This window comes from Cyprinus carpio, chromosome A1 (assembly GCF_018340385.1).
Source record: "Cyprinus carpio isolate SPL01 chromosome A1, ASM1834038v1, whole genome shotgun sequence".
NCBI classification, from domain to species: Eukaryota; Metazoa; Chordata; class Actinopteri; order Cypriniformes; family Cyprinidae; genus Cyprinus; species Cyprinus carpio.
Window position 1 is genome coordinate 29435577 of NC_056572.1, and position 288358 is coordinate 29723934.

The 288358-nt window shown below is 37.1% G+C and overlaps 13 protein-coding genes, 1 long non-coding RNA gene, 1 other non-coding gene and 1 pseudogene across 33 annotated transcripts in view; 11 read left to right on the forward strand and 5 right to left on the reverse strand.

The window, feature by feature from the left end:
* Nucleotides 1–4045: 4045 nt before the first annotated feature.
* On the forward strand, nucleotides 4046–14760 carry LOC109091223 (transmembrane protease serine 3-like). The gene is made up of 13 exons (XM_042760599.1): nucleotides 4046–4060; nucleotides 4156–4465; nucleotides 4668–4790; nucleotides 6188–6307; nucleotides 6523–6646; nucleotides 7936–8064; nucleotides 9787–9833; nucleotides 10083–10248; nucleotides 11701–11870; nucleotides 11978–12073; nucleotides 12261–12388; nucleotides 12497–12646; nucleotides 13412–14760. The coding sequence occupies exons 1-13, from the start codon at nucleotides 4046–4048 to the stop codon at nucleotides 13433–13435; spliced, it is 1602 nt and encodes a 533-aa protein (XP_042616533.1). The 3' UTR covers nucleotides 13436–14760.
* A 119-nt stretch (nucleotides 14761–14879) lies between these two features.
* On the reverse strand, nucleotides 14880–25151 carry LOC109096048 (homeobox protein PKNOX1-like). Of its 3 annotated transcripts, XM_042761398.1 has the most exons (11): nucleotides 25026–25150; nucleotides 22662–22774; nucleotides 21841–21977; nucleotides 21568–21739; nucleotides 20167–20337; nucleotides 19974–20088; nucleotides 19784–19881; nucleotides 19504–19632; nucleotides 18255–18331; nucleotides 18014–18177; nucleotides 14880–16906 (listed from the first exon to the last, which is right to left on the reverse strand). In XM_042761398.1, exons 2-11 carry the CDS (start codon nucleotides 22710–22712, stop codon nucleotides 16704–16706), a joined length of 1317 nt encoding a protein of 438 aa, XP_042617332.1. In that variant the 5' UTR covers nucleotides 22713–22774; nucleotides 25026–25150; the 3' UTR covers nucleotides 14880–16703. The 3 variants fall into 3 exon arrangements, with proteins under 3 accessions (XP_042617332.1, XP_042617323.1, XP_042617327.1); XM_042761389.1 differs by having other exon boundaries at nucleotides 19974–20337; nucleotides 25026–25151; XM_042761393.1 differs by lacking the exon at nucleotides 25026–25150 and adding an exon at nucleotides 24598–25011 and having other exon boundaries at nucleotides 19974–20337.
* A 143-nt stretch (nucleotides 25152–25294) lies between these two features.
* Nucleotides 25295–29691, reverse strand: LOC109096057. Of its 2 annotated transcripts, none has more exons than XM_042761379.1 (7): nucleotides 29308–29691; nucleotides 29087–29160; nucleotides 28572–28674; nucleotides 26948–28129; nucleotides 25774–25885; nucleotides 25576–25700; nucleotides 25295–25471 (listed from the first exon to the last, which is right to left on the reverse strand). In XM_042761379.1, exons 2-7 carry the CDS (start codon nucleotides 29138–29140, stop codon nucleotides 25440–25442), a joined length of 1608 nt encoding a protein of 535 aa, XP_042617313.1. In that variant the 5' UTR covers nucleotides 29141–29160; nucleotides 29308–29691; the 3' UTR covers nucleotides 25295–25439. The 2 variants fall into 2 exon arrangements, with proteins under 2 accessions (XP_042617313.1, XP_018965279.1); XM_019109734.2 differs by having other exon boundaries at nucleotides 25822–25885; nucleotides 29308–29682.
* Nucleotides 29692–42166: 12475 nt separating this feature from the next.
* Nucleotides 42167–86637, reverse strand: LOC109082453 (intersectin-1-like). Of its 2 annotated transcripts, XM_042761369.1 has the most exons (31): nucleotides 86437–86637; nucleotides 70559–70622; nucleotides 67268–67363; nucleotides 65370–65433; nucleotides 64479–64639; nucleotides 63955–64143; nucleotides 63803–63860; nucleotides 61320–61429; nucleotides 60889–60952; nucleotides 59621–59758; nucleotides 59368–59477; nucleotides 58359–58621; nucleotides 58130–58279; nucleotides 57314–57454; nucleotides 56889–56976; nucleotides 55943–56082; nucleotides 51615–51724; nucleotides 51310–51521; nucleotides 51044–51165; nucleotides 50303–50317; nucleotides 49600–49919; nucleotides 49323–49494; nucleotides 48214–48419; nucleotides 47834–47916; nucleotides 47568–47734; nucleotides 47352–47397; nucleotides 47016–47137; nucleotides 46596–46719; nucleotides 45954–46145; nucleotides 42485–42606; nucleotides 42167–42323 (listed from the first exon to the last, which is right to left on the reverse strand). In XM_042761369.1, exons 2-31 carry the CDS (start codon nucleotides 70584–70586, stop codon nucleotides 42201–42203), a joined length of 3936 nt encoding a protein of 1311 aa, XP_042617303.1. In that variant the 5' UTR covers nucleotides 70587–70622; nucleotides 86437–86637; the 3' UTR covers nucleotides 42167–42200. The 2 variants fall into 2 exon arrangements, with proteins under 2 accessions (XP_042617303.1, XP_042617306.1); XM_042761372.1 differs by lacking the exon at nucleotides 50303–50317 and having other exon boundaries at nucleotides 86437–86636.
* Nucleotides 86638–88826: 2189 nt separating this feature from the next.
* On the forward strand, nucleotides 88827–93522 carry LOC109077042 (quinone oxidoreductase-like protein 1). Of its 3 annotated transcripts, XR_006160562.1 has the most exons (13): nucleotides 88827–88900; nucleotides 89245–89323; nucleotides 89446–89523; nucleotides 89701–89773; nucleotides 89891–89909; nucleotides 89993–90061; nucleotides 90171–90304; nucleotides 90736–90847; nucleotides 91210–91506; nucleotides 92203–92315; nucleotides 92427–92532; nucleotides 93052–93097; nucleotides 93295–93522. XR_006160562.1 is itself a non-coding variant. In XM_042761426.1 (12 exons), the coding sequence occupies exons 4-11, from the start codon at nucleotides 89705–89707 to the stop codon at nucleotides 92523–92525; spliced, it is 912 nt and encodes a 303-aa protein (XP_042617360.1). In that variant the 5' UTR covers nucleotides 88827–88900; nucleotides 89245–89323; nucleotides 89446–89523; nucleotides 89701–89704; the 3' UTR covers nucleotides 92526–92532; nucleotides 93052–93522. The 3 variants fall into 3 exon arrangements, 2 of the variants coding, with proteins under 2 accessions (XP_042617360.1, XP_042617355.1); XM_042761426.1 differs by having other exon boundaries at nucleotides 93052–93522; XM_042761421.1 differs by having other exon boundaries at nucleotides 92427–93522.
* An 887-nt stretch (nucleotides 93523–94409) lies between these two features.
* Nucleotides 94410–95884, reverse strand: LOC109077062. 2 transcript variants are annotated; one of them, XR_006160585.1, is made up of 4 exons: nucleotides 95467–95884; nucleotides 95155–95377; nucleotides 94821–94944; nucleotides 94410–94727 (listed from the first exon to the last, which is right to left on the reverse strand). It is a non-coding gene; the product is annotated as an uncharacterized LOC109077062 (long non-coding RNA). The 2 variants fall into 2 exon arrangements; XR_006160579.1 differs by having other exon boundaries at nucleotides 95155–95884.
* Nucleotides 95885–95889: 5 nt separating this feature from the next.
* On the forward strand, nucleotides 95890–97718 carry LOC109077061 (annotated as a pseudogene).
* A 9-nt stretch (nucleotides 97719–97727) lies between these two features.
* On the forward strand, nucleotides 97728–109065 carry LOC109107490 (MORC family CW-type zinc finger protein 3-like). Of its 2 annotated transcripts, XM_042761412.1 has the most exons (17): nucleotides 97728–98737; nucleotides 99291–99363; nucleotides 99491–99623; nucleotides 100089–100313; nucleotides 100835–100972; nucleotides 101765–101879; nucleotides 102041–102169; nucleotides 102255–102374; nucleotides 102458–102555; nucleotides 102649–102756; nucleotides 104298–104420; nucleotides 104706–104780; nucleotides 104871–104913; nucleotides 105071–105146; nucleotides 106173–106242; nucleotides 106331–106853; nucleotides 108028–109065. In XM_042761412.1, the coding sequence occupies exons 1-17, from the start codon at nucleotides 98702–98704 to the stop codon at nucleotides 108280–108282; spliced, it is 2340 nt and encodes a 779-aa protein (XP_042617346.1). In that variant the 5' UTR covers nucleotides 97728–98701; the 3' UTR covers nucleotides 108283–109065. The 2 variants fall into 2 exon arrangements, with proteins under 2 accessions (XP_042617346.1, XP_042617344.1); XM_042761410.1 differs by having other exon boundaries at nucleotides 97728–99363.
* Nucleotides 109066–119186: 10121 nt separating this feature from the next.
* LOC109076368 (B-cell CLL/lymphoma 9 protein-like) lies at nucleotides 119187–219547 on the forward strand. 3 transcript variants are annotated; one of them, XM_042761432.1, is made up of 11 exons: nucleotides 119187–119520; nucleotides 170042–170198; nucleotides 190878–190955; nucleotides 204573–204964; nucleotides 207990–208324; nucleotides 211263–211373; nucleotides 211664–211823; nucleotides 213422–213521; nucleotides 213663–215952; nucleotides 216576–216860; nucleotides 216961–219547. In XM_042761432.1, the coding sequence occupies exons 4-11, from the start codon at nucleotides 204630–204632 to the stop codon at nucleotides 218076–218078; spliced, it is 4734 nt and encodes a 1577-aa protein (XP_042617366.1). In that variant the 5' UTR covers nucleotides 119187–119520; nucleotides 170042–170198; nucleotides 190878–190955; nucleotides 204573–204629; the 3' UTR covers nucleotides 218079–219547. The 3 variants fall into 3 exon arrangements, with proteins under 3 accessions (XP_042617366.1, XP_042617368.1, XP_042617365.1); XM_042761434.1 differs by lacking the exon at nucleotides 119187–119520 and adding an exon at nucleotides 166907–167966 and having other exon boundaries at nucleotides 207993–208324; XM_042761431.1 differs by lacking the exon at nucleotides 119187–119520 and adding an exon at nucleotides 166909–167966.
* A 1558-nt stretch (nucleotides 219548–221105) lies between these two features.
* On the reverse strand, nucleotides 221106–230056 carry LOC109076465 (gap junction alpha-5 protein-like). Of its 3 annotated transcripts, none has more exons than XM_042761436.1 (2): nucleotides 229220–230056; nucleotides 221106–223272 (listed from the first exon to the last, which is right to left on the reverse strand). In XM_042761436.1, exon 2 carries the CDS (start codon nucleotides 223254–223256, stop codon nucleotides 222141–222143), a length of 1116 nt encoding a protein of 371 aa, XP_042617370.1. In that variant the 5' UTR covers nucleotides 223257–223272; nucleotides 229220–230056; the 3' UTR covers nucleotides 221106–222140. The 3 variants fall into 3 exon arrangements, with proteins under 3 accessions (XP_042617370.1, XP_018947731.1, XP_042617378.1); XM_019092186.2 differs by lacking the exon at nucleotides 229220–230056 and adding an exon at nucleotides 227559–227669; XM_042761444.1 differs by lacking the exon at nucleotides 229220–230056 and adding an exon at nucleotides 223892–224040.
* A 10806-nt stretch (nucleotides 230057–240862) lies between these two features.
* LOC109076623 (gap junction alpha-8 protein-like) lies at nucleotides 240863–243626 on the forward strand. Its single transcript, XM_042761454.1, has 2 exons — nucleotides 240863–241651; nucleotides 242058–243626. The coding sequence occupies exon 2, from the start codon at nucleotides 242073–242075 to the stop codon at nucleotides 243249–243251; it is 1179 nt and encodes a 392-aa protein (XP_042617388.1). The 5' UTR covers nucleotides 240863–241651; nucleotides 242058–242072; the 3' UTR covers nucleotides 243252–243626.
* A 4722-nt stretch (nucleotides 243627–248348) lies between these two features.
* LOC109047210 (follistatin-related protein 1-like) lies at nucleotides 248349–258263 on the forward strand. Its single transcript, XM_019064942.2, has 11 exons — nucleotides 248349–248439; nucleotides 248562–248618; nucleotides 252857–252958; nucleotides 253483–253612; nucleotides 253868–253900; nucleotides 254223–254353; nucleotides 254715–254836; nucleotides 256921–257033; nucleotides 257146–257256; nucleotides 257404–257504; nucleotides 257719–258263. The coding sequence occupies exons 1-11, from the start codon at nucleotides 248362–248364 to the stop codon at nucleotides 257758–257760; spliced, it is 1020 nt and encodes a 339-aa protein (XP_018920487.1). The 5' UTR covers nucleotides 248349–248361; the 3' UTR covers nucleotides 257761–258263.
* A 213-nt stretch (nucleotides 258264–258476) lies between these two features.
* LOC109047903 (leucine-rich repeat-containing protein 58-like) lies at nucleotides 258477–263885 on the forward strand. Its single transcript, XM_042761465.1, has 4 exons — nucleotides 258477–259685; nucleotides 261378–261506; nucleotides 261605–261882; nucleotides 262795–263885. The coding sequence occupies exons 1-4, from the start codon at nucleotides 259231–259233 to the stop codon at nucleotides 262986–262988; spliced, it is 1056 nt and encodes a 351-aa protein (XP_042617399.1). The 5' UTR covers nucleotides 258477–259230; the 3' UTR covers nucleotides 262989–263885.
* Nucleotides 263886–264760: 875 nt separating this feature from the next.
* On the forward strand, nucleotides 264761–264832 carry trnae-cuc. Its single transcript has one exon. It is a non-coding gene; the product is annotated as a tRNA-Glu (tRNA).
* A 449-nt stretch (nucleotides 264833–265281) lies between these two features.
* Nucleotides 265282–269223, forward strand: stn1 (STN1 subunit of CST complex). The gene is given in 9 exon segments (XM_042760699.1): nucleotides 265282–265375; nucleotides 265625–265720; nucleotides 265941–266022; nucleotides 266438–266592; nucleotides 266714–266842; nucleotides 267018–267151; nucleotides 267659–267784; nucleotides 268027–268099; nucleotides 268516–269223. Coding segments are annotated over 9 exon segments (1257 nt in total). The 3' UTR covers nucleotides 268884–269223.
* A 191-nt stretch (nucleotides 269224–269414) lies between these two features.
* sh3pxd2aa (SH3 and PX domains 2Aa) overlaps nucleotides 269415–288358 on the forward strand; it is an 83826-nt gene continuing 64882 nt past the window's right edge. For 3 of the 7 annotated variants that reach the window (XM_042761476.1, XM_042761533.1, XM_042761493.1), the window contains exons 1-2: nucleotides 269416–269931; nucleotides 281326–281406. In XM_042761476.1, the coding sequence (XP_042617410.1) occupies nucleotides 269860–269931; nucleotides 281326–281406 (153 nt within the window). In that variant the 5' untranslated portion in view covers nucleotides 269416–269859. Of the gene's footprint in view, nucleotides 269932–281325; nucleotides 281407–288358 lie in introns of all 7 variants that reach the window. The other 4 variants (XM_042761510.1, XM_042761517.1, XM_042761483.1 and 1 more) reach the window with 2 other exon arrangements.

Consider the following 288358-nt stretch of genomic DNA (forward strand, 5'->3'; position numbering starts at 1 on the left):
GTGACAACTCATTTATATCCATAAAGATCTCTATTTACATTACAAGCTATCAGAATTTCATGTTAAATAACAATATATGCAACAAAATTGCACTTTTTTTTTTTCTTTTTTTATATTCGGTCTTAAGTTTCAATAAACTGTTCCATTTCAAGACAATTAGCCTATATCTTTCGGACTATTATTTCATACATCAGGCCTTACAGGGTTAAACCTCAATACTTATTCTATTTAATATTTATGGTATAAAAACAGCTATCCTAAATGCCCTTTACTTTATTGTTCACTGAAGCTAAAATATTCTGACTCATGCAAAGCCTCAGGTCAGGACTTGAATGTTTTTGGACAGGTGGCCAGGCAGCTTCAGGCTTTAGAAACCTAGTTCATCTTTTTTATCTTTGGCCTGTTGCCTACCTGACTATGAATGTAAATGTACGAGCTCAGAACAGTTTGTCCGGCCTCAATGAAATGTGAGAGACTGAGAGAACGTTTCTCTACCTCTTTTCTAAGGTGCTACAAAGAATGATTGAATATGAATCATCTTAAGAACATATTTAAAAAATAACGCAAACTGAGGGACCAGCACTAATCTTACCCCTAAATGTAAACATTTATTTCTTAGAGTGAAAAACACTATTTTCATATTACCTGAGGTACTTTAAATATTATCTATTTTTTTAAAAGCCACTTTTGAATTGCCCTTAAGGTAGTTTTTCAGATTTTGTATATATATATATATATATATGTGTGTGTGTGTGTGTGTGTATTATATATTATATATATTATATATATATTTTTTGCACATTTCGCACAAGTGTAAGTAGGAAACACACTCCCACATATGGACTCCAATATTTTTTTTTAAATAATAATATTTTACTCGTGATCAGTTATTGAATAAAATAATTTCAAAGATGTATGTACTGTTTCTCATTTAAAATAATGAATCTGTCAGGGTTACAGATATTCTTTTTGAATATAAAGAATCCAAATATACTTGTCATGTTAATTTTTTCATGAGAGATTATACATATTTTACTAGTACAACAAACCATTAGGAGACCACTGGTCAGTGTGTTGTTCACGGCTGAATGTGAATGATCTGGATTTAGTTTAATTAAACACTTCAGTGCTTCCACTGGAGGCAACAGTTAGTGAAGTTTTGAAACTATAAATGCCACTATATATTAGGCCTCTGCAGTCTTTCATTGGTCACGGTGTTGTTTCTGTCAGTCTATGGCTGCTGAGTCAAACAGATTACCCAGTAGTCGTGACTGCGCGCGAGACCGGATTATAACTGCGCAAAATCGGTTCCTTTATCACACGAACATGTGAATCATCACAACAACAGAGCCCACTTCACCCCTAACGATCGAGAAGGCGCTGACTCATGAACAGCTGCCTAAAAGCCCGAGCACTGATGGCATCTTTAGTGGCATCTGCTGGTGAGACCGCGACGCCTCAGAATCACATGTAAACTGTAATGCATCTAAACACACTCACAGCGTAAAAAAGACACCGCGACACCAGATACATCTCTCAGAGCACGACGGAAAACTAACAAGGGTTCTCGGTATTAGACTGATGTAATGCCACTCTCTTTGACACATTGTGTAAACTTTTTTTTATTTTATGAAATTGGTTTTTTTTTTTGAATTTTTATTTTGTTTTTTGTTTTTATTTTTTTTATTTTTAATATTTTTATTATTTTTACTATTATGTATTAATATTTTTTATGTATAAATATTTTAGCTTTTCCTTTTCAAGCGCATTTATATATTTAAAAAAAACTAATTGATGTCCTTAATGAACAAAATAGTTTTTTTTTCACCATTCTCTGAAAACCTAGATATATTTTACTTTAAGCCCATAAAAAAAAGAAAAAAAAAATTAAATAAGTTCATAAAAGAGGTTTTTGAATTGCATTTTAATGATTTTTAATGAGAGAAAGAAAAAAAATCTATCTAAAAACTCCAGTGTCCTTAATGAATATGATGAATATAATTGTGGATATTTTCACCATTTTTTTTTTTAAAGAATCTCAATCTCTCTCTATTTTTTTTTTTTTTTACTTTTAAGCCCCACAAAAATATCACCATTAATTTTCAGTAATTGAAAATATTATATAAAGTTTCAAATAAAGGTTGCTTTTGAATTTGATATTGATATATATATAATATATATATATATATATATATATATATATATATATATATTGGTTCAGATATCATATATCTAGAAACTGCATGGTCCTTGATGAATATAATTATGGGCCCTGGAGGTTCAATTAGGGAACCGCCTAAAGACTGATGACCTTTTCATGGTTGGCACTCCTGCCTGACCTTTCAATGTAACCGGACCTCAGAAGCTGAGACTGTCCAGCATTACCTGATCCACAGCTGTAGTGACATGACAAAACACTGCTGCACACCTGCTCAGGTGTCACTTTGAGCTCAAGAGCAGGTGTGGCAGAGAGAGAGAGAGAGAGAGAGAGAGAGAGAGAGAGATAGGAACAAGAATAAGATATGAAGTCACTCAGAAGGACAGATCTGTAGCTCTCTAGTAAGTCACCTTCAAATTAGCCCCTTCATTTCTCAATTTCTCAAAAATTAATTAAGGCGGTTGCTTGGATTTGGACTCGCTGGATATAATTCATTCTTCATTCTTTCTGACAAAGATTAAACAGACCGTGGGCATTGGATTCCCATTGACACCATCACTTTTTCACTTCCTAAGTGGATCGGTGTCACTGTCATCCAAGATGGAGTGAAGATGAGAGGATGAGAGCAGAGTCATGGCTTCTCCAGACAGCAGGAGAGACAGAGCGGCCCGTTTCAGAGGGAGGAAGCTGACAGGACAGGGTAAGGAAGCATGACCAGCAGTATTTCATGTCAGAGTATTTGTGGGTGTCCTTGTGTTCCATACACTTTTTTTTTTTTTTTTTAATTGTATTAAGGATGATAAGGTGGGTCTATCACAGCAGCTCTCACAATTTCCTCCGGTGTCATGTTATCCATCATGCGCTCACTTTTTTGTCATTAAGCAATGAATAAACTTGTATGTACAACTTGGTCATTATGCATTTAAACATTTTTTTTCCCAGTATGTTTTGTGCTGACATCTTTCTTGTTCATCTTTTAATGAAGCATGCCTTTTCATGTAAACATCAATGTTTTAAGTAGTTATTGGTTTGTTTAACTAACTAACTAACTAACTAACTAACTAACTAACTAACTAATTAAAGGTGTTTCTGTCTGTGGGTTTCTAGTCACAGCAAAATGGATTTGGTGGACATTTATTACTAATATTTCAAAACAAAATAGCCTCACTGCTTATTTTTTAATAAGCTGAACAATAATATATTATGCCAAACAACTTTTTTTTTCAAGAATTTAAGTCTTTTAACAAGAATTTTTATTTTTATTTTATTGCTGAACACTTCAATATTTTTACTTTAAGCATCACCAAACACATCATCATCATCATTAATAATTATTATTATTGGTTGTTTTTCATAAATATACACTACTGGTCAAACATTTGGAATAATTGAGATATTTTTTTTATGTTTTGAGTCTCTTATGCTAACCAAAATTGCATTTATTTGTTCAAAAATACAGCACAATAAACAAATAAATAAATTATATTGTGAAATTACAATTTAAAATAATTGTTTTCTGTAATATATTTTTAAAATGTAATTTACTCCTGTGATGGCAAAGATACATTTTCAGCGGCCATTACTCACCTGTCACATGATCACATGATTGACAACAGTTCAGAAAGTGTGCACTGAAGTCAAGAAATTTGTAATGTTTCAAAAGATTTATATTTTAAATAAACACTGTTGCATCAAAGAACGAACAGAACTGTTTTCAACATGGATGATAATAAGAAATGTTTCCTGAGCAGCAAATCAGCGTATCAGAATGATTTCTGAAGGATCATGTGACACTGAAGACTGGAGTAATGATGCTGGGAATTCAGCTTTGAGATCACAGGAATAAACTGCATTTTAAAATATATTCAAACATTGAATTCTAATAATATGACTGTTTTTACTGTATTTTTAATCAAATAAGCTTCTTGCAAAATCATTAAAAAAATTATTATTCCAAACTTTTACCTGGTCATGTATCCCTTGATATAATTTAAAAGGGTCTCTTACTTGTCTTTGTTCTCACACAATCTCAGAATCCGGTAGAGGACGGCACTGAATCTGGTGCTCTTGAGTTGGTCTCTGTCACAGAAGAGGAGCTTCCTGTAGTCGAGACGCCCACAACCTTCAATGTGAGTTCCTTCAGCAGTCAAAACAGTCACTTCTACGACCCAGACTCGCAGGACCCTCATGTCCCCGTTGAGCTGCCCACTGTGGTGTCCGCTCCACTGCCTGTGTATAAAGTCCAGAACATTCAGATCCCACCCAGCCCAGGTGTGCCCGTCATCAAGGTCCAGCCCTTCTTGGTTGGTAAGCAAGCTTTCTTGGTGTGTCACATTGTGTAAGTACAATCTGAATTTGCTTCAGCGTGTGGTTTACACGGCCAGTTACACAGGGGTTAAAGGACAGATACTTGAGGTGCTAAAAGTGATCTAATCAGTCTTCCTCCGCTGGCAGCACTGGCCTTTAGCAGCCTGATTATATTCACTTGTCTCTTCCCTCTCTCTCTCAGGAGAAAGACTGTCAGACTTGAAGTCTTTGTGTTGGCCGTATGTGTCTCGCAGATTGCTGGCTCTGCTCATCATCTTGGGCTTGCTAATTGTCTTGATTTTGGTTCTAGGAATAGGTTTGGGAGGTGAGTCTGTGTGTTTTCTTATTATCTGGCTACAAAATGTTCCCCAGACGTTTGTTAAATCTGACCAAACCTGCTTTTTGGACATCCCTATTTTGGACATACTCATAAATGTGTATTTGTGTACACGAATGGTCTAAAGTTTGGGATTGGTAAGATATGTATTTATTGTTTGTTTGTTTGTTTGTTTGTGAAATAATATTGCAATTTAAAGTGTCTGTTTTCCATTTTATTACATTTTAAATTGTAAAAGGTAAAATGTAATTTATTTCTCTTCAGTGTCACATGATTCTTCAGAAATCATTTTAATATGCTGATTTGGTGCTCAAGAAATATTTCTTCTTGTCAGTGTTGAAAGTTGTTTAATATGACTAATAATAAGCTTTTTAATATAAGATAATATTATTAATATTATTTAATAATCTGGTATTATTATTTACTTATATAATTTATTATTTAATAAAACAGCTTAATATTTTTGTGGAAACTGTGTTAAATTACCATTCAAAAGTTAAAGTTAAGGTTTTTTGTTTTTTTGTTTTTGTTTTTTTGTTTGTTTGTTTTTTTTTTCTTCAAGGAATTAACACTTACTATTCAGCAAGGACACAACAAATTAATTTAAAGTGACAGTAAAGACATTTACAATGTTAAAAAAATTAATATTTTAAATAAATTATATTTCTTTTCAGCAAATAATCCTAAACAAAAGATGTATTACACTTTCCACAAAATATTAAGCAGCACAAATGCTGTAAACATCAATTTAGGTTTTTGGGTAAAAATGCAGAAATGGTCAGGTTTATGCTTCGTGAAAGGAAAGTATCATTAGCTCATTATACAGACGATAGAAGTCAAAAGAAAGTCCCCACCATGACAGGAAAATGTGTGTGTGTGTGTGTATGTGTGTGTGTGTGTGTGTGTGTGTGTGTATGTGTGTGTGTGTGTGTACCTGGTATTCCCTACGTTATGGAGACCAAATGTCCCCAGAAGGATAGTGATACCTGTACATTTTGACCTTTTTTAGTTCCCATAAGGAAACAAGCTTATAAATCAAACAGAATGATGAAACGTTTTTGAAAATCTAAAAATGCAGTTTTGTGTGAGGGGTAGGTTTAGGGTAAGATTTAAGAGAAGTACAGTTTGTACAGTATAAAACCATTATATCTATGCCTGGAATGTCCCCATAGAACATGGAATCCCAACGTGTGTGTGTGTGTGTGTGTTTGTGTGAGTATCCTCTAATGAAACTCATCCTCAGCAGTGGGAACTGTAAATGTTTAATGAGCTCCACCCCGCTCTATGGCAACAGCTCACTGCTAACAGATGGATGTTTTAACTTCTTTTAGAGAGGTGTGTGTGTGTGTTTGTCACCATCATGCATTTGATCTCTTTTTCTCCAGTGGGTCTGAAGAGCTGCTCAGGAAAGTTTCAGTGTTTGTCGTCGGTTCAGTGTATCAGCAGAAATGCTGTGTGTGATGGAGTCGAGGACTGTGGAGATGGAGAAGATGAGCTCAACTGTGGTGGGTTGATCTTATCTTTCTCTTCTTGGCCTTAAAATCAGCATGAAATCAAAATCGACCCTGTTTGTTGTTTCCGTACACGTTTCTGGTGATCCATATTCAAAATGATTGCAAAGAAAAAATGATATGCAATCAACTTTGACACCAATTTTATCCACATGAGCAGATTTTTCTAAATCCTCTAAACCTGACGGTAACCTCTCTCTCTGTCTCAGTGCGTGTGAGTGGCAGGAGCTCTGTGCTGCAGGTGTTCAGTAGGGGCTCATGGAGGACTGTGTGCTCTGAGGGCTGGGATTCTCACCTGGGCTCAGTAGCCTGCAGACAACTGGGATACAGCAGGTATGAAGAATTACAATGTACTACGCAGAATCTTTCTAATTAAAATGTTGGGGAAGATGGATTGCATTATACGTAATATTTAAAGGCTCCCTCAATTAAGCAAATTTCTATGACTTTTTGTTTTTTAGGTCTAGAAATTACACTTTTAAAATTCCCTCTTATATCCAGGTTTTCCAAGACCATGGGAGGCCTTGGTTCTTAAACAAAACCAAACAAAACCAAACAAAAAAACTAATCTTGATTATTATTATTATTTTTTTAGCTTATTTTAATGCTTGTTTTGTCTCATTTTAAGTCACCTTGTAGCTCTTGGAAGTTTACTAAGGCCCCCTAGTAGGTATTGAGGAATATATGAAATATCAAAATATTTAACCTTTTCATTCTGTGTTACAGTTTAATTTGGAAGCACTATTTTTTTTTTGCAATTTTCATAGTTCTGCTATTTGCAGTATCAGCCGTCAGTGTCCTGCTCAGTGGGACAGCTGTGAAAGATCAGGACTGTGATCTCAGTAACTTCAGATCCTGGGTCTGCAGTTATTCTGTTCATGTCCGTTGACTAACAACGGAGCCAAAATGATCATCTGTCATGCCTACTATTTCAGGAAAATTCATTTCCCAGAGCAAAGCAGGGATTTCCCCTTTTTAAACTCAGAAATATGATGATACTTTTCTAGTGTGTGCTTGTGTGAGTGTGTTTTCTTGCACTGTGTGGGTGTCTACGAATAATAATGAGCCTCTGTTCCTGGTGGCCTCATTATCTGCATAGTTAATCCAATTAAAACCAGTCTGCCATTAAATGAAAGAAAAATCATCATGGCAAATGTTGTTTCACTTCAACTAGGTCAAGTTCCATTCAACATCTGCAGTCTTCTGTCTTTTAATTTCAGAGGTCTGTCTGTTCTTAAAGTTAGGCATCTTGGCACTTGAATTTAGTAGTTATTTTGGTCAAAAACAAAGACTGATTACCCTCCAGCCACACCTCCTTAATAAGAGAACCAATCAGCATGTCTAAAGTCAATTACTTTCATCTTTTCAGAAGTAACAGCTTATAAATGAGAGTAAATAAGGGTGAAATAAGAAAAAATTGCACTTGTGTTGGGTAAATTTTTTCTTCTTTTTTTTTTTTTACGTTTAATAACTTTAAAATGATATCAATGTGAAAGAACCCAGTGCTCTAGCTTTAATGTAATTGTTTTGATTTTACAGTCAATTCACACTTGAATTCTCACAACTCCAGTAGTGTAATATGGCTAATGATTGCTCTTTTGTTCTTCTCTGACTGATTGTAGTTATGTGAACTCTACTGAAGTTCCCATCTCCTCCATTGAAGCAGTCTATCAGAATAATCTAGTGGCTCTTAATATCAACCAAACAGGACTTAAAGACAACTTCAAGATCCAAAACTCTTCATACCTCAGGTAGACCTTCTTTTATACCCGTGTACAAAGCAACTGAATATACCCTGCCAAAATAAATACATTTGTTTTCATGAATCCAGACTGAACTAAATGGTCACAAACGTACAAAAATAATAAACTTTGAGAATAATTTAAAATTTATATTGGGAAAATGTGTCTCCAAAATTCATCAGATATCATATATTTAGAGCATGTGCCAGTGTTTCCTCCTGCAAGGAACAACTAGTGAGTCGATTAGCAGACAAATGACTCCTATGAACTGGTTCTTTTTAATGTAAGTCAAAAAGATTCCCTGCACCGTTTCGTATTCGCTCAAGTTTAAAGAAACAGTTCACATTACATCACTTGATCACCCATGGTTGCTCTGCAGTGAATGGGTGCCGTCAGAATGAGAGTTCAAACAGTCGATAAAAACATCACAATAATCTACAAGTAATCAACATGACTCCAGTCCTGTCTTATGAAGTGAAAAGCAGCGTGTTTGTAATAAACAAATCTGTAATTAAGATGTCTTTCACTTCAATGCTTTGCTTCCAGCTAAAATACGAATCCTCTAAAATATTGTTTTCTCCAGAGAAAAAGTAATCTCGTCTGAATCAGGAGAGTAATATGCACACATCATGCACCGTTTACATGTGAAAACAGTTGTAAACAAACATGTTGTTTTGATGTGAGAGGACAACAGAAGTTTTTCAGTGGAGGAAGATTTATTATGGATTATGCAGAAGCAACTGTTTCAAGTTAAATAAGTTAAATAGACAGTTGCACCTTAACGATGGATTTGTTTCTTACAAACATGCAGCTTTTCATTTCACAAGATATTAATTGGTGGACTGGAGTGGTGTGGATTATTATGTTTTTATCAGATGTTTGGTCTCTCATTCTGACGGCACCCATTCACTGCATTGGTGAGCAAGTGATGTAATGCTACATTTCTCTAAATCATCTCCGATCAAACTCATTTTCAGCAAATTTTCATTTTTTGGGGAACTACTCCTTTAAGCGTTTTGAGTCAGACTCAAGTCAGTGAATGTTCAGAGTCATTGAGACCATGTGTGAACCATGTGTGTTTTTTGTTCATGTTTGATTCAAAATTAACATGTGATATGCCAAATTCCCCAATTCTGGTTTATGATGTGCCTTTATTGTAGCTTTGTGACACTTAGATCAGATTAGTTGTTCACATAACTGTGTATTGAAAGATACATACAACATATTCACAACAAAATTTTCATGAATAAATTAAAGTAGTATTTCAAAGCAACATTCAAATATTTTTAAAAAAAATAGTATGTCATTTTTAAAAAGTAGTCAACTAATATTAACAGCCTTTAAATCACTCTTTTTCTTAGATCCAAAACAAATTGACTCAAGTCTGAGGAAGAGTTACTAAATTGTCAAATAAGATCAGTCCAGTGACGGACGCATTACATTGTTCAATACTGACTCCAAACAATCTGAGGTGCTTCTGTAGATAGATGTTCAGGAGGGTCTTTAGTACCCGATAAAGCAGTCAGGACTGTTTCTGAGTCCCAAAGCTGTGATGCTGAAATGAGATGAGAAATGAGAGTTGATTTGCATTTTTTAGTAAAAATATAAATGGAAGCATAGAAATGAAACCTGAATACTGTTAACTGTGCATGTAGTTCAGACAGACAGACAGACAGACAGACATACTGTAGATACTGATGGCACTGAAAGTGTATTTTTTTATTATTCCAGAAAGACTCGATGCAGTTCTGGTATAGTGACTGCTGTCAAGTGTATAGGTAAGTTGTTGTTTTTTTCCTGTTCTTTTTTTAAAAATGAACAATAAACATCACAACAGTTACACTGTCTCTAATTGCTTCAGTGACTCACACTTGTTTGACACTGTCATAAAAGTTTAAGACTTCATCTCAGCAATCATCTCACTAATCAACTATAACCAAACAGCTATATGGTATAAAATACTGGTGACTTTTGTTTTTTTGTTGGTGTTTTTTCTAATATGATGTTTTTTTTTTGTTGTGGTGTAGAGTGTGGATCCAGGCCAGGTGTCCGCAGTCGTATTGTGGGAGGGAACGTGTCGAGGTCTGAGCTGGTCCCATGGCAGGTCAGCCTGCATTATCAGAACCAGCATCTGTGTGGAGGATCAATCATCAGTGAGCGCTGGATTCTCACTGCTGCGCACTGTGTGTACCAGTGAGTATTTTCCCGATAGAGAGAAACACACAGGAAAATGAACATGCAAACACACACACACACACACACACACACACACACACACACACACACACACACACATCCACATATATCATGTTGACTTGCTACAAAAAACATGTCCAACTTGGTTTTGTGTTGGTCCTGACTGGTTTATGGTGATCTGGTGTGTGTTGTTCTTGACTGGTTTATGTTATTGTTCTGACTGGTTTATGCTTGCTGGATGCTAGTCCAGACTGGTTTATACTGGTTCTGTGCTGGTCCAGACTGGTTTATGCTTGCTGGATGCTAGTCCAGACTGGTTTATACTGGTTCTGTGCTGGACTAGACTGGTTTATAATAGTCTGGTTCTTGTCCAGACTGTTTAATGCTTGATGGATGCTAGTTCAGACTGGTTTTTACCAGTTCTGTGCTGGTCCAGTCTGGTTTATGATGGACTGATGCTGGCCCAGACTGGTTTATACTGGTTCTGTGCTGGCCCAGACTGTTTTACTAGAGTTCTGGTCCTGCCTGGTTTTATACTGGTTCTGTGCTGGTCCATACTGGTTTATAATGGTCTGGTTTCTGGTTAGACTTGGTCTGGTTCTGGTCCAGACTGGTTTTTGATTGTTGTTTGTTATTGTTGTGTGGTTTATGATTGTTCTGTGCTGGACTAGACTGGTCTTGTCCACTGTTTAATGCTGATGGATGCTAGTTCAGACTGTTTTTTACCAGTTCTGTGCTGGTCCAGTCTGGTTTATGATGGACTGATACTGGCCCAGATTGGTTTATACTGGTTCTGTGATGGTCCAGACTGTTTTACGGTGGTAGAGTTCTGGTCCTGCCTGGTTTATACTGGTTCTGTGCTGGTCCATACTGGTTTATAATGGTCTGGTTCTGGTCCAGACTGTTTTGTGCTAGTTGGATGCTAGTTCAGGCTGGTTATTACTGTTTCTGTGCTGGTCCAGACTGGTTTATGATGGACTGATGCTGGTGGCCCAGAGTTTTTTATGGTTGTGTTGTGCTGGTCCAAACTGGTTTTTATTTTTTTTTTGTGTTGTAGACTGTTTTCTGGTGGTAAGGTTCTGGTCCAGACTGGTTTATACTGGTTTTGTGCTAGTCCACAATGATTTATGCTGGACTGATGGTGTTCAGGGTTGGTTTATGCTTTTTTTTTTGTGCCCGTTCAGTCTGGTTTATACTAATCTGGTGCAGGTCCAGATTGGTTTACACTGTTTTTGTACTGGTTTAGACTCATTTATGCTGGTTCTGTCGTGGTCCAGAGTCCAGACTCATTTATGCTGGTTCTGTGCTCACCCAGACTGGATTGTGATGGTATGATACTGGTCCAGGCTTTTTTATCCTGATCTGGTACCAGTCCAGACTGGTTTATTCTGGCACTGGGCTCATTTGGATTAGTCCAGTACTTAAATATGTGATTCTTTTTGTTCAAAGCTTTGATCAGCCACTGTTATGGGGCGTGTATGCTGGGATAACAGACCAGCCATTGAGTGGATCCGGAGCTCTCTCTTTGGAGAAAATCATCTACCACGCCAACTACAGGCCAGGAGAATTCAGCTACAACATAGCGCTAGTAAAGCTTAAACTACCTCTGTCCTTCAATGGTAAGAATTAGCTTCTTGTCACTGGCTGAAATATTTATATAAACAGACTTTTAAATTGGAATATAATCATGGTTTTAGTACGGTATATCCCTTTTCTCCCTTCCCAGACCAAGTGGCACCCATCTGTTTGCCCAGTTATGGCGAGAGCTTTGAGGATGGACAGATGTGTTTGATCTCAGGCTGGGGAGCCACAGAGGATGGTGGTGAGTGTGGATCCAATACACTTTTAAGGGCACTTAATTGAAAAACAGCTGGTACTTCTTGTGTAAATGCTTGTAGTAAACAAGTTTAACAGCTTTTGAAGACAATTTAAACTCTATTGCTTTCTGAGTGTGTAATCAGTTCTCAGTCTCTTCAGAATGCATGTGTGTGTGTGTGTGTGTTGTGCAGGAGAGGCCAGTGTGTCCCTACATACCGCTCAGATCCCATTACGGTCCAGCAGAGACTGCCGCAGACTGGGTCTGACCTCCTGGAACATCTGTGCAGGATTCTCACAGGGTGGTGCTGGAACATGTCAGGTATTGCATCTGTGTTTTATCATCACAAAGAGCTTCAACAGCCACTATTCAAACAGCCACTCTTAAATGTATCTGACATTAGTGTAACCCCTAGTCTTCTGTCTGTAGGGGGACAGCGGAGGGCCGCTAGCCTGTCAGGGGTCCGGGTGGACATTGGTGGGGGCAGCCAGCTGGGCTGAGAGTTGTGGACAAAAAAACAAACCAGGAATTTACACCAGCATAAGTGAAGCTCTCACATGGATTCAGCAACAAATGGAGGTATATAAAAAAAGAGAGTTTTGCTAAAAATTAATAAATAAACAATAAAGGTTGGAAAATCAGTTCTGTTAAGTTAATTATTTATTAACATTTTGGCATTATTAGTAATGATTAAAAGGCACCTTGACTTGACTTGAATTTTAATTTTATATAATTTTCTTTTGTGTTGTAAAGCAAGGATTTTAACACCAGTGACGAATTCTCATTAAAGATGAATTTTTCATAATGGTATCAATAGCATCTCAAAACAAACATCATTGATTAGATGATATATTCAATACATTATAGACCTACCCTTAATTTAGTTCAATACAAATCTTTCACACAAAATTAAAACAATGCAACACAAATGATTTTTTTTAATGTAGTGGGAATCTCACCATGTGAACCGCCTCTTTGAACTTTGACCTTGGATGTACTTCCAACTTTTTATATTTTAAAAATGCAAGCATTAACAAAATGCAATCATTATTATTAAGATTATCCATATTATTAATCATTTCCTTTTTTCATGCTTGTTAGAGCCTACACAAAAGTAGGTCATTCTCATTGGCTAGTTAACACTCTGATTTATATTTCATTAACTGTGTTTGTGCTGATGAATAACTGACACACTTCTGGTTCCTCAGGGGCTCTTTGACCTTTGAAAAGGTTTTTGGGACACTAGTCATCTAGCGTTGTGTGTGTGTGTGTGTGTGTGTGTGTGTGTGTGTGTGTGTGTGTGTGTGTGTGTGTGTGTGTGTGTGTGTGTGTGTGTTTTATCAGAAAGAAGAGGATCAGCAACACTGAGCATCTCATGGTGGATGAGCTTCTGCTGGACTCCATGCACATATTTCCATACCTGACATCCCTTATCCAACATAACTTATGAAGGGGAAATTATGTTATGACTCTTTCTATAATTTTGGGTACAATTAATATCAGGAAAAACAATAAATTAACTATTGGTTTCAGTTGAAATATTTTTCAACAGTGTAACTTGTCTGCTAGTTGCCAAGCTTAATCATTAAACACCAATTTGATAGTACAGATGAAAAGATGTTTTCTCTGGGGGTGAGTTTGTCAACTATGTTATGGAAAATTGACTGGTAACATAGTTGACAACTTCACCATTTTGACTGATTTGGTTGGCACTGTCTGGCTAACCAAATGTTATTTTCTTGATCAGGTTAACCTGAATCTTTAATGTTTATTTGAATTAAAATTATAAAAATATTGCAAATTGTAACAATGTACCCAACATAGTTGATGGGCAATTAATACTGTGTACTCCTTGACAATATGTCACTGGAGATCAAATATAGAGAAAACTAAGAGGACATTTACCATCATAATGTGTTGGAAATGTTCATTTTTCTTAGGTATTTGGATTGTAGAAATACATTTAATATTGATAATTTTGATTTGAACTTTTTTTATTCATTATTTTTAACTAAGTCAAGACCACCTCAATTCAAAAAGTGGACATTGTAAAAACCATAATTTAAGGGACATAAAGGCAAAATTAAGGTTTATTTAATGTGGTGAGATCAAACTGAAAAATGTGAGATTATACTATGTATTCTAATAACGGATAAAATATATATTTCTTAAGAAAATTGCAAAAAAAAAAAAAAAAAACTGGACATGAAATGTACACTAAATTATATAATGACCCAAATATATAAATATAATTCCTGTTGATTCTGTTGACTATGACAAAAGTAAATTTAAGAAATTTACATTTATTTGTAAAATATATCTATTTATTGTACATTATTTACTTGTATCATTTATTTATTTGTCTAAACTTTTAAGTGCATATATTTTTGTAAGGCCAAATGTATACACAATTAACATGTGATGCATCAATTATCTTTCATTAAATTAATGTTATTAAGAGATTCACCGTATTAAAAAGTCTCTGTTTTGCTCCTCTGAATCTCTGTATTCTTGCCTTCACTTCCTTTGTTTTTGCTATAAATCATACACGAAGTGTTTGAGAAATTAATAAATGCTAAACCAAACAAATCCAGAGAAAACAGACCAACAGTAATCCTAAACAAACCCCAACATTTTCCACTTTCCATGAACTACATTACAATTTTAGTCAAATTAATTATTTGTGTACACCCCTGACTGAGTGAAGGTTACACTAAAAATAGACTCTGGCCCTGACATGAATGCAGCTCGTGACATCCGATGTCTTACTACAGGATGCACAAACAAATACAATCACTCACAACAAGTGTCCTTCAGGTACAGTGTTGTTTATTACAAAATGAAGAGTCTGAAAGGCAGATCTGTGTGTTTGTGTGTGTGTGAGACAGAAGTGATTATAGAAGCAAAGAGAAAAATGCTAAGCTAACAGAGTTTCTCCTTTCGGGTTAGTCATCGCAAGAATACTGCTGCAAATGAAAAGCCGCTCAGTACAGACAGCCTACAGCACATACTGAACACGCTAAATAACTAGAAAACAGGATATACGAGCTCAGTCAAGTGACCGCTGTGAATGGAAGAAATCAAAATATATATTATATTGGCTTCTTTGTTAAATATACCATCAAGAGTTTACTAACAGCTCGACTGTACCAATCTCATTGGGTTTACACTGATAGATTTGTATTTCTATTGTGAGCATATGTAATGTTTCAAAAATAATATTGTAAGTTTCTTTGCAATAAATGAAAACACATGCAATCAGTTGTTAAATATTGAAAACATTTGTTTTATCCACTTAAAAAAAAAAAATGTTTTCCTGCAAAAAAAAAAACTCTATGAACTGTCCATAACAACACAGAATAAAAAATTAAATCTGTCAAAGCCGAAGGGGTTTAACATCAGCGATGAGTCCCTTTGCCAAAAAATACACATAAATACAAAGTCTTGTTGAATATAATCATTAAAAAGCACATTTTCTTCTCATATAACAATTACAGGCATTGAATGTCATAAACATTATCACAACCTTGCAAACATATCATTTTTGGACACGGTATCCATGCCGATTGCACAGAAAGTGACATCACATATGTACGGAAGATTATTTTTTTAATTCCACCATAAGACTTTTTAGCCTTACAATTCTAACTTTAACTTACAAATTTTTCTTTTGAGGTTATATCTCACAATTCAGACTTTAATTCAGACCTCTTTTACTCGCAATTCTGAGGAATTACAAGATATAAACTCAGAATTGCAAGAAAAAAAATCTGAATTGCGAGATATAAACTCAGATTTGTGACATATAACCTCACAATTCTACGTAAAATAATCCGAGATGTGAGATAAAAAGTCGCAATTACCTTTTAAATGTTGTTTTATTCTGTGGTGGAAATAAACTTCCATAAATATGAGAGCGTCTCAGATTGTGGCATTAGAAATGTAAAAACGTAAGGCTTCATAGTCTATGCCTTCAGCGGATAGTCATTCTTTGTACTTTGTACTAAGTAGTTACCACAATCCCCTCCAAAACAGGGTGAGCACGTTAAAAGTGTTTTACATAAATACTCCTTACAAAACATAGCAAACCAGAGCAAAACAAACAAAAGGAGAAAACAAACAAATTGGCACCGATCACTTGTGACAGTGTACTATAAAAATAGTTCCTTTTTTTCTTGGTGCAAACACAGGCATGCAAGAGCTGAAATCTCATTGACCATGAGGATAAGTACAACCAAATCAAATCCAGCATCAACATTTTATTTCTTTTTTTTTCCTTCCGTTTAGCTCTTTCAGAATGTGCTTTGAACACTTTCTTTAAGTTTACAGTATCATACAAAAAGTGCACTCGGCTAACTGTGTCGGAAATGTTGTGTGTGAGACTTGTGCTTGTGTGTATGGGTTGTGTCGGCGTGTGTGTGTGTGTGGCTTTAAGCCCTTTCTCTGTACTTCGAACGAGCTGTTTGACAGCTTGAGGATGTTCTGTGACCTTCAACACGTCAGCCGAGGTGTCTGTGTGAATGTCTTTTTCTTCTTAGTGCTCTGATGCGCCTTAACTGTCTCTCTCTATACTAACATCGCTGTGTGTGTGTGTGTGTGTGTGTGTGTGTGTGTGTGTGTGAGTTGTTCAGTCCTACTACAGCGAGTCGCTGGTCTCCAGGCCCAGCCTGGTCATATCGGAGTGGGAAGGATCATCGTCCTCGTCCTCTTCATCCTCTTCATCATCATCATCATCCTCGCTGTGACCTCCCATCATGACCTGCTGCATGGCCAGCGTAGCTCCGTCTGATGAGAGCGTCTGGAGGCCGTCCTCACCCACACCGACTGTTACCATGGTACCTGAGTATGACAAACAAACAGTTCTAATCTTAAAATATAGGCAATTAAATTATAGCAAAAAAAAGTTATTAATCATCAATCATTAATTGGGTCTAACAGACAAAAACAACTTAAATTCAAGCGGTCTGAACAGTCTTTCTTAGCTTGAGTAGCTCTGCGCTCTGATAATGTGAGGTTTTCATTATATTCCAGTCTCTACAGATCTGGATGTTGTCAATTAAATTAACCTGTTAGCAGAATTACTATAAAAAAAAAATGAATTAACTGAAAATAATTTTTAATTATTAATCCATACACATTGTATCATTAAATATTCATGTATGTATATTATATTTAACTAATACGTTTTGAATTAAATCAGCATTATCAATTAAATGATTTTTCAGTTAAATTAAGTAATCAAATTAAAATACAAATAAAATGATTATTAAATTCAAAGATTATAAATATCATGATATATTATTCCATGAATTTCATAACATATTTATGGATTCAATTAAAATGTTCTCAATTAAATTAACCAGATAACAGAATTAGAATTGATGTTTAGTTAAACAAGAAATCAGATTAAAATAAGACATAAAATGATTATTAAATTAAAATGATTACAAAAATAATGAATTATTAATCTATAAATACCATCACATATTTATTTTTTCTACAGGTTTCTACTTTCAACTTTTGGCACATTTTTTTTAAGTGAAGCGGTTTTGTTAAAAATATTATTTTAATACAAATACCAACACTAATACTCATATTTTTATTGTTATTTTTGTTAATACTAATAATAAAATAAATATTCAAGAATTTTGTTTCTTTTATCTTCATTATGATATCAAAACAGTATCATCATCCTGGCATGTTTTATTTCATACCCTCCAACGTCAGAATTAATTTGAATGTACATTTTTCAATAACAGAATAGAATAGAGGAAAACTGACCGATGTAATTAGTTGGGTTTGGTAAGGGAAGCATTAGATTATCAGAGCAACCACACAGCGATGCCCTGGCAACCATCCTAATCACAGTGGGAGCACCCTCTTTCCATCTTAAAATGTACCTCAAACTAAACTCGTATTCTATATTGCTTGATCTATGGGCTGTACCGTCTTCCATGGTGACCTGCTGCTGGGACACAGAGGCGGCGAGGGAGTTGGGCCAGAAGCGTTGTAGGGGGCGCGTTTGGGGCGTCTTCTTTTTGTTCTTGGGTGTGTCCGAGGAGCTGGCGTCCAGCATGGGCTGAAGGATCCGTCGCCGCGCGTTAATAAACCTGAAGACATCGAGCCAGTCAGAGACGATCCAGGCGACTGACCTGCATACTGTAAGTATCAATGTCTGATAACTCACCAGTTGTTAACCTGCAGCAGGGTGAGGTTGGTCTGCAGGGCGATCTGTTTCTTCTCATCTTCCGTAGGATAGGGGTGCTGGGAGGGACAGACATAAGAAAGGTCTCACATCTTCTCTCTATCGGTCCACTCACATCCACGTCTCTTTCTCCGCTTCATTAGAACAATGTCTCTCTGTGGGCCGCCTGACAGAAAACTGCCCCGCCGGGCTCTTCAGTGATCACCACTCTCCTCAGATGGTGAGCTTAGTCACATGAGCAGCTGATGTTTGTGAGAGTGTACATGTACATATGTGTCTGCTTCATGAGCCAGCTCATTTCATTCATCTGTACATTTAAAAACAATTCAAGCTATCATAACATTTTTCTCAGTCTAGTTTTGTGGCCTGATAAGAGCTTTTTATTATATTTCAGCAGATTCAATTAACAACACTACAACTAAAATAGTTTTTCAGTTAAATTAAGAAATGAGAGATTATTACATTAAAATAATTAAATTATTTACAAAGAACAAAAGTTTTTATATTTAAAAAAAGTCTTACTTTTTTTTTGCATCATAGGAAACTTTTGTGTTTAATATAGACTTCTGGTTAAAAGCTTGGGGTCAGTAATTTTTTTCTGAAAAATAAAACAAAAAATAAAATAAAAATAAATAAAATTAATACTTGATGAAAGTGACAATTAAGCCTTTTACATTGCTATTTTTTTATTTAAAATAAATGCTTTGATGTTACATTTTTTTTTTTTTTTTTTTAAGAATCCTGAAAAAATGTTTCCTCTAAAATATTGCACAACACAGCTGTTTTCAAAATTAATGAAATGTTTCTTGAGCAGCAAATCAGCATATTAGAAGGATTTCTAATAATGTTGTAAATAATGGAGTAACGATCCTGAAAATTCAGCTTTGCCATCACAGAACTAAATGACATTTTAAAATATAATCAAATATAAAACAGTTATTTTAACTTGTAATCAAGTTTAATATAATAATTATTACAGTAGACCAATAATATTTTAATTTTACAAAATATTCCTATTATACATTACTTTTTACTATCCCTTATTCATAACATTTGTACTGTATTTATCACTCAAGTGAACATGAAATGCTGTTTGTAACCCGACGGGATATTCAATGAGAAAAAAGGAAGACATAAAAAAAAAAATGTCAGATGATAAAGCAAGCATCGTTTGGGATGCTTCACTCTTTCTGACACTATAAAACAGGGAAGGACAGAAAAAAAAACTTACACCGATGTGCTGGAAGAGCCAAGAACGCATGACACTGGTGGCGTGTTTAGGCAAGATGCCTCTCTTGGCCTTAGACGAATTGTCTTCCTGACTGAAAAAGTTTAGATCCTGGTTCAACTGCAGCTGAAGCTGTGGGTCAAAAATCAATCAGAAGTGTGTACACGTGTGCATTCATAGTGTAATGGATTATAAAGATGTGCTGGTGAATAGTTGAATCAGCACACTGAAAAAACACTGGAATAACTGCATGAAGTGAGCACGCTTGCTGACAGAGTCTCACCTGTGAGTTCTGGATGCGTATTGTTCCAGGTGACAGAGTCTGTGTGACCACCTGCCCCTGTGGAGTGACAACTGTAACAGGCTGATACACTGTACCAGCTGGGCGAAACAAACACACTCACACAGTCAATACACAGTATGATGAAATGTGAGAACCGAACCAGTAAGCAGTATTAAAACAAATCACAAACCTGTTACCACCTGTGTGGGGTTCACAGCTGTGACAGTAACATTGCCTTGTTGTAAAGCCGACGCTGGTACTACAATACCGTGAGGACTCATGGCTCCAGAGAAGGAGCTCAGCGGCTGTGAGGAGAACACGTGCACACCGGTTATGTCCTGAGCAGAGATGGAGACAGTGTTCTGCAGTGTTTTCGAGCATACCTGTGTCTGTGTCGGGGAGTAGGGGCTTCCTGGCTCTCCGCTGAGCAGCGTCTCGCTGTTCATCTTGGTCTTGAGGCAGGCGATGTAGCGGCTGCAGAAATCTTTACACAGGTCATTCACCTTCTCCAGCTCCAGCAGGTGAATCCGTAACACCTGGATGGCCTTCACCATCTGAGGTCGATGAGAAAGCACGGTACTGAACTGAGCTGCTAGAGGAACCCTGAATCCAACCCACTGTACAAGACCCTAAAACCAAACCTGAAACTGCTCACTCTATTTTCATTTCCTCACCAATCACATACACTCACAGGAGCGTGTTAAAATTCTAATATTTATTATTATAATGTTTTAGAGCCTCATGTTGGGTAGCAGATTAGAATTAGATTAGAGGCTGCTTCACCAATTAATATCAATATGTGAAAGCCAATAAAATAAGCCACTAATAAGCACTAAAAGACATAACACTATAATGTTCAGCACAAAAAATGAAAGTTCATTTTAAGATGTGTTTTTAAAGATTAACTTAAAGTGAGTGTTAGATGATGGCAAAGCTAGTCAAAATTAAAAAAATTAGCTTGCACAATTAAATATCCATATCAGCTGATGTCGATTAAATCTTTAATATTGACCGATAAATGATATTTCATGCATTCCTAAATGTATGTACGCTGCTGATCAAAAATTATTATTATTATTTTAATTAATATTTATAATTGATAACATTTAGAATGTTATGGCTGTTACATTTATAAAAGATTTCAAATAAATGCTTTTTAATTAATGTGTGTATATGATTAATTATTAGATTATTAAATTCAAATTAATTATTTACAAAGAGCACAATTTTTACATTAAACAAATCTTACATGGTTTGCAGCAATGGTCATTTCTTTGTGTTTAATACACAACACTATACAAAGGTCTGGGGTCAGTAAATTAAAAAAAAAAAATTCAGAATTAAATAAATAATTTCAGAAATTGACCAGACTTGTACATTGTTAAAAGTATTTCTGTTTTCAAATAAATGCTGTTTTTCTATTCATCAAAGAAAACTGAATAAATGTATCATGGTTTCTACAAAAAATACTAAGCAGCAACAGTTTTGAACACTGATGATAATAATAAGAAATGTTTTTTGAGCAGCAAATCAGTATATTAGAATGATTTCTGAAGAATCATGTGACACTGAAGACTGAAGTAATGATGCTGAAAATTCAGCTTTGCATCAAAGGAAAACATTTTAATATATATATTAAAATAGAAAGTCATTTAAATTGTGTTATCAAAAAATGCATCCTTGGTAAGCATAAAAGACTTCTTTCATAAACTTCCCAAAATTTGTTTTAACTTTTGAACAGTAGTGTAAACACCAAAAACCTCAGTTTAACAGGGAATTCTTACCAGATTGTCCAAATCGGGGTTCTCGCTGAAGAAAGCCTTGCCTTCTTTCTCCTGGTTTCGCACAAAGTTCTCAATATCCACATCGAAACTGGCCGAGGTCACGCACTCCGAGCTCTGAGTGGATTGCTCGCATTTCTCAAAGAGCAGCGCCAGCAGGGGGAACAAGGGGTGTCTGACAGTCAACAAACACATCATTTATACATCAAAACACAAATGCATATTCAACTACACTTTCTCAAAAACATGCCACGAGAAAAAAAGAAAGGAAGTTACCTGTAAATAGCCGTCTTGTAGACCTCCATAGGAGTTTGTGGCTCGGACGATGCTGAGCTGCTCTCCTCTTCCTCTCTCTCCTCCTCTTCCTCCAGCCTCTCCTCCACTTGTCCCGCCGTCTGTTCTCCCACTTGCATCTGCACGGGACAGAGGGGCAGAGAATGAAGATGCATGAGGTATGTGGAAGTTCACGATGTCAGCTGGCATGTCTGCGGGCGGTAACGTCCGTGTGTGGGCTGCTCTGAGAAAGGGCTGACACGGGGTTTCAAAGCATGTAACAAAACAGAACATTTAACAGAAAAACTGAGTAAATACAGAGATACCAGTACACTGAGTGACTCAAGATCTGCAGCTATCTTGGATAATTATAATGCAACGATCTATTCGATTTGTATTATATAAAGTAGGTTATGTACAGTCAGTTTGTTGGTTTCTTTTCTCTTTCATAGTTTTTTTTTTCTTCTTTGTACTTTATGGTTGGGACAGGCCCACATGATTGAGTGCATGTGATAGAGCACAACAATAGTGTTGATTGAAAAGGGGAAATATTAAAAATATTTCACGACTGCTGGAAAATCTCGGGTTAGTCTCGAGTCTCTCTCTCTCTCCATCCGATGCCGCACAGATCAGACTTCCCAGAATTCACAAGACATCAATCTCAGATTGTGAGATGTCATACTTGCATGTTTACAAGATGCTTATTGATATTTTACAGCAATATAAAGATGCTTATGGCTTTATCTAAAAGGGCAATTAAACACACTTACGCAAAACAAAAACTACTCCATTGGCTGTATGAAGAGCTCTTTGGCAACACAAACCTGTTCAGCCTCTTGGTAATCCTCCATGGACACCGATGGGGATGTCATCATGGTTACTGTTGCCGTGGACAACTCTTGGGCATTCTATAAAACTGATCTTCAGCTCCACTGAACTGACACAGACACAACAAAGACAAAATGTTTGACAAATGTTTGTGCAAAAACTGAAAAACAGTTGCTACTCTTTACAAAAAAAAAATCAATAAATAAAAAAATCAATACTATTCTCCAATAAACAATGAATATGAATTCTATCTGTGGATATTAATCTCATAAAACTTACAATATTAATTATATCTATATCTATCTATCTATCTATCTATCTATATATATATATATATATATATATATATATATATATATATATATATTAGGGCTGTCAAATGATTAATCACGATTAATCACATCCAAAATAAAAGTTTTGTTTACATAATATATGTATGTGTACAGGGTATAATTTATTATGTATATATAAATACACACACATAAATTATATATTTAGAAAATATTTACATGTATATACATTTATATATTTATATTCTTATATTTTATATTATATATAAATATATTTAATATATAAACATAACATATTCTTCTTAAATATATACATGCATGTGTGTGTATTTATATATACATAATAAATATACACAGTATACACACATATATTATGTAAACAAAACTTTTATTTTGTATGTGATTAATCGTGATTAATCATTTGACAGCCCTAATATATATATATATATATATATATATATTTTTATATATATATATATATATATATATATATATATATATATACTATATATATATATATATATATATATATATATATATATATATTATATATATATATATATATATATATATATATATAAGCAAAATTTTGCACTGGCAAATTTTTGCATATTCTGCACAAATGTAGTTATATCTCTTTTTATTTTCCTCAATTTTTTTCTTGTGTGTGTTTTTTTTTTTTTTTTTGTGTGTGTATTTGTTTTTTTAAAAATTTTTATGTGTATATTTTTTTTTTTTGCTTTTGATTTAAAATATTTAACTTATGATGATTATTATTATTTATTGTATTTTTACAGTATATAGAGACAAATTCCTTGTACATGTATACCCACAGTACTTGGCAATAAAGGAGATTTATGGATTCTTTATATTCATTGTATAAGGGCCATACAGTGCTTAATTGACATGCAAATATAGGTCAGGCAAATTAATGAATATTTGTCAATATTATTTTTTGTATTTGGACGTTATAACCAGTATATAACTGTACACACTTATGCAAATAACTGTACAGCCTTACCTTACTGAATAATTAACATTTTGTTTTCAGTTTTTATTAAGTAAATTAGGTAAATAGCGTGTAAAATAAATGATATATATGTATTATACAGGTAATAAATAATCTTAAAAGTATAAATAATACCGGTATCACTTTAAAACGCATATCAGTTTTTATTGTTTTTTTCTGCACGCGCTGTGAATCAAAACTTGACACATAAGTGAGAAAACCGTGTATGATGTTCTGTTTGAGTTGATGTATCACATTCATTTGGTTCAAAATGAACTTGCTGAATTGGACAAACACCTGCAGTAGTCTGTAAACAGACGAATACATATTCGAGATATAAATAGTAACATCTCTAAATATCGCCTTGCTGCTTCTGCACTGCAACACGACTTCAGGGATTCTCTTAGAAAAACTGTCGATATCTACATCTAAAAGCACAATCGATTTTCATATGAATCGTTATTTTCTCGTAATGTGGTTTTATGTCTCCGTCATGGTCTGTTTCTTCAGCCCCAGATGACTGTATCTGATCCTCTCTGTTACTGTAGGCGCCATGTTTGTACTGAGTCTCTGTTCAAACCCACTGCTTGTATGTTCATCTCTATATTATGCTTTTTATACTCAGATACTCACGAGAACCGCTGGAGCAATTAATATACAATTACAGTACGTAACCTGCGTCATCGTGTCAAAACACAAGCCGCCGCGACTTTTCGCTTACTTATTAAAAACATCGTCTCTGTCTCTTTAAATATAATAAAAAGCCTGCCCATAATCGCCTATCAATCAATCTCAGGGACACCGGGCTCTCCCTCCCCGCCAGTGCCGCCGCCATCCGCACTTCTACAAAAGATCATTAAAAAGAGCTGGGCCTTGACTGTGTGTCGAGCCACAGAATCCCCTGAAACCGCCGTCCAAACATCTGATTTCAGCCCAAAACCGTCCAGAGCGCGCGCCTCCCACGGAAGCTCGATCTTACGCGCCGAGTGCGTTTTTAGCGCGCGGCCCAGATCGCTTGATTGATAGGGAGTCGGAAAAGAAGATTTTGAGTGACAGCTTACCTTAGTGCCAATCTTCGTCACAATGACAAGCGGCTGCAGCAATCGGGACCCGCAGTTCTTCCATGTCGTCACAGCGTAACGGCACGCAGGCAACTTTGCTCATGAATATTTATGAGGTGGGAGGAGAGATTACGGTATAGAGAAAAGTGCTCGCCCCTTGAGACTTCTGTGGGGCAGTGTAACGTGTATTTTATAAAATTATAAGTTAAAAAATTATAAATGGTCATTCGGAGCGTTAATAAAATTAAATAAAGCACAGTGTGAAAATGTTAAAGTTCAAACAACTTTATTTTTTGTTTTCCTGTCTTGTTTTTTACCGAGTGCAAATAATTCAGCTATTTATAATCAAATATTAGTGCCTCTTAAAACACATCATAAATGTCATACTTCTATGGCAATGTCATGGTGTGATTCTCATTTTAAGCTGCTTTCATCCAGTACAGGCTCTGAAAAGGAAGAAGACCAAAAAAAAAAGAGCTGAGCTCATTTTATAATCATTCTAAATGCGCAGCAAAAATGAAGTAACTCAAACAGGTAAAAATATACCCACCAGAGAACTTAAATTCTGGGAACTTAGTTAAGTCTCGACTCCCATAGAGTCTCTGGAGTTTGTTTAGTTCTTCACTTAAAGCTTTCTCATATACAGGTCCAGCATCTACAGGGCCAGCAGAGGCTCTATGGACAACACGAACAAGGTTAAACATGGAAAATGTGCTGTTAAAAAATATATGAGAAGTCTGGTATATACTGGAATGCATGGAATGCTTTAATGTTATTTGATTTATGTAGTATATACTGGCTCTTTGTGGAGTATTCCCTTATCTTCTCGAGAAAGAGTCTCTGTATTGGATCCAGTTGTGCTGCAGATGTGAGAGAAATTCCCGTTAGTCGTTACACATAAATAAGCAATAATTCTAAAATGTCAATATTAGCCTGAATGCTTTCATTATGTACTTTGATGCTTAAACTCAGATTATAATTTTACTGCATTGCATGTTTAAATAAAACCATTTATACCTAGCAATTAATTATAACTTATCACAATAAAATTTTTGCATTATTAAAAACAACAACAAAAAACATAATAAAGGATGGTCAAGCCACAGGCATCAGTCCACCCTTTTGCGGTAAAGATCAGAATAGCTCAAAAGAACTTGACTTTAATAATAAAGGATGGTAAAGAACTTGACTTTATTCTGATTCAATACCGGCATCAGTGGGAGCAAATATTTGTGTTATGGAAAATGTTTACAGAAGCTGTACACATATAAACTTTTACTTCATTGTTAGAGCAGGTTAGTTCTTAAATGCAGACATCTGTCAGATTAGAGACTAAACTCTCCTGCTTATGTTTGTGTGGCATCATGGCAGATCTTTTTGTTTATTTTAGGGGGAAAAAAAAATCTTTAAATACTGCTTAAGCTAAAATCCCAGATGTTAGAACTATTCTTGTGAAACTCTGTTAGTAGTGAAACTCTGTTAGAAATAGTGTATATAATGAATTTTAGTGTTTTCAGCAAAAATAAATACATTTTAAACTATATAATGAACTTTAGTATTTTCAGCAAAAATAAATACATTTGAAAAAAAATATAATAACAAATGCAGCAAACATGACAAGAAACAAACACAAATTTAAGATTTAAAGATAATGACTCTGTTGCACTATAACAAGTTAAAAGCAATGATGCAAGTATATGTATTTCAAAAATAAAGTGCATTTATGCAATTATGCATTTATGAAAACTGCATCTAAGCTATAGAGCTTGTGATAATATAACATTTGCTGTTTATTTGAGTTTTTTTATATCTTATAGTTGTTTACAGAAAATAGGTGTGGTCAAAAAATAGGGAGGGTGTTTTAATATCTTTGGAATTTTTGGATTTATATTGGTATTGAATGCAGGAAGGGTGACACGTACCCTCAGTCAACTCTTCAGCTGCCTCTGTCTGATCCTCTTCCTCTAAAACATCAGTTTGCACTAGAATTGGGTCCTTCAGACTGAAGGATCTCTGAGCATCACCAGACATTTCTGAAGGAGCATCTACCTTCACAGCTTTACTTAAAGAGGCAGATGTGGTCTCAGCAACAGGAAGATTCTCAGTTGACTGAGGTGAAGAGACTTCAGGCATGGGGTCAAAGACCTGAATGGCTTCTTCATGGCAAACTTCTCGAAGGGTTGGGACTTCTCCAGAAGTAACTGCAACAGCTTCAGCAATGGCAGTATCTAGTATGGAGTCAGCTGTGCCACCTGGGAAAGACCCAGCTGCCTGATCGATAATCTCTTGTCCATAAGATGGTTTGTCTGCTTTGAAATTTGAAGACCAAGTGGGAGCTAGAAAGTTTTGATACTGAGTGGACTGAGGCTGTGAAGAGTACTGTGATTGTGCAATGTTTTCAAAAGCTGACGCACTGGTCACTGCAACCACTTCTGAAACAACAAAAGGCTCCTGTAGATGAATTTTCTCACGTGCAGATGAAACTTCAGGAGTTGACATTGCTTTGGAAGTCACCATAACATCAGGCATGTAAACTCTTCCATCACTAGTTTCTCCTGCATGTTTTTCAGAGGCAGAAGCAACATCCTCATAAAATGGAATGACTTCTGAGGGGTTTGCTGAAGACGGCTCAGAAACCTGACTGCTATTTGTAGTCATCTCCCCTTGAGCTGAAGCCTCTTGTGGAGCAGTAATTGTGGGCGATTCTACAGCTGACTCAACAGCTCTGGGTGCTGCATCTTTTGCATACATAGTTTCAGTGTATGTCTTATTAAGCAGACCTTCTGATTCCATTTGTTCAACATCTTTTGAATATGCAAAGTCCAAAGAAGAATCCACTATGACACTGTCAGGTGTTGAATAACTATCCACAGCATCTTTTGCTGGAAGGGTGCTGGTAGAAGTGTGAACTTTTGCACTGGAAATAATAATTTCTTTGGCATCACTCCGGTCATTCTGTTTATTTGCTGTAGTCAGTTTGGTTGGACTAGTAGCAGCTTTCAATGCAGAAACAGTGATCACTGATTTTTTCTTCTCTTTGGTCTCCTTGGCCTTTTGCTGCAGTAATTTGGCAATATCGATTATAGTTTTTGGTTTTGCTTTCTCTAGAGTAAAGGCAACATTATATTAATGCATATCATAAAAACAAAAAGCAAAATCACTCAAATAACTTGCTAATAATTAGTAATGCAGAATAAGCCCCTATAAATTCAATGTACTAACCAAGCCATCAAGTAAAAATAAGGTTTTCAAAAGGAGGATTTTGCCATGCTGAAATAGAACAACATTTTTGGGGGTTCCTCAAAGCACCTTTCAGTTAAACATTCTGAAAAGGTTTTTTTATTTATTTATTTTTTACTACGAAGGAAATTTGAATTATCCAAAGAACCTTAAGTGGAATGGAAAAGTTCCATGTTTAAGAACCTTAAAGGTTCTTTATGGAATCATAGATGCCAATAAAGAACCTTCATTTTAAAGAAGTGCCTCAATATTCCTAAAATAAGACACCACACAACAAAAAGTGCAATAAAAATCCTGATAACTTACTTATACTTGTGTATCTGACAGGCTTCTTGAGATTCTTTGCTTTGGTGCAGAGGGGTGTCAATGGAGGGAGGTTCCTCTGAATCCAACTATCCAACCAAAGGAACTGAATTAAAGATGTACAAAGTCATATAATCTGCACCATAGAGCTCTGCAATACTACCCTACCATTTTACATTAGCTGACATCTGACCAAGACAAAGATTTGAACAAAGCTGTACATATTGTAATAAGATGGTAAACTTCAGATTTTTTTTTTTTTTTTTTTTTGCACTCACAAAACACACATACTTGTTCTTAAAATATTTTTCAATATTTTTTTCCCACAAACGATTCCAGTACACACCAGTAAGCTAAAAGGGGAGGCTCATGCTTAAGTTGTCATGCTAGGTTACCTCGTGCCTTCATTCACTGATTTTAAAACAAGCACTGACGGAGCAAATCCTGGAAAGCGCGTGCACACAACTGACTTTTTATCGAATTAGCTTTCAACTTAAGTGACAGTCGTGAACATGTACCTCCAAAACCCTTAATTGCCGAACTCTCTGTAAGGAGGACATTGTCGCGAACATCCCAGAGAAGAAGTCGATGGCTTTATGGGGAAGAGCAAACACACAGTTACCTCAGAGGACAGTGAACGTGCAGAACAAAATACTCGCGATTGCTCGTCGAGATGCAACACTCGTACACAATATTAGTGACAATATACGTGGCGTTATGGTAATTCAGAGTGTTTTGCCCTAAGTGTTGCTCTCTTTCGACTCGTCGACCGTGTGTTTTTCATAAACACCGCTTGTTTACTTGTCCATCGCAAATCATGATAATACCGTTCAGTGGTCGTTAAAATTGGATTCAAAGGCTCTCATTTAACAACACCTCTATAGACGATAAAAGCAGTACTATTGTACAATGAGGACAAATACATGCACAACGATCATTTAGTTTTTTTTCTTTCAAATTGTTTCGTGAAGCCTGAGGTCGTTGCGTAATGGTACTGACACGCCTCCTGAGTAACGTGCTACATAGCCACTAGAAGAAAGTCAAATACTTTGATAAATGCGAGCTGACATGAAACCCCTGGCTTCTTTTAACTCGACACTCGTTTTGACAGCATAATAAACTGCATGCAACGAAAAAATAATTAGCATTACATCTTGGTCCAGTTGAATTTTATTTGCAACATTAAGACAACACACTGCTTCTACAGTGATAACAATACGCTGTCATCAACATATTTACTTCTCAGTTTGCAATATATTATACTCCATTCAAAGTTTCTAACATAGACACATATTACTGTTTAATCAATGGGGCTTTATTATTTTTTTTAAAAATAATAATGAATGTGAGGGCAAAATGTACAGTGTGCGTGATAAAAGATGAGGGAAGGAGAAGGGAAAAAGATCAGAATGATGTGTGACCAGGACCCCTTGCATTGTCAGGAATATTCTTTGAGATGAGGTTTAGGGAAAGTGATCCAGCAGAAAGCATTCAAAGCACTAAGAATCACTCTCTCTCATATATACGCACACACACACATAGAAAACTAAGTGGAATAGCTTGCTGGCCCCACGGTAGCTGTTTTCCTTGATCACTCTGGCATCTCACTAGCACAGCAGTGGAATATTAATGTGTATATTGCATCTAGACAGGAAAATTTACACACAAGTTTAATAAAACTGATCCCCCTCCCGCTTCAGTCCAAAAGGAAACGGCACCTTTCTCAAGCTCAGTAGTGTGATCTCTGAGGGCAAATAAATAAGACCCCACAAATTCAACATATTTCATCATCCATGTAAAAACAGTGGGCTCTTTCCAAGACATTTCTGAAGAACTGAAGACATTTGCAGCAGATACTGGTGAAGACTGATCCCTTTTGCTCACTGGTTCATTGTTTCTACATGCTGCAACTTGCCAAACCTTTAACAATATAAACCATCTTGCTAGTTTTCTGTAAATAAACAACAAAAAAGCAAATACAGTTACAAAATATGAACATCTCTGATATCTCTTATTTTTACAAATATGACATACCTACAGTATTGATCATTAATGTTTAACAACATTCATAAATAAAAAACAAACTGTGAACTCATTAGTAATGCAGTATCAAACTGAAATATAGTACTATATATTAAATAGCTTAATTTGTGATGGACCACAATAAAACTAAGAACATTGGGGAACTGAAGAACATCAATTTCTTTTGGCCTTTTAAGAACATTTGACAAATATGTTTTTTTTATTTTTTTTATTTAATTCTGATCATTTTCTTCTGATCACCTTGCTGCTATATTTCAATTGGCCTCTGAAATCTGTCCCATTCTCAACAACATAAAAATAAATAAAAGCTTCATAACAAAAGATGCTGAAAAACAAATATAACAATTTCCCTCCCATAATTCATTTAGTTTACATCATGAAGCATTTGTGGCCATATCTTTTCGAGGTTTGCTGAAAATTTCCCTGAACATGCTCACATTTAACAGACCCTTAAAAAAAATAATAAATAAAACATCTGGACTACAATCAGCTGTTGAACGGCCACCAAATATCTTTCAGTAAAAACAGAAAACAAATGAGTAGAATGACACTCGAGAGGTTTGCCAGCAAAACCTGGTTTTAGTTTTTAGTGTTAATGACTAAAAGTATGGAATAAAATGTTGAACAGCCAGTAAGACTATAAGGGTGAATCTCACAAAAACATGTCCAGGTCACACCAAAATCTCCAGAGTATTTTGCATTAAAATGTGACCTATTTCAGGACCATTATATTTTATGATTCACAATAGATTCTCATAACTGCAAGAGAGTAATTTTTTAAATTACAACAATTTTTAAAATGTAAACCTGCATTAATTAAAAGTAGTACAACAAATGTTACCATGATGAATAAATACATAACTATTTACATTTTTTTCCTTCACATTACAGTTATGAGAATTATACATTTTTTAAGAATTATGCAAATAAGTTTTCATGAGATTTACCCATAATGACGGATTTCAAGAATTCTAGAATGATTCTGTGTATTCTGGAATGAAAACCTCAAATTGCACTACTGTTCTCGGGTCATGTTAAACTCATTACAAATCACAGCATCCTGAGACGTCCTTCACATCATTAGGGAACTGAGAGGTTCCCTCTACAGTACATCATTCATTTTCACTCACACACTTGTCTTGAAAAGTTATCAAGGACAATAAAAATTCCATTGGGATCACTGATTAAGACTGTTACAGTTGTGCAAATACACACATTCACACTCTGGGATTCATGATGCTGGGTGGAGTGGGACTGTCACTTCAGGATGGTGGGTTTTCACCACGGAGGAGTAGCGGATATGGAATCTGGGGGGTCAAAAGTTCAGGTCAAACAACGTGGGTCAGGGTTCGTCGAAGAGCTGGAGGTCCAGTCGCACCACAATCTCTCCCGTAGGGACTTCGTGTAAAAGCAGACGCTTGGTGATGGGCCCCTTAGAGCCCTGGTCCTTCTTGATGTCGGCCAGCCGAATCTCCGTCCTGCCCAAGAAATCTAGAAAGACGTAGAGAGAGAGAGAAAATATTACTTATGAATTTAGGATTATAAACTACCAGTCAACAGTTTTGGGACATTTCATTAATGTTTCTGAAAGGAGTCTCTTACGCTCACCAAGTCTGCATTTATTTAATCAAAAATACAGTAAAAACAGAAATATTTGGAAGTATTACTACAAGTTAAAATAACAGTTTTCTGTTTGAATCAGTTTTAAAAAGTAATTTATTCCTGTGATGCAAAGCTGAATTTTCAGCATCATTTCAGTGTCACATGATCCTTCAGAAATTATTCTGATATGCTGATTTGATGCTAAAGAAACAGTTCTTATTATTATCAATGTTAAAAACAGTTGTGCTACCTAATATATCTTTTGGAAACAGTGATATATACCTTCTAGGACTGTTTGATGAACAGAAAGTTCAAAAGAACAGCAATTATTTGAAATAACATTTTTTTGTAACAATGTAAATTCACTTTAAATCATTTTAATGGGATCTTGCTGAATAAAAGAATTAATTTCTTTCAAAAAAAGGTTCTATTGACTTTATTAACATTTGAACACTAGTGTGTACACACACACACATCATATGATTATATGCGAGACTAAACATACTGCATAACTAAAGGAAAGTATGTGTTTAAGTATACTGACCGTCCGGGGAGAACTGATCCCTCTCAAACACAGTGACACACAGCACATCCTGCTCCAGGTCTTTGATGAAGAACTGGCAGTTTGAGTTCCATTTAGGGTTCAGAGTGTCCTGCAGCGTCTTAGTGACGTGACACTGAGAGCCCATCGTCACCTCACAGTATGGGTTACTCTTCCCTGAACACACACACACACACACACACACACACACACACACACACACACACACACACACACACACACACACACACAATGGCCATTTATGATCTGATCAATAGAACTAAAATGCTTACAACCTAGTAAATATTATTATGCAGTATTCATTCTTTACCATTTGAGCGGCAGGGCTTTAACTCAATGCCTTCAACAATGTTCACCATTAGCCGCCCAATGCCAGTGGCTCTCTGAGACCTTACTGCAAACATAACAGAAACACAAAACCAGTGCTTAGCAAACACTCAGGGCATTCATAGCTTTATTCAAGCAGCAAGAGTTTTGACAAACCCAAGTAGGCTTTCTCTCTCTTCTTCTTCTCTGTTTCGATGAAGAGCTCAGAAGCGGCTTTGATCTTCTGCACCCAAGCCGTCCTGCAAGATTACAGGATGGAAGAGAAGAACATTGTCAGGATACAGTATTCATGTGCTCTTTTAAAAATGTCTGAGCATATGCATCTGGATTAACAGTTACAGTTCTAAATAATACATAAATAATGATCAAATACCGCTCGTTGATGCTCTCAGCTCGAATAGTGTAGACTCTGTCGATGTGAGATATGTGGAATATGGGTTCATCTCCTGAGGGATCAGTGGGCAGCTTCACCAGCACCTCATTGAGAAAGATTGGCTGCAGAGGTCAATAAACAGATTCAAGGTCAAAGAATAAATATCACATTAAATGTCAAAAACTGATTGCAAATAAATAACGCTCTCACCGTTTTGTACATGCGATACTGCAGGTGGGATTTAGCACTGAAGACTTTGTCCGTTCCAGACGAGCCCAGAGGTTTGATGATCTGCGTGAGGAGCAGGAAATCATTAAACAGGAAGCCGTAAAGCTCCTTGTTGCTTTTGGCTTTGTAGAGTTTTCCACTGTGCAGGAACTTCCGAGGGCCCAGACAGTTTGTAACCGAGTTGAACACAAGTTGCTGTAAAGAGAAAAAAACCTTTATTACAGAGATTCATTCTAGATTGTCATGTAACCGAGTTGAACACAAGTTGCTGTAAAGAGAAAAAAACCTTACTGTTCAAATTCAAAAGTTCAAGGTCACTAAGATTTTTATTTTTTGAAAGAAATGAATAGTTTTATTCTGCAAGGATGCATTAAATGTTTTAAAATTAGAAATAAAGATTTATTTTCCAAATAAATGCTGCTTTAAGGTTGTGAAATTAAATGATTAATAAACTATTTATTCGAACCCTTGATCCCTTGCTATTTTCTATTCTAATAAGAGTCTTGGCTGTGGAACACCTGTAATAGAGTTGGCTAGCTGGATGCAAATAAAGTCATGCCTTTTATTTGTTCCCCTGTTTGCTATTTCACATTCCTGTCACTGAAGCGTTGTGGCCAAAGACACAGAAGGTAACTGAAACATTGTGGTTTAAGTCCAGGTGATCATAAGGGGTCCAAGCACAATGGTTTGTGTAGATGATGCAGTTAAACAATGGAAGTGTCTCTTTTCAAGTAAATTATTATACGCACAACATGAAAATAGATAACAAATATAGTGTCCCTTCTTCACTTTTTCAGTAATGCGTGATAACTTGAGAAATATGTTGTCAATACTATTAAAATAAGATAAAAACGTAATGTTATTTCGGAGATGATAGTTTTTGCATAATTACTATATTGGGCTTTATTAAAGTTTATGAAAAAAGAATGAATGTATATGCATTTTTTATTTATTTACATGAATGAAACATTTTCAAGTCTTTGAACAGATCTTGAAGTATTTGCTGTCCTGTGGCGCCATCGAGTGGACAACATTAGCATTGTGCCCTTCATTTTTGAACAACATTATGAAAGGGGCCAATATTTTTTGATTGATTATAAATATTTAATGATTAGTTTACTGATAATATACCCACATTAAAATCGAATTTACTGATTCTGTATCTTATTTCATGCTTAATCATGAGTTTAATTTTCAACTTACATTTTTAAGCAGTGTTGAATGATTACTATGTGAGTTGCTAAATTTGTTTTGTTTTTACAAATTATAATACATAAACTATATAATGATGAGAAAATTACAACAGTTATTGTTTTCATAATATTTACTATTGACAATCGTTATTCTGTATTGTAAAGAAGAAGGTTTTTATGACAACAAAAATGGTCATTACTAAAAATTAAACACTAATTTAATTCATAGTTTTATTTTTCTATAGGTTAAGCACCTTTTCGTAAATATGGCTGTTTCCCAGTTTTATTTTTTTTTTTGTTTGTTTTTTTTTTTTTGTTTTTTTTTTGTTTTTTTTAGGATTTACATTTAAAAAAAATGAGCCTACTTCAAACATTTTAAGCAGCTTGAACAAAACCTGTTAATATTTATTATAGACCACTGTAACTGTCTATTATCTAAAAAAAAAAAAACAAATTTATTATGAAAATAAAAGTGTGTACACCAGTTAAACTGGACGATAAAGAAATTGCTAACAATTAGTTTAATAGAGCATGTTTTAGGTTTATAGGTGTTTAGATGCAGAAATTTAATTTAATTAAATATAGATTAATTCTTGTTAGAGCTTAAAAAAAAAAAAAAAAAATTAATAATAATAAATACATGAATACATGAATACATACATACAAAAAAAGCAGCCAAGACAAATGATTTTCTGTTTTTTATAGATTAAAATTAAAGACAGAAAGCAGCTGGTAAATGCAGTCACTTTAATATTCAAATCCAGTATCATGATACACTTCAGATTTATTTCTCAACTGTTTATGTTCACGTGATTGTTTTCGTTTATATTCGCCAAGCTATTATGTATTTTGAAATAACCTTGTTCTTGATTTGTTCGTTCTTGCCAGAATCAGCGTCCTTTGGGGCTCGAGAGATCGATGTTATTATGCCCTTAGACAGTCTCGCGCTGTCAAATAGTCTTTCAGTTTTCACAATCAAACAGCTCACAAATACCTGAATTTAGCTCTTGTTGTGTTCTAATGGGTGGATTGTGTGCATTCGCGGTAATATTTTATTTTAAAAAGCTCTTAAAACTATAAAAATGCTTTTATTGTGAGCTCGTTGTATGACTGCACGCGCTGATGCAGCGGTAAATTTCTCTCTGGTCTTTCTCACTGTTCTGGCCAGACATCAATTATTAATGAGATCTGAGCCGGTAATAATAACATATGTTGGTTCAGCTTGTCAGTGTGAATTAAATGTGTATTTATTTGTCCGTTCTCGCCGAAAAAAACCATCACCGTGTTCTGGAGCGCAGAGCAATCGATGTGATGTTCAGCCCTTAGACAAAGAAAATCTCACAAGCACTCATAAACACTCATTTTCATCATCTCTATAATATGTTCTTCTAATTGTTTTTTGTTGATTCGCCGCTGTGTTTTAATGTAAAAGGCTGTAGTTTCTGTATGTACTTTTTTTTTTCCCTTCAAGTGTTCAGACGTCTCGCGCTGTCAGACAGGCTGCAGCAAATATTTCATTTTAACATGTTAACAGCTCAGAAAAACATCTGAATTTAGCTCTTGGTGTGTTCTAATTGGCGGATTGTGTGCAATCGCCGTAATATTCTGCTCTGACGCCGACTCTGAACAAGAATAAACTCGTCTGTTGTGAGCTCGTTGAGACTGCACGCGCTGTTCGGAGCGGTGACATATCTCTCGTCTATCTCTCTGTTCTCTGTCGCCAGACATCAATTATTAATAAGCCATGACCCGCTAATAATAAGATATGTTGGTTTAGCTTGTCAGTGTGAATTAAATTGATTTATTAAGTTGTATTTTTAACCGATTTAAAAGTGAAACTATGCGAGACTCCTCCCTCTCAGTCCCGGGAATTGCTCCTGTAGAGGCGCATTTTCTCTCAGACAATGAAAGTCTCAGCACACATACATTCCTCACAAAGAGCCAAAAATCCATATTCAAATCAAAATAGCCGACTTCCTGTTGGTCGTAGCTAATGACTGTAAATTAGAAAGTTGTCCGTCTTAATAAGAACAATATATGTACCGAGTTTGGTGTCTGTAGCTAAAACTAAGCCCCCCACTTTTGACAAAAGGTGGCGCTATAGAGTGCCTCCTCCACGCCCTTTTATGACCTTTTGCCAGTGTCTAGCTATCATTAATACTGATATGTGTTCTGAGTTTCATGAAATTCTAAGCATGTTATCTGCCTCAAAATCAGAATATATTATACAGAAAAATATTCCAGTTTGATATGTTGCCATGGCAACACTATATTAGATATCAGTATCTCCTCAACAGTTTTACATGGGCCGTGTTTTGTCATTATTCTGATGAAGTTTGAAGCAAATTGAGTAAAAATAAGATGCTGAATTCAAAGCATTTTGAAAATGACACACTTCCTGCTGCCAGTTGGTGGCGCTATAATGTTGACTCTTAATAGTCACATATATGCGATCGGCATCATACAACGAACAAATTGATGAAGTTTAATTAAAATCAGGAAATGTATGTGGATGTTATTAGACACTTCCTGTTTCTCATTTCTCGCCATAATTTCAACGCCTCGCCACAAGCAAACCATTCGAGATATCAAAAATCCCCTGGCAATTTTGCATCCCCAATGTCTTGAGATCATGTTGACCAAGTTTGGTGGCAATCGGGTAAAAAACCTATGACAAGTATATCAAATTCCAGAGCATGCACTTTTTACATAGCTGTAAATAGCTGACTTCCTGTTGGGCGGAGCCTATGACATGCAATACGAAAGTTGTTCGGCACAATGAGATCTATATGTGTACTGAGTTTCATATGAATACGTGCAAGTATGTTTGAACTATACATCAACATTTCTGACTGTGTTCCAGGGGGCGCCGTAGAGCCCCTGTGCCACGCCCGGGTCTCAGCCTCTGCAGCCTCCTAATGGCCACAGATTCTAAGGTGTGTGCAAATTTTCAAGAGTTTTTGAGCATGTTAAGGGCCCCAAAAGCCCCCACAACTTTGACGAAAAATAAGAATACTAAACCCTAAATAGCCAACTTCCTGTTGGGCGGAGCCTATGACATGCAGTACGAAAGTTGTTTGGCTTGATGAGATCTATATGTGTACCGAGTTTCATACGTCTACGTGCAAGTATGTATGATATATGGCCCTCCATATTCCAGGGGGCGCTGTAGAGCCCCTGTGCCACGCCCGTGTATCAGTCTCTGCCCGGCCCTAATGGCCGCAGGTTCCAATGTGTGTGCCAATTTTCAAGAGTTTTCGAGTATGTTAAGGGCCCCAAAAGCCCCTGAGACGTTGGAAAAAAATAATAATAATAATAAAAAAATATAGCTGCAAGCAGCGATGGCGGGCTCAAGCCATCATATGCAAGCAGCGATGGCCGCATCAGTGTGGCCTCCCCGGTGGCATCAGGAAAACTGTGCCCAGCGGGCACATGCATTTACAGTAACTCTATGGCAGTCTGGTTTTAAGGATTCGGCAATTAAAGGGTTAATCCAAACCATCAAGACTATGAAAGACACACACAGAGAACAATACATAATACTTTAGTAACACTTTTTTATAAGGTTTCAGTTATTAAGATTAACTAACATGAACAATAATTATATTGCATGTCAATGTCAGTTAATAGTCAAAACTTAAAAAAAAAAAAAAAATTCTGTTAACATTAGTTATTGCACTTTGACCTAAAATCAACAAACATTAGTAAATGAACATGAAAAAATATATTTTTACAGAATTTATTAATGTTTACAAATTAGACCTTATTATAAAGTGTTACTAAACCCTTTATTGATTTACACTGTGTGCACAATTATTAGGCATGTTGATATTCTGAGTTTTTTTTTTTTTCCAAGCACATTTTACCAATTCCCAATGACATCAATCTTAATAACTACCATTAATTTTGTATTTAATCATTTATGAGCGATATATAATTGTCCATGAAGGCTGGAAGAGAAAAACACCTTATATTCAGGTGTGCAGAATTATTAGGCTTTTTTTTACAGATGAATTGAGCCAAAAAAAAGTTTTAACTCGGACTGAAAAGTCAAAGATTATTAAATCCCCATGAGAATTATTCAAAACTATTGCAATATAGAAATTGCAAAATTTCGACATGATCATTGGACAAAAAAATGCTGACTGGGACAGTGGAGTTTGATAAAAAAAAAAAAAAAAAAAGGTGGAGAAAAGACACAAGTTAACTGCAAAAGAATTAAGAATTAAGACTTTTCAGAATAGAAGATGGAATAAAAATGCGCTCCCCAAACTTACTGCCAGATTCTGGAACAGGGGTCAGGAACCTTTTTTGACCAAAAAGCAAAATTTTTATTTTTGGTTAAGAGCCATTTTTCCAAAAGGGCATATATATATGTGCTTGGAAAATATCATCTGAATATCAAGTGCCTAATAATGATGCACGCCGTGCAAAAGAATTTTTAATGATTTTATTGATCTATAAGCATTTGTAAAATATTTTTGCCGGCATTACAGCTTGGTCTTCATCTGTGAGCTTATCTGTTTTACTGTTACATCATGAGTTGTGTAAATTCAGATAAATTTCATGTCACAGGATGTCATAGGTCAGTATTTAAATGAGTTTGAAAATTATTATTATATTATTATTATTACCTATAATTAATATATATATATATATATATATATATATATATATATATATATATATATATATATATATATATATATATATATATATAATTATAATTTATAATAATAATAATAATATATAATTTCAAATCATTAAATAATAATATGACATTTAAATACTGACCTATATACAGTATATATATATATATATATATATATATATATATATATATATATATATATATATATATATATATATATATATATATATTTTTTTTTTTTTTTTTTTTTTTTGAAATACACACACACACACACATAGCCTATATTAGGGGTGTATTGATTCATCGATATGGATCGATGCATCGATAGCACCTAAAAAACGAAACGAAAAAAAAAAACCCACCTAAATAACCTTTGTAACATCAAAAACGATTAATCTATATTTAGTTTTAAACAGTGATGTCTATGCAGTTATTTACGTTTGATATGTTAGGGGTGTATTGATTCATCGATATGGATCGATTCATCGATAGCACACTTACAATATAGATGTCTGTTATATAAATAGGCAGCTTATTTGGCACTGTCTACATTTTCACATAATGTCCGTCAACGGCTGCATTCTCGTTCAAACTCACCGATTAGGACTCGGTATAAGGCACAAGGTGAGCATATAAAACGCTCGGGATTGTTCGCGGAACAGTCGAGCGCTGTGTGAGTTTTCACCGCACACATCTGAAGCGCGTGCATGCACACAGACAGCAGCACGCGCGAATACTAAACTGAGCTATCTTCCGCTTTTTTTGTGCATGGATCAATAAATACATAATTACATCTAAATGCGCGTTTTGGGGAATATCCTAGTAAACACAGTCGGTTAGGCATATGTCTTAACGTTAACAGTTCAGAAATAAAAGGCATGTGTATATTTAAACCCGTGATTGGTTCTTAAAGTGAAAGCATAATAATAAATCTAATGCTGTCAAAGAAAAATACAAGTGTTCACTGCTTCTGACTAAATAACCTTTGTAACATCAAAAACGATTAACACATACACTCAGCGCACACACATTCTTCACAGGGCAATGGCAGAGTCATCAGAGTGACTCAGCCCCCTCCTTTTTCTCACACAGAGAGACTGGCCTCAGAGTGAGATCAGATGACTGACAGTTTTTTAATTTTCTGTTATCCATAGAGCATTGAAAAGTCGTGAAACTATGCATATTTGCTCAGAATGACTTATCCTCTATATATAAAAATTAATTTTGAAGTGTTTGGAAGCTGCACTTTAAGAAATATAAGACAATTTATGTTTACTTTTTTACTGTTATTTCAATAAATCACTAAGGCAAAACCGTTCAAGCTATCCAAAATCCATTCGCAATTTAAGTTCCTCAATGTTTTGGCATCATGTAGACAAAGTTTGGTGTGTATACTGTAATTCTCCTCTGAGCAGTATGCATTAATTCACAGCTATATTTTTCCAAAAATCCATATTCAAATCAATATAACTGACTTCCTGTTCATCGTAGCTGATGACTGTGAATTAGAAAGTTGTCCGTCTTGATAAGAACAATTTATGTACTGAGTTTGGTGTCTGTAGCTAAAACTAACCCCCTCACTTTTGACAAAAGGTGGCGCTATAGAGTGGCTCCTCCACGCCCTTTCATGAGCTTTTGCCATTGTCTAGCTATCATTAATACTGATATGTGTTCTCAGTTTTATGTAATTCTGAGCATGTTATCTGCCTCAAAATCACCAGAACAGAATATTCAAGTTTGACACGTTGCCATGGCAACACTATATTAGATATCAATATCCCCACAAGAGATTTACATCGGCCGTGTTTTGTCATTATTCTGATGAAGTTTGAAGCAAATCGAGTAAAAATAAGATGCTGAATTCAAAGCATTTTGAAAATGACACACTTCCTGCTGCCAGTTGGTGGCGCTGTAACTTTGACTCCTAATAGTCACATATATGCGATCGGCATCATACATCGAACAAACCGATGAAGTTTGATCAAACTCAGGTAGTGTATGTTGATGTTATTAGACATTTCCTGTTTCTCATTTCTCGCCATAATTTCAACGCCTCGCCACGGACAAACCGTTCGAGATATCAAAAATATCTTCGCAATTTAGCATCCCCAATGTCTTGAGATCATGTTCACCGAGTTTTGTGGCAAACGGGTGGAGTTCCTCAGAGGAGTATATCAAATTCCAGAGCATGTGTTTTTCACAAAACCCTAAATAGCTAACTTCCTGTTGGGCGGAGCTTATGACATGCAGTGCGAAAGTTGTTTGGTTTGATGAGATCTACATGTGTACCGAGTTTCATATGTATACGTGCAAGTATGCTTGATATATGGCCCTCAATATTCCAGGGGGCGCTGTAGAGCCCCTGTGCCACGCCCGTGTATCAGTCTCTGCCCGGCCCTAATGGCCGCAGATTCCAAGGTGTGTGCCAATTTTCAAGAGTTTTTGAGCATGTTAAGGGCCCCCTCATTAGACGGAATTACATCTGATCTATTCTTATAGTTGTCTCGACTTTGCATTACCTTAATAAATACTGATGCAGTGCATTCTCATTAACAGCTTTAGAGCATTTTTTTTTATTATAGAATAAACACAAATGCAAAGAGCTTAAATTGCATGGAAACTAATGATGGAGTCAGGATTTCCTCTGTGTTAATCAGTAGGTGGCATACTTGAGCAGTTTAATGTTGCACATGATCAGCTCTTTCCAGTTGACAAAGATCATGGCCACCTCCTTCTCAGTCAACAATTCCGACTCCAGCAGAGGCTTCTGGAACGTCTGAAAGCAAACCATTAATATTGGTTACAACTTTTTAAAATACAATTACATACTTATTAACAGCGGTTTCTTGATTTTTTTTAAACACCAAACAACAGTCCTGCTATTGATCTTGGCCACTCTGTAGGCCTGATTAAACCATAATTTCTTATGAGTTTTACCTCAGTGACTAGCTGCAGGTCATTGACATAGTTCTCCTCTGTAACAATAAGCTCATGTATGTAACCCTGCCTCTTCCGTTCCACTGGGGTCAGCATGTCAAGCAGGTGGAGGTCGGCACACCCTGTGAAACGCACAGAGGTCATGCACAGTCACATCTCATGCTTAGATTAATACATAAAAGAAAAAAAAATATTAATTCATTAGTACATTAATTCAATTGTATTTTAAGCAAATTACTTTGGTTAGAATAATACTGGAAATGAAAGCTGAGTGTTTTATTTCTCTTTGCATTAAGTAAGGAATAATGTATGATTATTATAAAAAAAAAGGGCCTGTCATGAAGCTTATTACACTTATCAAATAAATAACTGGACATGAAACATTGATTTGAGTTGAACTTACTTTATTATGTGAGAGGAAAGAGATGACGGAGTGATACGAGGCAATACTAGCAGTTATTGTAGGAACACGCTCAATTATACAAAAATATTTGACCGCAGAATGCTGTAATTGCCCGATCAGAATCAATTATTCCAGACAGCGGTTTAAAAAAAGCAAACTAAATGTGCATTATCTTCTATAGAATATGCATGCAGGCATATTCCTCGTGCAATACTGATTTTATGCCACATGTGTGAGTCATGAATTAAACATCATTGTGCATTCAAAAACATTATGCGTGTGATAGTGACACAATCACTTCATCTGGTAGCAGATTGAAAATAAATAAAGCCAGTCTGCAGTTGCAATGAAGTTCTTTAATGGTTACACATTTTTTTTTTATAAAGGTGGTATGACACTTTGTTTAAAGCTAGGAACTGTTGTATATAGTTGAGTTTTTAACTGTACATTCATTTTATTTTGATAAAATGCTTTAATGGTCAAGTGATGTTTTGGACATTTTGGTGAGATATTCAGAACAAATGCATTGTATTACAGAGTATTGCAAATACTGAATGGGAAGGAAGCAGTTGTGCTTCTGTAGTCTGAGGAGGATTTTCAAAACAAAACAAAAAACCTTGCAAGAGACTGGTCACGGACATGATGGACAGTCCATCCAGCCAATAATAAAGCAGCAACCTCAAATACTGTGGAACCAATAAAGAATCACACAGACATGATTTCATGTCTTGTTTCTCAGCATTGAAATTACAACACTGTTATGAGGCAGGAAAAAAAAAACAATCAGTGAGTTGCCAGTACAATATTGTAGGAGTACAAATTAATGCCATGCTTTGTTTGCTTTCTAACAAGCAGAAAAAACACACTGGATGATCTTATGGCCCTAACTCAGTCTCTTGTTCATATATTTAAAAGAAAATTCCAGTCTTTCATGTTTCACATGTAAACCTCTATTTAGTCATAAGCATTTGTGATTAGAAGGGTAAGCTTATGTACAGTACATTAATGCTGTTTAGGGTTTCATTCAAAGCATGACATCTCAATTTCATAATATTTATTGGACTAAATGCTCTCTACTTACACTTTCATATTTTTGTTTTCTGGTAAAGGACGGTGTACATACTGCAGTGGATTTTTTAAAACACTATGCATAACAATTTTTGATCATTATAAAAATAGTGAGCAGTTATATCAAGAACACCTTGAAATCTAGTGTTCTCAAAATCAACATTAAAAACAACTGAAAATTCAATCAACATGACAGAATGATGACAGCAAACGATTGAGAATACATAAAATCATTCATCCATCTATATGGGAAACACAATTATATAAGAAATGAACACTGAAAGTCTAATCATGTAAGGAAACCCTTAACGAGTACGTCACTTCCAGCAACATTTTATACATGTACGCACTTTGTCTATCATTGTACCATTATCCTTAAGTGGCAGTTGTGCATTTTTTTTTTTGGTTTGCAACACCAATTCTCAACCCCATCACACAAACACAATGAAACAAACAATCAAGAAACAAACAAACTAGCAAGCATACAAACACAAATCAATTCATCCACTGTTTTGGTATGAACATGTGAGAGACACAGAGAGGCATGTGACTGCACCGGATGAACTGAGTTGTCCATCTTGTCCGTCAAATTGACTGACAGCACCTGTGTGTACTGGAAGGGGTGAAGGGGGAGGGATTGTTCTGAATGACACACAATAGTATTCTACATGAAGTCCACATATCCGACCATTTGAGGACACTTCAACTCATTTTCGAGATCACTTGACTTGTTTTAGACACACTTTGGCATCCAAGAAGTATGACATCTTGATATTTCAACTGGTCGGATATGTTGTACACATCGCTATGTCTCAATTTCACATATTAGAGCCTTGATGAGTTTGCAATGACACTAGTAAGCACGTCAGTTATGACATGTTTGCACCCCATTACGTCATGACTCATGAATAGTGGGTCATTCTGTGGTGCTATGATCCAATGAGAAACCCGGGGGCGGGGTTTGGAGGAGCGAAAAAGAGCGTGCATTAGTCGGATGAAGCAGTGGAACTTAACACTGAATGGAAGCATTTTGATTGGTTGCTTTATAACAAATTTTCTTTTTTACCTACAGGCTTTGAGGCGAGATCACAGAAAGCCACAAAAGGACCCACTATCCAGCACATTTTGATTAGTGTTTCAATTCATTGTACAAATTCAGTGTGAATGATTAATTTCATGAATTTGTAAAAGAAGAAAGGGAAGAGATCCTTCAGATATTAGGCATTCTTGTTTATTTAATTGCTTTAATGCGGAGGATGCTGGCTGGCAATTTTGCCCGAGAGTCTACGGTTCTGAATATTGAAGTTAACAACTGCTCTCTGTAGTATTCGTCTCTTCTGGCCACAAAGCCAGCTGTGAGGGGGGGCAGTCACATGATCAATGTTCCATCTCCCATCATCCCGCTGGGCACAGTTTAAGGGATAGTGGGTCGCTTTGAGGACTTTCAAGGCTGAGTGGGATATGGGCAACATAAGAGTCCTAGAAAGAGGAAAACACAGCACATAAGCCAAAAAAAAGGGGGGAAAATCTAAATAAAAAAGGAAAGAAAAGAAAAACCACAATGTGCAAATTCTTCACGAGCTAGGAGAACTTAATGAACTCTGCAAGACACTTTTCACAGGACGCCACAATGACAAGGACACCATCATGCAGGCAGAGAGAGAAAGAGAGGTGAGAGTCTACTTAATGCTCTACAACATGAGGTGAGAGGTTGCTTGGAAACAGGAAGAGGAGGGGCTTCAGTGTGGACACTGGAGGCTCTATAACTCACCACATCGTGAGGACATATCTAAAACTAAATTTGAGAGAAGGTCCTCAAGGATTTAAAAGAAATGACTGTATTGGCACAGTCCATTTAATGATGTTATGGTGACACTTCAAGCCAATTGTCTCTCAAAGGGATTTCAGAATTTATCTGTTATCTCTAATTTCTTTGAGCAGGATAGAGAGAGGTTCAGTGTGAGTGTGTGTATAAAATACAGAATTTTCTGGACTCACATTGTTGGCTGGGATCTGTGTCGGTGGTCAGCTTGACGTAGTTTGATGGGAAAAGGCCAATGGAACCATTCAGCTCTCCCTTCCACCAATCAGGATCCTCTTTGCTCAAAACATTGATGATTTGGCCTTTCCCGAAAGGCAGCTCATCATCGTTCTGAGCCGTGTAATCATACATGCCAATCACCTGGCACACTATGGAGGCGAAACACAAGCGCACATGTAAAATATAAGATGGCTTGGTTTTTATGCAATGATCTTATACGACTGTAGTACATTTTCACATTTTGATAATATTTTCAACATACTTTTCAACTACTGACAAATTAATTTCAAAATCTCTATTTCGTTATTTAGAATAATTATAATATATTTATTCCTGATTACTGGAGTATTTGCTTAGCTATTTGGTAGACTGCCTTTATCTACCAACTATGAGGACATGCAAATGCTATGAAAAATGCAAAAACTATGAGTTGATGATGGTGTGTTGGCAGTAATGTACATGTAACCTAGCCTGTACTAAAAGACAAGAGGCAACATGCTCAACTGACATAATTATATATCGCCTTCAACGTTTTAATTCTAAAAAGAACAAAGTACAAACGTATGAAACCAGTTACTTGCATAATAAGTTACCTGTACCTGCATTGGGTGTTGGCAGCTTGGGTGGGTTGGGCTCTGTGGGTGTGGTCTTACTGGTACAGGGGCTCAATAATTTTACATAATTAGCTGGAAACCAGCCAATCTGACGCTTCTTTCCTCTTGCCTGAAGAGAGCAACAGCAGTGGGCCATTAAAATGAATCTGAAGTAAAAATTTAGCATACAATCTAATTTCTAAGGAACAGCGATATCTCACTGGTATCACCATATTATATCATATTCCACAAGCACGGATGTCATAAATTAAATTAAGTAAATCTGAGCACCAGTAAGCAGATTTAACATTACAGAGCACCAAATATGCGCTGCTTCTATAACTACAGATTCTATTTAATGTTTAAGGTTTGTGTTATTGTAGTAGTAAGTGTGGGTGTACTTAATAGCATGTGTGTTATTCAGACCTGAAGTTCTCCTTCCCACCATCCTCCTGGGTTTTTCTTGCGAATGAGAATGAGCTGGCCAGGTGCTAAGGTGAGCTGCTCTGCCCCGGTGGCTGTGTAAGGAGCAATCACCTGGGCAATCTCTGAACACAGAAGAAAAATACAGGTCAAAAGAGAAAAAAGCAGGAATACAGGGCCGCTTGCTAATAAAATACTGTTATGGTATAATTTTGGTCTCTGAATTTAGTTATAAAAAGCCACAAAACTGTTTTTTTTTAGCTAAAATTCTCTCAATCACAGGCAACCTATGGTACAAGTTTGATGAGAGAGTTATAGCATGAGGACATCAGCACCCACCTGGTTTCCTCCCTAAACTTCCTGTTTTTCCAGCAGATCCCAAACCCTAGAAAAAAGTGGAAGGAATGCTATTGTTATACTGATTTTATTGGTTGAAAACATTCCTTATTTGACTACAATAACAACTTTCTGCATGCAACTGCATTTGTATCAACAGTACTGCATTATAAAAAAGCTCAAACAATTCAAGTTCTGTTTACCACTGTAAGTCGTTACCTCAGATTCTTTAGGTTTGACATAATTAGAGGGGAAGACTCCAGTCTTCCCGCCCACAGTGCCGGTCCACCAATCTCCTTCTTTCTTTGTGACCGTGATGACATCACCTTGCTGGAAGGTCAAGTCACCCTGCTCACTGCTTTCATATGTATACATGGCCACATACTCTGTGATCAGACAGAATCACACAGACTTTCAGATACAAAACGATTAAGAAGACAGAGGGAGAAACACATGATCCATCGAGCTGTCGCTGGTATTCTGACCTTCTCCAAGATCTGTGGGTTTGTTTGGAGATGGGCTGGGTCTCTTAACACTGGGAGGGCTGTCCGAAGAGCCAGACTCAATACTGAAACAGAACAACAGCATTCAAAACTCAAATGATGAAACGCCTAACTGTGTGTTCAACATCACTTATTGTAATAAAACTGGTACTTCATAATGGGGTCATAATTGTTATGTCATGCTCGAAAAGTGAAATCCTATTTATTACAATACATTACGAATATAGTATTATTAGAAACCTGTGCTATTTTGCACAGATGCACTGACAGAAAACTAAAATTTTAATATGCTAACATCCAATAAAAATCACTAATATCAGCTAGTAACTAGTATGGTAATGATATATCACCAAGATACACACCTCATAGATTTCCGGACGGGCCCAGAGATGAGTTTGACGTAAGATTTGGGGAACCATCCTCTCTGCCCTTGAACCTCCCCAAACCACCACATATCCTGCTGCTCCAGGACGGTGATCACGTCATTCTTGTTAAAGTTTAGATGATTGTCTTTCTTGGCTCTCCATGGATACAAAGCCTGCGCCTGCAGACCCTCCACCTTTTCACCCTGGAATCAAGACAGACAGAAAAGAGTTTTCAAAATTAAACTTAAAAAAAAAAAAAAATGCACTGATAAGATCCCAGTACCTAACCATAACTTCCATCTAATTAAATGATGAACAATGGTATGATTCTTTTCATACATATATGTAAAAGCCTGAAAGAAAGAGGCCTTGTAGTCTTTAAAGCAATAGTTCATTTACTAGAAAATTTGCTAACATTTTTAACCTCAGGGCACCCAAGATTTATATGAGTTTCTTCATCAGAACATATTTGGAGAAATTTAGAATTACGTCATTTGCTCACCAATGGATCATCTGCAGTGAATGGGTGCAGTTAAAAATAGAGTCCAAACATCTGATTAAAACATCACAATAATCCACAAGTAATCCACACCACTCCAGTCCATCAATGAATGTCTTGTGAAACAAAAAACTGTGTCTTTGTAACAAACAAATCGATTATTAAGATGGACTTGTATTTTGGCAAGAAGCAAAGGTTTAAAACGGCTTAATGTTGGATTTGTTTATTACAAACACGCAGCAGTTCACTACACAAGACATGAATTGACGGACTGGAGTCGTGTGGATTACATGTGGATTATTGTGATGTTTTTTCAGCTGTTTGGACTCTCATTCTGACGGCACCCATTCACTGCAGAGGATCCACTGGTGTGCAAGTGATGTAATGCTAAATTTCTGATATAGAAACAAACTCATTTACATCATGAATGGTCTTGGAGTCATTTTTGGGTTTGAATTATTCCTTTAAAATGCATAGGTTAGAGTATTTTTTCCATCTATACAGATTTATTTAATACAAGTAGTTAAGAAAAAATAATAAATTTAACACACAAAGAAATCTTATTAATTAATATGGACAGGGGCAGTTTTTGAGAGAGTATATGTACCTGGCCGAGCACAGGTGAGGGTGAGGAGCCGGAGAGGGTTGCCGGGGTGAAAGCAGAGCGTTGTCTGATCTGCCCTCCACTGGGCACGGACAGGGACGGCTGAGTGGGCTGGGTTGGCCATGCATCCCATCCATCACTGTCCTGCTTCTCCACAGTGGAATTAGTTGGCCATCTGAATTAAAGTCACAGGAACATAGAATCAAAATAGATACAGATAAACCCGAGCTGAAAATAAATGTCTGTGCTAGAAATATTTTTTATTGGACAAATTACTTACGTAGTGCTGAAATCTGCCCAGTTACTGGATGCTGAGGAAGAGGAGGAGGCGGGGCCTGGAAGGGCAGGGGCTGAGGAGGGCGGGGCTATCGTTGCAGACTCTGCGGAGACTGGCTGCACAGGTGTGGCTGTGGTCGATGAAGAAGCAGAGGACATATGGGAACCCAATTTAGGGGAGGGACTAGAAGAAGCGCTAGCCCTCAAACTAAGAGGAACTTCAGATTCTGGAATCTTCTCTGCATAATTGGCAGGGAACCAGCCAGTCTTCCCTTTAATCTCTCCTCCTAACCATCCAGGTTCACCTGTCTGAGACTCATCCACCTGTAAAAAACACAACAGAAAACAAATGAGAGACATAACTAAGGAATCTCAGCATCTTCATACATCAGAGAAACCCATGAAGCACAGTGACTGTATGTGATGACACAAAAGACTCATTTTGTTGATTTAATACAGGAAATGGAATAAATGGTCATTGCATCCCAGAGGCATCACTGACATCTCTATGAGTGATCTAATGACAAACACAGCAAAGCCTCTGAAATCTTGCAAAAGACTCAACAACAGACACAGACATGTGGCCACATATTATGATCTCTGTACAGGGTCTGTTTTAGCTCAGTGACGAATGAACAAAACAGACAACATCAAAGACAAACTAAGAAATAAGTAAAAGTGCACGAGGAGCAGTAACCTCGACTTACCCACTCTCCCTTCACCTTCAGGCAGAGTGAGCAAAGGGAGGACAGAGGCAGGGTCAGAGGTCAGGTAATGTACACACTAACAGCACACATATATTCTCTCTCACACAAGACAGAGACAATTACACACTCTCCAGCAAGAACACATCAGAACTATTGCTGTTGATTTAACACATTAACTAATTTTCAAACAAATAACGTTAAAAATATTCAAGCATTTTTAATGCACCCACCCTGGTCTTGACCTAGATGTCATCTTGCATTACTTAAATATATTTTTCTTTTTTAAAGCTACTTTTTGTAATGTCTGTTCAATGTATTTCTCATTGAACACAATATCGACTTTATCTTTGGGGGGTAATTTCTCAGCCACAATTGATGCGTGTTTAATTTGTGATTGATTATATTAATTGGCACATCATGTAATTAACCTAGTTTAAACCTTTAATGACAGCCCTAATCAGAAAATATAAGCACACATTATAGGGCTGAAACTATTCCTCAAACAGTAAACAACAGTAATTATCACTACTAATTAAACTACAGTAAAAACAGCAATATTGTCAAATATTATTACAATTGAAATGAACTTTTATATTTTTTTATTCCTGTCATGGTAAAGCTAAATTTCAGCAGCCATTACTCAAGTCTTCAGTGTCACATGATCCTTCAGAAATTATTTTAATATGCCGATTTGCTGCTCAAGAAGCATTTCTTATTATTAAGATGTTAAAAATTGCTTACCATCACTATATCTCCAGGATGGATGGTGATCTCATCATGACTGCGGGCCTCAAAGGGATACAGTGCTCTATAGTAGACCACCTTTACATTCTCCTGATTAAAGCCAGACACTGGAATCTTATCTATAACACAAACACAAAAGTTATATTGATTTACGCCATTTAGGGTGAGCTTAACATGTCTCAATATGGATAAACAAACAAAAAGCAGCTGCGAAAACAATCCAATTCATGTCTGTCTGGTTCAACAATCTTCTTTTGTCTCACCTGCCATAGACCACGGGAACGGAGCCTGTAGTTTCCCTGATTGCGGATGCTGTGGGAGGAGTTTGGAGAGGTTTTCATGTACTTCGGCTCTGCTGTGGTTCTCCTCTTCACTCACTTGGCTTATCCAAGCCTGAGACACAGGAGGAGTGGGCGCTTTACCCACCCCATCATCTCTCCATGCAGGAGACACACCATCCTCTGTCCCTGACAACCTGAAGGAAAGTAAGGGACAAAATGAATGGCAGTTAGAAAAGTCTAATTATTTTTTCCCCCACAGAGAATGGCCATGGAAGGGCATAAAATACCTAGACTCTTGCAGTTCTGTGGACTTCCTGCCATGTGACGGCTGGGTGATGTCAGCCTCCAGCCCCTTTTGTTTCTGCCTCTGTTGTTTGTTGTGGATCTCTCTCAGCTCCTGCAATGCATGATGGGATATTGGAGGAAAGGTAAGGGGGAGTATGGGGGCAACAGGGCTCTGTTTGCGCTCACCCTCTCTCTCTCACACACAGATAGGTTCGCAGTTGTGCCCTGCAAGTGCAGTCTGGACAATCTGTTCAAAGTCTCAGTCACATAACCTCTACTCGTTTTTTTATATTGAATCATATTTCTGACTATAGCTCATAGGTAAAAATATCTAAAAATATTGAAAACCTAAATTTTCAAACTCTCTGCTATCTCTAAACATTTTAATTATTTAAAATAGAAAATGTAAAAACAGTACACAGCATATACATTGTGTGCTTGACTAAGATTCATGTAACCATTTATAATTTTAATAAATGGCTAGCAAATGGTTCACTAATGTAACAACTGACTGACAGCCAATTCAGTGCATTTATATTTAAATATTGGATGCGTAAATCGTACACTTGCATGGTACATGGCGCAAACTGCATAGCGATTGCGTTCATGACGACAGGCTGCAATGCCTGCTGGGTAAGGTCACTTGAACCACAGAAACCACAAGAGAGGAAACAACAGGCTGTGCTTCAGCAGACCAATGGAAACACTGCTGCTTATGTAAGACCAGACCATTCCACCAATAAGCAAGCTCTTTGGGAAACATCATCAGGATTCGGTAAAGGAGTCGTGTTAATTATTATTATTTTTTTAGATATTAAAATAACTGATCTGTTGATAGCACATATGTCTTACTGAGAGTATGTTTCTCTGGTCTGGGATCTCTTATCGAAGCTATATTTGTGTTAAATGTTGAATGTCACATAAGCACATTTTACACATCGAATTACACAATCAAAGAAAGATCACTGCAAGCGGTCTGGTAATAGACAGACTCTAGAAAGACAGAGAAAGTTAGCCATTCAAGTGTAAAACACACATATATACACCCCAAACCAGTGTAAAAGGGAGTGAGTGTTTAGATTTCATGAACCAGACATGCACTTTTTAATGCATCTGAAATGCACATGCACTGAAAATGTGAAGTTTGCTTCTGTTAACAACTTCACTGACAATTTATTTCTTCTTCTTCCTTTTTAAATGTAGCCTAATTTTTGCAGGGAAAGCATTTTCTTGATCACACCAAGACCAATGTAACTAAATGACATGAACCTATAAAATTACTTAAGAATTAAACAATAATAAAAGTGAAAAGAAAGTGAACTAAAACTATTCAGATGTTTATTTAAAATATTTGAATGAATTGTTCAGCATCCAACTAACTAAATAAATGCTAAATTCCTAGCAGATGGAAAAAAGACAGATCACTGCAGTACAATATGTCTCAAAATTCTTCAAATTTGGTGTAATAGAGTTTACAGCTATTTTAAAATCTTAAAGATAAAATCTAAAAGATAATGCACTCCTTAAGTGACTAGAACGTAAATGGCAGTAAAAATTCTGTAATGGGTGCTACAAGATTTAAAATTATGTATATATACATAAAAAAAATAGAAAAATGATGTTCAGGTTCATGCATAAGATTTTGGATCTAATTGACACACGTCTTGGAAAAATAAAAAGCAGCACAATCAACCTTATGCGTTATTTACCATGATCTGCCTCAGATCAGTGCACAAAAAGGCATAGCTTTTTTCCGATGCGTGAAGGTTTAGAATAGCTACAGCGCTGCTTTTGATGGCCTTCTCAAAGGGAGCTGGAGGAGGTGCAGTGAGACACACGAGCAGGGGACGTGGTGTAGGGTGAAAACAAAGGTCGGGGGAGAGGGAGGGATGACCTGGATGTAGAAGTCTATATGCTTCAAACAGGCCAGCAGTGCTGCGAGACAGTCCAACAGCACCTCGTCCACAGAGCTCCCTGACTGCAAGAGACACAGAGCCACCCATATGGTGACGGGTCAAAGGTCACACCATCATCATCATCATCATCATCATTTTGTTTGCACTCTGTTCTGATGTGTACTCAGCTCTTCACAATGCAGAGCCTCTTAAGCTTATTTATCTTAAGTACAGAGCGAAACAAACGGACTAGACGTGACATCTGAACCAGAGCAGAGCAGTAAAGCCTTTGCTCTGTTAATTAGTGCGAGCTACAGGCTTAAAATAAATCTCCAAAACTATTCTTTCAGGAATATTATTCATCAGGGCTCAACAATAAAGATGGACCCATGTCACAAGGTCAGTATGAGAGACTTGAAAATGCAATGCTCAAGCACATGACACAAAAAATACAACAAGACCCAATGCATAGACCAAAGCGGTCTGTCTGGTGCACGTCCAAACAATCTACAAACAAGAGCACATCCTACATATACATACAGCTTTGAACTCTGCTGTCATCATGACACCTAGAGTAGCACACATCTTGGTTTTCAACCGCACCAGAATTCCACTTTTTTTGGGGGGGGGGGATTTAATATGGATGATTTTGTGGCTGTAATTTCCAGAATTTTCAGGAATATGTACAACAGATGCAAGTCATACATGACAGAAAAAAAATAAAAATGCAGAAAGCTTGTTTATTTTTTTCTGACACTCACTTGTATGTTAAGTTATTTTTGTTATTTTATATTTTGTTCTTAAAATTAAGAAAGAAATTGCTCACGTTAAAATTAAGAAATTGCACACAATAAGACAAAGATACTTTTGGTTTTTAGGATATTTTATGTTTTTAATTTTTTAAGTATTTAATTTATGAATTAAACATACTGATCCTTATTAAAGCTACTAAGACAGCAGCAGGTATATTAGGCTGCTGTAACTTTAAGACCTAATGCACAGTTCCAAAACACATTAGATTTTCTCACAACTATTTATATTCACTTAAATGACTAAGTTTACAGGAAGACTCAGTGAGAGGGGCATTTTGACATCACTTTGTGTATTTCACCATTCAAGCATATGTGACAGCTGGCTTTCTTTGAGTGTGTGTCAGTCAGTGCACAAGTACCACATTATACTTTTTGTTTTCTAAATACATTTATACTGTATTTTCAATGTTTATCTCAATCTTTTCAAATCAAATAACTATTTTATTTATTAATTATTATTATTATCATTATTAGGAGTTTTGTAGTATTTTGAGTTTGGTCATCCTATTTGAAAATATGACAAGGGCAGGTAAAAATCTGAGCAGATAAAAAAAAAAATCCTTATTGTAGAGCCCTGTTGATGTCTTAGTAAAGGGAAGTAGTCAAGACAAGACACAACTGCAAGTGTGCTACTCTAACTCCCCTCATATAGGGCAACAGAGAGCACAGTGCTGTGAGTAGATGGTAATAGTTTAGTAGTAGTTTTCTGGGGGTTAACAGCATTATCAGGTTGTCTACCTGTCGCCCCCTCCGCTCTTCATTAAGTAGCTCCGATTGCAGGTTCTCCATCCTAGCAGTGTGGGTCTGATAGAACAGCCCCAAGGACTGTACCACCACGAAGGGTAAAGCGGGGTAAAGCACGGTCAAGCCAGAACAACAAGGGCCAACCAAGCCGTATAAACAGGGTGAAGGGAGGGGAGTTGAGAGGGAGTCAGCCAGGATGAATGGAGGATGAGGAGGACGAGGGGCGGGGTGACAGAGTGAGCAGCAGGCAGATACAGTGAGAGAGGAACAAGAGATTGTGTGACGCAGTGAAAATACTTCTACTTTATCACACACTCTCTTTCTATTATTCTGAAGGCACATTCAGACAAAATTAAGAGTGTTCTGTTGGTTTTATCACATACACTGGGTGGAAGGTCAATGATGTCTCTTACTTCCTCTTTCATTCACACAAATACAGAGAGCCCAAAATGAACACCGCCCCAACTGTCAATGGTGAGTTACTTCAGCAAATTCACCACAGTTTTTTCTTATTAGCCATGAAACAGGTGTTTGGTTTTTTATTTTATATGTATATCATCTAAAGTATTCAGATGATTGTTAAAATGTGTTTTCTTCCATCAGTTATTTGATTACAGAAAATTCATTTAAATTATGTATTTGTTGTTTTATGTTGCAGTTCTAATAAATTGGTTAGTTATTTGTTTTTTTTTTTTTATTTACAAAATACTTTTTTTTTTTTATTTTGCAAAGATGTTTTTATGTAAATGTTGCACAAATGTTAATTTTAAAGTACAAAACATTGCCAAGTTACTAAAAAAAAAACACTACTGAAGACAAAATGATCTGTCTGTTTGTGTAAGAGTGTGTGTGTGTTTAGTTCTTTCAGGGCTTTAGTACCTTCAGCTGTGTGTTGAAGGCGTCTATCTCCAATAGTTTGGAACGTGTCTCCTTCTCCACAGCGTCCAGCTGTTCTCTCAGCTGCTGTTTAGTGGATTCCTTCATTTCAATGGCCCTCTGAAGACTAGACAGAGAGTCTCCTACAAAGCAGAAATAATCAGACAACAATTAAAGAGCATTCCTGAGAGATTAACATCTTTGTGGACCATTCTGCAAAATGATTTATTTTTCATCCTTTTACACTGATGTAAACAAAAGGAAACTTTAATCATCAAAATGGTCACTAAAACTGTACTTGTTTCACCAGTTCAATGAGCAAAACAAACAGAAATACTGTTCAAATAATGCTTAGTTCACTAATCTGATCATATAGTTCTTGAGTGTTTACATGCATCTGAGACCTAAGGTGTTGTTTTTGTGCTCAATCAGCTCAACTGTCATTTGTAAAATTGTTCCTGCAGTACCAAATATGACCAGTCAGCAGCAACTTCTACAGACTACAGTATTTATAGATCATTGTTTGTTTAAATGTTACAAAGGTTTCATGTGGGCGTGTTGATGACGAGAACTCTGAACACACCTTGATTTGAGTTTCCTGAATTTGAACAGGTTTGTGAAACAAAGATGTGTTGGGCTGATCATCAATTTTAATCCCAGCAATTTTATAGAAACTTTGAAACAATAAACTCTGAAATAATAATGGCAGAAGACTGAACCCTTGAACTCCAACAATATTTAGTTTTTTATGATGTATAACACTGACAAAGACACAAGGCACCACAGTCAGTAATAAAGGCAGCTGTTTACCACTTTTATTAGGTAACCACATAAGATGAGTAGATACCAGCTAAACTGTTGAAATGGACACCAAAACGTCTAGTGTGATAATATCTAAGCAGAAAACTAGCCTGGGTCTTTAAAGCAGTGTAGAGGAAAGGGTTCTTACTGTGCAGACTGTTCTGCTGAACCTGCTTCAGCTGGTCATTCAGACACTGTTTGTCAGGAATCAACTGACTCAACCACTGCTGAGACTCCTGATGGAGACAAAAGAGAGAAAACACATATAATATTCTGATTTCTTTGAAACACTTATGTACAGAGCAACTTAAAACTGATATCTTATTGTGTATGAGCAAATATTATAATATTATTGCAAATAAACAAGATTTGTAGAGTCTAAAGCACTAGTCTCTGTCCATGAGGGGTTTAAACTACCCCCTCCTCATCCACACACTCAAAAAAAAAAAAAAAAAAAAAAAAAACTGGGGAGAGTGACTAATTCAAATGATGTGATTGCTATAAGGATGCTGATGATGCCTCTGTAGGAGGCAAGTGAGAAGAAAGAAGAGAGAAATGAGAAGTAGTGCACACCTGCAGCTGCTGTTGCAGGCTAGTGATCTCAGCAATGCGGAGCTCTCGCGTCTTATTGGTGCTCTCGATCTCGTGCCTCTGAGCTGAGAGACGGAAACGAATGTCTTGCAGTTTACCCTCCAACTGTGACTTCTTATCATTCTAGAGAAGAGCCAAAAAGAAAAACAGATGTCAAACTAGTAAAATCAGCATCAGATTAACTTTGGCTTAATATGCATATGGGACAGTCTCAAGCCTCCCGGTTTTCATCCAAAATATCTTAAATTGTGTTCCGAAGACGAACAAAGCTTTTACGGGTTTGGAACGACATGGGGGTAAGTGATTAATGACAGAATTTTCATTTTGGGATGGAGTAACCCTTTAAGGCTGTTTTGTCAAAATGAGTTGAATGCACTGAGCCAGAAATCTTTACTTCAGTAGCACTGAAAACAAATCAGTCTTTATACCTAACTATATTCTAAAGGCTTTTAAAGAGGGGATTGTTCATGTAATTGTTCTACATTTTATTCCTAAAAACATGGTTGTATTTTCTGAATTAAGTAGTGATAAAAAGATATATCCAAAATCAAATTAAAAACTAATTAAACAAGAATTTTGAACCTGGTTTTATTCAGTGTTCAGATTCCTGTTCTAGTAATGTATGCAAATTAGTGCATATTTAATTAGACAAACTTGTAATACCAAAAAAAAAAAAGTGTGCATTTTCTTAATCCACGGAGGAATTTTGGTCATATCTACTAGTTAACATTTTAACCTTATTCAATTCAACTGGAGTGCCTTGCCTTAAAACAATAAAGTGTAGAGAAGTGCACATACCAGGGCCTCCAGTTCAAACTCAAGTGTTTTCTTCCGTGCTTTGAGCAGGACGATATTTTCCTGCTCTCTGTTTCTCTGGGTGAGCAGTTCCTGTCTGCGTGTTCTCTCCCACTCTAACTGTCGCTGACGCTCCAGCTCCCGCTTAGCAGCCTTCACACACAACACACACTCAAGAGGTTACAGCTGATGCTGATAGTGTTTAACATGTACTGAGAATTATTGAACTCACCTCTCTTCTCTCGATCTCCTTGCGTCTCTCCTCCTCCCTCTGTCGCTCCAGCTCTCTCTGTCTCTCCAGTTGTCTGTCCAGCTCCTGCTGTCTGCGTCTCTCCTGCTCCAGTCGTTCTCTCTCCTTCCTCTCTTGCTCCTCTTTCTCCAGGGCCGCCAGTCGCTCCTGCTCTTTCCTCTGCTGCTCCAGCAGTGCCTGCCGACGTTTCTCCAGCTCCAGGTTTCCACGCTCAAAGTTCTCTCGTTTCTTATCCTCGAATGTGACTGAGGGGAAGAACGGAAACAATTTAATGACTGATTTTTACATTTAAAACATAGTAGCAACCTCTTTTACATCTAGCATGAACGTGTTTTTGGTGATACACTTGACCACATTAAAAGCCATATATAACAGTGATTGTATTGAGATCACTGAAACCAGTTTCAAAGGTCGTCAGGAAAGGTTCTGACCATATTCAATGAAAATGTTAATGCATTTTGTTAACCATACACAACTATGGCATAATATGTAAAAGGTTGCACTACACATAAAACATTAACTGTCTTTTTTTTCAGGCTGGGCTTTAAATTTTCCATCATCTTTAAAACTTCTTTTACCCATTTTCTCCACTTCTATTGTCTATTAGCATTATATACAGAGGCTATGTTTCTTAAGTATTCTATAAGCTAAAATAAGAAAAAACACTTTGAATTAGGCATTAATGTTTTTTAAAAATCGGTAAATGGCAGAACATTTATAATTAATGTAGCTTTTGTGGTAATATGTAAGATGCGTTTTCCATTTTGTATGGCTATGTGGTATCAGATCTCACAATGAATTGCACTGCAAGATGTAAATGCAAGTTAAAAGCTAAATCCAGTTAAGGACTATCCAGATAAAATGCTTTAATGCCAGGTGCAAAGGGGGTCTTTTTCATGTCTATACTTGTCATCTGAGAACACAAATATTTTTTCAGTGAGTCAGCGGAGTTTCCTTTATGAATGATTAGGATGTACTCTTATCCTCTGACCTGGAAGTTTTCTCTCTGCCTCTTTTTCCTCCTCCTCTGGCTCATCCTGAGACCGTGGGTCTGTCGGGTGAATACTGGTCACCGACACTCCACTTCCAGAACGCACTCTCCTACACAAACAGGAAAGAATTAAGTCCTATAAATGTAACCATCTGCATTGTTAGAATGAAAGTTCTCTTAACTCTAACTTTCAACTAAATTGACAGATGATTCAAAAGAATGAAAGATGGTCATTGACAAAGTATTCACTCACCTGAATGTTGGAGGTATGAAGTCAGGGGGCAATAAAGGGGGAAGAGGCAGACCAGACATGGCCATGTCAATTAAGTGCATGGCCAGAATAAACTCTTCTGCAGTCAACTTTCCGTCCTGGTCTATATCTGACAGGTTCCTATATAGATAAACAAGTGGATGTTATATGGAGTCAAAACAGCTATTTATCGTGCCTTTCCACATGACACCAGATCACCCAAGATCCAGTGTTAAAGTGCCCCTATTATGCCATTTTGTTTTGGGAGCCTCCTACAATAGGTTTACATGCATGCAAGGTCATAAAAAGGCTTTTGTTTTCTCAAAATATGCATTTAATATCACCTCAGTTTCCAATGATTCTCAAACGTTTCGTTCGAAGCAGTCCTAAGATTCTGTCTCTATAAACATCACCTTTCTGTGAGCCTACTCTGCTCTGATTGGTCAGATGGCCCAGTCTGTTGTGATTAGTCTACCACGTCCAGCGTGTTTCAGAAACAAAACGCCTATTGGCATAGTTCCATATTTTGAAAGCTCGATAGAAAATATAAACATATTATTCATCATACTGACAAGTTGTGATTCAGTGGAGCCAACTGGTCCAAATAAACTAAGTACTAAGTCATCTTTGAAGAGCAAGTGTTTTGTGAATCAGTGGTCAGTTAAATCACGTGAACACAAAAGAAGATTGGGCTTGTACTTCTGTGGTACAGTGGAAAAAAAATTATTTTAACCACTGATTCTTTGCACCCTCATCTTTCGGAAGTGAAAATGAAACATTTACTTTCACAGCGTCTTCTTGACATGATGTTAACCTCATGAACAAGTTACAGTGTTTGAGGGTGGTTCAAGCTGTTCGCGGCCGGCCAACATAGAACATAGGCGGGCATTATGCAAATGTATTACCACGTGATAAAATGGGATTCGAATTACTGACGACTCGCTTAGGCTTCTCAATTCTTTTTTTTTGGGCGACAGTAACTTTATTTATCGTGCACTTTCGGCTTTTCTACTTTGCAGATCGTCTATGTTCACATTCAGCTACATTACAAACTGCATTGAAATGGCATAATAGAGGCACTTAAACATAGGCAACATAAAAATCTCAAGAACAGCATTTTAAAGAAATCAAAACAGCAGTCGGATGTACTCATAACAATAACCAGATCCCAATCCTCATGTTTACACTGATTCAAATCTCAGAACTCCTAGATTTGTTTGAGTTTTACATACGAGTCACATTAAAAAAAAAACAATGTGTTGGATCCGCACCAGATGGTTGCCAGCTGGGCCTGTGGCAGACTGGACTGCATTAGAATAGTTCTGGCTTGTGGACCTGAAGCAGAAAAGAAAGAGAAAGAGAGAGAGAGAAAATAGGAATTGAAAGAAAGAGTTGCTCATGTTGAGTCAGCAAGCTCCGTTTCCTCTAAGCTGTACTGAGTAACCACTGTCATTCATCACGAGAGCTTTGAGCTCTGCAAACACATTGAATTAAAAACTAGATTCTTACAAAGAAAATATAAACGGTGGTAAATGCATAAGAAAATAGTATTAAATCAAACTTGAAAATACAAATTTACAGCTATGCAGCATTTAAATTTGATATTTAAATTAGACCCAGAGCTGAACAACAAAACAAAATACAAAGTGTTTCACTGCCTGATGTTCGTTATGTGTCATGCTTTGTGTGACAGACACCACACCTGTGAGATAACCGCTCATCATTTTGTCATGGCTGTTGAAGAGTTGGCGGTACTTGAGCCGAGAGGACTGAGGCACGGCCCAGTCAGTGGGTGGAGGAGCAGCCGGAGCACTAAAGAGACAATGTGTGTAAGTGGCTATATTATACTCATTTACAAGTTCAACATTTTATTTTAGGGGCCTGCTAGAATACATTTACATGATGTACAGTTCAAAAAACACGATTTTTCCCAAACTGTACATTGGTCCATCACCGCTTTTCACCCTCGGGCTGAAACACCATTTTAGTTCCTGTCTTTGTGACGTTACTAAATGATGGAAATAATGGCAGAACTACATATAAGGCATTTCAGGCAAGTGTTTTTCTGCACACTAAAGGAAAGGTAAAAGCATAATATAGGGCTTCAGACAAAAAAATTGAGTAAGGAGCCATTGGATCCTTAAAGAAAAAAAACTTAGGCGCCAAATAATTTTTTTAGGTGCCACAGAATAAACGTGTATTATTTATTTTATTATTTTATCACAAAGATTCTTTGTGGCGAAAAAAGTTTCTTCAGATTTTAAAAAGTTGAGAAAGAGATGGTTCTTTAAAGAACCTTTGACTGAATGCTGCTTTGTGGAACCAAAAATGGTTCAGAGAGGAATCTTTTAAGCACCTTTATTTTTAAGAGTGTATGTCTTTCACACTTTCAGTCTGTTTTTCTTAATTAGTAAAATGCAGTTTTATAGGAGGAGTTGAATTTTTTAGATTTATTTTTAAGAGTGTGTCTTTCACACTTTCAGGCACATAAATATAGCAAAATGCTCCTCTTTATAGTCATTTTTCTAGCTGACTGATGAGCTTATGGACCCGGAATGGTTATTCTGAGGTAAATGTATATTACCTTGCAATGTTTACAAGCTTTACATGTTTTTCGCAGTTTGAAACACTGAATGAGAGATTACATGAGACATTTCAGTAAGTTTTACTTTAGGATCTCTTATAAAATAGCTGACCTTTTGTTGTTAATTCATGTTTATTATGTACTATAGTAATAAAGAGAAAGATTAAATGGGTTCACTTGCCACTTGAACTGAGGTGCTAAAGCAATCGCGCCTGCCGCATTAAAGAGCGCCAATTTCGTAATGAATTTGGAATAATTTTAAAGCTGGTACTTTGTTTATTAAAAAGTAATAAAGCACGATACTTTTTTAAATAATATGAAGTTCACACATTTACAGAACACAGCATCATCCTAAGATCTTGATAAGAAGAAGCCATATTAGTAGTGGTTGACGATATTTGGCATTTTTCAAATATCGGCATTGGCCGATGTGGTCGTGGCGCATTACTTTTATTTTGACGGCCTGACGGACTTTTATTTTGACGGCGCTGAGAACGCAACGTCTGAACACACAGTGCTCACATTCTCCTTCTTGTTCGCTGTCATTGTTGTCAGTTTTGTCTAATACAGATAGTCGTCTGTCTAATAATCAGATATAATGACACAGTTAAACAATTAAAATGTATTGTAAAAAGTATTATAACGATTGCTTTTATATTGTTAGTAATAGAAAGGCAAACATTATAATACTTTCTTGTTTGCCGTCAGCATTCAGCAACTACGCTTTTACATCATTTAAACAAATCTTTGCATGACTAATGAACATCTAAATTTCAAAAACCTTGCAAACTTAGTCGAATCCAGCTGTGAGATCTTATGAAGTGTGGATGTGTGTCCTGCACGATCGCGTGTTCTCTGTGTGACGGTCGGTCCGTGTGAATTGAATGCTGGAGGAGAGTTCAGCTTCGCTGACATGCGCGATCGACAAACTTTAAACTCGTGATTTCAAATTATGCTGCGCTTAATGCTTTTGCCCAATGATATATTCATGCCATTTTCACTGTGTGCTGTATGTAAAATGAGTGTAACCTTGGGTTTATTTGAAAAAACAAACAAATGTGATTCCCAATGAACACAAATTTCCCAGAATACTGAGTGCACTGTTGGTTACAGTGTTTACTTCCTTTTTATTTATATTTTTATTAAATCACACTTTCAGTCTGTTTTTCTTAATTAGTAAAATGCAGTTTTACTTTTGTAAATTTGTTTTTTTTTGAAATTTAATTTGTTTTTTAATTTATTAGATTGTTTGAATAAAAATGATTAATTGAATTTACTAATTTCTTTAAGGTAAGTGGTTGCAATCTATTTATTTTAGCTACATTTAAATAAACAAATTTAGTTGACTAACTTACACTATTTTTTTATTATTAAATGTAGCTAAAATAAACTGTTTGCAACCACTTACCTTCAAAAAATTTATTTAATTGTTTTCAGTGACATTAAATAAAATTATATCGGACCTCAGCAAAAATCTCACTTGAAAATTTATATTTTTGGTTGCAAATGCGACCGTTTTAGTCGCAGTCTGGAGCCCTGTAATAGGTGGTTTTTAACATCTATAAAATTTCTGTGAATACAGTGTGCATGTGTGTGCATACCTGGGTGCCTCTACAGACTGGCCCTTCTGTAGCTTGATACTGGAACGATTGAACGAAGCTGACAGACAGAGACAAACACCCATAACTTACTGTGCCAAAGTAAACAAACTGTATGAGCTGGTCTGGGTAGTGTGAGCGAGTGTTTACATTACCTGGATGTGAGAATCCACTCATGGGTTGTATCATAGCGGGTGCTCCGTTAGCAAGAGATGGTACCGCTGGGGTCACTGATGATACCAGTGGTGGAGACACGCCTACTCCCGGCACTCCTGGGGGCAGAGGGGGCAGGGGCATGGGCGGCACTGCTGGCAGGCCTGGCATTGTCCCCATACTGGGCATCCCTGCAGATGCCAATCAAAGATATAATGAATTAATTTAATTATTTAATAATAATTAAAACAAACATATTTAAAATAAATAAATGGTGAGACAGATAAGGTATGCTTGATGTACTGAATTTACTTTAATTTAATTATAACATCATAAAAGAGACTTTAAATCTCTGAGGGACTTTACTGAACCACAATCCTAAAAAAAGTCCTGACAAGGGGTCTGTTAGAAGAGTGGTCTAGTGTTGGACAATGGGGGGCCTTCGACAATGGTCTTGGACAAAGACTTCATCCATGTCCTGATATGTAACATGTCATTCAAGCCATCAGAATGTGAGTGTTCTTACCAAAAGGGGGCTGCGGGGGTATGGTGAGGGGTGACTGCTTCATGGAGGTGGGCAGTGAAGGAGGGAGGGGGTGACCCTGCAGCTTCAATTTAATCAGCTTCATTGCGATGGAAAATTCATGCATGTCCATCTTTCCATCGTTGTTCATGTCGGCCAGGGCCCTGCAAAACATGGACAGAGTATCTTTTTCAGTGACAGACAACATGTTAACTTTATCATTCAGGATTTGCAACCTGCTACACAATCGGTTTTCACAGACACAGTAGCCTGAACAATTTTGAACGTTAAAAAAAGTCGTAAATAATGTAAAAATGCTACAGTAATTGGTTAACACCTAAATTTGTATAAATTTGTCATCATTTTACTCCAGACTTCTTTCTGAATGAGGGACAATGCAAGGCAGGTTTTGCGAAAATGTTAAAACTCAAGGATAGACCAGCACCCACTGTTCGTGATTCAGCTGCACCTCCAAAAGGAAGAGAGAGGCGGGGTGAGCAGAGCTCATTAGCATTTAAAGAGACATGCACCGAAATGGGTCGCTGTGAACAGAGCTGTTTTTGACAAGGTGTTGTTTTGCACGACCATTGAAGAATTTTAAACAAAGTATGTTACAGACATTTTAATGAATACCCTAAAGAATCATACCAACTTTTGGAAAATGGACATCCAATGCCCCTTTAAGGAAATATATGGTTATAAGTTGTAAAATATACAGGCCTCTGGCAATACTGGAAACACTGTCATCAGTATTTTTTTTTTACAATGAATTTCTGGCAACAACAGATGCAAGTTTTTTACTGTAAATGTAATGGAATAGAATGGAACAGAAGCACATATTGGATTCTAAATGAAAGTAGCGGTCTGGATTATAATTGAATATGTGTTGTGTACCATATCTGGGCGAGGATGGGGGCAGGTAAACCCGATAGCAGAAAGAAATTCCTTGCCTGGTCACCTAAAGAGAGAGAGAAAGGGGAGGAAATCAATATGCATAAATGTATGAATATACACATGGTATTATAGATACAAACAAAACAGAACATTGTATGTCTCCACAACTCAAAATGAATGTGGGAGTGTAAGAGTTACATAAACCATCTTGTCAACGAACATGCACAGGGTTTATTGACTGCACTTGAGTGACATTGGCCTCTGGGGCGAGTGATCTGCCGGTTACAGCTCGAGTCAGAAAGCAAAGCTGAGTCAGTGTGCTCATATGCTATCTAACCTATCAAACCGATTTCCTTCTGTTATGACAGCCTATACTGCTAAACACAAAAAAGCATGTAAAGTAGCCAACTACAGGTTTTCTTTTCTTTTCTATTTTTCTTTAAACATTGATTATAATGATTGATTATACCACAATCTTAGACCAGTGTCAACTAATAATGCCATTGCAGACCAGATAAGCTATACTGCCCCTTTTACAACCTACCAAACAACACACAAAGCAATGAGAGATGCGAGTTTGTGCCTCTGCCATGTTAAAAGCACCCCCCCCCACCAAAAAAAACACTTAATGACTTTTTCCCCTTCCTCTAAACACTTTTCATTTTGATAAAAGGTAGCTATCTTGCTCTATGCGCACACACAGAGCGCCTTTATACCCTCAGTGCAAAAAACAGCCTCCCTCTCCATGCCTGCCTGACTGTGAGCCACTCACTGCTTCAGCCGTCCCTCAGTCAACACAAAGAGGCTCTTTCAGATCCAATGGTCAACAGGAAACCCACAAGTACCATCTCCTCAGGAGATGTCCAAAGTCCAGCTGGGACAAGCTGGTTTTACTGTTTGCATCTTATGATTTTGATTAGCCCTTTGGAGGTTAATTTCACATCTATCTATGATCGTACAATGAGATCATGAAATGTTTTTGTGCACTTTGAACATTTCTTTCAATGTAATGTATGAAAAGTTTAGCTAGTTCTAGAATCATCTCTAGACTGGCAAAATGTCTGCAAAGAGAGTCCAGGGAGAAAGATGCCTTTCTATAACAGGAACCAACATGTCAAAGCTTCAACTAAAGATTAGAATTAAACAGCATCAGCAAAGATGACAGAGAAATGACTCTTTCTATGTCACATGCGAATCAACATGCCACACCCTGATCAGTTTCCTTCTGTATTTTTCTCAGTGATTCTATTAACATAAAATGCTCAACTCACAACTGAAACGTTCACTGCACGTTTACAGGGAATCAGAATCTCAATTCTAGAAACATCTGCATTGAGCAAACGTTTACACAAGCATTAGATGTTAGCTCTTCTGACTAATGTAAAGGTGGGACGGTTTTACTGTGGGTCAGTGGCAAAGCCAGAGTTTGTCTGTTTCAATAAGACTGTGTTTCTTATTGTACACAGTATGAGTAAGACAGATGTGAGTCGGACTGATGACCACGCAAGTAAATATCCACCCATTCACAAGCAGAAAACAGGAAGTGACATGGTTTTAATAAACTGTCATGAAGAATATCCATGGTATTTTTATTAGATGGGGTATTTGTTTGAAAAACAGCATGGTGGGAAAGAGGTGTCTGCTTTTCTTTTTCAGTTTTCACTTCATTTAGTCCATCTCTCTGTGTCTTTGATTCCTACAGAGAAATAATAGGCCTAAAAATATCTGACTACCAGATATGTATGACTGACTGCACTGCTGGTGGTCATTTTCAGTTGCACAGAACTCAAGGGATTTATTCTTGCTTTTCAGACGACATTAAACTCCAAAGGGTTTTAGCAAACATCAGCTCTGAGCATTCTGTACTTTTCTCATAGCAAGAAACCAGTGGTGATTACCTGTGATGAAGCCAGCAGGTGTGGGGGTCAAACTGTGGAACTGCTGGTCATGTTTGGTTCTCTCGTCCACAGATATTACCCATGTATCCGACCCCCCTATAGAGAGAAAGAGAGAGAGAGAGAGAAGATATCAGACGAACAGCAGCATTATACTTTAATGTTTTTAACCTGCTAACATTTTTATTAAATGGACAGAACACAGCTACAGATAAATCAACTCTTACTGACGTGATGATAAAATAACCATCTAATTATTACAGACAGATAAAAAAATGCCAAACTTTAATAATTGTTCAACAATAATCATTTTAAAACTGCTTAATTTTAATTCATTATTTTAAAAAATGTTATTCACCTTCCTGCAAAATGTGCAATTTGAAGGATATGAAAACAGTGAATTTATCTATGTACACAGAATATATAGCATATCCATATGCACTGTACAATATATTAAAAAGAAAGTAAGTGCAAAAAAATCAAAATCCAAAAATTATATTTAGTGCTGTCAAATCGATTAATTGTGATTGACAGCATCCAAAATAAATAATATTATGTAAAATATTATGTTTACATAATATGTGTGTGTAGTGTATGTATATGATCATGTATATTATGTAAACACAAACTTTTATTTTGGATGCGATTAATCGTTATTAATTGATTTGACAGCACTAATTATATTCTAATACAAAAAACAACTGATTGCTTACAATTTTAAAAGATGTTAAAATTACTGAATTAAAAGCTATTAAATTCCATTAAAGAAATCACAGACTGAATGTTAATTTGTATGAGGAACAATATGGCAAAAATATCATATCACAATTTTTTTTATTTTTTTTTTTCAGGAAAATCATGATTCACAATTTTATCATGATTCTTTATCAAACAAAGCCATACAAGATGACAAAATATAAAACAAAAAAGAATGGCAGACAAAATCTTTGTCATTATTTTATCTTTGTTTTAAAAAAATAATGACAAAGATACACATAACAAATACACATAATATGCAAATAAAACAAACAGTGCTTTATTTTTCAGGTACAGTCGGTGTATTTAGCAGTAGCATTCAAGAAATTAAATGAACAGATATAAAAATAAAACACTATATAGACTTTGCTGTATAAATTATATACTTATTCTTTTTAAAGCAACTGTATCAAAAGTTCTTCAGTCAAGAGCAGTGAGTGACTTTTCTCTTTGTTTTATTGTTTTATTAACATCAAAGGAATAGTTCGCCCAAAAGTGAAAATTCTGTAATCATGTACTAACTCTCAAGTCGATTTAAACCTGAGTTTCTTTCTTCTGTTGATCATAAAAGGTATTTTGAAAAACGTGGGTAACCAAACAGTTGCTGGTCCCCGGTGACTTCAATAGTTTTTAATTTTCCCTATTATCAAAGTCAATGGGGTCAGAATTGTAATTTTTGGGTGAACTATCCCTTTAATGACAAGCAGCAGCATGTTTAGTACAATTGGTCTGCTGTCACTTTAAGAGCTGCACACATCTAATATACAGGCAAGCATTCGTTTTTTTTCTCAAGTGTTTACTTTCACTTTAAACTTATCAAAATGTGTTTATATGTAAACCTTGTGTGTTTTTGACAGTATAAGCACAGTCAATTGCGAAAAAGAACTTAGTCCAGTAATCAGGCACTGTTTGATAGGCTTTTTAGTGTGCATGCGCTTCAGAAATATGCATTTCAGAACCACACTGAAATAAAAATGTTTAACAGGCTAGGCTTAAAAGCACATGCAAATAATGTACTTTTGTGATTGCGAATAAGTGCAGTGTCCTGTGAGTGTAACTCTACCATTGAGTTAACATTTGATGTGAATATATGTCGCGTTGTACAGTATGTTGAGATGGAGAGGCCAAAACTGCAATTGATAGGTTGTAAGCTGTAGCATATATACTACGATATATCTTCAAAAGCAGATCGTAGAGACATTTTAATCATCCACGATCAAAAATCGTGATATCACACAACCCTAATTAAAGTTTTTAAATATACTTTTATATAATAACTTAACATAAAGACAGTATATTTTTAATATTTATTTAATGGCATCTTTTTTTATGACTGAAGAATAGTATCACTCATACCAGTACTACTGATGAGGATTTTTTTTTTTTCATATTTAACCATCGACTAGCCATTCAACATTATTGTAAAATTGAGAGCTATCAATTTTATTATTTAGTAGACTTTAAAAAATAAAAACGTATAATTTAAGTGAACTTAAGTGAAGAAAACAATCTTCACAATGTCATATTTAGCTACCTGTGCCCTTCAGCAAGTAGGAAATATACAGAAATTGAATAAAATTATCAAAAACGAAATTCTAAATTAAATAAAGATGAATCCTTAAAGCTATAAAAGTTATGATTTTATCTCTTTTCTTTTGTTTTTTGATTAACAGACATCACAGCAGCTGGTTATTAGGTTATTTTGGTTGCTTTAAGAGCTGCCGCTGCTGAACATGACGCAGATCTGACACGCATCGTATTTTCTCACAACTCTTTACCTTTTCTGACCCACTTCAGATCTCATCTGACCACAGTTCACTGTTGTTCTACTGAAGCTCCCTCGTCACCTGTACCTTTCCCGCGCTCGTTTTTCTGGTGCTTGTCGCTTGTGTGATTTTGGAGTGTGGTTTTGATAGGTTTTGTGTTTGATGTGGTGTTGAGTGTGTTTTTGGTATGTATAATTTTTGTTCTTGTAGTGAAGATGTTAGACAGAAGCAGCAGTTGTGAGTGGGGTTACCGACCCTAGCTCCGCCCTGCGTTAATTGCATTAAATATTTTAAACGCATTAAACTGAAAAAGTTAATTGCATGCGTTAACGCACTATTTTTGACAGCACTAATTATATTACGTTTATACTGCATTAGATTCTTATGATGGATTATCAATTGTTATTGATTATTGTTATAGTTCTAGATAATATCACAATACAAATATTATATTCGAAAATGCAAAGCATTTTAATGACTTTTAGATCCCACTGTATATAAATATGCCACATTAAATTGTAAAGGAAAACAGAAAATGAAACACACATAAGCTTGAAAATGGCTGAACAAAAGTGACAGCAGTTCTGTGAGAGCATTTCTCTTCTATTCATTGATTCTTTTAGACATTCACTGACTCACTTGAATTCATTCTCTATGCCTCCCTCTCTCTCAAACACAGACTGCACTCCTTACACATCTACCCAGCCTCCATCACACACACACACACACACACACACACGTGTAAAGTCAGTCAGTGAAAGCATCAACTCACCTCCGAAGGGCGAGGGAAACTGAGCCATGGTTCAGTCCGTCAGCTGCTGTCCAGCCCAAAACTCCTGCAAAACATCACAAAGAAACCTTGAGCTTTCATTCTTACACTCATTTACTCACTCAACCTCTGAGAAACAACATAAATAACTTGTTCATCATCCTGAAACACAAAATCACTCTCGTCAGGGGCAAAGAGGAAGAGACATTTAAGTGAATCGCTTCTGACCTGTGTACCTGTGTGAGTGTGTTAATGATATTTGTGTAAATGAACTTGAGAAAAACTAGATTTAAATAATAGATTTAAGTGAGCACAGCCAGCGAAGGATCAAGCACAACTATTTTGAACGAGCGCACCTTTTTTAACAACCAAAAAGTGGTTGTTTCGTTGTCTGTTGAGGAAGTATGACTTTCCGTGGAATTCACTGCTCTTACAATCATTTACTCACTCAACCTCTGAGAAACATTATAAATAACTTGTTCATCATCCTGAAACACAAAAACACTCTCGTCAGGGGCAAAGAGGAAGAGACATTTAAGTGAATTGCTTCTGATCTACAGAAAACTTCCTGAGTTTCCGAGAGGAAGGACAACACATAGAACTCCCTGCAAATAAACTCCCACCTTCTCACTTAAACACACACACAAAACAGACTTGAATAAGAAATAGTAAGGATGTTTGAATAGTTGTTCAACTAATGATAACTTATCTTGAGTTGACATTAAACAGAAATTGTGATCCCATTTTTCTTCTCTATTGTGAGTGAAGTGGCTTCTTTTATGAGAGAAAAAAATGTAGGACAGGACTTGATTTTGTCAACTGTGGACTGAATTCATCCATATATACAGTATATATTACATACATACATACATACATAAATACATAAATATATTTAGTCTGCTTAAAGAGATCACCCAAAAATGAAAATTCTGTCATTAATTACTCACCTTCATGTCTTTCCAAACACATAAGACCTTCGGTCATCTTTGGAACACAAATTAAGATTTTTTTTTATGAAATTCGAGAGATTCCTGACCCTCCATAGACAGCAATGCAACTGAAAAGTTTTATGGCCCAGAAAGGTAGCAAGGACATTGTTAAAATAGTCCATGTCACATCACTGGTTCAACCGTAATTTTATGAAGCTACGAGAATACTTTTTGTGCACAAAGAAGACAAAAATAATAACTTTATTCAGTGATTTCTTCTCTTCTGGGTCAGTCTCCGCTGCCATTCACGAGAGTTTGTTGTAGTTCTCAGTTACAGTAAGCCTGAAAGTAATCTCAGTAACACACTTGGACATAAAACACTGACAAATGGAGCTTTTTCACTGCGTGGTACGACTCGACTCGGCACGGCTCAGTACAGCACGGCACTGCTCTGCTCAGTTTGCATTTCCATTGCAGTTCAGTACCGCTTTAGAGTGGGCGGGATTATTCAAATGTCGTTATAGTTGCGCCACCTCTACTGCCCCGACTCCTGAAAAACTTTTTCATTCCGCGTCGCCCCATCAAGCTCTTGCTGGATCCACTCCTCTGCTATCAACGAGAGGAACATCATACTTCCTCAACAGACAGTGAAACAACCACTTTTTGGTTGTTAAAAAAGGTGCGCTCGTTCAAAATAGTTGTGCTTGATCCTTCGCTGGCTGTGCTGATTTAAATCTAGTGGTTCTGTTGTGTTTGTGTTGCAAGTTCAGTGACACAGGTAGTGACGATTCTCTCCAGCCAATCCAGGATCAGCAGAGTTTACACGTTACATTTTGGTAATGGTACAGTTCACTTGGAACCTCAACCGAGATGTTACTAAAAACAGTACCAGGTACTGTACCCAGAGAAACACCTCCCAAAAATGAACCATACCGAGCCGTACCGTGCAGTGGAAAAGCGCCAAAAGTCTGGGACTAGTTATCTCCCAGCTGTGTAAATGCATTGCGAGAATTCACTTTCTCACACACACGCACACACACACACACACACACACACACACACACACACACACACACACACACCCACACACACACACACACACACACAAATTCACTTTCTCACACACACGCACACACACACACACACACACTCTCTTGCTCTCTCTCTCTCTCCAGCAGAGACACCCAGGGGGCACCTTGGCCAAAGTATTTTAATCAGTGCCAGACTGTTCTCTCTCTCTCTTTCTCAGTCTCTTCCCCACTCTTCCTCCACCCTTTTCTTCCTTTCCGTTCCTGCATAATGGAATTCACTGCTCTGTCTCCACAGGCTCCAATCACAGCACAAACTGAAAGGTTTTTACAATTAAAACTAGAGCCCGACCGATAAATTACCGATATTATCGGCCGATATGAGCCTGTCGCCGATATCTGGGGATCAGCGAATATGCCTCAGAAATGCCACCGATATTATTATTTATTTATTTTTTTACGGAACATATAACGCAGATCAAATGCTTGAAATGGTGTAATTACTTACTTTGTCCAGCAGAACGGCAGTCATAAAAAAACAAAACAAAAAAAAAAACCCGATAGGAGCCCAGCCTAATAATAATTTGTCTATATTAAAAATATTGCTCTTAACAGACCGGTGTGTTTTGTATCACTAGTGCAGTGAAAAAGTGAAAGTGAAAGTGACGTGACGTGACATACAGCCAAGTATAGTGACCCATACACGGAATTAGTGCTCTGCTTTTAACCCATCCAAAGTGCACACACACACCGTGAACACACACCCGGAGCAGTGGGCAGCCATTTTTGCTGCGGCGCCCGGGGAGCAGTTGGGGGTTCGGTGCCTTGCTCAAGGGCACCTCAGTCGTGGTATTGAAGGTGGATATATTTTGTCAGTGTCCGTTCTCAGAGCATACAAGCCTTGCCCGCATGAGGCGTGCCACTTTTGGCTCGCGCTGTTCTGTAGTTTATTAAAAGTTTATAAGTCCATATTGCACCAAAATGCGACACTGCACTCTCTTGGGTCCGCAGCAACACACCCGCCACACATGAAGTCGATTGGATGAACGGTTCTCGACATAATAAAAATGCAAACAGACAAACAGAGATTCCTGCCTTTATTACTCCGCGTCTACACCGGACGCCACAAAGCTACCGTTGAAAATCATTTGAAATTTGTGTCAGTATGCTATAAATAGAACGCAGCAGCAGTTTACTGTCAGGAATTTGTCAGCTGCGCACGCCGCATCCATTGTAGACAGCATAATATGTTCTATTGTATTTTGTCATGCCGCGCCACTCGCGTCTGGTGTAGACACGGTGTTAAGAATAATATTTTCAGCTTAATAGCTGTGAAGTTTAAAGTATTCGTTGTTTATTGTTACCGAAGCTTCCAAGCTCAAAAAATGGTATTTGGACCGGCCCTTATTGTGCTACAGTGCACATTCCATCAGTTGCAGTTTTGGCATCTCCATCTCAACATACTGTACAACGCGACATACATTCACATTAAATGTTAACTCAGCGGCAGAGTTACACTCACAAGACACTGCAATTCGCAATCACACAAGTACATTATTTGCATGTGCTTTAAAGCCTAGCTGGTTCAACTTTTCATTCACGAGCTGTACAACGGTACCACAGCCGAGGTGGTACTGAAAAAATACCAGGTACTGTGCACAGTGGAAAACCCCCCAAAAGCGAGCTGTGCCGTACCATGCAGTGGAAAAGTGCCATTTGATAGTAGGAAAAAATATTATGGAAGTCACTGGGGACCAGCAGCTGTTTGGTTACCCACATTCTTTATGATCAACAGAAGAAAAAAACTCACTCAGGTTTAAAACAACTTGAGAGTGAGTACATGATGACAGAATTTAAATTTTTGGGTGAACGATCCCTTTAATGTTAATAAAACAATAAAATAAAAAAAAAGAAGAGAAAAATCACTCACTGCTTTTGACTGAACTTTAATACAGTTGCTTAAAATAAGAATCAGTGTAGAATAATTCATACAGTGAAGTCTATATAGTGTTTTATTTTTATATCTGGTCGTTTAATTTCTTGAATGCTACTAAGATTTTTATCTTTGTCTTATGTCTTATATATGGCTTTGTTTTTAAAATACTGTAGGTAAATTAGTTTGGCTGTACTGCTCAGACAAATTGCAAAACGGAAAAACCAACATGACAATAGGGATATGCCGGTATCAAATGTTCATGTTGCAATTAATTGCTAATGCTTTTATCACGGTATTGAAATTTAGTTTTAAAAAAGTGTTAATAATACAGTATAACAGGTTTAATAACTTTTTTCTTATAACAAAAATAACTGAACATTTAAATACAACAAAGCAATACAGAAAAAATATATAAAGTTTCAAGTTTTACACAGATTAAAGTGCAAAAAGAACTATAAAGACTAGGGCTGCACGATTAATCGCATGCATTTGTCATGCGTGTCTCATCAGTAAAGCCGGTTCCGTGATTAGCGGTAAATGTCTGTCACCTGTTTTTCAAACGGGAGCGGCAGTTAATACACAGAGCCATAGTTCACTGACAAGGCTACGCAATATCGTGTTCATAATCGAATGCGATTAATCTCAATTATGAACAGAATATTGCGTAGCTTGTCAGTGAACTATGGCTCTGTCTATTAACTGCCGCTCCCGTTTGAAAACAGGTGACAGACATTTACCGCTAATCACGGAACCGGCTTTACTGATGAGACACGCATGACAAATGCATGCGATTAATCGTGCAGCCCTAATAAAGGAAATTCGATATCACTTTACAATAAGATCTCATTAGTTAATCTTAGTTAATGCATTAATATTCACAATGAGCAATAGCTACATTTGCTACAGAAGTTATTAATCTTTGTTAAAAAAATAATACAAGTCTTAGTTCATGTTAGCTCATTAAATAACACACTGCAACTTTTGATTTTAACAACGTGTTATTAAATATTGGAATACCTAAGATTAATGAATTTTCAGAAGAACTTTTAATTGGCAGTTTATGTTAACTAATGAACTTCTAATGTAAAGTGTGAACGAACAATAAAGAATCAAAACACTTTCAAACAATATCTAGGGAATGTTGTAGTCCTGATTAAAATGTAAAAAAAAAGTTTGAAAATGAATAGCCTATTAAGTCTAAATATTTAAGTATTTGGCACTGTGATGAACACCATAGCCAATACATAAACCTGAATGGCTATTTAACTCTATTTAAATACGTTTTAGAAAGTAGTGCAGCTGCTTTATTTCTGGGGTTTCCAGGGTAAGGGCTGAATTTTCTGCAGTTTAGCGCCATCTGCTGTCAGAGAGTGAATGTGCTTTCATTCAGTGGTTCTCTCAGGTGTTCCCCCATGTGCTTCTCATGCATGCTTGTTTACATCAGAGCGCATGCAGTCTTTTAAGCAGCATACAACGGTGTTGTGCATTTTGACAAGTTGATGGGAAAATTATTCTTGAAATGCATTCCAAATTCTGAATAATTTGTAATATATAATTATTCACAGTATTAAAGGGATAGTTCACCCAAAAATCAAAATTATGTCATTAATGACTCACCCTCATGTCGTTCCAAACCCGTGAGACCTCCGTTCATCTTCGGAGCACAGTATAAGATATTTTAGATTTAGTCCGAGAGCTTTCTGTCCCTCCATTGAGAATGTGTGTACGGTATACTGTCCACGTCTAGAAAGGTAATAAAAACATCTTCAAAGTAGTCCATGTGACATCACGAGGGTCCGTTAGAATTTTTTGAAGCATCGAAAATACATTTTGGTCCAAAAATATCAAAAAACTACGTCTTTATTCAGCATTGACTTCTCTCCCGGGTCTGTTATGAGCGCGTTCACAGCACATCCGGTTCGCGAACGAATCACTCGATGTAACCGGATCTTCTTGAACCAGTTCACCAAATCGAACTGAATCGTTTGAAACGGTTCGCGTCAACAATAAGCATTAATCCACAAATGACTTAAGCTGTTAACTTTTTTAACATGGCTGACACTCCCTCTGAGTTCAAATAAACCAATATCCCGGAGTAATTCATTTACTCAAACAGTACACTGACTGAACTGCTGACCGAGCCAGATAACGAACGAAACATTGACTCCTTCTCGAGTCAAGAACCGGTTGCATCGGTTTTCGGATCACCGGTAGTGATGGGAAGTTCTGTTCTTCTCCGCGAACCGGTTCTTTTGGGACAGTTTGATTCAATAAACCGGTTGCCGAAAACGGTTCACCAGGTTCTTTTGCGCTCGACGTAATGACTTCATTGGCGATGATTGCCCTTGATTCAAGCCTTCGGTTTACCCGCGCTCATAACATTAGCACAGAATCCGTTCAGAATCATTCACCAAAAGAACCAGTTCGGTTCAGACGCGCTGTGTGTCAGTCTGCTTCACGCATGCGCAGTATCATCAGCTCCTCGGTTCTCGAATCGCACGCGTCCGACAGAAACGGTTCTTGACTCGAGAACGAGTCAATGTTTCGTTCGTTATCTGGCTCGGTTCAGTCAGTGTACTGTTTGAGTAAATGAATTACTCCGGGATATTGGTTTATTTGAACTCAGAGGGAGTGTCAGCCATGTTAAAAAAGTTAACATCTTAAGTCATTTGTGGATTAATGCTTATTGTTGACGCGAACCGTTTCAAACGATTCAGTTCGATTTGGTGAACTGGTTCAAGAAGATCCGGTTACATCGAGTGATTCGTTCGCGAACCGGATATCAGTAAACTGCAGTGTTGTGAACGCGCTGATAACAGACCCGGGAGAGAAGTCAATGCTGAATAAAGTCGTAGTTTTTGATATTTTTGGACCAAAATGTATTTTCGATGCTTCAAAAAATTCTAACGGACCCTCACATGGACTACTTTGAAGATGTTTTTATTACCTTTCTGGACGTGGACAGTATACCGTACATACATTCTCAATGGAGGGACAGAAAGCTCTCGGACTAAATCTAAAATATCTTATACTGTGTTCCGAAGATGAACGGAGGTCTTACGGGTTTGGAACGACATGAGGGTGAGTCATTAATGACATAATTTTCATTTTTGGCTGAACTATCCCTTTAAGAAGTGCCCATGATAACAATATCCTGCTTATTCATTACCATGATATATCGCATTAGCGAATACCGGCACATGTCTACATGACAAAGGAGATATGATATTTTTGCCATATCACCCACCCCTACATCAAAAGCACTTCCCCTCCCTCTGATTACATTCCTTCTGTGACTCTGATGATGTGTGCATGACAATGATTCCATTTCAACTACTGGAACATTATAAACAGATATGGTTTTAATGTCTGTTCTTCTGGAGGGCTGGCAGAGAGCAGTGCAGAAACTGAAGGTGTGAGGAAATTTTGATATTTCACACTCACGTTGCATCACTCTAACCACCCGATCACATTGCCCCGCCTGCAGACTCTGAAAAATGCTGATGCAAAAATATGCTTCATTTTCCACTTCATACATCTGACATTTGAATGTGAAGCACTTTCATGTTTCATCGACAGAACTGTTAGAGTTTGCACTAAAACACTATTATACAAAGTATTCATTTTTATACAAATTTTTAATTTGAATTATTTTTTGTATTGTTTTGTTTGCTGTAATATTTTTTTTCTGAATAGCACTGGCTACAGGGTGTGTTTGTACTGTCTGAGGTCTAATCTGAAGCAGTGGGGTATTTCTCAAGATGGAGGACTAAGCCCTTCACAGGGAGCTTGATTCAATACTGAAAACATCCAGTTCCCCTGATTAAACAGGACACTGGTGACTCACACACTCTCTCTCACTGGTAGAGCGCAGTGTCAAATACTGCAGTGCTAGTGACACTGTCACACAGTAGAACCGGCCCTTGTCACGGTCCTGCTAATGACCATATGTGTGTGTGTGTGTGTGTGTGTGTGTTTCTTTGAGCATCTGACCTACTTTTTCCTGTCACCCTTTTTCTGATTCTAATGAAGCTTTTCCTTGGGACAATGCTCTCAAACACAGCCAAATGAAAGTCCAGGAAAGGGAAATGTTATGCAGAACACAGTAGAAACACAAACAAACAAGTGCTTTCAGAAGATTTGCACGTCTCAGACGAACTGAGCTTTACTCTTATTCATGACCAACCTGCCTCACTGATCCAGATCCAAATCCGGCCCACTGAATCAAGGCATTCCCGAGAAAGGGTGGGGCAAACAGAGGTGATGTCATACAACAGGAATGCTGCCACTAGGTGAGACGAGTCTGGGTGAGGAATTTTTCCATACTCATTGATTAATTACATTTCTGCTATCCTCAATAATTAACAAGACTTGTGTTAACAAGACAGAATACAAGAAAAAGGACGTCTGAGCATAAAGTTATGAATTAAGATTTTCTGAAGCAGTGATCCCCAAATATTTTTTTTTCCTCCGCCAAAAAAGTTTTGGAAGGCCACAATCACTTCTCCAATGAAACGTTTTGTCTGAGTCAGCATTTCTTTTGTAAACATGAAAGCACTGTGGACACACCAAAAATTATGCTAGAGTAGAAATATGTCAAATTTGAGGCAGGTCACTGCTGAAGAACTTTTACGCACTGGTTTAAGGTAATTTATTTTAGAACTACGACTGGTTTAATTTATCACCTGAGAACTCAATACCCTGAGTAGCACAAAGTTCAATTACCTAATTACCCAAATTGAATCAGTTTTCGGCTAAAGGAAAACCTAAATTTCAATTTCAGCGTTTCAATAAATAATTAATTTTGGTGCATACCTGCAAGCTCTGAGGTAAAATTATTTTGTTTTCTGCTCCAGATACACTCTTTTGAAAATAGTTTTTTTTTTTTTTTACTTTTTTTTTATTAATGCAAATGACTTTTATTTCTAATTTTGACATGCAGCAGCAGTTACAACTAGTCTCGCACATCCCTAATCTAGACTTACTGATCCTACACTCATTTTATATGTTATTCTTCAATAATGTCAAATATTAATAAAATGATTTTTTTTTTTTGAATGATACAGGTCTTCAACCCCGCTCCTGGGGACCCTCTGTCCTGCTGAGTTTCTTTCCAACCTTTATCAGCACACCTGGCCCGTGACTTTTCAAGTGATCATGGAGACCTTGATAAGTTGGTTCAGGTGTGTTTGATTATAGTTGGAGCTGAACTCTGCAGGAAAGTGGGTCCCCAGGAGCAGGGCTGAAGACCTATGAAGAAAAATATCAGTACTTATTATGATAAATATCTGGAGTGTGTTAGGTGATCAATTTTTCAATCATTCATCAATCAATCCCAAAATCAGAGCCCCTCGCTCACTGAACTTCACCCCACACAGACACTGTGAAAAACCATTTGCAAACACAGACATACTCAAACACATCCAGCTGTGGATTCATACGTCAGGTGACTCAAGAGCTCCCGGCCAAATAGAGTGCAAGAATGAACAGTGTGAACATCTCACTCACACTGTCTGCATTCCTTTCAAAACGGCTTGGGGTTCTACACGAACAACTCAGCCAAACACACCCACACACACATACGCATACCTCACAAAAGCACAACATTCTTTCCTGGACCACATTTGGCTTTGACTGCAAAACATTAGCAGAGAGTAAACAGTGCATTTGAACTTCTACCCACAGGTCCCTTTCACTGCACAAGCAGTCATTTGAGCCTGAACGGTCACAGAATAAATACAATTTCAACCGCGTTAGCATCAATACCTGATACGGTAGTAGAAAGAAGAGCATACACAAACTACTGCAAAGCTGCTGGTTTCCTTCAAGGACAAGACCGAAAGAGATGTGGGAGTCAATCTCTTTACTGTTGTACAGCATTCAAATGATATTCAGAGATGGTTATGGTTCCACTGACACCGTCAACTGTTCCATTCACCACTCAACAAAACACAGACATTCTGCACCCCACCCATATTTAATGCAGTCCAGACACATTCAGAGGAATCTAGCTTAAAATGAAACGCAAACCTGAGCTTTCTTCATCACTGATAGCGAATCATCCTCACCGATCTTTCAATACAAGCTGAAGCAGTTTCACATTGCAAGGCTAGTTAAAGTTTCAGTATCGCAACCAGTTGGATAAAAGCGTCTGCTAAATGATTAAATGTAAATGTTCACTTTAAACAGAAAGTAAACTCAGTCCAAAACCTGATATGGGCTCATTTGTTCAGTTCCATCTTGAAGCATTTAGGAAAGGCCATAAACACGGAAGCAGAAGTGCTTTCTCTGCAGCTGAGGTAGGCAGAACAGCTCAGCTGTAACAGTGAGAGCGGATAGTACATCTTCAATGGATTTTACCGGTTTCATCTGAGCAGAATCTGAGCCTGGAACAGGCGATAAAGAGAGAATCACTCATGAGACTAAATTCAACAGCTTCCGGAAGAGGGCCTGTATTGTTGAACTTCACTGCTCCCTGCAAAGAGCCACACACACACACAGACAATACATAGCCAGACTAAAGATTCATGGCTAATCAATATACTGCAAATAATACGCTACATAATACTTAGCTTTAATAAAGCAGCAAAAAGGTTGTCTACCTGCAGCAGATCTCTGTGTGCAATGGAGGAATTCCTACCACCGTTTTGAAGCATTTACATATTTTATAAGCTCTTTGTGAGTTATGAGCTAGTAAAAATACCACCATATTTACACACATTCAATGAGCGCATTTAGCCCAGCACACAGCATTGTTTTGGATGTTCAGCAAGTTCATAAAACATACATCATAAAAGCTGTCCTATCAGGTTGTGACCGTATCCTTATGCCTTGAAAAATATTGGTAACCAAATAGCTGATGGTAACCACTGACTTCCATAGTCTATAAAAAACAAATAAAAAAACATGGAAGTCAATGTCTACCGCCAACCGTTTGGTTACCAGCATTCTTTAAAATATCTTCTTTTGTGTTCACTGGGTGAGAGATTGAGGGTCCCTCTCTGTTCCCGTTAACCTAATTATCTAGACAAAAAGCTTCTTCTGAGCCAGCGGTCGTAAAAAAAGAAACAAATTTCAAAGTATGCAGCAAAAGGGCAGCGCGCATATCAGCGGTGAACAAAAAAAGACCAGTCCCACACACACACACATAGCTGGCCTATCATCTCTTTAATCTCGCACCCCAGACTAAATCTCTGCTGTACACCTGTGGGGGATGGGGAACAGAGAATAGTGGATCTATGGATGGATGAGAGAAAAGGGGCCAGATAAACTTGAGGTTGCAAAAAACAGCCTCTAATGACTCATGAACTGAACGGCCTATAACTATAAGCGCCTCTTGAGCCTGCACTTAAAACAGAGGTTTTCATATGTGCTATTATCCTCATCTAAACAAGACTGTAAGCACCACTACATTTACGTGAACATTACTGATTAAATTGTCATTCTAATAAGCCGTTTACATACTCGAAAGCCATTGGAATATTCCTGTATAAATGTAGTAAGAACAAACTAAAGGAGCAACCAAACCACACTTTTTTCCATTTATAAGCATGCGGATGTGGGAGACTGGAAACGAAAGCTTTCATCGTATTGCAAAGGTCTGCTCCGGCGAACGAATTTTTATGACATGAATAAGTGTGACAGTCTATGTAGGGGTGGAAATAACATTTTTATGCTGAATCAGTTATTTTGAACAGTGATCCAATCAACCCATTAATTCTCATTCGTCTGCAAAATGTTAAGACTTATGTAAAATAATAGCAAACGTTTGTAAAATAAGTAAAAGTTAGCAAAATAAAATATCACTCACTATTTGATATTACCAAGATTCATTGTGGTTTCATTATAGGCAAACATAAATTGACATTCATTTACGGTGGGTATTCTTTGAGTGTCCAGAAAATTCAGATAAATACACAAATATGCCAGCTTTCTCATTCAGATTTCTAAAAACCACAGTATCATCTTAACGTGACCATAACAGCCAGGTTAATGTTTATACTTATAAAATCACAATGTGTACAACGTTTTATTAATATTTGAACGTTATTATGCATTCAAACAGTCATTTATAGAAACACATCTTCAATAATCAGAGTAACGATTGACATATAGATCAATTTGGGTTCAACTTTTACATTCGGACACGTCAGTCTTTGAATATTTTGTACATCCTAGCAAGGCAAGGCAAGGTAAGGCAAGTCAAGTCAAGTCAAGTCAAGTCAAGTCTGCTTTATTGTCAATTCTTCCACATGTACAGTACATACATACAGAGAATCGAAATTGCGTTACTCTCAGGCCCCCGGTGCATACAGATAACACTAACAGTAGAGCCTAAAAATCTAGATCAAATATAAAATATAAGATAAAACTATACAATAAGGGAATGTAAAAAAGACATAATAGAAAAAATTAAATAAAAATAAGGTTAAATAAAAGCAGCGCAAGGCACATGGCAGATAGAGTGCAAACCAGTGAACAAACAGTGCAGATAAAAAGATTTTTAGTGCATAAAAAAATATCTTATTCAGTCTGATTAAAAGTGACAAAGTGACAAAGGGCTCAGAGCAGTTATTTTATTAAACTGACTGATGAGGAGGTAGAATGATGTCAGATCCATGGTGAATGAGGTAGTGAGCAGACCACTGCTGCACAAAGTGACTGGTGCATGACATTCGTATGTTAGAGGGAGGGGGGGTGGAAGGACCTGGGGATGTGGGATCTGGGGGGGGGGGGGGGGTGGGGGGGTTCATAGTTCAGTGGTGCCTGAGGCAGAAGAGGGACGGGGGGGTAAGTTCGGGAGCGAGTTCAGCTTCCTGACAGCCTGATGGATGAAGCTGTCCTTCAGTCTGCTGGTCCTGGCCTGGAGACTCCGCAGTCTCCTCCCTGATGGGAGCAGACTGAAGAAGCTGTGTGACGGGTGAGTGGGATCACCTGCAATGCAGAGGGCTTTTCGAGTGAGACGGGTTCCATAAATGTCCTGGAGGGAGGGGAGAGAGACACCAATGATCTTCTCAGCTGCTCTCACTATGCGTTGCAGAGTCTTCCGGCAGGACGCGTTGCAGGCGCCATACCACACAGTGATGCAGCTGGTCAGAATGCTCTCGATGGTGCCTCTGTAGAAGGTGTACATGATGGGGGGTGGGGCTCTGGCTCTCCTCAGTTTGCGGAGGAAGTAGAGACGCTGTTGTGATTTCTTGGCCAGTGCTGCGGTGTTGTCGGTCCAGGAGAGGTCCTCTGTGATGTGCACACCCAGGAACTTGGTGCTGCTCACTCTCTCCACAGTCGCACCGTTGATGGTCAGAGGAACATGCTGAGTGTGCGCTCTCCTGAAGTCCACAACAATCTCCTTCGTCTTCTCCACGTTCAGAGAGAGATTGTTGTCACTGCACCACCCGGCCAGGCGGCTCACCTCGCTCCTGTAGTTTGTCTCATCTCTGTTGCTAATGAGACCCACCACAGTCGTGTCATCCGCAAACTTAATAAAGAGGTTGGAGTTGTGTGACGGTGTGGAGTCGTGGGTCAGCAGAGTGAAGAGGAGGGGGCTCAGCACACATCCTTGGGGGGCCCCAGTGTTCAGTGTGATGTTGCTGGATGTGTTGCTGCCGACACGTACTGCCTGAGGTCTTCCAGTCAGAAAGTCCAACAGCCAGTTGCACAGCGAAGTGTTGAGCCCCAGCTCGACCAGTTTGTGAATGAGCTGTTGAGGGATGATTGTGTTGAATGCTGAACTGAAGTCTATGAACAGCATTCTGACGTATGAGTCTTTTTCCTCTAGATGTGTGAGTGCTGAGTGGAGGGTAGTTGAGATGGCATCATCGGTCGACGGTTGGACCGATATGCAAACTGGAATGGGTCCAGGGAGGGGGGGGAGGGCAGACTTGATGTGGTGCATGACTAGCCGTTCGAAGCACTTCATGAGGATGGGAGTAAGTGCAACAGGACGGTAGTCATTGAAGCATGATGGAGATGGCTTCTTCGGGACTGGAATGATGGTGGTAGCTTTGAAGCATGTGGGAACAACAGCTTGACTAAGTGAGATGTTGAAAATGTCTGTGAAGACATCAGTGAGTTCTGCTGCACAGTCTCTCAGTACACGCCCAGGAATTGTTGTCAGGACCCGGAGCTTTGCGTGCATTGATCCTGCTGAAGGATCTCCTCACGCTGTCTGGGGTCAGCATCATCACCTGGTCACTGGGAGGAGGTGGAGTCTTCTGTGCAGTGGAGCTGTTTTTTGTGCCTCAAAGCGAGCGAAGAAGGTGTTCAGCTCGTTCAGCAGAGAGATGTTGCTGTCACAGGTCCGCTGTGGGGGCTTGTAGTCCGTAATGGTCTGTATCCCCTGCCACAGGCTCCGAGTGTCTCTGCTGTCGCTGAATTGATGGGCTATCCTGCTGGAGTACTGTCTCTTAGCCTCTCTGATGCCGCGGGATAGGTTGGCCCTGGCTGTTCTCAGGCCCCCCTCGTCTCCAGCTCTGAAGGCAGCGTTTCCGCATCTCCAGGAGTCTGTAGACTTCCCCTGTCATCCACGGCTTCTGGTTGGCCCGGACAGTAATGGTTTTTGTGACTGTTACATCCTCAATACACTTGGTGATGTAGGCAGTGACAGCCTCCGAGTACTCCTGGAGGTCAGTGGAGTTATTATAAGTGGCAGCCTGCTTAAACATATTCCAGTCAGTTGTATCAAAGCAGTCCTGAAGAGCCTCAGACGATCCTTCTGGCCACACTTGAATCTGTTTCTGAACTGGTTTGGCGACTTTAACGAGCGGTCTGTATGCAGGCATTAGCATGACAGTGATGTGGGTCTGAGGCACCGAGGTGGGGGAGGGGGAGGGCTTTGTAAGCTCCTCTCTGTGTGGTGTAAACAAAGTCTAAAATGTTTTTTACCTCTTGTTGGAAAGTTAATGTGTTGGTGTATTTTAGGAAACACACTCTTTAAGTCAGCATGGTTGAAATCCCCAGCTATGATGAGAAAAGCATCGGGGGGGTGTGCTGTCTGCTGCTCACTGATGTGCTGGTACAGTTCATTTAGTGCATCGTTCCTGTTGCTGTTGCTGTTGTTCGGGGGAATGTAAACCGAAACGAGCAGTATGGCAGTATATTCCCTCGGCAGATAGAACGGCCGGCACTTAATAATAAGGCAAGGTAAGGCAAGGTAGGGTAAGTTTCTCAGTACGGTTGCCAAAGCAGGTTTTCCACTTCAGTCTTGTGATCTAGGAGTGCCTCTATAAACCAGGACAGAACCAGGTTTATGAGCAGACGGACCCAGGCCAAATGGCTCCAACTGCATTGCTCATAAGATCTGGCAAACCACCTTCCAATCTGACAGTGTTTACATACTACACATGCTAGTGGCTTTAAGACAAAGCAACCCAAATCCACAGCCAGACTGCACTACAGGATCTGAGCCTTAATCACCTTCTTCCAGACATAATCACAGGATAATAACCTGTTTCTCTGGAGAAGAAATGAAAGTCATAGATACGCATGTGAAAATCCTTATGTAAAGATGAGACCTGCATGTGTGGAGATGAGCTGGAGAATGCCCCCATCAGGGTATCTTCATCTGCACCCCATCACACAGCTGGATAACTCACAGTTACTACACCCTACATGTAACACACATTACCTCAGCACCCTCAAGTCAAAATAGTCCTCTGTATCCGTGAGTTTTGCCAGTTTTCGAGCTGCTGTCACTGATAATAACACACCAGCAACCGTTAGCCGGAGTGCTAACTAAACCAGTAAATCAGAGCTAAGCTTTAGCTGCAATCTCTGCGTGGAAGCAGAGCGTACAGAGGCCTCTCTTTACGAATAAACGACTAGAGGAGGATATTATTCCAGTTACCGAGCCGAAAAGACCGTTGAAGCGACCGTTGAGTGGTGAGAGCGAGTACGAAGCGCGCCCCGAAATGCTGTGGATTACTCGCTCGAGCAGCGGCCGCAGTACTGTCAAAAAATACAATCGGCCCGAGACACAAACACTCTTACCTCATCATTCAGTTTCCATGATATCTCCAACACTCTGTGAGGGAATGCACTACAGGAGCATGGGACGACAGACGGAGGACTCTTCTTTCCTTCTGTTAATGTGCGAGAATAATTCCACGCTTATTTCGTTGCTCCTTCTGGCTCCTCGTTTCCTCCGTTGCAGCTTCGCTGGTAGTGAAGTGAAGAAGGGGGAAAACGAAACGTGCGCACGTTATTCAGTCATCCGCGTCTGACTGTTAACTACAGACAGAGGGCGCAATGCGGCCCACAACAACTCATTCACCAGTAGGAAATCAGTTAGTGTTTTATGTATTTTTAATGTATTTACAACTGTTTTTTTTTATTATTATATTTTATTATGCATTTAGATGCAGTTAGACCAGATCGGTCCGAAAGAGAAGTTTTGAGAGTCGTTCACTCGACTCTTGAACAGCCTTGTGAACAAATAATTAAATTGATTCTGTATAATGAATTGATATTTTTTTTGTTTATTGCTTATTAAAGTTTTGTTCCAAACCTGTAAAAGCTTTGTTCGTCTTCGGAACACAATTTAAGATATTTTGGATGAAAAACGGGAGGCCTGTGACTGTCCCATAGACTGCCAAGTAAAATACACTGTCAAGATGAAAGACATCATCAGAATAGTCCATCTGCCATCAGTGGTTCAACCGTAACATTATGAAGCGACAAGAACACTTTTTGTAAGCAGAGAAAACAAAAATAACGACTTTATTCAACAATTCCTTTGTCAACAGTCTCCTCTATGTCTATCCATATCACGTATGCTGCGCTGCGTATACACTTCTGTATCAGCCCATAGACAGTAAAAGAAATGGACACAGCGACCCCATTGGAACTCAATTGAGACAAGTGAAGCCCGTTTTTAGCGATTTTTAGAACTTCCGTTTCTGACGCGCAGACTCAAACTAAGCTTGATGACGTCAGCAACCTGTCTGACAGATGTAAACCTTCTAGTAGCTGTGCGTGCAAACTGCCATTGTTAATGTTGCAGAGACGGCGAGCTTGAGCGGGGAGTTCTTTGGCGTGAGTGAGCAGGAGTAAGTATTCTGATTAATTATTTTGTATAGTATTTTAAAATGTAACGCCAGTACGCCATATCTCTTGACGTCTCCCCGATTGCCTGCGAGCTTCTCCTCCTGTCTGTACGGTAATTTCTCTACTGTGCGACAGAGAGTCGAGTGGTTATGACGCAATCGTTAGCCTATTTTTACAAAAACTGTTTCTACGGGGCCATAATGTAACATAGAAGGTAATGGAGCCCTTTATACATTGTCGTGTATCTTTAGAAATAAATAATGGACAAATGGAGTCTTTAAACGCCTCAGATGTAAAGTTATTCGCTGTCAAAGTGACGCAAAAATGAATGGGAGTCAATGGGATGCTAACGCAAGTGAAGTTCTGCTACAAGATGGCGGCACGCGGCCGACTTCAACTTCCGGTCGACTTCCTTGCCCCCTGTATCAGCCGCGCCACAAGGATGCCTTGTTTTCTTTCAAATCAAAGCTAAATACACGTAGAAACAGCGCATCCTTGTGGCGTGGATGATACAGAAGTGCATACACAGCATACAGTGATATGGAGAGACACAGAGGAGACTGTTGACAAAGGAATTGTAGAATAAAGTTGTTATTTTTGTTTTCCTTGCTTACAAAAAGTATTCTCGCTGCTTTGTAACGTGGCGGCAAGTAATTAATGACAAATTTTCATTTTGGCTTGGAGTATCCCTTAAATAATTCCGATGCGTGAATGAATTGTTCAGAACAGTTTTGCGAACCGATTCAACAGTTTCATCTTAAGAGAAAGATTCGATGACGAATCAGTATCATTGTTGACTTCTAAGGTGTGTTTTAAATATTAAATACATTTAATCAATTTATTACATTATTGATTTAAAAACACGTTACTACATACATTTAATTTAGAGTGCTTCGATCTCTATGTTTCGATTCACTGAGAACATTATAGTTGAAATATGCATCCTCTCACATTGGATTGTGCACCGAACCGATTCAACAGATTCATTATAAAAGAACGATTCGTTTACGAATCAAATGTTGCTAGCTCAGAAAGTCTGAGGCTCATTGACCTCTCAGGACGGTATACTGCTGTTTTTATTGATTATTACCAATACAATGTTACATTTCATTGATTTATTACAAAATATATTGATTTAAAAATGAATTGTTACATAGATTACATACATTAGATTTCTTCAGTCTCTAAATTTTTAGATTCACTGAGGACATTATTTAGCTGAAATAAACTAGTGGATATCTAACCTAATCCCTCACACATCGGATTGTACTGTGAAATGTTTCTCGTTTCCATTCTATCAAACAGACAGACCCTTGTCATTCTATGCGTTTTTATTTCTACTCAACTACGTCACACGGAGTCACGTGAAGGAAATGAACCAAACACTACCGCAGTCAACTACATGTTGGTAGGTTCTGTAATACTTTTACATGCAAAAAATATCATATAGCACAACAGAAGAAGATATAACACCGATCTTGAAGTTTTAAACAGAGAAACGCGATAGGGCTATTGCAACGGAAAACAAGTTAACGTTAGCTCAGCTAGAATGTAATTGTGTATTCTGCATGATTGGGATCTTACACTGTTTAACTTGCACAGTTTAAGTGCAAACAATAAATGTCGTGAATTGTGTCGAGATTGTTCTGTATTGGATATTATTACAATAATAGTATTAACAGAGTATTTCATTCAGCTTGTTGCTGTTGCTTGTGTTAATATTTCATTGGTTATTAATCTGTCTGATTGCAGAGCAGCTAAAATTGCCATGAAGGGACTTTACTGCAAAAAAGGACACCAGGGTGATGTGAAGTTTGTCCTGCAGGAGACAGTAAGAGTGCATGAACATGCCTTTACATTTTCTGTTGCATGCATTTACATATTCACAGTTTCCTGAAGAAATCTGTTATAAGCTATTTCTAATTGCATGATGTCCTTTGTTTCCTGTCACAGAATGTACCCAATAACCTTGGCAGCCATCAGGTCAAAGTTCAAGTGAAAAGCTGTGCACTAAGTCCAGTTGATTTTAAGGTAATATAATTGTCAAAAAGATGGTAAACAACGTCTGGCGATTTGTTGCAAATGACCTGCAGAACAGCATGTTTACAATACATGATGGCCGTTATTTAGGAAAAGATCACCCTCATTTCACAAACAGTGTTTTGTTTTTATACAGAATATTTGCATTCATCTTAATCTGTTTTTCAGCTGTATGAGGACCTCAAGTTTGATAAAGAACATGTCCCAGCCGGAAGGGAGATCGCTGGGATTGTTCTTCAAGGTTTACATGACGTCTTGTATATTTGACACCATTAATCATCTAATCAAATAAATTTTACTGATAAATCTGATGTGATGCATATCCTTTTCCAGTTGACCCAAAGTTACCTTTTTCCAGCCAGATGATGAGGTTGTTGGTAAGAACTTTATTAGACTCTCATTTTTATCAGAGTCTGCTTTATATGTGTATAATCAAATAAACATTTGCATGTCTTATCAGGGATTCTTCCTTTGGATGCTGAACAGTCTGGCCTTTGCTCCGTCGTGGTTACTGACGAATATAATTTAGGTATTGTTCACCTTACATTATTGACAATAGTCCTACCTAGTTCCTTAAAGATACACTACTTTTTAGTTCTCATATATGTTCTATTATTTCTCCTATGTTTTAATAACAGTTCAGAAGCCTGAGAAAGTGAGCTGGGTTGAAGCAGCAGCAGTAATTAAAGACGGTCTCAGGGCTTACACAGCTCTCCACACTCTGGCTCGGATGGCCGCGGGTCAGACAGTACGGGTGCTGGATGAGGCTGGTTTAGGTATCTGTGCAGAGATCAAAAGGGCAATACTTCACTGATGCGTCCTATTAGCATATTCACTACTGTGTTGAAAACAGTTGTGGTGCTTAATATTTTTGTGGAAACAGGTTTTTTTTTTCAGGTTCTTTAACAAATGAAAGAAAGGTTAAAAGAACTGTCTTTACTGTCACTTATGATCAATTTAATTTATTCCCGCTGACTTAAAGTATTAATTTCTTTAAAAAATAAAATCTTAGTGACCCCAAAGTTTTGAATGATAGCGTATATATGTTAAAACTGGCCAATTTTGTCATTGTGCTATTTTGAAAGTGGATTTAGTTGTCTTCTCATATTAGAATCAACACAGCTCTTCTACAAGCATTATTTGGCTCCATGCATTCGAAATCTCAAATCACTATCATGTACTTCCTGTTTTGTGTGCAAGCAGGCCTTTGGAGTTCTGGCCATTCAGCTCGCCCACTATCACGGTGTGAAAGTCCTGGCTACAGCATCGTCTCCGGAGGACCAGAAGTTTTTGGAAGAGCTCCGGCCAAGTGTGGGTGGGTGCTGAAATGAAGCATTGTGGAGAGAGAGGACTGACAGCGGCGATACTTTCCACATGAAGTGTCTGTTTAGGAAGTTCAAGCTTGGTTTGACTAAGAAATACTTAAGTTTGGAATGTGGCCGAGATTGTTGCCAGTTTAAAGTTTCTAACCCATCCTTTCCTCTTGAAATCAAAACTGATTTGTCCTAGAATAGATATTTGTCTTTCCTTAAACTCACTCATATTGATTGCCAAATGTTTTCTGATAGTGCCTTTCCCATCTTTTCAGTTCTCCCTTGAGCATCTTTTTGTCTTTCTTTGCCATTTGACTTTCTTCTTCATCTTGTTTCTTCCTTGTGCCACTTGCACTTGCTCAAGGTGTGCAGGAATCACTTTTGGGTAAGTTATTTATGGCAGCAATCTCTTCTAGAAGTATTCATTCAGGCTATCATATTCTCATAAGCCTCAAATCAAATCTATTCCTTGAGAATAGTCACTCGGCATACATCAGCTTGAAATGCTTAATCAATGTTAATTTGATTGTTTGTAAGCACTTAAGTGTATCTCTTCCCTCAGCTCGAGTGATCAGAGTGTGGGACTCAAAGCAGGATTTGGTGGACTCATGCCTTGAAGAAACTGGAGGTCTTGGAGTGGACATCATCATTGATTCAGGAGGTTTAGCACTACTTTACATAACAGTTGTAACTATTTCAACATAGTCTTCTCATATGTGCTTTTAATTAATTACATACAACAAGCAGTTGTTTTGCAACATTTAATTTTTTATTTAAATACTGGGAATACATATTCTACTGTTCAAAAAGTTTGGGGTTGAACAAAGTCACTTATGTTCACCAATGCTGCATTCATTTGATCAAACTACAGTAAAAACAGTAATTATGTTAAATATTATTTTAATTTTTATTTCTATTTTAATATGTAATGTATTCCTGTGAGGGCAAAGCCGAATTTCAGCATCATTACTCCAGTCTTCAGTGTCACATGATCCTTCAGAAATTATTTTAATATGCTGATTTGGTACTGAAGAATCATTTCTTATTATTAATTTTTTATTTTTTTAAAAACAGTTGTGCTGATTAATATTTTTGCGGAAACCATGATAAAATTTTTTTTTCAGGATTCTTTGATGAATGGAAAGTTCTTAAGCGCAGCAATTATTTGAATTTTTTCTTTTTGGTAACAATGTAAACGTCTTTACTGTCATAAAAGTAAAGACCTTGCTGTCACTCGCTGAATGAATGTATTATTTTTATTAAAAAAATAAAAAAGTATTGTCCCTAAACGTTTGAACGGACTGTACATGTTAATTTTCAATCAGCAGCCTATGATTTTGAGCCTTTTTTTGAACAGTGAGACTCTGTGAGGAGGAGCCAGAAGCACAGAGGCATTGCCCACACAAACATGACCTCCTTACCCTTCTTTCAGTGGGAGGTCATTGGGTGAACACAGAACAACACTTACAGGTTAGCAGCTCCTACAAAACACATATACTTATCAAATATTGACTAGCAGCATTGATTTTTACACTTTTATACTATACATTTAATAAAATCAATTTTATCCTTTTTTCAAAGCTGGACCCTCCTGACAGCCACATTCTCTTCCTGAAGGCAGCATCTCTCTCGTTCCTTAACGACGAGGTGTGGACAACATCCCTCGCTAAGCAGGGCTGATATCTTTGTATCTTTTAATACAAACTTCATTCATCTTTAACTGCCTACTGATTGGTCAGCATTCAGGCCTAAGCTTTGTTTATTGGCCTTAAAATATTAATTAGTCAAAGTTTCCAGCTCAGTCTAGTTTTCTTCACATTTTTGTATTTGGCAGATGCTTTTGTCTAGAGTGTCTTCTAGATACGTTTTCTTTCGTATATTATTTGCCGTGAAGGCAAGTCTTAATATAACCCCATGAATACGGCTCTGATGATCTGATCTTTATTCTTTACACAAAACACAGCTTTACTCTCCAGTGGAATGAAGAAGGGAGATCTGAATAGAAGGTATCAGAGCCATTTTTCTGAAATCACTATATGTTGCAAAGAGGTCATTGGGTTCCTGAGTGTGCATAGTTTGATGTATTTGGGACCTGAGGGCTTTCTCCCAGTGTCCTTAGGCTACTGGAACATCCTTGTCAACAACATAAAGGACACGTGGTTTCCTCTTTGTAACTGGGTTATTTGTCTTTAGTCTGCTCTCTCAGATATCTTAAAAGATGTGATGGATAAACTCTGCACAGGGACCTTCAGGTGAGAATGAGGAATATAAATGTGTGTGAAAGGAGAAGCAGATTGTGTGTACAAGAGTCTGTACAGGAGGAGAAATTACTTGAATCATGAACTTAAAACTGAATGTATATGGGCCATGTAGGTAATGCAGAGAGAAAAAGTGTGAAATCAGCTTGGTTGTGTGAATGCTGTTGAATTTGACTGCTGTCTCCATGCAGGCCACAATTGGAGGACCCTGTGCCTTTATATGAAGCTACGGTCTCCATGGAAATGGTACAGAGAAAGCAAGCGAGGAAAAGAATAGCTGTCAAGCTTTGAAGAAAGCTCAAAATATTTTTTTTCCCATAATTCTGTAAATTTTAGTTGTTATAAATCTCATGTTTTTGTCAGTTGCACTTTCAGTGGATTGTTGGTATTTAAAATCATGAAAATTCTTTAAATGGAAATCAGGCTCATTCCGAAAAACATATATCACCAAGCAAAAAGTATTTAGATTATACAAAAAAGTGTGTGTATATATCAACTTCTGAAATAATTTACATAAAAACATTTTTTCTTTGGCCTAGTTATGACATACTGTATATGCGATTTCCCTTGTCAAGCATTCCCAATGGATTATTAACAGCACCATCTGATCCCGTTTCTTTTGCCTATTAATATGGGGAGCTCTGTATGGAAAAGGACTGGATAATGCTGACCTAGAATTCCGCATCATTGTTCAGAGGTATGCATTTGATTATCAGTAGTCTCCTACCAGAAACACAGCATTTAGTTTGCTTTCAATAGAAGATTTGTGTTTGTAAAGATCTCATTGTCCTAAATGTCCCCTCATCTACCTGTCCACCATTCTTAAACTGTCACAGCTATCTAGGAGAAAAAAAACAAATTGTTGAAGCTCAGAGATCCCACACTGTGGGGCATATAAGGATAGTTTACTCACCTTCATGTCGTTCCAAACCTGAATGATGTTATTTTTAAAAAAAAGTTCACGCTGATCATTTCAATGCAATGAAAGCGAATAGAGGGAAGTGAATGTTTAACAAATTTTTAGTACTGCAAGGTGTTTGGTATCTATAAATTAATAATTAAAAAATTAATTGTTAAGTACAGTGTGTCTATAGTGTTCATGTTGAAGTGCAAAACACTTTTGTTGCTATTGAGAGGGGATACAGGTAAGGTTAGGGGCAGGTTTGTTGTTGTGTGTGTCCCTGTTTGTATTTACTCACTCTTTATTTCAAATAAATGAAAAGGATTTTTTTTTAAGTTTTAGTTAACAATAGAACAATAGTTAACTGATAGAAAAGAGCAGCATGAACATTCTTCAAAATGGAACAACATGAGGGTGATTAAATGACAGAATTTTTGGATTTGGGTGAACTATTCTTTTCAGTAATTTGGACTCCCTGTAGTTTTTAAGGTTAAGGGCTGCTGGCTCTTGGCTTGTGTCTAAATCTTGCCAGTGACAGCGTGAGGCTTCTGGTTCCCCGGTGTTCCTAATGCCCTACTGTTACCACAGTGACTATTGTCCCCAGAGGTTTTGAAGAACCACTCGTGTGTGTTCCAGAATCCTTTGCTCCTTTTGTCTCAGGCTCTCCACCACACACAGTTGTTCAAGGAGAGAACGGTTTGCACCCTGTTTGAGCTGTGATAGCTGTACAAATGAAAAGACTCAGACTGTAAGTGGTTTCATATCTTTAATTAGACACAAGCAGCATTAAGAATGAACAGATTTAATTAGACTCACTCTCTCTAGTGCTTTGACATTGTCATCGGTGAGGTTATTGCAAAGCTTTAGGGCATCGTGATTGCACCACTGCTCCCTATCCTGGCTCACTTCTGCCCCCAAGAGGACACTCCTCCAAGTAGTACTACAAACAACAGCAGTAAAATCAGGCTTTCCACCACACACAGTTGTATGTTTTCAAATAAATAGCATAAAATATACTATATGCAAATAAAAGCAATAACAATTACATGTATTTTGCATTAACATGCAGTCAAATTCCACACATGCAAATAATGTGTTTAGGATGTATGCATATACACACTTTCACACAGAAGAATATACAAATAATTACCTTGATAGTTTGAGTTGCCATAAGCCCCCTTCCAGTATCTAAGGGGAACGGATATAGATAGTAACAAAACTATGTAAGTGTGGAAATTTTACATACAAGCAATCTACTGTGGATGCTGTCGACTTGCTTTTGAAGTTGACAGGGATGAGAGATTGTGAGGTGAATCCTTTTTCTTTCAGCCATCTCCTCAAAAGAACAAACTGAGCTTCTTGAGTCAGAGTCACTACAGGAGCAAAATACAAACAAAATTATTCAGACATCACACACTATACTAGAAATTAACAATATCTCTCAGCGTTCATAACTGAATACCTTTGGAGACATATTTTTCCCCTAGCTCTTCTCCCAGCACGGCAGCCAGGTTTATTCGTTTTAAAGTTTCCATAACTGCACTAGTATCTAAAGCTCATTTCGGGTGTAATGTCATTCCGTACAGCAGTTACAAACGAAATACACATCCGCGTGGTCCAAAAACACAGCCAGGTCACGTGCTTCAATCGTCGTTGCGTCAATTTATAGAAAATTATATAAAAACATTTACGTACACATTACATCTACAGCTCACAACTGTTGCTGTGTAAGCAAGCAAAACATGATGCACATTTCCATAGACATAGACATCGAACTGCAATGCTTTATGCAAGTGTATTTCTCTGTGCATGCGACGCAAACCAAAAACTGCCAAAAATAAAAGTGAATTGATCACCACGGAGTAGAGCAGGTACGAGTTTTCGTTATTTTATTAATTAGGCTGCTGTTTCCGTTGTGTCACAGAATATGGTCTTATTTTCAGACACATTGCAGCTATGAGCAGCAGTAGCTCTGGTCACTGGTGCAAATAAAGGCATTGGGTTCGCAGTAGTGCGGTCACTGTGCAAAGAGTACTCCGGGGACGTGTTTAATATTTTAATTTAATATTTTCTACAGTTAATACAGTATCTATGTTTAAAAAAAAAAATAAAAAAAAAGAACAGAGTAAAGATATTTAAAATCCAATGCATGGAAGGCAGATCGGTAGCATCTGGTGGGAGAAATAACGAAAAACATATTATATAATTGTTAAACTACTAGATTCCTGTATAAAATATACTGTAAATATCCCTCCAAATATGGCTATCGCCTAGTTGCTTATAAGAGTAATTTCAGACGTAATTAGGTTTTGCATTTTTATATGTACAGACATTATCAAAGACTACTAGACTGTGGCTGTATTTTAGATTGTATCCCTAAAAATCGCTCCATATTTTAGTATTTTTTGCATTTACCATAAATTTCATATTCAGTTTTTTAAATAAAGATCACAATTTTAAACAAGTCAATTTTAGCCTTTTCTAATCACTTCCATGCTTTTTTGTGTTCATATAGCAAGTGTCTCAAAATCAATTGTGCCATACCGATGAAGTAAAACAAAACAAAAAATTACAAAACGCCAAATTTGTCAGTCTAAAATGACCGCCAGAGGGATAAAATGCTGTCATAAATTCACCTGCTGTGTTATTATGTGTAATGAAAACAATGTTTGATTTCTTCATGGCAGTGGCAGACACAACCCCCTTAGGGATCCAAGCAAATGTGACACTGAAGACTAATTTCTTTGCTACTAGAGATATGTGCAATGTGTTCTTGCCCATTATCAAACCAGGAGGTAAGTAATGTTAGTTTTCCTGGTGGTTTTCTCTTCTCTTTTATTCCTTTAAACATCATATTTCTTTATAGGTCAGATAGTGAATGTCTCCAACGAAATGGGCTTGGTGGCTTTAAGCCGCTGTAGTCCAGAACTCCAGGCCCGTTCTGAAGCAATGACATTCATATTACACAGGAAGAGCTAGTTGGGCTGATGGAGCGTTTTGTCCGTGACGCTCAGGAAGGGGTCCACACAGAGCGAGGTTGGCCTAGCACTGCATATGGGGTCTCCAAAACTGGCCTCACAACCCTGACTAGAATCATGGCCCGAAATCTGCTGAAAGAGAGGCCTGGAGAGGAGATCCTCTGCAATGCCTGCTGTCCAGGATGGGTCAGGACTGACATGGCTGGACCAAATGCAACCAAGTCACCAGATGAGGGCGCCGTCACTCCAGTGGCCAAAGAGCCCCATGGGCAGTTTGTTTTAGAGAAGAAAGTGCAGCCATGGTGAGAGGTACAAAGAGTAATCATGTATGTTTGTGTTGCAAAGCTGGAGTCAAGTTCAGACACACCCAGAGTGACCCATCAGTATTTAGAGAGGCTATTTCTAGAAAGTTTTGGGCTGAACTCAGACTGAACCCTTGACAGAAGACTTCAGGCACTCCGAAAAGTTACTATGTACATTGTGTACTTTATTATTGTACAACACAAAAAGCTTTAAAATTTGATCAAAGTTTTGGTGAAAAGACAAATTGAATTTCATTATCTGGAAGTTAAAGTTAAAACCAAAATGTTGTGCTCAAAGAGCCATATAGCAGGATTTATGTGGTCTTAAAGGAATAGTTGAAAAAAGTGAAAAATTGCAGGAAATGTTCTCAACCTCAGGTCATCCAAGTTGTAGACCAGTTTGTTTCTTTATTGGAACAGATTTGGAGAAATTGAGTATTACATCACTTGTTCACCAATGGTTCCTCTACAGTGAATGGGTGCCGTCAGAATGAGAGTCCAACAGTATTGTTTATTACAAATATGTAGATTTTCATTTCACAAAATGTTAATTGATGGATTCGAGTGGTGTGGATGACTTGTAGATTATTATGTTTTTATCAGCTATTTGGACTCTTATTCTGACAGCACCCATTCACTATAGAGGATCCATTGTTGAGCAAGTGATGTAATGCTACATTTCTCTGAATCTGTTCCAATGAAGAAACCAACTCATCTACCTTTTGGATGGCCTGAGGTTGAGTACATTTTTAGCAAATTTCCATAAATTTGTGAACTCTCACTTTAAGATTAAGACTTATAGTTTAGAACTCCAGCTTCTGTATGTGTTAAATATTTGAAGATGCAAAATGCACAAACACAATCATTGTTAACTACATCAATTAATCCTAAATGAATAATTAAATTTACTCACTTGATTGTAACAGTCATCTTGTTAGGCTGTACCTATAAATAATACTGATCAAAAATTTCATTAATATGGAAAAGAAAACTGAATTACAAAAATAAAGTTCCACAACGTTTCTCACTTAGTTGTATTGCTTCTTCTTGAAATGCATTTGATGAGTATGTCTGCAGAGTTTGGAAGAAAGCACTGGTTTGGAAGAGGCCACTGAATATCCATCATCCTTGCTATGTCTGAAGTACAGCATTTAAGCTGGCATTTAAAGCACCTGCTTAAATAAAAGCCACATTTCAAAGAAGAAAATAAAGATGTGTCAGGTTACACATTCGTACCAGCATTTATTGCTCACAACAATATGTGAGGAACTCCTTTAGAAGTCTCAGCGGGTGCATAGCTGGAGTGTGAGAGCAGGGTGTGCGCTATATCTGGACACAGACAGCAAAAGCTGTTCAGTGAGTTTACAACGCTTCTCTGCAGCTTTCTTCAATATCTAACATAGATCTTCCAGCAAAAATGGCAACTAGAAAAAGTGGCATTCCTCTGAGCACAGTAAGTAACGTGCATTTATCAGTTTTGTTGTAGTTTATGATGTTCTCCTGTGTTTTTCTATTAGTTCTTGCATTCAAAAAAGTTGAAGAATGCAATAGTTTTGAGCTTATATATATTTTTTTATATTTTTGTTGTATTTTTTTTTTTGCATTTTTGTTTTGAATTTTTGTTGTTTTATTGTTAACATTTCTTTTTAAAATCATTATTTATAATATTCTACCTCAAAATGAAATTCTATGGCAATATATCAATCATTTTAAAATATACACAAATAGTTTCACACTGAAAAAAAATTGACTCAGAAATTGCTAGTAAATTTCACAAATAAACGGCAAGTAACACATTGAATTATACATTACATTTTGAAGTAGAAAGTAAAACGTACAATAACCTTTATAAAAAAAATTTTTTACAGCTTCGAAAAATCAGTGTAGTAATTGCAAGATGCATGTTAAATAATTTGCAAAATGTGAACAAGAACATATTGGTTTTAAATGAAGTCTTTAGCATTTCATGCTTCTTTTCCAATCAGCATCCTATTTTGTTTATGCAGATTAGTCCAAAATTTCTTCATGCTAATTCCACAAGTCACACCTGGCCATTCAGTGCTATAGCTGAGCTGATCGGTGAGTTCTCGAAATCACACTTATGTCAACTTATTTGATAAAACACGTTTAGACAAGTTGAAATTTCGGGTTTCTCGTTATGGTGTTGGCATACTAGTTAGTTTGTGAACTGTGAATTGTGTTGCAGATAATTCGTATGACCCAGATGTTCGTGCCAGACAGATCTGGATAGACTGGACACGCATCAGAGGACTAGACTGCCTCTCTTTCATGGATAATGGGGAGGGTTTAACCAGAGCCAGACTACATAAGATGCTCAGGTACAAAGCACTATAGCCTGTCCATTTACTTAAGCTAATTTATTATTCATTTTAAGTACAGCAAGTAAAAAGTGTGTAAAATGGACTTGTAATTACTGGTTGCTATAATTGCAAGAGAATTAAGAACTTTTATTCAGTTAATTCAAGGGATTCACAGTGGTCTTATGTCATTAGCACTAAAAGCCTATAACATTAAACCAACACTGGAGTGCTGCGGCCCACTGCCAGAATAATTAAGGACACCTAATTGGCTTCTTGTAATCACTATACTTATCATGCTGTGAATGAATTCAGCTGCTTATTAGTGTAAACTTTTGAGAAGGTTAAGTAATCTCTTAATGAAAGTATGATCCGAAATGTGATATACTGCTATAGATGTACCTTTCAAAAGTTTAGGGCTGGTACAATATTTTAAATGTTTTTGAAAGAAATCACTAAGGTTGCATTTGTGTGATCCATTTTAAGCTTTGGTTTCAGTGAGAAGAAAGCAACGAAATCTCACATTCCAGTTGGTGTGTATGGCAATGGGTTTAAATCAGGGTCCATGCGTCTGGGAAAAGATGCCATTGTTTTCACGAAGACCAGAGACACCATGAGTGTGGGACTCCTGTCCCAGTCTTACCTTGAGGCCATAGGAGCACAGCGAGTTTTGGTGCCCATGATCACATTTAGACGGGATGGACATAATCAGTAATCTTCTACAGATTTCTTTTCAATTTTATTAAAGGGATCGTTCACCCAAAAATTAAAATTCTGTCAATAATTACTTGCCCTCAAATCGTTTCGAACCCGTAAGACCTTCGTTCATCTTCAGAACACAAATGAAGATATTTTTGATGAAATCCGACAGCTTATCTTAACATTACGATTGAACCTCTGATGTCACATGGACTATTTTAACGAAGTCCTTACTGCCTTTCTGGGCCTTGAACGTGGTAGTTCTGTTGCTATCCATGCAGGGTCAGAAAGCTCACGGATTTCATCAGAAATATCTTCAGTTGTGTTCTGAAGATGAACGAAAGTCTTACAGGTTCGGAACATTATTAGGGCGAGTAATTAATCACAGAATTTAAATTTTTGGGTGAACTGTCTCTTTAAAGCTTGTGCAAAGATCCCAGTTGACTGTTTTAATTCATATTTTAATTGCATTTATGCGGATGCATTTCTTAAGCTTTGAGTGAAACTGAATTCTTGACCTTTGACCTCACTAGTGTAGAGGATGGAGGCAGTCTGAGAGCGATCCTCACACACTCACTCTTCAACTCAGAGAAAGAGCTGTTTGCAGAGCTCCGCGCCATCAGCGCGGCCGGACCCACAGGAACACGCATCATCATCTGGAACCTTCGCACGTAAGCTCCGCTGGATACACACACAAATGGATGGACTAAATGACTGATGGCTGGGGAGGATATTTCTGTTTTAAATAATTGCTGTACTTGGAAACTTACAGGGATGCTTCACAAAACTTTCGTTTTAATTTCATAAACAGTACAATTGTTTTCAACATTAATAAAAATAAGACAAATCAGCATCTCAGAATGATTTTTGAAGGAACACGTGAAACTGAAGACTGGAGTAATGATGCTGAAAATTCAGCTTTGTTATCACAGGAGTAAATTACATTATATATTAAAATAGAAAATAGTTACTTTTAATTGTAATAATATTTCAATATTACTGTTTTGTGATCAAATAAATGCAGCCTTGTTATGAAAGCTATAAAAGCCTGTTTCCACCACGGAATAAAAAAAAAATAAAATAAATGTGACTGTGTTTCACACAATTATGACATTTTTCCTGCAAAAGTTTATATCTCACAATTCATACTTTGCTTCTTCCAATTCTGAGAAAGAAAAAAAAAATCTGAATTGTGAGATATAAACTAAGTATTACAAGATATTATCTCACAATTGCAAGTTTATAACTGCATAGATATACACTGACAATTCTGAGAAGAAAAGTCTGAATTGTGTGATATAAACTCACAACTGTGAAGAAAAACGTCAGAATTGTGAGATAAAAAAATCACAATTACCTTTTTAATTTTTAATTTTATTGTTTTCCCCATGGCGGAAAAGGAGTTGAGCATGAGAGGCTTCTTTCAAAAACATTAATACCCACCCAAAATGTGTGTTTTTTAGGACCACAAATGGAGAGACTGAATTTGACTTTGACACAGATAAATATGACATTCTGATCAGGGCGAACATCAGTGACAAGAGCAACATGACCCCAGAAAGTGAATACTCCTTACGGGTGAGCAGAGCACATCTCGCACGAATATGGCATGCTATTAGGAATATACATGATCTTGTCTATGTTCTATTGAAAAGAGACAAATATGTCAATTGGAGGGGAGGGGACTGTTTGGTGACGGGTTTGAAGGAATATTGATTCTTCATGTTTTTGTAATGTAGGCATACTGTAGCATCTTATACCTGAAGCCTCGTATGCAAATCATTATTCGAGGACAAAGAGTGAAAAGTCAGCTGATATCCAAAAGTCTGGCTCATATTGCACAGGACAACTACAGACCCTCATTCCTTGTATCCTTACAAAATATATTGTTTTTTGGAGTGCACACACATATAACATTATTACTGTCTCAGCATTTCTTAACTCAGGGCTCAGAACAAACGCGTACGCATCACTTTTGGATACAACACCAAAAGCAAAGAGCATTATGGGATTATGATGTACCATAAGAACAGGCTAATAAAGCCATATGTGAAAGTGGGCTGCCAATGTAAGGTAACCAGAAATGATTGCATGTTTCTTCTGCTTCCTTTACAAATAAATTCAATACTAAAAGCCATGGTTTGCGTTTATAACAGGCCGAAAGAAAAGGTGTGGGTGTTATTGGTGTTATAGAGTGCAATTTCCTTCAGCCCACTCACAACAAACAAGACTTTGATGACACCGATAAATACAGGTGCGCTCAACAAACGCTGTTTATCACTCTACTGGTATTTACCCCAAATGATCCCCTTGGGTTACTTTGATGGAAAGGCACTATTTTGTACAGGAAGATCATGCACAACCTCAGCATAAAGCTGGAGGAGTATTGGAACGAAATCCGCTACAAACGAAAGAAAGAGGACCCGAAGTGCACACTAGCAATAGAGGATGTGTTGTGAGTACTGCCGTCAATAACCTGTCAGTAATCCAAAAAATCAAAGGGTTTTAATTACTTTTCTAGATATTTTTAAAGGAATAGTTCACCCAAAAAACAAACAAACAAAAAAAAAAAAAAACCTGTCATTATTTATTCGCCCTTATGTTGTTCCAATACCCATGACTGACTTTCTTCCATGGAACACAAAAGCAGTGCTGTTCCTGTTAACTAAAACTATTAAAATCGTTTAAAGTAGTTGAAATAAAGCTGAATTCAATTCAAAAATAGATGAAACACTTAAATAAAAATGTTAAATGTTGCCATGGCAACTAACAGAAATGAGTATGTTGAAGTATTAAAAATAGTAAAAACTAAAAGGAAATAAATAAATAAATAAATAATATATAATATATATATTTTAAAAAGACAGTAACATATCAGAATGATTGAACTAAATTAAAATGAAAACTGAAAAAAAGGTATAAAAAAGAAATAAAATAAAAGGTATATATATATATATATATATGTATGTGTGTGTGTGTGTGTATATATATATATACAGTTTGGAAACATTACTATTTTTAATGTTTTTGAAAGAAGTTTCTTCTGCTCATCAAGCCTGCATTTTATTTGATCAAAAATACAGAAAAAACAGTAATATTGTGATATATTATTACAATTTAAAATAATTGTTTTTAAATGTATTATACTTTAAATTATCATTTATTTCTGTGATGCAAAGCTGAATTTTTAGGTTCATTATCACATGATCCTTTAGAAATCATTCTAATATGATGATTCATTATCAAAGTTGGAAACAGTTCTGCTGCTTAATATTTTTTCAGAACATGTGATGCTTTTTTAGGATACTTTGATGAATAAAAAGGAAAAAAAAAAAAAAAAAAAAAAAAAAAAGAAGCTATGTTTTTAAAAAATATATAAATATTTTGTAATAACAATATACACTACTGGTCAGTAATTTGGGGTCAGTAATTTTTTTAATAAAATCAATACTTTTATTCAGCAAGGATGTGTTAAATTGATAAAAAGTAATAGTAAAGAAAATATATATTATTAGAATATATATTATTAGAATTTTTTTTTATTTTGAATAAATGCAGTTCTTTTTAACCTTTTATTCATCAAATATATCAGACAGCAGAACTGTTTCCAACACTCATAATAAATCAGAATATTAGAATGATTTCTAAATGATCATGTGATAGACTGGATGTTACATGTGACACTGAAGGCTGGAGTAATGATGCTGAAAATTCAGCTTTGCATCACAGGAATCAAATATTTTTTTTAAGTATATTCAAATAGAAAACTATTATTTTAAGTTGTAATGATATTTCACAATATTATTGTTTTTTTTCTGTATTTTTGATCAAATAAATGCAGGCTTGATGAGCAGAAGAGACTTCTTTCAAAAGCATTAAAACTTTTGACCTGTACTGTATATATATATTAGAGTGCGTAAATGATGACACAATTTAACTTTTTGGTAGACTATCTCTTTAAAATTTCATAATCTTACCTATGTCTTCTTCTGAAAGGAAAGTTCCAGATCAAGTCTGGGTTCAGTGTGACAGCTGCCTGAAGTGGAGGAGGCTTCCAGATGCCATCACTGAGCTGCCAGACAAATGGTTCTGCTGCATGAATTATGACCCACAGTTCAGGTGACGGCAACAAAATAGTTATACCATGATATCATGAGTAAAAAGAGAAGGGTTTGAATGGGTCTGGGATATCTGAGAAGATAGATAAAGGTTAAAGGAAGCCAAATATTTAAGTTGAACAGATGAGAAGGAATAACTGCCATTACTTCTAGGTCACTGGATGCATTATTTTCTGTTGAGCCTGACATGATTTGAAGTTTTGTTTTGCGATGCCTACCTCCTTGCTGGGCTTCTCAACATGCTTATTGTTCATTATATTGTCACCTTACTCTGAGCTCCACACAGGAGCTGCTTGGTAGAGGAAGAACTAGAGGATGAGGAGGAAGATCAAAAGTCATACCCTAAACCCTTTAAACGCCAGTAAGTTACATTGTCAATATTACTGATTGTTTCTTGACATTAAGAATACCGGAAGCATTATGATATTCAGCACATTCTCTATAAATTCAGGAGGAGAAATACAAAGAGTCTACTTGAGGAGAACATTCCAGAAGTAAGAACATTTATAACCTACTCAACTAGAGAACCAACAAGCAAATGTTAATGAATCAACCTCTAGATTTTCTTTTAAATGTTTATTTATTTTTTATGCCAATCTAAATGGATTATTCATCAGAAAGCAATATCAGAATCTTGTGTTCTCCTTTCAGAGCACACAAGCTCAAGACGGACCAGCGTTTACAACCATTCAGGCACCCAGACATCCAGCAGCCTCTGTAATATCTGGTAAAGATGCAATGCCACATAAAAGCCATACTAAAATAGTTTTGACCCACTTTACCATGTGGATTAAGAGGCTCTGGTGGATGTGGCTTTTGGTTCTGTTAATGAAATGCCTCAATGAGACTTCGAAACTTTGGCTTTTCATGACAATGTGTAGTTTTTTTCCTCAGTCGTTATGGAGAATCAACACTGAAGGTCATTTTTTTTTAAAAATTATTTGAGCATGTGTTTTTTGCAGTTGGGTTAAGTATGTGAAAAATAAACTTGTGTAAATGTCACAGTATTTACTTTAAATAATAATAATAAAAAATGTTTTTATACAATGTACAGTACTGTTCAAAAAATTGGACTCAATAAGATATTTTTTTAATGATTTTCAAAGACATCTGTTGTGCTCACCAAGATATATTGTGTAATATTTTTGTGGAAACTGTGATACTTGTTTTTTTTTTTTTTTAGGATTCTATGATGAAGTTCAAAAAAACATTTAATCGAAATTTGTCTTTTGTAAAATTATAAATGTATCTACTGTCACTTTTGATCAATTTAATGTGTATTTTATGAAATGAAATGAATAATAAAAATAATCTTTAAAAAAAATAATAATAATAACCCCTCTGACCACAAATGTTTGAATGGTAGTGTAACATGTTACTTTTAAACATATATTTAATTGTTCTTTCCATAAGCTCACCCTTAACTTTTATTCAGGCCTTAAAGGGATAGTCCACCCATAAATTTACCACATTATCCACATGTCATTTCAGACTTGTATGACTTTCTTCCTTCTACATAACACAAAAGAATATATTCTGAAGAATGTTTCAACAGTTTTTGTCCCTAAAATAAAAGTCTACAACATTAAACCCTGTTTTATGAACTAAAAACACAACAAAGAGACATTTTTCAAAATATATTATGTTGTGTTCCTCAGAGAAACTAATACATGTGGCATGATGTTGAGTTGTGACAGAATTTTCATGTCTGAGTTAACTATCCCTTATTATTAAGTATTCATTTCATGTTTAGGAGCGTCTTTAGCTGAGAGGTCCCCATTGCCCCTTATTAACCTGACCGCTGTCTCCAACTCCCTAAGAAGGTAGGGATAATATAGTCGATACATATTTCTATAGTAAACATGTTTCATATATCATTTATAAAGGTTTGTTTGTGTTTTATTTCTCTAGAGCAAAACAAAAGTTCTCAGCCATTGAAACACAGATGGAGGTGACGCCATCCTTTCCTGTCCCCTCTCTCACCCCGCCGCAAGAACTCTTCTTTCAGACTCACTGGCCTGCTTTGAATGAGGAGAGAAAGACTCTCACTCAATCCGACACACTCGTGAGCAAAGCTGCGTGCGGCATGATGGAAGGAATTGAGTCGCATCAGGGGCCCGCAGCTGCAGAAAAGACATGTGAAAGAGATGCATCATCTGGGACAGGGAGGGAATACAGCTCAGCTGCGGAGCAGATAATTGAATTGCCCCTGAAAAATGAGAAGAAATGGGTGGTGCATCATGAAGGTCATGATGATGATGAAGAAGAGGAAGAAGAGGAATGTAACTTGGTAGAGGCGCAACAGTGGCAGGATGAGCTAATGGAGCTGATGCATGAGACAGCGGAGGAGAGAGACGCGTGCCGGCAGGAACTGGAGGTGCTTAGAGAACACAGCGCCGCCCTGGAGGATGAAAGGAACCAGCTCATCAGCAGGGTAGGAGCGAGAGGTGATGGATTTGAGCTGTGGGATGGTTGTTAGTAAGACATTTCTTGTCACTACCCACAATTATTATTATGAGTTATGGTACACTTTACAATAAGGTCTTGTTTGTTATATATATATATATATATATATATATATATATATATTATATATATATATATATATATATATATATATATATATATGACAGTTCTTTCTGGTCCTCGAATCTGATTGGCTGATAAGAGTGTGATATTATTCATTTCAGCTTTATTTCAATTAACAAAATTGTTTTAATAATTTTAGTTCTAGTTTTCATAACCAATAACAACCCTAGTAAAAGTTGAAATTAACATTTAATTGTTAACCATTGTAGTCAATTAATGTTATCAAATGAAAACTTATTGTAAAAATGTTATCTATATCAAGTATGCAAGTTACTTTTTGTTATTCAAAAAGATTGTAAATGGCTAAAAAAAAAGTAGAGAGGTTTATTTCAGTATTATTTATATACTCATTATTTATGAATGTTTTGAATTTGCTTTTATATTTTCAGTTTTCTTTACTTTTTAAATTCTTCTACTCAGATGTAATTTATATTTATTTAATTTTAGTACTTCAACTTATTTTGTTTCAGTTAGTTGCCAAGGCAACAAGATTTTAAAAGTTTAACATTTTCATTTAATATTAAAGGGGTGGTTGATCAGCTTGATTGTGTTTATGGGGAGCAGTGTAACGTATTCATGCTTTGTTTTTAAAAAAGCTCATTATTTTCACATATTTTACTTTTATTCTATCGCTGTTTCCATTCTCGTCAAAATGGGCTGTTGAGTTCCTGGTTCAATGAAGCCCCTCCTTCAGAAATACACAATGGGCTCTGATTGGTTAGCGGGCTCAAATAAAATATTTTATTTCTGCTTTATTTCAGTTAAAGAAAGATATTTTTAGTAGCTTTATTTTGAATTATTAATTACAACACTGTTTGGGGTTGGCTATGCTGACTTTTTGCCATTAAGCTACGAACATAGCAACACCTTAGCAACTGCATAGCAGCACCCTAGCAACCACCCACAACAGCCCAGCATTATGGCAGTGACTTTTGCACAAATCAGCACCACTCTCATACTGTCTTCTGCAACTATAAAAGTTTTCAAAAAGTTTTGAACTGTGTCTGTGCTGTGTCTAGCTGGAGAGTGCAGAAGAGGAGAAGAGCAAGCTTTCTGTCCTGTGTGGTCAGCTGAGGAGTCAACTGGCAGAGCTCAGGGAACAGAGCCAGAGAGGAAAGGAAGAGAGAGACGACAGCTCTAAACTGAGGACGCTGCGTCTAAACCTGAGCCGTCTGCTGGTGTCTTTCATTCCCTCTCTTCATCTTGAGCATGTGGACTACAGCAGTGATGTCATAGATACCATCCTCATCCAGGTTCTAGAACACATCACTTAAAATGCTTTCTCTGATTTTCAAAGTTAGGACTGATGGAAAAAGGAAATGACTAAAGATTTGTATAGAATCTCTTGTGTTAGTGGAAATATTGATTTTATTGTTAAAACTGGATGAAATTATTACAATTTCTAATATACTTTGTCATATATTTACTTTCTTTTTATTTTTTTTAGATAGACTTATATAAAAATATAAGGAGAAATCACTCAGTATAGGAATGGAAGTCCACCTTTCTGTCAAAAGAGCCTTTTTGAAAAAGGCTTTGCTTGGTTGTTTTTTTTTTTTTTTTTTTTTTTTACTAGCATTAGCTGGACTAGTTAATGTGAATGTAAAGGAGATTTTCAATATGATTTGAGCTAAAGAAACCAGATGTATGACGAAATATGTCACTTTGGCAAACAGATTTGGATATTCTGTCTCCGCAGTCAAGTACATAGAAGCTGCGTTTGCATGCCTAGAAAATAGCACAACCAAGACGACCACCAAGTCAACCGACCTGCTCCAATAAAGACTTAATATGCTCACATTCAGGTATTAGATGTTAATTTATCATTGATTTAATGAAGTTCTTTACCACCTCTATATATGCTATCTTGTTCCTTTCACAAAAATCAGTTGTCCTTCTCTTATTTTTGACCTCAACACATATCCATCTACCACTTAAACACTCTCACTATTAATCAAATCTTCTTTAAAAGACATCCTCAAATAAATACAAAATAAATGTACACTGTGAACTCAGCAGTGACCTATCGACTTACCTCCATTTGCACTGAAAATAAAACCCATAAATGTGATCTAATCATTAAAGGCCTCTTTTAATTTTACCATCATAGTTAGTTCTGCCGCCAGGGTTAAATGAATACCCCATGTATTAAAGGTCATAAGTTAATGACCTTTCTCAGTGTTATTTGCCAGTGCCATACAGAATGACCAGCACTGTTCAATTGTAAACTTAGGGTCACTAAGATTTATATATCCACAAAAATATTAAGCAGCGCAACTGTTTTCAATAATCATAATCATAGGAAATGTTTCTTGAGGACTAAATCGGCATATTAGATTATGTCTGAAGGAAACTGAACGTGACACTGAAGACTGGAGTAAAGACTGTTGAAAAATCCAGCTTTGCCATAATGGGAATAAATTACATTTTCACATTTATTAAATTGTAAAACTGTTATTTTAAATTGTAATAATATTTCACAATATTACTGTAGTTTTGATCAAACAAATGCAGCCTTGGTGAGCATAAGACCTCTAAATATCGACCTCAAACTCTTGAACAGTAGTGTACATACATATTTATTTTCTGAATCTTAATAGAACACCCTACCAAGGCATAACTGTTCCAGCAGATGTCAGTTCTTCAGACTTCTTACCTACCATCTGATGGAGAGGCCGAATTTCATGCAACACCTGTCTGTGTTATAAATGGACGACTCATGGGAAGCTTACGTGACTGTCTTATTGCAGTCAGGCTCATTAAATGCCTAAGGTTACCAAAATATTACACTGGCCCTGCCAGGGCATAACAAGAGTCAGATGTAATCTCTTGGAGGGCAGTGGGATGGCTGTGTCATGGCCTGGTTAATACTGCGATTTGAAGGAGCAGTTCACTGAAAGTCATCAACTCGCTCATATTTTTCCTTACCTGTATGATTTTCATCCTTTTGTAGACACACAAGGTAAGAATAGAATTTAGGGCTGTGAAGCTCCAACGTGATGAACAGGAACCATAAAATTTGCTCATATAAGTAGTCCTTATGTCTCATGCATTATATTCTGAAGCCAAACAACAAAACAGGCCAAAATTAAAGCCATTATTCACTGAAAATCTCGCAATAGCGTATCTTGAGAGTTCATAAGAGAATTAGTAATGTCCACTTTAATGATGAACCTTTTTTTCAAGTTGGATCTTTTGAATGAATTGTTTGATCCAGTTCACAAAACCAGCATGAGTCAGTTCTATAGTGCTTGATTCATAAGGTCTACTTTTACCATACTTTTACAGTGATTTTTAAAGCTTGAAAGCTCCAGACTGAGCATGTATCTAGTTCATACACTTTGGTATCTGTCAAAATCCTTTTCCTTCTGGATGCCGCAGTCATGTCGGGTCATGAGGTCCAAGCCTGTGCCAGATTTGATTTTGTGTTATTCAATCTCTCCTACCAGGATCCATCTCTGCTTGAACCATCAAAATCAAACTGGTGAGTAAAATATTACTCTGAAGTTTGTACATTTTTAAAAGAATGGGGGGAAAACAGTTGATTTTTACACTCTTAAAAAAAAGTCCTTCACTATACAGTTCTTCAGTTGGCTGAATGTTTCTTTTAGATTAAAAAAATAATAATAATAATCTAAAAGTGACATTGGTTCTGCAGGCCAACATATTGGTTTCTTGGTTCCATTGATGATCGGAAGGAACTAGAAAGTAAAAAGTGCTTTTGATTCTAATTGGAACCTTTATGTAGTGTTTTATCGGAACCAATCTAGGATTATCTGGAATGTTCTGACATTCTAAACATTTTTCACTTTTATGTTTTCTGCAGAAGTTTGGTGGAGGCCAATATGAAAGAGTCTTGAAAAAACGACCCATCCCAAATCCTGAGGTCGCCAGACTCGCCTTTGTCACACCAGGACCAGAGGTCAGACATTTTTCTTTCCGCTTGCAAAATTAGAAAGGTCCATTTCTTACAAGTTCAGCATTTTGTATAAAGTAATATCCTAAGGGTTAGGTGATTTTCTTCGATCTTTACCCCCTCTGAATATTGCATGTTGATTTATGGCCCACACGCTGAGCCAGATCCAGGTCTCAAAATGGATTTTAATGGAGTCGCATTAGTGGAGTTATTCAAGATAAGGGCTTATCAGCCAGCTCAAATTTACTTAACACTTCACATCAATCCATCTCAACTTGTACTAGGCCTGTGAGAGTTGTATTTTAGGTGCTATTGAGAATACACAGACAATTTTCAGTTTTCTGCTTCATGGCTTCTTATCGTAATCTCTTTTCTAGAAAATTATCCATAAAGTTGTCATTTAGCTTAATTTTATGCAAGATAATTGAACAGAGTTTAGCTATTTTAACACAATGATTCATTCAAGTGTGCCCTTCAAAAAGATAGGAAGTAAATTAGTCCCTGATGAGGCAAGATTGCATTGACTCCATACCTGCTAATATGCTTTTTTGTTGTGCTTTTGTTAGTTATAAATAGAGACTCAAATACTTTCCAACCATTCAACAATAGTTGTAACCCATTGCGTCTATTACCACTGTTAACCATTATTTTAAATTGTGGAAAATAGTAACTGTAAAGAGAATAATTGAGTAAATACTGACCTCAAATCTTGATCTACCCAAATGCATTTCCTCAAATGTCCACAAGGGGACACTCAGTCTTTGGTACAGCTATCAAACACAGCAAAAAGCACAAGAATATGCATGTTCTGTCTGGAAAACACAAGAAAACATCAATTATTTACATTATGGTCACATCTGTTGCTATTATTATTACCAAGGCAACAAGAAAGCAACAGAACCATAAGAATCAGTGTGCAGTTATTAAATAATTTATTCATAAGAGACTGTATCAGTACTGATGATAGTGAGCAGGTCCTTTAGGACAGCACTAATACTTTCTAAAGCTGAGCATCCTTTTCCTCCTCCTGTAGATGCCATAAAGTGATTACACTTCTGTAGCCTTTATATAATGTTTAAATAACACATATGTTTCACCAGGGAACGTTTTTGTGCCCTTCTTGGTCCCCCTAAGCAGTAGCAGCATCACTAGGGAGTGAGAACATGATTGAATTTTTGCTTTACGGTCACGTCACAGCTCTGAAGTCGCATTGAGGACAAAACAGGCCACATATTTGCCTCCCTTCTCATTTCTGGCTCAGTGTTCCTGATCTGCTCATGTCTCAACTAGAAAAACCTCTAGAGTGGAGGCATAGATAGTGTAGAGAGAGCGACTGAGAGGCCGGGGCTAGTTGTCACAATGGAACCTCCCATTAGCAGCCTTTTTAGCACAATTTAAACATAAAACACAGAATATTATAAAACTCAAAACAATTCATGAAACAGCCAAAAAAGAAACTTTTTTAATTTAAGGATGCATTAAATTGATCAAAAATGTCAGTAAGGACATTTATAATGTTACAAAAGATTTATATTTCAAACAAATGCTGTTCTTTTGAACTTTCTATTCATGAAAGAATCCTGGAAAAAAAAAATGTTTCAAAAAATAAAAAAATAAATAAATAAAAATTAAGCAGCACAACTGTTTTCAATACTGATAACAATAAAGAAATGTTTCTTGAGCAGCAAATCAGCATATTAAAATTATTTCTAAAGGATCATGTGACACTGAAGACTGGTGTGATGACACTGAAAATTCAGCTTTATTTCACAGAAATAAATTACATTTCAAAATATATATATTAAAAATAGAAAGCGAAGCTTTGAGGTGGCTTCGACTCTCAACTGTGGCCCACCCGATAAGAAGTTGGTAATTTTCCAAATGGATGTAATTTATTAAACGATGATAATAATTATAAAAGTCTTATTACACTATAACTTTATATATATATATATATATATATATATATATATATATATATATATATATATATATATATATATATATATATATATATTTTTTTTTTTTTTTTTTTTTTTTTTTTTTTATATATTAAATGTGAGATTTCATAGTCAATTACAGGCAGTTTCTAAATTTTCCCTCTTCTTATATGTGTGTCAAAATGATGATTCGTCAGTTTCTGTTACCCACAATGTTATGTTTATGACGTAAGGATATAAAAGTAAAATGTACATGTTCGTGGAGTTTTTGTGTTGTATTTTCTGCTGCATATTTGACATGCAGCTTTCATTGACTACACTTTGCTCACCCTGTTTTAAGTACAGTAGACCCACCCACTTATTTCTGGCCTCGCCCCTGCTATACATACTGAGAAAAAAAAAATCCCTTCTGACATCTTCTGTATGTAACAGGTCAAGGTGGTATAAAAATGAGAAACTTTGTCCTGGGGCTGTATTAAAGAAGCATGCTAACTGTAAAATCCCATCTTATCTGTTCGGTAACCATGGCGATTTGAGTTAGAACTCATCAGATCTTAACTTAAGATAGGAAGTTTCTGCAATACGGCCCCTGATCGACAGTAATTCTGTGAGGGCAGTCCAGAACGAGAGCCATTATTGCTTCAAAATTCAACTACCTTAATAGATGGACAATTTGTGATGGTAAAAGTTGCTCTATGATGCAAGATTTCTGCTATTTCTGTCAAAGCTGGTCAAATATGAGCACTAAGGTTCATTACATCATCTCATATCAAGGATACAATAAGTTGGAAATAGCTTCATCTTTCTGAAATATCTGAAAAATCTTTTAGTCAGTTTACCCTTAAAGAGTTTTAATGGGGTTTTGAGGATGAGTGCAGGAAGCACTAAAGCAAAACTGTACTTAATCATTATTTTTGTCTAAACATCATTAAACAAGATACAAGTTAAATTTTGTAAGATGTTGAGATATATAGCTTGTATTTTTCATACCCCGTTGGCAATTTTTTCTTTCTTGTTTTAAGCATAAACTTTAAGCTAAAAGCTTAAAACAAGTATAAAATTGCCAGCTTAATTCAAGATATATTGCATGGAAAAAAAATAGTTTTAAGAGTGGTTAAATATTTTAAAATAAGACAAAAATACTGTTTTGTACTGTAAGGAGCTAACGAATAGGAATAAGCCACTTAGTATCTGAATTATTTTAGATATGATTGAATATTCTTGCCTTGTACCTCCATGAAGCAGTGCCCATTCTTTCCACTGATAGGTTCCACTGATATGCGTAGACATATGCCATGGCATTGCCCCCTAGCATCCAGAATGAAACAGCATGTTATCGTTGCAAGCAGGAGAACGCCTGCTGGTGCATCTGCCATCCCATGTGTGTCCCGCACCCAGAGCCGTCCAGCGTCTCCTGCATTTCTCCTTCAGGCTGTGGAGATCTGCTGATGGCATGTTAGCGATCATCCCAGCCAGCATGAGGTCTCACAGCGTCGTCTGGACACTGTCCAAATGTGCAGTGGCCTGTAATGCAGCGGAATGTGATTGGCTACAATTGCCTCGATTGTCTAAATGACAGCTAGAAACTGCCTCATTTTGAGCTTATTCTGTCCAGTAAATCAGGTTTGCCCTGAACACTGTTGACTGGCCCGTTTGCTTTCATTTATTACAGATTAACATAATAAGATTACCGTAATGGTGTTTTTTTATTTTTTTTATTTTTAGTCATTAAATTAAGAAGAATGTCATTGTGTTTACTTATTTTGGAGGACATTTATAATTGCATTCATAGATCGAGGGAAAAAAAAGTTTTTTTTTTTTTTTTTTTTTACATTTCCTAATCTCACCAAGGCTGCATTTATTTGATGAAAATTACAGTAAAACAACAATATTGTAAAATATTATTACAATTTAAAATAACATATATTTTCAAATATTTGTAAAATGTCATTTATTTCTGTGATTCAAAGCTGAATTTTTAGCATCATTACTCCAGTCTTCAGTGTCACATGATCCTTCAGAAATCCTGATTTGCTGCTCAAGAAACAGTTCTTATAATCATTAATGTTGAAAACAGTTGTGCTGCTTAATATTTTTTTCTGGAAATTTATATATATATTTTACATAAATATTTATATATATATATATATATATATATTTTACTCAGTATTGTAAAATATAAATACTGTCACTTTTGATCAGTTTAATGCGTCCTTGCTGAATAAAAGTATTAATTTCTTTAAAAAATATTACTGAACCCCAATTTTTTAACAGTAGTGAAGCTGAACTGTTAAGAGCTTTTAATGTGAAAATAACAACAACAAAAAAAAAGTATGTGTGTATGATTGACTGAACCAATACAGCTCAGTTTGGACTGGTTCAAGATCAGTTTCAATGCAGTTGTTTGGTGTAGAATCATCTCTAAGTGTAGAGATACAGATTCAGAAAGAGTGCTGCTATACAGAGTCTCCACGGGATAGAACTGTGGCTTAAAACCAAAAAGCCAGTTTGCTTTTCATAAACAACATTAATTGCTTTGACAATATCGCCGTTTACGGCAGCTGAGATTGTTGCGATCGTAAACACAGTCATTACAAATCTCTAAGGTTTCTTTTAATAGCCTGGTCCTTTATGATAATCTACAGTGTATTTTTCCACATAGCAGCCTATAAATCCACCACCATTCATTGATGCTGGGAATACTATCATAGGGGTGATTGGTTTACTTTCGGCTATTGTTTTGACTGTACACCCACAGAGAGGAAGTTTTCACACATTTACAGCTGTTTATTAAGTAACGACTATGTGGAAATGTGTAATGTGACATTTTCAACACTACAAGCAAAGGAAGGTAAATGTGAGGAATGAGACCCTCCCCCCACCGCCCAAAATAGTTCAGCTCAATCACATGCAGCTCAATTCTCAATGGAAGCCTGTCCCGTGGCTCCGCCCCCTCCTGCTGTCCTCCACAGCAGCAACCAGCCTGTTTAAATATTAACTCTTCACGTGCGGCTCACAGTCTGTGTCCTGAACCAAAGATAGATGCCTTGCTGTGTATAGCAACAGAACTATTATGTCTCAATCCACAGACATCATTAAAATGGACATTTTTGGATTGACTTCTGATGCACTTTTGCTGTATATTAGTTTGGACGTGTGTAAAAAGGTGCTTTTCGCTCAAATGAGATGAAGGATCCAAAATCAGTAGCCTAATAATGAAATCACATGACCTGTATCTTTGTCTCAAAAACTCCCCTCGATTTCATTTATTTGTTTTTGTTGAACTTTTAGGGGTTTGGTGGTAAAGAGAGTGGTTAAACTGCAAAAGGAAGGCTGTTGGTGTCTTTGTGTCCATCTGCTTACAATTCGGTCTGATTGACACATCTGTCTACTTCTCAGCTATTACCCCTCCTCTTCCATGCTTATTTTCCTTCCTTCATTTCTCTTCACTCTTTCACATCCTCTAGTACAGTGATCCCAACCAGGGGTAAGTGTGCCCAGGGGATATTTAAGCAGATTCCAGGGGGTAACATTTTCATTTTGCTTTGTCAAAGTGACAGTTCACCCCAAAAATGAAAATTCTGTCATCATTTACTCACCCACATGTCATTCTAAACCTGTATGAATTTTACTTATGCAGAACACAAAAGAAGACATTCTGAAGAATGTTAGTAACCAAACAACATTGGAGCCCATTGAAAAAAAACACTGAGACATTTTTTTAAAATATCTTTTCTGTTGCACAGAGAACGAAAAGTTGTACTGTTTGGAATGACATGATGGAAAATGATTTGTTCATTTTCATGTCTTTAAACTTGTTAAACTGTTAAACAGAAAAAATATAGATTAAAAATTAGTATATTTTTCATTTTTAAAAGATTTTGTGTATGAGAGTTAATGTAGGTCATTTTATATTGTGTGAATTTATAAATCTTTTTTTTTTTTTTTTTAGAAAAAAATTGGTGTGGAAACAATTTTCTCTCAGAAATTGCTTGTGAATTTAACTTTTTATTTAATTTTTTTTTACAATGTCCCGGTAGTATTGGATCAGTTAATTTTATATTTGTATTTATGTTGTGCATAGTATTTATCAGATCTAGCCATACTGATGCATTGGCCAGTCATGGTTAATTTATTCAGTGAGAAAAAAAGTGTCTCATAAAAGGGCCGTTACATATTTAGCTGGACATGTGATCTCAATATGGTGGCCCCCATGAGGTGACCCTCTCCATGTAAAATAAAACCGTTGTTACCATCTCATGTGAGGGCACTTTTTATTATATATTTTATTTATAAATATTCAAAAGTATTTTTTTCTTTTTTCTTTTTTTATTGAGCAAATTATCAAGAATAAGTATTATTAATGATAATGCTAAATGACATTCAGTACAGCCTTGCTGAGCTGGGAACTGGGAAGACAAAAAAGTTTGGCAAAGACTCCTCTAGTGAATCTTGATCTGAAAACAGGCATGTTTCAAAATGTTTGTGTTGAGTCGGAGCACGACAACGAGGGCTTCACATTGAGACATGATTTTAACGGCCCACAACTTGAGAACTCTTACCCCACAGTTTGGGGTCTGGGATTCATTGTTCCTTAATCCTCCTCCCCCAAGCCTCACATCACCCTTTTTTCCTTCTTTCTCCCTCTCTCTCTTTCCTTTTGCGGCCCCTGACCCTCCGTTTCTCTCTTTCTCTGCCTACTGCTATAGAAGCCAGATGAGAGCATGAATACCGTCCCACCCTACCCCCTTCCCTTCTCACTTTTCTCGTCCCCCTTTCCCCCTCTTATGCGTTTTTTTCACTCCCTGAGAGCTACACAAGTAACAGAGATGGAGAGAAAGAGAGAAAGGAAGAAAGAGAAAGCTCTCGTATCCTTCAAGTCCCCCAACAAGCCGTAGATGTGTATGTTCATATAACTTGCGGAAACTCACCAGTGTTGGAAAGTATCAAAGTAAAAGTAGCTATGCAACTAATTTAAAGGTTATGTGTGTAGTTTTTCAAAATATGTTTTTCTAAAATATTTTCATATTATAATGAAGGGTCAATTTGTTAAAAATGCAGAAATAATCAGTTCAACCAATGGTGTGAGTTTGAGGCGGGATTATCTTTTTATTGACCACTGGCAGATGGTGGAGTGCTTGTGGAAACCTGTTTAAAAACAGTCATTATTTTTCCATATGGTGAAGATAGAGGCACAGAAATCTACATTTACAGTTGTTTTAGTCAGCTTTTTCAGTAACAAGCAGTTTTTCCCAACAAGTTGCATAACAACACTACTGTAAAAAGTTGTAAATAAAGGTTATTAGAGTATGTTTAACAAGAAATACTATTTCAATCTCTCTACTTCAAAATTTCATGTTTAGTTAAATGTGTTGTTCATTTGCAATTAATTGTGAAACTTATGTCTATGTGCCATAACCATTTTTTTTTCAGTGTACATCGAGCAAGTTGATTTGTTTGAATTATTTATTTTAATGAACAGATTCAGAAACGGATTCATTTGAATTGGTTTTCAGTCGTGTATGTGGTCATTGTATGCATCATTTCTTTCTTTTTTTGCGTGCACAGCCTTGAAACCGAGCAAAATGAAGCAATGATCATTCACACTTTACGAGACTGTTTCATTCTATCTTTAGTATTGTTATAGGAGGATTGATTCATTTCAGTTAGTCGGTTTGTTCTAAACTCTTACCAAACAAAAAAACAAACAAAAAAATCATTTAAATCTCTTTCTCTTCGAAATGACACAGAACACTTATAGTATGAAATAAACACAACTAAAAATGTAATTAATAACATGCATTAATGGCCTAACCCTTACAGTTCTAGTATAATCTAATATATTAGATTTGATGCTGTCAGCTGATATCCTTACTGATATGTACTGCTCCTTCTTTAAACTGACCCATTATTTTTCTAAGTAGCATGTAGTGTAGCTTTTTCGGCAAAAGCCAAATTTGACTGTAGCTGAACTACCTTAAATTCAAAGTTTCTTGTAGCTTTCCAAGACACTTTCAGAGTAGTTTCCCTAACGCTGAAGCTCACACTTCAAGATATATGATTTTTTGAATGACGCTGTTTGGCTCAAGGTGAATGGTGAGTGAGGGCTTGAGTCTCAGCAAGAGAAACGAGTTGTTAACACACTCGTGTGTGTGAGAGTGAGTGTGTGTGCAGTGAAGGGGGATGGCTGCCTTGTTTGTAGCTTGTCAGCAATTGCCTGAGACAAGCTTCCCCTGCATGTGTGAAAGCTTGGCTTGAATGCCTGGAACATACCAAGTGGAGTCAAAAGCGAAGGGGGGGACGGAGGCGAGAAAAAACGATCAGACTGGAGACAATAGGCCCCTGAAGTGTTCCCCCCAAGTTGCTTTGATGTTGTCCTAGTGTCTAGATGCTGAAGGGGACCAGGGACTGCAGGGAAGAGCAGCCCTTTGTGTGGATGTGTGTGCACTTTTTGGGCCAGCACGGACAAAAGGGAGGGGTACAAAAGCCTGGAGAGAAATAAGAGAAGAAACAAATGATGAAAACCCAAATGATCCTGAACATGTTTTTGTATGGGCGCTGTGTGTGAGAAGGCACACAGAAAAGGAGAAAAGCGAGAGAAATAGGAGGAGACGCTCGTACACTGGGGCTGATAAAGTGACAGAGAAAGAGAGGGGGTGAGTGCACTGTATCTCTTTCTTCAGCACCAGTTCACTCTTTTATTTTACCCTTTCTTACTTTATTTTTCTCTTTTGTTCTGGGGGTTGGGAGAGTTGAAGCCAAAGTTGGGGCTGCAAACAGCATGCTGTTATTATTGTGGTTATTCCTGTCTACGTGAGCGTGTGTACAAACGTTCGCTACTATTACGCTCCGTTATTCCTAGTTCTTGAAAAGATATATGGATATATGAAAAGGATAGGGGGTGATGGGGGAGTGGATGGTTTGGAATGTGTCACTGGATAGTCTGGATGAGTTACCCTCCATGCCAGTGTAAACCTCCTCTGCTGTCCTTTCCTCTCCTCTCATTATTGTCTGGTTATTCAAGAGCGGTTTCATCTGTGTGTGTGATAGCTGCAGAGCAACAAGATCTTTTTTCTTTCTATATGTCAGGATTGTCACTCTCGGCAGTGGGTGAATTGTGCAATGATTGGAGCCGTGTGTGTGTGTGTCTGGGGGGCAGTTCTATTCTGCCTGGGGGGGGTTTCTCAGTCTGTGCCCTCCATGGTGGTAGCAGACTGCTTTTACACTACCAGCTGTTCTGAAAACCTGCAGTGATTTTCTCTTTCTTTCTGCCTGACTCTCATGCTAAAGGTTATCCTGTCGTCGGCAATGTCACACGCACATGCAATTTCTGTTGCTGTTTGATGTGTTTAAACCAGTTGCTGACTGATACGAGTCAGAAAAGTCAAATCAATTGATTAAAAAACAACTTTTACTACTTTTGACTTTTATTCATGCACATTTCACTTTGAAAAAATGTACAGAACGGTAATTTATATGACCGAACTTGCAAGATACTGTAATTGTATTATTTATTTATTTTTTTAAATCATAGCTGTCTACAACTGACTACTGAAACTCTCTGTAACTCAGGTTTCCTAGTTGTAAATCCAATTTGAGAAGACCTTGAAGTCAACATTTTATATTTATGACAATTTCAGTCTGTGGGTCAGTTACTGATGACAATATGGTTGTGATTTTACGTAAATATGTGAATCATTTATAATCTCATTATAAAGAAGACTCTAAATTCTGATTGGATGAGCCACGTTCAAACCCACTATAAAATTCTGATAAACACACAGTTGTGGCTGAACATTCTATATTAATGCGCATTCAATATTAAGTTATTGCTTGGCTACCATAAACAGTTAGATTTAGGAGTATTTTCTGAAAATAGTTTTCTTTAACAATATTAATGTTGCCACTATTTTATAAAACAGTAATTTCTATAATTTCTGCATTTCTTCCTAATCTAGTTGTCTAAAAAATCTGGCATTGTAGATTATGAATATTGGTGGTGAATTGCTTTTTTCCCCTTCCTTTGGATAAAAGCTAAATGCATAAATGCAAAAGTAAAAAAAAAAAAAAACGTTACAGTGTTTTTACCATGGTTCAGGTGGTTTTCAGTGATTTTTACTCTTGTCTTATTGCTGTAGTTAAGGACCTCTAGAATTACACTAAACCCATTCCATGGGGTTCAATGGGCCATGTTCATATAAATATCTACAATTTTATAAATTATGTAATACTGAATAGTTCATGTTAAAATATTTACAGTGACACAGTTTAATAGATTTTTATGATGTTTGAGATGGAACACAGGAACATAAAAATAGTGTTTTATTTGATGTGAACATAATGGTTATATGTCCCCTGAGTTTAATAGCAATTACACGCAAACTGAGAGTCAAGTGGAATAAAAATGGCAGTGGTTTGCAAAAGCTCATTAATCATGTTTTAAAAGCATCGCACATGCCAATAGAGAATGTAAATGTATCCTGCCATTTTGATGTGGAAGCTTCACTGACCCGCCGTTTTTTTTTTTTAATGTTCGCTTTGTGCTTGGCAGCGAGAGGTCGTGACAGAGGGCATGAGAAAGGTAAAGAGCACAAGGTCAGATGTCTCCTTCATGATTTGAAACATTTTGTCTTTCATTGACCCTATAACAACATTCCTATCAAACAAAGCATTATCTTAACCATTACATGCCTAAAACCAAGGCCACCAAATGCCATTTTCCATTCAAAGTCTGATATGGAATATTCCAACCATAATGTGGATGGAAACAAGGCTCTGAAGGATAGAAGTCTATTCAGTACGACATCCGCTGGTTTAATCAAGTCTAGCTAGTCTTCCTGCCTGGCCAAGCTGGTGTTCATCTGGTTTACCTGGTAGACCATCTGCTCTCCCATGCGCTTTAAAACCAGCCTGACTAGGCTGGGAGACCAGTTTAGAAGCTGGTTTAGATTAGTTTTTAGAACAACTATATTTGTATCCCTCATGGCCTATTTTTGTTTGTGTCAAATTGAATATTGCTCAAATCTACGCTGTAAAACCAAAGCCACTAAATGACATTTTCAGTTTAGTGTTTATGGAATATGGACTCATCAAGTAGATGAAACGAGGCTGTGAGGGATAGAAATCTGTTCATTATGACATATGCTGGTTTAATCTGGTCTAGCTAGTCTTCTTGCCTGGCCATTAGTGGCCAAGGTGGTTTTCATCTGGTTTAGCTGGTCGGCAATCAAGTCTTCGAACTTACTCCAAGTTTAACAAGCGACCAGCAACCATTTAAAACCAGCCTGACCAGGCTGGGAGACCAACATAGACCAGAACACCAGCTTACTTTTTAGTGTGTCACTATTTGGGGAATTCGTGGCCTAATGGTTACAGAGTTTCACTCCTAACCCTAAGGTTGTGGGTTTGAGTCTCGGGCCGGCAATAACACGACTGAGGTGCCCTTGAGCAATGCACCGAACCCCCAACTTCTCCCCGGGTGCCGCAGCATAAATGGATGCCCACTGCTCCGGGTGTGTGTTCACGGTGTGTGTGTGTTCACTGCTGTGTGTGTGCACTTTGGATGGGTTAAATGCAGAGCACGAATTCTGAGTATGGGTCACCATACTTGGCTGTATGTCACGTCACTTTCACTATTTCTATCCTTCATAACTTAATTTTTCTTTGGATCAAATTAAATATGGCTCAAGTCTATGCTGTAAGCTGACATACAGTGGGTATAGAAAACAATCACCCACCTTTTAAATAATGAAATGTTGTTACTCTGCAGCCTGAAATGAAGACAAACACAGATTTTGTTTTATCCAGCTGTATTTACTCAGTGCAACTTATAACATCCAAGGTCAAGATATAACACCAACATGTCAGAAAAAAAAATAATCACTGAGTATGTTTACATGGACATCAGTAATCTAATTATTTTACTTATTCTGAACAAGGCAATATTATGTTTAAGGTGTTTGCTGAGTTGCTTTTAGAATATTCCTTTCATGTTCCCATTTTACATGTTATATAGTACATACTGAAGATCGATTAATGGCACGTCATTACGTCTCCACGCGACGCCATCCGACGTTCCCTCCAGAATTTCATGTATCAACATACAGTTTGTCTTCGGTACTATACAGTTTTGGGTGTTTCATTTTTAATGAAAAGTTTTACAAAAGTTTTAAGTGCAGTTAATTATATGTCATGCTATGCATGCAAACAGATGACGAGGGATAAAAATGTGATTTATTTGTTGATTCTTTGTTGATTTTTTTTTCTTTTGTTTGGTTTACCAATGGTGTGTGTGTTTCATTTTGTTTAATGTGGCGAAATGTGGTGAAAAGTAGTAATAGTGTGATAAAGGTGTGTACATGTCTATAGACTGCACTACAATAATGTGCCTAAAATAGGAATACTCCACATGTCTTAATTCGATTTGTGTTTACTTCGAGTATGACTTTAGCTGGATTAAGGTAATCAGAAATATCTGTTTACATGGTAGATTCTTAAATCAGAGTATTGACTTAATCATGTTAATATCAGATTATTGTTGTCCATGTAAACATACTCACTTAGTTGGAAAAAGGATCACCCCAACCCCTCCTAAAAATGACTTGTAAACTCAATCAGGTATAGCTAATCACCTTCTTAATGGCACACAAATCCATTTGACTTTCAACTGTGATCAGCTGTGGTCATTTTGATTAGCTCAGCATGAAAATAGCTTTTCAGGAGCATTTTCAGTCCTTGGTAGTGCAACTGAAGTAAACAATCAATTATTGATGGCAAGTCAAAAGATCTCCTGGGATCAGTCAGGTGATGGATACAAAAAAAAAAAATTAAAAGGCTTTATCAATGTCTAGAAGCACAGTGAAGTTTATAAGAAGTAGAAGGTATTTGTTACAACACAGACCCTCCCTGGATCAGGACATCCCTCCAAACTGGATGAAAGAGCCGGAGGAAACTGGTGAGAGAGGCGATCAAGAGGCCTACAGTAACTCTGAAGCAGTTGTGGGAATATATGACAAAGAGTAGTCACTGTGTGCATGTTCAAATTGCAAGAAAAAAGACAATCCTAAAGAAAGGCCACATGCAGTCAAGACTGAGCTTTGACAAAATGCATCTTGAAGATTCTGAGGCAGATGAGGCCAAATAATTCAATTTTAGTCTCAACACCAAACAATATGTCTGGCGGAAATCCAATACAGCTCACCATCCAAATTACACCATACAGTAAAACATGGAGGTGCTAATATCCTGTTATGGGGTTGTTTCTCTGCAGCAGAGACTGTAGCTCTTGTCAGGATAGAAGGAAAAATGGATGTGGCAAAATACAGTCAAATTCTTGAGGAAAGTCTGCTGCCTTCTGCCAGAAAATTATAAATAGGAAGAAGGTTTACCTTCCAACATGACAATGACTCAAAGCACACAGCAAAGCTGAGCACACAGTGGTTGAAGGAGAACAAGGTGAATGTCCTTGCATGTCCATGTCAGAGCCCAGACTGAAACCCCATTGAAAATCTGTGGAATGACTTGAATACTACAGTCCACAAATGCTCACCATCAAATTGAACTGAACTTGAGCAGTTCTGCAAAGAAGAGTGGGCAAATATAGCAAAGTCTAGATGTGCAAAGTTGGTAGAGACAGAGACATATCCCAACAGACTAAAGGCAGTAATTAAAGCAAAAGGTGGTTCAATAAAATACTGACACAAGGGGGTGATCCTATTTCCAATTCCATTTAGTTTTTTTTTTTCTTTTTCTTTTTTCAGTTTTTCTGACATGTTGGTGTTAAATCTTTCACTTAAATATTATAAGTTGCACTGAGTAAAAACAACTGGATAAAACAAAAACGGTGTCCATCTTCATTTCAGGCTGCAAATTCTTTTCTATACCTACTGTAGGTAGATCTATTGTTTTCCAATAAATACTAAGAATGTGCCAGTGAGGGAGGAATACTGCAGGACTTGGACTGAAATGGAAGGAATAAGAAGCCTTGGAGATCTGCTACCAAAGGAGGAGAAGAAGAAATGGAGGGATGGATTGGGATATGATCAGTGGTATGGAGGGAGGTGCATCCAGAGAGAGAACCAAAGAAAAATAAATGGATTTGTTTTTCATATCCAATGCATAAATTACGAGTGTGTTAAGGGGATGGCTAATAACTCACAGCAAACATAAAACACATTTAGTTAGATGACAGTTTAGTTAATTCTGGGAAGCACATCTATACAGTCCTAATTGTTTCATTATTTCATTGGAGACGAGGCACATCTCAGTCAGTAGGGATTTTCGAGCTGTAAAAAAGGAGAATGATTCCAAATCTCTCTTTTGAAAAGCATCCCTCTTTTGAGCACTCTCGCCTTCCGATGTATCCTCCACTCTAATATCTCTTTGAATAAGTGGAAATGTGTTGACTAGCCTTGTGTGCCTAGCCGCTGAGATGATTGCAAATTCATTTAGAGGTGCCTATCACACAAAGATGCAGAGATGGAGGGGGTGGGGTGCAGAGAGATGATGCCTTGGGTTTTTTAAAGCACATTTGTATTCATGTCATGGAGGAAGGGAGCGAAGAGAACGAGAGAGGAGGCGGCTACCTTAGAGTGACAGACGTTAGGAGGAGGCTAGCCAGATTAGCATGACAGGCGCTAGCAGAATGCCAAACGTCTGGTTCAGGTCGAGTGCTTATGTCACAACCGACCGTTTGCCGATGTAAAGTGGAGCAAATCCGCTCGGAACACTGTGTCAGAACTCTGATGTAAATAATTCAATCTGAGCTGGGCGCTGCGCTGTCACCGGCTAACTGCGGCATTCACGCTTTTTTGGACCGAACTTAGTGATTGTCAGTTATATAATATTTTTCTCATGTAATATATGTAAAATAAAATGCTAAAACAACACACTTCAGTACTGTTGAGTAGCATCATTGGGGTATTTTACCACAACTAGCAGTTGCAGAAATGCATTGTGGGAGCGTGTATGTTTATCTTATCACGTTGTGGGTGTTCAGAGTATTCGGGTATTTGGGTATGAGCTCAGTATGAGAGATGGCAATAGAGATGTCATTTATTGTGGTTTGGATGCTCTGGTCACAGCATCCTCATACTTCTAACAAGTATTCTGTCTCTGTCTCTCTCTCTCAGCTCCCCCCACAGCCTCCTGTAAATCACAGCTTTCGCTACGCTCCACTAGTGACACAGGACATGCTCGCACACTCCAACGACCGATTACATCAGGCAACACACACACACACAGAGTAAAACCAAACTACTGATTTAAGGAAGAGAAAGCATCAAGTCTCTCTTTTGCTGTCTGTTTGTCTGTTTAAATGGTTCTCACTCATTTTCTTCTGCCTCTTTCTTGGATTTCTGTTACTCTCCGGGTGTATTTGCCAGTCCTGTCTCTCTCACTCTCTTTTGCCTTTTCTTTTTTCCCTTCTTGTCTGTTTCAATTTCTCCCTCTCTCTTTTAATTCCTAATTTTTGGGGGGTTTCTTTTCCCCTCTCTGCCTGTCTCACTCTCTTTAATCCTATCTATTTTCCTTGCCCATTTTCTTCTCTGTTACTATCAGTTTTCTTTTCCAACAGTCTCACTCTCATTTTTCCCTCTCAGTTGTCCTTTCCTGTCTGTCTCTCTTTCATTTCCTTCCTGTCAGTCTCAGTTTCTTTCTCCCTCTCTTTTCCTACTGTCTCACTCTCATTTCCCCTCCCTGTCTGTCTCACTTTCTTTTACCCTGTCTATTTTCGTTCCTTTCTGTCTCACGCTTGGTTCCTCCCTGTCTGTCTCATTCTTGTTTTCCTTTCCTCTCCTCCATCAATTATTCTTTTCCAACTGTCTCACTCTCATTTTTCCTTTCTGCCTGTCTCACTCTCATCCTTCCATGTCTGTCTTACTCTCACTTTCCCTCCTTGTCTGACTCTCTGTTTTCACTCTGTCTATTTTCCTTTCCTGTCTGTCTCACTCACGTTTCCTCCCTGTCTATCTCATTCTTGTTTACCTTCCTCCCTATCAGTATACATTTTTCTTTTCCGACCGCCTCAATCTCATCTTTACCTGTCTCACTCTCATTTCGCCTCTCTGTCTCTAACCTTATTTCTTGTCTTTCTTCGTCTCACTCTCATTTCCCGTCTCTCTGTCTTTCTTCCTCTCCCCTTTCCTTCTCCATTACAGCTCCCCCTCTACCTGTCTGTCTCATTTGCGTCCTCTCTCTTCCACCCTCACTGTGTATCCGCCTCCTTTTTTCCCCATCCCACTCTCATTTTCATTTTCTCATTTTCTCATTTTCTCACTTTCATTCTGCCTACCTCTGTCTGTTTTATTTTCTCCCCGTCTATCTCCCACGCCTTCTCCCTTTCTCTTTCTTTCCCTGTCAGTCTCCCTCTTTAGCTCCTTGTCTTTCTCCCTCTCTGCCCTTCTCACTTCTCGTTCTCTCCCTCTCTCTTTTCCACCCCTGTCTTTCTGGCTCTGCCGCCCACACTGGGCTCATCATTGATGCGTTTAGCAGCACCGCTGAGCAAGAGACGCAGGCCATCGATTGGCTGCGTAATCGACATGGATTTTTGCCCAAAGTGGTGAAAAATATGCCATGGCTATAGCCAAGCAATTTCTCCAGGCTTCTCCAGCCAGGAAGGAAAAAGACCCCAGCAGCTCTATAATTGATATGGAGATCAATTTTCCTGCTTTGGACTGTACAGTCTTTCACTGACCGGCCCAGTCAACCATGCGGCTTGTGGCTTCTGTCGTGATGAAATGGTGGGAAGAGGATGAGGAGAGACAGAGGGCGAGGGGTGGGGGGGCTGGATTCAACATACCCTAGTGACATTGTGGCTGATCCTTATGTATGCTGCTGTGTTTATGCTCCAGAGGTTTGGATGATGAGGGACCAGTTTTCATTAGTGTATGCCAACCATTGGTCCTGTGAATGGCATATGCTGGCAACACTCTTAGTTTGTCCCTGGTGTTCATACCGCTCTCTTTTTCCTTCACTTCCCCTTTCTTTCTCCTTAATAACTTCACCATCTGTCTCTGAGACTGCAGAAGTCATTCAGGTCCAGTTTCAGGAGAAACAAGCCTTGTCCTGACTGTCTGCATCTTCCCCATTAAGACCAGAGGCCCTCCGCTACAAGCCAGACATGGTGCATTGACTGCCATCTTGGCTCAAGTCATAGCCACTCCACCTGGAGCCATTTTGGCTCTGGTTACTGCAGTCAGACCAGAACATCCAAACATAAGCACTCAAATCCAAAGGTCTGGTTTTATAGTAATCAATGCTTTGCACTGATTGGCAGAGGGCTTCCTCAAGGGCCAGTGACATCAGGTGATTGAAGATGAAGAGCCTTCTCGGCTCCGGTCTCAGTGGTTAAACCTGTGACCATTTTGGAACCCATTTTGGCAACAAGCGATGCTTATTCAGATTTCAATGTTGAACAGTACAAAACTAACAGTTTCCCAATATGTGTGTGTTTGTTAACAGTAGACTAATTTCAAAAAGAATAGACAGACTGAGATTTCCTAGAAGGAAGAGAAGTGAAAGAAACTAGTTTAGATCACTAGATCACCTCCCTGGACAGGAGGGAAAAGTGTTGTTGCCATGGTGTCACTGGTTGCACGTTTCCTTGGACACTGTGTAATCATCGGCAATATGCCAACACCTCCACCTTCCCTTCCACTTGCATCTCTTTTCCTCTTTCTCCCTATTTTCTTCTCTAAATATATATCATATTCCTCTCTATCCCTCTTTACCTTCCTTCCTGTATAAACATAATGAAAACAAAACGGACTTACTTTACCTTCCTAATAAATGTCTCTGGTCTTCTTGTACATTTTTATCCATGAACTTGAAAGTCACAATCTTACATAGTTAAAATTTTAAATAATAATAAAAAATTGTATAAACCAATACAATCACAACCTTTTTTTTACAATCCAATCAAACCGCTTTAGATAAAACCAAATTCCAACCTACCATGTTGCTAAAGTAATTTCATTTAAAAAATATATTAAGTATGACAAGCCATGTTATGATTATTACAGTCACATGCTACTGTTTAAAAGTTTGGGGTTGGTAAGATTTTTAAATGTTTTTGAAAGAAGTCTCTTTTGCTCACCAAGGCTGTATTTATTTGATCTACTCTTGAACAGTGGTGTAGATTTCAGCCATCTTGAACTCTGTATTGACCAACCTGCATTCAGCACCAAAAATCAATTTTATGCTTTTTGCCTTTAAATCTCTCACTCTTCCTTCTGTACGTTTCTTCCTCCCTCTTTAGCAGGATCCTCACCATCAGATACTTGATTACAATCAACAGATTGCTTTGGTGGTATCAAACACTCATTAGTACATACTACATTAGAGTAAAAAGAGGGAGAGGGACTTGAATGATAAAAGGCTCCTCTCAGAGGGTTTGTGTTATTGGAATAGTACAAGTATCCTTCTATTGTCGTCACAGATTCAAGCAGGTTTTGGTCTTGTGTTGACATACTCAAGTTCTAACGTCAAGGGCTTTTCTGAGAGCTGATGCCATAAATGAAGATTTGTGCCTTTAGCCCTATGAATTTCCAACCTTAAATTGCTATAGCTAGCATAACATTAGCATTTAGCAATTTTTCAATTGGTTGTATGCAATTTTCAAGTTGGAGTATACAGGTTTGTCGTGTTTAGGAACAGGGTTTAAGTACTTTTTAGCAGAATTAAAAGTTTGCTAGGTTTTTGGAATTAAGTATTTAAGGTTTTGTTTTAGACATTTTTTTTATTTATTTATCAAGTGAACTAGAGCAGAATTACATATCTGACTATATGAAATTATCATGACTTTTTCCATGCACAGACATTCTCTTCCTGTCTAAGTGGGTGGTTCTTGGTCAAAATACATGGCAAAGTGAAGCAGACTTTTGCCAATAGCCAGAAGTCTGGCTATGTTTAACTATCAGTCTGTGACTGGAAAGGCTTGCTGTGTTTCTGTGGATTTTAGTGTCTCAACATTGCATCAGTCTAAAACCCCCGACAATCTAAAACTAGTTTAATTTTCTTAACTGTACACCAAAACGATCCGGTATTACACTGTATTGGTGAGCCATTGTACATTTACAAAGGAATCTCAGCCAGTTCAACTTCAAAAAGAAAACATTTGCAGTTTCTTGTAGCTGAGTTTAGTGTGATTCAGGGATTTACTGAGCTTCTTAGAACAGACTTTGTGAATGAAAATTGTCAGTTGCATTTTTTATGACAAAGTCGCTAAAAACTTGAATGCCTGACGTGCAATTTATGGCATCGTGTTCTTCAGTGAAGCAAAAACACTGAGTTCCTGATAGTGATTAAAGGGGCCATAATGATATCAAATACCTGTATATAGTTTACTAAAATGAATCAAATTAACACATAACTTGGCAACTAACTGCCATGCTATACAGAGAAATAAACAGCGGTTTGTGAACATTGGGTTCATTTATGTCGTTCTGGTTCACCCTGTGTGTCGGTCTTTTCGCATAAAGCGCCATTTTTACTTGCCATGCTCAGCCACCATGCTTCTCCGGCGGTGACAGAAATCCAATTTCAGCACGTCTCTAGGAAAGAATCCCTCCGGCTGACGAGAGTGATTGGAAGAGTTGGAGTGGTGGTCTCCATATCCCCTCGTCGTCATCTTCCTCCTCCTGTGTCCTTCTATTTCAGGGTTCACATTTTTCCAGAAAACTATAGTTGCTGTACTTTTGTTAGGCTGCTTGTGAGAAAACTATATTTTGTATTTTTGAATGGCATGTTCCTCTATATGTTATTCGATTCACATTAAATTCAGTCTCAGTACTGGATTCAATGTGAATGGCTTTGCAAGGAAGTGATTTAAGCTTGAGGTTCAGTCCAATTGAGAATTTTTATTATACATTTTTTTCTCATTGATTCTAAAATAAACAACAACAACAACTTAGAGATGAATTAGATCAACAGAAATATAATCAGTGTAATTTTATTGTAACTTATATACCAAAAATGCTTTAGTTTTAGTTAACTACAACAACACTAAATAAAACTGCAAATTTGTGTCCTAATCAGAATCCAGTGAGAAACAATTCTGGCCTCACAGAACACAAAACTGACACAATCACAGCAAAAGATATTAAATATTTGGCATGCAGTTTTTTGGACCAATGACTCTTTCTCAGAGTGTGGGGCTAATCGCAACCACACAGAAACCAAATTACTGTTAAAATGTACTATTACTTGTCCCAGTTGTGGTTGTTTTGGACAAAATCTCAGTTTTCCATCAAAGAAATTACATTTTGGAACTTTATTAGTTAAACTATTAGTTAAACCAACGGAACTGAATTTTCACCACAAATAATATGAACACAAATGAAGTGAGGATAAGAATTTCTGCAATGTTGCCGCAGCACTATGTGTGTTTCGCAGAAGGTCTCAAATCAGCACACACACATGCTCACACCCTCTGATTAGTCACAGCAGCAGGGAAGCGACACTGCCAGCCTTAAAATTATTTATTTATCTATTTCCATAATTTTGCTGCGCTGGTGGGGGAGTCTTCCTCTGGTATTTGAGAAAGCATCAGTGTTCCTCTCCTCAGTGCACAAAGAAATGCCGCACATTCGATACGCTTAGGATCTTAGAAATTTGATTCTGAGAGAGCGAAAAATGGGGTGGGGGGGTGTAGATAGGTAGAGTGAACGAAAGAAAGCGAGTAAAAAAGATAAAAATGTAAATTTCCATCTTTACGTCTGTCGATTATGGTTACGTGTGTGGCGGGGGTTGAGGATGGGGTGAGACTCTCTCTCTCTCTCTCTCTCTCTCTCTCTCTCTCTCTGTGTGTGTGTGTGTGTGTGTGTGTGTGTATGTGTCTTTCTCTCCCTTTGCGGTGCTCTGATGACAGAGGTGACTCATCAGGGGGCACGCTGCTCACATCTACAGACAGAGAGAAAGAAGAAAGAAGGGATGTGGAGGGGAGGGGAGAGAGAGAGAAATATGGGGATGATATAGAGAGAAGGCGAAAGAGTGATGAATTCAGAGCAGTCTTGCTTGGCTGCTAGCGTTTATTGGCCCATGGAAGCTTCGGGAAAGATGCTAATGACACTTCTCCCATGAATGAGAGTGTGTGTGTTCACGTCTCGGTCGTGATTGCAACCCAACCCATTCGATTTTAAACCCTTCACTCCTGTAAACACACTTCAGGGAGCTGCTCCGTTATATATAGAACAAATATAAGAAATCTACACAGCACAAATACAGTGCATTCATTTACTTTTTATGGATTTTGTTAGATGTATTCAAAATGCACATTTTAGCAGTTCATGCATTCTGGGAATCAAACCCTTGTCCTTGGCGTTTCTATAACACCATGCTCTACTGTTTTATCTACAAAAACACAACAGACTATTACTCTGTTCAAAACCTAGTGAGAAGTCTACATTTAAGGCATCAGATACTGATGTTCAACACATACCATAATGAATTGAAACCAGCTTTGTAAAAATTATATCCAAGATGGTGGAAAATGTGAGAGAAAAGTAACAGTCTAAATTAAAAAAAGGTTAGAGAATTGGCTATTTTACCCAGTATTTGTGTGTATGCTTGAGCTTTACAATATGAATGTGTGGTCACATTAGAGAAACCATGTGGACAAAAAAAGGTCCATTGTCAATAATGTAGTGATGCATGAAACCCTGCTCACACAAGTCACCTTCAAACCATGCAATCAACATCACCAAATAATGTGACCAACTTGACCACGAGCAAAATCTGCTCGGGAAATTTTCACCCTCACGTGAATTTCCCAATCTCACAGATTCCTTTAGAAATGACTGGATTTTGAAACAACAAACTCATTTTATAAACTTTAAGTTACTTCCCATGCATTTTGCATAAAGTGCGCTATGTGTATAATGTAATTTGATTTCCGTTATGATGCCTTTGTTAGTAGTAGACAGCAATGCAGCTAACTAGGTTTTGGACCAGAGCCTGTATATTCCCATCTTTAAAAGAATAGTTCAGCCAAAAATTATTTACTCACCCTCATACTGTTACAAACCCATATGACTTTATTACTTCCATGGAAGATGTTCCAGAAGAAGATGTTGTTCTTTTTGGTTCTGGAATGCTATGGTGACCAGTCAATATAAAAGTGGTTCATATGACTCATATGACGCATGAGATCACAATAAAATACATGTGCAGATGGGAGTGGAAAGTTCTGTGGGTGCACAAATTAAAGAGCACATGCATCCAGCTCATTTCCATAATGATCAACCTACCAAAAGCAGTGCATATTAGCAACTAATTAGCAAAATGGATTAAGACATGCTTTTTGGGGTGTTAAATAATGGCACAAATACCAGTAAATTGACTACTGCAAACCTTGGTAAATCACATTGCATGATTCATTTAAATATTCTCCTCCCAAAAAGTTTCTGTCTGAAAGGGAAACTCCAACAAATGCATATGCAAATGCATATTTGAGTCAGCCTCAAAAATAACACTGCCTTTTCATTGCTAATTTTTCACTGGGTTTCTGAGGTAAATCCTGACCTTATTTCACAATGCCAAATAAGGGTTAGTAAACCTTGCCCCAAGTTTTCTATATCCATACGATTGCTTTGTGAAACAGCCCATTATTTGTCATTACTCACTGAAAATGCAGTTGGTCTCAACGTAGAAGATTTTCAATGAATAACAATTTTGATCTGTTCTTCAAAGCTGTCGTTTGGCCTTAGAAGACTTGTGATACAGTGCATGTAGACATGTAGTCATGTAGACTACATTTATGATGCTTTTCTCATACACTCTTAAAAATAAAGGCTCTTTAATGGCATTGATGGTTCCATGTAGAACCTTTAACTTCTATGGAATCTTTCGATTGCACAAAAGTTTCTTTGTAGTGGAAAAAGGTTCTTTAAATTATTAAAATGTTCTTCACACAAACAAAAAATGGTTCTTTTAAGAACTGTTCACTGAAAGGTTCTTTGGGGAACCCAAATTGGTTCTTTTATGGCCTCACTGTGAATTGGAGCCTTTTTTTCAAGAGTGCTATATTTCTCCTTTTATGTTCCATGGATGAAAGACTCATACAGATTTAGAACATTATGAAGGTGAGTAAATGATACCAGAATTATCTTTTTAAGGTGAACCATTTAAACCAGCTCTCCGTGACAGTACAGCCATCGTCTTGATGAATATTCAGGTGGACAGTCAGGGAGAATGGATTTCTGAAACACTTCTCAATATAGTGTTTGCAGACAAATACCTTTAGGACTTGTCTCCCATGGCAACAGTGGTATTATCTCCTGTGTGTGTGTGTGTATTTGTGTGAAAAACGACTGGCTAGGCTATTATACTAAGACCAGGTCTTTAGAATTGCCATTCACTAGAGTCTTATTTTTCAGCCCAACTGTACCGGCTTTCACTGAACACTTGCGTGTGCATGTGGGTGGGTATTTCTTGGTTATGCCAAGCTGAACACTATATTCTGCGCATCAGATGGCATACGTGTGAGCAGTATATATTAACCACCGTTTGGAAACGTCTGTATTTTGTCCGCGATTTGCAAACACACCTTGCAGATTTATATTTAGCAGCTGTGTTTAGTGTGAATACTCGTTGGCAGATTCACTATGAAATGGTGTTACAGCAGTATATGTGTGTGTGCTGTGATGCATGGCAGTAGTGCTTATGCTCAGTCTAGCACGTCACACCAGCATCTGTGCAGCTGTACTGGTGACTGCTCCTCTGAGAGAGCACAGACAACACATACACAGTTTCATTCTGATATGTACACAGCTTATCTGCCACTTATTGGACAGCAAATAAAATCAAAATGTTTAGGGTGTGCCATGGGCGTTTTCTCAGAGGAGATATGTACAACAGTCTGTACAACAATAGAACAAAGGAAATATCTCGAAATATCATTTTTCTAATGTAACACCAAACTGAGACACTTGTGGATACATTTTCAGATCCTTTGCCTCCCTTGAGCTTTGTTGTGGAATAGTTTACTGAAAAATGAAAATTTAGTCACCCTCATATCTTTCCAAACCTGTATGACTTTCTTTCTCCAAGGGAGCACAACAGAAGATATTTTGACAATGTCCATATAATGAAATTCAATGTGGTCTAGTGTTGTTTTTGGACCCCACTGACTTTCATTGTAGGGACAAAATTATATTTTTCAAAATATATTTTTTTGTATAACAGAAGTAAATCATATAAGTTTGGAACAATGTTTAATCTGTGTGTCCAAGTATACATTATACATGCATACTAGAATATTTTAAGTATTAAATATGTGTCACACATCACCTCTGTCTTCGGAGCAAGTGTACAACCCTGAGGCCAGCTGTAGTCTGATTAACATAAATACTGGATGAAGCCAAGCTACAATCGCATTATCTACTGTAGGTGTGTTAATCTGACTTTAGAAAAATTGGACATGTATGATTCTAGTTGGACTAAGGCATTTATATGACATTTAAAAAGATGAATTATTGCTTTAGTTTGAGTGAAATCAAACTTTTAATGTGCATGTAAGCGCACTCATTGAGGCCCTAAAACATGGCGTGAATATAAGTGGCATAATTGAGAAATACATTTCAAAAGTACACTGCATGCCATTGGGACATGTATATGTTTAATTTAGATTGACATAAAGAATCATAATCGCACAGGAACTGTCTTCCCGTCCTCTAAAGACAAACAGCCTCAGGGTTTCAGATAGAGATAGAGAGAGAGAGAGAGAGAGATAAAAGGTCACTGAATGGCATTTCAGCACAGGGCTCAGCTAGCACTAGCACCTTAAGGCTCTCTGTTTTATCTGATGGAGATTAGTAGTGTGTGTGTGTGTGTGTGGCATCCTTTTTCTTCAATCAGCATTTGTGTAAATGCTGAGAAGAAATTGTGTAATTGTGTGTGTCTGAGGGAGACAGGATAATAAAGGGAAAGAGAGAGATTCAGAATGTAGTAGTGTGTGCTGTAGTTGTAGTTGAGAATGATTCCAGCGTATTCAATGGCCGTTTAGGATTTTATTGTGTATTTGTGTGGTTTTTATATCTGTATGTGTAGATGTTTTTTAATTGGTTTCTGTGCTCTGAAAGTGTGTAATTTTTGTGCCTGTAGTGTCAAAAAGAGTGGGAAAAACTGTGATCATTTTCAAATTGTTCTCCCAAACACTCCCTAGCTTTCTATTGGTCAGTTAAACAGATAGCCCCACCCCTAAACTCACACTATTGGTTGAACCAGTGTTGCTATGTTGGGCTGTTTCGGGCTGCACAAACAAACAGAGCAATGTTTTGATAACACCACAGAGCTACAGAGTTTACACTTTTCAGGGAAACAAAAGAAGATATTTTAAAGAATGTTGGTGACAGTTGATGGTAGCCATTGAATTCCATAGTATTTTTTTTCCATACTGTTGAAATCAATGGCTTGCGTCAACTATTTGTTTACCAGCATTCTTCAAAATATCTTCTTTTGAGCGCAACAGAAGAAAGAAACTGATACAGGTTTGGAACAACTTTGTTTTCATTTTTGGCTGAACTATCCCTTCAAGCAGCAATGAGGTTTCATTTCACAGTGCAGATTTTACTGATATTGCAAATACATGCCAAAACATTCTTCATTTCATCATAGTGTTGAAGGGCCAATGACTAGAAGGAATCCAGAACAAAATCTGCAGACTTTTTCCATGTTTTCTGCACTGATTGTGCACTGTAAAATGATTCCTACATTATTAAGTAAATAACTCTTTGAGGAACACAAGTAACAGTACCTTCTGAAGCACAGAAATGTGAGTTTATATATGTGTGTGTGTGTGTGTGTGTGTATTTTTTTCTTTTCCCCAAATTGGCCTACTATGAAAAGTGTTTCCTGATATAACAATTTAGGAAATCTTCTTAGGGTTACCTAATCTACATTATTAATCATGACACATTTTATATCATATAAACTTGACATTTTGAAATCAAAAAAGCTGTACAAACTTTTTGCACTCATTTTTAAAAAAAAAAAAAAATCGCAAGTTCTCTAAACACCAATTTTTAAAATGTATGTATTTATTTGTACAGCGTAGTGAAAATCTTCAGAATTAGATATATTAAATTGAACTTAGAGTACTGCACTAAGCCGGTTTCCCATTGCACGCATGAACGGCACATGAGCAGCGCATTTTTTGGTTTTTGGCGTGCATGTTAACAAATGAGTGCATTCACACTGGGAGCAGAGCCGCTGCTGTGACGTTGTACAAATGCTTCCAGTGTCACTACTCTGCAGCTGCAGTGACAATGTTTTTACGCTGACGTGAAGCTCAAGCTTGCCGTGTTAAATAGCTGTTATTGTTAAATGAAAACATTATAATATTAGCCAAATCTGCAGTGCTTTTGCAGAGTGAACCTGCCGTGACTACATACAAGTAGATAATGAGACATACGGTATAAATAAAGACCTCATTCGGCTGTACACCCTTCTCCGCTTTCTTTCCATATACAAACGCATTTTCCTTTCATTAGTCTCTATGTCCTAACATGCACGTTTGTGCGGATGCATGTGAATGTACACGCACACATGCACACGTTCTGTCATCACCCCCAACATACACACACTTTTTTGTTCCTTCCACTTAGACAACAACATATACACACTGTCCCGATGGCCCCCGAACACACACACACCTTGGGTGGATAAATAAAGGAAGACAAAGCATTTTTGAGAGCAGCTCAGTGCAGTATGGCAGTGCAATCAATATCGCTTCCACAGTAGCTAAAAAGCCCTCAGTTGTCTCCTTCTGTATTGGAGAATCAGCAGCCGTCATCAAAGACCGCCGCCTGTTCTTCCCTCTTTCTCTCTCTCTCACTCTTTTCAGCATTCCCCTCCCTTGATTTCTTCTGCTCACTCACTCTCACAAGAAAACGGAAAAGTAAATCATTTTTCCTCAGAAGTCGTTTAAACTGCAGGCTGTCGTGCTGTCTGTTTCCCTCTATGCTAACACAGAGAATAGTTAAAGTTTAGCTCTCCCACAGAGACTAGTCTCTGCTCAGAAATACACTTGAGTTGCTCTTCAATATTCCATTCAATATTATTCAATATTTGAGTTGAAGTCACACAAAGTTCAATGAAAGACTTACAGCTCTCTGTGCCATCGGATTTACAACAAAGTACCATTAAGGCTAGTCAGCCATCTTGGTAACGCCATCAGGCTGCTTTTGTTTGAAGTATCAAAGTTTGGTGTACTTTCAAAAGGAGGGACAGAAATCGTCCAGGTTTCATTCTAAATATGTTCATTTGTGTTTCAAAGATGAACAAAACTCTTCTGGATTTGGAAAGTAAATGATGATAGAATTTACTTTTCTGGGTGAACTGTCCCTTTAAATATTAACTATTAACTATCACAAGAACCTTTAAACTAAAACTGAACTACTCACAACCTCATTGTGCATACAGATGTCTGAACACTGAACGGGTCAGTGTGGGTTAGTCATCTTCTTTCTCGCATACGGTAAACAGTAAAATCACACTCAGCAGTTAATCATGCAAACATCATTAATAGAGACGGCTTTTCTTGTGAGGTATTGATCTGTGCCATCCGGATAATGAAAAACAGCAAGTGTGTGCTGATCATGCTAATCTGGGCAGTAGACCACGACCCATAATCCCCCCCCCACCCCCAGATTAAAGGCCAGTCAATCTGCTGGAGTCAATGCTGAGAGGTCACCAGTCACTGAGAAGTGTGTGAGTGTGTGTGTGTGTGTGTGTGTGTGTAAAATGCAAAAATTATAATTCTGTCATACTTTACTCACTCATTCAAAAACTGTATGATTTTCTTCCATGTGACTATTAAACTCAAAAAGGACAAAAATATGATCCTCAAAAATGATAGCTTTATGTGAGGAACTCTTAGGAAAATCTTACTCTTTGACATAACTCTCATAAGTCATGTGCATTTCTGCATGTTTAAACTTACTGCATCATGATCAGCCACTTGACACGCAAGAACCAATGGCATTATGACACCAACCATCATTAAAGTCATTGCAGGACAAACTGCAAATTGCAACATTCATTGTTTAGATGAGCAGATTGAATGCTCTGATAATATTCTCCTTTTGTGTCCTACAGAAGATAGAACATTAAGATGGTTTTTAAATGACGTGAGTAAATAATGATAAAATGTAATTTTTTTTTTTTTATGTGAACTGTCCCTTTTTAAGTAATTATAGGTTCCTGAATATGTATGTGAAAACTGATATCTTTTGCCACATAAAGTGTAAAAAAAAAAAGTACAGTTGAAACTCTAAAAAATACAATAAATAGAGTAGTATTTTGAAATATTTTTGACATTTAAATTAACTATTTTCTTTTAATTGAATTTTTTATATTATTTTTATTCATGTGTTCGTTTAATTTATTTTTTAGCAGATGTTTTTTGTGTTTTAATTGTGTCACGATCCTTCAGAAATCAATATAATATGCTCACCAAGAAACTATTATTATCAATGTTGAAAACAGTTGTGCTGCTTAATATTTTTGAGGAAACTGTGGTATTTTTTCAGGATTCATTGATGATGTTTTTTGAAATTCCATGAAAACATTATGACCAAATGTTTATTTCTGGGATGAACTATCCCTTTTCAGACGTTATAGGCATCTGAATGTGTTAGTTATGTCTGACATCTTGTAAGTTTTATGAAAAAAAAAAAAAACAATGTTAAAGAGTTAAAAGGGGGAAAATGATGTTTAAAATGAAAACAGTGATTCGTTCAGGCATGATTCACTTAGTGATTCTGCCTGTAAAATTGAAAATTTTCCATTTTCTTAAAGCTTTCATAAATTATATGTATATGAATACTCATTAAGTGTTAGTGAAATGGCTTTTGGTCTGCACACGTGGCTGCCTACAAGTGCATCAGTGGTGTTTACGCATAAAAACTCCCCATTTTAATTTTTCAGATGACTCAAAATTATAACACCCAGTCAGTTCAAAGGTGTCATATTTGCATTGCATGAGGCGCCCGTCCCCACCGCTGTCCCTGAGGACTCAAACGGCTGCGTCCAAACCAGACAGAGACTGCTTCGAGTCCAATGGCCAATCGGATGCCCCCGTGGAAAGCATCACCATGACAACGATGGCTGCCCATCCCAGATGGGCTCCATGTTGTAGACACAAAAAGAAGGAGAGGAGAAAAGAAGACAAGAAAAGGGAAAGGAAAGGGGAGGAGAGAGGGGGGCTACTGACTTCTGTTTGTTTGTTTGTTTAATCAGATAAATTGCATGAAAACACTGAAACATAGAAAGTGTAGCGACAGAATGAAAGAGTCAGATAATGAGAAAGATGGAGCACTTGGGCTTTTTGGCTTGTCTGTATTTAGTACAAATTAGTGTTTGCATTGATTAACTTGCCTTGAGAAATGTTCAAAATAAAAACCTAAAAATGTGACAGTAAAAATGTGAAATATTATTACATTTTAAAATAGCTGGTTCTATTTGAATATGTTTTAAAAAGTAATTTATTCCTGTGATATTAAAGCTGGATTTTCAGCATCATCACTCCAGTCTTCAGTGTCACACAATCCTTCAGAAATCATTCTAATATGCTGGATTTGGTGCTGAAGAAACAGTTCTTATTATTGTCAATGTTGAAAACAGTTGTGCTACATATCACAATACATATTTTTCAGGATCCTTAATGAATAGAAAGTTTAAAAGAACAGAATTTATCTGAAATAGAAAACTTTGTTTTCTGCCTTTAATGTCACTTTTGGTCAATTTATTGCATCTTTTCAGAAGAAAAGTATTATTTTATTTAAATAAAAAAGGGAGTTGTCCATGTATTTATCAGCATGCAGGACTTGTAGCTTGTAGGCCAGCAGACCTTCAGTTGCAATAAAAAACTCTAGAAACTGAGACCTTTACAAACTTTTTGTAAGATTGTTAGAGTAAGAAATTAACATACTATTCATCAAATTTAGTGGCTGATTCTTATTAGCGACGAATCTAGTTAATGGTTACACTTTAATGGTGTGTGCACAATATGGCATGTGCTGTGTGCAGGTAGGAAACCTGGCTGATGTAATGGGCTGAAACACACAGACAGACGGAATAAAACACAGCTCAAGCTTCAGCACAGAATCAGCTTCATTTACCTCAAACCAGCTCTCGCTCTCTCGCTTTCTCTGTCCGTCTTAATCTCAGAGGCAGTGATGTGCTGTCTATTACAGACATTCATTGCCTGCTTAGTATTCTGAGAGCAATATCAACATTCATATTGAATTGTGTGTGTGTGTGGCACAATCCGCAGTCACCAATCCAGTCACTATCCCTCAGTCACCAGCCCAGTCCACTTGGAACTACATTTCCCAGCATCCCTTCTGGTCAACACCTGCACTCAGTCAGCCGTCACCACACCTCCCATAGATGATCTCATCTTGTCCAGTCTTGTCTCTCCACATGTGAGGACATACCTGGCTACTTCTTTGGATACTTACCTGTCTTTAGTTCCAGTCTTCACTAAGCCTTCAACGCACAAACAAAGAACTGTTTATGCTCAAGCTAAAAGCTATCTATCTTCATTGAATTATATAGTTGCCTGTTTACCACGCTGCTTCTCTGAAATACCTGTGAATCCAGACTTTGTTGTTGACGTTACCTCTGAGTCTGCTCCTTCTATACCTGTGACAGTGTGTTTGTGAGAGAGAGGTTTAAGAAAGCAGGAATGATGGAGAGAGAGACCCTGTCTACTCTGAAAGCGAACAACACAACTATACTAGACACCGATCTGCAGTGACAAAGCGCCTGGAAGTCGTTCAGTTGCAGTGAAGGTTTGTGATTTGAGATGACACAAGCAACAGCAACCACTGGCGAAGCGAGCAGAGGTCAATTTTATGATAATACATGGTGACTATTCAACTTGAATGTAGTGCTTTTCACCATACTGTCTGTATATATATTTTCAAGCAGCTTTTATAATGAATAATACCTTAAATCCCTAGTGAGGCAATAAGGCAAAGGAAAAACTGCCTAAGATCTTTGAATAAATGAAATTTTGAAAAGAAGCCCATATCCTCAGGCTGGCACATATTTAAACATTTACACAAGGCTAACATACACGCATGCTAATCTGAACAGATGAGAACCAATCTACATGGTATTAATCATATAGATTCATTCATTGTTTCATTAAATGTGATTCTAATGAGTATGCAGACAGATCTGCCTCATGAGCTTTGGGGCTGTTCACGCAGGACATTTCTTGTGTTCAAAAACAGCTTGATGGAGTGCAATAGAATGTAACGGTTAACGCAGGAGTCTCAAGACGCATCTTTCAAACTCTGTCTCACAAGTGCAACACTCATGGTGCAAGATGCAACAGCTGAAGACTTTGTATTCAATTCTTTCAAGAGACGATGAACTACTCGTCTTAGTATTGGAAATGACACAACTGAATTGGTTATTATTGTATTATGACTACTTGTGTATTGATTGTAAATATGAAAACAATATATTTTTATTTTGAGTTTGGGGTTAAGTGTTTTTTTTTTCTCAAGGATGCAGAGATGCATTAAATTGATCAAAAGTGTCAGTAAAACATTCTGTTCATCAAAAGCCCTATTCTGGAACCATCGTGGAACAAATATATCAGAGTTTTTGCAAAAATATTAAGCAGGAACTGTTTTCAAGATTGATGATTAAGAAATGATTTTAGAACGATTTCTGAAGACTAGATTAATGAATGCTAAAAAATCAGTTTGCCATATCAGGAATAAATTACGTTTTAAAATATAGTAAACAGTTATTGTATTTTAAATTGTAATATTTTGCAGTATTACTGATTCTACTGTATTTAAGCCATAGTGAGCATAAGAGACTAAAAAAACAACAACAACAAATTTTGAACATTAGTATAAGTAAAAGTAATAAAAGGGATAACAACAAAAAACTTGCTGTTAATTTACTCACCTGCAGACCATCCAAGATTATTATTTTTATTATTTATTTATTTTATTTTTTTAGTAGAACAGAAGAGAAAATTTTTAGCTGAAACCATGGTCCTTGGTGATTCATAAAATGCAAGTCAGCTACAGGCACCTGAGAGTCAAAAAAAAAAAAAAAAAAGCATATACAGAAGGCAAAACTAATACCCCGGGCTCCTACTGAGGTCTATATATTGAGGTCTATACTGTATATTGAGGTGTTATGAAGTGAAACGATTGGTCTGTGCAAGTTCACCAAATCAGACTCGGTTCAGACTGCTATTAAATAATTTTTTTTTATAATAATAATAATTTAATATAATAATTATTTAACACAATTTATGATTAATTTATCTTTTTTTTTTAAAAATCATGTTTATAATTTAGCGTAACTGCTGTTATTCTAAAGACATACAGCTGATATAATCATAGTATGTTGTATGTTCGCATAACATAGATGCAGTGCAAGTGAGAGAGAAGGCAATATTATTCAGCATATCAATTCCCCTCCATCCATTCAAAGAAAAAAAGACCCCCCTCTTTCTATTGATGCTTATCCAGCTAAATGAACTCAAGAAAGAGCAAGAAAAACTGTTATCGCTCTTACACACACAGCCTTAATCTTCTCTATTCTAATAACCCCATTTTGAAAAACAGGAGGAGGAATTTATCCATTGCTCGTTGGCTAATGTGTTAAGGGTGTTGCTGGGAATTAATTTTGATTACACCAAAACCTCCATCACTGGTGTTCCATATTTCCAGTCAGGTGTTTTTTATTATTGCTTATAATAATAATAATCAAATGCCTGATTGAGAGAAAGGGTACATCAGTGTGTTTTGCAGTTCGTCTCTGCAGTCATTAGTTCGGATTAAACTCGAAAACACGCACAACATGCACATTTGTATTGAGCTGATGATGTTTATCAGCTTTGTGTGTCAGAAATTGTAATGCCAGTGTGGTTTAATGCTTCATCCAAACACAAACACCTCCCCAGGAGAGAATCGATAGTGTTTGAGCGCGGTGTGTGATTGTGTATTTATGAGTGTGTTTATAGGTATGTTTGTGTGTCTCTGAGGTGTGTGTCTGCGTGCATGCTCAGTGACGCTTGGTTCGGTTTAAGCATGTTTTTGCACGTTTGTGTACGTGTTTGTGTGTTTATGAAGCTGCTGTGCATGAATATAAATGGTGAGTGAGCCAGGAAGAATCTGAAGGAGGGGATGTGAGAACCTGTCTGCTGTTGTTCCCATAGCAACCCAGCCAGAGCACGTCCAGGAGAGAGAGACTCGGGGAGAGAAAGAGAGATTAACAGAAAGAAAATGATTTCTTAAGCACACTATCTGCCTAACTTACACTGTTATATGAATTTTTATTAAAAACGTGAAACCTTTAATCTGATTCTAAGAGGCTCCAGTTTGAAAACATTTTAAAATAGTGAGCAGGGTAGAGTTATTTATTATAGTACAGACTTTTCAGTGCAAAAAATCTTGACTGTGTTCGAAACAGAAGCAGTTTTTTGGTCTAAAACAAATTATTTAAAAAAAATTGCCTACCGGCATATGCTGTCTTTGATTCAATACACATGGTGAAATATAAATGCAATTTAAGTTACGTTAAAATAATTTACTTAGAGGCCATATTTCTTCTTTACACACAGGATTTTGGGATATTATAGGCAGCAAAAGATGCATCTTTTGGAATTGAAGCCTATACAGACAACAAATGCAATGTTCAGATTTCAGATGCAGCCCATATTTACTGAACACCTATGATTATACACTGACGGTGACTCAGACCACTGATTCATTTGTCCAGTTTTACAGGGTCATTGGTTCTGCGTAGCTCCCACTGTGGGGATTGTGGCCCATGCCGTGTACACACATGGTGACGCCATCTGATTTGATGACAGACTTGCGTGATCGCTGCTCGCAGCTGCTGCTGATTTACCACAGAGGTGTGTTCATGCTGTCAGAGCGCACACACATACACACACTGCAGGTAGAGTGAGAGACTGTGTGTGTGTGTTTTCAGGGGATGATGAAGGATTACAGCCACACACAGACACACATACACTGTCCCTCCAGCTGTGCTACACATTCACCCACACGCATACGAACACACGAAAGCTCCTAAAAAGACACGTCACTGGAAACATGTCAGGTTGCTTCATGAAAAGCTGCTTAGTATAAATAAAAATAAATCAGATGCAAACCTGAATCTCAAATATTGTGCCTTTTTGTTAGTGTGCCGATGACAGACAGCTTTCACCTTTCCATCAATCTCACTTCATCACTGCCAAAAACTCAAAGGGCTTTTCGAACGCATAGAAATTGCAGTTTATGAATCATAATTTATTTAATTTAATTATTATTTAATGTGGAATTATCAAAAGATCTGGGTTATTCTTAACTGTAAACAATATTTTAATCTTCATTTGTCTGATTTGTTGGATAATATACAGTATGCAGTAAATATGAGTGTAATTAAATTTAATATGTATTTTTTAAATAAAATAAATTAGGTATATACATATACATATACATATACACACACACTATCCATGACCTTGCATAAGATCAGTTTGGAGAAAGTTTGGATATATATTACCTTTTTAATCACCAGTTAATTAATGATCATGAAGTAGTCATAGTACACCTTTCCTCAACAAGCTGCGTGATTTGAGATATTATTCATGCCTGTAACAGTGATAGATGAGTTACGTGTGATATAACACTTAGGCTCAGGGCTTTGTTCGAATCCATAAGTGATTAGAAATAATAGCAATGCATATGAACAGACATACAGCCATGATATTTATGTTTTGAAAAAAGGCAGGGTACGTACAGTATTGGTAGGAGCTCAAACATATACTCTCAGAAAAAAAGGTACAAAAGCTGTCACTGCGGCGGTACCTTTTCTAAACGTAAACTTTTGTACTTTTTAGGTACTAATACTGTATGTACACTTTAGGTACTAATATGTACCTTTAAGGTACACACATGGACTCTTTAGGTACAAAGGTGTGCCTTTTGAAAAGGTACCACCCAAGTGACAACTTTTGTACCTCTTTTTCTGAGAGTGTTGGTTAACGGTGTTTGTGTTTGTCACATCACATATCACACAAACACACTCTCTCGCTCCTTCTAACACACACATATATACTTTGGCAACCAGTCAGGCAAGTTTACTGAGAGACTGTCCAGCAGCTTTTACCAGTGTGAAGAGGAAAAATCATTTCCTATCGGTCTCTGCTGCTAGACTTGCTGAAGCGCCGTGTCTGTGTTACAGCCTCAAGCTACACACACACACACACACACACACAGTATCACGTGCACACCTCTGCAAGACACTAAAACACACACACACACACACACACACACACACACACACACACACACACACACACACACACACACACACACACACACACACAAAACAAACACCCACACACTTGTAAACGCACACAATTTATCAAACTCCTACATTACCCTCCTTCTGCACTCTCCATTCATCCTGCCAACTTGGCTGCTTTCCTCCCCTCTCTCTCGCTCTCTCTTTCTCTCCCCTCTCCTCTTACTTTCCTCTCCTCCACCACTCCTTCCTTGTGCAACACCTTGTCAACAGTCTTCCTCTTTTGTGATCACTTACTCTCGCTGAGCACATCTGTACTTCATATGCTGAATGAGCTCTTATTCAGAAAGCGCTTTCTGCTGATACGGCCTGTTTATTCTTTTTCACATGAGTGGAGAGATTGTTTGTAATATGGTTGTTAACAAGTGGGTTCTGTTTTACAGCCTTGCTCTCTCTCTCGCTTTATCTCTGTCTTCCTCTGTTTGTCTGTCTTGAGTGTGTCTTTCATTTTCTTGTGCCCTGAAGTCGAGCGAATCGCACGAAAGCTGTCAAGAATGTGTACGAGTCACATTTCACCTCACAATTCAACTTTAAAAAACAGGAAATTATAGTTTGTTCAAAAGGAAATTAAGTTTTATTTGTATTGCATTGCAATATTATTTTCATGACAATTAAGCACATTTCCCCCCAATATTTTCACTACCTTAAAAAAATTATAATGTGAAATTATATTTATGATTTAGATTAAAATTCTATTTAAATATTTAATTATTTACACAGCATTATGTTACTTTTTGTACTGCCTTTTTGCTTGAGAAGAAAATAATTAAAATGCTGTATTATGAGAATCACCATTATTATGGAATTATGGAAATTACAAAATAAATTCATTAGTCAAATGAAGTGCTATACAAATAAAATTAATAGACTCCTCTATTACAGTAATGAGAATTACAATTGATGATAACAGGAATTATATATGTGTATATATGTAATATATATATTATATATTAATAAAATGAAGTGCTGTATTTTTTTAATAAAGATTACACATTAAATAAAATACTGTATCACTGTAATGAAAATAACAACTGAGAATAAAAGAAATTACTAAATAAATACATTTATAAGTAAAATGATGTGATGTATATTTTGATTAAAGTTTATGAATAAATAAAATACTATATAACAGTCATAAGAATCACCATTCAAAATAATGGAAATTGCTAAATAAATAAACGCCGAGTCGAATTAAATGCTGTATATTTTGATTAAGGATATTATTTTGATTAGATTAACATGGAATAACACGCATGACTGAATATTTCACAAATAAAGAAGGAAATATAGCATGGAAGTGTCAATTCTAATTTCATGTTGACTTTATTTTCATGCAAAAATAATCTTGGCTTCATTTCCTATTTCCAAAACATATTTTCTTTCTTTTGATTTCGGGCTGAATTGCGACATGTGACTTAAGACATGTTTCTAAGAGGTTTTGTGACATTCACCCAGTTGCGTGATCCTCTAGAAATTAGAAAGCATATAGTTGTGACCACCAGTCATCCTACAGCGCTGAGAGAAAGCCAAAAAATAGAGAGAGAGTCATAAACAGACAGAGGGAGCAGCTGCATACGGGGGGCCAGTATCAGGCTTCAGACCACTGGGCCTCAACACACTCACACACATTCACACATATGCTCTTCCCATATAAATACATGCTTGAGTAAACTGTGCAACACACATAAACACTGTTCCTCCTGACGCCTCCCTCACACTGTCTCTCTCCATATCCATTACTCACCCCAGTCCCTGAAACTCCCCTCATCTCTCTTGATTTCACTCTCATTCACAGCTCTCCCGGTTTCCCCATCCCCCATTTGCCCAATGCTATTAGTGATAGATCGAAGATGTAGCCAGAACTACAGCAAAAATGTCTGACTTGTTTTTTAAACTGTCTACATTATGTATATAGACTTAAATCCCTTATTTCACACTAGTCAAAAGTCAGATTTTCTATCAAAACGGATGCCTTTAGCTATTAAATGACAAACTATATTGATTTCAGATCATTATAATGGTTCTGCTTCAATAAATTTAATGAGTTACTCCTTGAGCCCAAACTTTTCTGTCGGTGGAGAGAAGCGGTTTTTGATGGGGCTGGTGTACGGAAGCCAAACACTTAAAATTTAGTGTGTCAAGAAATTCATATGGTATCTCATCCTACTGGGCAGCTTAATTGATTTCAGGTGTGAGGCAAAACATGTGCAAACATGGATTGTGGGTGACCAAGAGGGAAAACTGTGGGCCTGTGTTTTCTCACACAGGAATTAGATTGCAACTATCTTAAAATCTTAAAAAAAAACCAACCAAACAAAAAAAAAAACTAGCAAAAAAAAGAGACTAAAATAGAACTAAGGTCCACAAATGTTTTTAAGTTTATGCCCCTGTCTTCCAGTACAGAAAAGTGTTTATGAATTAATGGTTATAGTTATAGCTGCAGTATATTTTCTAGTTTTCTAATTAAAAATGTAGTACATCCATTTATTTGTAAAGAAACTTCTTCTGTTTTTTTTTATTTTTATTTTTTTAGTATTTCTGTATTTTGTGGTGTGGAAAATATATTTGAATATAAAAAACAATGTAAGACAAAATCCTCATTGTTTAGACTAAAACAGAGCCAAGCTTTCAGATGCAGTACTTATTGCTTGAGTATTGCTTACTTATTTCCTTGCTGAGTGCCTTTCTGCTGGTCTGAGATCTTCCTCATAGAACAGAGGCTGTATTGTCAGGACCTGTGACTCTTAAAACCACGAGAGGACAGGAATGAATGGATAGCGAGTAACTGAGTGTCCTGTTTTTTTTTTTTTCTCTCTTCCGCCAGCATCCATCTCCTTTTTGAGATAAATGGGGTCCAGACACTTAGGAATTTGAGGAATTTTATCTGGTGCCAAAAATAATTAAGGGAATTTTTATTAGTGGTTTTAGAATGTTAAAAAGAGACTTAGCACTGTATACTACAAATTTTTTTTTTTTTTTTTTTTTTGATGAGTCTCTTATGCTCACCAAGGCTTTGATCAAAAATACAGTAAAACAGTTGTGAAATATATTAATGTTGGAAATATTTGTTGCTCAAAAACCATTTCTTATTATTAATTATTTATAATTATGTACAGGGCTGTTGAATGCTTGAATCTGATTGGCTGACAAACACAATTATTTTCAGGGAAACGCAGGGCTGAAGTAGTTCCAGGCAGGTCTTGACCGCATTACATGTCCATATCACTTTGCCAAACGATTTCAGTTATTTCAAAGGATCTTACAGCTTACAAAAGCAAAAGAACCAAAACCCACAACAACACTGACCAAGCTAATAAATATAGTAAACAATAGGGGAAAAAAATGACAAATTATTTCCATGTTTTTGCAACAAAATTGTGTTTTATTATGTATGAAATGCACATACTCTATTTCTCCCGCTATCTCTCCTAAACACACACACACATGTACGCATGCACAGAAATGCGTTGTCAGTGCTGCTCTGATGATTTTTTCAGTAAAAGTTTAGCGACTTGAAAGCTATTTGTCATTTCTCACTAGTGAGGTAATAATGGCGTTTTTGAAGCAGATAAACTTACAATTTCGCTATGACGCTGCTGCTGAACACTGTTGAGAGACACACAGATAATTCACACGTGCTTAATCTCTCTTTCTCTCTAGCTCTCTCTCTCTCTCTCTCTCTCTCGCATAACTGCATTACTAGCAATAGCTCAAGCCTCTGTTACTTGGTCTAAATTTACTTTTTCTAATTAGAAATGGAGGTCGAGAGATGAGATGCGTAAAAAATTAATCCTATTCACAAGAGTGTTTTAAGGACAAAAACCTGACGAATGTCTTGAAATACATTCATAAAAATAAAAATTCATAAATAAAAAGTTAAAAAGCATTTATTTAAATAAAAAAAAATAACATTGTGTTTATGGTTACTTTAGATTCATTTAATGCATCCTAGCTGAATACATTTCTTTCTTATTTGCAAATAATGCGTGGTTCATTTGGTTACAGATTTGTTTTTAGAAAAAAATCCAAGTGTAAATATTAATCATGATTTCGACATGAAAACAGGTTTTAAACACTCAAATTCACACATGGTTAGTGAATAAGATATGTTCTAAGAGTTCAGAGCTCTTCAGTAGCCAATGCAGACGCTGACAGTGTTGCGGTCATATTTCAGTATGGACTCTAACGGTGACAGCACATTGATTCTCTAACTAACAAATGATGGATTGCAGTTACATGCAGGTCAACTGGTTCCTTATTAAAGCTCTTGAGCTGTTGTTGTTATTGAAGGAATTTGCTTAGTCACTGTTCAATAGTGTTTTGTGCAAAAGGTGACCATGAATTTGGTTTAAAGTTACAATCTCACACTTCTGCAAAATTTTTAAGAATGTGCATGGAAATGGCAAGACTACCAATAAAGACATGGCATGAAATTTAACTAATCTTTGAATATATTAGTCCTCTTTACCTTAGGTCAGCATCCCATTTTGCTGTTTAATGAGAGCAAATGGCTTTCTTGATTAATGTGCAATGGATGGATGGTGGTAATGCTAGTCAGGATGGTAAACATTCATCTGTATATGTTCTATATACGCATTCGGGGCTTAATGCTGCCTTCAAGTCATGTCAGTTATCATATTTACAACATAAACCCCCATTAACAGCACCCCAAAAACAAAATTACCAATGTGAGATTATTTTTGACCCAAGCTGGAGGAGTGAGGATTAGCAGAATCTAATTGGTATTGATCATACAGGGTGAATGCTAATTGTACAGTTTAGTTTAAATGCCTGTTTTAACACTGATGAAGAATATTAATCTGATTTATTAGATGACAAGCTTGTGCATCCAAACTACATTTCCCATGATTCTCTGTGGCTGCACAACTATTAAATGAACAAAGCAGCACTTGCAGACCTAATAGTATCTTCTTCTCTTTACTTTGTTTCATTAGTGCTAAAACGTGACGTCATTATTCCCTCAAACAGGAACTTTCCTGGAGGATTTGAATGGAGCATAAAGTAAGTTTAGTGACATTTTCAAAATGTCTTCCTTCTCGTGAGCCATTGCGGCTCTGATTGACAGTGCTGTGTGCTGGTGGCTCGACTTATCGTTCATCACTGTGGGGGGAAAATGCAACTGCTGCTGTTACTGAGCCAGACAACGCAGAGCATAGCGAAACACCCCTGAATGAATTGTAATGTCGCTCTTGAGCTTGATTGAGTGTTGGAGCGAACGCAAACACTTTTGTTTTGGACAGGTGGTGTAATTATGCACGTGTGCATAAGAGAGCGCAAAGAAAAGATATAAAGTCTGTTTAATCAGTCATAAGTGGGTATATATCAAAACGCTTCATTGCCATTGAGACAATTTTGTTAGTTAGCGTAAGGCTCATATTGTCTACTGAAGAGCCCAGGGCTTTCAAAAAACAAAAACAGTGTATGTTAGCCTCAGTGTGTGTCGTATTTTACATAAAAATGAAATTTAAACCTATTTAGAGCTGGTATTCAATTTACATGTGTGCATAAGTATTGTTGTAGGATTGGATTAGAGCTTTGCTTGGAGCTGGAATCACAGTTCACAACTCGGATCCTTATTACAGCTGCAGCAGGGGAGTACGATGACAGAAATAGTGCACTGAGGAGACATTTCAGTATCAGAATGGAATCGGCCACCACACACACACACATACACACAGGTTGGTATGGAGAGGACATGAGTATGAGGCAAACAGCATTCAGAGACAAAGTGACAGTGACTGCAGAAAGACAGAGGAAGACGAGGCAAGAGTGAGATAGTATGTAAGAGAAGGAGTAAGGGATAGTGTGAGACATGGGGGAGGCGGTCATGGATAATAAAGAGAGACATTTCAGACTGAAACCCAGAGAACTCAACTCACCCCTGCTTTTCCTGTCTCTTTGCTCTTTTTTTGTTCACCTCTCCTCATCTCCTTCCCTTTCTCCCCTCCCCCGGCCGCTGATATTCCTGTTACCATACCAACAGAGCTTTCCGCTTCAGGACCTGCTGGACTCTGGAAGATGTACACTCAAAACACTCAGTGCATTCCAGTAAATATAGTGCTAGTAATGTAGTAAACACAATTCGCACCGAACGTGCCAAAATTTTATTGTCTGTACATGTAAACGAGCACTAGACAGATGTCTTTGACCGTTGCACCTCGCTTTTTTCAGTTAAGCATTTTTAAATGGCGCCATATAAAGTTAAAAGTAATTAAACTGTTAAATCTGTGTCTCGAAGCCCTTGCGTTCTTTTCAGTTTTGCTGCACTGCGTCTCGTGTTTTCAAGTGAATGTAGTAAGTTAATTACATGTTCCTAATGTCGCACTACACTCACTCGCATACAAATGGCCTACGCTGGTCAGTTTTTAAAGAAATTTATATTTTTATCACTCAGCAAGGATGCATTCAATTGATCAAAAGTGACAGAATATGACATTTAAAAAAATTATTTCTACTTCAAATATTAAATGCTTTAGAATGTTTTTCTAAAAACTTTCTATTCATCAAAGAATCATGAAACAAATATAGCATATCATGGTTTCCACAAAATTATTAGGCAACACAACTGTTTTCAACACTGATACCAATAAGAATTGTTACTTGAGCTGCAATTCAGCATGTTAGAATAATTTCTGAAGGATTGCTTAAACCTGAAGGCTGTTGAAAATTCAGCTTTTCTCACAGGAATTAATTACATTTTAAAATACACTGAAATAGAAAACAGTTAAAACAGATTCTTGTCATTTAAATTGTAATAATAGTTCACATTATTATTACTATTATTATTTTAATTAGTTGATTTATTTATTTATTGCTGTATTTTGATCAAATGAAGAGCAAAGGAGACTTCTTTGAAAAACATTTTGAAAAATCTTACCGACACCAAACTTTTGAACTGTAGTGTTCATCTCAGACAAGCGTATACTTCAATAATAAATGTAACATGGAAATGTGTGCTACACTACACTAAATATAACATGGAATTGTACATAACTAAATACACCCCTATAATTTAACATGATAGTGTACATTACAGTAGTATAACAAACTATTTAACCCAGAAATGTAGACTACATTACTAACAAATAACTTATAATTGTACTCAACACTACTAAATGTAACACTACTGTGCAAAGCAGTAGTAATAATATGGTATTATAATGTTAAAGTGGGTATCAGGTATTGTATTTGCTTATATATGTGAGTGACACTGACACACACACACAACGTGAACACACATCCGGAGCAGTGGGCAGCCATTTATGCTGCGGCGCCCGGGGAGCAGTTGGGGGTTCGGTGCCTTGCTCAAGGGCACCTCTGTCGTGGTATTGCCGGCCCGAGACTTGAACCCACAATCTTAGGGTTAGGAGTCAAACTCTCTAACCATTAGGCCACGACTTCCGACAATGTATTGAAAATCTGAAATAGCACAAAGTTTCCTGTGAGGGCTAGGGTTAGGTGTAGGGTTGGTGTAAGGCGATAGAATATACAGTTTGTACAGTATAAAAACCATTACGCCTATGGGATGTCCTCACTTTTCACAAAAACAAACCTGTGTGTTCCCTGCTGTGTGTGTGCACTTTGGATGGGTTAAATGCAGAGTACAATTTCTGAGTATGGGTCACCATACTTGGCTGTATGTCACGTCACTTTCACTTTCACTATATGTCATACCCTTGTCATTATACAAATTTGTGTCCTGATATGTCACAGAAACACGCACACACAGCGGGTCTGCCCATAGAAAAGTGTCAGTGAGCTGAACACACAATCAGGCTGTACTGGGTGAACAGCAGGGAGTGTGAGGACAGAGCGAGGGGAAAACCACTGCTTCCTTGAGAAGCACACTTCACTGGATTATAGCTTCAGCTCAGATGGAAAACCAGACTGAGAACAGTGGGGACAATACTGCTACAGGCACTTTTTCTTGTCTTTCACAACACGTGTGTAATGTGTGGCTCCACGTTAAAGCTGTTGCTCCATTCCAACACCTAGCAAGTTGCCTTGACATGAAAACAGAAAAGGCATCCCATAATGCTCTGGGATGAGCTCAGTAAAACAAGACTTTGTTGGAAATGTTGATTATAAATGCACATTGAATCGGTTTTATTAAATGTACTGATGGGAATAGTTTCACCTTTGTGAGAAATGGATTGTGTTCTGTGTATTTTATGCTGATTAGCTTAGCATCATGCTAACATCAAACACTACTGAAATCAATAGTTTGTTGACTACCCAATGCAGAGCATTTTTCAGCCTAGAGAGCATTTCAAATTGGTCAAAAGCAGCTGCCAGTGTAGGCAATAGATACTAAGGCAGCTTGCTAGGTTTTGGTACAGAGCCTGTGTGTGTTTTTCCTGTTCACGGTTGTTGCAGCCATCTTTATTACACACATTCACACTAAATCACACAACTTTACTGTTTGCCCAGATCATTGCTGTTTTACCAGTTGTTTGCCTCCTCCACATCTACTTCTCTGTATCACACACTTCTCACTAAGGGAGAGAAGAAGAAAGTGGCAAGACAAAGAAAGGCCAAGAGAGAGAGATAGAAAAAAGGAGTCGGTCAGACCCCCTCCTCGGCAGAACAGGAATGCAGGGAGTCTGGTGTAGGAATGTGGAATGGGTCTCAAGGGGAGGGGGTATAGTCTAGATGTAAACACTGTGTGTGTGTGTCACTCTGTGAGTATAGCTGAATGTGTGTGCACACAGTGTAATGGGTTCATGTGCATTATGAGGTTGTGTTATATGTGTCCCGTATGTGTGTGTTGGTGTATTTTGAGAAAAGGGGGCTCTTTAGGTAGGCCAGCTGTAAGGAACGGCTCCTTGTCTCTGATGACAGCTTTGGGCCAATGAGGTGATTTTATCATGCATGGAAAAGTACCAGCCCCACTTAAACATTGCACTGATTCGAGCTTTCCAAACTCAATTCCATGACTCTTCCAAGATATTCCACCTTTGCCCTTCTGTCTGATGCTTGTTACATTTACGGAATCTCATGCTATAGTATTTAGAAATAGGCTTGTTGGAAAAAATTGCCACTAGCTTAATTTCTGCAGATCTCCAAAAACGTACATATTCATACAATTCACTGTAGCCGAAATGAATAGTTCTAGATTCTCTTGCAAAACCTATGCATTCTCCCCAAAATCTTTGTGTTTGCTTACAAAAAAATTAGTTCACTCCCAAAACTTCTGTGTTCTCTGAAAAATGTTGCATGTGCTTGCAAAAACACTGAAATAAAGACACTCAAAACAAAACACTATACTTTTCAGACAAACTATGATTACAGTTGATTATAAAATAATTAGATTATCATTTAATGAAGACTTATTTTTGCAGGGTTCCTTGCACAATACTATGCATGATTCATAAACTAATACAGTTTCATGGTTGCCTAATATAATCAACTATGTATGGCTTTTCTGATGTAGTAAACTTGCTTGGTAGCACACCTGGTACAGCACAAAATGGCTTGGTTGCTTCAGTGAATGTGTGTTCTGTTAACATTATTGGTTAGGTTTAGTTAGGTGGTATGTCATTTTAAAATGCGATAGAGCATTAACCTTTTAGTGCCACTCACTGGACATTTAATTTCTGAACTGCCACAATATGTACAACAACAAACAGAATGAAATGTTGCCAGATTCATGTTCACCCATTTCGGATAAAACTTAAGATGCTTTTTACACCAATCACTGGATATTCCACTTTGAAAGTGTAACAAAATGTGCAAGAAGCAACATAATATCATTCTGAGGAAATATCACCACAGACATGTTTTTTTTTTTCCAATGAGCTTGGGTTTGTATTTAGAAATGGATACAAAGCATAAAACATTAAGAGCACAGTTTAATGCTAACATGATATTTCCAACCTCTTATGGTCTGTCCGGATTATAAATTGGAAATCCGTTTAGTCACTCGGCTTTGTAACACATACATTCTCATTTTAAGTGACTTTCGGTTACACTAACAGGACAGACCCTCTGGAACAACCTGGGGCGGAACATGGGGAAGTGTCGCGCTACAGGGAAGAACGGTGACAGAATAGGGCTGAAATTATAGTACTTCTCAGTTCCTGGGTCAACACTGCTTGAGTTTGAGCCCATAACTTCTGTGTTCACAGCGTTCACAGATTATTACCGATCACAATGTACTGTGTGCTGTATTCTGAAATCAAACGCTTGATGTGAAAAACAGGCTGAAATGTAAGTTGTTATTTGTAAGTTGTTGTCTTCTCCAAAGTTATTTATTTCAAACCTGAAATGTTTCTGGATGGTTCTTGCATGTTTCATTATGCATGAAAAAACAACTTAAGACCAAACATTTTGGTCGGTTCGTCAAATTAAGCTATAACGTATGGCTTCCAAATATTTTATATAGTACAATTCATACTATATTTATGGTGCTTTTTTGTCCTTTTTAGAGCTCAATTGGAAATAATTGTTCTTTTTCATGTTTGTATAGCAAAGATCAGCTCAGGCATTCTGCAAAATATCTATTTTTGGGTTCCACAGAGGGAAGAAAATCATGCAAATTTGCCATAATTACACAGCTTTCCTTATCTGTATGAACTATTCCTTTCATGTTATTGATGCAATGATTATATGAAAGCTATGATCTCATCTTGATAGAAAACTCTGTCTAGAGTCAATTAAGTCAATAATCAATTAACTTGCTGAAGTGTTCTATATAGCCTTTACATTCTAAACCACTAATGTAATGCTGGTAGTCTACACTGTTCATCTGCTGGTCTAGGAAGTATAGAGCCTCAGGCAAGGTTGAATCAAGGTGCTGAGCTTAATTCAAACAGGGAGAGAAAAAACTATATGTGAAGGTTAGGGTGAACGATTGAACTGTATACTATTACTACTTTACTAGAACTAATGATTTTAATAAATAATGACACTCATTTGTGGTTTGGGTCTTGTTCTGTGCTAAGAGGGCATTTGTGGCAACACTAAGTAGTTGAAAAGAGGGCAAAGAACTCTGCATGTGTAAGAGAGAGATTGCCTTGCCTTTCTTGTAAGTGTGTGTGGGGGATATTTTTAGCTTGTTCCCTCCATGAGAGGGTGTGCTGCTGGAACACTATGCTTGTGTGTTTCAGAAACAAGCTCTAGTGCTTATAGTAAAAACTTCCACAGCTCACACATGTACACACAGAGACACAAAAGGTTGCCCTAAAAAACTTCTGACCTTAATGGTACATACAGATCGACAGGTTGAGGACCAAAACTACATACAAATGCTTTTATATATATATATATATATATATATATATATATATATATATATATATTATTTTCATTTTAACATTCCCATTGACTATTCTGTCTTTATCATAAATAATTACAATAATAAACACATATTACAGAAGTTAAATGCTTTGCGAATTGTCATGTTGTTATTTTCAAGTCAACATGCCTCTATTCTGGCACTGAATGCCCACTTTTCAATCAATCAATTCCAGATCAAAGCCCACCCTACATTATTTTCCACTGAATGTTCAGATACAACACATTACAGACATTAAATGTCTTGCAGATGCCATGTCATATTGTCTTTAAGTTACGCAACTTTAAACTTGTCTATTAAAAGCAGTACCACTCAGGTCAGAATGAGAGGACATCCTCTATCGGTGCTGATGAAACAGCATGTTGTATCCACACAAAGCTTGTAGATATTAACCTTCAACCTCATTTACCTTCCTCGTTTAGGATAGTTAATTACAAGGGCCTGGCCAAGCTCTCCCCATTGTGTGTGTGAAGAGCGTAGTAGACAGTCGACTCATTTGTAGGCACTAAACGAACACTAATTCACAGCCATGTAAGTGTGGCCTTTAAACGGGTAAAGACTGAGGTAATAACACTTCTGTTTACATCCGTAGAGGTCTCCATTGGTGACCCTAACTGATGCAGTGAACTTCCATTAGCTTGCCAGTCTCCCTGGCTACAGAAGCTCCGCCCCCACGGGGAGTTCCAGCCACACAGATGGCTCCCTGATGGTCTGTTTACATCTTATTTGCATACAGAAATTTCCACGCCTTGTCACTGTCACAACAGACGAGTGTGTCCGAGCTTCAAGTGCCAGGGATAACCGCAGGGGTGCTACTCCCCATCTCAAACGCACAAGACATACAGTTCACAGATTTACAAAAAAATGGTTTTTGTCTGGTGTTAGTTATTGATATTTAACATATCTGGATCCAGAACTGTTAGAACTGTTAGATTGGTGTTATTCTTGGTGTTAAGTGGTATTTGTGCATTTGCATATAAGTGAACCAGGATGTGCGTTAACAAGGTCAATATGGTTATGTATAGTGAAAAGGTTTTGTCGGAAGGTATTGATTTTTTAATTACGTATCTAGCCTCAAAATAGCAACAGAATGGGCTCACTCTATAACAGCTGGCTGCAGACCCAGGAGAGAATAAACCTCATTGATATTCAAACCGCTCTTTATCAAGGGGACAGAGACCTGCAAGAGAGAGGGTTGGGCGGAAGAGAAAAGAAAAGAGAAAGTCATGTTCACTATCCTCATTTGTGGAGCTGTTTTTTTTTTAGAGAGTAATATAGCTTTTTGCCTGCCAAATATTGCTAATTTGACTTGATTTGATTCTAATCCTCCAATCTGATTGGTCAAGCAGTGTTCCAATAGTGTTTGACTAGGTGACTTTTCATCATTTGTATCTTTCTGCTTGACTGTGTTTGTGCATTCCAGACACTCTGTGCATTAATAGAGGATTTTACTATCTTTTTCTGCAGGTTATACACCCAACAGGTGGTGACAAGTGACTGCGTGTTCATTCATTCAGCCAATTTGTTTCAAATACTGATTCACTCGGAACCAAGCAACTCTGTTTATGAAAGGGTCATTGAATCATTAACTCAGCAGATTTATTTGAAAATGCTGATTCATTCACAGCATGAGACATAACTAGCAATATTGGGTCTATAGTGTAAATTACTCAATATTAATATATTTATGCAATATCACACTTGTAATCTTGGAAGGTGTTTTTTTGTGGAGGACGTTTTTCTCATTACTTTCAAAGAATTTGAGAGACACTATGACTGCTTTTAAATACAGTAATAAATATGCAGTTTAGTTTAGAGTTTGAGTGTATGCCTATATGCCTTTCTGTGCTTGAATATGCTTCGGGTTTGACAGTGTGTTTGCATGTGTTCTGGCGATCCTCCAAGCCGGTCGGGAGGCCCAGTAGAGAGCAGACTGTTTCAGGGTGGCTGGGAGGAATATCTTTCTCTCGTCTTGCTGTATGCCTTCATAAACCTTACAGCTTTCTTATCTAACAGGATTTCCCTGAGTGTGCACTGCTGTTCTTTATTCCCTCCACCGGCATCAGGCACAATCTATTCATCCCTGTTTGATTGACAGGTGTTGGCTCGTAACTTTGAATGTTTCTCTTGCTCATTGTGAGGTAATGACTTCTGATTGAAGCCAGTGTTTAAGCTAAATAATCTAGGCTAATGACTGCACTCTTTAATTATTTATCAGACTCAACAAACTCATTCTGCACAGTATATATAGACATCCTGCTGGCTGGTTGGCTGGCTGGCCTGATGACCTAGTGACTGACTGGCAGCCGTGCTGACTGGCCTATTTGCCAGGATTTGCTGAGTCACGTTGCCCATGGGGTGGAGGGACTCTGTTCCCAGATCTGCAGGGAGGCACTTATACTGATTCTAATGTGTATTGATGTACATTTGTGTTTCACAGAGTCAACATTTTTCTGAGTATGCTTTAAAGACCCCAATTAATGGTTCAGTGAGTGCAGTTTTCTTCCCTCTGTTGATGCATTTCCTATGAAATTGAAGTATTTGCTATGAAATCAATCAATCAATCAATCAATCAATCAATCAATCAATCAATCAATCTATCTATCTATCTATCTATCTATCTATCTATCTATCTATCTATCTATCTATCTATCTATCTATCTATCTATCTATCTATCTATCTATCTATCTATCTATCTATCTATCTATCTATCTATCTATCTATCTATCTCTGCCTACCTACCTACCTGTCTGTCTGTCTGTCTATCATTATTTTTCGTGAATGTATGAAATTAGTTTTCAAATTGTAGTTCATTAAATTAACAATAAACATGTTCCACAGACCTAACAAACTCCATTTTCTAAAATGCTTTGACTGAAAAGTGTGTATAGAATGGAATTATGAAATGGTGATTTCCAGGCCTTGAAATAGACAATTATGTATTTTGCATGGCTTTTTAAGTTATTTTATTATCATGTACTATTATATAGTATTTATTTATATTGTTTATTAACAAAACATAAATGTTTGTTTATTAATATTAGCTTTAAATGTTTTTTTTTTTTAAATTTCATTTACATTTTATTAATTTTCTGGTGCTTTTCTATTTTTTTTTCATCTACTATTCTATCTATTGATATTCTATTTATATTTCAGCTTTATTTCAATTAATGAAACCATTTTAATAGTTTAAGTTTGAGTTAACAATAACAACCATGTCTGCAAATCCCTATTTTATGCTATAAGGAACACAGTTGTCCAAAAAGAATTAAATTAGCTACCTTTAGGTTACAAGCGCAGACTGTTAACCACTAGGCACTCTAGTGTGTGGTTACCATTTAATAAATCCAAGTGATTAGGAGCAGTGTTAGGTCCATGGGAACATCAAGGTCACCGATTAAAAACACTAAAGCTCTTTAAACCGCTCTCGTGTTGCTGTCTGAGAGAAAAGATGTGGGGATAAATGTGTTGTTGAGTGAAGAAAACCAAAGTCTGTTTAGCAAACGTCACAATGGCCTCCTCAGCCACCCTGACAACCACAAACCACTACAGCTACATTACAGTAAACAGCCTCTGAGACTCACATACACACTGAGAGACAATGGTTAACGCGAGAAGGAAGCAAACATATACAGTCTGTGTAAATGTTTATTAAGTTTAGATTCGTCCACAGTGCAGCGTGTTGAGCTATTTGTGTCTCTAAAGGTAGATGGCAGAAGACAGGGACACCTGCATCTGAAATGTGGCATAGAGGCTGGCGTGCAGAACTATAACCACATAATGACTGGATACCTGCCTGAACAGATGACATGTATAAACCCCCCTATCAACACAGCCTCGGTGGTCCAGTCCTCACCTTCTAGTGGGGGACAAGCACATCCATTTGTGTTAGACAGGTAGAAGATAATATCTCATGGCTTAGGCAAAGACCAAGAGAGAATTGTGTGGGTGTTGGAATGCTACGGTGTATTGGATCTTCACCAAAACTACTGAATTGAATTTTGTCTACAAATGTATTCCAATGGCTATAGAAAGAAAAAAAATATGAACTTAGATGAGAATGGATGGGCTGAGGGCGTAATTTGGAAAAGGGCCAATGACTACGTCTATTCCCTTCTATAATAGAATTAACTCTTCATGTACAGTTTCTGTATAATTTTTTTTTTATTAGCAAAAAAAGTATTAGAAAATTATTTGAAAAATGATTAGAAAAAAAAAAAACTGTGAAAAAAATAAAGAGACAAGAAATTGTTTGGGAAAGATAAAAGATATGGAATAAGGACACATCTTCCGCAAAGAAAGTATAATAGGAAAACTTAAACATAAGATCATGAAATCATATGTTCAATATTGTGGATGAATGGGGGCTAGTTGTGTATTAACTGGACAGTCTAATATATATATATATATATATATATATATATATATATATATATATATATATATATATATATATACATTTTTTTTTTGCATGATTTGAACTATATAAGCATAATGTTTTATGCTATTGTTGCCAGGCATTAACAATATGAATTAAAATATAATATTGACACAAACTGAAATTTAAAAGAAATTAATACTGACACAAATTTACATTTTTTAAAAAATAATACTTTTATTCAGCAATTAAAATGATCAAACATGACAGTAAAGACATTTATAATATTACAAAAGATTTATATTTCAAATAAATTATTTTTTTTAAACTGTCAGTTCATTAAAGAATCTGAAAAAAGAAAAAAATAATGATTAGAATGATTTCTGAAGGATCCTGTGACACTGAAGACTGGAGAGTAATGATGCTGAAAATTTAAAATGTATTGTACATTGTAATAATATATTATAATATTACTGTATTTTTTAATTAAATAAATATAGCCTTGCTGAGCATAATACACATTCAAAAACATTAAAAAATATGACCAATTTCAAACTTTTGACTGGAAGTATATCTAAATATCTGAACCTTTTCCCAAATCATTTAGGAGCTGTACTTGAATGTCTATGTCCTACATAGATATTAACTGTATGGTATACAGAGATAGCTGTTGATTGAACTGAATTGCCAGATCAAACCCATCAACTACGAGCGCAGGCTCAACCTGTTGCTAACCACTGCATCTTGGTAGAGTTTATAATATTTACATCTTATACCGAGCATGAGGCATTTATGTTGCGTGCTGGTGTTGCTCTTGAGTCTTTTTGTGTTTACCAGGGTTAGAGAGAAATGTTTCCTATTACAGTGACAGAGTGCGTAACACAGAGATGAATGAGATGGAGGCTGAAGAGAGAAGGAGGGTAGAGTGGCAAGAAGGAAATAAACTTTATGGAATGGAGAGACAGAGGGATAGACAAGGATGGATGGTGCAACTAAGCTATGCGTGCTGCCAAAATCGTAGAAATAAATTACAAAGGAGGAGTGGGGGCCCAGCAAAGGAAGTTTGTTTTGCTGTGACGTTTGTGCAGAGTCGAAAGATCTTCTCTCCTGTCGAGACGGATATGACTGCGGCCAAAAAATCTTTCCTTAAAACTTCAGCCAAAAGTTAAAGAGAGATCAAAACTCTCTCACACTGGCAGCACTGAAAAAATGTAATCGTTGCACACTTGATCACGCAAGCATTTCACTTCTTACCTAGTTAATATACAATAAAAAAAACTTGCTCAAGTTATGTAAATTTACTATTTAATTTTGTAAACAGCAATTACTCACAATTTATTTTGATAACTGTCTTTTTAATTCAGAGCTTTGATATGCTATTATCGAATACATTTTAGTGCTTGATTAAGTTGTTTGGTATTAAGTGGCATGTTGATGACATGTTAATTGTTCTTTTCAAAACACATTTATGCGTTTTATGCATCTGAAGCAGTTGATATTTGACCCTGAGGGAACAAGGCAAGAGCAACATGAGAGGAAAAACAGAGGGGACAGTTAAAGAAACAAATTTATGTGGCGATTATAACAACAAAACAGAATAGATTCGTTTTCTTTTTTTTAAGAAAAATCATGTTAAAAATGTAATTATCAAATGTTACATCTGGCTTTTGAGGGCTTTTTTAAATTTAGATTTCATCTAAATGTTCAATAAACTGTTTATATTAAAAAAAAATTATATTCTTCTCATACTATTATTACTATTATTTCATATGTCAGGTTTACAGGGTTAACATTTGACAGCTGGATCAAGACAGCGATCTGTATCCTGGTGATGAACCAGATCCTGTTTGTGCTCTTTCAACCAGATGTCACATAGAGACACTTGATGGTTAAACACACCTGTGCCATATGGCTCCAAGGGCTTATGTTCCTTAAACATCTTCATCCTCATCATCTTCATTATCAGAGCATCTAACAAAACTTGTGTCAAATCAACAGTAATGTTGTAGTCAGTAATTGTGTAGTCTTCTAGTTACACAATTTGGATCTGAGGGGTCACTGCTGCAAGGGGCGCTAAAACAGGCATTAGCAAGTCTTCTACAGAGAGTTTCTCTTTCAAGACGAGAGTCTTGCTGAGGAAGTTGATAAAACTTTTAACAAGCTACCTGAATAAAAGCACAGCCAGTTTAATTTCAGATATAGAAGTTAACTACTGAAATTACCTTAACAGTAATGCAAGGAAGGATGGAAAGTATGTGCGCTGAAATAATTTGGTGCTTCCTTTGTTGCACATTGCGGTATGTTTGGGTACTTTGCACAAAGTGTGTCTCCGGCCTAAAACGCACCTTTGACCAGTATCCTTTAAATAACACTGTACTTCAATCAGGGTTATTATTTTTAACAAAAACTAAAACCATAATAAAAAAAAATCAGTTTTAATACTAAAAAAGTTAAATAAAATAATAATTAAATAAAATAATAATAAAAAAAAAACTTTTTCTTTTTTTTATTTCCTCTAGTTTCTAGGCAACATTTAAATTTTTTGTTATTATATATATATATATATATATATATATATATATATATATATATATATATATATATATATATATATATATATTATATATGGCAAAATCACACAGCAAAATTACAGAAAAATTGACAGAATTTAAAATGTAAACCGAAAAAAAAGAAAAAAAAATCTCATAATATTGGTATCCCCAACTTACATTAACTATCAATGCATTACATTTGTTCCAGTATTTATAAATCTTTGTTATTGTTAGTTAATAAAAATACAGCTTTTTTATTTTATATTCGCATCATGTTAGGTGCATTAAATTATATTAACAGAAAAAACTATTGTTTTTAATAATAGCACATTGAAATGAACATTAACTTAGATGAGTAAGCCTTTTACATTGTTAATATAGGTTAACTGATGTTAACAAATAGAACCTTATTGTAAAGTGTTACCAAAATATTAATAAGGACTATAAGAGTTTATCAGTCATACTAAAATAACACTGACTCCATGCCAGTGTTTTGTATTTTCCAGGAAAGCTCAGTTGAGCACACTAAAGTATGTAAACAGTGTCATCTGTCTCTGTTCTCTCCTTCATACAGCAGAGAGGTAAAAGCTTCATACTCCACTAAGACACTCTCATGTCCTGGAAGAGAGTTAATACATTTCCTTTCTATCAGCAGGGAAGCACTGTTTGCACGTATCACTGCTGGAGGAAAAGGCAACAGATCGTTGGTTTTCCTCTCCTTTGTTACCTGGGGGGACCCAGTTCGGGACACAGCAGTGGGTAAAAAGCGAGAAAGCAATTGCTAACATCACAGGGAATTGAGTACACCCCAGGATGGAAAGAGAATCTTGTGCTGTTGTTTTTAGCCGCCCTCCCCTCACACAGAGCGGTGGAATCGCGTTGGGGTTTGTTGGTGGTAGTGACGGTTCAGGATTAGATTGCCAGCAAATGCATTTAATCCCACGAGTCTCACCTCTCCTCTTCCTCAGCATTTAATATTCTGTAGTGTGAACAACAGATACTCTCACCTCCGAGCACTCACTCACTCACTCACTCACACACACACACACACACACACACACTATAGTTATTGTTTTGGTGTCGTCAAAATTAAGAGAAATGTATTTTAGTCTCCTCTCACTCTCTATTTCAGGCTTGAATAAATAGCTATTTCTTTTTGTTTAAATAACTAAATATATTTCTGCTCTCGCGCTCATCTTATACTTATGAAATCTGTGTGTATTCTGCCTTTCTGTGGTTTTGCCTCTATAAGAGGTTTGTTGTCATTGTGTCTCAGTGGAACGTGGTGATATAAGGATTATGTGTCTACAAATGACATTTAAACATGGGAACAGCAAAAGATTTTGGGAAAGATTGTTGGATCTGTGGTATTTTCTTGTGAGAGTGTGTTTGACATGAATTTCGTGCCCCCAAAATTGACAAAAGGCACTATCTGGATTATTCTGTTGAATTTATGCATTTCTTCATAAAATATTACCACTTGTGGCCATGTGTGTTTTGGAGAAACCTGTCAAGAACATATCATATTTTATCCTACAATCAAAAGAAAGAATTTATAATTCATTATAATTATATATTAATTAAGATTTAAAGTATATATACTTAATGGTCGTGTATTTATTCAAATGGTGGTATGTATTATTTTTATGCTACACTTGCTTGGATGCATGGATGCAGTATGTGTTCCGGGTATTGTTATGCATACTGCACATTTAGACTCATCATACTTATTTGACATATAGGGAATATTCAGACTTGGGGATTGGGTAAAGACCGGATGATTTTTGTCAATGCATCACATTAATCACAGGACACACAAGCTGTGTGAGCTGGCCTGGATTACTGGAACTTTCGCTCTGAGCGGGTTTCTCTCGCTAATGTGTAAAGCTTATATGTAAAGCTTAATGTATTTTCCTTTGTTGTAATAATAGTTAGAATTGTAATAATTGATTTCTTTTTATTTGGGAATAAATATAATTCAGACATGTTTTCATGAGGTTAATTTTTATCTAGCATCTGACATCACTTAAATGGCAGGAAATGTGACTATAAATTTGACACCTTTGTATGATGATCTCATACCCTTTTATATATTTTTTATTTATTTTTTTTTTACTTGTATTAGTTTATTATATATATATATTCTAATTTTCTTCATATTGTAGTCTATATTCAATATTTTACTAAACTATATGTGGGAAATGACTACTGTCATGTTCATTGGCTGTAATATGTCTGGCATTTAAATAAAAATAAATAAATAAATAATAACTTTGACACCTTCTCTTACCTCTCAATGTCTCTCTCTTAACAAACCAGCTGCACACCAGGATTCAACATGTCTTTACTACACAAGTGAGCTCTTCCTTGCGTTGATTAGCCATTGCCTGCATTTGAATAACAAAGAATTTCGGGTGGATTCAGGCACAGTGGCTCGAATTGATCTCCGCCGTCAGTCACTATATTCGCTGGCGAGTCAACCTGACCTAGAATCGCTACTTATTACAATATGGACTGAACCATCCAGCCTGATCAAAGAGGGGAGGTGGCGAGCACATATCAGCGGCACTCGCTCTTCTCTGATGGGGGAAGCCATGTTAGTGCCGTAAGCTATTTAAATCACCCGTGTTTCGTAAGGAAAGGCTGTAACGAGCACGTTTTGGGGAGACCGAATCGCTCCCGAAGCCCCGTCGCGCGGAATCGGACACCCCTCTGTGTTTTTCCAACAGCACACTTTTCACCATTAAAATATAGCGGCTTTTCCCAACCACTGTAAAGGAGAGCAATCCAAAGGATAAAGGAAACAGAGTATCATTTTTGCATCTGAAACATATAATGTCGACTGATATAGCAAGAAGCATAGCCCTACAAGTGTGCCGATATACTGTCTATGAGGACTGACGCTGATTCTCAGAAGAGATCTTTGTGTCGCTGCAGCCAGCTGCGGTTATTATTTGATCCTCTGCTATTTTTAACGCACATCTCTCGCTCTACAGATACACCGCGGACTTGATTTAAAGCGTGTATTCTAGTGGATCTCTAGCACACAAGAGCCTGTCGGATTTTAAGCTCTCTCGCTTTCTGTCTTCGGCCAGGAGCTTGATAAAACAGCTCCCCTCCCCCAAAGCTTTGGCGAAACAGGAACAACTTCTTCGAGAGAGAAAAAAGGGCTGCACAAGTTTGGGACGTCTTGGATCTGCCGTTTGTCCATTTGTAGTCCGGAGCTGAGATTTTTTTTTTCTACACCGATTCTTGGGTGTTTTACCTAGGATTGCCGGAGCCCTTTGTTAGCGAGAAGGCTCGGGCATCCATGCTCTTGAATTTTTTCTTTGGAAAATGGGATACCTTTAGGATTATAATGAGGGGAATGCGCTCGCTTGTGGAATAACTTCACTTTTTCAGTGGGAATGGAATTGGCGGAGCCCTGATTTATTTTATCAATTGCGAATGCAATGGGGAAAGTGCTTTATGTGGAATATTTGCTGTTGCCGTGCTCAACATGGGTAAGATTTGGTTTGTTTTCGTTCATACTTTTCTTCCATGCTCGATTGGCCTTGCTCCCATTGAATTATAAGTTTCTTAGGAAACCCCAAAGAATGACTCATTTCGGATTATTTGATTTTAAACGTCAGAAAAAATAGTCTAAGTGCTCTTAATTTAATTCTATCGTGTTATATATTTTAATTAAAAAACATGCATTCATAGTAAGGCACGTATAACTTTCTTGCAGATGCCATTATGGCTGGAGATGCTAAAGGAAGCTTGTTTTCCCACCCCGGGGTTTTCCCTCTCTCATACCTACTTTTAATCGCAACAAATCTCAACAGTTCATTTAAAAAACATTTATTTCCGAATGCACCGCCCTTTTACATTCAAAACACTTATGTTTCCTTTGTAAACGCCGTTGCTTCCCCAACTTTCCTCGGTTTTTTGTCCTCTTCAGAGAATCCAGCAGGTTACAAGGAAGTTCGTGAGGCCGCCGCAGCGTGCTTTTACAGCTCTCCATTGTTACATCAAGCCCCATTTACTTCTCTTACAATGTTGCTAAAACCCTCGTTTTGAAACCGTATATCCAGCCAAACGCGATACGCCACTCGACTGCAGATATAAATGGTGTTTTGTTGTCTATTAGCTTCCTCTGTGTGCAGGTATCTGTGTTGGGTTACTCGCGAGAGGCCAGTTAACTCTGCCCAGGCCTGCACACAGCAGGGTGGATCACAATTGAGCAAAACATAAGCAACCAAGCTGCTTTTGAGCGAAACCTTGTTCAGAAGACTGTCAAAATATATTTTTTGAACATAGGAAGTTTTGTGCTTGAAATGTGCTCAATATAGACAAGTTTGTCATAGTCAAGGACCTCTCATACTTTGCATATTTGTGATATTATTCAAAAGGAAAGCCCATGTTTGCTGGGTGTGGTTTGCCAAGCATGAATATATAACATTGAATGTTTTATTTATAGGTATTGCAACCTTTGGTTGCCCTGGTTTGAACTTAAGTGACTTTTAGTGCATTATGTATGAAAGACTGGTCTTTTATGCAGTGTTGTGAACTTGCTGAGACTGGCTCAAGACCACAGATATTTAGATATTGATGAGGAGTTATGTTTATTAATAGCCTCATATTTGTGTAAATGCACAGATTGTGTACTAAATTGCTGACTGCATGCTATCAGGGGTAAGAAATTGCATTGTTTTTCTTGGTAAGGACTGACCTTTAAGATGCAGTTGCTTTTTGTTGAGTTTAAGAAGTAATATCTTAGAACTTAACTACTGTGTGTTTGGGAGCCTAAGCACCAACCACTTTGCATGCCAATTTTTACTTAAAATCACTAAATGAAACATTACGGTGTGCTAATGTAACGCTTGTTTATTTTTTTCTGATCTGAACCTTGAATGTACTTTGTCAGTCTTGTAGACTACAGCACAGGAGACCTGAGGGAAATCTTCCCCCATTCCTTAAACTAGTCAGCTTGTGTGTTTAGAGAATGGAGTTCTTGTTGTGCCTATCCACAAAGTGAGTCATGTAATTGCTGCCGTAGGTTTGGCTTTGTCAAGAATTAGCATGTGGTGAAGTTTGTTAGAACTATTGAAAGTTCTTGTATTTCTTGGATTTATTCTGGCTAGTGTTTTATTCGTTTTGGCTTCGCCTTGCCACAGCATTCAGCAATAATCCCCGGTATTTATCGCTGTGTAATAAAGAGAAGCCCAACACCAGATTGTCTGAAATATTGCATACTGTGATATTCCAGAACAGTTTGGTTTTTCTTTATTGAATTTTTAGTTTCTTGCTGCCGAATAATGTCGAACTGCACTGGCATTATTTGGAACCTCACTTACAAAAATGGCTTCCTGTTTTTGCCCTCATTCCTACACTTTCCATGAAATCTCATCATCGCTTTTATGAGTTCCACATAATCTGAGTGCAACCAATTCTACTTGACATCTAAGAATAAATGCTCAAATAAGAAAATCACTCTACAAACTCTACCACCGGCAAACATCTACTACTATCTTCAGATCTTCTGTGGTTATGTGTGTGTTTGTGGTCTGACTCTAAACTGCTTTTTTCTCCACAGGTGTTCGGATAGAGTCTGTGATCTCCTGAGCTCACTGGTTTAATCTACGGGAGAAGAGGCGGTCACAAATTTTCACACACATTTTACAGTGGAAATTATTTGCATGGTCTTCAGATGAGGGAGAACGGGAGACTCTGAAACCTGAGGGGTGTTTTAGGTAAGTTAACTATAGTGCTGTGCACACACCTGTCTTGTAATTTAAGCTTACACATTTAAGAGCTTTCTGGTTTATTACTGCTAAGAAAGACTATAAAAATAATTTTACTTAAAACCAGTTGTGCTTTTTCAAGCCCCTCATACTGGATGATGAGAGATCCTGCTAATTTTATTAAGGAACAAGGCAGCTCACTAGATTGATTTGAATGGTATATTGATTGATAGAATATATTTTATATATATAGTGGAGTTTGCTAAAGTATGCATTACTGTTCCTCATACTTGAGGTTATGGATGTGAGTTTGTTCTACAGACATGATGACTGGTAGTTTTATTCAGATGTTTGCTGTTGGTTTTAAAGGTATAGTTTGCCCAAAGATTCCCAACTTGCTTTCTTCCATCAAACGTGAAAGGAGAAATTTGAGACAAAAAGGAAATAAAAGCATCGGAAAAGTAGCCATGCACTATATTCCAGTTCTTATTACATTTTTGTGTGTCAAACTAACTGAAATTGAAGTCATTGTTCACTGCTAATTCCTCAAGAACCAGAGCAGTGTATTTTGTGAATGAATTGTTCAATTCGGTTTTGTGAACCAGCTCAACCAATTCATGTAAAATATTCAGTCAAAAGAATAATGTTGTTGTATGGCTTCAAGAGATTTGTGGTATGTTACACATTTGGTCCCTTTGCATTCTTGGATGAAGTTTAAAAGCTCCATTCCCAAATAATTGCAATTGCATGGAATAGAATGACAAGGACATTATTTAAAATATCCCCATATTATATCATGAGGGTTTGGAGTGAAACGAGAGTGAGTAAATGATGACACAGTTTTCATTTTTGAGTTAAATCTTCCTTTAAGTAAAATTTGTTATATTCTCCCGGTGCATAAATGCAAAAAGCATTGTGGCGTAGAGTTTTGCATAGGCAAGCATCACTCACAATTTTTTTCTGAAACTATAACTTAGTATATAAACTAGTAAACATACTATTTATTTAATGTATAATGTAAAAGTCTAAGAAGACATAGGCTCCTTGAACTTCGTTTGGTTTTGATGATGATTATTTTCACTGTATAGATGTTGCAAAGCTCGTATGGAATTTATCTGCTATTTGAACATGCCAATTAAGTGAAAGTGAGTTTGGGAGAAAGTTTATGGGAAACAATGATTTGATTGTTTCTTCTGATGCAATTGTAGTGTCTTGCTCTTTCAATGTCTGTCCCATTCTCATATTTGGCAGATATTGCTGGTATTCTGTATCACAGGCTTGGCTGTAGTTGTGGTATGGCCAGAGGTGACTGATGCTAGCAACCTACTGTCTTTTGGCCAAAAGATAACTGTAGCCGTTTACAACTTTGAATTTTGTTTGTGATGTATGAATAAACTAATTATTCTTATGTTGGTTTTGAAAACATGAATACTCAGACATAATCAAAAACAAGATGTGTTAGTGAAGCTAGTTTTGTGTGTGTAAGGATTCCTTCACCCATTAAATTTATATTTTTAATTGTTTATTTGCCAAACCATTTTCTTTGTAATTAAAAGAGCAGCTAAGACATTTGGATTAATATCCCCTTTTTTGTTACACTGAAGAAAGAAGGTCATATGGGTTTGAAAAAATGCCATTTTTATTGGTTAGTTTCATGGGTGAACTAATACTTTTATTTCAGTATAGGCCAAAATAGATTGACATATTGACTCTCATTGATTGGTCGACATTATCAACGATGTTGACACAAAATTTTCGACAAATATTTTTGTTGTCAAATATTCTTTTGATCTCGTATAGCCTAATGTGAGAGCCTGCAGTAACGTGTATTGACCTGAAATGGCAATGTATTTAAATACAACTACAAATACTTTGTTTCATAGTGTTTTAGCAGTAGGCTGAATCACAAGTGATTTTAAATGTAAATGCTGAGACACACATATGGCGCATTTTCACTGCGTGGTACAACTCGGCTCAGCACGGCTCAGTACGGCACGGCTTGGCTTGGTTTGCGTTTCCACTGGAGTTTAGTATCGCTTTAGAGTGGGCGGGATTATTCACATTTCATTATAGTTGCGCCGCCTCTACTGCCACGACTCCTGAAAAACTTTTTTCGTTCCGCGTCACTAGGGGTGTGACGGTTAGTATATAACCGTGAGACCGGCGGTTATAGTTGAACACCGTCATTAGAACTCTATAACCGCCAAAACCGTGTCATTAAAATATTTTTTACAAACATTTTTTATCAAAAATTATTTAAATTTTTTTAGATAGGATCATAAGATGCGCAATATATCGGGAGACATGGTTTTTACCACTTAATGAAGTTTTGTAAATCGTCAGACATGATATTTACCACTTCATTAAATTTTGCTTTGTAGAAAACCCTTCTTAAAAACAAATTTCGTTTTGTACAAATTTTATCTTAATTTTAATAAATGTTTCATCAACCAATTGCATGTATTTTAATAAATAAAAAGCAAATATAGCAGACAATGATAACCGTGACATGGAAGCGCCAGCGCGCCGCGTTCACTTGCACTGCGAACTAGAGCGCATCTCATCGTAAATGAAACTCAGCGTAGGCCCATGCCTCATACATTAGCATTAAATATCTTTGCTGCATCCTTTCTAGAACAGACAAGGGCTTTTTTTTTGCAAAAAAAATTTCAGCAAAGCATTGCATCATCCATAGACCGCAAAACAATCAGCGGATGGCGGGCGGTTGCGGCTTTGAAATTTGCTCAAAAAACGTTGGCGCGGATGATGAGTTTTGTGATGTGGTTGCGGATGAAATATCTGCGTATCTCTATCGATAAAAACATTTAACACTACACAAATATTAATTAAATTTTTTTAATTTAGGCGATTAATTTCCCATAGTGACATAGGACTGAGGTGCCGGATCCAATAAAAATGTTCCGGATCCAACGTCGGAGGTGACGGAACATGTTCCGGCTCAAATTAAAACTTCGTGAAGAAAGGTAAAACCGATGGATCTCGTTGCGAAAATTTTTTTTACATCGCCTATATGGGCACATTTCGGGTTTAAACCAGATGGCAACGGAAAACCAGAAAATCTTGATGAGCCTGTGTGCAGAATGTGTGGAAAAACGGTATTTGTTACAAGTAGCCTACTTTTTAAAAAGGTTTTGTTTACTGTGTGTGATTTATTTATAACAAAGCACGTTCATTGCAAAGTTTTTTTTTTTTTTTTGTTAAGGATTTGTTCACTGTGTATGATTCATTTAATGGAAAGCACATTCACTGCTAGTTGTCTTGCTGTTAATTTTAAATAAACGTAGAGCAAGTAGCTAATCAGTGCCCCCCCCCCGACGGTTATGTTATAAACCGTCACATTTGACTCACGTCATAACCGTCATCACCAATTCTGAAACCGGCACACCCCTACGCGTCACCCCATCAAGCTCTTACTGGATCTGGTCCTCTGCTATCAATGAGAGGAATGTCTTTACTTCCTCAACAGACAGTGAAACAGCCACTTTTTGGTTGTTAAAAAAGGTGCGATCATTCAAAATAGTTGCATTCGATCCTTCGCTGGCTGTGCTGATTTAAATCTAGTGGTTCTGTTGTGTTTGTTGCAAGTTCAGTGACGCATTTAGTGAAGATTCTCTCCGGCCAATCCGTGATCAGCAGAGTTTACACGTCACGTTTGGTAATGGTACGGTTCACTTGGAACCTCAACCGAGGTGGTACTAAAAAAAGTGCCAGGTACTGTACCCAGAGGAACACCCCCCAAAAGTGAACCGTACCGAGCCGTACCAAGCAGTGTAAAAGCGCCATAGCCAACTTCAAAAAAACTAGCGGTTGTGAAAGCCGACGGTATTGTTGCCTCGTTGTCGGCAGGAAAACTGCGCTTGAACACACTACTCAGACTACAGCCGACTGTAAACTAACACGTGCGTTCTCCGCTTGTGTGAGAGGAATTAGCTGTCTATATCAGCAGCTATCAGTAGTATATATTCATCATTCAAAAGGAGAAACCGAAACAAGGATATGCGAGATATACTCAGATATATGAAACGTAAACAAAGCAGCACTTGCTAACCATTTTGAATATCAGTTATGTTGATAACTTTCATTTGAGCGGCTCATGTTGTTATGAAAATATTTGCATATTGGAATGCTTGGGTAAGATCATGTAACATCAGAACAGTGTGTGCTTTCGCACACACTTTCGCTTTAATTCTGACTCGCTAACACTGACTCGTTCACTAACCTGAACATCAAATCAGAGTTCTGACTCACGCCGACGGCCCCAACGCTGATTCAACATGTTGAATTGGCAAATTGCCGCCAAAGAGAGCCGACGTGTGGAACACACCAAACAAACTAGACCGACAGATGGTCACTGATGACCGACCGTTGGCTTGGTGTGTCCCGGCCTAAAGTACCTGACTTGTGAATATATGAGTGAGTGCTGATGATTGTCTGGATATAAAAGTTTGGGTTTGAAGTATGAAGTGTTTTTAATCTATATCAATGTTATTGTCTGGCAGAGATCTGTATTAAAGGTTGTGTGTGAGTGAGTTGGACACTGAAAGTTAAGTTCTCCTTTTACATTGTCAGACACCTGAATGCAGAATGCCAACCTGTAATCACTGGTACAGCCTTTACGCCTGTCCTGCTCAGTTCCAGTGGAAGTGTCTTAATGTGTGAGCTTTGAGTTGAGTATGTCTGGAACCAGTATGGTGAGAATAGTTTATAGTGCTTGTTTGTCTGTGAATAGGTTTTGTGTGAATTCTTTGCGATGACTTGCCCGTTTGTTTGTGTGCTCTTTGATTAGTACCATCCCCTCTTTCAGGTCTGTGTATGTTAGTTTGTGGTTTGCCTTTCCTTTGCAGTTCATAATTAAAGGTGATTTTGATAAATGTGCAGGAGGATTTTATAAACCCCGCTGGCCACAGCGGAAATCCTGCACTTTAACCAGAGCAGGTCACTTTTCTTTATTGGTTGTCTTGTGCCGGGGTTACCTCATAGATTTCTGAGTGTCATTTATCACTGCCGAACTTCTAAAACCCGTTTTTTTTTTTTTTTTTTTTTTTTAAGTTTATAACAGTGACAGTTTAACCTGTAGGTTAATCTGATATAACATGGAGTTCAGTGGAAAAGTTTCAACCAAAAATCCTAATGCTTGTTTTGCATAAAGTGGAAGCAAACAAGTAGGTTGCTTGTTTAAAATGAGCTGGTTTCTTCTGGAAAAATAGGATTTGCATGTGTAAATGTTCAGACTGTTTCGCTTTTCATAGAGAGCTAAATGGTGAGATTTATCTTAATACCTTTAAGAATATAAATCATTACTTGCATGCATTATAACTGGTCTCTTAAAGTTGTAATGTAATGGAAGTGGTAATTTAAGATGTAATGGAAGCGAAACAGAAAAAAAAAAAGTCGGGCAGGTACTTGGTTATATTGGTTGTTGATTGGATTGAGGGCGTAGTGAATAGAAGCTTACATTCGATTGAAAAAAGGGGGGGAGTCACTGGAGAGAAGTCTGTGATTTTAGTGATGTTTTGATTCAAAATTGAGCTCAATTTTCAAAACATGCATGGATTAATCATTTACAATAGGGCCAGCAAAGTCACAATATGATATGTATCACGATGCATAGGTCACGATACGATACATATCACGATACATGGCTGCACTGAATTCATCATGCTGCGCGCGCAGAGACATTCTTTCTTGTGTTTAGACAAACTTTAGCGCTGCCCCGCAATTTGATAAAAAAAATAGCTTAATCGCTGAAGAGCTACATTATCTTTCTCAACAATGAGATGATAACATTATCGTTTCTAAAGCAATTAAAGCCACAACTTCACTGTTAATAAAGAAATGTGGCAAAACGGTGGTAATTCATTCATGCACAGCCCCCCCCCCTCTCTCATAAATGAACACTTGATTAATTATACTTTTCTGATAAAAGAATATTGAAGTGGACAATGCTAAACTGTAAGAGTACCGGTGTTTTCAGAAAGCATGCGCTTTTATCCACAGTGGGGAAGAGAGTATGCGCGTATGGTTGCCAGGTTGACAAAGAATGTAGCACACTTAGCAGATATTTCTGTATTGCGCAAGTGGGATGCTCTGTTTCAGGGATTGCGTCTCTTTATGTCAGGCAACCCCGGTTGTGTTCCTCTGCGGCCAGATTAAACGTTGTTGTAGCCTATATATTATGCTCTGTTCATTATTTTTTAGAAACCTTGCACTTTTCTACTCCGTTTTAAATGGTGTTCTTGTATTCAAGTTAAGCACGGTCCACTGCTGTACACGTGCTACAATATCGATACTGGGCCAGCTGTATCAAATCTCTGTGACGATACATCGTCGTAACGATATATCGAACAAAGCACTAGTTCACAATAATAGTAATAATGCATTTAGAAATTAAGAGGTTGAATTTTTATTTCATGTCAATAGACCCTGTTATGTTATTTGATGGCAAATTATTTCCAGTGTATTTTTGCACTTGTAAAATATGCATATCAAATATGCTTTTGTTAAACAAGGATATCTATAGCGAGTAAGTTATCATCCTGTCTAGGTGTATCTGATCACAAGTAGTCACGTGAGATGTGTCTCCTGTGACCAATTGTGATCGACTTTACTCATAAGCAGGTCTCTCGTTTTTTTTATTTTTTTTAATAGTGCTTGTTGTTAAACTACTTTTGCTAAACTTCAGGTGTGTTCTTCATCTGATGTGTGTCATTACATATTGTCTGGAGAGGCTCTGTGCAATCTTATGTATTTAGATGTATGAGTTTTCCATAATTTATCAGTTACACATAAATAGCAAATTTTAAAACCATTGCTTGATTGACAGATGAGTGAAATGATTGATTGACAGATGAGTAGGTGGTCTTGCATGAGGATGCATTCGTGTAAATGTGATATGGACTACCTCCCACTATGGTTTGGATCAGAAAACATTCTGGATGTGTTGTATGTAGGTCTGATCCCTTGTAATCTGATCACCCAAGACTGAACTTATAAACGGGGCCTAAAATGCATTATCTCTTGTATTACGACATGAATTGAACTCATTATAATCTAATTCAGTTTGTGTTAGACAAAGCAGAAGCCTATACTTTTATTTGCATTGTGTTTGTTTGCTTCATAGCATTACCAAAATGTAGTGTAGTGTGATGATTTTTGCAGTTGTTTTTAACTCTTTTGTACCATTCTTTAAAGAAAAAGGCTAAAACCAGCTTATGCTGCCATACTATATTCCTGCCATAGTACGGTTTTGTGAGAGTAATTTTCTTCAGTCTTTTCATTTTACCTTATTATAGTTGGTTAGCTGGTAGAGTGTTGGGGAGTATATCTATTAAACAGTTCAGAAAATGCCCTGAAATGTAATTTGTAGTTTAAATTTGCAGATTAGAAGTTGAGTGTTGTGTAATAGTGTAATCATTGTCTGTTCTTTGACAGAATCTAGCAGCATTAAATCGACCTGCAGTTCACCAACTCTGTTAGCCAAATTGTAGCCTCAAGCGAATGAAGAGAGCAAGAGCTTCTACCTTCTTCTAACAACATTTATACAGTGGTAAAGTGCACACATATGATCAGATCTCTTGCATTTTGACGGAAAATCTTTTTATGTCAGTATGAAATAGTTTTAAAACATCCTAGATACAACCAACCATTTTTTTTTGTGGTAAGTGATGGGTAAGTTACTTTAAAGAAAAAAAAAATGCATCATCAATATGGTAATTTATTGTAATTTGTAATATTTATAATTTAATTACTCAATAAGTAAATTAATTATTCAAATTGTTTTTTATTTAACAGTTCTTTACTTTATGCCTTCCGCGTATGACAAATACTGGAAGTGAGAGAAAAGTGTTTATTACATTTGAAATATGCATATTTTACTTAGGAAAATGCATGGATTTGCTGCAGGAGGCCTTTATTCACCCCTTGGAGCCATGTGATGCATGCTTTATTATGGATGTGCGCACTTTATTTGATGACTTGTGGACAGTTGAACAAAAACACCTGCTGACTGCAATGATAGCTTTTTATATAACTCCGATATGATCCATCTGAAAGAAGAAAGTCATGTACACCTAGGATGCTTTGAGGGTGAGTAAAACACAGGCAAATTTTCATTTTTGGCTGAACTAACCCTTTAACCTAACCTCCCCTTCTCAACGACATCTCTTCATGACGTCAGACTCGGACAAGGGGTTGTATTATATCTCATATTTTTATTATATGATAGCAAAATACCAGGGGGTTCGAGCCACTGCCCCTTTTAATCGTTGATAATGATCAGATAAAGAGCTCTGAGTCGGGAAAGACTGTACCTTGTGTTGATTTCATATGGATAGATTTGAATTGGTTCAATTAAAAGTAGACACTTCAAGATTTCTATAGATATGTCTCACATCTGTGTGTCAAGTATTCGCCAAGTTTCGGTTCATTTTTTTCATTTTTTTGAGGAATTTGTTAATGGAGTTCAAGGAGGCAGAAAGAGCAGAATGTTTGTTTTGTTTATTTTACAAAAGCACAATATTTTGTTGTTATTGTTGTCAGTGTACACAAATAAAAATAGCCCTTTTACAGATTTGATTGATGTCTTAGTCTTATCTTTATCTGAGTATTTTAGGTTCTTTTCTCTGACATCAGGAAAAACTGCAAGTGAATGTGCAGAGGGTTAAAGTCGCTGCATTCAATTTAAACTTTAGATGATAAATTTAGATTTCAAATTCAATATTGACATTTGAACTCTTTATTTAAAGTATGTATCACAAGGACTTTATAAGTAACTTTAATTAAATTACTAAAAATTAACAGTAATCCCTTACTTTACTTTTTTCCGTGGATAAGTAATTTAATTACAGTAACATGTTACACCCAACACTGGTTATAATACAATTAATATTTGTTTTAGCAATGTTTATCAGCGTATGGCAATATATTTCAAAAACCTAGATTGATGCTAAATTTTTTATTTTTTGGGGGACTTACAAAAGCATTTGCATTAGCATTTTTACTCTGCTTTTCATTGCAGTATAAGTAAAAAAAAAAAAAAAAAAAATTAGTCAATGGTAGTTGTAACCATATTTGCATTGGCAGTCTCAATAATAATTTGGCAGTCTTTTTAGGGATCTTTTGCTGGCTAGCAGTATTCGTAACCGTATTTGTCTGAGGGAGTACTGCTCTCAGTATGCAAGCATCATTAAATGCTAATCATGGCCGCTGGGCGCTGCGCTGCAGAAATGAGCTTTTTGGTCTCACGGTTTCTCACTGGTGACCAAGTAACCCTGTCCTGACACAGTCTCGCTGGCTTTTCCCCTACAGGCCAGCGGACCATCTGTCCACCCTCACAGCTGTCATCCAGAGCAGCTTTATGACTCTTTAAAGACTCTTTTTAATCTGTGCGAAACCATACTGCTCTGTTAATCTTAGTGCGCTTGCTATTTTGCCAAGCTTATTTTTGGAATTAGGTATTAGGACCAGGGATACTCCTTTACCTTCTGTACGGACGGTGTTTGTTTTTGTATTGTAATATTGTTCAAGCTACTGCACAGTGGGACTGTGAAATAATATTGATTCATGTAGACAAAGCCACCAACCGTCTTGACTGTCTTGGCTTACTTACTCAAAAATACTTGGTGAATGTCACACAGACAGTGCAGAGGAGGGATGGGAATCATGAGCAATTCAATGATTCTAGTTCTGATTCCTTAACCATTCCACATAATGATTCTTTTAGTACTTTTGAGTAGGTGATTCAGTAAGTCTTGCAGTAAGTCAGGTATCACTGATAAATGGATTCAGTCGTTAAATTGATTCAAACCAGTAATGAGTTTTGAATCTAAATTGAATCAGTTTGATCTATTTAAAAAGAACTCATTTATGAGTCATTTGTTTGTGAATCGGAATGCAGTGAACGTGATTGCTGCATCCAAATATGTGTACTTCCATACTATATAGTGTGCAAAAGTGTAGTCTGTTTGATTTTTATAGTATTTGAAAAATTGTAGCTGAAAAGTACCCAGATGTCCGCTTCAAACAAGATGCTGGAGTGCATTTTTGATGGGAACGTTACTGTCCCATGATGCCACGGGAGAGGAGCTGTGAATGGCTATGTAGCAACATGTGGTAGGTCATGTGACAGTGACAACATGAGTTTCATTCATATTGTCCTTACTCATACTATTTAGAACAGGGGTGCCAAATTCTGTTCCTGGAAATCTACCCTGAGCAAACACAACTGAACTAGGCAATTAAGATGTTCAGGAGCACTTAATAATTACAGACAGGTGTGTTTGATCAGTGTTGGAGCTGAACCAGAGATTGTCTTATTTTTGAGATTGTCAATTTTGTCACAGGGCGCGAGATATGACAGTTGCGTCCGACTATATATGAACTAGCTGTTTATTTTATATATTTTTATATTTAATGGTAGTTTATCAGTATGTTTGAAAGTATATTTTTTCGATTATTGGTCGAAAAAACCTACCGGCTAAGGATGTTAATTTCGGTTTTAATCAACAACATTATTACATTACAATTAAATTAAATTTAGAATTAAATTAGAATGGATAAGTGTCATATGTCTGTGTTATAAAAATGTTTTCCAGGGGCTTCATTTCATTTTACCAGCATAAACAACAGAACAGGAGTATTCACATCACATACCTGCTGCACAGAATTAATTTATATAACCTACATAAAAGGAATAAATACGAGAAATATATTCACTTAAAAAATTTACAGATTAACAAAATGAAAGAAAAAACTTTATGACAAGTAGCAGCCTATAGGCCTATGTTGTGTTTGTATTTATTTTTGCACGCTCTCTCCACAAACATGCTCAAGGAATAGGATACTTGAGATGGCAGAAAGCGGTACCTGTTTTCTTTATTTTACAAAAACACAATGTTTTGTTTTTATTGTGAGTGTACACAGATAAAATAAGAATATTTACAATTTATGTATTTATCATAAATTGAGTATTTTAAGTTGTTTTCACTGATGTAAGGAAGCAAAAGTGATCATGCTGCCGCCTCGCACGCGCACGTCAATTCTAGCACGGCTTGAAAACTAAAATACCAAATAACATTTGTTATTACTTATTTTTCCAAATAAACAATGCAGCATTTTTTATTTCATTATAAGAGGCCTACATCGGAGCTCTAAAAACATGAGAGAAAAAATAACCTTTCCATTTTTGGTCATGCAGAAGGAACCAATTTGTTTTTAATCGCTAATTTTAGACAAATAACAAATATCTTGTAGCTTGACTACAAGTTTAAAAAAAACAGAGCTACACGTTAAGGAAATTAAACTTATCATGAAATGTGTTTACTCGGACAACAACACCAAAAATGAAAGGGACACATCGGACCTTATGAAAATTAGACAAGACGCATTGCAATGTAACATTAACATGCATTTATCTTTCTTACAATCACCACCAGAATGTCCACCTTCACAGTGAACTCTGTTCAATTCAACAGTTGTCTTCAAGAAATGAAATTAATTTCAAATACTGGATAAGATCGGTGTAGAAATGAACAACACTAACATAACAACAAAGCTAATGTTTTATAATAAGCACAAAGTATGAAAAGAAAAACAAACCTTTAATTAAATTAAGCTTACTGAATCGCAGGCTAACTGAGGTGTGGTTACGGAGCATGTCGGCTATGTTTTCTCTGGCAGGAGTGGTGCAGACGGGGCGTGGTATGAACGGGGATCGAATAGATGATATCGGATATCATGATGTTTATTATGGCAATTATTGCAAAAATATTTTTTACAAATCGCCCAGCCCTATGAGGCATCTCTGCCAATCATACAATGCCCTCTGGTCTCTTTCTCTGTGTGCTGCCAAAGCTGCAGTTAGCATTAGCCGTTAGCTTTTTTTTGGGGAAAGGCTGCAGGCTTGCCCTCCAGTGGCTTTGGCTGAACTCTGCTGGTAGATAGGAACAGGAACTGATGGTATTCAGTATTCGGTATTCAGTATTAAATTTTGGATGGATTAAATGTGCTTGTTACAACTCTTCTCTTTAATATTTTCTTTTATACCACAGGGCTGTGGAATGCTTGATTCTGATTGGTTGACAAATGTTCTAAGGTGTGCAATTATTTTCCAGAAACCACACTGCTATGCAGTAGTTGCCTATAACAACAAATGAACCAAAGCCAAGACAGACATGGACCGTGCAAACAAATATGACCAACAGTAGCATAAAAATGACCATGTTTTTCCAATTCAATTACCTTATTATTTGTGCATGATTTCTTTCTCCGGCTCTCTCTCTCTTAAAGCACACACACATGCAGAAACGTTGTCAGCGCTGCCACATGAATGACAAAGCTACATGGCATTTTTCAGAGGCGAGGTTTAAATGTCACTGTTTTTGATGCAGTTAAACTTGGTTTAGCTATTAGTAAAGAGTCGGTTACCAAACACTGTTGAGAGTTGCACAGATTTAGTTAATTCACACACTTAATCTTGTTCTCTCTCTTTCTCTAATAACCCCATTAGTTTACTTATCAATGGCTCAAGCCTCTGTTACTAGCTCAAAAATGAAGTTTTGGAATCAGCAAAGGACACTTGGGAAGAGATGTGTAAGAATTTTACAAAAAACTGACTAATGTCTTGAAATAAAACATCTGAACAATGTCTTGAGGTGTGGTTATGGTGGTATATGTGGAATAATTTTTTCTGGTCTTTTGATACTTTCAATAATTCAACATATCGTCAGTTATTCCTTACTTGTGGTGTTACTGTAAATACAGTGTGCCATCATCTCGGCTCTAACGTCATGCTTACTGTATTGGCTGCTTTTGAGTCTACAGTGGAAAGGTGTTAAAAAGTTTTTTTTTTTTTTTTTTTTTTTTTTGCCTTCCTACTCCCCCCACCTTTCTCATTTTTTTCTTTTTATCCTTTATAATTTGTTTAATAGACTGATTTCTCTTTTATTCTGTCCTCTTGTGAGGATATGGTACTGGTGGGAGGCACTGCTGACCTAAAGCTTTTTCATTTATGGTGTATGTGCAGTCATGCCAAGAGCAGTTTGGGCCAGAGCATCTGTGTGTCAGTTCATAAGTGTCTGTGGGGGGTTTGTGTGCCATCCTGCTAAATGGACCCGAATTTAAGAGTGTCATTTTGTTGGACGTCTGTCTGTGTTTTTGTGTGTGTGTCCTGAAAATCTGGATCTATATGAAACAGAATAGCATATTACAAGAGTGTTTTGATGGTTAATGTGAAGTAGTCCATACTGTAGTGTCTGTTTGGTACGGGTCAAGATGTTGATCAAACCATAAAGTAGGGCTGCTCGATTATGGCAAAAATTATAATCATGATTATTTTGGTCTGTATTGTAATCATTATTATTTAACACAATTATGAGGGGGCCATATGACCAAAACTTTATATGAGTGATTTATTTAAAGATAGTGATACATACTTCCTGTAAATAAGGTTGCTATGACATCTACATTGTAGAGACCAGCAGAATTTCAAACAAACAAACAAAAAGTCTTCAAAATTATTGAAAATAATTAAACTGTCAGTAATAAAAAAAGCAAAGGACAAATACAACAGAATAAAAAGAAACAAATGAAACAAACTGTGCTTTAAGTCTCAAGCAGTTTACAGCCTACTACAGAAATGAATGATCAAAAACGGCATAGTCTTCACTGTAAGAATTAAACTTTTTTTTTTTGTTTCTTAAAGCTACAAAAATCCTTCACTCCAGCAGTGTTTGATTTTGAATTTGTTGTTTGTTGTTTGATTAATAAGCACACAATCGCAGCAGGAAAATAACCCGCTGTCACTTTAAGAGCCGCACGGATCCAATTTACAGTTACACGTATATTTTAATTCTAAACTCTTTACGTTCATTATTTATTACATGATTGACAGAGGTATACATGAATAATCACTAAGAGCAGCATTTTGACACATTTTTGACATAACCCCCACCCCCCGCCAAAAAAAAAGTAATTTAATGGGTGTTTATGGAAGCTTCAATAGCAGGAAATCTATACATTTTATCTTACTCTGACTTTCTCTGTTTAGTCTATCCCTTATCTATAGTTAAAATATTTAATTATTTGTTTGTTTAACTATTTATTTATTTTACACTTTTATCAATCTTGCTATAAAAATACCTCTAGATGCTGACATGGCAAAATACAACTTTTTTAACTGCACATTATTATGTTGTGAAGACTACATTCACTCTGAGAAGTTTGAAGTGTTTAAGGGTCATTAAAATTATTTGCATATATAGTCCAGAACAGTAATATCAGTGCCAGTGTTATTTTAGCATTATTGTGATACTATTATATTTTTTTATTAATGTTTTTTTGTTTATACTTATGTATTTTTTGGATTTCATTTTCCAGATATTTTAGTACATTGAGTTAATCTAAATAAAGTTGAGAAATGTAGCCTTTGCAACTGGGAAAAAATAAGTTGAAAGCTTTATTTTATTTTAAATATATAATTTTTTATGTTAGAGGATTTTTTTTTAATGGTTTTATTTCATTTATTTATTTTTAGTTACTATGCTTTTTTTTTCCCTTCTGTTGCACTTTGTGTTTTTAAACTACGTCTTATGTAAACAGCCAATTATACAGGGCTTCCTTAAGACCAGTTAGTTAACTTGTTCAGGCAACCGATTGGTAGTTCGATTTTTAAAATGTATAGTGGGACTGTTGTGCACATGAAGTATTGTATGTATGTGTGTGTGTGTGTGTGTGTGAGAGAGAGAGCATGCTCATTTTCTCCAGTTGTGTGTGAATGCATGCATCCACGTGCACACACTTTCGTGCCAGTGCACATCACCCTTCTCACCAGCTGGTCGTCTGACATCATGTCACCATGGCGCCAGGCCTTTGGCGGCCTGTAGAAGCCTGCAGCACCATGCCAACCACACACACACAGAAACAGGAGTTTAGTCTTGCATTTAAGGAGCAGGAACACTATGCCAACTCTGGAAGCCAAGCAGGAGAGCCTGCAGACACACACACATACACACAGGAGTGAGTGTGATCCGTGTCAGCGGTGGTCTCAGATCAGGAGAGCTCACTTCTCTAGACAGACACAGACACTCCACTGAACAAAGGAACATACACGGCCAAGAGTTGCAGTGCTGCATTTAGACAGAATGAGGAGGAGAACGGATAGAGGCACTGAACATTTATCTACTGTTTAAGTTTGCAGGGTTCAGCCCAGGCCTGCACAGTTAACGGCTAATGCATTTGGAAACTGTTCAGGTGCTGTGGAGGAAACAGACGCATGCTTGGTAGAAGTGGGAATTTGAACATTTAAAGGGGTCATATGATGCGATTTCAAATTTTCCTTTGTCTTTGGATTGTTACAAGCTCTTGGTGAATAAAGAAGATCTGTAAAGTTGCAAAGACTAAAGTCTCAAATTCAAAGAGATATTCTTCATAAAAGTTAACACTCGTCCATGCCCTCTTGAAACGACTCGTTCTAACACACCACCACATCTCTACATCAGTGTGTGGGAAGATTTGCATAATGCCACCCAGATGTTCACACAAAGAAAGAAGGCGTACCTTCAATTCTCGTTGTAGTATTGTTGTTGCCGCCGCCGCCGTGTCGTATAGATACTGTGTGTTTCACTGTGAAAGCGAAACTACTTCGTTGAGCCTTCCAAAAGAGGACGATATGCGCTTCATCATGTCTGGAGCTGATCCGTGCTGGTCGGACGTATATCAACTTTACACTGTGGATCGCAGAATGGGCTTTCACCGTGGATGAAACGGAGTCCAGCCCAGGGTCGTCACATGTAGTTGCCGCAAGCACAAGGTACGCTCCTTTGTAGAATCCGCCTGCCTCACCATTCTCAAACCACCCGCCTCTGCTCTCTCAAGCCGGCCGCGGCTCACTCTAGGCCTCCGGTCTTTGGTAGCTCAGTTCTTAAGCGGCTCACTCTAGGCCTCCGGCCTCTGCTCTCTCAAGCCGGCCGCGGCTCACTCTAGGCCTCCGGCCTCTGCTCACTCAAGCCGGCTGCGGCTCACTCTAGGCCTCCGGCCTCTGCTCACTTAAGGCCGTGGTGTGTGACGCTGTTTCATTGAGAAAGCGAAATTACTTTGTTTTTCCCTTTCAAAAGAAGACACGATTTTGAAACATGTTTATATCACATTTATATTGGGTTTTATGTTTATGTCTCGTCGCTCCGGCCAGACAAGGCATCACAATATGTTAAGAGGCATAACAAATGTATATAGTAAAATAACAGTGCAAGTGGTCATATCCTGTCTTCTCATCGGTAAAGACTGAGAAATGAGAATGTGAACATGCTTACATTTCTGCTCTATAATATGAACTGAAAAGACTTGAAATAAGTGTGCAATTTGTAAAAAGGCCCTGATGTGGCCTTGCAGCCTTTGACTCCTTGTTTTGTTCCAAAAAGATATGCATAGCTAGCTTATATTCAATTCCAGAGATGTGGACCTTGTTTCTTTTTATTTATTTTTCAAAAGGCAGCTATACTGTTGAAGTCAAAAGCCAGCTAGGGTTTTTATTTTTTTTAATTTTTTTTTCTCCTCTCTTTTCACTATGTTTGTACTCAGGTCCAAAATTTTTTAGAAAAAATACACAAACTGAAAATACAAAACAATTGGACAGAGGTCCAGCAGCCTTTCACTACATTTGTGTTCTTTAAAAGGGAGATATTTAGCTAATATGTAGCTTATATTTAATTCCAAATAGACAAATACTTTTTTTTTAATTTTGATTATTTACTATCAGTGTTAAAGTATTACTTATGTTTAAGTCAAAAACCTTTTTCACGTTTCTTTAATTCCAAAGAGAGAAAATGACTTTTTTTTTGTTTTTATTATGTACTGAGTTATGTCTGTTTCAAAAGGCAGCAATAAATAACACTTTAAAATATAAAGAGTGTTCATGTGATTTTATAATAGTGTTGTGAAATGAATGAATGCATAATAACCGTGATAACCGCGATTATTACTCAGACTATAATCATACCAACAAAATCTATAATCGTTGCGTCCCTAGGCATAGAAGAGAAACAATAATGTACAGTATGTGGAAAATAATGTTTTTTTTTTTAACCTTAAACTGCATAAACACATTTCATTACACTAAATACACAAAATAATGTTCTTTTTAGCAGCATGTGGGTATGGTGTAGAGCTGTGTTTTTCAGGCTGTGGTCTTTTTGAGTTGAAAAATACAAAAATCACACTGCAAAAAACAAAATAATAGAATGCAAACACAACGGTACACATATGGTGTTCTGGGGTCAATAAAAGTGGGTCTTGGTTCAAAAGTTTTTAAGAAACATTGGTGTAAAAAGGATATCTGCATTTTATGATGAGAGTAACCGCAGTTTGATCTCAACATCAGTGAAACTCTTGTATTATAAAACTGTGTATTTATTTATTTAATTTTCATTTTAGTTTAGTTTCCATTTCATCCAAACCATTTTTTCTAAGAAGGGTTGCAGGGATGTTGCATCTTGTAGCATCATGAGCTGTAGGCTAGGAAAAACCATTGGCTTGGTTTTGTTGTGTTTTTGTTTTGATCTAAGATCAAACTTCCTGTTGTTGATACAATACCTTTATGCTTAATCAATTGCATAGTACCCTGTCTCTCTTTGTGAGGGCCATAGGCTTATTTTTTGTTCTACTGTACTGGACAGAGAGGGAATCACTGCCTGCCAGCAGTAGGCAAGCGTATAGGTTTCTACACCAGTCCTCTTTGAACAGATAAACTGGTTTGTTTGAGCATGTGTGGAATGCTAATGTGAAAGCGCCGTAAAGCAAAAGGTTAAGTCATACCATGTTTGCTTGCATCACTGTCCGCTGATGGGAGGTTGGGTGTATGTGTGTTTTCACACAAAAGAACCTGTAATTTGAGGCAACAATATCTGACTGATTCATGACGGCACCCAGTTGTGGTACATCTCATGTACATCATGCATTTGTTAGCACCTCTGTGTGCATGTCTTCTGTCACCTAGCTCAATGAGGATACAACGTAAGCCTTTAATTTGCACATAAGTATAAAACCGTTATAAAGATTGACTATAATATAACACAGGCGAGTTGAAGGATGTTTTTAGGTCTTGATTGAGGGAAGCCAGCAATCACCTTAAAGTGACTGACAGAAAACAAGGGAAGGCGAGAAAAGTCGTAAATGTTTTGTGTTTTGCGAGACTGTTAAAAAGTTATGAGTGTTGTTTATGATTATCATTGAAAATTTAAAGGAACAATCGCCCCATAACGAAAATCGTCATTGATTACTCCCCCTCATTTTGTTCTAAATAGTGGAGCGAAGTTTTTCAATTTTTTCTCTGTTTGGCTTTTTTATAGCATTAGAAAAAAAGTGGGTGTGAGTTGAATAGATTTGTGGTTAATCACAAGGAACAACTAGAGTTTTTACTAAACTAAATATTCATTAGGGGCTAGTTGACTAGTTGTTGGTGTGTGTGTGTGTGTGTGTATTGTAATAATTTGTTTTACTGTGTGAGTTAATAGTGTCTTGTCACCTAAGGCAATGTAAGTGATCAGGATGTTAAGTCCTGTCTCTTAAAATTATTTTAATTTAAAATAATCCTAATCTCTTTTTTTTTTTTCGGTTGGTTTCCATCTGTTCCCCAAACCAGGGAACATTTAGGGTTATAGGCAGGGAAATATCCTTGATGGTTATTTTATTTTATTTTATTTTATTTTATTTTATTTTATTTTATTTTATTTTATTTTATACTTGCCTGTTTAATTAGATTTTTTAAATACTTGCCTATTTAATTTTATACTTTTTTTAAAATACTTTCCCATTTAATTTTTTAATTACTTGCTTTATTTTATTGTATACTTTATTATTTTATAATTTATTTATTTATATTACTTAATTTACATGAGAAAATATAGCGGTGAGTAAACCCTCAAATTTGTTTTTTTGGATGAACTATTCCTTTTTTGGTGGTGGGGGGTTCTGGTCTGGATTTTTTTTTTGTGGATGTATATGTAGTAGACATGAAATAGTCTTTTGATATGTTCATCTCATACACAGAATCTGCTATTGCAGTCACATTAGGTCAACATCTATCTCTCACTCTCTCTTTCCTAAACACATTCAAGTCACACTGTGCGGTGACCATAGAATAATCTGAAATCTGCAGTCGTTCGGTCTCTGGTAGTGGCTTAAAATCACAGTGGAGCTCGTACTGAATGTGACTTCCTCAGATAATATGGCCAATTGATGTCACATCAGGAGAAATAATTTCGCTGTTAGAAACAACAGAGAAATGGTTCTCATGTGGAGATGCACAGTTTCTCCCTGTTTGATTTGGTATAATATTCTGCTGACCCAACTATATGCCTTTTTACTTGATATTGATGCTCACATTTATTAAAAACCCACATATGTGGTCAACGAGACCTGGTGAATCGTGCACGTGCTTCGACAAATAGCCTGCAGGGATCTTTAATTCACAGTTCCACTCCTATGCTGCAATTCTATCCAGTTAAAACTAGTAGAAAAGGCAATCTTCACTGGACTTGACAGTGACAATGAGCCAGATGTCTAAAATGCAGGAAGTCTTTTTTAATGACTTTGGGAAAGCGGAAGCTGGTTGTAGATCAGCTACTGTTTGGAGTAGGAAGTGACCTCATTAGATGAGGAAGCTTCTGATGGAATTTAGAGCATCACTTTGAAACAAAACAATGTGTCATTTCTTTACGACGTTGTATTGTCTGCTTTTTGTCTGAATGTGGGCTTTGAAGCTCAGATTTTTACTGTAGGCGCACTGTTTACATCAGTGCTTGAAATCTTTGATAAAGTACTTTCATGTATTAGTTATATGAGTTTATTGTATTTGGGGACACCCACACAGACTCACACTTTCTCTTTCTCTCTCATTCATTCAACTGCTCTTGTACTGAAAGGTAAAAGCTTGCTGATTTCATCAGGCTTCATGTTCATGCTGCTCTTTTTAATGCAGTGGATGCATACAGGGTCTGACAAGCTCCAAAATGTAACTTATTTCTGTGATGCAAAACTACAATATCAGATTTTTTTTCTTTAGGATCCCTTGATGAAAATTTATTTGCAATAAAAATATTTTGTAACATTATGCAAATCTTTTGTCACTTTAGATTAATCTAGTGCATCCTTGCTTAGTAAAACTATTATTAAAAAAAAAAAAGAAAAAGATCTCACTGGCCCCAAACCTTTTAAAAGTAGTGTATTCAAATGCATTTGTAATTGACATAACACCTGGAACGTTACATCTTGATCGGCAAGTTTAAATATGTGCAGATGCAACTGACATTTCAGAGCTACTGCTGACGGCTAGATTTTAATGAAAAGAGTGAAATCAAACCGGTATTAAATGACATAAATGTTGATTTGGCTGAACTATTTCTTTCACAGGTTTCATTATTACAGCATATAGTGTGAGTGTGGGAGCAGGTTTGACAAGCTTGAAAATTTGTTATAATGATACACTTCTCAAAGAAGTGTCATTCAATCAAAAGCTGCTTCACCCATCTATTATTAATCAAGCCATTACCTCAGTCTATTCTGCAGATCTGGCTTTAACACACTACTCTTGCCTCTTAAAGCATTTCCTCAGTGGTGTAGCATTGGTCCTCAGAGTGTGTTTAATAAATGTGTATTCTCTGTCTCTCTCTCTCTCAGATCGTTGTGCGGTTGGTGGTGTTCTGTTGCAGTCAGTGCAGTCATGGCCACAGCTATATCGTGACATAGAGGGACATGGTGAGTGCAGCTTACATTTCTTATTTTCATGACTTTAAGACATCCATGTCAGACAATTCAAAAGTTTGGGGTCTGGAAGAATTTTTTAATATTTTTGAAAAAAGTCTCATACTCTCCAAGGCTGCATTTATTTGATACAGTTAAAACAATAATACTGTAATATATTATTACAAATTTAAAGAACGGTTTTCTTTATTATATTTGAAAATAATTCATTCATGTAATAGCAAAGCTAAATTTCTCTGGTCTTCAGTGTCACATGATCCTTCAGAAATCATTGTAATATGCTGATTTGGTGCTTAAGAAACATTTATGATTATCATTGTTGAAAACATTTGTGCTTTTTTCCCCAGGGCTTTTTATTGAATAGAAAAACAGCATTTAAATGAAATAGAAAACATTTGTAACATTACCAATGTCAGTCTAATAGGGGTGTGCGCAGATAGTCGAATATTCAATCTGTAATTATTATTCGAAAAATAAAAACACTCCAAATTTTACTTTGTGTTGCTTTGCTGGCCTTAAAGTGACGTGACATACAGGATTGTGTGGTGAATAATACTCAGAATTCGTGCTCTGCATTTAACCCATCCAAAGTGCACACACACAGCAGTGAACACACACACACACCGTGAACACACACCCGGAGCAGTGGGCAGCCATTTATGCTGCGGCGCCCGGGGAGCAGTTGGGGGTTCGGTGCCTTGCTCAAGGGCACCTCAGTCGTGGTATTGCCAGCCCGAGACTCGAACCCACAACCTTAGGGTTAGGAGTCAAACTCTCTAACCACTAGGCCACGACTTCCCCAATGCAGGGAATCCATGATAAATACTAGGCCTGCAAACTAAAAGTCAGTTATAACTAAATGCACTTGGTTTGCCTTGCAAAGTTTGGAATTAATTGGATCAATTTAATCAGTGAAACTGAGTTATCATAATATCGCCACCACAATGAGAAATCGCATGAAATTCATTAATCCAAACACCAGTTGACTGATTAAAGACAGCTGTCCATCACTGCATTCATGACTGCAGGTAAGCACAGCTGTACCTGAGTTAGAAGAGAGCTTATCTGAAATGGTCTTGAGACATATGCTTTCTTTAAAGCTGCAGTCGGTAACTTTTGGGGCTCGCGTCTGGCGGAAGAACATTGTAGCCGGAGCTACTTCTCTCCAATATAAACAAAATCCACCACTCCCGGCTCTTCTGGTCTAATAAGCGCAGGGCTGTGCCACAGTGTTGTTATGTGTTGAAAATGTAAAATATATATATAATGAGCGTGTACGTCATGAATCCATTTTCCAAACCCTGTTTTTGTCTTATCCTGAATCACTACGGTACACCTATAATAAGTGTTTATATTCAGACTATTTTAGTCTGGTAGAGGTCGGCTAAAGCTGCAGAGTTGCACAGTACCTGCGTGACTTGCCATAGATGTAAACAGAGAGAAGTAGCTCCGGCTACAATGTTCTTAGATACAGCGTAGTCGTCATTTTGAGCTACAGAGCCACCAAAAATTGATGAATATGATGCAGTCATGGATTGTGGTTTAAGTTTGAAGTCAGCAACTCCTGCTGCAGGCATCTCTGCTGTGGTCATCAAGGCTAAACTGTGTCCTTAAGGTTACTTAAAGGGTGTCCTTAGAATTATGTAGATATTGTACATTGACACCATTTTTCAGTCTGGTCTGCAGGAGTCTATGGCATTCCTCAGATGGATCTGGACACTAAAGAAACTTGGATGGATGATGTGATAGTATGAGCCCTCCTGATTCTCTGTAAAACTTAATGGTTATGGTCAAAAATGTTCTGGGTCTCTTTATGGATCCCAAAATCAATAATTCTAGTTCAGATTATTATTATTATTATTATTTTTTGGCTCTAAAGAGATTTGCAACTAATAGTAGAAGTGTTTTTTTTCTTCTCCCTTCTCTTTCACTGTTTAAGCGTACTCTCTTGTCAATTGAGAGAGTTTTTGTTTGGCTGTGGTGAAGTGACAAATTTATGGCAAGAAATGAGAAACCGGAAGTGTATAATAACTTTTGCATACATTGTCCAATTTTGATAAATCTTCTGTGTTTTTGAGGCACTTAAGATACTTAGAATTTCATGAAACTCGACACACATCACAGTTATAGACCGTAACACATTGGCAGAAGTTCATAAATGGGTGTGGAGGTGGCGTTCTATAGCGGCACCTTTTGTCACTGAACTCAGTACATATATTGTTTTCATCAAGCTGGACAACTGTCTAATTTACAATCATTAGCTACGAGCAACAGGAATTCGGCTATTTTGGTTTAAATGTGTTTTTTTAAAAAAAGATTGTCTTGGGTAATCATGCAATTCACAACAAACTTTGTCTACGTAATGCCAAAATATTGAGGAACCTAAATTACAAACAGATTTTGGATATCTCAAACAGTGTTGCCATCGTGAATTATTAAAGTAACAGTAAAAAAGGAAGCACTCTTGATGTTCTAGAGCAGGGTTCCTCAATAGGCAGCCCACGGGCCACATCCGGCCCTTGAGAGAAAAAAGTTTTTTGCTAATTTTAAATAATGTGGCATAAAAATTCAAACGCAGCATCAGAAACCTACATTAACTTATATAGTGTCTACACTGGACTTGAGCAGCGCGGCGCGATGCAATAAAATACAATAGAACTCGTTATAATCAGTGATGCTGTTTTGGGTGCGGTGTGGCATGACACAACAAATCCCAGACAGTAAACTTCTGACTCGTTCTATTTATAACGTACTGACACAAAGTTCAAATGATTTGCAATGCTTTGTCGCGTCCAGTGTAGATACAATGTGACAGCAAAAACATGGCGAGTGGGAAGAAAAGAAAAATGGACACGGAAAATAGATGATTCAAATGTGAATGGACTGAACAGTCTGAGTGAATGACTGATATCTTTGTTATGGAATACCATGTTGGTTCACAGTGAGTTCACAATTTAGAGTTAAAATATCTATTTTTGCTTTAACTATGGCTATAAAGATAACGCAAAATAATATTCAAACTCACATTAGTCACTTTTAACATTGAATAAAGCACATAATCATTATCTTATATATATATATATATATATATATATATATATATAGAGAGATAGATAGATGATAGATAGAGAGAGAGAGATAGATAGATAGATAGATAGATAGATAGATAGATAGATAGATAGGTCAGTGGCCCTTGGCTTGGTATTGTTGGCAGAATTCGGCCCTCTGTGAAAACCCTGTTCTTGAGTAACCCTTTCATTGCTGTAACCTTTAAAACCAGACTGCCAGTGAGTTAAATTCATGTGCCCGCTGTGCATCTATTCCTGATGCCACCGGGGTGGCGGTGGCACTTGGGGGCTTGGGCCCGTCATTGCTGTTTACAGTGATTCATATCATTAAATTCTTAAAATATAGGTTATCGTGTGCATAGACTAGATCAGAGGTGCTCGGTACTGCTGCTGGAGATCTGCCTTCCTGCAGTCTTGAGCTGCGGCTGTAATTAAATCCACCTGAAAGAGCTAATCGGCGTTTTTAATTCACTTATAAATTACAGTCAGGTGTGTTAGAGCAGATCTCTGCTAGAAGAAATATCCGCAGGTGCAAGACTGAGTCCTTCTAGCTGATAAATAGACTAATTACGTGAAGTCACTCATCAGTTCATAAGTGTGCTGTTATAAGTGTTTATGGTGGGCCTGTTTCTGTAGTCTCTGCAGCAGCTCTGTGGTGTAACATAACAAGTATGACACGCATATCATAAGGCATGATGTGATTAAATCCTTTCTTTTCAACTTTTAAGTGTCTGTGTTAATCAGAGTGTGAACCAGTGTGGCAAGCTATACTTTTAATTTGGTTAAAAAAAAAATCTCATTATTGGAAAAAGTGCACTATTTGGAAGCGGAGCTTCATTAATACTGCTGAGAATTGTAGTTAAATTAAGTTTTGCTAAATTTAGTTGGTAATATTTTAGTGTTATTTATAAACTATTATTAGATTTATTAATATTTTAAATTGACTTTTGATTTTTACATTTCATTTTAATTTCAGTTTTAGTACTTTGTCAATTTTGTTAGTAATTTAAGCAATTTAGTCATTTTACAGTTTTTTTTAGATGATTTTAATTTTAGTTTGTTGTTTGTCGTCTTTATTAGTTTTTGTTAATTTTTATTGTTTATTAATGCTTTTATTCATTTATACATTTCAATTTTACTAATACTAGGCAGTGTTATTTTAGCATAATTTATAAACTATTAAAGTATTTATTAATATTTTGAATTAGCTTTTATATATTTTAATAAATTTTATTATGTTTAGCCTCTGACTTTCATAGTGTACCCCCCATACTATGGACGTCAGTGGCTACCATGCAGAGATGTTAACAAGTCTTTAACTTGGAGTCCGAGTCAAGTCTGAAGTCTTCATCACTGGAGTCTGAGTCAAGTCTCGAGCCTTCGGTCACAAGTCCGAGTCGAGTCTCAAGTTATTTGATGGCTTGCTAAAAAAAATCTAATTCAGGATCCTCATATATTGAAATCTTCCTATTTACAAAGCTGTTTTATAGGCTATAGACAAAATATACTGTATATTCTATGATCTGCTTTGAAAAAAACGAAAAAAGAGGTGTTAAGATGTAAGGTTATTGTACATCCAGTCTGTTATTTATAGGCTATGTTTTAATCCAATACTTTGTTCAAAACAGTTTTTCTGTAATGAAATTCTATAATGACACACAAGGAAATATGTGACAGATAATAATAAACCATACAAATAAAGTATTTCTTTATTATATAAGTCAAGGCTATCCAATTAAAGTTCCAAGATATGGCCTCTATATTTTCTTCCAAGCCGAGGTCTGGAAAAAAAAAAAAAAATTTTTACATGTATTGCATTTTTGCACTTAGATACATGCAAGGCCATGTAACAGGAAAAAATACTGTTTCTGTTCAGGGTTTTCCTCCTGAAATCTATACTATTTTAATATTTTAGCCTACTTAAAAGCATCTAAAACAATGTATTTACAATAGTCAAAAACGTTCTTATCTTGAGCAGAAAAGAAAGATAACTAGCAATTTCAAAGTTTTAACTAAGTTCCGTCAGTTGTTTGGTCATTTTTGGGTGATCTGTTCCTTCAACAATTACAGCATAGCTTTTTATTACTACCATCACTGCTTATAACAAGGACATTTAGTTGATCTCACAGCTTTGCCCACTGCATAATTATGTATTCCGCATCAAATTTATTCTGATTGCCTGGTGATTTTTTCTGTTGCATGCTTTCAGTGTGGACTGTGGATAAATTAAGTGTCAATGGAGACTTTCGTGGTTGTATCACAATGTATGCAGGGAAAGTTATGTATTTGCCTTTAAGCACGCTACAATATAATGTTTGCTGATTTGTCTGAGAAACGTCTGTAAGACATTCCTGAAGCTTGAGCCTGGTGCTAATAATGCAAAGATGCTTGTAATGAAAAAATATCTGACAGACATTTCTGGCTGGATGAAGGATCATCACCTTCAACTCAGCCTTGCTAAGACAGAACTGCTTGTGGTCTCAGCCAACCCAGCACTTCATCACAACCTCTCTATACAGCTAGGTTCGTCAACCATAACTCCAGGACAGGACAGCCAGGAACCTTGGAGTTGTGATTGATGATCAGTTAAGTGTCACAGACCATATTGCTACAACGGCCTGGTCCTGCAGGTTTACCTTATACAACATAAGGAAGATTAGACCCTTCCTAACAGAGCAGACCACACCACACAACTTCTTGTCCAAGCTCTTATTCTCTCCAGATTGGACTATTGTAATGCTCTCTTTGCGGGCCTTCCTGCATGTGCTATCACGCCTATGCAACTGATCCAGAATGCAGCAGCCAGAGTGGTCTTCAACGAGCCAAAGAAAACTCACGTCACACCTCTCTTCATCAGTTTGCACTGGCTGCCAATAGCCGCTTCCATCAAATTCAAGGTACTGATGCTCGCTTACAAGACAACCACTGGCGCTGCACCAATATACCTAAACTCGCTAGTTCAGACCTACACGCCCTCCAGAAGCTTGAGTTCTGCAAGTGAACGACTCCTTGTGGTGCCTTCCTGGACTGTTCCCGGCTGGTGGAACAACCTGTCCATCTCAATCCGAGCAGCTGAGTCTTTAGCAATTTTCAAAAAACATCTAAAGACACATCTTTTTTGCTATCACCTGACCAGTTAATACTAGCACTTGCCTATTCTTTTCTATTCGGTCTAATTCATTTATATAAAAAACAAAAAAACAAACAAAGCAAAAAAAAAAAAAAAAAAAAACACTTAGCTATATGCACTGTGCTAGACTAACTGAGACTTGTCACAGCACTTGTATATTGTTGCTCTCTTGTTGGTCTGATTGCTTCTACTTTGGATAAAAGCGTCTGCTAAATGATTAAATGTAAATGCAAAGATCATGAGTTTGATTCAAGTGATCCAGTGTATAGTTTGAAAGCACTGATTTATGCACTGATTTAAGTTGTTTTATGCAAAAGCTTCTGCCAAATGCATGAATGGATGCCTAGTTGGTCTGCCATGGCCCTGCAGTTGTTTTGTACTCCGCATTAGACAAGAAGATCTGCTTGTTTGTGTCTTTGTGACTGCAGGCACTCAGCCAAAGCAGATGGTCAGTTTAGACTTGTTTCTTATTGATTATTTGTGCGTTATAAATGGGATATGCATATGTCTGGCCTTTTATAAGGAATGAAGACATTTCTACGTAACCATCTAACTCTGAGCGGTTCAGATTGGATGGATTTTATGTCTACTGTTTTTTCTGGCTGCTATATCCAGCCGTAAATCATGCTAGCTGTCTCTTTTGCTGTCTTTATTATATTAACAGAAGCTACATCTAATAGCAATATAATACCAGTTTCATACGCTGTCTTTATTGGTAAAGACTAGGATTTGGGTGAGGAAAACCGCAGCTAGCATTAAACGACAACTTAAGTCGTGGATGTGTTTATTTTTTTTTCACCCAAAGGCAATGGTTTTCAAGGTTATAGCGTCTCTTTTTGTCTTTGTGAGGAAAAATATGAGAAATCCTTTTCACCATGGTCTCCTACACACATGCACATGCTCTTTATGATTTATAAGTGGGAGTTCACAGCCCTTGAGCCATGCAAAATGGAAATGGAGTTTAGGAAGCTTTGCTTTAACTGAATAAGAGTGGCAGGACCTCTGCCGTAAACAGCCCATTACACAGTTCACATAGTCATTTAAGCCTCGCGGCTCGGTGGCGTCCAGTGCGGCTGTCTGTGTGCGCGACGCACCTCCTGCTATTTTTCTATTTGCCTGTTTGCGTTCCTGATGATGCCCTGTAGCAGCACCATCAGCCCGCCACATCCTGAGCGCCTTGATACTGCTGTGCCAGTTTGGAGGTAATGGATTGTGGAAACACACAGTGAACGGACTTGATCCACTTGTGTAGCTAGTTGGAACAAAACCTTTCTTTCTGTCTTTCTGTCTTTCTTTCTGTCTTTCTGTCTTTTTCTTTCTTTCTGTCTTTCTTTCTTTTTGCTTTAATTTATTGAAACGTGAACACACTTTTTTTTTCCATTTCATTTCATTAAGATTATGGTGTGAATATTCCCAGCCTGCATTGTTGAAGCTGTGGTTTTCACATTTATTTTAAATATTTCCTCAGTCCATCCCAGATTTAACTGTATATCTTAAGTTGTCACACTGGCCACTGTTTTCACCTCTTTCTTTTTCCCACTCGCTCAAGACTGGACAGGAAGTGTAAGAGCATTCAGGAATGTTTGTCCATTTCTGAGAAGGAAGTGGAAATTTCTGAGGTTGAATGCATGCTTGTCTCTCTCTGTTTCTAGCTCCACAAGTTCAAGACTCATTCCAGGCTTCTTAGACTCAGAATTGGATGTTCATTTATCTTTTTGGTTTTTGTTTTCAGGTCAACATAAGATCAAAAAATACATTAAATTATTTAGCGTTTTTTAAAAATGCAGTGCATGTTTCAAAGAGGAAACTCTGCTTTTTCTTCTAAATGTGATAAATGTAATAACTTGCTTTTTCACAAACGCCAATCCATGTTGATTCTTTAATACCGTTCTAGTAGATCTTGGGATTCCAGCCCTCTGTGTCAATGGAAAAGCATTCGAAATCTTCCCGCAGATTGGTGGGCCCGGGTGTGTTTTTGAGGCTGGGCTTGTCGGTCGGGGTTGCCTTGGCAACGGTGTTTGTGGGTATGCGTGCATGAAGAGAAATGTCTGTGGCGGGCTAGAGAAGGCTTGACGGCCATGCTGCTGCTGCTGTACACCATTAGAGCTCCGCACCGGAGCAGCAAACCAACCTCTCACACTGAGAACGCTGAAATCTGAGAATGTCAACTTGCAAGTGTGGGTTCAGGAGGAGAGAGAGGGGCCATGCAAGGAAACCATGCTTTAAATGTCAAAAAAATGAAATGGCTGCCTCAGTTGACATGCTCGTTTCTCATTATGTGTTTCCTTTTTTACTGTTTGTGATATTAAGCAGAGCACTGAGCTTATACACTACCATTCAAAAGTTTTATTTTTAAATTTTTTGCTTTGTTTTATTCAAGGAAACATTAACTGATCAAAAGTGGCATTTATAATGTAACAAATTCTGTTTTAAATAAATGTTCATTCAAGGAATCCTGAAAAAAAGGAATCACAGTTTCCACAAATGCAGCACAACTGTTTTCAAGTTAGTTAGTTAGTTATAAAGCACATAAAAAAAACAACCACAAGGTTGACCAAAGTGTTGTACATTAGAAACAATACATAAAAAGAGAACTTCAAACAGCAAAGTAAAATACACACAGTAAAATTCATTTGTTGTTAAATGACATAGATAAAAAATAAGATTTAAGCTTTGATTTAAACATAGAAAGAGATGATACCGTTCAAATTGACATTGGTAAGCGTTTCTGTAGTTTGGTTCTAATCCTTGCAAAGGCTCTGTCCCCTCTATGTTTAAGCTTAGTCCTGCACACAGAGAGTAAACCAAGATCACCAGACCTAAGTGACCTAGTTGGGTTATGAGGGAGTACCAAAACAGAAAGGTAGCCTGGAGCTAAGCCATGTAAACATTTGTAAATGAAGACTAAAAGTTTTTAACTCTATTCTATTTTTAACCGGTAGCCAGCGCAGAGACATCAAGATGGGTGTACTGCGATCAAATTTTTTGCTACTGGTCAACAGTCTAGCAGCAGCATTCTGAAAAAACTGTAAATGCCCAATAGATGAACTATTAGCTCCATAATAAAGTAAATTACAATCGATCCAGATTACTAGATCCAGATTACCACGATCATGTCACTTCGTCCAAACAATACAACTTCAGTTTTTTTCTCATTTAAGGCCAAAGAATTTAGCGAAAGCCATGATTTCAGGTCCCGTAGCCATGCTAGCAGAACCTCAATAGAACATGAATCGTTACGTTTAAGTGGGAGATACAACTGGGTGTCGTCAGCATATAAATGAAATGATACTTCATGTTTAGAAAACAGGGACCCCAGTGGTAGCATGTATAAAGAGAAAAGTGTAGCAGCAAGGATCGATCCCTGTGGAACACCACAGAAGAGGTGTACTATTGAAGAAGTATGTTTTCCAATGCATACAGAAAACTTCCTTTTGGTTAAATATGACCGAAACCATTTTAGAACCATGCCTTGAATGCCTACATAACTTTCCAATCTAGAAATTAAAAATTTAAAAATCGATTTGATCAACCATATCAAATGCTGAACTGAGATCTAAAAGGACCAAAGCGACAGCATTCCCATTATGAGTAGACAGCATAATATCATTTGTAACTTTCAATAACGCAGATTCAGTACTATGTAACTTTCTATAACCTGACTGAAAAGTTTCGTATACTGAGTTTGAACTCAGAAAAGACTGTAGTTGAGTGAGTACCACCTTTTCTAAAACTTTTGAAATTAACGGGAGATTGGAAATCGGTCTAAAATTACTTAGAAACATCAAGATTGGGTTTCTTCAAAAAAGGAGTGACGGAAGCGTTTTAGACAGTCAGGGACCATACCAATACTCAAAAAACAGAAGAATCAGGCCCTACGATATCTAAAGTTTGCTTTAAAAAATGTGAAGGAATAAAATCATAATGACAGGAGGTGGGTTTTAAATGTGCAATAATATCTTTACAGGTTTGTTAGGAAATGTGGTCAAACACACTCCAGGTGACTGAACGACTGGTTATTTCAGAAAAGGCATGTAACGTCTGCAGAGATTGAGGGCTTGACAATTTTGTCTTATCAACAATGAAAGACATAGAGAATCAGATACATCAGAGAAAACATTTACAGCAGGGTTTAAAACAGAATCTATAGTTGAAAAGATGATCCTGGGATTCTGACAATTTTTTTGCATTTTGTACGACACTTGCAGTCTGTCCTTATGAAATTTGCACTCAGCCCTTCTACATACTCATCTGAGTAAACGAATAGAGTCAATAAACCAAGCACAGATTTTTCTTTAGAATGCTTACATTTCAAAGGAGCAATGTTGATGATGATAAATGCTGCTTGAGCAGTAAATCAGCATATTATAATGATTTCTGAAGGATCACGTGACACTGAAGACTGGAGTAATGATGCTAAAAATTCAGCTTTGACATCACAGGAATAAATTATATTTTAAAATGTATTAATATATAAAATATATTTTAAGTTGTAATATTTCACAATATTGCAGTTTTATTGTATTTTTAATTGAATACATGCAGCCTTGGCCAGTATAGGAGACTTAATTAATAATTTAAAAAAAAAATCTTCCTTTTAAAACAATCTTCCGTTTAAAAAAAAAAATGGACCTCATGGATATACTTTCTTTTGCACCGTAAATAAATCATTTCAGGTTGCTTTCTGCTTTCTCTGTTGGCATGAATAGAAAGCAATGAAAAGCTGCAAATCACAGTGTGAAACACAATTTGCAATTTGCTGATATTGTTTTAATCTTGTGTCCCCAAATAATTTTTCACATTCACATGCCTTAATTTAACTTTGAGCAATGTTCTCACCTTGTAGAGCCCTGATATTAAGACAAAATAACATATGAATGTCTTTTGTTGTTGTTTTAATTTTTTTTAAGTTTAAGCTGGGTCGCGATTGGGTTTAGATGGTTTGTTTGAAAATAGTATAATAAACTGTGAGAAATGGTTTATAGGTAATTAAACTGAATCAATGTGATCTAAATAAGAATTAATATGCATTTGAGTATGAGTTTTTTTTCTTATTTAATTCTGATCAACCCCTTTTCTCTGAGATGCTTCATAAAAGCATTTATAGTTTATTGTACAATTATATTAAATCCCCAAAATGGAGTCTTGGGGTTGAGTTAGCACTGTCTTTCAGTGCTCACTGTTAGGCCAGGAAGGAATATGTGAGATGCTTGCATCATTTGAGTGTTTTGGAAGCTGTCCTGAATATTTTCGGGATGACAACGCAGTCTGACACTGCAGCTTTTTGAGGGTTCTCATATCTTATGAAAGCTGGAGTTTGCATACAGACGGAAGCCCCTACATGTTAACACAATCTCATTTACACACAGAAGCACTAGCACACCCTGAAAGACAAACTTAATCATTCCCACTACTGAATTATTATTATTATTATTATTATTAATATAATTTTTTTTATGTTACTGTCGAGTTTAAAGAATTGTGCTAGTCAGTTATCAGTGGAGTTGTCGACTTACCCACAGCTGTTTCTATTAGAGAGATCTGGGTTACAAGATGTAACCATCTCTCTCATCTCTCTCTCTCTCTCTCTCTCTCTCTCTCTCTCTCTCTCTCTCTCTCTCTCTCTCTCTCTCTCTCTCTCTCTCTCTTTCTCTTTTTACACTGGTAATATGAACTTTTTACACTTATGATTTAATGTCAGATTTAACATCAGATTTGGGCTTATCATTTTATTTTATTTGTTTTTGGGAAAAGCCTCATGCTCACAAAGTCTATATTTATTTGATCAAAAATTCAGTAAAAATGGTAATAATTTCATCTCAATGCTGCTTAATATTTTTGCGCAAAACATTATTTTCAGTATTCTTTAATGACTAGAAAGTTCAAAAGAAAAGCATCCATTTGAAATAGTCAATACACCTATATTGTGGGTAGCACTTTATTTTACAGTTTGTTCCACATGTACGTACTATTTATTTATTATAGCAGCTACAATAACTAGGTGCTAAACCTCATCCGATGCATACTGTAAACTAAAGTGTAACTGATTTCTGTCACTTTTGGTCAAAGTAGTGCATCCTTGCTGAATAAAAGTATTAATTTTCTTTATAAAAAAATACTGACCTAAAACTTTTTAACCGTGTATTATGTGCTATGTAGCTTTAATGCAAAAGGTTAATGTTGAACCTAGTTTGAGAGCAGTGAGTGGTGATTAGCAAATCAAACTATTTCAAATCAGAGTACGTCATGAGACTGGCTATCACTAAATGTTGCAAGATATTGTCCAGTTGGTTATTTTGAGTACTTAAATTTTCCACGTTTGGTTCCATCCATTTTGCTTGGATTAAGTTTTCCGGTCTTATTACAGAGCCTTGCATGATGGTTCTCCTCACTTTCACTGTGTTCTTCAGCATGATGTTCTATTGCAGACTTCAAAATCCACCAGCAATCTGTTTTCAGTCTTTCACACACCTCCATCCGAAATGTTACACGACTTCTTGTTTTCAACAAACCGTCCATTGACTCTTCAGTAAGTTTTGGATGATGGCCACTGCTTGGCAGATACACAGTTCCACATTTTCTCACCTTGAGCTTCATTGTTTTGGCAAATATATGCAGTGACTTGAAATGTGCTTATATTCTTGGCGTGACTTGCCATTTTTTGAATAATCTGACTTGGATGTGTTTGTAATTTTGGGTGGTTTTCATGGTGTTGTAAATTGGTGTGGATGTTCATAGCCACTTGAGGTTATTCAGAACTCTTCAGAACATGTCTGCACAGGTGGACAAATAATTAAACGTGACTAGGAGTCGGTTACTTCAGAGCTAATGTAGGTGTGGCAATGCAAGGGGAAATGTAGACTTGCATATACATTGGCATTCAAAGTTTTTTTGAGAAATTCTTACTTTTTTCAGCAAGGACACATTAAATTGATCAAAAGTGACAGTAAGACATGCATAATTTTGCAAAAGATTTATAAATAAATACTGTTCTGGTGAGCTTTCTATTCATCAAAGAATTCTCAAAAGAATGTATTATGGTTTGCACAAAAATATTAAAGCAGCAAACTGTTTTCAACATTGATAAAAATGTTTCTTAATGATTTCTGAAGGATCATGTGAAACTGAAGACTATTACAGGATATTACAAGAATAAACTGAATAAAATTACTTTTTTTACTTTTACAAATGACATTTTTACAGTTATTTTAAATATTTTAAGTTGTAAAAATAAATCTTTTAATACTGCTGTTTTGACACTTTTTTTTAATCAAATAAATTTCAAAAACATTTCAAAAACTGTATCAACACCTACCTTTTCAAAGAGTAGAAATATGATTTAATTAAAATCAGGGAGAATGCTTGCTGGCTTTTGTGGTCTAAACTAACTGTTCTTTTCTTGCTTGTGTGTAGTGTGGCCAGGGGCTGTGAGGGCTCCTTGGGGAGACTCCAGACAAGCCCACACAGAGAATGCTGGAGGTGCAGGAGGAGAGACCACCAGCAGCAGCAGTAGCAGCAGCAGCCACGGCAACCACCGCAGCTACCGGAACCACAGGAAACGCTTCAGGCAGGAAGGAGAGGGCCAAAGAACGGCAAGAGGAGGGCCAGGACTGCAGCAGCCCTGTCGCAACCCCCAGCACCGGGCCCCGGAGCACCCGGGCCAAAACTACACCCACCCCTACACATACACACACCCCCAGTCCCCAACAGCACTCTACTGCTCCTGCCTCTGTCACCCTGGGACTGACGTCAATGCATTCCAGCAACCCCAAAGTGAGGAACTCTCCATCGGCTAACACTCAGAGGTGAGAGAACTGTACAAACCATTCCTTGAAACCAAAGCTTAATTAGCTTTGTACTGTTATATGTATATACATGCACTACAGTTTGAAAGAAATTAATAGTTTTATTTTAATTAATTTTATTGTTGTTTTTTTTAGCAAGGATGCATTAAATTAATCAAAAGTGACAGTAAACACAATCATAATTTATGTTTCAAATAAAAACTATTAATCAAAAATCATATAAAAATGTAACATGGTTTCTTTAAAATTATGAAGCAGCTGTTTTCAACACCAATAATAATAAGAAATATTTCTTAAGCACCAGATCAGCATATTAGAATGATTTCTGAAGGATCATGTGACACTGAGGACTGGAGTAATGATGCTGAAAATTCAGCTTTGGCATTACATGAATGAGTTTCATTTTTAAATATTAACGTAGAATTTTTTTTTTAAAAGCATTAAAAAAATCTTACAGACCCCAAACTTTTGAACGATAATCTATATAGAAATAAAATAACAAAATGCTGAAATTAATAATGCAAAAAATGTTTGGTCTGTTCATTGGGGCACGCACAAATTTTATAGAAGTGAATCGGTTTGCAGAGAGCTTTAGGAAAGGTGTGGATTAACATTCATTTATCATTTTCAAGAATGCTGGAAGCAACATTCGCCATTTTTATGTTATTTTATTTAAGAAATAATTATCAGTGATGTCAGCAGTCGACTAGCCGTCCAGCAGTCCTTTTACCGAGATGTTTTGATTTTGGAATATATGTAGTATTGCACATCTCTAATATTAATAAAAGATTGTTTTTTGTTTTATCTCTAATTTTACCTCCCCGAGTAAATGCATTCACAAGCAGTTTTAATGCAGTTGGGCATAGTATTAATTCACCACTATCTTATTACACCATTCTTAACTGAATGAGGAGGAGTAATTGTTGTTTTAATTTCTCCTTAATGGAGATGCACCACATCAGCGAATCATTTGCTGCTCACTTACTTGCAATTCCCACCCTCCTTATGGCCATTGAGCTGTCTCTTATGGACAGGAAACCAGTGCATGCTGAAGTAACTGCGGCACAAGTGCAGGGCAAACTGTGCCCTCAAGGCAGAGCTGGACCTGGAAAGCTTCCAGAGCCTCATTGAGCATTTGAGAAACTGACCCACTTCAGCGCAGCCAGAGCATATACATCCCGCCCTGCTGGACGCTGGTTCCAAAATGGTTGCTCTTGCTGATTCACAGATCTGGAATTGGTTAAGGAGTCGGCAGCGGGGCTCCTGGGAGTCCTTCAGAGAACGCTATGGCCCATAGCCTAATCACAACCCATTTTGTATACGTTTGCGGCTGCTGTCCAAAGCGTTTGGATTTTGTCTGAATGCTGGAAAATATTTTGCATTGTGCACAGAGCTCTGAAACACGGCCATGGCCCGTGAAATTGGTACATCACATTTGGAAAGCAGTTTGCCTTTCCAGGCTAACATTAGGATCCAATATGTTCGCAGTGGACAAATGAACATGAGTTTTACTGCCAAACTCAAAGGTGTCCTACAATGACCAGCCCTTACCTTTTGCGTGTAACTGGTTTCCATGGTTCCCATGGAGGCTAGCTTGTGGAAGATCTGGTTTGACGGGTTTTGATTAAATATTAACCTGGCACTCTGTCAACAAAGAACAGGGCTGTACTGGAAGCTCCTGACACTGACGAATTCCATGTGTGTATGTGTGTGTGTGTGTAAACACACTTGGCAATAAAGCTCTTTCTGATTCTGGCTAGGACAGAAGGTCACTGAGAGCACTGTAATTGTGTCAGTGATACACGTCAAGATTTTCCTCTTATTATCGAATGGCAGGTTTTCAGGGTGTGGTGGCTGTAATCGGTCAGTCAGCTGTTAAGGTATGACTCAATTGTCTGCTTTTTCATTCTGGCCTAAGTGGTGTTCTTTACTAAAGAAAGGGGAGTTAATAGGATTCCGCTGGTTTTCCACTGACAAAGTGGAAATGGCAGAAATGTTTCTTATGTTTTCTAAAATCTTGTTTTGTGTTCCTGATGTTGCAGTATATGGAACTATTGAGGAAATGCATTTTTTGGCTTGTTTCAAGGTAATATAAATGGGTAATATAATCTCAGTGTGACAGTTTAAAATTTATAAATCAAAATATACAAAAAAAAAAAAATAGCAAAAGTTTTTTTTTTTTTTTTTTTTTTTTTTAGTAAGAAGTTATTGTTTTTAAAGAAATCAGTAATTTTATTAAGCAAAGTTGCATTCAGTTGATGCATGTGACAGTAATATGTGACTGAAATCCTGGAAAAACGCATCAGGTTTTCCACGAAAAAAATTTGGCAGCACAACCGTTTTCAGGGTTGATGATATAAAAAAATTAGCCATAAGCACCAAATCAGCATATTAGAATAATTACTGAACGATCATGTGACACTGAAGACTGGTGTAAAGATGCTAAAAAGATTCAACTTTGCATCACAGGAAAAAAAATAAATTGTGTATTGTAATGATATTTCACAGCATTACTGTTATTACTGTATTTTCGATCAAATAAACTCACCTTAGTGAGCATAAGAGACTTCTATCAAAAGAATTAAGCACTGATTAAAAATTAAAAATCGCAGACCCGAAACTTTTGAACGGCAGTGTACATTTAAAAAAAATATATTTAATGAATTTTAAACATAAATAAACATAATAAAACATTTTTGGCACAGTTTGCAATACTAATGTTCAAATCATCTCAGAAAATTACACCTTAAAGCTTGTAACACTTAAACACATAATGCATAAAAAACAAATGCAACGTGGTGACATGAAGGCAGATTACATTACTATTAATAGATCCAAAACACTCTCGAATTTGGATATTGTTGACTACTATTAAAATATTGTTTCATGTGAAAAATATTTAATGTTCATTATTGTCTCTATTCAGCAGTGCCAATGTTTTATTAGTGCTCACATCATTGATCTTGACCATCCAAACTGTGTGCGCTGGGTCATTCTCACCCATTCTTCCTTTCACTTTTCTCAGCAGTCCGAAATCCAAGCAGGAGGCCATGGTGAGGTCGCCACCCGTGATGTCCCCCTCTAGCGCTGCACAGATGGACTCCAAACTGCCCAACCAGGGAAAGCAAGGGGGAGCCGGCAGCCAATCACAGCCATCTCCTTGTGACCCCAAGTCACTGAGTGGAAGCCACACACCCAAAGGTCCCCAAGGCCCCATAGGGAGTATGGGACTCAAAAATGGACAAGGCCTGAGTTCAGGCAATGGGGCAAAAGTCAAAATTAAAAGAGAGAGAAGCACTTCAGTGGAGTCATTCGAACAAAGGGATACAGGAACGCCAAACAATGAAGGGGACCAGAAAGGTAAAATAAAGTGTGATTTTGTTTGTACTTTTTGAATTATGAAGCTGATTCAGAGCTCTTGTATCATTCATTAAAGGGATAATTTACCACTGTGGTTTTAGATTACATCTAGTGTGGTTTTAAGCATCTCCAGTATCTTGCCTTACTATGTTGGTCAGGTAATTTATATTGAGCGGTGTCGTGATGTGCAGTTATTTTTGCAACTCTGAATATTATGATCATCCTGTGGCACAGAATGATACTGTTACCACCTTGCTTTGTCATTGAATGGTCATTAATTTTTGTGCATCAGGCCCACTCTCAGGAAAATGAGCAGTATCTGCGAACTTCCAAGAGATAATATTTCTCACCTCAGGCCCGTGTACTGTAGTGCAGTAACCTGCATAACACAATGAGATTAATGGTCAACCAAATTATTGTTGTTATTATTATTATTATTATTATTATTTAACGGCCAAATCTTTAAATATACTACCTCCGGTGCTTAAAAATGTGGTTACAGTCTTGCAAAGTACCAGTGTTTTTTTATTTTTTTTTTATTTTTTATCATTGCTAACCCTCAAGCACTATATTATGCAGCCCTCTCATAGTAGGGAATTAATTTACTTATATGTTTGGTAGTATCTGGTTATTTTATTGCTGCCTTGTAATAAATCACATGTTATAACTGGATGAATCAACTTCACATAGAGGAAAAATTAATAAACATGATATTTTTTATGTATTGTATTTGCCCTGTCAAGCAAAAGTATAAATGTGATGAAATACTGATCAAGAATGCAAGATAGTCTTCTGTTGTTGTTTTTTTTTTTTTTTACTTTCAAATAGATGCAAAATGCATATTAACTATATAAACAGAATGCTGCAGAACTGCGACATCGTATTATTGACATATTCATTATTTATAATGGCTAATAATATTATTTTACAGTTTTTGAATTACATACTAAACTGACTCAGGGACTTTAATAAGATTATTATTAAATAATAATTTTAACTTTTATTTTTATTTTTTTTATATCCCATGTTAATTTAAAAAATAATTTTACCTTGCTGTATTTTTGTTTATTTGTTGTTTTTTTTGTGTTTGCAATTTTTATATTATTCCAACTTCGTTTTTGTAATGAAGATAGCCTTAGATGCTGGCATGGCAATACAAATAAATAACTACTACACACTAGACTGTGTGAACCTTGAAGTATGTGATGGGAACGGGTATAGCATGATGTCCAGAGAATGACCCAATAATGTCTTTTTGTCCTTTTGTAGTGCTGTGTTATCATTTTCATATGCTTCTGGATGCACGCTCTCGTCTCTTTGTGCCCATATATAGCATATGGCAAAGCTCCATTATGAATGACCTTTTAATGACCCAGAATGCAAACGCACACCTTATCCCAAGGGCCACACATTTTCGCTGGTTTCCTTGTCTCATGTATGCGTTTATGTACATGTTTGCCCACCTCCACAGGGTTGCTCTGAGGGCTGTAGTGATGCATGAAGACATCCACACCCCTGTATGTTTTCTAGTGGCAGCATCACTGGATAAGCCTGGTTTAGGAACGCCAGGGAACAAACCATTTGGTTTGCTGAGTGAGGGGGAGCCACCTTGCTTTTTTTTTTTCTCCCCCTTTTTTTTAGGATGGTGTGCATGCCAGTCTGAAGGACCCCTGCTGGTTAATACCACTGCATAAACATATTTCATAGTGAGGCTCAAGAATTTTTTTGTTCTTTTGTTTCAGTTTCTTTCTTCTTCTTTTTTTTAAACCAGCTCCCCACTGTTAAATTTTTTTTTGTGGTTAATTCTTGAGGTGCAGCATGTAAAGAACATTAAAGACCGTTAGTTTGTGTTTAAATGTGTATGTTTCAAATGGTGACTTTGATGTTTGTCAGAAATATTTTGTCCAGTAGCAACCTGTTTGGTTTTCTTTGTGCTTGTATGCTCACAGGGAGACAGCTTGTAAGGCTGTTTGGTGTGCTTGTTTGTGTTTGTTCAAGCTGTCGAGAGTTTGCTCTTGCCGTTTGAGCTGTGTGTGTTGTCTGTACACAGGAAGTCTTATATCTCCACTTCTGACCCGAATGTGTCCTAGTTTCAGTGAGATGTTGTGGTCTGAGAACTAACCAGCTGGATAGACACTAACAGTAGTGTGACTGTATTGTCTTTTTAAAGCCTTGTTCACACTGACAGCGATTTCCCCCCCCCTTTCTCCTCACTGGAGGTCAGCTGGTTTGGTTGTTGTAGGTGTTCTTTTTAACTCCTGGATGCTTTAATGTTATTGGTTGGCTGCACAACTGGCCATAAATGTTGAAAATCTGAACAAAAGTGATGAGCTTTTCCAGTAAAACGAAGACTTTATTCCATAAAAATAAATAAATTAAAATGTAATGGGTAAAAATGTAATCATATCAGTCTTGAGAGTATATGTAATTGTAAAAGCTAATAATTCACAAGTGGTTGGGTTGCATACAGTTATTGTACTTCTGCTTCTCCAAAATGTTGAGAACTGGCCTGTGGTTTCATGACATTTTAATGGTGACTAAGAACTTCCTATGTGTCCAAGAAAAGTTTTATTCTTTAATTCTGGATAGAGTTATGTGTGTATTTTTGGCTCCATGTTATCTAAAGTTTGTTTAAGCCATCCTAGACTCCTTTCACAATTTCATAACAGCCTTCATTGGTCAACACACAGCACTTTACAGACAAATGTGGAATTTATAATAAATAGAAATCACAGTATACAGTATTCATGTTGATGTAAAACTTTGAGGACTGTTGCTCAGACTAAACCTTGTCAGGTACTACACCACGCTGCCATTGGTTATTTTGTTGCATTTACTACCCACCTTTTTGTTTGAGAAACAACCCCACAATTTAGTAGTAGTGTATTTCACAGCAGTAGAAATCATATGGTAATCTTACTCTTCTGTCTCTCTAAAGAAATGGGCAGTAGAGCGAAAAGGTTATGTGTTGGAGAGCGACGGTTGCCCTACAGCGGCGCAGATTGGTGTTCAGGAGGAGAGAGCGATGAAGACGACCCAGGATTCTTCAGTATGTAGCTTCACTATTTCATTTTTTGTTTTATAATAAAATTAATTTAAAGTGTAAAGCAGTTTTTACCATAAAAATGTAGGTATGAAATTCTTAATGGTAATTGTCACCTTGTGGCAAAGATTTATTATATAATAATAAGAAGAAATTGACTTGTGATTACTAATTCAATTTACAAACTAATGATATTTGAAGTCTTTCTTTTAGCATCACTAAACAGAGTGATTGCCAAAATAGATCTTATTGCTGATGCTATGTGATAATATCTATAATGCTTATGTTTTGCACAGACTGTAACTCCGCTGACATAAAGCCAGATCCAGGTGCTCTTTCTGCCTCTACACCTACCCACAATACAGTAGGGGGACAGAGCACAACGTCTGAATTGGGGAGTGGGCAGAAACCAGGGTCAAAGGTCGTTTACGTCTTCACCACAGAGATGGCCAACAAGTAAAGATTTCCTGTTTTTTCTTTATCAGTGGTGCTTGTCATAATATAAATGTGAACCTGTGCTAATGTTTTGAAACGATGCCATTTTAGCACTGCCCTCTGGTCAGGGTTTCCGCGGGTGCTTAAAAAGTCTTAAATTTAGTTTCAAATTTAAGGCCATAAAAAGTATTAAATGAAAGTCTAAAAGGGATAGCTCACCCAAAATTGAAAATTACCCCCATGATTTACTCACCCTCAAGCCATCCTAAGCATATATGGCTTTCTTCTTTTTTCAGATGAATACAATCGAAGTCCTGGTTCTTCCAAGCTTTATAATGGCAGTGAATGGATGATACTCAATAGTCCAATAGAAGTCCAATAAACTGTGGCAATCCACCATTTAAAAAAAAAAAAAAGGTGCTACACACTACTCTGGGCGTGGGGTTTGGGGTTAATAAAGGCATCCTGAAGCGAATTGATGCGTTTTCATAAGAAAAATATCCATATTTAAAACTTTATAAACCTTCATCTCTAGCTTCCACTAAATGTTATGCGTGTACATAAGAGAGTTGCAGTCCAGCAGAAATGTATTTATTTTTTTATTTTTATTTTTTTGTGAAAACCTGTATCTGAACTGTAGGCTATATCATAAGTTTTGCTGTCATTTTACAGTTTATGTTACGATAGACATTGCCCTACCCTGCTCATATTATATTACTTTTACTTGTGCAGGTCTTAAACAGTCTTAAAATACATTTTAAAAGTCCTGCAGATACCCTGCAGGTACACTGCTTAAATGCTGTTGTTTTGTTGAATCATAGTGCCATGCTTTTGTCAGTTCATAGAACCAAATCCAACTATCACAATCTCTCTCCTTCATATTTCTTTTTTGCTGTGCTATGAAATATCTGAAAGTATTAGTGGTAAAAGATGAAAGCATTTAAGCACTGACAGCAACATGTTTGCCTAAACTAGTCCCTCAGTTGGCAGATATTAGAATGCCAAATGTTAGTGACAGGATGTGTCAGAAACTTTGTCAGACGTTGTGACCATAACGAAAGTCTCCCACAGAGCAGTCCCATTACTGCTCTGCCATCACACTAGATGCTCTGCCATTTCACTAGCCCAGTGTCAATTTCTTCTGTGTGACTATTTGTCCATCTTTTCTAGCACTGTTGTATATGTGGCTATGGCCAGTTGCATGGACAGTCACAGTACCCATTACTAGTGTGTAATGTGGTGGGAGTGAAATAAATATGTTCTGTAATAAAGCTAAAATGGGTGTTTTCTGTGCCACTATCATCATTAAACAGTATTGCTAAAAAGTTTTTATGTTGCTTGAGCCAGTGTTGTTTGTCTGTCTATTTGGCATGCTCAAACAAACAGCAATTTTATAATAGCACCACAGATACAGATTGATTATAACTTTCAAGAAAATCAACCAACAAATGACTTTGAGTTGTGACAAATGAGTTTTCTACATATTAAACTTGGATTGACAAAAGTATTTTACATGAAAATAATTAAACATTTCAGCTTTAAATTAGACACTGAAGATAAGTCTGTTTTTGGTCAGGAGAGTTATGCAATGCTTTGACTGTAATTTCTTCCCATCTCAGGGCGGCAGATTCAGTCATAACGGGACATGTAGACAATATCATCACTTACCACATGAATAATATCTCTAATGGCAAGGGTGGAAAGCCCCAGCTACCCCTGGTAAGAAAGGACATCACTGAATTGTTTACACACTGTCACTAAATATGTTTGCTGCTAAATGTCAAGATTTTCACAGACAGATTAAAAATGTCTATTTTATTGTGTCTATTTTATTTATTTATTTATTTTTATTTTTTTCAGAACAATCAGATTGGGTCCCTCAGAAGTGACATTAAACAACAAGGAGTTCCTTCCCAGCAACAGCCCTCATCTCTCGCCAGTGATCAGAACCACCAAGCAGCCTCTAAAGTAGCGCAGTCAGGCCAGCAGCAACAACCTCAAGCGCAACCCACCCAACCTCAGCAACCAACCCAGGGGGCAAAACCAACTAGCCTGCCTCCAGACAATGCACCTTCAGCTGGTTTGGACTCTAAGAGCCTCCCCAGCAGTAGCCCACAGGATGGTGCTGGATCCCATGATGGTAGCAACTCTGCAGGGACACCTGGTAGCCAGGCCTCCAACCAGCCTTCCAATGCTGGCCCTCAACAGAGCTTCCCATCCCTAGATTTACCTAAAGGGGCAGATGCTAAGCTCACAGCTCAACACCACCAGCAGCTGGCTCATGAAATCATGTCTAGCATGGGGGACAACCCTGAGGGCCTTTCCCAAGAGCAACTTGAACACAGGGAACGTTCCTTACAGACTTTACGTGATATACAGCGAATGCTCTTCCCAGATGACAAGGACATGGCTACCATGGGCCAATTGAATATGGGTGCACCCCCACCTAATTCAGCAATGATGGAAGGAGGACCCAAGAAAACAGAACAAGGGCCTCTACAAGCCATGATGGCCCAGTCAAAAAGCCTTGGAAAGCCAGGTGGTCCAGGAGGACCACGTCCAGATGGGCCTCCCTTTGGTCCACCTGGTCCTAGAGACATGCCCTTTTCTCCAGATGATCTTGGACCCCCTCCACCAGGTCCAGGACCTATGAACTCACATCCAGGTGGAGAGCATGGAGACCATTTGACCCCAGAGCAGATGGCCTGGCTAAAACTGCAGCAAGAGTTCTATGAGGAGAAGAAGCGTAAACAAGAACAAATGCAGCATAGGCCAATGGGAGACATGATGCTTCATCAGGGTGGACCTAGAGGAATGATGAGAGGCCCACCGCCACCCTACCAGATGAATCCTGGAGAGGTGTGGGGCCCTGGTGGCCCTGAACCATTCCCTGACCAGATGAACATGGGCCCCAGAGGGATGCATCCACACATGCAGAGGATGCCTGGCTTCCCTGGCATGATGAACCCCGACATGGAGGGAGGGCCCAATACTATGCCCAGACCTGGAATGAACTGGCCTGATGATATGCCAAAAATGGGGGATGGGAGGGGATTCCCTCCTGGGCAAGGCATGTTTGGAGGTCCGGGTGGAAGAGTGGAAAGATTCCCCAATCCTCAGTCAGTACAGGAAGCTATGTTCCATCAAGGTATGGGTGATAAACAAGGCATGGGACTGACACCTGGCATAATGATGGAGATGAATCGAATGATGGGTAATCAAAGACCCATGGAGCCTGGAAATGGAGGTGGCATGATTTTTCCCAGAATGCCAGGTGATGGTCCCATGAGCCCCTCCTCAAGAATGGAGTTTGTGAAAGGTCTTGGTCGAGACATGAATGAATTTGGCATGGGCCCTGGAAACCTCAATGTAAACATGGGCCCTAGCCCTCAGATGATGCTCCCTAAGATGAGAGAACCACCAATGAACCTTAGTCCAGAGGAAATTATGAAGATGAGGCAAGGTGGAGGTCCAATGCCTGACAATGTAGTTCCTTCACAGAGAATGATGCAGGGGCCTCCTTTCCCTGACCAGCCCCATGCAGGAGACCTCAACATGGGACCTAATCGACAATTCCCTGGCATGTGTCCCCAAGGCCCTGGAAGTCAAAGATGTCCCAGAGGCGAGCCACCCTTCGGTCCTGACCAAAGAGGAGGTAATGTGGGTGGAAATGGTCGTCTTAGTCACATGCCTCATTTACCACCGAACCAGGTTCCCAACAGCTCAGGGCCTCCACCTGGCCAGAGAAATATGAGTCGTAAACCCTCAGACCTGAATGTCCAATCTGGCCCTGCAAACTCGCCCAACGTCAATGTCAACCCGCTAAAGTCACCAACACTGCGGCAGGTCCAGTCACCAATGCTGGGCTCGCCATCAGGTAACCTCAAATCTCCACAGACACCGTCCCAGCTGGCTGGTATGCTTAGTGGACCATCAGCTGCAGCAGTAGCAGCAGCGGCAGCCATTAAATCTCCTCCCATGATGGGCTCAGCAGGGGCATCACCCGTCCATATGAAGTCTCCTTCGCTTCCTGCCCCCTCCCCTGGCTGGACGTCATCACCCAAGCCACCCATGCAAAGCCCAGGAATCCCTCAGAACAAGCCTCCCCTTAGTATGACATCACCAAATATGATGGGCAATGTAGAGCAAGGTACAATAAAAGTTGTGTCTAAACAAATGTCATGATTAATCTTTATGTATATTGTAGGTTTACTTTTTAGTCATTGTACATATGGCATATTTTTATGTGGAGCCAGTCTTTATTCATTGGTATGTAAGTCTGTTGGGACTTTCATAACACTTTACTTTGATGGTCCCCTTTAGACTATCTGTTGACTATAGGTAACTTTGCAACTGCATGTCAATTACCGAACATTAGCGTATTAGTGCACCAGCTATCTAATATCTGCTAACATCTTATTTTTATTGGTTGCCAGACACTGGAATGTTGAACAGACATTCAACTGACTATATTAATTTTGATTATACTAACCCTAAATTCCACTAACCCTAACCATGACCTGACAGTCTACTAATACTTTAATGAGAGTTAGTTGATAGATAGTTATTTATACTAAACAGAATGTCTGACAATTGTTTTCATTTGATCAATTATTCCTGCCAATTACACTGTTACAGCAGGACTTTTTAATAAAGTTTTTGTTGCAGCTATTGACCTAAGAGGTGTCAAATAAAAGATCATTGGTAAAAGCTCTTCTTCCATCATCTGACATCTCTCTTCTGTTAACCTCCTCTGCCCTCCTTTGTTCTCAGGTGGTAATCCTCCTCCCTCAGCTCCTCCTTCCAGTAGTTCCTCCAGTCAGCCAGGTGGCATGAATGTGCCAGGAAGTCTTCCATCCAGCAGCCCCTACACAATGCCCCCAGAGCCAACGTTATCCCAAAATCCTCTTTCCATCATGATGTCCCGCATGTCCAAGTTTGCAATGCCCAGTTCTACACCCCTCTACCATGATGCAATCAAAACCGTGGCTAGCTCTGATGATGACTCGCCACCTGCTCGATCGCCAAACCTGCCATCTATGAACAACAGCATGCCCGGTAATGTCTATAAGAATTAATGAAAATGGAGTAGTTTTTATAGTGGCATTTTCTGGAGGCCCTTTCCACTAAATCAAAATCTTTTTTGTTCTCTTTATAGGTATGGGTGTGAACCATCACCCAGGTCATCCTCGAATGATGACTCCCAACTCTTCTGGCCCCATGCCTTCCCTCAGCCCAATGGGGATGAACACTATGGGCTCCCAGCCACTTTCCCATGGCATGCCAAACCAGATGCCCTCACCCAATCCAATGGGCCCTAATATGCCTCCTCACTCAGGGCCTATGGGTCCAGGCATGATGGCTCATGGTATGATGATGAACCCAGTCTCCCAAGACCCTGGCATGGGCAACAACCAGATGATGCCACAGGGGCGTATGGTTCTTCCTCACCGAGGACAGGGCTTCCCTCCAGGACAGTCACCTCCACAGCAGGTCCCCTTTCCTCACAATGGTCCTGGGCACCAGGGTGGCTTCCCTCATGGGATGGGTTTCCAGGGAGAAGGGGGCCCACTGGGCAGGATGGGCAATATGCCTCACGGACCTGGTGGTGAGCCAGGTATGTGTAAACCTAACACTCCAGGAGGCCAGGAGTTTAATAACATGCCGGGTGTCTTCAATGACTCGGATTTACATGAGGTCATGCGACCAGGTGCGTCAGGTATCCCCGAGTTTGACCTCTCTCGAATTATCCCTTCTGAGAAGCCTAGCCAGACTCTTTCTTACTTCCCTCGTGGTGGAGATGCCCCTGGTGGGAAGCCACCACATCCGTCTGGCCCACCTGGCTTTCCCCAAATGCAGGGGATGATGGGTGAGAGCAATCCAAGGATGGGCCTCCCTATGCAGGGAATTGGTGGTCCTCCTGGCCCTGGACATATGGGACCACAGGACATGCCCATGGGTCATCCAGGCCACAACCCCATGAGACCCCCAGGTTTCATGGGTCAGGGTATGATGGGGCCACAGCACAGGATGTTGTCTCCTGGCCAGCAGCCAGGAATGATGGGAGGCCCTGGAATGATGCAAGGAAAGGAAAGGCCGATGTACAACCACCCTGGCCCTGTGGGCTCACCTAACATGATGATGTCACTACAAGGGATGAGCGGTCCTCAGCAGACTATGATGATGCCCTCTCAGATGAGGCCTCGAGGAATGGCAGGAGATATGGGGATGGGATTTAACCCTGGCCCAGGGAACCCTGGGAATATAATGTTTTGAGCCTCCACTACAGTTATGAACAGTCAGGAAACTGTGTAACCTGTGAAATAAAAACCTTCGTAATGAAAGACAAAAAGAAACTCTGTGTTCTTAAGCAGATATATGTGGAAACCAGGACATTTTCTGTGCACATACACACCCTGACACCTGGTTAGAATAAGGTTTATAGCTTACACAGTGATGGGTATCCATCACATACAGATGGATGTGTTCACAGGGAATCTTCTCATTTAACAGGAGGAAGTGTGAGAAGCTAATTGTGCTTTCCTCAAAGTTGGGCTCAGGTCCGGCACTGTTTGGAATGGACTATTTTCCGATAACTTGGGAATGTATATGGAATTTACAAGACCGACTCGTGACGAGGATATTTGTTTGACATTGTGGATAAGGTGCCACATATAAAGTCTACAGCAAACCAAGTATGAACGTTTAGGGGTTTCATTGTACTTTTATACATAGGTGGAAACCAAGAAAGATTGTTGGAAAAAAAAAAGTCCAAGAACTGAAAGAACAGACATGAAAGTTGAAAAGTCAAGGAACATTTTGTCACAAGGTGCACCGTCTTGGCTATATGTTTACATCTCATCGCATCACTTCCCTCCAAACAGGAAATGCTCTTTGTATGTGTGTACTGTACTTGTGTTGTTAAAGGGATTCTACCAGTGATTTCTATAGTTTTTTTTTTTTTTCATCTTCATTTGTAAAGGGGGGATTGAGGTGGTTGTTTGTGGACAGTAGGTGACACAACACCACCACAAAATGCTGTGTACTGTGGGGCGTACAGAATATTTTAAAATTTAATTTTCTTTGCTACTCCAGTGTATGATAAAACCAAACTAAGACCTCATACAGATCATAGTATTATTAAAAAAAAAGCACAAACAAGAATTAACTGTAAAGAATAAAGTGTTTTCTTTTCTCCTTTTTTTATTGTAGAGAAAAACACTTTTTGACAGTCAGTAGGAGCAGTAATCAGATGTATGCAGTGTGATCTCCCGTTCCTGTTTTAGAAACTCTGTAAGCTGGTCTGGGTACAGGTGAGGGTGACTGTGGAGGGGCATTTTTGAACCCCATGAACCAGCACTCAGTTCTGCAGTGACGCTCAGGCTTCTGTCTGTATATCCGTGTCTGTCCAACAAGGACTGCAGTCAGGCTGTCGCTGTTTACCACCACTGCGGAATACATTGAAAAGATTTTTTTTTAATTGCTTGGCTGTGTACAGCTATAAAGTGCAGTGCTGACAACATCTGAGCTACTGGAGGGTGGGCTTTCTTTCTTTCTTTTTTTTTGTAGAAAACAAATGACTATTAAAACAAAAAAAGAAAAAAAGCTAATAGGTTGTCCTCTTGTCCCTGCCCCTCCTGTGTTGATGCTCGTCATGTGTAACTCCATTGAATTTGGTACTGAACCACTTCCTAAGGCTGGGCTGTGGTGTTGGACGACAAATAAAATATATTGTTTGGTATAAAGAGTCTCAATGCCTTTGTGTGTATCTCATGGCTATTAATGGTCTTCCTCTACCCCCTAGCGGCAGGTTGTTTTCCTTTTAAAAACATTTTGACTGCCAGCTGCACAAAGCCATCAAGACATAGGATTATTTGGGATCTGTTGTTATTTGCATTTGATGATATTTCCTTTAAGATTGAGTTGGGGGTGTAACATATTTACTCCAGTTTAGGGGTGGTGTAGCAAGTGTTTAAATATATAATTTGGTGCTAGAATGTTGTAATGTCAATTTCACAAGATGATGCATTTTATCTTTTTTGAGTGTATTGCAGGTTGCTTTGCATAAAACCATCAGGTAAATCACAAATATGTGATTACTTTGGATTTATGTAAAATGTCTTTGATGCTAATTGATTGCTCATTTGTATATGTGGTGAATTCATGCTTGGCTGACCATGGCTTGACTCTCCTGGAAGCAGAACAGTCCTATTCCATTCTGTTTCTTTTCGCAAGATCTTTAAAAATGTAGGCTGTTTGCTGTGGTGCAATAATGATCCAGCACATGTTGCACTTACTGATGGAGGAGAGTGCTCTCCATTGCAGGGCTAATTTTAGCTGAGGTTAGCTGAGATTTAGCAGCTGCTGCAAGGAGACTGGTTCACTTATTTGGTCCCTATTTATCCACAAGCACAAAATGTAAGGCACTTCAGTGTCACGATAACAACACATGACCTATTAGCTTACACAGAACATTCTGATGAGTGTAAGTTTTCTATACTGACTAGCATGGTATTCTAGTGGAGGGTGATTGCGCCATCTAGTGGGAGTGGTGACATGATTTGTTAGATGTAATTTTATGTTGTGGTTGTGTTGTTCTGATGGATTTGCTATTACTACAAAACGATTACATTTAAAAAGAACTGACCCATGTTTGTTCTGCAAAAGTCACTATATGCTGACATTTTTAGTTAGATCTTTAATGCAGTATATGTTAATAACAAAATCTGATACTGATAAAATGAAAGGTGGGGTAAGTGATTTCTGGTAGCCAGTGTTGATATTTCAAATCACCGAAACAAACACGCCCCTACCCCGAAAGGGTCTCACCCCTATTTTGATAGCGCCGCCCCACACATATGTACGCAACCCAGGCAACGTTTATAACACACGAGCATATACAAGCAAAGCCAGCATATATTAGTTCTGTAAAACAAAGCAAAACCAACATTACTCACCTATCTAGAAAAAACAAAGCAACCTCGGCGTCGGATCGCTGGCCTTCCCGCTCCTTGAGTCCTCTCCAGCGCTGGAAAGCTGATCAGATATTTACACAGGTCCTACTTCTTGCCTTAGCATAAGCCTTCATTTGTTCTGCAGACTGTTTCCTCTTTTGTTTTTTATCTGCCATCTCTAGCTTTCTGTCTTCGCTCGGCTCGGCTAATGTCCGTCCTGTACACTGAGCGCTCTCTCCTCCACATCATGAGTAGACACGCTCCTTACTGCTGATTGCCTTTAAGTTTGTTTTGGTACTCGGCCGTACTCAGTTTGCTAAAGCGTTTTTGAAAAAATACATATCCCACCTTTAAGAACAAACACATCTGTTTTTTACAAATATAGGAATAAAAAAAGAATGCAAAAGCTGAAACAACATAACATTGTTTTACATTCCTTTTTTCTTTCAAATTAACAGGCATAATATACACAGCTAAGCTCATCTGCAGATCTCATCACCCCAGATTTCACAGTTTAAATCACCCTTTCACTGGTTTTTTTTTTTTCTCTCTCTCTCAGAGCTGGCCTGTTATTACAGTCTCTGGATTTACAGTAATGTTACCATTTTTACAATAATATTTTAATGTTACATTTGTCTAACTCCATTGTCGTCTTTTTTACCCAACCAAAATGGGTTGCAGAGTCACAGTGAGTGTTGCAAAACTGCAAAACTTCCATTTCAAAATGTGAGCTCATCATCCGGTTTCTATTTGAAAACTGCATTTGACCAACTTGATCATTTTCTTATCAGCAGTCCAGAATGTTAACATGCTGCTATGATCAGCAAATATAAATTATATCATAAACATCAAGGAATCACCTGTAAGATCTCATTTACCAATAAGGATGCAAAAATAATCCAAAGTCAGTGAAAAACATCTAATCAGTGAATTATTACAGTGAAACTGGTTGCAGTCTGCTTTACTTCCATAATATGATGAATTTCAGAGTAAAGAGAAAAGTTTGCTTGATTTTTCACAATGCAGTCAGTTTCCAATGCATTACTCAAAATGCAATGTGACGAAAGGCATTTCAGAGGTGGAGCAAGTTTCTGAGTGCCGATGAAAAATTATGAAGATTTCTTTAGAATAACATGCACCATTGAAGTGTTCATTGTAGGAGCAGGAACAAGTATAAATGAGATTCCATTTTAATTTCATGTTGACTTTTTAAAGATGAATGACTTTTTTCAATGCATCACTCACATTATGCATTCGTGCAAATGTGTGAACCGATATTCTGGCTCAGTCTATCAGAAAGGAATGAAGTAAATGTTAGGTTAAGTGCAAAATCATGTAACCGTTTTCTGACTAGTGACCCTTTTTCAGATGCGATTGGTCAGTGCTATACTGCAAGGTCGTCAGGTCTCATGCGGCTGCTGGTCACGCTGCTCTTGCTAAACCTTCGCTTGTCCTCAACAGATTCACTGCTTAGAAAAGGAGGTGAGGTGCATGAGTTTGGCATCTCTGTCGGTGCATGCGAGAAGCTCAAGAAGTTGACCCCTAGGAAGTCTTGACCTCGATGGCGTTCAGTGACCATGTTCGCCGAGTTTTGCTGGTGCGCCAGTCGGTCATGAAAAGGTGGGCAAGTTGGGTGTATAAGTGAGTGTGCATGTATCTGTATAGTAGGGGAAGATGGTGGTGATGTCAGGCACTGATTGAAGTCAGGAGGTGGAGTGGAGGCTCGGTTTGGTGAGACTGCAGCCACGGTGGATGGTGTATTTGGTCGCTGTTTGGAAGCCTTATATCTTTGCAAACAACCCCTAAACTGCTTCCACGCCAGATGATACAGTTCCATGACGTTGAGCAATAGCGACACAGCTGCTACCACTAGCATAAACACAATGAACACATTCTTCTCCGTAGGTCTCGAGATGAAGCAGTTGACCAGATGTGGACACGGTGAGGCCTTACACACGTAGAGCGCATTGAGGAAGACTCCATAGATCAGGTACTGCACTATAATGAAGATCACTTCCATTACAGAGCGGATGAGGATGCTTAGTACGTATGTTTGTAGCAAAGCACCTTTCAATTGCAACTTCCCACCTCCGCCTTCATCCTCCTTCCCACAGTTCTTGTCTCCCTCTGGGTACTTTTCTCCATCTCTGTCTGTTTGCACTCCTTCTTCCTGCTCTTTCCTCCTCTTCTCCTCTCTGCGGACAATGTGCATCGCGTGTGCCATGTAGATGAGAGAAGGTGTGGACACGAACACAATCTGGAGCACCCAGAAGCGGATATGCGCAATGGGAAAGGCTCGGTCATAACAAACGTTCTCACAACCGGGCTGCTCCGTGTCGCAGGTGAAGTCTTCCTGCTCATCGCCCCACGAGGACTCAGCAGCTGTGCCCAGGACCAGGATCCGAAAGATGAAAAGAATGGTGAGCCACACCTTTCCCACCGAAGTGGAATGTTCCTGGACTTCTTCTAGAAAGTTCCCCAGCAGACTCCAGTCAGCCATGACCAGTCAAAAGAGCCTGACGAAGAAGAAAAAAAATAGTAGTGTGAATGAAGGGAAAACTTATCCTTTACTAAATTACTTTCATGCTGTAACAGTCTTCTGCTGTACATACTCATTGTGCTAAACCTTAGTACTAAAGGAGGCAAAAGTATTATTGAGGTGCTAGATGTAAACATGCCAACATTAAAAGGATATTTCACCTAAAAGTTTTAAATTGTTGTGCCCTCATGTCATTCCAAACCTGTGACTTTCTTCCTTCTGTGGAACATAAAGATATTTTGAGAAATGTCTGTGTTTTTTTTTGTCCATAATGGTAACCAAAACAGTTTTGCCATCATCCTTCAAAATACCTTCTTTTGTGTACTGCAGAAGAAAGTAAGTCCTACAGACTTAGGCCAACATGAAAGTGAATAACCAGTGAGTAAAATTTTTTATTTTTGGGTAAACTAGCTAAACTAAACTTCACTAGTTCTTTTCCATGACCTGTAATTGAAAAATGTCCATAGAAGTAATTTATGTAAATGACGTTGCCTCTACTGCTAATATGCTAACATGGCGCCAAAATTTGTGCTCTGAGACTTTTTGAAACCTGTAAAATCAAACATACACAGATAGAAAGGTTTGCGTTCATGTACTTGCATGGGTCTTTTCTCATTTGCATAGGCCTGAATACTGTTATTCATGAGAAAATCATATGCTGAAGAAGATCTAAAAGTTATAAATGACTTAAAGGTGCTCTAAACCAGTGGTTCCCAACCACGTTCCTGGAGGCCCCCCAACACTGCACATTTTGCATCTCTCCTTTGTCTGACACATCCAGTTCAGGTGTTGGAGTCTTTACTTATGAGCTGATGATTTGAATCAGGTGTGTTTGATAAGTTGACATGGAAAACATGCAGTGTTGGGGGACCTCCTGGAACATGGTTGGACACCACTGCTTAAAAGATTTTTACAAAAAGAAATAGTCATATGAGTTGCCTACCACCATGTTGGGATCACCATTTGATGACCATTCAAATTCTACTCGCCTTATATAATTAACTGCTCTAATACAGTTGCAAATATTGTGATTCAACAATTGCATATTGCATTAACTTTGTGTGTGTGTGTGTGTGTGATACGTTGCATCACACCAGAAGGTGTCAGTATGAAGTCTTGTTGACTAATGAAATTTCCCTAAAAGTTCATACTAGTTTTAATTAATTAATTTAGTTATTTATGTACAATAATGTAGTGTAGCAAAATTTAGGAACATACTGAAATTTTAACAACAATTAAGTGTTTTGTGCATTGTGCTTGGACACCTTGATGCAAAATCAACCTTCACAATAATGTTACATTATGACTGCTAGGCTGCATTTAGAATAGCATACTACCCTTACTATTTCTGCCATACTAAGACAAGTGAAAAATAATACTAGTAGTATGCAAGTATGCTATTTTGAACTCTGCCCTAGATAGTATAGTCATATACTGCACTGCCTTCTCATGCTATTATAAAACAAGGACAAATATGCAGCGAATGTATATTTGGGTTGTGTTTGTGTGTGTATATTTCTGTTCTTCGATACAAACTTTTCCCACACACTCAAGTGCTGGGAGTCTGGGAAAAGGAGACAGAAGAATTTGAGCAACCTGCTAAAAATAAGCAAAGAATATTTAGTGGCATTTGTCTTTTCTGGGTATTTGATGGCTGAACGTTTCCTGTTATCGTTTTAAAGCAACGTTGAATATTTTCAGCAAGTAACAGCTCCCATCAAGGAAGTTAATGAAGTATTTTGGCATCTTAAATTACGTTACACGTGTTTAAAACAGTACAGAACAACATGGAAAGACTTCAGCACACAATATTTAAAAATAGCACAATTAATTCTACACTCATCTGCTAAAGCTTGTCAAATTTAAATGTCATGGGAAATGTTCCATTGTCCTTTAGGCCAGGATGTGCTGGATAAAGTGTTACATTTTTGACTTTTTGACTTGAATTTTGTTGGTGCTTGTGTACCAGTTACACAGCGTAATGAACTTAATTGGTTTCTCTTTCTTTCCCTCTGGATTAATAGAGTTTAGCATCAGAGTCTCAGTCCTCAAGGGGGTTTATGGGAAGAGGGAGCCCAGAATACTCTCACCACTTTAACATGAGAACTTGGGTAAGACTGTGTGTTTAAGGGACAGTTTGTCTGTGTGGGAAGTATTGAAAAATATTTGGATGTAAATTTAACTGCGGAAACACACTGTGTAAATGGACCTTATTCGGATACACCCTGCCAGAAGTTTATCAGTCTGAACATTGATGCCCCACCAACATTATTTTAAGAATATGTTTCAGCAAGGAGGGAGGTTTTTAGCCTTTATCAGCTTTTTTCTCCAAAGTTCACCACACAGAATAAGCTTATTGCTTTATGACTGATTTAAAACAGTAATGACTGTTCATTATTCTTCACATAGCTAGTTTTGTTTATATAATATTGTTTGCAACCATATATATAATTTCTATAAATATTTTCTATATTTATAATGTTGTGAAATTACTGGGAAAGACAGTTTGGCATCAGATGTGGGAACCACGTCTTTAAAGACAGACTGAATGCGGCGGATTCACTATATAAGTGTGTCTCGCTCGGCCCCCCTTTAAGGAAACAATCTTAAACAATATAATTTCCCTCTTATAAGGTACTTCAAGACTCTGGGTCCAAGGAGGTTATTGGCACACTTGAAAGACTGTGGATTCAGTCTCTTTATACTACCGCGGTTGTGTCACAGAATGTAGGTTTAAGAGTTTTTAGGCAAGAATGTAGTTGTGTAGACTTCAAATATGTGTTTTTTTTAATAAAGATAGCAACAAGGTGGTCAGCAGCCATTCAGCACTCATGGCCTTATTCTATGTTGAATAAAGCCATGTCACATAAATTGCCTAAAGCCGAATCACAACCATGCTGATAAATGAGCAATATTGCACGACTACTTGTATTGCTCATATGTTATATTATTTTATGTTATAATGTTACAGTGCAGTGTCTTGTTTATTAGCATGGGAAAGGTGCTATAAATACTTTAACCATGTGATATGTATGTAATTTGCCTAGTAAGTTATCCTAATGAGTTAGTTGAAACTTAATGGTGGTGTAATTTAAAGTAAATAAAATAACTGGTGATTTGTCCATATCAGCCTATCTGAAGCTTATGTAAGCCAAACATTTACCCCTTTTTGTTGTTGTTGTTGTTGTTGCAGGGATCTTTTAGATCATGGGTCACCAAGTTGTACATCAACAGTCTAACTGTAATTGAACATTTCTCAGCGCTATTTATGTGTCAGTGAAATTTTCAGGAGGAAAGTGGTGAGACCTACTCCCTTCTCCACTTGTTTACCCGAGGAAAGGAGAACAATGTGGGAGTTTTTTTTTTTTTTTTTTTTTTTGCAGCAGGGGCATCTGGAGATAGATAGGAGCTGCTAAACAGATGTACAAACAGTCATCAAGAAGAGAACCATGCTCTTCCGGTCTCTGTTTGTCCTGTCTGTGTTCGTCTGAGTCAGCACTATGGCAGATGGTACAATAAAGAAATGTTACAATTTGAGTGGCTTTCCTCAGTCGCAGCTCATCACCATCTTTATGAACATTTCTCTGTCATGTTAACAGTATAAAATCAATTCTCTGCAATGTACTTCTCAAATAGACCATTTAGTTCAATCTCATATTATCGCAAATCATTTTCATTTAATAAAAACACAGTTCTGTACTCTTTTGTTTTTGTTTACAACAATAAAATCTTCAAATATTTGTTTCCTGTATTTTACTCTTATGCTATAAAACACATTTCATCATAACTCCTTTATAATCATCAGCATCTGTAAAATACACTTTAAAATCCCTTTAATGAGCCCTTATGGTTTCTGTGGAAACAGTTTACATTTGAACCTGTCACTCATTCGTCATCATTGTAACCGTCACGCATGACACAAATTATCATCATATTCCCCTTAACACATGCATTTACCTAAAAATATACATATTTACAATTTCTGAGTCTTCTTTGTGTAAATAATCACATTCTGGGGTACTTTTCTATTTACATTTAGATCGTTGGCCGAAATCATGACAGACCATCCGTTGCTCTACCTGTGAACTCTCGACAAACTCGTCTCCATTAACTTTTCCCGATTAACTCGATTTAACTTTAAAGATTTATTTGATCACAAACAAGCTGTTTGACTACAAACACATAAAAATTGTGAGCGTACATGTTTTAACGTGGATATTGACCTTTTTAATTTTTTTTTTCTTCATTTTTGTGAACACATACCTGGAGTTATCAGGAGAAACAAAGAGGACAAGCAATTAGTGCTTTCCTCAGTTGCAGCTCATCAACGTCTGGAGTAAACACAGCGCATCACTATGACAACCTGGCGCGTCCACTCCCCCTATTGGCTGAAACTGCTTTGTTTCAAACTCAGCATAGATGTGGAATTCAGAATCAGTATAATACAAACAGAGATTCTATATTACTAATATACAGTAAAATTTACTTTTTAAATTTAGATTCAAAATCCTGAAGATAAATCAGCACTGAGGGATGAGTCTTACACCGATTCTTTTGCATGATTGGCTTCTCCAAAACAACAACAACAACAACAAAATGTCTGTCTGCTCTTATATCCTTGAACAGATGGACATGTTTGGTTTACAGTCAAGAAATCAGAAGATGAGCTGTGGGAGCTTTTCCAGAAGAATGGGTGTGTACGCATAAGAGTGTGATCAGCAATTTAATGCAGCTGACAGCGTGACTGAAATAACTTGATGACATCTGGAAACTAAGAACAGCAAAAGGAGCAACAATGCCAAGCTTCAGAGAGTGAGTTTTGCCATACAATACTCCTTCACAAGTCTGTTCAATGCTCCCATTGTGTGTGTCTGTGTATTTAAAGATGCTCTCCTGAGAACCATCATAACCGTTTATTCATCAGGCTTTTCCTATTAGTTCCCAACATGTTAACTGAATAGAGAGACCTAATACTGATTCACAGCCAAAGTCTGCAAGGTTCGATTAAATTAGATCAGTGTAATACCTATTGAATTTCATATTCAGAATTAAACTGCGTGCCAAAAATATTCCTCAACTCCTTAGACTCTGATTAATGTCAGGAAGCCATCCATATTAGGAACATAGATATTTGAGTTATGTGACATTTCAAGTAATTAAATTTTTTTATTATATTTTTATATACATTTACACATATGTTTATAATTATATATTACATTTAACTGTTATATATAAATTGCTATATATATATAGGGGTGCCAATTTTCAATTTCAATAAAGGTATGAGACAAAAGTCTTTTGCATATTTATTTTTTTTGCAAGAAAAGTTCAACAATCATCCTTGTTGACTGCAGAGTGCCACAAAGAAGAAACACCCAAACTCAACATTTCTACCTTCATCAAATGCGGATGCTTTGATCTCATCCAATCATAATGCATATTCAAAATATATGTCCAACTATGTCCTCCCTAGATGCGTTTCTAAGTATTTAATGCAAATTATGTTCAGCAAGGTATAAAATAGCATTTCTTGTCTACATACACACATTAAATAGATTTCCTGTAATCTCTCAGCTCATCGAAAACTCAAGCATATTGAAGCACACAATACATATGTAATAAAATATGTAATTATTTGTAATAATAACAAGTAGATGGGTAATGGATGTATATAGGATACACACACACACACACACACACACACACACACACACACACACATATATATATATATATATATATATATATATATATATATATATTAATCAACATTTGAAGTGGATCAAAAAAGTTCATCAAAGGTGTCCTAAGTCAAGAACGCATTTTGGTTTTAGGATTTAGGACAACTTTGATGAAAGGTTTTTGATCCGCTTCAAATGTTGACTATTGTATTTATATGTATATGTTTATAATTGTTTCCATACCTTTAATAGTTGTTGGCCAACAGGTGTCTGTTGAAGATCCGACAGGTGTGTGTTTGTCTCTGTCAACTGATGGGTAAAGAATTGTCTGTTTTGTGATGATGCTTGACAGATTCTTGATCGCTCTGCCTCTTTACCTGAGAACACTGCCTGTCTCTTCTGCTGTTAGGATGTGCGATTAGTTGTCAGAACTACTCGGTGGACCGACAATCACCAAGCCTCAGAAACCTCCAGACTTCAGCAGAAGCTTCACTTTGATGTATGGTTCTGTTCATATGTTATGTGATCAGCGAGCCTGACTGAACGATCTGGAATAGAGTCAGACTGGTGATGCTTTCTTATTACTAGGGATGTTGAAGAGCTGAAGGAGGTATGTTGAAACCTCAACTTGAACTATGTTTTTTTTTTTTCTTTTCTTATTGTATCTTCCTGACAGGGCCGAGTTGTGGACACAAGGCTGTTTGCAGACAGATTGATCCTTGTTCACTTGTCTTCAGTATATTCCACAGACGGATGTTGAAAATGGACTCTTTATTACGCCGGTTGACAAAATGTAAGCTGTCTCCTTCAACGATAAAGCTCGAATTGATGGATGACTCGCTGTGGTTGTTTCTAGCTGTCCACAGTCTCTGAGTTTTAAGAAAGGAAAGATGAATGTCTTTATAGATGCTCACCTCTGTTGTTTCCACCCTGGAATGAATCTTCTGATATGTCTAATGTAAAATAAGCCAATCAGTTCAGTCTTCTCTTTAGATGAGACCTATTCCTCTCAGTGTCAGAGGACGACAGATTACAGACTTGCTGATAATCAGAAACAGCTGCTAGCAGGCCGATCACCGTCATGTACAATCTGGACATTCCCTCATACTCAAAGGACATGTTAAGAAATACCAACAGAGCCGTACCACCTCCTTTCCCTCCCTTTCCTTCTCCACCTCATTCTACTCCTCCTTCTCCTCTTCTTTCCCCTCTCCTCTCATAATGTCTGACTGCCACTCTGTTTTAGTTGGAGGAATATCTCCTCATCAGGAAGGAAAGTGAGATTGTATTGACAAACAATGGGGATTCGACTCAGGCTTGTGGTCTCCTGGTAATTATTTTGAGCTCTAGAAGGTTCATGCTACTCAACAGAAAAGTTAACTTATTTTCCTTTCAGATTTTTTTTTTATAAATGTCCCTGTGACTCAATAAAAATCCCATTAGGTAGATGTTACTGAAGCTTTAAGACTGTTTTATCATAAGATAGTGTGAAGAATGATACTCATCCATTATACAGCAGTATCTTAAGGCAGCACATTTTTTTTAAAGGTTCAGAATTCTTAACATATAAAATGAATGAGCTCATAAAAAAATCCCTGTGACTTTCATTTGCATTTCTAAAGCAAGAAGACCCCAATGTTAAAGTTTTTTTTTTTTTTTAAATACCAAACATACACTAAAACATCTGGGATTGGTAAGATTTTTACATATTTTTGAAGGAAGTTTCTTATGCTCAACCAGGCTGCATTTATTTGATCAAAAATACAACAAAATATTGTCAAATATTATTTCAATTTAAATCAGCTGTTTTCTATTTGGATATTTTAAAAATGTAATAGCAAAGGTAAATTTTCAGCAGGTTCACATCCTTCAGAAATCATTCTAATATTCTGATTTTCTGCTCAAGAAACTATTATTATTATTATTATTATTATTATCAATGTTGAAAACAGTTGTGCTGCTTAATATTTTGCTTTTTTTCAGTATTCTTTGATGAACAGAAAATGTAAAAGAACACCATTTAATTGAAAAAGAAATATTCTGAAACACAAATGTCACTTTTCTCCTTGTAGAATAAAAGTAAGTTAAAACGTAAGTGGGGTCAACTTTTGGACACAAAAGCAAGTAAATCAACATTTTGCATTGGAATCATTTGAACTATATTATCAAACTGAAATTTTGTTTATAATCAGTTTAATCATCAGTATAATCAAAATTATGAAAGCCATTAAATATCAGTGTGACACTTTGATGTCTGCCAAGCTATTAAAAGTGCCTTTTAAAGGAACATGAGGGATTTACAATGTATTACAATGTTTCCCATTGCCTTTCTCACAACCTTTTAAAAAGTAAGATGCCACACTACCAACTTGACAACAAATATCTCTTTTATAATCCTAAACTTTTATATGAGTGATGCAGGCACATGATGCATCCTCGGACATGGTATTGGCAATGGGACATTGAAGAGACCCACCATGTGACCGGACTAGCTTTGGGCCATTGTTCAGTTACATCAGTATGGAGTTTGCTTTCCTTTGTTCTGTTTCTGACACCAGTCTCAAGATTGTGATCTCTGATCAAACATGTATTTTGAACTCTAATCACAATATGAACAACAATAATAGTGTGGCTTGCCTTAACAAACACAACTAATAATACAAACTGATGTTGCTTCTGTTCCTTTAATGGGTCTCTAGAGGGTCTCTGGGTGCAGGAACCACTAAAGGTAAAGTGTGACTGTGTAAAAAATAACATTAAAGAGGTGTGTGAACTTGCAAGCACGATGTCAGACACTGTAATATGCTCTGGTCCCCTCCCTGCTTACCGTGGTGATGAGATACATAGCAGACTGTCGTCACTCAATGGCTGGATGTCTAAGTGGTGCCCCCAGAATAACATAGGTTTCGTAGACAATTGGACAGGCTTTTGGGGCAGACCTGACCTCCTGGGGTGTTGCCACTCTTCTCTCTAGAAATTTGGCACATAGTCTTAGAGTTTGTACTTGACTAACTGGGGCCCAGGTCAGGAAGCAGACAGACTGGCTAAACCGACCATCTGCTAGCCGCCTCACGTCACAGAATTCAGTTAATTCTCAGCACATAGAGACTGTTTCACCTAGATATCACACTATAGAGAGTGTGCCTGTTCCCTGAACTAGAAAATACAAAAAAACGTCCAAACCGATTTAGAGTAACAATTTAATTGAGGTTCAACAAATAAAAAATAGATGCAATATGGATAAACAAATGATAAAGCTTGGCTTATTGAATATCAGGTCCCTTTCTACGAAAGCACTTTTTGTAAATGATATGATCACTGATCATAACCTAGATGTGCTCTGTTTGACAGAAACCTGGCTAAAGCCTGATGATTACATTATTTTAAATGAGTCTACCCCCCAAGATTATGGTTATAAACATGAGCCACATCCAAAAGGTAAAGGGGGAGGTGTTGCTTCAATTATAACAATGGTTTCAGTATTTCTCAAAGGGCGGTCTTATTTGAAGTAATGGTGCTTCATATAACATTGTCCAGAGAAACAAGTGTTAATGATAAATCCCCTGTGATGTTTGTACTGGCTATTGTATGCAGGCCACCAGGGCACCATACAGACTTTATTAAAGAATTTGCTGATTTTATATCCGAGTTAGTGTTGGCTGCAGATAAAGTTTTAATTGTTGGTGATACTAATATCGTTGTTGATAATGAAAAAGATGCATTGAGATCAGCATTTATAGACATTCTGAACTTTATTGGGGTTAGACAACACGTCTCAGGACCTACTCATTGTCGAAACCATACTCTAGATTTAATACTGTCACATGGAATTGATGTTGATGGTGTTGAAATTATGCAGCCAAGCGATGATTACTCAGATCATTATTTAGTTTTGTGCAAACTTCATATAGCTAAAACTGTAAATTCTACTTCTTGTTACAAGTATAGTAGAACCATCACTTCTACCACAAAAGATTGCTTTGTAAGTAATCTTCCTGATGTATCCCAATTCCTTAGCATATCCAAAACCTCAGAACAACTTGCTGATGTAACAGAAACTATGGACTCTCTCTTTTCTAGCATTTTAAATATAGTTGCTCCTTTACGCTTAAGGAAGATTAAGGGAAAACAGTCTGACACCGTGGTATAATGAGCACATTCGCACCCTAAAGAGAGCAGCCCGGAAAATGGAGCACAGCTGGAGGAAAACAAAACTAGAGGTATTGTGTATTGCGGGAAAGTAACCTATCCTACAGAAAAGCATTACAAACTGCTAGATCTGATTACTTTTCATCTCTTTTAGAAGAAAACAAACATAACCAAAGGTATTTATTCAATACAGTGGCTAAATTAACGAAAAATAAAGCATCAACAAGTGTTGACATTTCCCAACAGCACAGCAATGACTTTATGAACTACTTTACTTCTAAGATCGATACTATTAGAGATAAAATTGTAACCATGCAGCCGTCAGCTACAGTATTGCATCAGACAGTGCACTATAGATCCCCTGAGGAAGGGTTCCACTCATTCTCTACTATAGGAGAGGAAGAATTGTATAAACCTGTTAAATCATCTAAACTAACAACATGTATGTTAGACCCTTTTCCATCTAAGCTCCTAAAAGAGGTGCTTCCAGGAGTCATAGATCCTCTTCTGACTATTATTAATTTGTCATTAGGATATGTCCCCAAAACCTTCAAACTGGCTGTTATTAAGCCTCTCATCAAAAAACCACAACTAGACCCCAAAGAACTAGTTAATTACAGACCGATCTCAAATTTCCCTTTTCTGTCCAAGATACTAGAAAAGTTAGTATCCTTACAATTATATTCCTTCTTAGAGAAAAATGGTATCTGTGAGGATTTCCAGTCAGGATTTAAACTGTATCATAGTACTGAGACTGCTCTCCTTAGAGTTACAAATGACCTGCTCTTATTATCTGATTGTGGTTGTACCTCTATATTAGTGCAATTGGATCTTACCGCTGCGTTGGACACTACTGACCACAACATTCTTTTGCATAGACTAGAAAACTTTGTTGGCATTAATGGAAGTGCATAAGCATGGTTTAAATCATACTTATATGAGCGCCATCAATTCGTAGCAGTGAATGAAGAGGTATGATATCGATCATAAGTGCAGTATGGAGTACCTCAAGGCTCAGTACTAGGGCCGTTACTCTTCACGCTTTACATGTTATCCTTGGGAGATATCATCAGGAAACATGGTGTTAGCTTTCACTGTTATGCTGATGATACTCAGCTGTACATTTCTTCGCGGCCTGGTGAAATATACCAATTTGAGAAATTAACGGAATGCATAGTCGATATAAAAAACTGGATGATGAGTAATTTCTTACAGCTAAATTCAGAAAAAAAACCAGAGGTGTTAATTATAGGACCTAAAAACTCTGCATGTTATAACCTAGAACGCTGTCTAAGACTTGATGGCTGCTCTGTCAATTCTTTGTCGTCAGTTAGGAACCTAGGTGTGCTATTTGATAGCAATCTGTGACGAGAGGTGCGGGGCCGAGAGCCGTGGAAACGGAGAAAGGCTGGTGGAGTTAATGAGAATGCACGACACCTGCGCCACTCACTGGTCTCAAGTCCCACAGAAGAGTTCCGGAAGGATAAAGGGAGGAGTGACAAATGTATAAGACGAGAGAGGACCAGGCCTGGATTTTATTTTGTGTTTTGTTTTTGTTTGTGCACGACAGTCGTCCACGAGGGGCTGTTGCACTACTTTGTGTTTATTTTATTATTAAAGTTTTTGTTTGAATGTTTGCCGGTTCCCGCCTCCTTCTTCCCAACTTACAAACATTGTTACATTGGTGCCAAAACCCGGGAGGAAGGAGGGACATGCTGTCAGAGTGCCCTGACTTGTGGGGGGTGTAGCCTTTGGGTCCAGATCGGGCAGCAGGAAGGCGCGGAGACCGCGACTGGCTGCCCGAAGTGGTGGTGCTGGAACGATGGAAGATGAGGTGGGATGGAGGGTGGCTGCCGTCCGAGAGGGGGCGGAGGAGTCATCCTCGTTCGACAGGAGGCCAGAGCCTGCTGCCGTCCGCCATGACTGGGGAGAAGCAGGGAACCAGTACCATCACAAGGCACCGCGAGTGAGAGCCTCTCAGCTAGTTGAGGACCAAGCGGCAGTGTGTCTGGGAACCGGACCAAGAATTTTTTTTTTCCTCTCTCCACTCTCTTTTCTGTCTCCTTTTCTCTCGCCTCGTCTATCTGTCCGGACCTCCAGGTACCTGCGGCCGCCGTGATCGGCTCCTCCAGAGGGGGGAGGGGTGAGTAGAGCGCAGTCTCGGGAGTACCCCAGGGCCTGCGAGGGGCGATGGGGGTATGTGACGAGAGGGGCGGGGCCGAGAGCCGTGGGAATGGTGCGAGGCCGGTGGAGTTAATGAGAATGGTGGTATGTTGTGAGAGTGGAGGGTCTCGAGTCCCATGGAGGAGCTCCGGAAGGATAAAGGGATGAGCGACGAATGTGTAAGAAGAGAGAGGACCAGGCCTGGTTTTATTTTTTTTTTTTTTTTCTGTTTGTGCACGACAGTTGTCCGTGAGGGGCTGTCATGCTACTTTTTGTTTATTTTATTATTAAAGTTTTTGTTTGAATGTTCGCCGGTTCCCGCCTCCTTCTTCCCGACTTACAAATGTTGTTACACAATCTTTTCTTAGAAAGCCATGTTTCTAGCATTTGTAAAACTGCATTTTTCCATCTCATTTGTAAGTCGCTTTGGATAAAAGCGTCTGCTAAATGATTAAATGTAAATGTCTCAGACAACCACTGGGACAAGACCACAGGAACCAGTTGAGTCCTCTGCACAATCTGACTTTGCTGCAGCCTGGAATTGAACTGGTGGTTTTGTCTGGCCAGAGGAGAACTGGCCCCCCGACTGAGCCTGGTTTCTCTCAAGGTTTTTTCTCCATTCTGTCACAGATGGAGTTTTGGTTCCTTGCCGCTGTCGCCTCTGGCTTGCTTAGTTGGGGAAACTTCATTTACAGCCATATCGTTGACTTGATTGCAAATGATTGCACAGATACTATTTAAACTGAACTGAGCTGCATGATGTTTTATTTGTATTCAATGATGAACTGCCTTTAACTGTCATTTTGATCTATTGACACACTGTTTTCCTAATTAATGTTGTTCAGTTGCTTTGACACAATCTGTTATGTTTAAAGCGCTATATAAATAAAGGTGACTTGACTTGACTTGACTGTGGCACTTGAAGTTGTCATCAACAGCACTGTGACTAACAGCATTCTCTCAGCAGCCCTGGTCATACGGACAGTGATAAAATGCCTTTCTCTTCATTTAGCTCTGCCACAGGACTGTGTGAAGAGAACTGTCCGTGTGCCCAAACCACACTACACCACATTTAAGCCTGAAACAAGGTCAGTGATAATGTAGATCATCATTATATATTGCTCAAACAGCTAAAGGTCAAAAGTAGTTCTTCTCAACTCTGCATTCATTAAATTTAAGAAGATAATGCCACTTAAAAGTGATAGTCAAATCAATTGTATTTCAACCATTCTTTATTTACCCAGAAGTAATTGCGAGGACTGTTGTAAGGATAGTGACCTGCCCTGACCCCTCACATTTTAGACACCTAGACAGTGTTAATCCACCTGATGATCTTGTGTGAAAAGACAAACTTTTCCTTTATTTATTGCTTTTATGCTTCTGTCCCTCATTTTGACCTTTATTGTCATCCTAACATCTGAGTGGATTATTTCGCGAAAGGCCTCTCCAAACATTCTCAAAAGCCAAAGAAAACACTGGGAGTGTTCAAAGTGATATCGTTGTTGTTTTTTAAAGAGACAAAAAAAAAAAAAAAAAAAAAAAAAACGGACCAATCTCTTGGTGTCAAAGTTTTTCACATTCACCCTTTGGAAACAATGGAGAAAAGATGGCAGCTTTCCACACTCAGCAAAAACTTTACCGAAATTCCTATTTATCACAATGGCTATGCTGATACCGACATTCAGAGGGAATTTTTTTGTCTTTAGGCTGCATGGTTGAAAAAAAGTTGTTATATAATAGTTATTCACAGTGACCACAAAGAGTATTTAGACAAATTTCACATCCGAATAGTTTTATTCACCCTATGGTGCAATCTAAAACTGTAACGTTATGAAGCAACGACAATAATTTTTGTATGTGAATGAATAAAAAATGACTTTATTCAACAATTTGTCTCCTCTGTGTCACTCCACATCAGCGTAGCACCATTTTGGAGAATCTGAGCAGTACGCAAGCAGGTTACGCTCTTCTGTGTCAGCCGTGCTGCACTGATGCACTGTTTTCTTTCAAATCAAAGCATAAATATACATAGAAAACATATTCTTGTGGCTGACACAGAAGAGCATACACTGCCTGCGTACAGCTCAGATTCGCCAAAATGCTGCTACGCTGATGTGGAGTGACACAAAGGAGACAAATTGTTGAATAAAGTCATTATTTTTGTTTTATTCGCGTACAGAATGTATTGTCGTCGCTTCATAACTTTACGGTTGAACCACTGATGTCAGATGGACTATTCTGACTATGCTTTTCATACTTTTCTGGACCTTGACAGTGTATTTTACTTGGCAGTCTATGGGACAGTCACAATCCAAAATATATTAAATTGTGTTCCGAAGATGAACAAAGGGTTTGGAACGACATGGGGGGTAAGTGATTAATGACAAAATTTTCATTTTGTGCTGGAGTATCCATTTAACTAGGTAAATCATTAACTGGTAAACTCTGAACTCAATGAACACTGAGTGGTTTTAGTTTATGATTATGATCGATTGTCAAGATGAATTTCCCCCTTTTTAAACCTCCTTTTCAGGGCCACTGGACTCCAGTCTTCTAGTGGCTTGTGACCACTCTGCCTTCCGTCTTTCTATTGTATTGCCATGGGCCTTTCTTTCCTCTTGCTGTACCCAAACCAACATGTACATACACCGGAAGTCTCATATCCATTTCCTTTGAGTTTTGATCACAATTGATTTGATTTTTGAGGTTTAAGTTTTGAGAACAATTGATCACCTTTTCTCCACCCTTTCTCCTGCCAATTCAGTAGTGTAGGTGATGCATTAAATGCCATGGAAAGCTGGGACTCTTGGTCAGGGTGTGGTTAGATAGTTGTTTGTCACCATGCTTCCAGGAAATTAACTATTTTAAACCCTAATGCTATGTATGTGGACATTTTTTTTTTTTTTTTTTTTTTCGGGTCATTCCGGCTCTAGGAGGAAATCATTTAGCCACACTAATGGGTGTATAGCCCTTTGTTAAAAAGGCAAAATCCAGAATCCAAGAAAGACTGGACAGTGTCCCATCAAAGGTGTAAGATTAGATTTCCAGTGGAAGCTGAAAGTCTGTTAATTACAACAAAGGGTCAGCCAAACCCAGTAGTTAAGATGTTAGTCAAGAGTGTTCTCCATTGTATTCAAAGTGGTTGTGCTACTCTAAAAAGTGGCATACAGGGAAATGTTAAGGATAGTTTAATAATCTCATTCACAGTCTCTTTGCACTGTAAGTCTGCAGTAAGGCTTCATTCACTCTTTAGTCTCCCACGTGGAATGGAAGTGAACTGAATCAGGTAAATCCTCCTTATTGTAGCTGGTATCTCTGGCATGCACAAAGAACAGAGAAGAGAGAGACCCACATTGCATCCATCAAATGGCTGGCACTAGAATAGTGATTAATGGGGATTACCACGGACGAACAAGAGGATGGGCACTACTGTCAAACCATGCAGGAGTTCTGTGTGAGTCTGGAGCAATATTTAGAGAGTAAATCTACTTTTTACAGATTAAAGAGAGAGTGTGGTACATTCTGTTAGTATTGCTCACAAAGACATCAAGTGGCCCCTTGTGGTATATAAAATCAGTAAGAATACTTAATAGATCTTCCGGAAAGACCGGACATTGTTCAGTTTTGGATGATAGTCTCCAGAATGGGATGCTAGTGTACTAGTTTTCCCAACAGGATTATAAACTAACTTAACTAGCAAAAACTCCCATCATCAGCCAACCATCATGTAAACCATTTGGCTATGTAAGTCCACCAGCTAGACCAACCCTAGCAAGTATAAATCACCTTTGATCAGAGTTTCAGCAAGGGTTCTTTGATATAAATACAATACTGTCCTTGCAAATGCTATCATTTATTTAGTAGCTCACAAACCCCAAGTGAGATTAAGTCCCAGTTATTCCAAGTAAAGCTACAATGTTTCACTAAAATTGCCTTAGTTATACGACAACTCCATTTTTGTGTATTGAGAGTGAGAGCACATCGGATGTGTCACCCCTACCCTTTTCCCCTGCTAATAGCTAATGCTACCTGTATGCTAGTGTTAGCCTTTCACTGTATCCTATGTAGATTTATGGCTGTCAGCTAAATCGTTCCTCAGGAGCAGGAAACGTGGCGCAACAGCATGTAGGCAGATCGGTGTAAGATAACTTTGTTTGAGGGATGGTCCTATGCTTAGCCATAGCCTGGGGCCTGCTTCATTTGCACAATCTGGGATCATGCCTCAGTGCGCACGTTTAATGGACACAGCGGACTTCATCATGACATCATGCCTTTGTTTGAAATCCCAACACCCATTCACCACTCTGCTGCTGGCTTAGGCTGCCAGTGCTGGCAATATCAACAAGTAGCACCTTTAAATGAAGGCTTCAGGGTCAAGCTAACATGAGGACTATTTGCTCCAACTTTTAGCATACTCTAATGCAGATGGTGTTGAGATACTTAAAAATCCATGTAAGACTACTAGGTTAGGATAGAATATATAGTTGATTTATTGTCAGGCTATATTGGTTGCAGAAAACGTCAGTAGATGCCTAAAACAAGCCTGCTGGTTTTAGAGGGGTTTTGGGCACTTATCAGACTGGGAGACTAGCTTGGCCAACCATATGGACCAACATAAACTAGCTAAGACTTAGGATGGTCTTAAGCAGGGATGTCCAATCCTACTACAGATGGGTCAAATTCCTGCAGATTTTAGCTCCAACCAGCTCCAATACATTTGCCTGGAAATATCTACAGTAGTTAGTCTTATGACCTTGTTTTGCTGGTTCAGGTGAGTTTAATTAGTGTTGGAGCTAAACTCTGCTGGACAGTGGCCCTCCAGGACAGGTTTCGACACCCCTGCTTAAGACCATCTTAAGTTTTAGCTGGTTTAAGCTGGTCTGCATGGTTGACCAACTAGTCTCCCAGTCTGAAAAGTGCCTGAACCCGCTCTAAAATCAGCAAAAACAAAGTTTGGAAACAAATTTGAACACCCCTGTTATACGCACACAGAGTATTGTTTTTTTTGTTTTCTTGACTTGAGTTGCGGTTATTTTTTTATTTTTTTTTTGTTATGATGGTAGTGGGGTGTTTTTTTGTGCTCTTCCTGCTCTTATATTTCATTCTATCTATAGTAAATGCAACAGTGTTATTGGGTACATCATAGTTCGTCTTAGTCTATAGTTGTTATAAAATGTTTTAACACTGACTTGTGATACATTCCAGAGGTGTTACTAGTGTTTAATATAAAGAAGATATGCAAATGCACTGCCTCCACCCACCAAAAACTCACATAACCACCCACTGAACATCATTCTTCAGTATCAACCAATGGCAGCACTTAGTCCATGATGTCATTTCCAAAGCACATTCCAGTTGGATGAAAAGTGGTCCACACAGGCTAAAGTATTGTCCAGAGAGGGATTATTGGTTGTGGTTTTGACTAATTAGACTTGACTCTTTTGGCTTTATGTTGCTATAAAAACGTGTAAAATTTGATGTTGTATTTTATTTGTAAATTTAAATGTTTACATTTTTTATTTTCCTTTTCATGACTAGTATTGTAATGTATGAGAAAAATAAAACTGGTTTCAGTGTACATTGGTTTCATGATAGCATGGAGTTTTATAGCAATATCCTGATGCATTATTGTCACATGAAGAAAAATCAAGACTCTTGCCATGACTGAGTTTGATTACACAGCGTTATAATCCATTTATGATAAAATAACAAAATAAGCATGGTTAAATATTTTCTTGATTGGGATTTATGTTTAAAAAAGTGAAGCTATCCTTCAAAAAAAAAAAAAAAAAAGAACAGATGTATCATTATGATGTGACCACTTTCTCTGATGGGTGTGGCATAGCATTAGCCTTATGTCTATAAAAATCGACATGTGAAAAAAATTATGCATAAAGCCCACCTTACCACTTCCTGTGAGTCAAATAGCCAATGTTTCTGAGAAATGTAACCAGATTTTATAATAGCTGATTAATAATGATGCTGCTAATTCAAACTTAAGTGACAGTGAAGTGAATCTAAATAGGTCTTGTATGCTCAGAATCATGCGCCATGTCAAGTTTACACTTTTAAAATTGCCCTTTTCCCAAAGCCAGTGTCACATATGTTCCCGTTTTTGTGTTTGTGAATCCTATTGTACTACGCGTCACTGCATGCATCGCCCTCTGAATAAAGGCTGTCTGGCTCCCAGCTTAAATATTGCAGCAAACTAAAAACCAACCATCAGACTGGATTCATTCACTTCTGCTCACTCGGGCGACAAGGATTGGAGGCCATAGGTGGGAACCAGAGAGCAAAAAGTTCACTTCACACCACAGTGTGCCAAGGGAAGGGGAACACAAATACTCTGGAGCTCTTACTGTGGCAAGTTGCCCATTTTATACACTTTACCTTTATTGCTGTTTGTTCTGTATAGAGTACCTTTGGCATGGACCTATGCATTTGATTTAGTTGTAGAGATTTTTTGGGTCTTTTTTATTTATAGTCGGATGTGAAATTTGAGAGTTTCAAGACTTTTTAGACAGGGTGAAAAAATAAAAAATGTGATTGCTTGGATTGGATATCTTTCTAACTCTAGATGGTTATCTGATAGAACTAAAGCTGCAAATGTGATTCATTAATTCTATCACTAAAAAAAATACAGTTTACTGTTCACCCGTCCAACATTGCTTGGGACTATCTACATCGAGTTTATTCCTAAATTTTCAATACAAAAAAACTTTTCACATCTCTGCCCGCTTTTTAAACATATCTTTTGTTTGCTCCGCAGTGCTGACAGTCAACCATGGGTGACTGGAGTTTTTTGGGAAACATCCTCGAGGAAGTAAATGAGCATTCGACGGTAATCGGTAGGGTGTGGCTCACGGTCCTCTTCATCTTCCGAATCCTCATCTTGGGCACGGCTGCAGAGTTTGTGTGGGGCGACGAGCAATCGGATTACGTGTGCAACACGCAGCAGCCGGGTTGTGAGAACGTTTGCTACGACGAGGCCTTCCCCATCTCGCACATTCGCCTGTGGGTGCTCCAGATCATCTTTGTTTCCACACCATCTTTGGTGTACGTGGGCCACGCTGTCCACCATGTACACATGGAGGAGAAGCGCAAGGAGCGGGAGGAGGCTGAGCTTAACAGGCAGCAAGAGTTGAACGAGGAGAGGCTGCCGATTGCACCCGATCAGGGAAGCGTCCGTACGGCCAAGGAGACGAGCACAAAGGGCAGCAAGAAGTTCCGTCTAGAGGGCACTCTCTTGAGGACTTATATCTGCCATATTATCTTCAAGACTCTCTTTGAGATAGGCTTTGTGGTGGGCCAGTACTACTTGTACGGCTTCCGAATCCTGCCGCTCTACAAGTGCAGCCGTTGGCCGTGCCCAAACACGGTTGACTGCTTTGTCTCAAGACCTACCGAGAAAACAGTGTTCATCATCTTCATGTTAGCTGTTGCCTGCGTCTCACTTTTCCTCAACTTTGTGGAAATCAGCCATTTGGGCCTGAAAAAGATCCACTTTGTGTTCCGTAAACCCGTGCGGCCGCAAGTTGAGGGACCAGGGGCGGCCGAGAAGGCCTTGCCTTCCATAGCGTCCTCTTCCATCCAGAAAGCCAAAGGCTATAAGTTGCTGGAGGAGGACAAAGCCACGTCGCACTTCTTCCCCCTGACTGAGGTAGGGGGAATGGAGGCTGGGCGGCTGCCGGCTCCGTACAAGCCATTTGAGGAGAAAACAAATGAGACGACCACACCTAATAAAGACGTGTCTAAGGTGTATGATGAAACGCTGCCCTCCTACGCCCAGACGACCGTGATAGGACTGAGTGCAGCAGCGGGAGTTGTACGCAGGGATGAAGATGAGGACGAGTTGGCCATCGAAGCAGATGTGGAAGCCAGCGAGACGATAGAAGACACGCGACCGCTCAGCAGCCTGAGCAAGGCCAGCAGTCGGGCAAGGTCAGATGACTTGACGGTATAAATAATAAAGAACTGGATTAGAAGTGCAGCAGTGTAATTTGTAGTTTTGGGGAAAGTGTCGAAAGTAAAAATAAGAGAGAGAGAAAGAAAGTGGTGCCTTTTCAGTAACTGTTGCGACACTATTAATACCAGCTCTTTATTTTGAGGAAGAAACCGATTTAACAAAATAATGCTGTGCAATTTTCATATGGAAACTTGAGAGCTTGATTCTTTTTTTTTTCTTCTTCTTCTTCTTTTTTATGCAGCAGTATTTTTTGTACTGTTTTTATCAAACAGTTAACAAACCAAAGTTAGAGATCTGCAGCAGCTAGATCTATGTAGGGAGGAGGGATTTAGAAAAATATGTGCTGTTTTTTTTTTTTTTTTTTTTTTTTTTTTTTTTTTTTTTAAATAACGTTCTATCCAGAATTTTACTCGAAGGTGGGATTCTGATGTTTACATTTTTGGATTAGCCATTAGCTGATTGTTGTACGTGATATTTAGTTATTATTCTGATAAGAAAACTGTCAGGGCATCATCCTTTTCACCTCAATAAGTTCAACCATATATGATGATAAATACTCAATCAAGATTATTGATTTGTATGTGAATGGTACTGTAATGGATATGTGTATGTGGGAGGTGAAACAAATGCTGATAGTTGTTGCTGATAGTCGTTCATCATGGCATAGTAGCAAAATATAAAGTATTTATTAAAAGAAATGACCACCGCTGATTTACTTTAAACATAATACCTTGTTTCTGGTCTCACTGACTTACATTAAGAGTCTCTTGATTTCATAAACCGTAGGTTAGTGTATAATAATTACATTAGCCATAGAAAAGATTGTAGGCCACATTCTTTCTAGTCTCTCTGCGCATACAGCCATGATGATGATGATAAAGATCACGCCCAATCAGCACAAAGTATTGTTCAGCAAGAGACAATAAAACAACGTTACATGACATGTCACCACAGACAGACTGACATCCTTGATGTTGTTGGAAACAACATTTTAATACTTTGGTCTTCTATGACATTTCATTAAAAAGGCTAATTCAAAATATTTTAAAGGGCAGAAGGATTTCGCCTCTTTATTGACTCATTTTTAGCAGAGACATGTCTTACATGTTAAACTATGCCTTAAAATTTAGTCTGAAATAATCAGTGGTGTATGAGTATAAGTTTTCGATTGTTTATTTTATTATTACTTCTGACCAACTAAATTGTCCCTTTGTTTGTAACACTTTTCACAGTTCTACCAAATTCATAATAACACATAATTTACTGAAATGTATAAAAACGATTCATTTCATGTCAAATGAGGGTTTATGATAACTGGAATGTCAAACACCCTGTAAACAGTTTCATATTAGTTTGGACTGAATGTAAAATTGTTTTATTTCAAGTTGCTGAAGTAAAGTAAAGACAAACTTTCCCAGAACCTAAAGAATTGAATGAAACAAGAATTGAAAGGCTAATTTTCTGTCTGTGGATAATATTATTTAATGGCAAAATCTGCTTGATGCAATATTATACCCAGACATAAATGGCACCAAGATCATCAAGTAGGTCAAATGTAAAAAAAAAAAAACCCATGCAAGCAGAGGAATGGTCATTATTTTGCCCCCCTAGTTACTGTACTAATGTGAAGGATGGCATTGTCTGTTCACAAAGCCTCAAAGCAGATGCTTAACAGCAGTTAATAAAGGGTTTAACTCCTCTGTTCTGTTTTTCTGATAAACAGTTCTTCATGGTGTCTATTCTGAGAACCTGTTAGTGGAAACAACAATAAAACACTGAGGGCCGTTAAGATAAGAGCATGAGATTACGTTATAGAGAAGCTTGCTTTCATGATCTGTGAAATGCAAAATGAAACAGCCACTGTGACACACGTTACCACAGAGTTTGCAGAAGAGGAATACTTATACATTTTGCTGTGGTCACAGACATAGAGCAGACAGCGATCAGCCTGTTGGCCGAATCATAAAAGCACACATCAGATTTTGGGGTGATGAGAGTAAATAATTGGTTCTTCACTGTGAGTTTTAATGGCAAATTGTACTGAGAAGTAACTGTTTAAGGCCTTCTGTCATCATTTCTAACTTGTTTTTACTAACTTGTAGTCCTTTACTGCACCTATACAGAAATGATTGTCAGTTGAAACCTGTGGATATAGCCAATAAAAGGTCATGTGTGGTCAACAAGACTGTCTGAGAGTATTTATTAATATCACACACAGTATGAAAAAACATTCTTTCCGACACAAACAAGTTGACATATACAGATCTCCCTCAAACACATACATCTAACTCTAAAAGACATACAGTACCAAATTGTGGAATATACATTATGCATATGCAATCGATTAATAAAATTATACACAAATTACATAATTACATATACATAAATTATATATATGATTATTATAGGTTAAACATTAATTAGCTTTTTTTTTAGATAATTATTATAATTATATATAAATTTTCATTCTAATTGTAATGTTACAGATTGCTAAGGTGTAAGTTTTTGCCAAAAAAAGGAACAAGTTATTTAAAACATCCAAACTACATGCTACTACCACACTAAAAGAATCTTCAGCAATCTACAAGATATCTTCTTTTATGTTCAACATAAGAAAGCAACTCATACAGGTTTGGAACGACATGAGGGTGAGTAAATGATGATAGAATTTTCATTTTTGGGTGAACTATCCCTTTAAGCTGAGGCTCAGAACACATTACTGCTCTCTTGTGGTCATTTGGTGAATTACTTTAGTTCGAAAAGACATGCATCTGCAAAAAAGATTTAAATGGGTAAAGATGCCATTGATGCTTAATAAATTTAAGACGCTCACTGGATTTTTGTCTAGTCTTTTTTTTTTATTAGAACATTTTTTGAATTAAAATTCTGAAAGGGTGTGAAATTTTGAAGAGCATTTCCTGTGAGAGGCGGCTGATAGGAAATGTGAAAATAGCCAACCACAGTGCAACATGACATGCAGACTTCACTCACATACTGCATTAACAACTATTGCAAGACTTTACCAAGCAGCAGAGATCAGAGGGTGAGTTTAATGTCTGTCTTCAACGATTTACACCACAGAGAAGATTTTTAGCCTAGTCTTTATAAGAGGAAAACATTAGTGCAGAATTATTTTCACTAATCTCATGCTATTTTGTAGGATGTCATTTTGAATTCAGCAGATGAATGGATAAAAATGACTTCCAATCAGTCTGAGGGTGAGCTGAGACTTATATATAAATGTCTGTCTTGTCTTGTCTCAGTTTAGTTCAGAATTATATATATATATATATAAAATTCTGAACTAAACTGAGACAAGACAGACATTTATTAAATGAATAAATTAATTCTGAACTCAAAAATCTTCAGTGATGTTATGAGCGCCATAAAAAAAAAAAAAAAAAAAAAAATAGACACAATGTCTAAACATTATTTATTTTTTTTCTCAGCTGTTTCTCGACCTTCCACACCTTTAACATCCTTTTCAATAATGGCCGTGTTGTCCATCATGTGGTGTCTTATTTTTTTATTGGTATTCAGTATCTGCTTGTTTTTATTTAAAATCCCACAGAACAAAAAGTAAGTCATATCTTCCTATGTATCTTTATTTAGATAAATGTAGTTTAATTAACTACACGTAACATTTCAATACGACAGATTTCAATATTACAAAATTAAAAAGGGTTCCTGCTTCAATTTCACAGTCAAAAATCACAACTGAAAACTCCGGAAGATGAGGTAAAATATTTTCATACTATATTATCACTGTAGCAAATGCATTGGACAGCAGTGCAACGATATATAGACAGAGAAGATGTCAGATTGATTATTTTTTAATCATTGGTTATTGTTTGTTTCTGAAAGGTCACGGATGCAGATGTTTATTTAAATGAGGTAGGAAATTTGAGAACTCAGACTTTTTTCAGTTTTGCTGTCAAACCTCAAACCTATTTTTAGTATCCATTTATGCCAAGGGTCATTTTAGCGCTGTCTTTATTTTCAGGCCTCTGAGAAGATGAAGAAACGAGAAAAACATAAAAGTTACAAAGAGAGGGTAAACTCAGTGTACTATGAGTGGATTAGGGATCACTCACCACAGAGGAATCCAAGCAATTCAGATTGTACAGTACAGTACACATTGTAAACTACTGGACTGCTCTTTAAAGAGAGAGAGAGAGAGAGAGCTTTGTTCTTGTTTTAGTAATAAGAAATGTATGTGTTATAAGTGCAAACACCATTTGTTTTCATTGATCATGATAATCCATAAGAGGGCGCTGTTGCAACTTAATCACTAATGAGGTGAGCTTCATAAACAACAAATATTAAAGGGTTAGTTCACCCCAAAAATGAAAATTCTTGTGTCATTCCTAACCTTTAGGCCTTGTTTTTTCTTCTTCTCCCATACAAGTTTAGAACAACATTGGGTTGAGTAAATGATGACAGCATTTTCACATTTTTGGTTGAACTATTCCTATAAATACTTGACAGACTGAAGTACTTTATGTGCAATAAATTTCTTCCAACATTATTAGACCTACTGAAAAGTTACATTTTTATAATATAATCCTACTTCGAATCCAGGCTTTTAAATGCGACCTTGCATCATGCAGTATATTGATGTTTGTTTATAACTTTTAATGTAAGACAAAGTTACTCACATGTATATGCAAATCCTGTTTTATTCCATTCATTATACTTATAATTTAACCTGTTTTATAATAATTTAAAGGGGTTGGGATTTCTGGAAATTGTAATCCATATAAATCATGCCAATAAAGTTTTATAGAATAGCCTGTCTCTGTGTACCTATTTTTTGGGACAAACTTATACCCAGAAGTGAACTAGATCTGACAAACCTACTACAACCTTTAGGGTGCATGTAGATTAATGTCAGTTTATAGTATTTATTACTCTATGTATGTATGTATGTAAAAACAATACAAGTCTATGGAATGTCCCCATTTATTTGGTTTTGGAGTGGGGTTAGTCTGTACAATTTAGAATTTGTTTGTTCATGTGTGTGTGTGTGTGTGTTTGTGTGTGTGTGTGTGTTTGGAGGTGGGGGTGTGGGGGAGGGTGAATCACTGGATCTCTCCAGAACTCTGTAATGTTGTCCTTTAGTTCTCACTCTGTCCGTGCAGCAGCTCCTCTCATCTCTTCTTTCTCCTCTCATCTCCTGATGATGGTAAGTCAACATGCTTTACGAGACAGACCTTATATGCGCACTGATAAGTCGGATATTTTTGTACTTATATTTTTGCGTATTTATGTTTATATCTTTTCTTTTGTACTTATATCTTTCTGCAGATTATTAGAACTCTTTCTCTATTCATTGTCCTCTCCGCTGTCTGCTGTTATGCAAAGGTAAGACAGAAAGCTTTCCGAATTCTTTGGATAAAGTTTTCTAATAGAGGAAAAGGCATCAGAACACTTCTGTATATTTTCTGTTGCATATTGTCAATTTGAATAACTGCAAATAATTACAGCCATAATTCTAGGAATGCAAACATCAGAGAATTTCATTTATTTGGCACTTGTGATATTAAGACATTATTTCTGATTAACATTCAAATCAAATATAATTTTTAATGATTTTTGTTAATAAACTAGTTTTTTCTAGTTCATTTACATTTTATTAAAGGGCTACTATCTCTTGAGAGCTACTTTGTTGTATTCATGTCATTTAAGTGATTTTTTTAATGCACAAAACTAAAAAAAAAAGAAAAAAAGAAAGAAAATGAAGTGCCCAAATTAGGGCCCAATGTAGTGCGTTAATATGAATTAATTTTATGTTTTGCAGATATTTTGATTTATGCATTGCATTATGTTTTATGACTAAAGGAAATGTTCGTAAACTTAATGGACACTGTTCTAGCCAAAAATTACTGGAACCTTTTCTGTTTTTCTACGGATTGTGTTCTCACTTTGATAGTTTCAACTTAATGTAACTTCAGAAGCCATGTAGCACCATTTTTAGGGAGTGTAACCTCAGCATTGTAGACGATTGATGTGGGCTAGCCATCTGGGCTTTAGCAGAAGAATGAACAGCTGTTGTTTGTCTTGGCGGGTAACAGCAAAGTAATTGGTACGTGGAGTAATGGAAAGCCAAACAACAGCAGACATTACCACACGGATGGAATAAGGGCATTTTAACACTAACAGTACACTTCACACAGATGCACAAACACAGCCGTTCTGTCTTGTGTGTGGCATGTGATCACTCGCTAGTCTTGTGCAGTGTTCAGGTGCTAGACACATAGTTAGACACGGCAGATGTGCTAGTCTTTTAATGACCAGCACATTATCAGGACAAACCATCTCATGCCTTTTTATTTGGAACCAAACAACAGGTCTCACACAATGAAGCTCCTGTTATCAGTTAAGCTTCTTTCTTCTTTCACAAGAGAAAAGGATGTGGTGAGCAGTTGCTAAAGTGTTGTTATTTGGATGGCAAGTGGGTTTTTTGAGTTGTTTGTTGTAAGACAAGACATTCTGGTCCCTAGAAGCCCACTTATGGATCCAATCTTACATTTCCAAGGTTCTTAGAAGTGTAAGTCGTCATAGTTGTCACAGAAACTACAACAAATATAATTTCTGAATTGCCATTTGCTCCAGCGGAAGAATAAATCCACAAAAGGGTTTTATGACTTTGTTAGAAACACTCACACAGCAGCGTTAACTAGTTTTCTGTAATGCCAAAGTATTATAAACGTACATGACATTTTTTCAAAATGAAAAAATAAAGAAAACTTTGTTAGATTTTCAATGTTGATTTGGAAATGAGTCATCACACAGGAATTACACAGGAATAGTACTCTTCACACATTGACCACAGACCTGTGAGTTCAGTGCACAGCGTAACTAGAAAATAAGACTCCTCTAGTAAAACTGAGTAGTATAATCAATAAGCATGGAAGTTTGCAAGGATAGAAATATGGATATATTGATACTGAAGCCCTGAGATTAAGTCTGAACGATGTAATAGTACAACTCAAGTTTTCAAAAATGTGTTTTGGGACTGGGAATGGAGTAAATCACTTTTTAACAAAAGGCAATTTTTTATTGTTTTCAGAGCTGGCTGTGTTTTTGAGCACGTTCCTGACAAATGCTGCAGATTATGCTGCAACGCTTACACAGGAACAAACACTGTTTTTTAGCACTTACTGAAGGGTGTTGCAATGAAACATTATTGTAGTTTTGCAAAGCAGAGGCATAGCAAGCAAATCTGTTTAATATGTATAAACCAAAAAAAAATGTCTTGTTTAGAGAAGTGCTTCCTCTGTGGTTCCGTTATGGGTGTTAATGAATGCAAAATGTGTGTTCCACGTGAGTGAAGGGCTGGTGTATCTAAGACTGCATCAAAATAAAAACCAGAATGAGAACAGGCAATGCAGTTAGTCTATCATATCAATGTTTTTGTTTTGTTTTTCATGGGTAGGACCACTATAGTGATTTTATTCTGACTTCTGTTCACTAATGATGTGGTGTCGTCTTACAGAGTCTGTCTGCTCTGATCGCCGTCAAACGATCTCAGCTGACACACTCTGGAATGTGAGAAATGTGCTGTCTGCCCTCTGGTTTTAGGTCAGTGCTCAGTGTGTGTGTGCTTTATACAGCCTGTCAGGAGTTATATGTGTGTGAAAGGTTTTTTTTCGCTCATCTCAGCTTATTGGTGTTAATGCTCTGTTGAATCTGTGGTAAACTCCTCTGGGCAGTAGCTGTTAGTGTGTGAATTCCTCTGTCTTTAGGCTGTCTCCAAACCTGCTCGGTCTCTCTCTTTAATGTTATATTTAATATTAATATGTTGAACTATAGGTTTCATTTCCTCATTCATAAGTGCACTGGAAAAGACGTTTCTTATTCTCACCAAGGCTACATTTATTTGGTTAAAATACAATAAAATCAGTAATAATTGTGACAAATTGTGATTTAGTTTTTCTATTTGACTATATATTAAAATGTAATGTATTCCTGTGATGCTAATCTGAATTCCCAGCATCATTACTCCAGTCTTCAGCGTCACATGATCCTTCAGAAATCATTCTAATATGCTATTTTGCTGCTCATGAAACATTTCTTCTTATTATCATTGTTGAAAACTGTTGTACTGCTTCATATTTCTAGTTGTGCCAGTGTTATCGTGTTCATCCGGTTATGATGCTCATATGAATAAAGCAGACTAATTGAATATGCTTCTTTCCATATTTTAGAATAACCATGCAACAATGTTGCAATATCTTAAATCAGACCTGGTCAAGAAACTTATATACAATTTCAACTGAAAAGTACCTTGTGTGGAAACATTTGAAAAAGGTTTTTGGGTCCATTAACAGATTAAATAAATGGACCAGGTCTGCTTGCTTTTCACTTTTCTTTGTGTACATATTCTTCAGCACTCTGAGTCATAACTGGTAAACACTTTTACACACACACACACACACACACACACACACACACACACACACACACACACACACACACACACACACACACACACACACACACACACACACACACACACACAGGCTAACCACTGGAAAATAGATAGATAGATAGATAGATAGATAGATAGATAGATAGATAGATAGATAGATAGATAGATAGATAGATAGATAGATAGATAGATAGATTATATTACCAGTGTTCTATTTTGGTCTTTTTTTGGTTGCACTTATGAAATCAATTAAATAACAAACAGAGGTGAGAGACTGCAAAGAGGTAGCTCAAAAAGGTCTGTTGCTTAAAAATAAAAGTTTTTTCTGTATAAGGTTCAGAGCTCATACGGATACACAGATGTTGCAGCTGGTTTGTGTGGGTGAGGTTTACCATCTGTCTTGCAGTCGTGTGGTGCTGCTTTTATGTTTGTGTTTTTCAGTGAGTGACAGCGTGTGTTGGTGTATTGTCATGGTCAGACTCTTTGTAATTCACTCTCTTTATTAGACGGCAAAGGTCAACAGGTCTGGGTCCCATCTGGAGCCGTGGCAGAGCGGCTTTCACTTCATTCTGCACCAATCAGACAGCACACCAAAAGGCCAGCACATGTCTGAAGAAAGTGAATGAGAGAGATCTGTTTATTTAGGTGAAAACATGGTGGACAAGAATACATAAAGTTCATTTTTGTATGACTGTGGGCCTGTGTAATTGGATCATTTGATATTTGGATGTTACCAAATAAAGAAAACAGCAACTTGATTGTCATTTATTAAAAGATAAAAAAATCTGCTTCTGGATTTTTTTTAGACTTGAAACAGTGTTCCTAAGATATTAAGTATAGTCTGCCATCTTGTGGTTGCATCTAAAATATGCATGTTTCACCGATAAAAAAAAAAAAGATTAACTAGTGTTTGGGGTTTAGTATTTGGATTAGGTGAAGTATTACTTTTAAAACTTAGTACTAAAGAGTACTAATACTATACGGTAGGTCTTTCAGCAGAAACCTGTATTATAACTGCTATCATCTCTGAAGTGTTTCCCTCCTTCACCACTAGTTGGAGCCAAAGTACACACTGTCATGTCGAAAAGATCCTGGAAACGCTGTTGTTTGGTATGAAAATATTGTAGGCCTACTCATATTTCTCTGTTTTTGTCTGTGTTTCGTGCAGGAGGTGAGGAGTAAAAGTAAAGTTTGCGCCAATGTGTTCTGTGGAGCTGGGAGAGAATGTGCTGTGACAGACAAAGGAGAACCGACCTGTCTGTGTATCGAGGTGAGTCGTGTTTAAAAGTAGCTCAAACCAGTGACTTGGCAACACTGTTTCCCAATGTGGGAAAAACCTTATACAATCTATGGTGAAAACCCACATTTACTCCTTACTCACTGTTTTATAAACAGACTAGGTTTTAATTTTTGATCATCAAGTGGTGACCCAACAAGTAACCTACCTAAATATTGAACTGCAACAATACATAACATCATCACATGTCGGGAAAAAATACACGTAAATATATAAACAGCATAACCGTAATTTACCACCCTGAAACAAAAACTGTATCAAATATTGTAGTCTATTAGTTTGAGTTATATTGAAGTGACAGGTGAAATTGTTCCAAAATAAATAATTGAATTATTTTTTTTGCTATCCAACACTCGCATGGTTAGCTGGAATAGTATTATTTGCATGGAGCTCTTTTCCCCATGCTTTTATAACCTGTTATATGATATACATAAACGACATGTATGTCATGAATGTACACTTATTTCAATGACTTTGTGTGTGTGTGTGTTGATCAGCAATGCATACCCCATAAGCATCCAGTTTGTGGCAGTAATGGGAAGACGTACCGTAATCACTGTGACCTGCATCGTGACGCCTGTCTCAGCGGACTCAAAGTGCAGGTCGCCCATGATGGACATTGTGAAGGTAAGTGTGTATGTGCTCCATTTTACAGGTTTGTAGTGTTTTCTTTAATACCTAATATCTAAATAGCATGACCACCACCATAGTTGCTATTAGGAAGGATCATTGCAACCATTTCCTCTCAGAAATGTCATCACAATTTGCCACATTTGAATACATAAATATGCAAGATATTAAAAGAACTTTGTAGAAAAAGCAGCTCCTGTTTTCAGTTGTTGATGAAACTCACAGACCTGGTTTCTGTCTCTTCTCATTTAGAGAAAAAAATGGAAAAAATCACCAACAGCCCAAGTGAGTAAACGCACTTCTCTGTTAGATTGAGATCTGAACATTAAACATTGTATTAAATATATGTAATTATACCTTTTTAATTGTTAGAAACTACTATATTACATCCAGTACTCAAGTTTATTTACTGAGCAATTTTGTTTGGATGGAATTAAATATGTGAAATAGGATTTAAACTTATTACAAGCAGATCAACAAATTATTATGTATTTTTTTTTCATTTTGTTTCATATTTTTTCAATCATTATCTATTCTAAGGGGGTCTGACTGGGCCAAGATGCTGGTAAATATGTTGTAACATGTTTTTTTATTTTTTATTATTTAGTTGTTTGCTACCTTACGGACCGTAATGAGTTGAGGAGGCATGTGATTGAATGGCTGCAGTCTGAGGTAGAGCCTGACGGCTGGTTTTCTAAAGGATCCAATTTCTCAGATGTCCTACTCAAATACTTCCAGGTTTGTGTGTGTGTGTGTACTGGTTTGGGTGGTTTATGAGGACACAGATTTGTACAATGACATGGGTATAACACAGGTATTTCACTATGAAGGTGGTTTATGAGAACACTACCTGTGTTCATGCAATTCAAAAGGTTTAAAAACATACTAAATGGTGTTTTTTTTGAAAATCTAAAAATGCACAAAGTTTCCTGTGAGGGGTAGGTTTAGGTGTAGTTTAGGGTTAGTGTAGGGTGATAGAAAATACAGTTTGTACAGCATAAAAACCATTACGCCTATGGAGACTAGAGTCCCTGTAAACCACCAATGCATATGCCTTTAGATTTGCCTGTGCGTCACTTATGCTGTTGTGTTTCAACAGAACTATGATAACGGAGATGCTCAGCTGGATTCAACAGAATTCTTGAAGTTCATTCAGCATAATGAGACTGCAATAAATGTTACGTCTCCTTATGCTGAGGAGGAGAACAACCGCCTACTCAGGTATAACTTTAAAAGGTTTGGGATTGGTAAGATTTTTTAATGTTTTTGAAAGTCTCTTTTGCTCAACATGACTGCATTTATTTGATCAAAAAAGTCAACAAAAACAATTATTAATCTGTGAAATTTAATTGAAATTCAAAATAACTGTTTTCTATTTTAATATTTTTTAAAATGTATATTTTAATATATTTTAAAATGTATGTGTATATATATATATATATATATATATATATATATATATATATATATATATATATATATATATATATAAACACATAAATAAAAAATCTTTTGAAGTGTACACTAATGCAAAGTTTCACATAGGCAGCACATATTTAATTTGAGGTAAATTGCTTTTACAGTGGAAAAGTGCACCTTCATTTTAGTTTGGTTTAACAATGCATTTTTAAAAATGCATTCAGATATGACGTTCATAACAGGTGTCATATTTGCATACTCTATCATATTAATAATGTCTTCTTGCCCTTGTTGGTTCGTCTTCATCTCAGTATATGACACACAATCATGTTTTTTTATGTTATTTTTATCATTTGACCTGCACAAATCAGATGAAAGAACTGATGAAAGTGTGTCATTTATAGATAGAGACAGTTTAAAGACAGTTTGCATTTGTGAGGTTTATTAACCTGAACACTGTCTTTATACTTGACACTATCAGTTCTTCTTTAAAGCCTCTTTTGATAATTTCTATTGGAAGATTCTGAAAAAATCTCTCTGATAACTGATATATCTCTGGGCTAGTCTATAAAACATAATGATTATGACCTCGCTGTCTTCTGACCGAAGCGCAAAGCAAGTCTTTCAGAATGCTTACAATAAAACAAGACAAAACAAGATGCTGGTATCAAATACAGCTTGTTTTAACTTTGTGCATTCAGCATTTAGATTGCATTTTATTTTGTTCAATAAAATTGGGCACAATATCCATAATTTAGTAAAAATCTGATAAAGACCTAAAGAGATTTACTACTGTAACTGTTCCAGTGGTTGTCCGACCGATATGAGTTCTTTGAAAGGTCAAAGCTGATACTGATATATGAGGGTGTTCAATGGCCAATGCATATGTAATAAAGTTTGCAGACTGTAATAGAAATTCTGAATTCCTTGGCTGTTTTACACAATAATTCAGTACATAGTCCATTACTGTCCAATCTGTAACACATTTTACTTTGTAAGATCTCTCTGTGAGATATTTCATAGGCAGTGTAATGCTTTGGAATTTGAATTGAATTAGGATTGAATGTAGAACACTTAACAGAGAGGAAAATGAATTGGAGTGAATGATTAAATCCCAGTTAGTGGCTAGAAAGCAAAGCATACATGCTATCTGATTGCAAACTTGCTTCTTTTTTGGTGAAATGTATATTTTTATTTAGCGAGGATGCATAAAATTGATCAAAAGTGACAGTAAAGACATTTATAATGTTAGAAAAGGTTTTCATTTCAGATAAATTCTGCTATTTTGAACTTTGTATTTATCAAAGAATCAAAGTATGACAGTTTCTGTGAAAATATTAAGCAGCACAACTCCTTTCAGCATTTACAGAAATAATAGAAATATTTCTTGACCGGTAAATCAGCATATTAGAATGCTTTGTGAAGGATCATGTGACACTGGACTGGAGTAATGATGAAAAACTCCGAAAACTCAGGAATAATTTACATTGTATTTAAAATAGAAAACTGTCATTTTAAATTGTAATAATATTTCACAACATTACTGTTTTCACTGTATTTTCTAATAATTATGGTGAGCATAAAATACTGTTTTCAAAAATATTTAAAAGTCTTATCGATCTCAATTTTTGAAAGGCAGTGTGCTGTATGTACTTTACCAGCTTGAGAACCACAGAGAGGGAAACAAAGAGTCATTGTGTAAAACTGAAGCAGTGCTGAAAATGTTCTTTTAAAAAGCAATGCCTTCTTCCATTAGTAGCAGTCTTGGATGTTATTGTCCATGAAAGTTATTTTGACAGAATTACAGAATGTTAACAGAATGCTATAATATTACCCTGAAAAATGCAATAAAATATTAAAAGCAGTGTTGACTGTTTGTTCTGCAGGAGTCTGTGTGTGGATGCCCTCATTGAGCTGTCTGATGAGAATGCTGACTGGAAACTGAGCTTTGATGAGTTCCTCAACTGCCTCAGGCCTGGATTCAACCCTCCAGAGAGGAGTAAGATCTACAACCACTCAATCCACTTTCTAGTATGATACATCAACAGACCTATGTATGAACAAATAGCCTGCAAGATGTGTGTGTATTGAGTGCTGTTAAATGTTTTTAGAGTGTGCCTTAGAAGACGAGACATACGAGGATGGTGCTGAGACTCAGATGGAATGTAACCGCTGTGTTTGTGCCTGCGGGAACTGGGTCTGCACTGCTGTTATATGTGATGGTGAGCTAAAACCTGGGATATTGCTGTTGTTTTTTCTGCAGCTGGGGTTGAGGCTGGGATTTGGACAGCAAAGCTGGATGAGATGAGATTTTTTTCTGTGGAATGTGGTCTGACTTCCCTCCTCTCTCTCTCTCTCTCTCTCTACAGGTTTAAATAAGTTACATGAGCTTGAGAAAATGGAAGGAAATGATCAGGAGATGACAGAGGAGGAGTGGACTCGGCGAGTGGCCGAACTCAATAAACATCAGGTTGGGACTGAATGTAATGTTTGAAACCTGGCTATTGAGTATTGACAAATAACATCATGTCCTGGGCACTACTGATTAAGAATGATGGGATGTGCATTTTTGTGAACATACCATGCCGAACTTTTTCTTCCTGATGTCTGTTTTGTTTGGCTGGGTCTTCATGGACCTAAAGCAAATAAAATGTGTGACTTTTGAACTGTTTTCCCCCTCATAGGAAACTATGGAGAAGATGAAAGTGGCCACTAAAGAGGTCTGACAAGTAATTCAGAAGGAGCGATGAACTTTTGCCCAGATTTCAGCTTTCAGTCAGTCATGAAAGCTTAATTTGTTTAGTTTATTATAATAATTATTGACGTATTCAATTGTGTTCTCTTCTGTTATTTGATAGTCTTTTTTGATTTGAATGGGATAATAAAAGAGTCTATGATTTGTACCTGTAGTGTAAATTACCGCAAACCTTTTTGTAATAGTATTTTTTATACCTTCAGTGTCATTTTAAAGCTTCTATAAGGCAGGTTGTTTATTTTTCACCTTAAAGTTAACGGAAAATATGAAATTATATTTTGTATAGCAACAAGATTTTTGCATAGCAAAATAATTATAGTTTTTATCACAATTTTTATTATTGTAATGACATCTCATTTACAGTGTTGAATTTACATCACCTTTCAAAAAGTGGGGTTTGGATAATGTCAATAGGAATCCTCATTATTTTGTGACGACTTTGCATCAATAAATTCAGAATGAATTCAGAACATACAAAGCTGGTCAGGTTGATGTTTTATTTATTTTTTTGTTTTTGATGGTAGGGGTTGTTTTTATTTTGAAATGGCCAAGTTAAACTTGAAAAATAGATTTGGTTTGGATTGAATGTTTTTGTTTTCAGTAAGGAAATACTACAGCTATTTATAAATCATCTCTGTTGTGTATTAACCTTAACTGGCAATCAATTAATAAAACTATAAAGCAATAATATTAAAAGAAAAGAAAACCTGGAACAAGTTTAATCGCATAATCAGGCATCAAAGCTGCCGACTGAATGTAACGTTTATGGTATATATTGCCATTAATCAAAATCGTTATTACTTAGACTTGGGTGATAATTGCTAAGTAATTTACTGCATTTATGGTAAGATTATGTTGTAGTGTAAAATATGACTATATGTAGTTTTATAACTAGCCTACACAAACTGTTATGACTTAAGTATACGCCCTGGCTCATGCCGATAAAAGAGCAATGTACATCAAATGCCTTTTATCTATCTAACAATGGACAGTAGATTTATGTTTTATCACCATCAATCACTAATCTTTCATTAAATAAGTAGACCTGCTGAATGTCAACAGGTTTTCACGTAAACCAGGCACTAAAACCATACGTGCAGGGTCGCAAAAGACACTAAAGACGTAACAAACTTGCATCATGTTTAGCCCCTGGATGACCAACCACTGACTGCAGGAGGCGTGACACTTGCGTGCACTCCAGTGCAGATAAAACCACCGAAGTCTTCTGTCAGGCGCGTGCACTTCGCACAGCTGCAGTTTGGTCACTTTAGGCAAAGGGGATCATCTATATAAATATATATAATAGCCTACATGTGTATGGATTATAATTCAAGACTAAAACTCCGAAGCGATAACTTTTTAGATTGTTGCACCGTTAAAAAGTGCGATACTTTGCTTTATTGTATTTCTATTTTATTTTTTTCTTTACTAAATAGTCCATATGGCTCGTTTCCCAAGCATGGACGACAAGTGTGCTGTTTTATATTTATCGCGTCTGCAGCCGGACGACTTGAACTTGGATCATCTCACGGACAGTAAAAGACAAAAAATCCAGCAGCTGCATCTCACTTACAATCGTTTATTGCTTCTTCCACCTTCCGTTTGTTTTCTGTGTAACCTGGAATATCTGGATATCAGCAATAATGCGCTCACAGTCATACCAGATGACATTATGCGCCTAACAAACCTGAAGACGTTTGTAGCAAAGAACAATCTTCTGGACGAGTCCTCGTTCCCTAAAGAGTTTGAACGCATGCAGGTAGAGACTCTGAATCTGAGTGGGAACAGGTTTGAGGAGATTCCCGAGCAGTTTCTCAAAATGACCACACTACAGTCCTTGTCACTTGGAGGAAACAGATTGAAGAATATCCCGGCAGAAATAGAGAACCTGACCAGGTATGAGTTTGCTTCTTTATTGTCCAGATATGAACGGTCACTTAATACGACGACGCAAACTACTAAATAAATAAATAAATAAAAAGACTGATTATTCTGTTAAATTATTATAAATACATATATAATAAAAACTTTAAATAATTAAAGAAGGTATTCATTTTTGACCACGATACACTGTGAGAGTGCGAGACAATTTAATTTTTTTTTTTTTGATTTTTTTGTTAGTAGAATATATATATTTATTTTTTTACAGATTTCAACCTCTGAAAAAAAAATCTAATTATTCTTTATTTTTGTATTTTTTTTAAAGTGTATTTTAATTTCAATTTTTGTTGAAGTTTTAGTAATTTTGTTGTGTTTTTTGCAATGGTTTTATATATAAATTGTTATAGCTAACATTTATATTATTTAAATTGGTTGTACTATAGTTATAGTTAACTGTAACAATCCTAACATAGATACACTGCTTTAGACCATATACTGTATCTCTTGAGGGCTGTTTAGAGCCTAGTACAAATTTGCATATGACCAGGATCACTGTTACAAAAGTAGACAAAAGTAGACAGTAGCTGAATGTGTTCCATGGCCTGGGGTTGGTTGGTGGGGCTTTTGGGTAAAACACTAACCAATAGAATGAGAGAACTGGTGAAGTAGACAAATAATTAAACATGCCATAACGGTCTGTTTACTCTTAAGTTAATGAACTCTCATTTCATTCAAACCTACAAAGTTAAAATTAGATTTTCCTGTTTCATCATTGCATTTCTAAATTCTGTATTTACAGTAGATGAACTTTGAACTTCCCCCTTTTGGTGTGTTTTTATCCTAATTGTATGATTTATCACCTCTGCATTAAAGTAATTCCGCTTTAGCTTTTCCCATATTAAAGGTGGGGTAAGTGATTTCTGGTAGCCAATGTTGATATTTCAAATCACCAAAAGAAACACGCCCCTACCCCAAAAGGGTCTCGCCCATATTTTGATAGCTCTGCCCCACACATACGCAACCCATGCAATGTTTATAACACACGAGCATATTCAAGCAAAAAACAGCATGTATTAATTCTATGAAACAAAGCAAAACCAACATTACTCACCTATTGAGAAGAAACAAAGCAACCTCAGTGTCCAATCGCAGGCTTTCCCGCTCCTTGAGTTCTCTCCAGCGCTGGAAAGCTGATCAGATATTTACACAGGTCCTAGTTCTTGCCTTAGCATAAGCCCTCTTTTATTCTGCAGACGGTTTCCTCTCTTGTTTTTTGTCCACCATCTCTATCTTTCTGTCGTCGCTCGGCTCGGCTTATGTCCGTCCTGTGCACTGAGCGCTCTCTCTCCTCCACATCATGAGTAGACACGCCCCTTACAAGTTTGTTTTGGTACTCACCCGACTCAGTTTTCTAAAGCGTTTTTGAAAAAATACATACCCCCCAGCCCACCTTTAATATCCACACATTTATAATTAGGGACATTCTCATTCAACATTTTTATCTAACAAAATCCTATACATGGCCTTACTAGATGAGTATTTTGTGCAATTTTCCAGGTATTAAATCTGCTAAAAGTTTGTTTTGTCAACTTGTAGGAGTATGCTCGCATATAACTAGCCTCAAAGCTAACACAAACTAAAATCTACAAAACTTGATTTTAATGTCGCGGTTCTTTAACTTTTGACCTCTGTTATGCAATGCTACAGTCTAGAGTTGCTGTATTTGGGAGGGAACCTCATCTCCTTCATCCCACCTGAGGTTGCTAACCTCACCAGTCTGAGATATCTGGTTCTGTGTGACAATCGCATCCAAAGCATACCGCCCCAGCTCAACAAGTGAGATCTTTGTTACTTGTGTTCTTATTGTATATTGTAAAGTCAAAGCAGTTGGGTGTATTTTTGGGTGTATTATGATCTGATTTCTGTCCATGCAGACTACACTCCCTGCTCTCTCTCAGTCTCCACAACAACCTGCTGACCTTCCTCCCTCGTGAGATCCTCAGCCTCGTCCATTTGCAGGAGCTCAGTCTGCGTGGAAACCCTCTAGTTGTGCGCTTCATCAAGGACATGACCTATGACCCTCCATCCCTGACGGAGCTGGCAGGACGCACCATCAAGTCACAGAACCTTCCGTTCAGCTCGTGTGACCTACCGTCCAATCTGAACCATTATTTAAACCTGGCTAGCAAATGTCCCAACCCAAAGTGTGCAGGTAGGGGAGGACAATAAGGTTGTATTATCTGTGAAAAAGTGAAATTTTTAGGAGAACTGTAAAAGATAATACTGTATATATCCTGTGAGGATCACCTTGCTTTAGACAGCATCGTGCATTAATTCAAGGAATATTCTGGGTTCAGTACTAGTTAAGCTCAACTGATGGAATTTATGGTATAATGTTGATTACTTAATCTTGTCCCTCATTCATCAAAAAAGGTAAAAACTTGATATTACACTGTAACAGCTTGAGCCTGTCTACACTGGACGCTTCAAAGCAGACGTTCCAAATCCATTAGTCCTATTGTCAGAAGTAGCACAAGTGCTTTGAGTACATCTGAAACAAAGTCTTGAAAATTTATATAACTTATAAAAAAAACAAAACAAAACAAAAAAAAAAACAACAAAACAAAAACCTGACTTTTGCATACAAACGGGAAACTTTGGCATGAGCACGTGAAGCCCAATGTGAAACATTTGCATGCTTATGTGAAATTTTTGTGTGCGCACAATTCATTTTTCAAGCTAGCAATTTTTTATTTTCTCGTTCGCATGCAAAAGTTGATGGATTGTTTAGTTTTGCAAAGGTCCCTTTAGGGGCTCCGTAAAGTGATTTTTTTCATGCTAAAATCGTGTTAACGTGCACAAGTTTGTGGCTAAATTGTTGAAAGAAAGAATTTTAACATTTACAGATTGACCCATTTACTCCCAAATGTTTGCTTTTTTATTTTTTTTTAAATGGAGGGAATTTATGTGCTAATCAACATTATGCCGTAGTGTAGTTGCTGTTGACATTTACTGAAAACTTTATAGGTTGACAAAGTTGCAGGTTTTTATTGTTGTCTTTGATGTGTTGAATATTTGTCCACCTCTTCACATTTCTCTGTATTTCTCCCATCATGCCCTCTAGGTGTTTACTTCGACTCATGTGTGAGGCACATCAAGTTTGTGGATTTCTGTGGGAAGTACCGGCTGCCACTCATGCATTACCTCTGTTCCCCGCAGTGTTCCTCTCCCTGCAGCTCAAACCCACAGAGCGACGCGGAGTCAGAGGACGAGAACAGCGTCCCTGCAGACAGGCTCCAGAGAGTACTGCTGGGATAGTACAGACAGATCTCCAACAGAGACAGTTACCTGTCACAGCATTTCCATTCAATGCTTAATTTCATGTTTTTGTAGACCTATAAAATGTTAAAAACACTTTGACCCAAAAGAGTTGGGTTTTAGAACTGTTTTAATGACTGAACAAAAAAAGCACTGCCTATTTAGCTGAACTGTGATTAATACAGGTAGGTTTAAACTGTAAATCAAACTTAAAGTGATAGTTCACTCAAAAATGTTGTCATCATTTTCTCACTCTCATGTCACATATACCTTTTTTTTTTTTTTTTGGATGATTTTAGAAGACATTTGATATTGTATATTGTCACTTGGACTACTTTTACAGTTCTTTTATGGTGTTTTTGTCTGTTTTTGATCATTTAACTTTTGCGTTTCATGGAGAACAAAAGCAAATTGGTTTGAAATTTCACGAGGGTGAGTAAATAATAAAAATGTGAACTGTTCCTACTAATGTTGCTCTTTAGGCATCTGACACTTTTGCATCTTGCCTAAAACAGTATTTTGAGTAGGTCAGCTTGACATGCTATCAGAGAACAAACCGGCCGCTTTGCACTTCTGGAAAATGTGATCAATACGTGAACAGTTTACTCTTTGACCTCTTCTTTGTATTGATTGTTAATCTGCCCTAACTTTTTTTGTTCAAAGTTCAGGTTATGGAATATGATGGCTACTTCGCACAATTTGAAAATGAATGGAAAGCTATCATCCAAGACACAACCTTGAAAATAGTTACACGCTAAAAGGACACTTTTTGAATTTTGCCTTATTGTCAGAAGTTTGGTTTCAGATCAGTATTAAATGGTTTACTGTCTCTAAAAGAGCTCATAATGACCTTAATAGTAATAAAACATAGATATCATTGTCCTTGATGATAACTTATCTGTTATGTGTGTGTGTTTCTTGTGAGCACTAGTTGTTATTTCAGTCAGTCTGATTGCTAGATCATACAGTGATGATAATTTGAACAGTATTGCACAATGTGGATGACTTTGTCTAAGAGTTTTGGGTCAATGAGTTCACATGAATATTTGACAGCTGCATTTATGGCCAATTTCTATACACTCCTCTCCCATCAGATGCAGCTATCACTCTTGCTGCAAATATCAGTCCTTTATCAGTTTACGATGTCACGGTGACCTGATACAGATTGGGACGCCTCTGCTCTGAGAAGAGGATGAAACTTTCCATCTCTCTCCGGAATAACAGGACAGTTTTACAATTCACAGTTCTCAAAGGTAGGATGAGTCAGCACTTCTCTCAGCTGTACAGGTCTGACTCAGGACATTTCAAAACACATAAATGGGTTTAGAGAACTGAAATGAGAAAGAGTGAGTATCTAGAACCACCCTGCTGTTACAAAAAAAGAAAAAAGAAAAAAAGAAAAGAAAAGGTCAAAGGTCCCCCATGGTCTTATCATTAGCTGGTTTTAAAGGGGTTTTGGGCACTAGCATGGCCAGATTAGGGGACATGCAAATTCGTCAGAAAGAAAGATCTCTAGCTTATTTTTTAAGACTCTTGTGGATGGTAAAGACTAAAGAGGAAAAGCAATCCAAAACTGTAATCTTACTGCACAGTGTTTCACAAGACCCAAAACTCCAGAGGAGAATGGGTGTATTTTGGACAATGGGTACAACAAATCTTTTGATGGAGATGATTATCGTATTTTCAGAAGTATTCTTTAAAGGCCCCTCACTATTCTTTGAGACTATATCTGTATGTAAACAGTCAGAAATCGAACGGTAGTTATTCAGCGCTCCCTGGTGGTCTAGTGGTTAGGATTCGGCGCTCTCACCGCCGCGGCCCGGGTTCGATTCCCGGTCAGGGAACAAGCGTTTTCTTTCAAATACTCGTCCTGGAGACGAGATCTAGCCAACTTCTGAAAACTCGGTAAAAACCATAGACTATATGGTAAAAACGCTGTGTTGTAAAAAGATGCTTCATTCTCACCGGTTGTGACTTCCTGTCATAAACTTTGGAGCTCTTCCTTAGAGAACGTTTGCTTTCAATAGTTGTGTGGCGCCCTCGCCTGGTCACCCGTGTACTTTTCGCACGTAAACGAGCTTTTGATTTCCCCCACAATCAGTTTTTTTTTTATATATATATATATATATATATATATATATATATATATATATATATATATATATATATATATATATATATATATATATATATGTATTTTCAGATAATAACATTATTATGTTAAAAAAATTAAGTAAACAAACAAATTAATACAAATAAAGTTAAATACAAACATTGACATGTTTTGTTAGTGATGTCCGCAGATGCTGATGCTGATGAGGTGCTGTCTGTGCTGCGGGGTTTGGACCCCGTGTTCTCCTCTGCATACTCGAGACTCTACATCACAAGTACCAAGTAACGTAAAATCAAGCAGTTCACCCTTGGCCCCTTTAATTTTGTTTACTGGATTTATCTTCAACTAACGTTACATGGCAATAAAAATACTAACAAGTTACAGCACTTTTGCATCAGCGGGAAAGTATTCACATTATTTGTCAGCTGCTGTTTTAAATAATAATGTAAAGATAAGAAGAGTCTGATCTTATAATGGTGCCAGAAAGCTCCCATATTTGACAGGTGCATGTGATGTTTTGTAGGAGTTTATTTCTACAAGACTCACCCACTCTTCCAGGTGGATGTACTGGGGACAGTTGTTTACAAGCAGGAGAGAGAAGATTTCTACTGCTATGGAGGTCTGGAAAAACTTATAAATAAAACCTAAATAAATAAAATCGGTTATCAAATAGATCATTTTTTTTTTTTTTTTTTTTTTTTATGGATGGGTGATTCTGCCATAAATTTTAGAAGTTGACTAGTAATTTTGCCTATGATTGTTTGTTATCTTGCCTTGGGAAGAAAGTGACCTAGGACTGCACTCAAAAATGGGCACTTGTTGCGCCTGGTCTTACTATTTCTTGTCTGTTACTGGTGTCATACACTAGCTTTGTTGGAAAAATGAGAAATGGAGTGATTAAGGATAATCAACTAAATGTAAGTTATGAAAATTCTGATACCACAGTAGTAACACCAAGTTTTTATAAAAAAAAAATTCTTAAAGACAGTCAAAATATTTCACATGAGTTCAGTACAATTATGCAAATATGTATCTTAACTATACACTAAGATGTGCTGCGTAATATTTGTATATTTTTTCTAACATTGTAAAATTGTCATTACTGTCACTTTTGATATTTTTAATGCATACTTGTGGAATAAAAGTAATTCATAGTTTTAATTCAAAATCACATTATATATATATCTATATATATATATATATATATATATATATAAACAAAAGGCTATATAGGGTTCTAAAATGGTGATTTAAAAACCTGGAGAAAATGGAAAATAATGTTTTCATTGCTGCAAATATTTAATCTGCATGTATGCATAAACAAATAGCTCTTTGTTTTTTACAACATTCTCTTTAAAATGAAAGATGAACTCAAACGGCTGAAGGAGGCTGAACGGAAGAGCACTGTGCTGGAGATCGGAGACCTGCTGAGTGTACGAGGAACTGTCAAAACCTCCAGGGATGCGAGGGAGATCAGGGCCACCTCCTTCTGTGAGGGAAAATAGTTTTTAGATTCTATTCAGACATATAATTTAGTCAGTTAGATTGAGCTTGTTTGTAAAACACATGGATTCCGTTATAATTATTTTCCTGTAACCATCACTCTGTGTAGATAAAGTAAATGACCCTATGATGGCAGTGCTGATCTCACGTATGCTGGAAATGCCTCAGCTGTACAGAAAGTGCCATGATCAGCCGTTCCGTGACCTGGGCGGCACAGAGTGAGTCACACAGAAAGATTGTGATATCTGTTATTTTACATGACATCATTTATATCTTAGATCTTACACTGCAGTAAGATATCTAATATATATATATATATATATATATATATATATATATATATATATATATATATATATATATATATATATATATATATTAAATGTACTTAAAAACTTATTTTATTTACAGAGCAGGTGGTTCCTTACTGTCTCGGTCAGTTCTTGCTCTTAAGGAGTTCCTCTTAGAGAAAGAGGTGGCCAGGTTTCATCCTTATGATGTTGAGTTCCTCTTACATCCACTGATTCAGAGTTCTTCAGCTGAACAGGTACTGAACCTTACCTTGACATCCATTATATAGACAGAGGGATAGGTAGATTGACCTTATATATGCAAAATTTATATACACAAAAGATGAATGCGCATCACTTCCAAAGTAAACTGTCCTTGTTCAATGTCACTACTCTTGGCTGAAGTATAACGGAATATAAGAGCCAGGAATAACTTATGGTGGGCAGGGTAGGGAGGATGTGTTGTGCTGTTTGATGGCAGCAGGGAGTGATTGTCTTTAGCACTTTTATGAGATGCTGCTGTTCTGGAAATTCAAGGACGGCAACATATGTTGAGGAGAAGTATACTAATGAGAAGCCTAACAATATCTTCCTTAGTAGGCAAATGAGAACGTGCATGGAATTTGCATTTTATTTAAAAGATCTTTATTTGTTAGAAGTTTTTTGGGGAGGCTGAATTAGTTGTTTTGAATGATTCATGACACAAATGTGATTCATTGCCGAGGTGACTCATCCATTATGATGCATGTCTTTTTTGTCTGAAGGAGATGGATCTGCCTGGGATATCAGTTGCTACACAAATTTGAAAACTTCTGAAAGAGACACTGAGCATTCTCCAAGATGAGGGACAAATATTTCGTAAAATGCAGACCCCAGATGAAGTCTACAATGTATGTGGGATGGTTTCGCAAACCTCTTAGCAAATACAAACAGTGGGTAACATTTCCTCGGGATACTCTTAAAATGTCTAATATTTGCTTCAAACACATGCTTTCTACACATTTCAGGAAAAGGATTGTACTACTAGGATTTTAAAATTATATTTAATGGTTTAATCACAACAGAAATGTTATATAACATATAATGTCTAAAACACGTGTAAAATATATTTTCATTACCTTGACTGCTTTAGGTAACAAAGCAAGACAAAGATCTTCACAAAGCAATCAAGGACATTTTACGAGAGGATACCAAACGGGAAAAGTGTATGTGTGTGTGTGTGTGTGTGTATGTATATATATATAAATATATATATATATATATATATATATATATATATACACACATACATTTATATGTATATCAGTCATACTAGTTGCACATCATGTTATTAAAATGATTACATTCTTTGGAATACTTCTTTTTTGATTGTTCAGACACTGCATTCTCAGGTCCGATTATTTTTTATAATTAACTATATAATTGATGTTTTTGTTTCACATAATAGTTTCTATTTGAAGCAGTATTTTTGTAAATTTAGTTTTATTGTATTTTATATTATAAATAAATTAGTGAGATAATGTACAGGCAGGCAACATTATTTCAAAATATACCCATACTGAAATATGTGAGTAGTGGACCTTCCTCATATGCTGTTTTTTTTTTTTTTTTTTTTTGGCAGATGCTGAGAAAGGATGCCATGTCCTGCATATATTGTCCAGCCAAAATCTGAGTCGAGAGGTGCTGGAGGTTACCCTGACATTCTTAGAACGCAATAGTGACATAAGCACAACAGAAGCGCACTACACTGTTTTGTTGCATTGTGTTTTAATTCCAGAAAATATAATAAGAATGTTAAAAACAATAAGACATATTGCTAACAAGTTACAGAATCCAGTTTTATTTAAATCATTAAAGTCACTTTCATCCATTATTTATCTTTTTAATAACCTTTTTTTTATTTTTTTTGCTTGTTTTTGTTATCTTGATGAAACCAGTTCCCTTTCACTTACAGTGATAAAGAGTGTCCTGGAGGTTTGTAGTGGGTGAGCTGAATGGGTCGTTTAAAACTGTAGTTACACTCAATGGCCTGAGGAGGTCACTGTGAGCAGATAGATACGTTACTGTCCACGAGCACATCTGTATCTGTGCACGTTCAGGTATCTGCTCAGTGGCAATATGAGTAACGAAAATCACGTCTTACACTGTCTGTGATATTCTTGCTCAGCAGTCGTTTACGAAATTGTTTGTATGCGTATAGACCATGCATATTTTGCATTTATATTTATGGAACGTTTTTCAAATGACAGTTCATTTATGGTGTGTGACACGGTTTTAGTGCAGTCCAGATACGCTACTGCATTCTTTTCTCTCACAGTTGGCCTTTAAACAAGCTGAATCAAACAAACAAATAATGCCTGGTCTGTAAAATCCAGCCATTGTCTCTTTTGCCAAGTAGGATAATGATATCAACACAACACTTGTTTTTTTTTTTCTTCCTCCCTGTAGAGGCTCTTAAACTGCAACAGAGCCCTTGTCAAGAAGCCCAGCCCATTGCCCAAATATCCCAGTGCGCGCGCGTTTCCTGCCGAATGGACTTCGCGGTGAATGCGCCCCGGCCTTTATAACGCGCGCCGCTTACATTTAAGGAGAACCCCCCAGACTTCAGCTACTCTTCTGTAATCCACACAAAGGACGCGCCGATCCGGATTGCAGAATGACACTGTAGAACGTGTCTAAATTCGAATTCAGCTGGAACGCGGCGGTTCGAAAATCCGCTCTGCGAAACGGATACGGGAATGTTCGTTGCCTGCGGACGGATATAAGTTTCAGATCATTTATTACTCGATCTTCATTTCTACATTACGTCAAGGGAGAATAAACGGACGGGCCGGGGGGCAACAGTCGTTTGCGTTCATTGAGAAGAGCAGCATCGATATTATTCGTGCAAACGTCTCCGTGACTGTCCATTTAATTCTGTGTCTGTCTGATTACTAGCCGTGCTTCGGAAGCCTCTGTTTTCACAATGCAGTTTCGGACAGTTTTGGATGTAAAAGTAGTGGATGTGGAGAAGAGGAGGAACCCATCCAAACATTACGTGAGTTGGCTACCTATTCACCTTGCGTCCTTCTCGAACCTGATGCTGAGATACAGAAAGACGCATCTGAATCACGATAAAGGACATTTCTGCAACGCTACGAACAAATGCGTTCTGAGCTGGTTCTGCCTTGTCCTATAAAAAGTCAGTTTTTTTTCAGCATTAGCCGAGATGAGTCAGAGAGTTTTATTTCTCTTGGAGAATAATACACATAGAAACCCCAGAGGTCCGTTTAAGAAAAACAAATAAATAAAAATAATAATAAAGTACAGAAAATTACCTCAGATTGAACACCTGCGTATGCATACTCAATTATATATAAACTTCATTTTGCAAGTTAATTAGAGTTAATTAAAGAAGATTTAGATTTCTGATGACTTATGTAAGATTCAAATGAAATTAGAACATGTCTGCTGGTAATGTCAATTGCCTAACCAGGACAATAACAATACCTTGATCATATTTTGTGAAACCAGTTACAATTATGCTTTATTGTTTCTATGAACATGAAGGATCCAAAACTATGTTGAGAAGAATATTTGTGCATTTAATGATAAGTGGTGTTCATGTTTTGTTCATCTGTTGTCACAAGTTATTAAACTTTCTGTGACACCCCCTTTTCTAGCAATTTAGGACACAACTTCAATGACATTCAGGGGTTAGTGGCCTGAAAAAGTGCCCATATATGGCTGGAACAGAAGCTTATGTATTTCCTGCAAAAGATGAACTGCTGTTTGTTTGAAATATTTATGCTACCACTTCTTGAAAGCGTATGCTAGAAGATCATATAGATTACCTAAAGACTAGTTCTACATAAATGATATGTTTATGAGTGTATTTGGGCCACTTTCTGGCATATAATGAAAATCTGACCCATTTTTTTCCAGAGTTCACTCTATAGACATGTACACAGAAGTCCTGTAAAGTATGCATTTTTCTAATTGAATGCAACTTTTTCATTACTAATTAAATAATTTTCAGAACTATTTAAGTGCACATTTATTTTAAAAAGTTGTATGAATTTGAAATCTTTGTGTTTTGCATGTCCCTCCCTTGTGTTAATCTGTAAATGTTGAGAATGGTCAAGGCAAGCAAATATATCTGACCTACTGTACAGAGAGTCCAGATGGTTAATATTACCAATTGATTAGTGACCTATTTCTAGTGCTAAATCTTAGGCTTTTTAGACAGTAGCCAGTCAACCAAAAGTTCTGTCATTTTAAGTGATGGTACATTTTAACAGCCTTGACATTGATCAGTAGTTGTGGCTTTTTGTTTTAAACAGCTTGTTTAACATGGGCCCACTATCTCAATCTTCTAACCACGAGAGCAACAGAACTGTTCTCAGATCAGCATTAGTGCAACATCCTCTCCCATAACTTGCACTGGATTCATTTGCTTTTGCCATAGATTCACTACATTCTCTCCCGAGAGAGTGAGCCTTTGGAATATGCATGGCCTTATATCCCACAGGCTTCAACATACTCTGGAAAGAGAGTAAAAAAAGAAAGCCAGTTGTTCAGTCTCATTAGTAATGTTTGTCAAACAGCTGGGTATGTTTCCTTTTGAGAAAGAGAGAGAGAGAAAAGGAGGAGGGGAAATGTGAACCCACATGCCCTTGTTTTAATCCCCAGGAACGCTCTGACTTCCTCTCTTTGAATGATAGCTTGGCTGTATTTAGACAAAGGGGAAAAAAACTACTTCATACACAAGACAAGGTTCTTACTGGCTTTTACTCTGATCTGGGACAGGTTTTACGTGCATCACTAGGATGATAAAGAGTGTACTCACAACCGCTTCCGAAAAGAACTGCAGGTTTGTCATCATTAGTCAGCTGAGAATTTGAAGTTGGACTAAGTAAAAATAGGGGTTCATACGATGGAAAATTGCATGCTTCCAGACAGGAAGTGAGCACTGAGACCCTCCTCTGAAGGTAGACAGAATTGCTTCTGTTATGTCTTTGTGGGAACTGTGTGTGTGACATGTTTTCTCACACAATTCATTAGCGAGCACTGGTTCCCAACAGAGCCCCACATGTCCGAAATGTGTTTGTGTGTGTGAACATTACATGAAGCTGCCTTGAGACTCTCCCCAGACAATCTGCTGTCTTGTCGGCTTTTGTATGACACAATTCCTTAGTTGTTTCCATCTGTTAAATCCTTGTCATAGGCCACTACAAGACATTCATGCCACAACATGACTATTAAAACACTTTTATTCAACACAAAAATTGAGTAAAGCCATGATTCATTCTTTCTTTCTTTCATTCACCCCAAAATGATAGTTCCCTCATCATTTACTCATCTTCCTGTTGTTCCAGATGTTTTAGACTTTATTGTTTTCAGTGGAGCACAAAAGGAGAAGGTTTGAAGAATGTTCATGCTGCTATTTTCCATATGTGGAAACATCCACAGAAGCAAATGGTGATTAATCTGATTTAAAAGGACCATAAAAGTTGTCTACAAGATGTGTGCACTTTATTCCAGGTCTTTTAAAGCCGTATAGTTGCTTGGGCTTACAAACAGACTTTAATATTGTAGGTTTAATTAATACTGTGGGTTAAATAGAAGTTAAGCTCAATCAACAACATTTGTGGCAGAATGTTGATGACCACTACAACGAAAATTTGATTTGTTTTAGTTAAAAAAGGAAAAATAAGAAAGGTGACCTAAAATGAAATTAAACTGGGAAAATTTTGTTTTGCTTGTATATTTGGGCTGTCAAGTTCTCTCCATTTTTATGGTTGTTTAAAGTTGTAGGCATGATTTTGTCAAGTTTATATATATATATATATATATATATATATATATACACAGTATATTTGAAAGAAGTCTCATGCTCGCCAAGACTGAATTTATGTGATCAAAATACAGTAAAAACAGGAGTATTGTGAAATATTTTTATTTCTATTTGAATATATTTCAAAATGTAATTTATTCGATATAATGGCAAAACAAAATTTTCAGCATCATTACTCCAGTCTTCAGTGTTACATGACCCACATAAATAATTGTAATATACTGATTTGCTTCTTATTATTATTCTCAATGTTGGAAATTGTTGTGCTGCTTAATAATATTTTTTTTGTGGAAACTGATGTATTTTTTGTAACAATGTAAAAGTCTTTACTATCACTTTACTATCAATTTAATGCATCTTTGAGAAATGTAAAGTTTTAATTTCTCTAAAAAATTGTACTGACCCTATATTTTTGAACAGTAGTTTACACAGAAAAAAATAGTAAGCATTTTTTTCATTCAACAGTCACGATATCATGCATATTATTTGCATCTTGTGGCTAAACTATTGAAACAGTGATCCACTTTAGTCAAGTTTATTTATACAGTACATTTCTGATTGTGTTAAAAAAGCTTTAATGTGTCAAATAGGAAAATTGTTTGTCAATAATGCAAGAGGACAATAACAAAGAGTAATTTTTTCAGCTAAGGTCAGTTCATTGATGACTCAGTGATGTCATCATCCAGTTCAGCTCTCTTCCAGTAGTGTCTGTGCAATCAGTCAAGCGTCCCCAACTAAACAAGCCAAAGGCGACAGTGGCAAGGAACCAAAACTCCATCGGTGATAGAAATGGTGAAAATACCTTGGGAGAAACCAGGCTCAGTCGGGGGGCAGACGATACCAGCATGGCGTGGTTTAGTTCCAGGCTGCAACACAGATCAGATTGTGTAGAGGACTTCTCTGGTTCTCATGGTCTGTACCAATAGTCGCCTAGTAAGTTGATGAGGTCTTCGCAGGGGATCTGTCTCTGGGGCGCATCTCGTTGACATGGTCTCCGCTGACATTCAGGGCTGTAGAGGTCGTCTCTAGGTGCTGATCCACCATCTGATCTGGATAAGAACTTGATCCTTGTGGCTACAGTGACCTTGGAATAAGAATGAAAGAGACTAATATTAGCGTAGATGCCATTCTTCTTATGATGTAGCGAGTACATCAGGTGTTATGGGAAGTGTTCCGATTGAACTAATTAATGCAGCCTAACAATTATTTCACAGATTTGAATTATAGAAATGCAATAATATATTAAGTGTATGCCAAGTTAAAGAGATTGGTCTTTAATCTAGATTTAAAATGACAGATATAGAGGGAATAAGTGTCTCAGAAACCCAGATTTTTCATCTTTGAGTGAACTGTCCCTTTAAACTAGCACCCCCCTCCCCCTCCATATCCCACACACATCCTATACCAGCACTCGCATACGTTTATGTACTGATAAATGACTCCTGCTGCATCCTGCCTGTCTTCAATTTCCGCGTTTTCATTTCCCCTCCTCTTCGCTTGTTCCTTGTCCAACATGACATCTTGGAGCACTAAAGCTCATTGCTCCTTTTTGTAGAGTTACTGTCTGCCTGCTGCCAGTTGCGGAGCGAATGCTATTGCTTTCAGTGCAGCTTGATTACATCATAGACAACAAATGATGCCAGAGCTGCTGGTGACAACATGTGTGGGCTGGAAGTGAAGCTCTGCCTCAGTACAGCAGCCTTCATGGGAAATGGCTTTTTCTCTCACAGTAGCTAATGATGTTGTCACCCATAAAGAAAATAATCCCAACAAAAGGATACTTTATCAGAATTGTTTCATATTTTCAGTGCATTCAATGCATGCTAATTGATTCTAAGCTGAGTTAATGACATGAACTAATGACGTGTTTGTTTCTGGTGTGTTGTTTTGCCTGGGATGCTGGGTCTGGCTCTCTCGAAGGGCTCTATGATGAAAGATGGGATTGTTGAAGGGGTTTGAAAGGCCACGTAGGTGTAATGGAGCTGAAAAATAGCAGTGCCGTGTTCACTCGCTGACAGTTTTGTCTACACACCACCAGTTACAACATTTCATGGAAGTGGCTGGCTATTCGCCCCCATTCGCAAGTGTCTGACTTGCAATAGTAAAAATAAAAATTCACTAGATGATATTTGACCATTTGCAGATTTTCGGTTTGTTACAGTTCCTAAATCTACCAGCGTCCTTGTCAGTGGATAATAAATGTCTTCCGCTTTCACATACTCTTTGAGATTGAAGAGGTGTCTTGTCCCAGGTTGCTCTGTAAGGCCAAAGGTTTTGATGCTCAAAGGTTGACGTGTACGCTGAGTTGACACTTTTTCATCTACACTTAAGTTCCACTTCCTGTACCGCATCCCTTTCCGGGAGCTGGAATGTGCATGTTCTTTGCATTGGGGTGATAGAGGTGAAGAGGGTGACCAGTGGCAACAGCAAACTGGAAATGACCACAAAAAAATGCAAAGGAAGTAGAGAGAGAATGAGCGTCAAATGGGTTTGTTCTGTGGATCATTGTTGATCACAATTCTCAGTGAGGAGGATCAGAAAGTTATACCGTTCATCTTTTGCTCTCTCTGCCTTGATCTACATATTGTTTAATTAATGATTTACAAGTAATGATTTAGAAGTTATCACTTCCTGTGGGAAATTGCCTTTCCAGAATCCCATTACCAGTGGACCCGCCTGGAGTTACACAGCTTAAACCCTGCAGTAAACGCTCACCCCTTGAGACGTGGGCTTGGAACAATTGCCAAATTTGCTGTGATTGGAACACATTTATAGTACTTAGCCTCTGAGTTTGTTGGTCTTAGTTTGGGTCAGTGTGTTGTGTGGGACAATGTATGTTCTGAATGCTTTTAATGGGAATAATCAACATATGTCACTGGTTTTGTATTAATTTTTCCTACATTTAATTTAATTGGAAATTTGTTGTATACAGAGGGACAAAATGATCTGGAACTAGTTTTACCAACTCACTAAAAATGATGGCAGTCAAACCATTCCCTTTTGATTGTGTACATTTAACATGACAGCATTTTCAACCAATTTTACTTTGTAATGTGATATTTCGTTTCGTTACAAGAAAAAAATGTTGGACGAGACTTGGTTGGTTCAGCAGCAGATTTGTTTCACAAAGTATATATTTTATTTAATGAATGTATTAATAAATCTAATAATATTTTGTTAATGTGTATTTACTTTATTTTTACAAGATTTAATAATTCAAAATTAAAATGATTAAATTATTTTTTAATTTAATTTTACAATGTGCACCAATTAATTTTTCACAATAACACCAGAAACATGTTTTAGAAATTAAATTGTGTCAATTTGATTTTCATGAAAGTTTTCTACATGAAGTACTAGCCATTCCTCTTGTTAGTGGTGGACCCTAGATGACATATGAATTTGCCTTGGGTGACAGGGCAAGTTTGCGTGTTTTATTAAAAATTAAAACTGTTTATTAATGGTTTATTAAAAATACTCAGGCTGGTATTAATGTGAAAACTGGCTCATCACACGATTTTGAGGATCCCACACTTCTAAAATCCCAACTAGTGTAAATTAATGTCTAGACAAGATCTTTAACTTCTTGCTCAGCATGATGAATAGATATGTTGCTGTTTTCACATCACAGATTTGAACTCTTCAACCAGCTGAATGAAATGCCATTTTGTGGCCATGTATGCACTATGGTTGTAAATATGGTAGATGGATAGTCTTTTATGTGTCTCCTGAAATAGTGTCTTTAGGCGGGGTTGAGTTACTTAAGTTGTGAGGCCTGTACTTTAAGCCCCACCAAGACTTCAAGCTTAAAAACTCCTCATCCTTTCTTATGATAAATCTGAAGACAGGATGACTGCTTTTCAGTAAGTTTCTCTGGCTTTACTTCTTACTGTCTATTCGAAAAGCTGCAAACGCTTTTTATTTTGAAATATGTGCTTCAGCTGGACATGATAAAGTCTGATCTGCTGATGTTTATCTAATGCATGATTATAAGGAAAGCTTTAGTTTTTGATGAAATGCAGTTTTGTTCTCTGAGTTTGGTCTTCCAAGACACTTCCTGGTTGTGTGATCTGAGTGTTTGTGCTGAGTGCTGACTTTGATTTATTTATGAACATTGTAAAATGTGAGCGGCCAAACGTTTGAAAGTTTAGTTGAAGTTTTTAATCAGTGGGTGATGTGCTTTGTTTGCTGCCATACTTTGAAGATTACTGTTGATTCTGTGGGTATTGAATTGCTTGAAGAAATCTTTTGTGTGTAATCTCTGAATCTCATTGGAAACAGAATCAGGGTTTTTTCTCTCACAAATGACAAGTATGCTTATATACATGTATTCAGTGTCTCTGTGACCTCCAGGAATCCAGCTGCTTTGTCTTAATCTTATTCCTTGACTCCGTTATAGGATAAGTATTTAAAGAGGGAGATCTCTGTTGCGTTACGTCTGTTCTTTTATGTCTAAGGATTTTCAAGAACACTTGAAATCAGGACTCTTTGTTGCATGCTTTTCAACATCATCAATGGATATAATCAAATCCAATGCCAGAGTTGCCCAGATGTTATGGGCGAAACATCTGTTACAGTTGTTTTGTAGACACTGTGGTCATTTATTAGCAATGAACATGTTTTAATATAGAAATTTTACTTCAGGTGGATGTCCTGTTGGCTTAGTCTCTTTTGTTTCAGTGCTATTTCTGCTCTCTAGGACAGTGAAGTTGTGCTTTAATATTTTGGGCGTGGGCTTTCAGTAATCCTGTTTTCCACTCTGGTTGCCCTGAAGATGGTCCCAGCGATGAGTTTTCATCTTACACAAACACACGAGATGATTGAGGCTGCTCTCCATTGTGAAATTACATATTACAGTTGGGCAGAGAAGGGCAGAATCAGCAACCATACATGCCAGTCCGGTCAGGGTCTTTAAATAACTCCTGTAGGAGTCACTCACACACACATGGAGTATCTTTTTTAGCACATGCTTTCAAAGAAAGCCTCTCATGCACTCCCACATTCACACTCTTTTCCAGGCAGTTGGTGTGTGATAAGCATGTATCTGTTTGGATAGCTGCACACACACTGTGGGAAACAGCGTGAGGCGGTTTAGTCAAGGCCGTTTCCCAGCATTCTGCTAACAGGGGAAGCACTTTAACCTGGCACAATGCAAATACTCACAAGCATGTAAGCCGTCTGTCTCACAGCACAGGTCAGAGCCTCCTCTATCTGTCTCTCACTCTCTCTGCAGCCCCGCCACAAACATCTGCCTGTTTCATATGATAGCAGTCATATTTCATTACCCACAGAAAAGCTGATGCCGCTTCCCACTTTATGGTCCATGACATAATCTTTGATACATGACAGACTATGGAGATGAGGTAAATCAAATGGTTTGCTTGTCTAATAATCAAGCCCAGACTCAATTGTGCTAAACATCCTGTGGGAAAAAAAGGTTTGCGGTATTGCTACCATTTGGAATTAGTTTCTATCGCAACAGATGTGAAAGTGTCTGCTCAGTACTCTGCGTTTACTGCTTGAGTGTTTCAGAACTGGAAAATGGTCCATATCATTTAATACAATCTCTTTCTTTTTAACTACAGTCACCATAGTTACTGCAAGTACTGTAAAATTATAAACTGATGGAATGCTAGGTGCAAAACTCAGTGCCGTAGCGTTAGGGTTGTTAACATGTTGCTATGTGGTGGCTAGGGTGCTTAAATACGAGTGTTTTGCTGTAAAAACCAGTTAAAACCAGCCTGGTTGGGTGTTCTTAGCTGGTTTAAGTGGGAAGTATCTGGTTTTAGCTGGTCTCCCAGCCTGACCAGTGAAGACCAGCCTGACCAGCTAAAGAAGTGGCCAAAAGCCTTCTAAACCAGCTATGACCAGGCTGGTTTCAGCTGTTTTTTCAACAGGTCTATGTGCAAACCCCGGAGCCACAGTGTTAGGGTTGCTAGCGTGTTGCTGTGTGGTTTTCAAGGTCTTTTCCATGTTGAATACTAGAGCTTTTCTAGGTGCAAAACTAGGTTCCATTATGCTAGGGTTATTAGCATGTTGCTATGTGGTTGCTGGGATGTTCTGAGTGATTGCTAGGGCATTTCTAAAACAATTTCTAAACTTGGTGCCACAATGCTAAGGTTTTTTAGCATGTTTTCTCTGAGTTTTGCTGGGTTATTGCTAGTCCTTTGCTAGGTGCAAAACGTAGTACCACAATGTTGAGGTTGTTAGAATATTGCTGTTTGGTTGGTAGGTGTTCTTAGTGATTGTTGGCGAGTTACTTACTAAGTCAATGAAATGGCTTGGGTCACTCTTTTTATGTCAATGGCTGTTTTCGAAATTGCCCTTTTTATCCTTATATAGTGCATTATTTAAGAGGACAAACATTTGTAGAGTATGGGGAGCAATTTCAGATTCAGCCCTTTTTTTTGCCCATTTTATAATTTGCTAGGTGCAAATGTAATTGTTTGAACAATAGCACACCTCCTCTCAACAAGCCACGCAATTTGAGGTCTCTTTCATGTTTGTAGTACATGTGATGTGATGCGAGTTAAGCCCAGAATTTTAATAGTAAGGGTTTTTGGAAATTCTGAAAAAAGTGTGAGCAGCAGTGATGCTTGCCTGAGCAGAAATCACTAATAAATTAAGTTGTATTTTGGTGGTTACCATGGTAAACAGACATGCAATACTCTGCAATACGGAGCAAAAATGTGGCAATGTTTAATGACATATTATATTTTTCCACATCTATGGAAAAACAAGCCATTTCATACTCATACACATTACACTGCAAAGGCACACATTACTATGTGCTTCATACAGCATGTTGGGAGGTTGACAGGAGATCACTGAAGATCACAGCAAAACTTCAAATCTGTTAGATCCCAAGCGTCACAAATACAGCTTCCAGACACTTCTCTTGACCTTGAACAGGCTTGAGGTGTCTGAGTTTAGACCCTGGAGAGACATAATTGGTGGGCCAATTTATTTGAAGGCTTGATGCTAGAGAGCTGTGGTCAGAATATCATGCTGAAATGAGCCTGTAATATTACACACTTACTGGGTGTACACTGCAAGGAAATGTGCTGAATGTAAATGAAATATCTTCGTTAAAGGGGAAAAAGAATGTCATTTGTCAAGTAGTCAATCTGTTTATATCAGCTGTGGATTGTTTTGATTGGCACTGGGAACTAGGTTAACTCTAGATGCAAATATATATAAAAAAATAGATTTGTAAATGATTTGTTTACATGTTTGCATCTGTTTTAGTGAGACTGCAAGGAGGTGTGATCTGTTAAAAATATATATATTTTTTTGTAAATAATAATATACATATACATGCATATATTTAGGATGTAGTGTTATTTTAATATTATTTATATACTATTATAATTCAGTTTGCTTTTTTAATTATATTTACAGTTTTCATTTTGATTTCAGTTTATTTTTTTGGTAATTGTCATGTGCTTTTGTCCTTTTTTAAATTAATCATTTAGGTTTAGTTCATTTTTATTTCATTAATATTTTTATTTTAAATGTCCAGTTAGCAATTTTAGTGCTTCAAATTAAACTTAGGGAACTTAACTGAAATAAGATTCAATTTTTCATCTGATATTGATTTATTTTCAAAATGTTTTTAATAATTTCAGTTTTAGTTAACAATAATAACTCTGGTAGGGTGTTTTGGGTGGACACAAGGATACCAGGTAACTGCCAAGTGACAAAACTCCTAAACAGTAAGTATGAAAAGAAGTAGTAAAAAGGAAATTTTTTTTCTAATGTCATTGAAACCTCAAAAACAATACTCTTTATTAGAAGTGATCTTAACATGGCAGCATGTCATGAAAGACACATGACCTGTGTTTAGAGGAGGAAGCTGTCCCATCCACTGCTGAGTCAGGTGCAGGGCAGAGGCACCCTGCGAGTATCCCACCCAGGGGGAAATTCCTGTGAACAGGTCAGGAGTTCCCCTCATCTCTGAGGGCTGGGTTCCGCATGATGTCATATTGTCTGTTGGTGGCCTTGTGGAGGAACTAAACGTTTGATCTTTTTTTCTGTTGCAGGACAATAGAACTGGATTTGTTAGGAATTGTATACCTGCAGGAAACGCTTGTCCCTGACTATACAGCGGCGTTTCCTGACCACTCAGATCTGTGATGTCATTACATATCTCGCTCTTGAGTTTTTACCCAATTTTTTGGCATAAAAATGATTGGCAAATATGCTTTTGGCAGGTTAGAATGGCAGCTTAGAATGTCACACACTGTAAAAAATAATCATTTCAATAATTTTTTTTGTGTAGGCATAGCTATATTTTCATAGATTATCCAGACAATGGGAAAATGTAAGTTTCTTTGTCCTCAACCAGCCTAAAAGTTGAATGAACGCGTGCAATTGCTGTTTTAACTGAAAAATGCAGGTTGAGACAACTGCAGAAGACGAAATCAACAATAAATGATGATAAGAATAAGTAAATTTGAATATTTGCACTATGAACTGCTTCCCGTAGAAACAATCGTTGTACTGAAATTATCATCCTTTGTACCGAAATGTGTAACTAAAGTGTAGAGGTTATACATTGTTCTAATTGTCTTCTTTGTATTTTTCTCTTTTCAGGTGTATCTCATCAATGTCACATACTCTGACTCCACATCCCACATCATCTACAGAAGATACAGTAAATTCTTTGACCTTCAGGTAGGCTTGCTTAAGTTTAACAGTTGCAAGTCTCTTTCTCTCTGTCTAACTTCTCTTACTTTTATATTATTTTCTCAGGTAATGGGTATTCACCTCAGAACTGAGTTTAATGTCTTTTTAATGTCTGTCTTGTGCAAGCCAGGGCTGCGTTTACATGCCTATTTCTCCCTCTTTCTCAATTTTAAATGTGCCTTATTAGCATGACACATTAATAATGGTGTATTTTTATTCCCAAAAGCAGAAGCAAGTTAGAGGAATTAATAATAATGGCATAATAAGGAGAAGAAAGAATGCAATATGAGTCTAATGCTATTTAATGTAGCATGCGTTAATGGCTGGATTATGTTGAATGACATTTATGGGCGTATTTTAAGAATTAAAGTCTAAATAAAGTCTAACTAACAGTATTTGCTTTGGAAGCAGAATGGAGGAAAGTCAGCATTCACACCCAACCCTTCAGGTGCAGCGGGGCCCCTCTGTAAAGTCTGGAAGAAAGAGTGTGTATGTTTTTTGTGTGAGGATGTGTGTAGGGTTGAGATGACTGTGCACATTTAGTTGCAGTGTAAGCATGTCTCTGTGAACATGTCTGTACATTTGGTACAGTACAAAAAAGGAAAAGGAAAAAGTACCATGTTATAGTCATGCTTTTTGGACATGTACATTGGTAATGTGTTGTCTTTTTGGATTTTCACTGCCTTTTAAAAGTGCTTTTGTGCTCTTATCTGCATTTATATGATCGAAAATACAATAAAAATAACTGTTTCCTATTTGAATGTATATTAAAGTGTAATTTATTCCTGTGATGCAAAGCTGAATTTTCAGAAGCCATTACTTCAGTGATCAGTGTCACATTATCCTTCAGAAATTATTATTATTTTTTTATCCCATGGGGATTCTTTGATGAATAGAAAGTTCAAAAGAACAGAATTTATTTGAAATATATATATATATATATATATATATATATATATATATATATATATATATATATATATTTAATATATGTATAATAATATATGTCTTGATTTTCTTTACAGTCACTTTTGACTGATTTAATGCATCCTTAAAAGACTTACTGACTTTATACTTTTGAACGCTAATTTAAATAAATAGATCATGGTTATACCATTTTTTTGCATAATGTGCTATAGTAATACCATGTTTTTTTGTACATAAACCATTGTAGCATCATATTTTTGGATATACTGTGTAGGTAACAATTTGAAAACAACTTGAAAAACCTGGAATTTTAAGGTAATTTCAAAATTGTGTTTTCCAGGCTTAAAAAAAGCTATTGGAATTTCTGACATTTTGATGTTTTATCAGCTTGGAATTCATCTTAGTGCTTACAATCCATTTAAAATACATAAATAAAAATAAATAAAATAAAATTCACTAATCTTGAATATCAGGAAAAACAAAACTTACAGCAACCTATGCCTCATACTATTGTAACCTTTTGAAGTACCTTTGAAGTAGTGTGTCTACCATGGTATTTGAAAATGGTTATGATTTGGTACTATGGTATGTCAACATACTATTATCTTATCTGATACATCTGATACCATCACTATACTAAGGTACACTGTTCCTAAGTACATTTTTTAGGGACCCATGTGTTTGTGCGTGTACTGAATTTTCTGTAGTTGTGTTTGTATGGAGTTCTGGGCTCTTCTGTATCCATCTACGTTCTGTTGAGGTGATTAGTCTTCTGTCTCAAAGACTTCACTGTTTAACACAAGACTAATGGTGGTCATGCTGTGTACTGGGTGAAGTCAAAGCCTCCATTGATAAGCTGAGAGTAACCCAGTCAATCAGTTCCCTCCTCTTGAGTTCCTGCCTCTACATACAGGAACAATAACAAACATAAGGAAAAGGGATGTGCCTTTTACGAGATTTCAGCAGATGTTTCAGATCATTCTAACAAAGTATAAATAATATACTCAGCTGTGCTGACTAAGAAATGTGGTTTTAGTACAGTAGTTTTGTACTTTTAGTACTTGACTTTGGGTTTAGTAGTTGCTTTGTAAATACACTTAGGTTAGGGTTTGTGTGTTTGGGACAGTGATAGTGAGTGCACTACTGTTTGGAGTAAGATTAATACTTTTATTCAGCAAGGATGCATTAAATTGATCAAAAGTGAGATTAAAGACTTTTACGTGATTACAAATATTATTTCAAATAAATGCTGTTCTTTTGAACTTTTTGATATAAAATTTCACAATATTACTATTGTTACTGTATTTTTGATTAGCCAAACCCTTGATGAGCAAAGAGACATCTTACCGACCCCAAACCTTTGAGCAGTAGTTTATATTAAACTAGTGAGAGTGTGAAAAAGAGTGTGGCTTTTCCATCTATACATGTGAACTTTTACAACAAATTTACATAGTGTATTTGTACTCTAAATGCACATGCATTACAATCAATAATGATGTTGTGAATGCTGTTTAACACGTTCAGCACTGTGTTTATCTTAACCAGAGCTGACTGGCAGGCTCTGACTTATTCAATTCCCAAAGTTACTCTTAAAATCTTTTCATTGCCTACTTGCATCATATTGGTTGTAGCAAGAATAAAGCCAAACTTTGTTGTCTGTCAAAGTGGTTAGGAGAATCATGGAGCAATAAACAGTTTGGTAAATGTGCATATGGATGGTTTTGTTTTGTATTAGTACAGTCACCAGTCCTTAATATCCCATTATCTTTCAGTGTTACCACCAGTGCACTGTTGGTTAGCATTAGCATTGTGCATAGTGTATGAAGCTTAGTTGAACTCCAATTTAAACAAGTGAACTGTGCTTAAAAGCTTCCCCAGCACACTGACAGCTGTTAAACACCATTTAACCATTTTGTAATGTTCCACAGTTCATTTAAAGTAAAATCAGTCATGCTGGCCAACAAAAAGGCCCAGTGCTTTCATTCAGCTAATTTTCTGTTAGCTGAGCCGAGGATATTAGTTATCCAAACACACGTGCAGAATATGTAGTGAGTGTTCATTTCAAGTAAAAAAAACTGGAATGATTTGTTTTTATAGGTACGTTTTGCAAAAATGTTGGTAAAGGCATATTTTTTCCTTTGTGGAAAAAATATGGTTTTGTAGAAAATGATCTAAAAGTAGTGATAATGGTTTTACCTATATGGTTATCCACAGTAAAACTACGATTATTATGCAAGCATGATGGTTAGTTTTCTTAAGGGGTGGGTGTATATTCTTGGATGTATATCAGGAAGCCTGTATTGTTTGTATTTCTAGGTTCTTTTTTGAAATTTCAGGTTTATTTTGTCCTCTCTGGTCTCTGTAGAGCAACCACCCACAGAGATTGTGTATAGCTAACTCAGAGAACATATCAAAGCCATTTTAAACTGCAGACTAGTAGCAATCGTGTGATTAAAAAGTAAAGCTTGATTCTGTCTCACTGCTTGGAGATTGGTTAGAGTGGATTCTCTAGCCCAAAATCTAAGACATCTATCCCATAAGAATATGCAGGTACAGAATGAAGTATTGTGAGCAGAATGTTATGAGGTGAGCTCTGCTGCTTTGGTTACTCCTCTCTTACTCCTTAGAGGAGGTGGCTGTACTCTGGCCATGCTCCAGTACTGTAGTATGCTCAGGTCGTCCTCTTATTGTAGAGCACTGCATCTGCATAATACGTGAGGTGATTCATCCTGGATTTTCCATCCTCACTCCAAATTTATGGTCCTTTTAGCCTATATTTTATTTGGAAGAAGGTATAATGAATGGTACAGTTGAGAAACTGGGAAAAGGGTAACAAACAGTTGGTCTGACAGCAATAGGGAGAAATTGAAATACTTGATTAGTCATTCAGCAAGTGGCTGGTCAATTGTTAAGAAAAACTGGATATATTTTTTATTTTAATGTATTATTTGATTATATTTGGTTAATTGTTTTATTATGAGCATTTAATTAATAATTACTAACAGACTGCAAATGTATTGTTATAATTGGTCTATGTACACTATTCTTTAACAGTTTGGTGCCAGTCATTTTTTTAAAGAAATTATAACTTTTATTCTGCAAAGATGCATTAAATCAATGAAATAGGACAGTAAAGACGCTTTTAATGTTACAATAATTCTGTTTCAAATAAATGCTGTTCATTTGAACTTTTTATTCATCAAAGAATCCTAAAAATGTATCATGGTTTCCACAAAAATATTAAGCAGCACTAACTGTTATCAACATTAATAATAAGAAATGTTTCTTGAGCAGCAAATCAGCATATTAGAATGATTTCTGACGAATCATGTGAAACTGAAGACTGGAGTAATATGACTGCTGAAAATTAAGCTTTGACATCACAGGAATAAACTGAGTCTTGAAAAAGCCATTTTAGATTTTATTCATATTTGAAAATGTTACTGTTTTACTGTATTCGTTATCAAATAAATCCATCCTTGGTGTATATATAATATACTTATTCAAAAACATAAAAAAACCCAGACTTTTGAATGGTAGTGTACATATTCCAAAAGTTTCTCACAATGTCTGGATTGTCTTAACAATAGTAAAACAATAGTTGTAATAACATTTCCAGCAATCTCTACATTCTCTGTTACTCTCCATACAGCTGTTTTTGAACGCACATGCTATATGAATAGTATTAAAAAATATGCAGGTTTGCTCACTCTAGTGAGCAATAACCCCTTTTCATATGCTATAAAATGAAAGGCTTTTGTGAAAGGCACAGGGAAGCATAATGCGTCATTCTGTAATCAATGTTCTGGGGTTCTTTATAACTTCTGAGTGAACTGAAAGCTTAGTTGTACATGTGGGCTCCCCAGGCTTTAAGAGCATCATTGTGTGGGCTGCTAAGCTGGTTGAGATGGGGATAAGAACAATACACCTGACAAAACAACATAGTCATGACATCTGCTTTGCATTTTCCTCTCATCTAAGCTGACTATGTCAGCTGTACCCAGCTTAAGCTGTCCAAGACCAAACCAAGATCAGCTGACTGCAGGATTTAATGTGAACTGACTGAGAGGATCTCTATTTTGTGTATGGGGACCACATTTGACGGCTGTTTCAGTGAAAATGAAAACCCCTGGTTTTGTGGATATGGGGAGATTTTTGAGCTGTTGGTGCCCAACTGGAATTAGCTGAGACGTTGGCTACACCAGTATGAAGCAGTTAATAAAGCATTTTATTTTATTTTTTTTATTTTATTTTATTTTATTTTATTTTATTTTATTTATTTTATTTTATTTTATTTTATTTTATTTTATTTTATTTTATTTTATTTTATTTTATTTTATTTTATTTTATTTTATTTATACTTTGTTTTAATACTTTTTTTTTATTTTTATTTTGTACCACTTTATTTTAAATATTATTTTAAAATACTATATTATTTTATACTATATTGTTTTTTTTTGTTTTTTTTTTTTTTTAGATTTTTTTTTATTAATTTTTATGATGTAATATTGTATTGTTTTTTTTGTATTTATATATCTTAAATAATATAAGACATATTTTAAGAAGTACTGTCTTTTATTTTTAATTTGTTTTTAAGAATTTAATTTAATTTGAGATTTTTGAAGGTATCTTTAAGTGCCATCTTATTAATTTTATTATTTTGTTTATTTTAAAATATATGTATTTTAAACAATGTTTTAAAGGCATCTTTATTTTATTATGTAATGTTTTATTTTATTTTATTTTACTTATATATTTTAAATAATATTTTCAGGGGCATCTTTTCATTAAGTACTATCAAAGCCAGTATTGGCAGTATTGATACTGATACATAGACTGATTAAATGGATTTTTTTCCTCATTTTATTTTTTTCCAAAGTGAGAAACTGTTTTCATTCAACATTATATATTTGAATTTTTTTTTAGCATATAATAGGCATACTGCAAATTATCAGACTGGTTACATTTACAATCACTGTACAGCACTATCCCAAATACATAGTGTAATAATATTGGATGCCTTTTTCTATAGTAAAATATTATTATTTAGTCTAGATTATAGATTTTTTTGCACTGAACATGACTGCTTTACTTCTCTTACCACCCCTTGGTCCTCAGAATGTTTCAGAACATGAACCCGTCTGACACCGGATGATCTCTCCAAGTACGTGCTCTGGCAAATGGAGGGTCATTCAGTCTAGATTTGGGAATGTGTAGGCAGCATGGCCCGGCCCCAAAGTCCAAAATGTGTGTCTAGACCACAAGGAACAGCAGGCATGCCACATCTCCACCAAAGGCTGGAGTAACTCAAGGCCAAAGAGCTTTGGGGGCATTCAGGGATGCTGCCTACTGTACTGATGTCAGTGTGGGAAGAAGGAGCCTGATTGTTGAAGCCTGGATAAAGGCCTGTTTCATGAGCAAGGTCGAGTTGTAGTCAGGAGACCGATACACACTGGCCTTGTGCTCAAAGGGACAATGGAGGGTTTTGAGCCTGTGGTGAAGAGAGAAGTTGCCCTTGGCTTCTGATCTGAGGCCAGATTTGTACAAGCAAGAAAAGTGAGAGAGACTAAATTTAGTGTTTCACAGTCCAGTCCATTTAAAAGGAGGTTTCCATCCTACTCTGTTTATTTCTTTATTTAACTCTTTAGTTTATGTTTGGGTTTCAGGATCAACCAGAGAGCGAAAAAGAGACACAAATGAGATCTCTATCATTTCATTATGAATTGTTTCCAATCCAAATTATCTGGACTTGCTGCTGAGAAAATGAAAACTGTGTTTTTCTTTGTAGAAGACAGAAGATGGTATTTTGAAGAATGTCGATAGCTAAACAGTTACGGTTCCCATTGAGTTCCATTGCATTTGCAAAAACTTCAGTGGAATTCAATGGGGACCAAACTGTTTGGTTATCAACATTCTTCAAAATATCATTGCATGTTTTCAGCAGAAGGAGGAAATATAGGTTTAGAAAGACACGAGGGTGAGTAAATAATGACTGCATTTCCAGTTTTGAATT

Bases quoted from the DNA above. Each gene is read 5' to 3' on its own strand.
- LOC109082453 (XM_042761369.1), bottom strand. From the start codon at position 70,586: ATGGCTCAGTTTCCCTCGCCCTTCGGAG. The intron at 59,759-60,888 runs GTGCGGATCCAA...TTATCTATATAG, and splicing joins GCCCAGCTGGCAACCATCTG to GAACCTGTCAGATATAGACC. The intron at 51,725-55,942 runs GTACTAAAGCCC...CATGCATTGCAG, and splicing joins CCTTCAACACACAGCTGAAG to GAGCTGAGAGAGATCCACAA.
- LOC109107490 (XM_042761410.1), top strand. From the start codon at position 99,186: ATGTTAAATAATTTGCAAAATGTGAACAAGAACATATTGGTTTTAAAT. The intron at 102,375-102,457 runs GTAACCAGAAAT...CGTTTATAACAG, and splicing joins AAGTGGGCTGCCAATGTAAG to GCCGAAAGAAAAGGTGTGGG. The intron at 105,147-106,172 runs GTAAAGATGCAA...TTTCATGTTTAG, and splicing joins AGCAGCCTCTGTAATATCTG to GAGCGTCTTTAGCTGAGAGG.
- LOC109096048 (XM_042761389.1), bottom strand. From the start codon at position 22,712: ATGATGACATCCCCATCGGTGTCCATGGAGGATTACCAAGAGGCTGAA. The intron at 21,740-21,840 runs GTAACTTCCTTT...GTTGACTGTCAG, and splicing joins TACAAGACGGCTATTTACAG to ACACCCCTTGTTCCCCCTGC. The intron at 18,178-18,254 runs GTGAGTTATCAG...CGATGTCTTCAG, and splicing joins CTGCTGCAGGTTAACAACTG to GTTTATTAACGCGCGGCGAC.
- LOC109076368 (XM_042761432.1), top strand. From the start codon at position 204,630: ATGCTGGAGGTGCAGGAGGAGAGACCACCAGCAGCAGCAGTAGCAGCA. The intron at 211,824-213,421 runs GTAAAGATTTCC...TTCCCATCTCAG, and splicing joins ACCACAGAGATGGCCAACAA to GGCGGCAGATTCAGTCATAA. The intron at 213,522-213,662 runs GTAAGAAAGGAC...TATTTTTTTCAG, and splicing joins GAAAGCCCCAGCTACCCCTG to AACAATCAGATTGGGTCCCT.
- LOC109076465 (XM_042761436.1), bottom strand. From the start codon at position 223,256: ATGGCTGACTGGAGTCTGCTGGGGAACTTTCTAGAAGAAGTCCAGGAA.
- LOC109047903 (XM_042761465.1), top strand. From the start codon at position 259,231: ATGGCTCGTTTCCCAAGCATGGACGACAAGTGTGCTGTTTTATATTTA. The intron at 259,686-261,377 runs GTATGAGTTTGC...GCAATGCTACAG, and splicing joins GAAATAGAGAACCTGACCAG to TCTAGAGTTGCTGTATTTGG. The intron at 261,883-262,794 runs GTAGGGGAGGAC...CATGCCCTCTAG, and splicing joins TCCCAACCCAAAGTGTGCAG to GTGTTTACTTCGACTCATGT.
- LOC109077042 (XM_042761421.1), top strand. From the start codon at position 89,705: ATGAGGACCTCAAGTTTGATAAAGAACATGTCCCAGCCGGAAGGGAGA. The intron at 90,062-90,170 runs GTATTGTTCACC...TTTTAATAACAG, and splicing joins TACTGACGAATATAATTTAG to TTCAGAAGCCTGAGAAAGTG. The intron at 91,507-92,202 runs GTTTAGCACTAC...TTTTTTGAACAG, and splicing joins CATCATCATTGATTCAGGAG to TGAGACTCTGTGAGGAGGAG.
- LOC109076623 (XM_042761454.1), top strand. From the start codon at position 242,073: ATGGGTGACTGGAGTTTTTTGGGAAACATCCTCGAGGAAGTAAATGAG.
- LOC109096057 (XM_042761379.1), bottom strand. From the start codon at position 29,140: ATGTTCGCGACAATGTCCTCCTTACAGAGAGTTCGGCAATTAAGGGTT. The intron at 28,130-28,571 runs GTAAGTTATCAG...CCTTTACTCTAG, and splicing joins TGTCAGATACACAAGTATAA to AGAAAGCAAAACCAAAAACT. The intron at 25,472-25,575 runs GTGGGTATATTT...CTTCCTTTTCAG, and splicing joins CCCAGAATTTAAGTTCTCTG to AGCCTGTACTGGATGAAAGC.
- LOC109091223 (XM_042760599.1), top strand. The intron at 4,466-4,667 runs GTAAGCAAGCTT...TCTCTCTCTCAG, and splicing joins GGTCCAGCCCTTCTTGGTTG to GAGAAAGACTGTCAGACTTG. The intron at 6,308-6,522 runs GTGGGTTGATCT...TCTCTGTCTCAG, and splicing joins AGAAGATGAGCTCAACTGTG to TGCGTGTGAGTGGCAGGAGC.
- LOC109047210 (XM_019064942.2), top strand. From the start codon at position 248,362: ATGTTGTCCTTTAGTTCTCACTCTGTCCGTGCAGCAGCTCCTCTCATC. The intron at 252,959-253,482 runs GTGAGTCGTGTT...TGTGTTGATCAG, and splicing joins CGACCTGTCTGTGTATCGAG to CAATGCATACCCCATAAGCA. The intron at 254,354-254,714 runs GTTTGTGTGTGT...GTGTTTCAACAG, and splicing joins TCCTACTCAAATACTTCCAG to AACTATGATAACGGAGATGC.